Source organism: Muscardinus avellanarius (assembly GCF_963383645.1).
Source record: "Muscardinus avellanarius genome assembly, chromosome: 1".
Taxonomy (NCBI): domain Eukaryota; kingdom Metazoa; phylum Chordata; class Mammalia; order Rodentia; family Gliridae; genus Muscardinus; species Muscardinus avellanarius.
This window is the reverse complement of record NC_137786.1, coordinates 183,305,232-183,593,589: the sequence shown is the minus strand read 5'-3', so window position 1 is coordinate 183,593,589 and position 288,358 is coordinate 183,305,232. Positions and strand designations below refer to the sequence as shown.

At 39.0% G+C, this 288,358-nt stretch overlaps 12 protein-coding genes across 14 annotated transcripts; 6 read left to right on the top strand and 6 right to left on the bottom strand.

The window, feature by feature from the left end:
* Nucleotides 1-58,383: 58,383 nt before the first annotated feature.
* LOC308261991 (olfactory receptor 5M5-like) lies at nt 58,384-59,319 on the bottom strand (the record flags this gene model as incomplete). Its single annotated transcript, XM_080694234.1, has 1 exon — nt 58,384-59,319. The coding sequence occupies one exon, from the start codon at nt 59,317-59,319 to the stop codon at nt 58,384-58,386; it is 936 nt and encodes a 311-aa protein (XP_080550360.1).
* A 41,504-nt stretch (nt 59,320-100,823) lies between these two features.
* On the top strand, nt 100,824-101,768 carry LOC308261981 (olfactory receptor 5P76; the record flags this gene model as incomplete). The annotated part of the gene is made up of 1 exon (XM_080694190.1): nt 100,824-101,768. The coding sequence occupies one exon, from the start codon at nt 100,824-100,826 to the stop codon at nt 101,766-101,768; it is 945 nt and encodes a 314-aa protein (XP_080550316.1).
* Nucleotides 101,769-108,478: 6,710 nt separating this feature from the next.
* LOC308261998 (olfactory receptor 5P1-like) lies at nt 108,479-109,411 on the top strand (the record flags this gene model as incomplete). The annotated part of the gene is made up of 1 exon (XM_080694250.1): nt 108,479-109,411. One exon carries the CDS (start codon nt 108,479-108,481, stop codon nt 109,409-109,411), a length of 933 nt encoding a protein of 310 aa, XP_080550376.1.
* Nucleotides 109,412-127,402: 17,991 nt separating this feature from the next.
* LOC308261975 (olfactory receptor 5P76-like) lies at nt 127,403-128,347 on the top strand (the record flags this gene model as incomplete). The annotated part of the gene is made up of 1 exon (XM_080694154.1): nt 127,403-128,347. The coding sequence occupies one exon, from the start codon at nt 127,403-127,405 to the stop codon at nt 128,345-128,347; it is 945 nt and encodes a 314-aa protein (XP_080550280.1).
* Nucleotides 128,348-138,127: 9,780 nt separating this feature from the next.
* LOC308261983 (olfactory receptor 5P4) lies at nt 138,128-235,766 on the bottom strand (the record flags this gene model as incomplete). Of its 3 annotated transcripts, none has more annotated exons than XM_080694219.1 (2): nt 138,128-138,178; nt 222,737-223,624. In XM_080694219.1, 2 exons carry the CDS (start codon nt 223,622-223,624, stop codon nt 138,128-138,130), a joined length of 939 nt encoding a protein of 312 aa, XP_080550345.1. The 3 variants fall into 3 exon arrangements, with proteins under 3 accessions (XP_080550345.1, XP_080550344.1, XP_080550346.1); XM_080694220.1 differs by lacking the exon at nt 138,128-138,178 and adding an exon at nt 235,727-235,766 and having other exon boundaries at nt 222,692-223,569; XM_080694218.1 differs by lacking the exon at nt 222,737-223,624 and having other exon boundaries at nt 138,128-139,066.
* LOC308262006 (olfactory receptor 5P80) lies at nt 151,810-152,739 on the top strand (the record flags this gene model as incomplete). The annotated part of the gene is made up of 1 exon (XM_080694258.1): nt 151,810-152,739. The coding sequence occupies one exon, from the start codon at nt 151,810-151,812 to the stop codon at nt 152,737-152,739; it is 930 nt and encodes a 309-aa protein (XP_080550384.1).
* On the bottom strand, nt 166,010-166,960 carry LOC308272420 (olfactory receptor 10T2-like; the record flags this gene model as incomplete). Its single annotated transcript, XM_080709219.1, has 1 exon — nt 166,010-166,960. The coding sequence occupies one exon, from the start codon at nt 166,958-166,960 to the stop codon at nt 166,010-166,012; it is 951 nt and encodes a 316-aa protein (XP_080565345.1).
* On the bottom strand, nt 177,001-177,966 carry LOC308272403 (olfactory receptor 10T2-like; the record flags this gene model as incomplete). Its single annotated transcript, XM_080709196.1, has 1 exon — nt 177,001-177,966. One exon carries the CDS (start codon nt 177,964-177,966, stop codon nt 177,001-177,003), a length of 966 nt encoding a protein of 321 aa, XP_080565322.1.
* Nucleotides 194,908-195,873, bottom strand: LOC308272398 (olfactory receptor 10T2-like; the record flags this gene model as incomplete). Its single annotated transcript, XM_080709189.1, has 1 exon — nt 194,908-195,873. The coding sequence occupies one exon, from the start codon at nt 195,871-195,873 to the stop codon at nt 194,908-194,910; it is 966 nt and encodes a 321-aa protein (XP_080565315.1).
* On the top strand, nt 214,926-215,870 carry LOC308261980 (olfactory receptor 5P76-like; the record flags this gene model as incomplete). The annotated part of the gene is made up of 1 exon (XM_080694189.1): nt 214,926-215,870. The coding sequence occupies one exon, from the start codon at nt 214,926-214,928 to the stop codon at nt 215,868-215,870; it is 945 nt and encodes a 314-aa protein (XP_080550315.1).
* On the bottom strand, nt 234,846-246,804 carry LOC308261964 (olfactory receptor 5P3-like; the record flags this gene model as incomplete). The annotated part of the gene is made up of 2 exons (XM_080694145.1): nt 234,846-235,282; nt 246,300-246,804. 2 exons carry the CDS (start codon nt 246,802-246,804, stop codon nt 234,846-234,848), a joined length of 942 nt encoding a protein of 313 aa, XP_080550271.1.
* A 15,012-nt stretch (nt 246,805-261,816) lies between these two features.
* OVCH2 (ovochymase 2) lies at nt 261,817-288,098 on the top strand (the record flags this gene model as incomplete). The annotated part of the gene is made up of 16 exons (XM_080690035.1): nt 261,817-261,904; nt 264,307-264,416; nt 267,208-267,299; nt 268,869-269,041; nt 269,841-269,936; nt 270,191-270,342; nt 271,253-271,442; nt 274,786-274,876; nt 275,001-275,125; nt 275,853-275,993; nt 276,436-276,566; nt 280,525-280,618; nt 281,160-281,291; nt 284,461-284,541; nt 284,766-284,898; nt 288,017-288,098. The coding sequence occupies 16 exons, from the start codon at nt 261,817-261,819 to the stop codon at nt 288,096-288,098; spliced, it is 1,911 nt and encodes a 636-aa protein (XP_080546161.1).
* Nucleotides 288,099-288,358: the final 260 nt, after the last annotated feature.

Below are 288,358 nucleotides of genomic sequence, written 5' to 3'. Positions count from 1 at the left end.
ACTAAAATAGAGATAATACTAAAATAGTGTTGGCATGCTTATACATCCTGGGTTTTTAAATTTTTGAAGATGGGTATGACGGTGCATACCTGTAATCCCTGTACTTTGAAGGCTGAGACAAGAGGATCACAGGTTCAAGGACAGCTTCAGCAAGTAGTGAGACTCTCATCAACTTGGAGAGATTCTGTTTCCAAATAAAAAATAAAATCGAGCTTGTGGGTATAGGTAGAAGGTCTCTGGGTTCAGTTTCCAGTACCATAATTTTGAAATTATTTTTGAATAACTTTCAGAAAGTGGTTATGATGGGTCAAAGCAACTGTGAGTTTGTAAATTTTAATAGATGGCATTAAGTTAGGTTTCTAAATGATTTTAACTAATTCAGACTGAGTTAACGATCCATTCTGCCCCACTAACTTGGTTGAACTTTCAGAAACCTACAAATAAAAAAAATATGAATCTTTTTGAGCATAGTGAATGAATAGAAAAGAGTATTTAGTAGTGAGTAGAAAAGAACATTATTTATTCAGAAGACCACATTCTCTATGTAGTGATTAAAATCCAACCCTGGATTTTATTTACCTATTCTTAGAACATTTTCATTCAGTATTTCATAGATAATATTCTGTGATAATTTCTAAGGTAATTTATAGTTTTGCTATCCTTTTTACTTATAAACCATTGTTTTTGAAACCTGGTCCAATTTCTTTTATATATCCATACTGGCCAAATACTGTATGAATTTTTTCTTGTGGGATACAAATATGATTATCTAGTGTACCTGTTTTATGTTATTGTTGTTATAATATATAATATGTAATAATTATATACATAATAAATAATTATACAAGATATAACATGTAGTATAATATATAATAAACTAAAATTATCATTACTGGTATTGGATATCAAACCCAGAGGCACTCTACCTCCTAGTTACAACCCTAGTCAGTCTTATTTTTCATTTAGAAACAGATTCTCACTAAAATGCTGAAGATTTCACTAAGTTGCTGAGGCTGGTCTTGAATTTGTGATCCTCTTTCCTTAGCCTCCCATGTACTGGGATTACAGGAGTGTACCACTGCACTTGGCTATTTTACATTACTCTTGAGATGTATCAGCATGTGTGTGCATATTTTTGAAAATGAATAGATATCTTGCAACATTGAAATGCAACATTTGATTCTTCCTTTGTAGTTTAGTATTAATACAAGTAATTGAAAGGTTCCCACTCACTGAATCAAAACCAAGAGGTAATAGATACGCTCTGTGGGAGTTAATAAGGTGGGTAGGCCCATCTTTCTATGAAGCAATTGTTCTGTTGGTGGAAAACCCCTTCTTTCTTCATATCTAACCTTACCAAAAATAAAGGTGGAGATGCATATCTGATTGGAGTTTAAAGCAAATTTAAAGAATTCCATCAGCAAAAGTCTGAAATATGGTGGGTAATATCTGAATGTGACATAATATTATTTTCAGTTGGGCACTAAGCAAGCGTCTACAAAAGGCTTTAATTGAATTCCATCTCATGGTGTCCTGAAATTTCCTGACAGCTCCAAAAGAACTGATTAAAACAAAACAAAAAACTAAAAAGAGCCAATTTAGTGAAATTAACCTAAACAAGCAAATCTGCAAACAAAGCTACCACAGAACTTTTAAACCATTATTAGCGTATCTATTCAGCCGTTGATTATAGAAGCCAATTTTTACTAAAGAAGTATTCTTTAAAACATTTCTAAGAAGAGCCAAATCTTAACGAAATGGTCCCTGCTTTGTAAATGACTTTGATTTTATTTAATGGTTATTAGACTTTAGAATATTGCTAGATGCATACCCTTTCTCATTTCCTTGTCCGTTATGACAAATGAAAGCCCACATCAGAAAGATGCTTCCTGAGTTATAAAAGAAAAATTAGGTCTCATGAATTCTAATTGTGTTTGTGAACACTTGCATATGTATCTCAGTACATCCTGGGATTTCGTGCACGTGTGATGTGATTTGAGGAGACAGAAATCATCACCAGTAAATGTGATTATGGTTTTAGAATTTTGTGGCATTCTGATGGATGGAAATTGCTGCTAGGCTTTGCACACAATAGCTTAAACATTCTATTTCCTCATATTCCTCTCCACAGTGGTTTTTAGTCCTAGCCACTGAGGCAGACACTGCTAGATGCCTATTTTATGTCCATTTCCCCTTTTCTTTAGTAACAAATGTCCAATTTTTTAAAGGGCAGCAGTATATCCAGTAACCAATAACCAATCTCTATAATGAATTTCTCATTTTTTCTTCTTAAAGACAAGGATACTTATGCCACGGTTTCATGTAAGTGATCCTCCTCTTGTGGGGCACCTATGAGACTCTTGTTAAATCAGACTTTGGAGGTTAGGAGGTATCTGAAGTAAAGGGTTTATTGATCTCTTACAGAGGCTACCCAAAGGTGAAAGGTCTGGTCGTGGAACATACAGAAATTACCAGCAGCATGGCCAGATAAAAGTTGAGAAAACATCCACTGGACCTAAGAGGCCAGGATGTCTTATAATGAAATCTTGGGGAGAAGAAATGTAAATTGTTTACAGTGAACCTACCCTGCTATAGTTAAGAGGAACAGGACAACAAAAAGTGAGCAATGTCCTGGGATCGGAGCTTCATCCATAAGGAGATGTTTTTGCTGCTTCTGGGTGGGTTGGTTCTAAATGCAGAATGCTACATGGCCTTGATGGATAATTATCAGCATATAAGAAAAGAATGTAGAGCATTTATTTCTTTGTTGATTTAGCTTGAAGCTCTGAGTTAAAATGACATTATTTTATTTCTTTTCTCTCTCCATTTTCTGGCTTCTAACATAAGACATCTACTATTTCTTTTTATTTTTAATTTTTTTATTGGTGCATTATGTTCATACATCATATTGAGGTCAAAGACTTGTGTGTACAAACATGTACACATCACTGATTTAACCCCTACCCAATTCCCACCCCGTTCCCTCCCCATCCCTCCCTCCCTTGCTTGGCTTAGTGGTTGACTTTGATATGTTTAAGTACATTGTGTATTTTAGAGATTTTCCTCTTCCTCCCTCCTTTCTCCTCCTTTAGGTTGTCTTGTTTGCTCCTCTATAGGATTTCCTTTTTCATCTAGAGGTCCTCCTATGACCCATTTCTCCTTAGCTTTCACATATTAGGGAAAGCATCCGATTTCTTATTTTCTACTATTTCTTTAAAACATTTTTTTTCTTTTTGCAGGTCTGGGGATGGAACCCAGGGGCATTCGACCTCCAAGCTACACCCCCTGCCCTATTTTTTTAATTATTTATTTTGAAACTGGGTCTCACTGAATTGCAGAGGGCCTCACTAAGTAGCTGAGGCTGTCCACGAACCGCGATCCTCCAGGTCTCAGCCTCCCGAATGCTGGGATTACAAGCGTGCGCTACCATGCCCGGCTTTTTCTGGAAGCCCTTCTACCTCCGGGCTACACTCCCAGACCTATTTTTACATTTTATTTGGAAACAGGGGCTCCTAAGCCAGCGCGCGCGGCTGGCTTCGAACCTGCGCGATCCTCCTGTCTCTGCCTCCCAAGCGCGGGGATTACAAGAGTGCGCCACCACGCCCGGCCCATGCCCGGCTTTAAAAATGTTTTATTGGTGCATTGTAGTTATACATCTTAATGGGATAAAAGACTTGTGTAGACATACATGCACACATCACACAATTAGCCCTTACCCAATCCCCACTCCATTCCCTTCCCCTTCCTCCTCCCCATGGTTGATTTAGTGATCGATTTTGATATGTTTATTTAAGTACATCATGTGCTTTAGAGAGTTTCCCTCTTCTCCTCTCCCATCCCCTCAGGTCGCCGTATTTGCTCCTCTATAGAATCTCCTTCTTCATGGAGAGTTCCTCCTTTTTACCCATTTCTCCCTAGCTTTTGCATATTTGGGAAAGCATCCAATTTCTTCGTTTTTGTGACTGACTAATCTCACTTAGCATAACGTCCTCCAGTTCCATCCATTTCCCTGTAAATGATGAAATTGTGTTTTTCTTTATGGCTGATTAAAATTCTATTGTGTATTTATCCCACAGTTTTGTAATCGATTCATGTATTGTTGCAGCCCTCAACAGCCTATTTCTTTACTGATGGTTTCTTGAGAAATATAAATCTTGTCTTTGTTTAGTCCACTGTTTGCTAGGTTTCTGTTACTTATTGCAAAACTCAAACAAGACATATTGTTTCCAAAGAATGTATATATGTAGAAATTTACATGAAGTGGATAATTTGGTATTTTTATCCAGAATATACTTAAAATTAAAACAAGAAAAATTTAAATATGTTTTTCTGTTAAAATTTGAGGAAGAAATTATGGAGCTATAATTTAATGAGAAAACAAATCTTTTTTTTTTTTTTTTTTTTTTTTTAATTTTATTTTATTGGTGCACTGTATTCATACATCATAGTGGGATACAAACTTTTGTAGACATACATGCACACATCGCCCAGTCAGCCCCCACCCGATCCCCACCCCATTCTCTCCCCATCCCTCCTTCCCATGCTTGGCTTAGTGGTTGACATCTAGTATTATAGCAATTTATCCATAATTAAAAATGATAATCTCACATAACAGTTTCATTTGTCTGATACCAAGCGTTTGATGATTTAAAGATAGCATTTCAATATTTCTTTTTGCTTTCTTTCTTACTAGAGCATATTTTTTTCTGTTTTTTTTAGGTGAAACTATCATATATTTATATATTTATTTTTCAGAAAAAAATCTATCCTAATATGGAATATGAATTCTAGATACCCAAAACGATCTTGAAAAAGAACAAATCTAGCAGATATATATTTTCTGATTTCAAACCATATAAAGCTACAATAATTGAAACAGTGTAGTACTGTTCTAAAGGCAGATATATAGACCATTAGAGTTAAATACAAGCCTAGAGCTAAATTTTTCCCTATATTGTCAAGTTATTTTTGACAAGGTTTCCACGAACATTTGGTGGTGGAAATAATAATCTTTTAACTAAATATTGTTGAAAAATAATAATTACATGGAAAAGAATAAAATTGGACCTTTACCTAATCCCATATACAAGTATTAACTCAAAATAGATAAAAGACCTAAATATAAATCTTAAGACTATAAACTTTTAGGAGAAAATCTGGGTCATAAAACCTCACAACATTGAAATTGGCAGTGATTTCTTGGATATGATTTCAATGGCACAGGCAACAGAAGAATATACAAACTCCCTAAAAAATAAAAGAAAATATTGTATATTCAAAGACAATGTAAACATTTAAAAGTTACTAATAGAATTGGATAAAATATTTCCAAATGCTATATCTGAAGGTATATTAATATTCCAACTAGAAATCCTAAAAATTAACAACAATAAAGGCAAACAATACAACTTAGAGATAGGTAAAAGACTAACATAAATAATGAATCTCCACAGATAACCAATCTTAGTTGTCTGTTGGATGGAAACTCTTGTTTCTCTGGTTCTGGTGAGTGTTACCTATTTCTTCTTTGTAGTTAATCTCTTTGAGTATTTTCTCTAGCGCTGGTTTTGAAGACATAAATTCCTTCAGTTTCTGTTTGTCATGGAAGCTTCTTATTTCTCCATCTAATTTGATAGAAAGTTTTGCTGGATAGGAAATTTTTGGCTGGAAGTTGTTTTCTTTCAGAGTTTGGAATATGTTACTCCAAGCCCTTCTGGCTCTCATGACTTGGTTTGGGAAGTCTGGAGTGATTCTAATTGGTTTGCCTCTGAATGTCAGTTGGCCCTTTGTTTTTGTTGCCTTTAAGATTCTCTGCTTGGCTTCTACATTGGTCATTTTGACAATTATATGGCATGGGGATCCTCTTCTCCGATCCTGTCTAAAGGGAGTTCTATAAGTTTCCTGGATCTGTGTATCAACCTCTTGCTCTATATTTGGAAAATTTTCTGCTATTACTTCCTTGAAGAGATTGTTGATCCCTTTGGTATCACTTTCTTTTCCCTCCTCTATTCCAATGATTCTTAGGTTAGCTCTCTTAAGATGGGCCCATATATCTTCAATGTCAGATTCCTGCTGTTGGATATTTTTTCCTAGATTAGAAACTATGCATTCATTTTTGGATTGCTCATCTTCTAAGAGTGAGATTCTGTTCCCCATGTGGTCTAATCGGTTGTTTGTGCTTTGAATTGAGGCCTTTACTTCATTAATTGCATCCTTTATCTCTTTTTGGCTCTCTCTGAGTTCTTTTCGAAGCACCTCTATTTTTTCTACAGTTATTTTCCTGATTTGATCTTCTAGAAATCTCTGATTTTCTGTTTTATCAGGTTCTGATGTTGTGGGGTTGTGCACATTCATTACTCCAGTGTTATTCCTCTTTCCCATGATTTCGGAGGTTTGTGCCTTCTCTGGGTTCTTCCCTTGGGTCACTATGGCTTCACTTAAGGTGCTCTGGATCTCGAGTCTGTATTATCTCAGACCCCACTACTACTTTACTGGGTTGTATCACAGAGTCTCCGACCCAGGGAGTCGATAGAGGCTGCTTTAAACTATGGGGGGTGCCAGGTTGCACGTTCTCCTATGGTGTGATATCTCTGCCACCACCACTCCCTCACTGGGTCAAGTCCCAGGAGGCCCAATACTGCGATTTCTCCTCTGTGGCCCGCAATTTGACTCACTGTTCTTGAGTATGCATATGTAGCTGTACTGGACTCGGTGAATTCACTGCTGCTGCCGCCGCCGGTGGCAATATGGCGCCTCTGCCACGCCCTCGGCAATGAGGCTGGCGTATTTTTTCTTCTCTGGTTTTGATTTCCACTCTGAATCCCTGCAGCGTGTGCTGAGCTCAGCCACTGGGAACTTTAAATGCTGTCTGCGCCGAAAGATCCCGCCTGGCTGTTCCGCAGCGGCTCACCTGGCTTGCTGTAGCCGTCCGTTGAGTTCGCCGCTGCCGCCAGCAGTATGGCGCTGCTGCCGCGTCCTCGGGCGCGAGTGTCTCCTCTGTGGCCCTGAGCTCTGTTCTCAGTCCGCTTTCTCTCTGGAGCCTGGTGGTTTTTTTGTTTTTCTGGTGATGGTGTTTTCTGGCTATGAAAGGCGCTCTTTTTGTGGTAATGGAGATTGATTGTTAGCGGGACTCTTAAGCCCCGCTTTTCTCGGTCGCCATCTTCCCGGAAGTCTGAGAAAACAAATCTTAAAATTTAAACTGGGCGTGGTGGCACATACTTGTAATCCCAGAATTTGGGAAGATGAGACTGGAGGATTATGGTTCATGGACAGTCTCAGCTACTTATTGAGACCCTCTGCAATTTATTGAGACCCTGTTTCAAAAATAAAAAATTAAAAATAGGGCTGGGAGTATAGCTCGAGGTAGAATGCCCCTGGGTTCCACCCCCAGTACTGCAAAAAAAAAAAAAAAAATTATAATTGTCTTCCAGAAAATCCAGGCAAATATCTATCTGTCTTTCAGACAGATTTAGAGGTGTTATAATCTTCCTTACTAAAGATGCTTAGAGGTGGCTAATATCTCAAGGAAGCTTGAAACGGAAACCAAATCACATATACAGCTTCACTTGAGATAGAAAAGTTAATTTTTTCACTAGATAGCAATGTATGCTGGTCAGAGAAAATATTCAGAAGAAAAAACATCACATCAGCAAGATATACATTATTAATATTTTGTTGAGTTTCTTTACAAGTATTTTTTCCATGTAGATATTTGTTATTTTTGTTTATGTTGCTTGAATCATAGACTTACTCAAGTGTGTATTTTGTTTCATTTAAGTGAATACCTTATCTCGAGTGTGTTATTACAAAATTTTTATAAACACAATTTTTCAAAAGAACATGAAAATAATTTATTTTCTACTTCTTATTTTTGGATTTTTAAGATGCTTTGAGTAGTGTGCAAGAGAGGTCTTCAGGTCAATGGGGGAATGTCCTTGAAGAGGAGAGCAGAGCTCTGTGGCTTCCTCTTTCTTTCCTTTTTGCACTCAGCTATGAGGACCTGGGGCTTCCTTTGCCATGTACTCCCATGTGCTCAGCAGAGTCAAAAGCAACAAGTCCATTCATGGATTACAATCTACAAAGCTGTGAGCTAAAATAAAGTTTTTTTCTTTATTAAAAAAGGTGTTTTCAATTTTGTCAATACATAAGAGGGCTGCAATTACATGCATACTGTTTTCCTGAAGCATTTAAAGTTATTTATTTTAGGCTAGGTTTCAGAACAGGAATTATTGTGTCACAGAAAGGTTTTGCACATTGTTTAGGTTCTTGACATGTGTTCTTGATATGTGTTGTTAAACTGCCAGTAAGGAAGGTTGTGCTGGTTGACCTATTCCACCTTAATGCTAGAAATTGTCTTCTTTGCTGTATGTGATCCAGTACTATGTATTTTTAAAGAAAATACTGCTGATTATATATTTTAAAATGGAATTACACTATATTACTTTGCTATTTATTTTATACTTTGCTTTAAATATTTATTATATTTTTAAATTGCAAAAGTAAACATATTTATACAATTTTGCATAAATATAGACATGAAAGAGCTTTCTTTCTCAACACCAGGCTTCAATGCAACCAGCCCTTTAAAATTTAAATGTGCCTAACTTTTTATCTCATTGAAGTGTGCTATTCTGCATAAGGCATCTTCAGGGTAAAAGTAGTTACTAATAGATGCTTGAGATGCTAATGAACATTAGCCTATGTGAAGGTAGAGATTTGGGATTCCCTCTGTGAGGTTGAGGATCTTGTTCTAAAAGAATTGCTGTTCTTATAAGAAGAGGATATTAAAACCCAAACAACACAAAAACTGAGAGAGATCCTTTTGCAAGTCAAGTGAGCCCTCAGAAGAAACAATCCTATTGACACCTTTATCTTAAGACTCCTGTCTTTCAAAACTGTGAGAAATAAGTTCTTACTGTTTAAGCCACACAGTTTATGTACCATAGACCATAGGTTTCCATAACAACATACCATGGTATGTTGTTATGCTAACCCTTGCAAATTAATACAGCCTGGAACATGTCAAATGCTACAGCTGGCTACTTTCTGCAAGGAGGCTTTTGGGCTTCTGAGGTCCCCCAATTTGTTCCCTGCCAATGTGTCATAGGCCTGTTCTTTCCCTTGCGTGGATACATGGGATCTAGGAAATGCCTGTGACTGAGAAGACCAGGTGAGGTGAGAAGTACACTAACATCTAAGTAGGTATTGCTGCTATCCTCATTTCTTTTTGTATCTCTCTCTCTCTCTCTCTCTCTCTCTCTCTCTCTCTCTCTCTCTCTCTCTCTCTTTTGCAACAGCCCAATTTTCTCTGTCCTGCTGTGCATTTTAGAAGGCTACTTAGACAAACCTGTCATTTTACTTAGTATCCAGGTCAAGATAGGGCCAAGCTTACTGATTTTCAAGGACACTGTTGGGGAAATTCCATCACTGGTTTATAGGATTGCTCCACCTTTTCCTTAGTTACCTAACAGGACTTGTTTTTTCAGTGGATGAGACACAGATTATCTGGAACTGTTTCATAAAATATTGTTAGGCTCCACCCGGATCTTTGTGATAAGTATGTGTCTTGACTTAAAGGAAGCAAAAATGTCAACCACGCCAAGCTGCTCTTTGGGAGATCATGGCCAGCAAACGAGAGCAGGTCCTGGCAGGCTCAGCTCTGCATGGGCTTCAGAGGGTTGACTCTACATACTACATATGCTTCAGACTCCATATACAAAGGAAAATCCCAGAGGAATTCCCCCTCTGCTGAACCCTCAGTCCGCGAACACTGCTCTGGCAAATGTCCAGTGTCTTCACTGAGTAAACAAGAACTCCCAAGAAGACCTAATGGAGTTCTTGGGACAGGCTACATTATATGTCCAATTAAAAACTGCCAGCCAAGCCTAATGAAGTTCTCCTACAGCAGTAGGTACCAGCAGCTACGAGGTATCAGAGATGATGCAAGCCCAGTTCCCACAAGTCCTAAATGGGCTATGGTTCCAGGGAAAGTCTTGTGGCTCCAGAGTCCTAAAGGAACAGCAAGATTATTGTTCCTTAATTCTGTGTCATTAATTAGAGATGCTCAACTTCTTAGAAGAGTCTGAAGTACCAATACCTTGTGCACTTCTCCAGTTATTATTATTCAGGGTTGTTAAGGGTTGAGTTCTGCCCCCCCCCCCTAAAATTTCTTATTTGACTACCTAATAATATGACTTTACTTGGAGATAGGGTATTTGCAGAGTCAATCAAGTTAAAGTGAGGCCTTTATCCAAGATATTGGTGTAGAATTTCCTAGAGGGAAACTGTTCATCTGTGAGCCTAGGAGAGAGGCTTGGAGCACATTCCTTCCTAACAGTCCTGAGAAGGAATCAGACCCACCCACCCACACCTTGAGACAAAGAATTTACTTAAGCCACCCAGACTATTGGAGTTTGTTACAAGAGCCCTAGAAAACCAATACATGGGTAATTGTGAGAGATATTTAAGCATATTTATCAATGATATGTAATATTCATTAGAGAAGATTTGTAGACAGCTTATGACTTTATGTCAACCCAAACAATTAGTATTTTGGTATCTCTAAATATTTATTTAAAATACAATCTAGATTGGAACCTAATAATAGATTGTGCCTTCAGGAAAGTTTCTATAAAAGTAATTTATTCTATGCAAATATAGGACTATTTAATAATGAGAAATAGCATTTAGCAATTAAATAACTTGCCTTTAAGCTTCATGTAGATACAGCAGGAACATTAAAACCTTCTACTTACTAAAGGTTAAGATTTTTAGCAAATATGGTTTGTAGAAATATTATTTATCAAGTATTCTTGTTATGAGCTCCAAGATGGATAAGCTCAAAATCTCTTGTTGGAGAGTCAAGGACTCTTACTCTTTTTTTTCCCTGTTTTTTAAACTAAGCATCACAATTTTTGAGTTATTAATTTTTGAGGCTGATCAGAGTTATTTTCAAGAAGAATAAATAGCTATAATATTTTTAGATGCAATTGTACAACTAAGAATGTGGTTCTACTGTATGTGCATACATATGATTTGTCTTGTGCTTTTGATCATAATCAGATTGCCTCAAAAGTCTGAATATTTTATGTCATTTTGCACTAATATTCAGCATTAAAATGATGAAAGTCAGTATCTTATTTACATGCACAATAAACAATTATTGGATATTACCTTAATATTCAAACAAAATTAGTCATAATTTTTTTTTCAGAACTGGAGATTGAACACAGGGACACTATCAGTGAGTTATATCCTCAGCCCTTTTTGTTTTTATTTTGAGATAGGAGATTTAGCTAAGTTGCCAAGGCTGGCCTCAAACTTTCAATCTTACTGTCTCTGTCTCCTATGTCACTGAGATTATAGGTGTGTGACATAACACCCAGGTTACCCATAATTATTGGATGGGGATTTACTCTCTCCCCATCCTCAGCTCAAATGTGGAGAAAATAAATCCCCAACCAAAAATTATGGCTATTATTTCTTTTTTTGTGTGACACTGGGGATTGAACCCAGGGACATTCTACCCAAGAGCTACACTCCCAGCCCAATTTTTTTCTAAGAAATGCATTTAATTAATCAATTAATTATTTTTTATTGGTGCATTAGTGTTATACATCTTAATGTGGTACAAGATGGCAAAGGCATACATGCACACATCACTCACTTGGCCCTTTCCCAGTTCCCAACCCATTCCCTTCACTTTCTTTTCTTCTCATTTTTGGCAAAGTGATTGACTTTGATAAATTTATGAATGTACATCATGCACATTGCAAAATCTCCCTCTTTCCTCTTCCCATTCCCTCAATTAGGTCACCTTATTTGCTCATCTATGGTTCCCAGCCCTCTTTTTATTTCTTATTTTGAGACAGGGTCTCACAAAGTTGTGGAGGGCCTCACTAAATTGATGAGGTTGGCCACGAACCTGTGATTCTTCTGTCTCAGCCTCCCAAGTACTGGGTTGGCTATTTGTTCTTGATATATACTCTCCAACTACTCTGGCTGGATCAACTGTATAACTGAACCAGCCAGGACCAACAAAATATGATTATCTTAGATGGGAGTGTAGCTCAATGGTGGATCACCAGCCTAGCATATGTACTTGATTCAATTTCTAGTACTGCATAAAAAAGAACTTCCCTTAAAAATTCTAGGAAAGAGTGCCTTATTCTTTTCTCATGGACTTGACTGAGAGAGGACTTGATATAATTTGGATATAGACTATCTCCAAGAAAAGCTTGTGTATTGGTAATATAAAAGTGTTCAAGGTGAAATATAATTGAATCAGAGCTCGAATCTCATAGTGTATAAATCCACAGACAAATTAATCTTTTGAATTGATTTACTGAATGGTAACATCGGCAGGTAGGGTGTGGTAGAGGAGGTAGGTCACTGAGGTTGTGGCCTTGGGGACTGTCTCTGTCCCTGATTTCTTCTTCATTTTCTCTCTGCTTCTCAGTTTTCCTGAGCAGTTTTCTTCTGCCACACTCTACGGCCATGATGGATCTGTCTTGGAGCTTTTGGACTATGAACTGGACTTCTAAACCACAATCCAAATAGCTTTTCCTCCCCGAAGTTGTTCTGTTCAGATATTTTAGTCTTAGTAATGTAAAAGGTAACTATCATAGGATCTAAGGCCAAATGTTGAGGATCTATTTTGCAATCACAAGAGAAAAGCATGTAAAATGAAACTAGTACATGCAACAGTTCAGAACTCATAATTACAAATAAATTGAGAGCCAAGATGCAATGGTCAGACCATATCTCTGACCATAGCCTCTGCAGCAATCATCCCAGAAATGTGAAGACTTTGTCAATGACTGTCAGTTTTTTTGTTGTTGTTTAAATCTTCCCTTTTTCAATTATGATCTAAACAGAGAAAGCCAAACCTATTCCCCAAACAACTCACAGAGAATGCCTACTTTTAATCAGTCACTGCCATCTTTTTATGCCACTGACCTTCAGATAGAACATACTTGAATACCTCCTACCCTTTATCATTTTAAAGTGTTTTCAGGCTCTGCCTGCCTTTGGATTAAATCCAAGTGAGAGCGCTTGACTCTCTTTCTACCACCCACCTTTGTGTTGATTTGGGTGGCCTTTGTTTATTTACACAAAGCAAAACTCTAGTATGAACCCCTTGCATCACACTTTATTTGGCTATTGCCAAACTGTGCCTGCCATTTATATAATTTTGCTATCAGTCAAAGTGGGTACGTTCTCTGCCACTTGCAATGGAAAAAATCCTAATGAATACATAGGTGATATAATTTTGTTTGTTGTGAATTTAAAATAACATGATTTCACAACTATAGTATATTTCTAGGGTTGAAGTCTAATTTGTCTGGTTACTTCTGCTTGTTTTCAAGTTCTGTTGCCAAGAATTACCTTGATCCAGCCCTTCACTTTTAGTTTGTGACTATCTTTACACATAAGATGTGTTTCTTAAGCCGGGCGTGGTGGCGCACGCTTGTAATCCCCACTCTTGGGAGGCAGAGACAGGAGGATCGCGCAGGTTCGAAGCCAGCCGCGCGCGCTGGCTTAGGAGCCCGTTTCCAAATAAAAACCTAAAAATAGGTCTGGGAGTGTAGCCCGGAGGTAGAAGGGCTTCCAGGAATCCCAGTACCACCACCAAAAAAAAAAAAAAAAAAAATGTGTTTCTTGCAGGCAGTATATAGATGAATTCTGGTTTTTTAATCCATTTTGCTACCTTAGGCCTATTTTGGGGCAGGGAGTCGAGGACATCTGTATTTAATGTAATTATTAAGAGATGATTTTTAAAAATTAATTAATTAACTAATTAATTATTTTTTTGCTGTAAACTTAAGTAATTTTATTATTACAAAGGCAGAAAGAAGGAACAGATTAAAGCACTACACCCAAAGGGAGGGTGTAGTGGAGTAACTTGAAAATAAGTTACTTGAGAGATGATTTTTAATTCCTAATATTTTGAGCTTTCTGTTTGAGTTAGTGTTTCTTCTTTGCTTAGTTGTTCGTTTGATGGAAATTATTGTTTCTCTGGTTCTGGTGCTTATTACTTATTACTTCTTTGCAGTTAATCTCTTTGAGTATTTTTTCTAATGCTGGTTTAGAAGACATAAATTGTTTCAGTTTCATAGTTCTATTTCTCTGTTGAATTTGAGAGATAATTTTTTTGAGTAGGAAAGTTTTGACTGTAGGTTTTCTTCCAGAGTTTGGAATATGCTGCTCCAGGCCCTCCTGGCTTTCATGACTTGGTTTGGGAGGTCTGGAGTGACGCTAATTCGTTTGCCTCTGAATGTCACTTTTGCTTTTATCACCTTTAAGATTCTCTCCTTGGCCTATACATTAGTCAGATTGACTATTATGTGGCATGGTGTACCTTTTCTCTGGTCTTGTCTAAAGGGGCTTCTATAAGTTTTCTGTACCTATATATCGACCTCTTTTTCTATTTTTGGGAAATTTTCTTATATTACTTCTTTGAAAAGATTGTTGATCCCTTTGATATTCCCTCTTCTATACCTATTATTCTTAGGTTAGCTCTTTTAATATGGGCTCATATGCCAGGTGTGGTGGCGCACGCTTGTATTCCCTGCACTTGGGAGGTGGAGACAGGAGGATCACGCAGGTTCGAAGCCAGCCGTGCTGGCTTAAGAGATCCAGTTTCCAAATAAAAATATAAAAAATAGGTCTGGGAGTGTAGCCCGGAGGTAGAAGGGTTTCCAGGAACCCCAGTACCACACACACACACACACACACACACACACACACACACACACAATAAAATAAAATGGGCTCATATCTCTTCAATGTCCAACTCATGCTGTCTAATTGGTTTTTTTTCTAAATCATATACTATCTGTTCATTTTTGGAGTGGTCATCTAAAAGCAAATTCTATTTTCTATATCGTCTAGTCTATTCTTTTTAGTTTATATTGATGCCTTTACTTTCTTTACCTCCTTCAGAGCTTCTTTCTGATTTCTGTTCAGGGTGTCAGGTTTTTTGTTTATTTGGTTTTTTAAATTTTTTCAGGGTCTCCATAAATTATTTTCAGAAATCCTGTATCACTTCTACTATTAAAGTTCTGATTCGTCCTTCTGGCAATCTCTGCAATTCTGTATTATTGGGCTCTGTATTGTGGGATTGTAGGAGCTCATTGCTTCCTTGCTATCCCTCCTTCTCATGATTTCAGGTTTCTTAAGTTTGTATCTTTGTTGCTTTGATAACTTTCTCTTCATATATAGGTGTCATCTGGTATATACAAGTGCAACTTGCATTGTGTTCAATGGTGAAGGTTGAGTAAGGAAGAAGTTGCTGAAGAAGTAAATGCATGAATAGAATATATATACATACATATATATGTATATGTGTATATATATGTGTATATATATATATTTTTTTTAGTAGAATTGCAGTTTGAGTATGGTAGGTAATATATAGAAGAGATTAGAAATAGTGCATATATAGGAGGATTCTAATAACCAGTGTAGAGTATTTAGGTATATTGATATGAAGTAGATTTAATACAAAACAAAGGAAAAAAAAGACACAGAGAGGAGAGTAGATAGGAACAAGGGAAGAAGCTTGTAAAAGGGATGGGAAAGAGAGCAAACAAGCACACAAATGCACACACAAACACAAACAAAACCCCCAAACAAAACAAAACAAAACAACAACAGAATGAAATAACCATACAAATATATGAATACTGAGCAGACTTGACCTTTGCAGTCCTTGTGAGTCTGTGTGGATCCTTTAATCTGTTTAAGGTTTACATTCTATATTAGGTTCTAGAGCATGTTCCAAGTGCTCTCATTTGCTCTGAAACCTATGGTAATGATTTCAGTTTGTAACTCAACTTTTTGGTCTCCTTCAATGTTAAGAACCCTGACCTGGTGTCTCTCTCTGTTTTTGCAGGCACAGAGTGCCCCAGGCACCTCTCCTGCAGAAATTCTGGGTCTCTGATCTCCCTAAAAGAGCCTGTCTCAGTCTATTCAGGTGGCTGATATCAGTGAAGGTGGATTTAGCGAAGTGTGGGTCTCTACACTTTCCACAGATCCTGAGCTTATATCTCTCTATACCTATTTGGAGATGGTGTCATTGGGACCAGACCCAGTGTATATGTTGGGGTCTGAGTTCCCCACAGACAAGGCTGGGTTGGCCTCACTTTTCTCTGATCTCTATGATGAGGTGGTCTATGGAGATCTCCAGAGGCCCTACCGGGTACTGTGCCCTGTGGACTGTAGGCCTCTTTGCCGGATTGGCCCTGGAAGCTGTTTGCTAATCCAGAGTCTGACTCTGGGAGTCTATGGCTTGCTGTGCAAGTTCCTTTGGCTGCACTGGATGGTCTCCCACAGGACAACTATTCACCAACAATGAACTAGTTGCTGTGGGACATGTTGCTGCTGATGCATGTCTAGCCAGAATCCAGGCAGTAGAATGGGACAAGGAGCTGGCCGTTTACAATTCCGATGAGCTGCAGCTGCTTACTTCATTCCAATACATTGGCTTTTTAAAAATATTTATTTTTTAGCTGGGGGGGTCTCTGGAGGCCACAGTGCCAGCAGTCCTGGCATGGTTAGGCAAGATGGGGCCATTGAAGCACCCACAGCCACAGCCATTGGAGGTGGGCAGGGTTCTTTTCTGCCCTCTGTTCTGCCTTCTAGTTTTGTTTCCATTATCTATCAATTCTCCATGCTCTGTTCAATTTTATTCTGTTTTTATCTTTTGTCAAGATACTGTTTTCACAGTGATAGATTGAGTGTCAGTAGAACTGAGATATGCTGCTTCTTTTGGTCACCATCTTTCCAGAAATCTAGTATATTTCTGTTTATTTTTATTTTTTATTTATTTTTTGTCATACAGAGGTTGAACACAGGGACATTTTAACTCTGAACTACATTAAAGCTCTATTTTATTTTGAAACAAGTTTTCACTAAATTTTGGAAGTTATCCCTAAACTGCTGAGGCTGTCTGTAAACCTGTGACTCTCTTGTCTCAGCCTCCCAGCTATAGGAATTACAAGTCTGTGCCATAGCACCTGGTTTTCTCCTTATTTTTATTTTTCATTTTTTTCTCCTAAGGATATGTCTAGGTTTTGATCTCTCTTCACAGGTTTTTGCCTCAAAAGTGAGCTCTTTTAATTGGAAATATCAGATCTTTTTCAATTATATGAAAAGTTTCACATTGAATCTCACTATGATGAATAATTACAGTGCACTAATTAGGGTTTACATTTTTTTGTGGTACTGAGGATGGAACCCAGGCATTCTATCTCCAAGCAACACTCCCAGCCCTATTTTATTCTTTATTTTGAAACAGGGTCTCACTGAGTTGTAAAGAGCCTCACTAAGTAGCTGAGGCTGTCTGCGAACTGCAATCCTCTTGTCTCAGCCTACCAAATTCTGGGATTACAACTGTGCCATCACACCTGGCTAGGATTTAAAAATTTTTAAATTTCTTTAAATATATATCACATTATCATTTCCATTCTGATAATTCTAATGGAATAAAGTACCCATAATTCTTAAAATGTAGCTTCCTTGCTGTTCTAGAATGATGGCCCAGCTCCCCAACTCTCTAATGCCTTTCTTTTGGAGAAGCCCCAATACAAACATGGGGATCTGCTTGTTACCACACACTCCCTGATGTAGACACGTGCAGCAATTCGATTCTTGGTAGTACCCCAGAAACAACATTCAAAAACTTTTACCACTGAAGCTATTTCTCTAGATATCTCTGCTTCCTGTTCACTGTAAATGAAATGGGCTTAATGGATTAAATCAAGGTGTGTATCTATGAAAGGAAAACATCTACATGCTAGGCACTTTACCAGGAGCTGGAAACACAAAGATTAGTATGATAGTCTAATGAGAGAAACAACTATTAATCAAATAAACATGAGATAAAACACGTGAGATGAAACACGTGAAATATTTGTAGTTGTGATAGCTGCTATAAAGGAAAAGCAGAGGATACGTTGGAGTTATAACAGGAAGACCTTATCCACACTGGAGGGCATGGTGGGGAACAGGAAAGGCATTGGGAAGGACAGGCAAAGACTCCCTTCGAAAGTGACGTTTACATCCAGTCTCAAAGGCTGGTGGAAGTTAGCCAGGTTCAGTTGTGGAGGTGGTAGCAGTCCAACAGGAAGGAACAAAGCGTTAGAAAGTCTGAATGTGGAGGAACTTGATGTCATTCCAGGAAAAAGAGACCTAGAGGAGTGAAATAAAGAGGTAGACTGAAGCCAGATCATACATAGATAAGATCTATGATATTTACCTACTGGCAATAGATGATCAGTGAAAAGTTTAACACTGGGTGACATTGTCATACTCTTACTTTTAAAGTATTATCCTATCTTCTGAGTAGCTAATTGATGTGAAGGAGGCAAGAGTGGAAATAGGTGAGGGAGAGGCAACTTCTGTGGTCCAGGTGAGGGCAAAGTGGCTTGGACTAGGTTGTTGGAGGTGAAAATGGAGCACTGTGAATGCTTCTACCCATATTTACAAAATCAAACGCACAGCACTTGGCTGTGGATGGTACGTGGAGAGAAGTAGGGGAAAAGGAGAGGTCAGGGAAGAGCCCACATTACAGGCTGTTCCATTTGTTAGGATGTGAAACAATGGAAGGGAAGATTTGTGTGTGCAGTGTTAAAATCCAGCTTAGAATGAAGGTTGGAATTAGAGGAACAAAGTTACAAAGCAATAGCTAAAAAGGGATGCATACTCCAGGGAGGGCTTCTTAAGCCAAAGAGACTGTACTGTGTTTGAAGTTCTAGGCAAAAACCCAATGGAGATTGAATCAATGTGATATAGGACCCATGCTGATGTGGTTGCACATATCATGGATTGGAATGAATTCTCACTGCCATCTAGTGGCTTGAGGATGCAATGGCTATAATCTCTGCTGAAAGTAATAGGGAGCTAAACCTGTTTTGGGTTAACCAACATCTATCTCTGATGAGCTTCCAAAAAATAATAGAATTAGGCATATAAATTCTGGACACAACAAATCTGGGCAGGTGGCTAATGCAATAACAAAATTTATGTCCCTAGTGGATATAGGTGTATTTTTTTTGTTAGGCTTGGGAACAGAAAGGCTGAGGGGCATCTTTTGTTCTCCAAACTTTTCCTCTCCCCTTTCCCAGTGTAGGTTTCTTCCTTCACCACCATCGTTTCTATCACCTTCACCACCACTATCAGCAGCATCACCACCACACTTATCACCATGATCATCATTACCACCACCACCACCACCACCAGCATCATCACCATTACCATAGTTGTCACTCCATACCCTATCAACCCAGGCACTACTCAAACATAATAATGGGCTATCTCTGTTACATAATTTTACTATGGGTCCATAAACTTAAAATTCTTATTTGGTACCTATCATGTGTATGTTGCTGTGCTAGATGTTAGGCAGAAAGACCAGACACAGTCACTCAGTTTTAGGAGCTTAAAATTGAACAAAGCAGATAAATACACCATTCAATATGGTGCATTATCACAATTGTCATTAACCATTGTGATACAAAGAGGTCACATTAGACAAAAAAGAATTCCAGGGCTGGGTGTAGTGGCACATGCTAGTAATCCCAGTACTTGAGAGGCTGAGACAGGAGGGTAGCAAGTTTCAGGCTGTCTTCAGTCATTTAGCAAGGTCCCCAGAAATTTAGTGGGACCTTGTTCAAAATAAGAAATAAAAGAGGTTGAGGTTCAGAAGTAGAACGCCCCTGGGTTTAAATTTCAGCTCCCCCTCACAAACAACGAACAACAATGACAAAATCCACAAACAAACAAACAAAACCAAAGAAGACTGAGAATCCCAGAAGGCAACATGATGGAGGCAATTGTGATCTTAGTTTATGATACCAATAAGAGTTAGTTATAGCCAAACAAGAAAGAGGACTTTGCATGTAGGGAAAAGCAAGCACTGGAAAATGATGAGATATTTTAAATTATTTGACTAGAATTGTATGATAGCCTCATACAATACTTGAAGGGGTGGTAGGTAATAAGTTCAGATTATGGATGATGTTATGACCTAAGGAAAGGAGCTCAAACTTATTTTTTTTCAGTGCGAGGGATTGAACACAGTGCTCTACTACCGAGCCACATCTCTAGCACTAAACTCAAAAAATTTGTTTTTGGTACTAGGGACTGAACCCAGGAGCATTCTACCAAGCTACACTCCCAACTCTTTATTTTTATTTTTTATTTTTCAACAGAGTCTTACTGATAAAAGTCTTATTGATGAAAGTCTCACTATTTGCTGAGGCTATCCTCAAACCTGTGATCCTCCTATCTCAGCCTCCCAAGTACTGGGATTACAAGTTTGTGTCACCATGCCCGGCTTAAGCTCAATTTTTAAAGGCATGGGGAATCATTAAAGAATGTTACATAGGTAATAAACAAAATAAAATTTATATTTAACAATAGCTAGTATTGATTTGGCATTATATACCCTAGTAAGCCTCTTGTGTGGATGGGCTTATTTTAATCTTCATAACAATACTGTTAGACAGAGGCATGGCACATCACCTGAGATTGCCAGCTGCAGCTGCACTTTCCTGTGCAGCTCTGTCAGCATCAAGCGCAGCCCACTGGCTTACACAATTTACACACAAGATAAAATTGCTTCTGGAAAGTAAATTCGGGCGATTCTTTTCAGAAAGTTAATAATTTCCCTATCCTTGGACTTCTCGGCTCGCCCTTTGGGAAGACCAAACTAGACATTCATTGCAAATGAAAAATCATTCAGTCTCTGCCCTTACTATTTTCAGGTGATTTGCCTTTTCTAATATGGAAACCTTTGCCAATACATTGTAAGGGTTTCTGCTGCTTGGCAATTTACTAAATTTCAAGTCTCTGTTTCAAAATAAAATTGTAGAAAACTCATTTTTACTGTTAAGCCTTCTAGATAGGCTGTTCCTGTTTTTCTTATGTTCAATGAGAAACAGGGACTATCACCTTGATGTTAAAATAGATGTCCCAAGCTGGACACATCTAAAATCCCAGTACTCTGGGGGCTGAGATAGGCGGATTGAAGGTTTGAGACCAGCCTCAGCAACGTGTCCAGACTCTCAACAATCTAGTAAAACCCCCTTTCAAAATAACAACAACAACAAAAAAAAAATAAAAATTATAAAGGGCTGGTGATGCAGCTCAGAGGAAGAATGCCCAAGAGTTCAATCTCCGGCACCACACACATGCGCATAAATACATGAATGAATGAATGAATGAATGAATGAATGAGATGTCCCATCCATAGGCTGGAGCTCCACGTAGATCAGGAAGGCCTAAAGCAGAGTTATTTGAAGAACAGAGCACAGACATTCTCATCTTAACATTATAAACATGTCTCTTGAGCTGCAGCTTTGCTTTATACTTCATTCAGGTAAAACCAGTCATTGAGTCTTATTACAGTTTTGTCTTGGTGGTTCTCAAAGTTGGTATGATAATTTTAAAATGTCATGTGCCTTCTACCCCTCATTCTCTCGGGAATGTATACTAGAAACTTTTAAAAGCTATATGATCCACACATCACAAGAGGTCCTCCTTCCCTGCCTCCTTTCTTTTCATGGGGTGCTGGGGTGAAACTCAGGGCCTCGTACAGGCTGTGTGAACTCAGTGGCTCTCTACCACTGAGCCACTCCCTCAGCCCTCTCACAAGAATTTTGAATGTAAAAGCAGAAAGTAGTTAGCTGGGTCCTAAGCCAGATAGTAAAGAAATTCACAAAAATGCAAAACAATGACATTCTTCTAACTGGGAAGGACGATATAATTATTTTCCTTCAAAATGGTTATTACCATTAACAGGTAATAGGGGGTCATTAGTTTATTTTATTTCTATTTTTTTACTAAACCAAATAAACTTTCTATTAAGTATGTATATGTTTAGTATATAACTTACACATAAGTTATGTAATTGTTTAAAATATAATTTTCATATGATATAAAGCAAACAAAACCCCAGAAAAGAACACCAACTTATTTTGCCAAAGCTCAATAAAGTTTCCTGAAAGCTTTAGCTGTGATAGAGAACAATCACTTTACCTAAAACATCTGTACATTTTATAGCATCTTTATAATCACTAGAAACTCAGACAGCTTCCTTTTGCCTCATGTTTCCAAACAAATGTTTCCCCTTGCCAATGTTTCCAAACAAATATTTATCTGTGGATTTTTTTGTTTTGGTGGTACTGGGGTTCCTGGAAACCCATTCTACCTCTGGGTTACACTCCCAGACCTATTTTTTATATTTTTATTTGGAAATGGGGTCTCTTAAGCCAGCGGGGCTTAAGAGACCTGCTTGATCCTCCTGTCTCTGCCTCCCAAGCGCAGGGATTACAAGTGTGCGCCACCACGCCCGGCTGTATCTGTGGATTTTTAAGCAATTAAAATTGCCATTAGTATGTTGAATACAAACATTTATATTTTAAATGAATTAAATAAATATTTTTAAAAGACTTATTTTTCATTTATAACATAGTTTAACATTTATAACATATAAATACCAATTGCTATAATTTATATTGAAAAACATTTTGGGGACTCTCTGTAAATTGTGAGAGCATAAGGAGTTTTGAGTCTTAAAAGTGTGAGAATGCTGGTGTAGAGAATTCACTGAGGGCAATCTGTCATGACTTTAAGAGGAAGGTTGTCTCTGTCTCTCTCTCATACTAGGGACTGAACCCAGGGACATTCTGCTTTCAAGGTACACCACGGCACTTTTTATTTTGAAACTGGGTCTCGCTAACTTGCTGAGGCTGGCCTCAAACTGGTGCTCCTCCTGTCTCAGCCTTCTAGGTACTGAGATTAGAGGGGTGTGCCTGGAGAGATTCATGTCTTAATTTTCTTGTTCCCTCTCTTCCCTAAAATAGAAAACAGAGACAGAAGAAATGTGTTTCTAAGTCCCTGGTCTTCCTTTGTCAAATATTCCTCTCTGTATAGTTGGTCTGTTTCCTTGGTAACTAAACTATAGCTGCCACCTGAGGCCTATTAACAACCTCCCTCGACTGAAGGGATTAAATAGGGCAATGATGTCTGGAAATAATTAGGGGACTTGGTAAGGAAGTTTCCTCAAGCAGGAAATTGGTTCCTTTGGAACCTGTTAAACATTAACTCCATAGCCCAAATCATGAAAACATTTATTGAAATTAGTAATAGTGTTCAGGTCTTCTGGGAGCACTTACCTAGGGTGAACAGTGTCAGGAATTAGAGACTCTGAGTTTATTCTTAGAGGTTTAGGTGTCAGCTTTAACCTCTGATGTGGGAGCAATTAAAATGACTCCTCAGTTTCTAAGGAAGCCACACTTTTAAGTTTCTCCCTGAGGCTAACACTGGCTTTAAGTAGGGGTGTGAAGCGTAATCGAAGTCTACTTTACATCAAGCTGTTCCCTTGCACTGAGTCTTTTGCCATAGTTACAAAAGCTTGCAGAGCCTGGAGAGGTTGACCTGACTTAGACTCAGCTCGTTGGGAATCTCTGACAACTTGATCAGTCTTGACTCAGTAGGAAGCAATAGTATTTTCCCTGGATAATACTTCTGAGGCTTTAAGACTTGTTCAGTATAAGCTCATGAATCTAAGTAAAAGCAAAACAAATCCTTAAGTAAAACACGGTATATGTTTTCCCTGAAAACAAAAGTGCCCAGGACTCGGAGTGAAAGAAGAGGAAAGAGGCCAGAGGTCTCCACCTCAGTGGAAATATCCTGTCCCCCCTTCCCCAGGTGGCTTCCTGCTCAGGAACACAGGCTGTGGACCCCAGCTTTGCGCCAGGCCAAGCCGGCTCTTACAGAGAGTGGCATTTCTGATAGAACCAGTGCCGTCTTCCTATCCTCACTCAAAGGCCCTAAAGATGGCCTGAAATGGAAAAGTTTCTGTTCTACCTAAAATACTAACAAATGACATTCAGAAGAACATGTGCAGGTGAGGAGAACATTTCAATGTGGAAATTCTAAAAGAAAAGAAGAAAACAGATTTTTTTTTTTCAGCACTGAGATTGAATCCAGGAGTGCTTTGCAACTGAAATATAAACCCATCCCATTTTATTTTTATTTTGAGACAGAGTCTCACTAAATTGCTAGGGCTGGCTTCAAACTTTGCTACCCTTCTGATTCAGCCTTCTGCATAGATAGGATTATAGGTGAACACCACTGTGCCCAGCTCAAAAGTGTTAAGAGAAAAGTAAGGAATTAATATTTTTTCTTTAGAGTCAAATTGTGTTTTCTTTTAAGAAACACACGTTATTCTTGATGTTCTGAAATTTACTAATATATCAATTTGGGCCTCTGTTACATTTACCATGGTTATCTCTCACAAGAACTTAAATCTGGAGACTTTTTGATTTTTCAATTATGTGATCAAAAAATGGTATTGGCAAAACTGGTTAACCACATGAAGGAAAATGAAAATAAACCCCATTTTTTTACCCTACAAAGAAAGAGTCAATTAAATATAGGTTAAATACTTGAAAATCAGACCAAAGACCTTGCAGCTCCTTGAAGAGGGTATAGGTTCAATACTTCAACACATAGGCACAGGTATAAACTTTCTCAACAAGACCCCAAAGGCACAAGAAAATAAAAGGCAAATCAATATGTGGGATTGCACCAAACTGACAAGCTTCTATACAGCAAAGGAAAACTATCACGAATCTCAACAGAGAGCTGACAGAATAGAAGAAAATTTTTGCCAACTATTCCTCCAAAAGAGGACTAATATTTAGAATATACAGAGAACTCAAGAAACTCAGCACTACCTTACCTTTTACTTCCTTGGTTAAGTTTATGTCTAAGTATTTTATGTTTTGTGGCATATCCTGAGTGAAGTATTTTCTGTATTTCTTTCTTAGTGGACTTATGGTTGGCATATAGAAAAGCTTCTGATTTTTAATACTGATTTTGCATCTAGACACTGCTGAATTTGTTGATCAGTTCTATATGCTTTTGGGTTGGGTCTTCTAGAACATACAGAGAACTCAAGAAAACTTCATCACTAAGAAAACAAATAGCCAATCAAACATGGGCAAGCAAACTAAATAGACACTTCACAAAAGAAGAAATTCAAATGACCAATAAATGTATGAAAAATGGTCAATATCATAACATCATAGTCATATTAAAGCCAGAAAATAATTTTTATCTCTGATTATGTGTCCTTTCCTCATCCTAATTCTGTTTGTGTTTTTTCCTCTCTCTTCTATGTCTGAATTTTTTCTCCCTTGGACAGACTTGTTCTATTTTCCCCTTTACATCAAGTGTACTGATTTTCTGTAATTCATTTCATCTAAATGACCTTCTACATGTGAATATATTTATACCTCTTTATCTTATTAGTAATATTTTTCTAGTTTATTTGATTAAATTTTTATTTCACAAATCATCCCAATTTAAACAAATAGTGTTCACTTGCTTAGCATAGATGAAGCTCTGGGTTTGATACACAGCACATAAAATAATAATAATAATAATAATAATAATAATAATGTTAAGACTATAAATTTTCTTCATTTTACTCTTTTGAGACAAATAGTGACATGTACCATCTTCATTTCATGACAGCAACTCATTTCTAATTGTGCTTGCTATAAAGTGGAAGTTATACTTAAAAACTCAAGACATTTATAAGATAATATCTTTTTTCTTTCTACTTCTGTTATCAGTTTCTGTTTTATTTTGGTGAAGCTCTGTACTCTATATGACTTCTGCGTATTTCTTTATGTTTGGGGTTTTTCTTTTAGGGCAAGTGAGACTATGTTCTGTAACTTCTTTCATTTACAAACGTGAACAGTGAGGTTTCCTTCTCTGTCTGTTTACCCTGGCTGCTTTTGGGGTCTGCTCCTCATATGACACACAGTTGGGAAAACTTGTCTTCTTTCTGGGCAGGGGGCAAAACTTCAGTTTCAGAATAACGAAGTGGGGCTTCCTCCCTTAGCTGATTAACTTATTTGAAGAAACACTGAATGTTTCACAAATTGGCTTGTAATCTTTGTGCGGGTGCCATAGTAAATTCCATATTGCTCCAATTTTAGTATATATGTTGTCAAAGCAAGCACTGGTTTTTATTTGAAAATCGAGTATAGAATCCCTTTGTGTAAGCATGTCATAAGCATTTGGAAAGCTTGTGTTCCTACATGGATCTAAAGCTAATTACATGCTCCCACACAGGCATTCACACAGGCTTCATCATAATGTCCATGAATCAATTCCCTCAGCCTGCTGCCACCTGCTGGCCCAGCAGGACTCAGGTGCCTCCATATTGGTTGACCTTCAGCATCCAGCACCTTCTGGCTGACTCCAGCACCTCATCTCACGTTGCTGCTTCTGTAGAGAGGCCTTGCCGCTGCTGGGACCTGGAGAGTGAAGCAGTTCAAGAAAAAAATGGAAGAATTGTCAGAAGTATCTGACAATATACCGTGTATACAATATACCCAGATTTTTGTGTAAAAGGAAATATATATATATATTTGAACCCAGGGGCATTCTACCTCTGAGCTATGCCCCAGACCTTTTTACTTTCTATTTTGAAACAAAGTCTTGATAAGTTTCCAGGGGTCTTGATACATTTCTGAGGCTGTGTATGAATCTGTCATCCTCCTGTCTAAATTTCCGAGTTATTGGGAATACAGGTATGTGCCTGCACATACAGATAAGATATTTTAATCCATTCCAAAGAAACTATATTTGTAACTTTGATAAAGTTGAAATTCTTTACAAATAACCTACACTATCTAATTGTATGGTGCTATCCTAGTCAGAGAAAGATATATGGAGAAGACACAATAATAAGCCATGTATGGTTAGAAATTTAATGAAACATGAAAGTATTTCAAGTATTTCTTTGTCTGCTATGAGTGCCAATGCCCTTTTCCTCACAGTCTCTAGCGCTGCACTTTTCATTCTCAAGTTTTATATCTTGGCCAGCTTGAGTGAAAATTGATACCTTATTAATATTTTATTTGTATTGTTTTTGTCATAAATAAAGTAGAGCCCCTTATCCTTTATATTTTATGTCTTTATGTTTACATATATAGAATTTAAAATGAATGTAACATATTTATGTATTTACATTCAATATAAACTACATAATATGCACTAAATGAGATGCTTATTGTTTTATTGGTTTGTGAGTTGTACAAATTGGTTGCAATATGAATATTAAATTGAGTTGTATAAATTTCAAGTATTTTCACAATTTTTGCCTTAAAGTTTCTTTTTTTTTTCTTTTTCCTTTTTTTCAGTACTGGAGAATGAACCTAGGGACATTCTACCTCCAAGCTACACTCCCAGTTTTATTTTTTATTCTTGATTTTGTAACATGGTCTCACTGAGTTACAAATGGCCTCACTAAGTAGCCAAGGTTATCTGCGAACTGTGATCCTCCTGTCTCAGCCCAAATGCTGGGATTACAAGTGTGTGCCACCACATCTGGCTTCCTTAGAGTTTCTTTGTAACATATCATATAAATATTTACAACATGCATGCAATCAAAGATTTCATCACTTGCCTTATGAATTTTAGTCTTGGCATCATTTGAGAAAAATCTTTCCAACATGAAGCTTATAAAGCATAGTTTCTAATTTTTTCATAGATAAATTTACAATTATTTGGCTATATTGTGAATTAGAGATAAAAATTTTCCCAAATAAATTATCTTGTACTACTTTAATAACATTCTTTCTGAAATAACTTAAAATACTTTCCTATGTTTCATTAAATTTCTAACCAAATATAGTTTATTGTTGTGTCTGTTCCATCTATTTTCCTCTACCTTGGAAAATACCACACAATTATAGGTTAATTGCAAATTTTGCTGTAAAGCATATACATCATTATTATTAAAACTCTAGTCTTTACATTTTTTCTTCTGACAAATTTCAAGTTTCAGACTATTTCATTGGGATTTTTTCAATTAAGATGTAATTTACATACTATAACCCTTCCATTTTTTTTTTTTTTGGTGGTACTGGGGTTCCTGGAAGCCCTTCTACTTCTGGGCTACACTCCCAGACCTATTTTTACATTTTTTATTTGGAAACAGGGTCTCCTAAGCCAGCGCGCGCGGCTGGCTTTGAACCTGCGCGATCCTCCTGTCTCAGCCTCCCAAGCGCGGGGATTACAAGCGTGCGCCACCATGCCCGGCTAACCCTTCCATTTTTAAGTGACTTTTGTATATTCACAAGTCTATTTAGCCATAGTGACTATTTAATTCCATGATATTTTCATTACTCTAAGAAAAGCTCACATCCATTATTGGTCACTCCCCATTCTCCTCTCTCCTCAGTTCCAGGAAATTGCTGACATATGTTCTGTTTCTACGGATTTTTCTATTCTTGATATTCCATGTAAGTAAAATCATATATATTTTTTTCCAGTTAAAACAATATTTTCAAGGTTAATCCGTGTTGTTGCATATAGTAGTTTTCCATAACAGTCAGCTATACAAATATACTACGTTTTGTTTACATTGATTAGTTGTTAGTTAATTGAATTGCTTTCACTTTATAGTTTTTAGCTCTTATTTATTTACTTGATACTGGAGACTGCATCCAAGGGAATTTTAACTCCAAACTACACCCTCAAACATTTTTACTTTTGATTTTGAAACAGGGTCTCCCTGGGTTGTTGGGAGTCTAATTTGTTTAGGCTGGCTTAGAACCTCTGATCCTCCTGCCTCAGCCTCCCAAGTACTGGGATTATAGGTGTGTACCACAGCACTTAGTTTTCAGCCCTTATTTTTACATCTTTTTAGATTTGCATAGATTTCAAGTATTTTTCACCATTTGTTGTCTTTTAGTTTGTACATGAATTAATGTTTGTATATGGTCTGAGGTATGAGGGACGCCCCATTCACTCTTTTGTATATAGATATCCAGTTATTTCAGCATTGGAGAGTTAGTGAAAAGATATTTGCATTTTAAGTTAAATAAACGACAATTATATTTGTAAATTTGAATTTTCTCATTATGGAAGATAATAGTCCTGTATTTTCCATTTATTCAAATACATTTCTATGCAAAGTTATGTGGTTTTGTTTAGTTTCCTATTTTAACATAATTTTTTAAAATTTTTGTGGTGTTGCATTTGTTAATGGGATAATTATGAATTACATCACAATTCTCAGAAATTTTGTTTTTTTAATCTAAATTAAAATTAGGGAGAGGAAGAGAATGTTGACTGTAGGACACAGTACATCTCAGTAGCTGTAACAAACAAAAATCAACTACCAGGAAGGCAGCTCCTTGACAAGAAAAACAAAGCAGTGAAGATATTTACAAATGAAAACACAACAAAGAGAACCACAGTAGAAGACTATCTATTACCTAGATTCCGAGATCCACAAAATAGCCTGAGCGTGTGACTGACCAGGTGTGGTGGCTGTCGCCATCTTGGGCTACCATTTTGAACTGTGACTGCCGGTGGGTGCTGCAGCCCCAAGACATTTCAGCAAGTAACCCAAGGTCTTGAAGTGCAAAAAGTAGCAAGAGAGCTCCAACATTAAACAACCAGGACCATGCTTCAGGGATGGAGAAAAAGATCCAAAAGCCCATTCACTCCCCAGAAGTTGACATCTGCAACAGTGCACTGTACCCTCCAGAGACCCAGCCCTACAGGACAGTAAGGTAAGCATGCTCCTCAGTAGACGACTGCCCAGACCAGCTGCAGGGACCCCAGCAGGCTAAGATCAGGTGGCCCACCCCTGAGGTGGTCGGGTTATAACCTAGAAACACAGGAAAGGTCCATAGGGTCCAGGGCACAGTACCAGCACAGGGTCACAGGGGGTTGCTCTGAGATTACACTGGATACCCTACACTGGTGAGGGTAGGGAGGTGCAGGCCCACAGCCGGAAGGTGCAGTTCTCAGGGACAGAAGGTTCAGAGTCAAGGGTCTGAAAGTGCAGAACACAGGGCTGGAGACTGGGGTACCTAGGGTAGAGAGTGTGAAGCCCAGGGCTGGAGAACATGGGGCCCAGGACCAGAGAGCACTGAGTCCAGGCCTGGAGAGTGAGGGAGCCCAGGGAGAGAATGCAGAGCCCAGGACCAGAAAACACAGAACCCTGTGCCTACATGGAACTCATTTACAGTGACATAAGCCACCCTGACACCTAAACACAAAGGAATCAGAGGTGAGTGAGGGGCACAAACACTCATAAAGTGGTTCTGACAATAAAAGCTGACAATAAGTTATGGAACAAATTAGAGATATTGGAACATACTCTAGAATCTACTACAGTAAACAGACATTATACAGGCACTCTATATGTAGATTATCAGTACTATTTTTTTCTTTTTTCTTTTTTTGTCTTTGACTTATTCTTATAATTTTTAGTTTTGTTCCTTGTTTTGTTTTTATATGCATGTTTGCTCTCTCCCCTATTCATTTTACAAGCTTCCCCTTCTATCCTATCTACTCTCCTTTCAAAACATTTTTTCCTTACTGTATTTCCTTGTTTTATAGTCAAGCTATTTCATATCTCCATACCTAAATACTGTATAATAACTATAAGATTCCTACTATAACACCATCTCTTATTCTCAACCAGACACTACCTTATTATACTTAAATTCTTACTCAACTTAATTATATCTTCCTCTTTACCCTACTCCTGTACCCATCACCCCAGTTGCTTCTCCCTCACCTAACACTCACCATTAAAAAAAACCCACTACTTACCCATGCATGAACCTGCTGACACTTCTAAATCTCTACTGCTAAGATTGGATCAGACAGGTTATCCACAGACTAACACATAAAAAGAAAGATGTCAAGACAACAGGAACACAACCCAAGAATTCTGAAAATATGAGAATGAGGAGCAGTGAGGAAATAAGGGAAATCATGAATACTGACCTACAAGCCATGCAAGAAGGAGAATTTCAAATCCTGATCTTCAATATGATGAAAGGCCTCATGGTAAGTCAGTAAGTGTACAGGAAATAAAAGATAAAGTTGAGATATTAAGAAAGATCAGAAAGAGGCCTGGAATAAAATAAAAGAGTCAATAAATGAAATGAAGACAGCAATAGAAAAATATTCTGGAGATTAAATAAAATGGCAAACAAAATATCACTGTTAGAAGACAGTTCATTCAAAACCAAAAGCACAGTCAATAGTATACAGAAGACATTACAGTAACAGAACCTAAATATCCAACAACTATGGGACAATATGAAACATCCTAACTTACAGATAAAAGGCACTGAATAAGGGACAGAGGCACAAACCAAAGGTATCCATAATATCTTCAGAGAAATAATTTCAGAGAATTTTCCAAACATGGAAAGAGACTTGAACATCCACATACAAGAGAATACAGAACACCGTCAAGACAAGACCAAAGAAGGACCTCCCCATGCCATGTAATAATCAAAATGACCAAACTGAGGCTAAGGAAAGAATCTTTTTTTTTTTTTTTTGGTGGTACTGGGGGTGGAACCCAGAGGCTTTCTACCTCTGGGCTATACTCCCAGACCCATTTTGTATTTTATTTGGAAACAGGGTTTCACTAAGTTTCTGAGAGCCTCACTAAGTAGCTGAGGCTGGCTTCGAACCTGTGCGATCCTCCCGTCTCAGCCTCCCAAGCGCGGGGATTACAAGTGTGTGCCACCACGCCTGGCTAGGAAAGAATCTTAAAAGAAGTGATAACAAAAGGATTGGTGACATTTAGGGCAAAACAATAAAAATCACTCCAGATTTACTACTTGAGTCATGAATGCCAGGAAAGACTGGTATGATGTAATCCAGACCTTGGAAGAAAACAATTTTCAATCAAATCTGATATATCCTGCAAAGTTATTATTCAAAATTGATGGAGAAATAATAGTGTTTCAAGATAAGTAGAATCTCAAAAAAAAAACAATGAATAGAAAATACTTAAAGAAATAAAGCATAAAAAAGAAAAAAGAAGCAAGTTTCAGAATCAGACATGATTTTGATCAGTGGGACAACTAAGCAAAGAAGAAATAACATTATATCAAACAATATAAAACAAAATGACAGAAAACAAAAATTATATCTTAATACTAACATCGAATAGAGATATAATTTTAAGGACTTAACCCACCAATTAAAAGATTAAGGACTTAATCTTATTTAAGGACTTAACCTACCAATTAAAAGACACAGTCTAGCTATGTAGATTAAAAAACATAATCCAAATATATGCTGTTTGTAAGAAACCTACCTTATAGCCAAAGATATCTGTTCATAGGCTAAAAGTGAAAGGGTGGAAAAAATATATATCATGCTAATGGAGACCAAAAGTGAGCAGAGGTAGCATTGCTGATATCCAATAAAACAGACTTTAAGCTAAAATATATCAGAAGAGACAAAGCAGGGCACTTCCTTTTATTAAAAGGAAAAATTCACCAATAAGTTATAATGATAGTAAATGTTTATGCCCTAAATGTGGGTGTACCGACATTTGTAAAACAAATCTTTCAGGCTGGGCGTGGTGGTGCACACTTGTAATCCCCGTGCTTGGGAGGTGGAGACAGGAGGATCATACAGATTCGAAGCCAGCCTTGCTGCCTTAAGAGACCCTGTTTCCAAATAAAAATATAAAAATAGGTCTGGGAATGTAGCCCGGAGGTAGAAGGGTTTCTAGGAACCCCAGTACAAGCCCCCACCCCCCCCTAAAAAAATCCTACAGGACATCAGATCTCAAATAGACTCAAACACAATAATATTGGGAGACTTCCATACACCACTCATGTCACTAGATTGATCTTTAAGGCAAAAGATGAGTAAGGATTCTTTAGAAATGAAGAAAACTATAAATCAAATGGACCTAATAGACATATGCAGAATTTTCAACCAGGAACAGCAGAATACACATTCTTCTAAGCAGCCCATGGAAACTTTTCCAAAATAGATCACATCCTGGGTCACAAAGCAAGCACCAGCAAATTCAAAAGATATAATTCCCTACATCTTTTCAGATCACAATGGAATGAAAGTGGAAATCGACAACAGGAAGACCAAAAGAAACTAAATACATAGAGATTGAATGATACACTATTGAATGAGGAGTGGGTAAGATCAGAAATAAGGGGAGAGATAAACAAATAAAGAAATTCCTGGAATTAAATGAAAATAGAGACACAACACACCAAAATCTATGGGATACTTTGAAGGCGGTGTTAAGAGGAAAGTTTATAGCATTCAGTGTCCACATAAGAAGAACAGAGAGTCGCCAAGTAAGCAACATGACACATTTCAAGACCTAGAGAAACAGTAGCAATCTAATCCCAAAGCTTGCAGAAGGTAGGAAATAATTAAAATCAGAGCATAAATAAATAAAATAGAGAATAAAAAACATTACAAAGGATCAACAAAACAAAAAGCTGATTCTTTGAAAAGATTAATAAGATTGACAAATCCTTGGCCAACCTAATCAAAAGAAAGAGAGAATCAACTCAAATAATTAAAATCAGAAATGAAAAAGGAGACATCACCACAGATGGTGGGGAAATTATCAGAAACTATTTTGAAAATTTATACTCCAATAGACTGGAAAACATGAAAGAAACTGATAGATTTCTAAGCACATATAACCTACCTAAATTGAACCATGAGGACATAGCCAGCCTAAACCAACCAATAGCAAGCAAAGAAATAGAAACTGCAATAAAAATTTTGCCATCAAAGAAAAGCCCAGGCCCAGATGGGTTTCCAGCTGAATTCTACAAACTTTCAGAGAAAAACGAATCCCAATACTTCACAACTTGTTCCAGGAAATTGAAAGAGAATTCTTCCAAAATCCTTCTACAAGGCTAGTATCACATTAATACCAAACCAAATAAAGATACCTCACGAAAAGAAAACTATAGACCAATATATTTGATGAATATAGATGCAAAAAATTTAAACAAAATACTAGCTATATACATTAAAATCTATATAAAGAAAATTGTACACCACGACCAAGTTGGTTTCATCCCTGAAAAGCAAGTCTGGTTCAACATACACAAATCAATACATGTTATTCACCACATAAATAGAACTGAGAACAAAAACCACATGATCATGTCAATACATGCTGAAAAAGCATTTGACAAAATCCAACACCCATTCATGTTAAAAACACTGCAGAAAACTGAAATAGAAGGAATGTATCTCAACATTATTAAGGAAATATACAGTAAACCCAAAGCCAATATCATATTGAATGGGGAAAAATTTCAAGAATTTCCCCTAAAATCAGGAGCAAGACAAGGATTCCCACTATTACCACTCCTTTTCAATATAGTCGTGGAGACTCTTGCGACAGGAATAAGACAAGAAAAGGATATCAAATGAATTCAAATAGGAAAAGAGAAACTAAAATCCTTGTTTTCAGACATGATCCTATATCTAGAAAATCCCAAATACTTAACCAAAAGACTACTGGAGCTGATTAACCAATTCAGCAACGTGGTGGGATGCAAAATCAATCTAAAGAAATCAGTTGCTTTTTTATATGTCAAAAATGAATCCACAAAGGAAGAAATAAAGAAAATAATTCCATTCACAATAACCTCAAAACCAATAAATACCTAGGAATAAACCTAACCAAAGATGTAAAAGACTTCTACAATGAAAACTATCAAACATTGAAGAAAGAAATTGAAGATCTTGGAAGATGGAAAGATCTCCCTTGCTCATGGATAGGAAAACTATATTGAACATTAAAGAAAGAAATTGAAAGCCTTGGAAGATGTAAAGATCTCCCTTGCTCATGGATAGGCAGAATAAATATCATGGAAATGACCATTCTGTCAAAAGTGACCTACAGATTCAATGCAAGTCCTATCAAATTACTAATGACATTCTTCATAGAGCTAGAAAAATCAGTCATGAATTTCATATGGAGAAAGAAAAGACCCAAAACGGTAAAAAAAAAATTCTCAGCAATAAGAACCATGCAGGAGGTATCACAATCCCTGACTTCAAATTATACTACAGAGGAATAGTAGTTAAAATAGCATGGTATTGGCACAATAATAGGCACACAGACCAATGGAACAGAATAAAAGATACAGAAACAAAGCCACATACTTATAGTCAATTATCTTTGACAAAGGGGAAAAATTCATACTCTGGAGAAAAGACAGCCTTTTCAATAAATGGCGCTGGGAGAACTGGCTATCTGTTTATAGGAAGATGGAACTAAATCCTCTCACAGTGCTCGGGAATCAACGTGAGATGAATAAATGACCTGGAAATCAGACCAGAGACTGTGAAGTTATTAGAGGAAGGCATAGGTTCAACCCTCCAAAATATAGGCACAGGTAGTAACTTCCTCAACAAGACCTCTAATGCACAGGGAATTAAAATAAGAACTAACAAGTGGGATGGCATCAAACTAAAAATTTCTTCTCATCAAAGGAAGCCATCAAGAATCTAAAGAGAAAGCTTATAGAATGGGAGAAGATCTTTACCAGCTACCATCTTGATAGAGGACTAATATCCAGAAAATAAAAAGAGTTCAAAATACACTAGCAAAGCAAATAACCCAATTAAGAAATGGGCAACTGAATTGAAGAGACACTTCACAAAAGAAGAGATACAAATGGCCAATAGATACACGAAAAAATGTTCAACATAATTAGTCACCAGGGAGATGCAAATCAAAATTACACTGAGATTCCATCTAACTCCAGTCAGAGTGGCAAGCATAAAGAAGTCAAATAACAAATGCTGGCGAGGACGCGGTGAAATAGGAACTTTTTTGCAAACTAGGACCCACTATATGATCCAGCTATATCACTCCTGGGAATCTTTCCAAAGGGATTAAAATCAGAGAACTACAGTAACATATGCATACCCATGTTCATAACAACTCAATTTGCAAGAGCCAAAATATGGAACCAACTGAGGTCTCCATCAACAGATGAATGGATTGCAAATTTATGGGAAATACACACAATGGAATTCTACTCAGCAAAAAAGAAGAGCAAAATCATGTGATTTGCACGAAGATGAAAAGATTTGGAGAATATTATATTAAATGAGTTTAGACAAGCACAGAAAGAGAAGGGACATGTGTTTCCTCGAATATTCTCAAACTAGGGAGCATTAGGGATATGAGGGACTCTAGATAATGAAAAGGAAACCTCAGCAAAGCCAGAAAGGAAGAGTAGGAGAGGAAGAAGGCTGAGGTTAATTAATGAAAAAGCTACATTTGGGTATGTGTGTACATGTGAGTATAAAATTTTTAAGCTGGACACTCGGGAGGGAGGGAAAAAGTGAAGCAGGGGGAGGTTAGAGGGCACCAAGTATCATGTGAATATATGCCATTGTCAGCATGATCCACATTATGATGTCAATAAAATAAAATTAAAATTAAAACCTATGTTTTATAAGGCTAATTTAAGACTAATTTATTTTTAAGTTAAATATCAGTGTACTTAGTCTCTTTTCTTCCTTCTGTATTTTCTCTTTTCTCAGAGATAAGTTGGGTTTTCTTTTTCTTTTTCTTTTTTTTGTGATGAGGATCAAACTCATGGCCTTGTGCATGATAGACAAGAGCTCTGTCACTGAGCTATAACCTAAACCCAAAGATAAACATTTTAAATTATTTTAGTTGAATAACTTGGTATTTATCATCACATTTAAGAACTGAAATGCCTTAGGATTTCTTGATTTTAAAGAATAACCCATTTACTTCCTGTTATGAAATATGAGTATTTACCTCCCTCTCTTTTCTCTCTTATTCATAATACCATTTTCCATTATTTCACACTCCTAACATTACTACTATTTAATATAGATCAATAGTTTCCTTTTAATTATTATGGCTGCTTCTGTAATTCCTATCTGAAATGTATGGTAAAATATGACTTTTTTCACCGGGGGTCAAGTTAACTGGAAAGCTTTCTATATTTTCAATAGTTAACTAGAAGAAAGGGAGCTTTACTTAACTCTTCAGTCTCCACATTCTCTGATTGTCTAAAAAACCTCACATTATTTCACAGCAGATACTGTATAAATTATTTTGCAGAGGACTCTCCAGGAGTTTTGTGTTGTGCTTCCATGTTTATTTGTCCAATACATATCTTTCATTGTGGGATCTTTATAACCTTCATCTTGGGAATTTCTTGCCTCCAGCTTAGACTTCATATTTATTATATCTTACCTCTTTATTGCTCTACTCTCCCATTTTGATGAGGAATATTTTTAGATGCTTTCTTACAAAATATATGTGGAAGGTAAAATTTTCCAAGTAGTGTTTGAAAATTTCTACAATCTACATTGGCCCCTAGCTAGTTATGCAATTTTAAGTTGGAAATCACTTTTTTAGGAGGAAATTTGAATTATTATTTCATCATCTCTAGCTTTCTATATTGTTATTGAGAGATTTTAAGCCATTCTGATTGCTAATGAAACCTTTGTTCTTCACTTTTCTGCCTCTAGAATCTTGTAAAGTCCATTTCTCATTCTTTTTATTAGAAGTTACACCATGGTAAGCTTGGAGGTGAATCTATTTTTATACATTCTACTGGGAATTTGCATGACCCTTCAATCTGGTATCAAATCCTTTATATACTTCAGAGAAATGATGTAGAGAATAGATTCTGGCTTTGATGTGGAAGAATATGGATGATATATAAAAGCATTGTCTTTTATATCTCTTATCTGGTACTTCATGCTACGCTCTATGTCTTCTGTGGTTGGAATTATCTTAGTCTCTCTCTCTCTTCTCACCCTCCTGCGTAGGCTCAAGAAACAGTACAATTTACCTTTTAAGAAATATGAAAAGCCGGGCGTGGGAATGCATGCTTGTAATCCCCGCGCTTGGGAGGCAGAGACAGGAGGATCGCGCAGGTTCGAAGCCAGCTGCGCACGCTGTCTTAGGAGACCCTGTTTCCAAATAAAAATGTAAAACTAGGTCTGGGAGTGTAGCCTGGAGGTAGAAGGGCTTCCAGGAATCCCAGTACCACAAAAAAAATATGAAAAAATAATTCTCATATCTTGAAAGAAACTGAAGATCTTAGAAGATAGATCTTCCATGCTATTGGATAGGCAGAATAAATATTATTAAAGTAGACATTCTACCAAAATTTATTTATAGATTCAATGCAATCCTTCTTAAAATACCAATGTAATTCTTCACAGAGCTAGACAAATTAGTCCTAACATTCATACGGAAAAACAAAAGACCAGAATAGCCAAAGCAATTCTCAGTAAAAAGAACCATGCAGGAGGGCATCACAATATCTGACTTAAATTACACTACAGAGTTAGAGTAATAAAAACAATACAGTATTGGCATAAAACAAACATATAGAGCAATAGAAAAAAAGAGAAGATACAGAAACAAATCCACAAACTTATAGTCAATTGATTAAAAAAATTTTTTTTTTTTTGGTACTGGAGATTGAACCCAGGGGCATTCTACCTTTGATTTATACCCCAGCCCTATTCTATTCTTTATTTTGAAACAGAGTCTCACTAAGTTGACAAAGGCCTCATAGGTTGCTGGGACTGGCCACAAACCTGCAATTCTCTTGTCTCGGCCTCCCAAGTACTGGGATTACAAGTGTGTGCCACCACATGCAGGTTTTTAAAATTTTTTTATTGGTGCATTCTAGTCATTCATCTTACTGGAGTACAAGATGGTAGAGGCATACATGCACACATCACTTATTTAGCCCTTACCCAATTTCCAGCCTTTTAAATAAGTGGCTGTGGAAAAACATTATCCATTTGTAGAAAAATGGAATTAAACCCTAATCTCTCATCCTGAAAAGAGTCAACTCAAAAAGGATAAAATATCTGTAAATTCGACCATATATTTTGAAATTACTAGAGGGTGTCATAGATTAAACACTCCCACATAGAGATACTTGTAGAAACTTCCTCAATAAGACCCCCAAAGCTCAGGAAATTAAAAAATAATTAATGAATGAGATGGAATTAAACTAAAAAGTTTCTGTGCAGGAGAGGAAACCATGAAAGCTTAAAGAAAGAATCTACAGAATGGGAGAAGATCTTTTTAGCTACTTTTCCAATAGAGGATTAATATCCAGAATATACAAAGAACTTAAAAGACATAACATCACAAACAATACATAACTCAATAAATAAATAGGCAGTTTAACTAAATATATACTTCAAAAAGGAGGAAATACAAATGGTCAATAAATAGATGAAAAATGTTCAATATCATTAAGCAATCAGAGAGATGCAAATCCAAACTACACTGAAATTCCATCTAACTCTAATTAGAAGGACAATCACCAAGAATACAAACAAAAATAAATGTTAGTGAGGATATGGAGAAACAGGAACTCATAGACTTCTGGTGGAATTGTCAATTAATGTGGCTGCTATGGAGATCAGTGTGGAGATTTAGAAAACTGGAAATGGCTCCACCATATGGATCCACAGCTATCTCACTTCTGGGTATCTTTCCAAAGGAATTGATATCAGAACATTATAGTAATACATGTACATTCATGTTTATAGGAACACAGTTCACCAAGCCAAATCATGGAACAATCTAGATGCCCATCAACAGATGAATGGATTATAAAATTAAGGGGATATACAAACAATGAAATTCTATTCACAGCAAAGGAAAACAAAATTATGTCATTTGCAGAAAAAATGGATGGACCTGGAGAACATTATATTAAGTGAGATTAGCCAGTCACAGAAAGTGAAGGGTCATATATTTTCTCTCTTATGTGGAAACTAGGAAGTAATCGGGATAAAGTAGAGACTTTGGATGATGGAGAAGAAACCCAGTGGAGCAATGGATGGGGTCGAGTAGGTGGTGGACAAGGGGAGGGAGAATCAATGAAAGAAGTACTTCCACTGAAGTTATACAGTTAAATTACCAATGCCAATTTCAGTATCATGTGTGGGTAAGGAGAGGAAGTGGGAAGAGAGCAAGGAGGAAACTCATCAAGTACTTTGTGCATGTATGTCCCTATCACTCTGAACTACATTATGATGTGATACAACAATATACTGATAAAAAGTTTACTAAAATATGTAAAATGATTTTAATACTTCTCCCTACTTACCAGTGGCATGTGAAGTTATGAGAGGAGTGGTGACTTATCTGATTGGTGAGACCAGGAAAGACTGGATTAGTCCTTTATTTGTTTCCTCTTAGAACCACAGGATGTGTTCTGTGTCTAGAGGAGCTTATGAATGGTTCAAATTTTAAATTCAAGTCAAAAAAACAAGCCAAAAACATTTATAAAATACGTGTGTGATGTATACCTATGTATGCATATTATGTACATATGCACAAATTTATAGATCATAAGAGCTCATATATATTTGAGGAATATTATATTTGCACAGCATATGCATAAAATACAGAAGAGTTTGGAAGTACATGTGTATCTGACATCAAGGTTATGCTAGCCTCAGAGAGTACATTTGGAAACTATATAAATAAAACTTTCACACTCTGACAGTTGCTACTTTAAATAGCGGGCTGTCGGGGCCCAGTCGGCTAGACTGGGATGGGGCGGTGGCTCAAGATGGCGCCTAGGCATGTTGCCAAGTCACGAGGCTCACGAGGCTGGCGGTGCCCTGAGCCTGCGCAGTAAGCCCTATCAGGTGCCCTATGGATGATCAGTGACGCAGCGCCTTGTGCTGCCACCAGCCCACCTATGAGAGGGTTAGAAATGTGCATGCCCTGGCTGTGGGAAGCTTGGGGTTAGTGGAGTGATGAGGGAGGGGTTATGAGACTGATATATATTTGCCTGCTGTGCGCATTGGGGGAGAAGCATTAAAGACGAAGCATCATCAACAGACTCGGCGTTTGTGTCTTCTTTCCTGGGGCTCTGCAGGACGGAGCCTTAGGGTCGCGACAGTGGGCTATGATTATGTACAGTGTAAATGCTAAGTATTATGCCTCATGTTCTTATTAAACTCTCAGTATCTATTATATAGCTTCTATCTTATGTTTAATATTGTGCTTTTAAATATAAGTTTTCCTGACTCTGGGCCCCGGGTGGAGTTGTGCGGGGCATGCCGGACCCCCGGAGAAACCTGGGCCCAGGTCGCAAGGCCCTGGGCCCTGGGTGGGGGTCGCGTGGGGCACGCTGGACCCCCGGAAGAATGAGGGCCCGGGTCGCAGGACTCTGGGCACAGGGCGGAGTCTTGCGGGGCACGCCGGACCCCTGGAGAAACCGGGGCCCAGGTCACAGGACCCTGGGCCCTGGGCAGGGTTGCACGGAACATACCAGACCCTCAGAAAAACCGGAGCCCCGGGTCGCAAGGCCCGGGGCCCCGGTGGGGTCTGGCAGGGCATGCTGAATCCCTGGAAGAGCTGGGGCCTGGGTCGCAGGACTCTGGGCCCCAGGCAGAGTCCTGTGGAGCATGCCGGACCCCGGAGAAACCGGGCCCAGGTCACAAGGCCCTGGGCCCCGAGCAGGGGTCAGGCAGGGCACGCCGGACCCCCTGAGAAACTGGGCAGGCCCCGGGCAGGGTCGCGTGTAGCACGCCAGACCCCTGGAGAAACTGGGCTGGGTCACAAGGCCCTGGGCCCCAGCGGGGGTCAGGCGGGGCATGTCGGACCCCCGGAAGAGCCGGGCCCGGGTCGCAGGACTCTGGGCCCCAGGCAGAGTGGTGTGGGGCATGCCAGACCCCCGGAGAAACCGGGGCCCGGGCTGCAGTGATACTGAGTGCTTGACCCCACAACCTCCTCAAACCACACATACTGTCTTCTCTTATTAAAAAAAAAAAAAGGAAAAGAAAAAGAAAAAAGAAAAATATTGAAGAGGGGTCAAGAAGGCTGTGGGGGATGCTAAGATACTGGAGATGCAGACAAAACTTATTCAAAACAACTGGAACTTTTGGAAAAAATTCCCCGTGAAGGAGGTCTGCTTCTTCTCTACATTCTTAAGGATCCTGGACATCACCTGTAAGGAGAGAGTTTAGCGGAGACCTAGGAGGAAGGCGGTGTTGGAAGCGGTCACCGCGAATGTGGTGGAGACTTGTATTCAGTAGAGGCAGAAATCTGATCCTACCAACCTTATTTTTTGGAGAAATTACACTAAATGTTGAATGCTACTGTTGTGCATGCTTAGGAACACTGGACAACATTCAGAGTGGAAAAAGAGTGGAAAGATTTGAAATGGTGGAGGCAGTGGCAGTGGCAGTGGCCAGTACTCAGGGGAGGCAGAGATCTGATGCATTACACCTGGAACGTTTGAAATAATAACCCCAGAGGCGGAATGCTACCACCACGCACCCTCGGGAACATGGGACAACCTGCTGGGTGAAGAGGGTGCTCAGATTGGAGCCTGCTGAGGGGTGAGGCTGGCGACGGGGACAGAAAAGCTGGGACTGAAGCCTGCTGTGAGGCAAGGCCGGTGCTGGGGCCTCGGAGGCCGGGATTGGAGCCTGCCGAGGACTTAGGCCAGTGCTGGGGCCAGTGGCCAGCATTGGAGCCTGCCATGAGGCCAGGCCGCTACTGAGGCCTCCAAGGCCGGGATTGGAGCCTGCCGAGGGGTTAGGCTGGTGCCGGGGCCAGCGGCCGGCAACAGAGCCTGACATGAGGCAAGGCCACTACTGAGGCCTCTGAGGCTGGGATCGGAGCCTGCTGAAGGGTTACGCCAGTGCCAGGGCCAGAGGCCTGCATCGGAGTTTGCTGTGAGGCAAGGCCAGTGCTGGTGCTTCCGAGGCTGGGATCAGAGCCTGCCAAGGGGTTAGGCTGGTGCTGGGGCCAGTGGCCGGCATCAGAGCCTGCCATGAGGCAAGGCTGCTACTGAGGCCTCCAAGGCCGGGATCAGAGCCTGCCGAGGGGATAGGCCAGTGCCGGGGCCACTGAGGCTGGGATCGGAGCCTGCCATGAGGCAAGGCCGGTGCTGGGTGCCTCCAAGGCAGGGATTGGAGCCTGCCTAAGGGTTAGGCCAGTACCGAGGTCAGCAAGGTCGGGATCAGAGCCTGCTGTGAAGCAAGACCGGTGCTGGGGCCTCTGAGGCTAGGATCAGAGCCTGCAAAGGGGTTAGGCCGGTGCCAGGGCTGGCGGCCAGCATCAGAGCCTGCTGTGAGGCAAGGCCGCTACAGAAGCCTCCAAGGCTGGGATCGGAGCCTGCTGAGGGGTTTGGCCGGTACTGGGGCCAGCAAGGCCAGGATCGGAGCCTGCCATGAGGCAAGGCCAATGCTGGGGCCTCCGAGGACTGGATTGGAGCCTGCCGAGGGGTAAGGCTGGTGCCGGGGCCAGTGAGGTCGGGATCAGAGACTGCTGTGAGGCAAGGCCAGTGCTGGGGCCTCCGTGGCCGGGATCGGAGCCTGTCGAGGGGTTAGGCCAGTGCTGGGGCCAGCGAGTCAGGGAGTGGAGCCTGCCATGGGGCAAGGCCGGTGCTGGGGCCTCCGAGGACTGGATTGAAGCCTTCCAAGTGGTAAGGCCGGTGCCAGGACCAGTGAGACTGGGATCGGAACCTGCCGTGAGGCACGGCTGCTACTAAGGCCTCCAAGGCCGGGATTGGAGCCTGCTGAGAGGGTAGGCTGGTGCTGGGCCAGCAAGGCTAGGATCGGAGCCTGTTATGAGGCAAGGCTGGTGCTGGGGCCTCCGAAGCCGAGATTGGAGCCTGCCGAAGGGTTAGGCTGGTGCCGGGGTCAGCAAGGTCGGGATTGGGGCCTGCCATGAGGCAAGGCCGGTGCTGGGGCCTCCGTGGCTAGGATTGGAGCCTGCCATGAGGCAAGGCTGGTGCTGGGGCCCTCGAGGCCTGGATTGGAGCCTGCTGAGGGGTAAGGCCAGTGCCAGGGTCAGCGAGGCTGGGACGAAGACTGCCTTGAGGCAAGGCCGGTGCTGGGGCCACTTTGGCTGGGATCGGAGCCAGCTGAGGAGTAAGGCCAGTGCCACGGTCAGCGAGGCTGGGACGAAGCCTGCCTTGAGGCAAGGCCGGTACTGGGGCCTCCGAGGCCAGGATAGGAGACTGTCAAGGGGTTAGGCTGGTGCCAGGGTCAGCGAGGCTGGGATGAAGCCTGCCTTGAGGCAAGGCTGGTGCTGGGGTCACCAAGGCCAGGATCGGAGGCAGCCGAGGGGTTAGGCTGGTACGCAGGCCAGCGAGGGCAGAATCGGGGCCTCCCATGAGGAAAGGCTGCTGTTTGAGCCAGTGAGGTCTGGATCAGTCCACCGGGTAGCCAGGCCACTACTGGGGCCGTCAAGAGTGGGATCGGTACTTGTAATTCGGCATGCACAGAGAAATATCGCAGAAAATAAAAACCAGATGCTTCCCCTAATCAGTAACAACTAGGAGGAAAGGGGCAACAGGAAGAGGTTGAGTTATAGAAAGGGCCCTATATCGAAGCAATTAAGGTGACCAATCAGAGGGTATGGGATAGGGGAGGATAGAACCTCTTTAAAACTCAGGACTACGTAAACAAATGTATCAAAGTTAATAACCAAACAAGCATGGGATCCAGGGAGGGGGAGGGAATGGGATGGGGAGTGAATGAGGGCTAATTGGATGATGTGTGCTTGTATATCCTCTCAAGACTTGTGTTCCAATGTGATGTATGATTATAATGCACCAATAAAAATAAATTAAAAAATAAATAAAAGAAAATCATCGAAGGGGAAAAATAAATGTTTTCCTTGATTAGTTTTTTGGAGATTGTCTTAGCATTCTCATTGCTATAATCCAATAACATAACTTAGAGAAAGGAAGATGTATTTGCTCACGATTCCTTGAGGATTCTGGGTTCAGTTCATGTGAGGCTGGGAACCATGGATCTCAGAGCATGGCAGTGGGAAGCAGAGACAGGGAGAGTGCAAGGCTTCACTTCACTCCACATCCTGGAGGCCTGAAGCAAGAGAGAGGATAAAGAGAGGAGGAACCAGATAGAGTCCCAAGGCCACACCCCCAGGGACTCACCTTCCCTGCCATACCCTACCATCCCAAGCTACCACCTAGATAAGCCCATGACCATGGAGTTACACACTGCTGAGATTACAACCCTCTTGACTCAACTTTCAAATGAAAAAAAAAAGTCTTTATACTTATTTGTATATTTTATTACTTTCCTGTTTTCTCAGTAGTTATTTTCTTCTTATCATAATGTCCTCTTCTTATCATAATGTCCTTCTAGGTTTTATAGTAATAAATATATATTATAATAATAACAATAAATAGATTAAAATAATAGCAATAAATAGATAAATAATAACAATAAATATTATATAATAACAATAAATTAGAAATCGTGAAGTTTTCCTAAGCATACCTCTGATTAGAAGTGACTTTTATTTCTATACCTCTGTGATGTGACTTTAATTGCATCTCAGTAGGAAGAAGTAGGAAGAGGAGTAAGATTATCAGAAATAACTTGTGTGATTTTTATATTCAAGGTAGAATTACTATAAGTCTTGCTATTTTTCCTGTTATCTTTGTTGAAATTTTGTGTGACAATTTTATTGTTAAAATAGCAATTTTCTGGCCAAAGAGGTTATTTTTGTATCTCTCCTTTAAAAAGCTTTGTTTATCTCCTTTAAAACTTTATTTTCTTTACACTGCACTGACCTATCTCTGAGAAGGAGAGCACATACAAATCTATCTTTCTGGGCTCCTTCTGTTAGAGCACTTTGCAGGCTTGGTGGCTGACCCCATTGCTACTGCACCCCTACCCAGCATTACTTCTTGCTCAGTTGTGTTTAGGGATTTTCAGAGGAAGCCAGTACTCAATAGTGGTGACTAGTGTGACTCACAGAGCAATGCTTCAGGGACACGGGTGGGTGGGCACAGTCTATATTTTGGTGGGTACAAGTACCTGGTAAGACTGGTTACTGAAGATTCAGTGACAAATACTAAATTTGTTGATGAGAAAATGAAAAACATATCAGTAACAAATGCTTTATATCACAAAAACTTAAAACATACACTGAGTAAGACAATACATAAAAGACAAAAAATCATAATGAAAAGATAATAGCTGAGATGACTATCACAGAAAAGGAATGAAAGCAATCTAGAAAATCCTAACTAAAATTTACTTGGCAAGAAAGTGAAGCATGGGTCATGCATAGAACTGAATTATTGCTGGCTACACATGCAAGAGACTTGTCAATCTATTTATTTTTTTGTTTGTATAGTACTTGCCACTCCATTAGAATAAAAGCTCCATGCCGGGCGTGGTGGCGCACGCTTGTAATCCCTGCGCTTGGGAGGCAGAGACAGGAGGATCACGCAGGTTAAAGCCAGCTGTGCTGGATTAAGAGACCCTGTTTCCAAAAATATAAAATAGGTCTGGGAGTGTAGCCCGGAGGAACCCCAGTACCACCCCCCAAAAAAAAATAAAAGCTCCATGAATTCTTTATTTCATATACAGCATATTCTCAATAAGCATTTGTCAAATGAATAAATAGATTGGAAACAAATCAATTGCAAGAGTTTTTCTTTCCCTTTTATGGACAATTAGTCTTCTCCCTCATTTGGAGAATGTTTGCAGACTCTTCATAACTAACACTTCTAGTGCCCAGGTAAAATATAAAATATGTCTTTATTATAGAGAAATTTAAAGCTCAAAAATAGCATTTTAGTTCTGATATTTAGAGGTTCAATTGAGAGAAAGGATGGAAAGGATTAACTTTCCATCAATTAGTCTAAAGTACAGCTTGTCAGTTAAAAGTCTTACCTATGAACATAGAGTTAAAGAAACATTTCAGTCTTCATTGTAAAGAAAGGACCAGAAAGGATTAATAGATGTTTGAGAAAAGGTTCCACAAAAGAAAACAAGAGCACTGACTGCAGAAGCACATGTCTGTAATTCTAGTGCTTAGGAGGTTGAGATGGGAGGACCACAGGTTGTGGTTAGCCTCAGCAATTTAGTGAGACACTCAGCAACCTAGTGATACCCTGTTTCAAAATAAAAAGGATTGGGGTGTATCTCAGACATAGAATGCCCTTGGGTTCAATTTTCAGTACCAACACCCTGAAAACAAACAAGCAGAAAGAAAGGAAGGAAGGAAGGAAGGAAGGAAGGGGCCAAGAGCAACAAACTGGAAGAAGGACACTTTGGGCAAACAGAGATAATGCAAGGAACAGCTCTAAGATGTTTTATCAATGCAATAACATGAAGCTATTAAGAAGTAATTATGGGAAGACTTGTGATATGGCTCAGTGGTAGAGCACTTGTCTAGCGTGTATGAACTCCAGCACTGCAAAAACAAACAAACAAACAAACAAACAAATAAACAAACAAACACAACACAACAAACAACAACATAAGAATAATAAGAGTGAACTCTTGGAAATTAGCAACAGAGAAAAGAAGAAAAATTACAAATTACACAGAAAAATCTCCAGTGATAAGAATGGATTTTCAGATTGAAATGGCACAGCTTTTATTTTATTTTTACTTTTTTAAAAATTTGAGACAGTGTCAATTCCCTTTGTTGACTGGGATAACTTTGAACTTGGGATCGTTCTACCTTGGCTTCTTCAGTAGTTAGAATTATACCACTATGCCTAGCTAAATGGCTTTTTTGATAAAAAAACAACAAATTGTTGCTTAGAAATAAAGTTACAAAATTTTAGCACACAAAGGATTAGAAAATAATCCTAGAAGTTTACAGATGGGACAAACTGCCAAACTTATCTCTTAAGAACATGTATCAGAATGCAATACTGTTTTATAGATCATAGAATAATGCTTTATACATATCTGAGAGTTCAATGATTTCAAATCTAGAATTGTATTTTACCCCAAACTATCAATCAATAATGAAGCTAAAATAAGGTTCTTTTAAGACATTCAGGAATACAGAACCCTTCTCTCTCACTACATATGTGGGAGTTATTTGAGGAAATAACTAACAAAATAATAGAAAATGAAAAAAAGTGGGGATTGAATCTATAAAAGAGTACAACAATCTATTTTAGCACATAGGATAAATTTCCTCCCTTTTTTGGCTTGGTAGACTGTGAGTCTTACAGTTAAATATCAAGCCAGATTCAACCACATCTGCTCATCCCCCAAGTCAGGAATAAGGAAAGAGAGAGCATGCTTTTGGAGGTAGTTTATCACCCCATGAATTCTCCATGTGAATTTGCTATGATCTGAAGACCTGGTCCTCAGCCTTCTACACAGGCACATTCTCAATCTTGGCCTGGTTGATCTGATTCAGGCACTCTGAGTCCTAACCAAGTTCACAAGAGACCAGTAGATATGGCCAGATGCTGCGTTAGTCAATTAACAATAAGCAAAATTAGAAATCTACTTTTGGAAATTCCCACCTGCTCAGCTTTTGAGCCCAGAGTCACTGTAGGGGAATTTTGCTACCATGTACTGTTAAATGGCAGGTGATTCTATTGCCTTGATGTGTTCATTTTCCAATCAGGAGGATGGACACTGGGGTTTGGACCCATGGTCTTCCTCTTCCTGGATAATTTCAGATGACACCACTGTCTGTCACCTCTGCTCACCTCTCTGCTTCCTTTGCTGAACAATACTTTTTTTCCTTCTAAACCTTCCTTCCAGAAGCATGAAGCCTCTGTGCACTGTTCTGTAGGGACCAAAACCATGCTACATGAACAGAGCATGAAGTGGAAACCAGCAAAAAGAAGATAAATGGAGTGTCTAGAGATTATTTCCTGTCCTCAAGGAAGTTAGGATCCAACAGGGATGACAGATATATAGAAAATCTCTTTCAACACAGGCTGTAATTGCGGCAGAAGAGGCTCGTGGAGGAGAGAGAGTGCTATCTTCCTTTTGGCCAGACATTATTTCTTGCTTCTGTGTTATCTCTGCTGGGCTTGTCCTTCCAGACTGCTGCTGCTTTTGCGACTAAGATACACAAGTAAAACTATCTTCTGGGAGGAGATATTCCCTGCGCGTTACCCAGGGTTTACAGGGCTAGGAAGACTGGGCTGTGTGTGGCCACAGTGCTCCTGTGTTCCAAGGGGGTACAAGTGCTTTGACTTTTCTAATAATACCCTCATAATTTTCTCAATAACAGGATTAGTATCAAATCCCAAGGGAAAGTTGCAAGAACCCATTTTCTCAAGTTATTTAAAACTCAGATTCAACACACTGCCCCCGTTAATGCCATGGTGTGAGTCTTGTAACCAGACATTCAAGATACAGGGACATGCAAGTAAGTGGCTTCTAGCTCTAATGCCTCAGATATATTTTTAATGTTATTTAAAAATGATAACTAACAGGTATTGGCTTGAGCTTAAGGAAGTTTTAAAAAGTCAGACTCAAATTCATCAGAAGGAGTATATTATACATCTGACATATTAGTTCAACTTGACCATTAAATCACTATTCTTGTACTTGAATTCTGTGAAGTTTTTTAAGGTATCATACCTTGGAACTTTAAAAATATTATTATTTTTAGAAAATGCTTCAAAGGTGCTTAATAAAATTGTTTCTTGTGAAATTTTTTATAGGGGCTTTTGGATGATTTGTGGCTCTGTCATTAATTAAGCAAGTCTTTGTAAGGTTTTAGAGCCTGTTTATTTTGTTCTTATTTTAGAATTTTAGGAATTATTAGATCCTTATTTATTCCACCTCAAATTGTTTTTACATGACAACACTGAGAGGTTCAAACAGGATTTAAACTGTCAAAAAAATTGGGTCCACTCTACGGGCTTTTTGAATCATGACCGTAATTCAATCCTATAGCTTAAGGATACAGAGAATATGGAAATAAAAGAAACCATAGGGCTCAGACATCTACTCTGAGGTGAATTATTTACCAGAATGGCCCATGGGAGGCAAGTTGCTGCTTGTCATACAGAGCCTCAGTGTGTGTCCTTTGGGGAGAATACATAAAGGCTGCAGAAAATTGACAAAGGTGCTTTATTCAGTTCTGTATTATATTGAAGTATCTGAGAACACACTGGACAAAAGCAAGCTAGGCTTCTGGTGCAGATGGCGACTGAGCGTGAAAAGCTCCACTGTGCTGTGATAACCACTGAGGACAGGCTGATGCCCTGGCCAGCCCTGGACTGAGCGCTCCTGCCAAGCCCAGCTCTGGGATTTCCATGAGTGAGAACAGCAAGGAAGCAGTTCAGTCCCTGCAGGCCTAAGTGCAGCAGGTACGGCCCATTACATTGCTTGAGAAAAGTGTTTTGGAGCCCAAACCAGCCCCATGTTTCAGATACACAGCATGAACCAGCAGGCTTTTTGCTAGATCGAGTCCCCACCACTCCAATAACACCACCCAGGTAATGCTGGGTATGATGACTCATGCCTCTAATCCCAGTATTTAGGAAGCTGAGACAGGAGGGTTGCAGGTTCACAGGAAGTCTCAGTAATGTAGTGATACTCTCAGCAATCTAGCAAAACCCTATTTCAACCCCCCAGTTAAAAGGCTCTGGGATTGTAGCTTGGAAGTAGAATACCCTTGGGTTCCATCTTCAGTGCCCCACTAATTAATCTACAAATAAAGATTTTAACAAATAAAGTTAAGATGTTTGGTGTAATGGCTTAATATCTGCATATACCATACACTGAAGGGAAGTGTAAAACTTGAGTGAAGAAAGTTGCAGAATACCTCAGACTGTCCTTAGGTTTTGCAGCCGTGTCTGCAGCTCAGTAAATAAAAGCAGCTGGACCATTCCCTGTCGGTCTCCCCATGTTTAAAACTGGCTTATACCAGTATACGTGTTGTCATTTAGGATTTGTCAGTTAAGATTCTCCTAATGCCGTTCTGCTCCTGAGTTACTGTTAATCATAATGACATTTACTCTTGCAATGATGACAAAAGATACGCCCAAGTAGGTGACGTGCTTAGCACAGTGCCTGAAGGGCAGAAGAGCTCATGCATGGCAAACGCAGGGCTAAAGACCCCTGTTAGTGGCTCAGTAATTTTCTCACTGATATCCTGGAATGTTCTTTGCAGATTCTTTTGTACTTCTTATGTCAGTTAAATCTAAAACATGATAAAGGAATTAAATATATCATGCAAGCCTAGGCACCAGCTGGATTCTGATAAACAGAGAAGCGAGAACAGGAGGATTGCGTTTCTTTTTCTTGAGGAGTAGAAGTCAGGGGAGACCACATTTCTCGTCTCTGTGAAGAACAAGAAGATGTCTGGGCAGAGGAAAGAGTGAGGTGATTTGCCCAGAAACACAGATACTTGGTGGGTTATAAAAGTCTTTTGGCTCCCATTTAGATATTTCCTTTATTTCACCAAACTGCTTTAAGTGTCTTTCTGGTATCTCTAGAAAATATTTTGGATGGAGGACAGACACTTACTGTGACCAAGATGATATGGAACTAAAATCTTCCGTTAAATAACACTGAATAACTGCTGTGTTCAAGGCTCTGTGTCATGTGTTTAAAGATCCAGGATTTTACTTGGGAGGACGAGACACGAGGTCGCAGGTTGGAGGCCAGCCTTGAAAACTGAGCAAGACTCTTTCAAAATAAAAAATAAAATAGTACTTGGGGTAAAGTTCAGAGATAGAAAACTTCTGGGTTCAGTCTGTAGCCCTACACACACACACAAACACACACAAACGCACACACACGCACACACACGCACACACACACAGGATCTTTCTGCTAAGCCACCTCTCCTTTGGGCCACTGACCTTGCAGTCAGTCAGGGCTGAACCTGCTGCATCATGACTGACTCCTGTTCGGCCTTTTCCTTCCTGTCTTCTTCTCTATCATTAGTCACTTTCTAAACTTTTAGACTGGTTGGATCTTCTTAACTTTTAGACTTGGCACTGGGCACTGGGAATATAATTTGGATTAATAATGTAGGGTAGAATCTGACAATATAATAAGACTATGAATAAAACTGTTCTCTTAGTTTTTGCTCATTTATTTTAAATAAAGATATCAGTTAAAAATACAAATGTGAAGGATTTTTATCAAATAAATTCCTTCAAAGAAAATAGCTGAATCAAAGAATGATTAATTTCAAAGCTTTTGGTGACTAGTATCAAATTACTCTCTGGAAATTTTACACCAATTTACATTAGTCAAAGCATCTTCTTTTTCTGTGTTATCATGCTGGTTATTAATATTCTTTAACATCGTTGCCAGTCTGAAAGGTAGAAAGTGATCCCATTATGGTATTAATTTGCACTTCTTTGATTATTAACATATTAACTTTTGCATATTTTAGACGCCTGCCTGCCTGCCTGCCTTCCTTCCTTCCTTCCTTCCTTCCTTTTTATTTCTTGTACTGGGGATTAAACCCAAGGCATTCAACCTCTAGCTACACTCCCAGCCATTTTTATTTTGAAACAGTCTGGCTAAGTTGCTGGGGCTGTCCTTGACCCTCCAGTCCTCCTGTCTCAGCCTCCCAAGCACCACACCAGGTAGCCACTTATGTTTCTTTTAGTGAATTATTTCTTCATATCTTATCCTTTGGCTGGTTTATCTTCTTTTTTTTTCTATATTAATCCTGTCATACACATTGTGAATATCTCCCATTTGATGTTTGTCTTAGTTTATTGAGTATTATAACAGAAACTTAGCTTGACTTCATCAATCTGTCACATTTTTGATTTGCAATTTCTGGCCTTAACTCTTTTCTTAGAAAAGATTTTCTATTCCAGTATTAGCAAATATTCACCTATATTTTTAAAGCACTTTTTTGTAGTACTGGGAATTGAACCCAGGGGCATTCTACTTCAGAGCTATACTCCAAGCCATACTTTTTATTCTTTATTTTGAGACAGGATCTCAGTAGGTTGGGGAGGGCCTCACTAAGTAGCTGAGGCTGGCCTCAAACCTGTGATCCCTCTGTCTCAGCCTCCCAAGTACTGGGATTACAAGCATGTACCACCATGCTCAGCTAAAGTACTTTTTAGCTTATTGCATTAAGATTTGATCAGTCTTGATTTACTTTGATGTGATGTAAAATAAAATGCAGAATTGTGTTCATGCCCCATTTGTTTCTCATATCAGTTTGTTCTTTCCCCCATTGATCTAAAATGTTAATATTATCATACACTACAAATGAATTTACTAAGGATCTTTGATTTGAGGGGATTAGAAGGAGAGACCCCAGGGAGGTTCAGGTACAGAGTACCGACAAAGGTGGTAATAAGAATAAAAGGGAAAAGGATTAATGCGATAAGTCTTCCATTAACGCACAGGTGAATAATGGGGAAATTTTTGTCTTCTCTCTGAAATGTGAGGGTCATATGGAAACAATCGAAGTAATTATTTTTCTTGGACCAGGTGATTGGGGGAAATGCCATGTACAAAACCAGGGAAAGCAGAAGGTGGCTGTAAAGTAGAACATGAGGACTGCTCTAACTATTAAAATTTTGAGTTTATGGACCCAGTAGCATTATCTATGTAGTGAAGAAGATGGGGGAGGAGAAAGGGAGGAGAGAGTGAGTGTGTAAGAGAGCTTGAGCAGATTAAACTAGGATTTGGTTAACTTCTGTTAGGCAGCTACTGCATTTAAAAGCCAGCACTGAATTTTTCTGCATGGTTCATCGACACCGTGAAAGACTTTACTCTCTTCCTTGAGCAGTAGAGAGGTAGCCAAGACTTCCATGGGATGTCAACGGCCATACCTGCCCTTTCCCCTCTCCTCCTGTCCAGCTTTGGATGCCCTCATCTCTGGCTCCTGGTCACTCTCCTCCTAGGTCAGAGAGGGTGTGGAATTCCCATTCTAGCAGCTCTCCTGGGTGAAAAGAGCATTGGAGGGGAAGGAGGTGGAGAAAGAGGTGTCTGTAGAACCTTGACTTGCATTATTTCCTTTCAGCTTCTTCCAGACTTAGTGCTAGTCCAAGCAAAGACCGAGAAAGAGGATCAGGAAAAAGAGAGACATTTCCCCTCTCATTGTCCCCCAAATCACCTTGGCTTCAATCCCACTGCTCACCTTGCATTGTTCTTTCTTGGGCCGGAGGAGGCCGGCAGATGTCTGGATCAACCAGAGAAGTAGAATGCTGCCCCCACCTCTGTAGCTCTCAGTGGACTGATTTTCTATTCCTTATCATTTCTATCCCTTATCCTCGCTCTATGTTGGATAGATCCAGCAAACCATATTACTACAGCAAGGAGCAGAAGCAGAAGGTTGATAAGTATCCAGGTGCCATAGTGGCCACACACCCAACCAGAGAAAGTAAACTGGTGGGATTAGAACTGTTTTGGTTTTTGTCCACAGAATAAAACCTTCTGTAAATTGTTAGGACAGTTAAGTTGCTTCAGAGTCCTAAGAAATGCTTATTTGATTAAAAATAATAATAACAATGATCTTTTTCTCTTTCCTGTTTTCCCTCTTTCTTGCCAGAGGTAGAAGTTCTAGTTATTTATAAAAGGTATTTATAGCATTCTGGTTGTAAGAGCAGACTACATCTGCCACTTTCCCAGGAGCTTAAACTCCCCAAGTTCTGACATCAGTGGCTCCTATCTCTGGTGGATGCACCACTTAATTGCAGGCAGAGCTATTCATGAGCACAGGATTAACACTTTCCTATTCTACTCTGCTAATCCAGGAATGCCAGAACTAGACGTCCAGGGCAGAGTTGAAAATGTGAGCACACATTTGAGATTTTAAACTACTTAAGTTTCTCCAATATGTGTACATCAAACAATGTGAAGAAAAGCAAAGAAGTCGTTGGGGGTCTCTCCTGGTTCATTTCCGTGATCAACATAATAGAAAAACCCTTTGGCATGTTCAGTCATGACAAACCAGTAGAGTATTAAAGGAAGAGAAATGAGAAATTTAAATCTATACTGACTGAGCCGGGCGTGGTGGCGCACGCTTGTAATCCCCGCGCTTGGGAGGCAGAGACAGGAGGATCGCGCAGGTTCGAAGCCAGCCGCGTGCGCTGGCTTAGGAGACCCTGTTTCCAAATAAAAACGTAAAAATAGGTCTGGGAGTGTAGCCCGGAAGTAGAAGGGCTTCCAGGAACCCCAGTACCACCAAAAAAATAAAATAAAATAAAATAAAAAATAAATCTATACTGATTGAAAAATTCAGCACTTTATGGGCTAAAGCATATAAATTTATATATACATATTCATATGTCATATAGTTTAGTTCATTTACATATTAGAGTTCTTGGTGGAAACTTCCTATGTGGTGAAAACTGTCAAAAATTTAGTTTTAGGATTATCATGAGGAAAATGAATTTGTATTTTATATATAGGAACAGTTTTATTTTTCACTTTCAGTGAAATATTGTACTATAAAAATTCAGTAAAACTATTATTATTTTGGTAACATTTAATATTCAGAAGATATGTATTTAGGGCTAAGGAATTAGTATAATCATTCTGTGTATTGATTAATAAGTGCACAAAAGCATAATCCTGTTGGATTCTTTTTTGGATAAAATATTGCCATTTTAATATTACTCATGTATGTAATTCTCCATATACTTTGAAAAGTGAAGATAATTAATTGGAGAATTCTTCACCTGAGACCTTTCTTTTTAAGGGTAGAGTCAGGGAGATAAATTTATTAAGGCAAAGGGGTATCAATGAGAAGGGAAAATAGATAAAAGTTCAAAATGTAGCTGTTCAGATCCTCATAATTTTTTTGCTTTTTCAGGTTTTTAGGAAATTAAGGATAATATGGACTCATATACTTCACAATTTGTATTCTTACATTTTTGCTTTGTTTTATAGGAGAATCAAGAAAGTATGTTGAGCAAAGGACAGGACTTCAATAGCTGGGAAGGTGTGATGGAGAGACCCCATCACATAGCTTCTTCAGTTATGAAGTATTTGAAAACTTTGCACCGAATATTCCATTGAAATCATAAATAATTCAGTTGCTTAGAGGTGTGTACTAAAATGTGATATTCAATGAGCTTTTATTTCACTTTCTGAATTAAACTGACTTGGAAATACTTTGAGAAAAAATTAAGAAATAAGTGTGGCTTTTGATTGGAATCACAGTTTTTCATCTAAGTGTTCCTACCTTCCCATTTTTATCTTCATTATCACTTCTTTCAATAGCAAATGTCTCTTGCCTATCATGACCTATCATCAGATCCAGCTCCTACCATCTTCCCAATTATTAACTTTCCAAATGCATTCCTTTCCCTGGTCAAGTTGTGTTTTCTTTTTATGTCTTCCTGCCTTATAGATATTAGCCTTGTTGGAGAAATATTGAAAAACAGTATTTCCGTCATAATTCCAATAGCTTCTATTATTTCCAAAACACAGGGCCATCACTGAGCACCTTGCCTACACAGCCATTGGAAATAGTAATAAAAATGGAAGAGTCCGTTCAGCTCAGCAAAATGATGTGTCCCTTCTGCGTCAGATGCTGTGGTAGGTGCTGAGGTGAAGATGATAATCTGCTTGATCTCAAGGAGTCTGACCCAGGCTCATATTATTTTTCAGCACTGTCTGATCCACTTTGCTTATTCCTCTCTTGCCCATTACCTAGGTAACCTCTTCTGTCTTCTTGACTGGCTTCCTTCCTTTCCTTACTGTATTCCTTTGTCTTGCTAGTATTTTTCTTTTTAACTAGAACCAACACTTTATCCCCAAATGATTAGGAATACAATTTGTAATTTGAATCTTCAGATAGGCTTTCTGAATTAAGTAAATACAATTTTAAATATTTAATTATATTTATTTTTAAATTATTCTTTCTGAAATAAGCAAAAGCATTTAAAAATATCTAGTTATTTTTATTTCCCTCTGTGATACAATCACAAACAATAATACATGAGATCTCATCTTATTATCTGATGCATTAACTTGGGGAAAACATAAATCTCTTATTTTCTTGATTAATTTTAAACTTACTTATACTCAATTGGTGAAATTTGTTTCTTAACAATTTATAAAGTCACACAATAGCAATCACCTTTGAAAACAGTTTAGGAGGAACACCTAATGATTTGTGGGTCATAAGAATCATCCTTTTGAAAGGAATATTAGAATTGAGAAATAGAAAAGTCATAGAGTTTTTCTCATTTCTTGTTTAGATAAAAACAAAATTAACAAAATCATTTTCTTTCATCTATCCCCATAACAAATGAATATATATATTTTATATGTCACATATATTATACATATTCCTCCAAGAAATAGGAATATCAGATCTATGGGAACAAATAAAGAATATGGAAAATGTTGCAAAACTAACATTTCTTTAGATCAATGAAATTATTTAATGTAATAATTTTATTTCTCTCTATTTTTTGTGGTGGTACTGGGGTTCCTGGAAACCCTTCTACCTTCGGGCTACACTCCCAGACCTATTCTTTTTTATACTTTTTATTTGGAAACAGGGTCTCTTAAACCAGCGAGGCTGGCTTTGAACCTGAGCTATCCTCCTGTCTTCGCCTCCCAAGCGCAGGGATTACAAGCATGCAGAAATGTGTATACCTTGCCTGGTTATCTCAGGAAACTCTCCTTTTTTTTCTTTCTTTTTCTCCCTATTTCTCACCCCTCCTCACAGAATAAAAAAAAAAATCACTGTAGCTGCACTTTCTAGAAACTAAAAAAAGTAAACTCTGACTATTGAGTAATTACTATTTTTGGGGGGGCGTCACTAAAGATTGAACCCAGGGGCATTCTATTTCCAAGCTACACTCTCATCCCTATTTTAATTTTTATTTTGAAAGAAGGTCTTGATAAGTTCCTAAGCTTCACTCAGTTATTGAGGCTGGCCATGAGCTTGTGGTTCTCCTGTCTTAGCCTTCCAAGTACTGAGCATACAGGTGTGTGACACCACACTCAGCAAATAACTAGTTTTAACATCTCTGAAAATACCCTAAACCTCTTTTTGTCTTCTAATTAAACTTTATCTTCTAAAAATAAAATGTTTTCCTTTATTATCTTCACATTAATTGAACCATAGTTTTTCTTTTATTTTGTTCTCCTATTATTACTACAATACTATATTTCACTATTGCTCACTTAAAGCACACAGTATTTCAACTACATTTGGATTAAACAAACTTTTGTGAGCTGGTCTTGAAATTTAACCACCATTTACAGCCAGATGTTATGAAGAAATGCTTCTTAAGACTAACAAATGACTTGATACAGCTACAGCCTGTTTTAAGCTGGAAGATGCTTCTAAAAACAGATTTTAATGGATTTTATTATTATTTTATTGTGATTATTGTCTTTATTATTGTGTAGTCTTTATTGTCTTTATTATTTATTTATTGTCTTTATTTTATTATTTATTGTATTTATTATTGTATTTATTATTGTCTTTATTATTGTGTAGTCTCATCCAGATTGTTGCTTTTGAAGGTCTTTTTAAATTTATTATCAAATTGATAATCGTCACTTCATTTTCAATATATAAAGGACAGACATAGCTATTGACATGGTAAATCAATTCTCATTAGTCCATGATAACTGAATTAAATATTACTATGTCAAGCAAGTGGCTCAGTATTTTGGATCATTAAAAACCTCTAGTTGGATTAACTGTGCTTTGTGAGTGGACAATCATTGGCCTATATCTTTCAATTAAGTTTATTCTATCACATTAGCATATCATACTTTTCACAGTGTCACTTCCTGAAAACTTGCTCACTAAGACCCTTTGCCCTCCAGCATTTTTCTCAGGGTGTTTTTTACTTCTGTGTTCCTCAGGCTATAGATCAGAGGGTTAAGCATGGGAATTACAAGACTATAAAACACAGAGACCACTTTGTTGCATTTCCATGAATTCTCTGCTTGCGGTTGCCGCAGGTACATGAAAAATAGCGTTCCATAGAAGATGGTGACCACGGTGAGGTGGGAGGCACAGGTGGAGAATGCTTTGCATTTGCCCTCCGAAGACTGGATTTTTATAATGGAGAAAAGGATGCAGATGTAGGAGACGAGGACCGTCAGAAGGGATCCGGTGAGGTTCACTGCAGAGAAAATCAACAGCTGCTTCTCTTTGTTGTGGGTGTCAGAGCAGGATAGGGCAAGGAGAGGGGGGTCAGCACAATAGAAGTGGTGTATCACATTGGAGTCACAGAAAGACAGCTGGAAAGTCAGTACTGTCTGTATCACAGAGTTCAGGAAGCCGTAGGTGTAGACTCCTATGGCCAACTCCTTGCAGACCCTCTGTGTCATAATGGCGGTGTAAATCAGGGGGTTGCAGATAGCCATGTAGCGGTCATAGGCCATTGTGGCCAAGAGGAAACACTCAGTAGTGGCCAGAGCACTGGAGAAATACAGCTGAGCAAAACAGCCCGAGAAGGAGATGGTTTTTCTCTTCACCAATAAATTCTGCAGCATCTTGGGCCCAATGGAAGATGAATAACAAAGATCGATGAATGCTAGGTGACTAAGAAAATAGTACATGGGGGTGTGGAGCCTCGAATCTGCCTTGATGAGCAGGATCATGCCAAGATTTCCCACCAGGGTGATGAGATAAATTACCAGGAACATCACAAAGAGGGGGAGCTGCAGCTCAGGACGGTCTGTGAATCCCATGAGGACAAATTCGGTCACTGTAGTACGATTACCTCTTGCCATTTTGTTTTTTTTGCCTGTTGTGAAAAGACAAAATATGGCTTAAAAATGATTAGATGCTTAAAAACAAAAGCTCCTTATGACTTGGGTCCAGCACCAGATGACAGAAATGTGGACTTGCATTCCTAATGGTTAAAGGTTGTCTTTAGCCATGGACTTCATTTTGATAAAACAGACTTGAAGGTGTGAGTGCATTTCTTTTTAGAAAAGGGGGCATAGATTTCCTCAGAAAAGCCTTATTTTCATGTTAACAGTAAATAATATTTCCAGTTTAATAAGTGCATGTATTTGGGCCCTAACTGGGCTGTATAGCATCCTTTGTGCTAAAAGGCAGGTAGGGAGCTACACTTTGTTGTCATGGAGTCTAATGGACGGGCTCTGGGTATGGTGGCTCATGTCTGTAATCCCGGTATTTGAGAGGCTAAGGCAGTTTTGAGGACAGCCTCAGCAAGTAGTAGACTCTTATCAACCTAACGAGACCCTGTTTCACAATAAAAATAAAATATAGTTGGGGGTGTAGCTTGGAGGTATAATGCACCTGAATTCAATCCCCAGTACCAGAAAACGGCAGCAGCAGCAGCAATAACAAGAGCAACAACAACAACATGGGCAGTGACCTGAGTATGAGTGGGTGTGCAGGGTGCTGAGATACATAGGAGGGAGAGACTGACTGTGGGAGGTAGAAATGGGAAAATCTTCATTCACTGATTCTTATTTGCTTATCACATAGATATTGTCCATTTGCATGCAGTATATTGGATGCTATGCTAAATGGTGGTGACACAAAAATGAAAAAAAAAATGTGTGCCTTTAATGGGCTCATAGGCTGGTAGGCAAAATATATACTTAAATAACTAGTTGCAATTCAGTGTCAATAGTGCTGTGAAAGAGGAATCCCTTGATTCTACCTGCCTGCTGGAAGGGTGGTGTGTGTGTGGGTAGGGGACTGGCAGTCTTTAAAGAAGAAATGCTGAACTGTTCTCAACACTAGGCTGAATATTTTAAATTATAAATGCAACAAGGCCACTTGGTAAAGTTTGCAAATGACACAGAGGACTATAAATGAAAATGAAACAAAACAAGTGTTCTCCTATCCCCAAAACACTTGCTTAATGGTGACCACTGTGAACAGTTCCTTTTATGTCTTAAAAGATGATTTAATATAGACAAATCTGAAGAGACATGCATACTTTTTTCTGCATAAATGAGGCCATACAGTTTTGGACCTTATTTCTTTTTATACTTAGCATGCATTACCAAAGCAACTTGTATAAATCTATAACATTCCTTTCTGTAATCTGTATCATAATTTATTGCATCCTCTCTTATGGACATTTAAATGTTCATAATTTTAGCAGGCATGGTGGTACACGCTTGTAATCCCAGCATTTGGGAGGCTGAGACCAGAGGATCGCAGTTCACGGACAGCCTCAGCTACTTAGTGAGGCCCTATGCAACTCAGTGAGACCTGGTTTCAAAATAAAGAATAAAAAAAAATAGGGCAGGGGGGTGTAGCTCGGAGGTCGAATGCCCCTGGGTTCCATCCCTAGACCCACAAAAAAAGTTCATAATTTTAATTATATGTTTAATTATAAATATTTTAATTTTTAATGTTTATAATTTTCATATTTCAAATAAAGCTGTAATAAATATCTTTGTGCATGTGTACAGATAGAGGTAACCACTGGAAGTAGAGTTTCAGTTAAAATGTATATGTTCATTTTTTTCTTTTGATTGTGATTGATAAATGAGCTCTCCACTTGATCTGTAGACTGCAATTATTTTTCAGTTTTCTTTGACCATACCAATTTACAGTTTATCTATTTAAAAATCTCTCTTAACGGGTGAATTCGTTTGAACCACCCCTTCATGTTACCCTTGGGTACATGAGGCTGTAACTGTCTTCTGTATTTCTATCTTTTTAATAAACTTCTTTAAAAAAATCTCTCTTAACTCTGACTTTTCAGTTTTTCACTTGTCCTTTAATGTTGGTATGGCCTTTTGTTTTTCTTGGTGCTATGTATTAAGTTTTAAATAGGTTAGTGCCAAATATTTTCTATTTTGAATTTTTACATGGTTAAGTAAACAATTCTCAATTTCATATGATTAAAAATCATCTCTTGTTTCATTCTAGATCTTTATAGGATTTCATTTTTATGTTACAACCTGTGATCTGTCTGGAATTAAATTTTGACACAAGGAATGAGGTAATCAACTCTTTTTGGTTAATTCTCCAAATGGCTAGCCACGTAAAGTAACTTGTTGGTAAAATAATTTTCCGGCTAATTCTATTGGTTTGAAACTCTAGCTCTATTGCATACTAAAATATACTTAAGTACTTGAGTCAATTTTTAATTTTTTTGCAATCTCTTCCAGAACAAGAAACACATTTTGAAATATAATAGCTGTATAATTCATTTTAATATCTGGTAGGGTTATTCTCACATGTATAAATTTTCAGATAAACTAGCATTATTTTATTAAGCATAAGATATTATTTGCATTTGAAATGCTATTGCATTGATTTAACATGTTAATTTTGGAAGAACTGACATTTTTACAATAGAATCTTTATGAATAAAATATGTATTTCCTTAAAGACTTGCTTAGAGTTTTAGTGTTTTCTTTAAACTTTATGAATACATACTCTACATATTTCTTTTAAATATATTTATAGCTATTTTATCTTTTTGTCAGTATTATAAGTGAACTTCTTTTTCATTTTGTGATCTAATTAAGTATTGCTTACTTACAAGAGAACTTGATTTTTATAAATTAATTGCATATCAGTCTTCCTTACCATACTTTCCTACCATTTATAAATAGTTTTTGGTTGATTATAATAGGTTTTTCAAATATATTCACATTAAAAAGATGTGAATTTTCTCCCTTATTTCTTCTATGTAGTATTTCTCATTCCTTTCTCTTTTCTATTTCTATTGGCTAGTACTTCCAGAGCACTATTAAAAAGAAAGTAGTACAATTTTTACCTTTCATCCTCTTGAAGGATTCTTCAGAAGTACAAGGAGACTCTCAAGCATTGAAGACTGAAGGAATAGCCTAGTAACATTTCTGAGGTGTGGGAAAGACCAGGCATTAAATAACTATAAATTTGTGGTACTATTAAGAGCAGGCTTCCTAGAAGGGAGTCTGCCTTTGATACTAACAAGGTTTAGGGCAAGAATAACTAATAGAAGGCCACATACCTGCATATGATGAAACATTTAAAAGTTAAAAAACCAGTACAACAAATGAATAAAATATGTTCTATCCTTTCTCCTTAACAATTATATCTTTGCAATGCTAAAGAAAGAAGAATCTTTGGGATCTTTAGAATTCTAGGCGGGAATACAGTGGGGTGAGGAGAACCTATTTCCAGCCCTCACACAATGCTGCATAGGCCTGGACTTGGCAGCTGGCAAGCAAAGCTCTGTTTATACCCTTGCAGACAGCCAGCCCTTGGCTACTCTGAATGCCTAGATGTTAGAACATCAGCAGCGTGCTTCATCCTAACAAGAATGATCTGGGAAAGAGGTTCTTGTAAACTCTGGGAGTCAACCGGGAATCTTTTGGACAAGGAATGTAGTAGGTCCTGTAACCTGCAGGTGGTCTAGAAGGGCTGGGGAGCCTGAGCTATAGGCAGGCACACCCTTTGACTCCTGAGCTTTGAAAAATGGAGATAAGGCAGGGTTCCTTTATGTCTGGATATAAGGATAATATTGTCTGTGAGTGAAAGATAAAAAATGTGGCTAGATGTGTTCATCTGGGCTAGAAAATGGAAGTTCTAATATTCTATTTTAAGGGGTTTGTTTTGTATCCTGTAGGGAGTAGTTCACCTTTATGATTAACTGAGATGGAAAAAAACTCAGAAAGTGAAAGATGGATTCTAGGGGCATCCTTCAGGTAAAGGAACAAATGAGCAAGAATTGAGTCAGAGCAGCTCAGCATATTTTGGAGTCTGAACATTCTTTTGGTAAGAGCAGGGGTAAATGGAAGAGATTAGGAGAGGCAAACTATTCAAAGTTTGGGGTGTGCTATTTGTGAAGAGCTTTGGGTGCTGGGAAGAACTTCAGAAATAGTTCTTGTTATAGACATAATAATAATAATAATAATAATATTATTATTATTATTTGTTGTTGTAGCAGTAGTAGTAGTAGTAATAGTAGAACAGGAAATTGAACCCAGAGGCATTCTACCTCTGAGCCACACTGCCAGTTCTCTTTTATTTTTCATTTTGAAATAGGATCTCCTGAAGTTGCTGAGGCTGGCCTCAAACCTGCAATCTTCCCGTCTCAGCCTCCCAAGAACTGAGATTACTGGCATGCGCTATCATATGCAGCTCAGAGATAAGGATTTTAACTAAGAAACAAAGGTAGGGATGGTGAAAGGGAATAGTCATGAAAAATATCCCAAAGCCTGGAAGACTAGAATAGTGATAGTATGAGACTAGGCAGTTTGATTTAATTTCACTCTGTCTCTTTCCTAAGGAGATTTGACACATTTAAAATACACGCAGGCACACACACCTGTATATGCATATACATGCCAAAATTAATATCATGGAGTTCAAAAGTAGAAGATGTAATTGGGAGAAGAAAGGAAGCAAATTTTCTGCTCTATTTGTTTACATGTTGTTGTGAGGTAGTGATTTTAGTAAAAACAGAAAGCCCGGATTAGGGGTGATTAGAAGAAAAGTGTTGAATGTAGCTGGAGGGAGTGGTAGATGTCATTGCACAGAGCTAGTGATCCTGATACCCAGACGATGGGATAGGATGTGGGAACAACTGTGACCACTCAAGGAGAATGATGGGTGAAAGCAAGGACACAGGACAGAACTTTGGGGAAAAGGAGGAATCTGAGGAATCAGCAGGGAAGAAAAAGAGCCCTAAGTTGTGTTCAGGCTAGCTCATATAAGGGGTTAATAAGGAGTTTTAAACACAGGCATCCCTGAGATACCACGGGCTTATGGTAGATGGGACCTATTTTGTTATGATTTTATCTCTCTCTATAATAGCTTAAAACCAAACTAAACTTTGGGATCTTCAGGTATTGCACTAAAATACTCTTAGTAAAATGTTGCTTGTAAAGTGTTTGTTGTTCAGAATTATGTGCTATCTAAAGATAGTAAGACATTCTTTTAGATTTATTTCTAAAATTGATCAAGTCTTCCCACTGTCATTAAAATTATGACAGTTTCCACTTTGAACAGCTATGGAAAGGTTTATTTTTTTAATTTTTATTTATTTTTTTGGTGGTACTGGGGGTGGAATCCAGAGGCTTTCTACCTCCAGGCTATACTCCCAGACCATTTTTTATATTTTATTTGGAAATAGGGTCTCACTAAGTTGCTGAGAGCCTCACTAAGTAGCTGAGGCTGGCTTCGAACTCGTGCAATCCTCCTGTCTCAGCCTCCCAAGCGCAGGGATTACAAGTGTGTGCCACCACACCCGGCTATGGAAAGGTTTAATAGCTCTAGAAGAGCCCAAAAGCCAGTGAGCAGAGTCTAGCCTTTTTTTTTTAACAGCTCTCCTATGATAGAAAATTTGTCTCATTAGATAGTATTGATGTAAGTTCACACTTGCCTATAAAGTTTTTAAGGCATGCTTAATGCATTGTAATTTGAAGGTTTTTAAAAAGTTCTATTTCATTAGATGGATACTTCTCATCATTTTTCAATTGGAAACATTCTTCTGCATTTCAAAAGAATTTCTACTTGAATTAATTTCAAGTTTGAGGATTACTGATAAAATCGGTATTTAGTGTATTCATACTTAAAATAGAACTAGATATGACTATCAGTTCCAGGAAAAATGAAGTAACAAAATTTTAGTAATAAATATTTGACTTCTAATTTTTCTCCCTGAGAAAAAATTTGTGGCTCTCTTTAAAAAGAAAATTCTGACTACTAAGATTTTTCTTAAATCTGAAATTTAAATATTAATAACCCAGTATTATTTGAATACTTCCCATGTATCAAGATTTATTGTTTTACATGTTATTTAATAAATAATAGTTATCTCCCCCATTTTGTATATGAAATGCCTAGACATTTTACCTCTAAGAGATATACCTCCAGGACTTTTTTATTTTTTATTTATGTATTTTTGGGGTACTAGGGGCTGAATCCAGGGGAATTCTACCTCTGACCTACACCTCCAGCCTTATTTTATTTTATTTTTATTTTGAAGCAGGGTCTCACTGTTTCAAAGGGCCTTGATAAGTTACTGAGGCTGGCTACAAACCTGTAAACCACCTGTCTCAGCCTCTTAAGCACAAGGATTACAATCATGTGCCACCATGCCCAGCTGTTATTTTCTGTTTTGAAACAGGGTTTTGTTAGTTTGCTTAGTCTTGCTAACTTGCTGAGGTTGGTCTTGAACCTGTGATCCTTTTGTCTCAGACTCCCAAATACTGGGATTACAGGCATGTACCACCATTCTAGCTATTTTTCCCATTTTCATACTGGAGAAACTGAGACATAGGAATGTGCATAGTTTGTCAAATTCACAAAGTAGTGAAGCCAGGATTTAAACCAGGTAGGCTAATTATATAGATTTCAGCCTAAACAATACTGTCTCCTCACTTGTGATTTCTTAGTACTTATCTATTTCACTATAACTTTCTTGAAAAGTTCACTCTTATGAGAAAATGTGGGGTGTTAGGATGAATAATGTTTTCTCAATTCAGGCATATTTGACATTTATTGTTGTGTTTATTCATTATGTATAAACAAACAACTTCAGTGAATAACTTAAGAAGTATTCTTAACCTCTGGAAAGGGAGAGGCATGGGAACCATTCTGAAAAATCCAGTGAAAGCTAAATATCTGTTCCTAGGAAAACTTCAGTCACGTCAAACTTTGTGTGCCTTTTCAGAGGCTTCTTGGTTTTCTCAAGTCCTTGCTGTGGTTTTCGCATATAATAAAACACCAACAAGCGGGGCATGGTGGCGCATGCTTATAATCCCAGTTCTTGGGAGGCTGAGACAAAAGGATCACGGGTTCAATACCAACCTCAGCAAGGCTTGCAGACAACCTCAGCTACTTAGTGAGATCCTCTGCAACTTAGTGAGACCTTGTATCAAAATATAAAATAGGGCTGAGGGTGTAGGTCAGAGGTAGAATGTCCCTAGGTTCCATCCCCATTATCCCCCGACGCCCACACACAGAATAAAGTACCAACAAAACCATCCAGCTTTTCTAAGTCAGAGCCAACCAGTCCTTCCCATCCCATCTCTGACAGAAGTAAACTGCCCCCATCCTCCTCACAGTCCCCAAACTGAAACCCATTCCTCAGCAGTCTTGTATCTTTTTTTTTTCTTTTTTCTTTTTTTGCTACAACAGCCTGAAAGGTAAATAGAACTTACTAAGCACCTCTTGGACAGTTAGTCGGGATTCCCAATGCCCCGGAAGCACACACAGAGTATATTTCCAGTCTGACAAGCGAGCTTCTTCATGTCTGACTGCAAGACTTGGTTTCTGTGTTCCACACTGACAAGCCTGTGTGTTTTTATACAGTGAGGTGAGCCTGTTATCTCTTGTTATTCCTGAGCTTCCTGGATACCAAGGGAACCGCTTATACAGAGTTTTGTGAGATATTTTACTTTTGATTTAAATCACCTTTGGGAATGAAAATCCCTGAGTCATCCTGGTAGCTAATCATGATTCAGGTTGATGTTGTGGTGCCTGTTCTCAGGACGACGCCCAGATCCACAGCCTTCGTTGCCCCTGCAGTAGGTGGCCTTGAGGTTGCGGCTGGGGCTCGGGCCCTGTGTTATATGAGGGCTAGGTGAGATCAGGAAAAGATGATATGACTAGGATGCACGATGTTAGACACTGGGATCTTTGGACCCATGTCGTGGAAATGAAATTGAGTCAGGCGAGTGAACACACAGGCAAGGCGTGTGTCAGGGCTTCCTTGTGGGAAGGGAGACACAGCTCTCACAAGAAGATGTCAGAAGGGAGCGCGTTTCATTGGTTACTTGTGGGATGGAGCTGTGAATTGTCTTCAGGTGTGTTCACCTCAAGCCTTGTGCTTGTGCTGATGAGAAGTTGCTGCATTGTTCAAGAGCATGCATGCAAGGCACCTTGAACTCAGCCAGGCAGAGCTGGCACTGGTTGGGAGTGCCACGTGCCCAGCCTCCTGGGTCAGCTGTCATGCCAGGAACCAAAGCCCAGAAGTGCATTTGCCCTTTGCCCCTATGGTGGTCCCCGACTCACATGTACTAGACATTTTTGCTTGCAAAGGAAAGATGGTTTTGGCTAGCATATTTATCACAACTGATAATATCAGAGAAAAATAGTCCCCATTTTTCCTACTGTTATGTTTTTCCTGCTGAGGCAAGTTAAGGAATAAAATCATACTAAAAAATATATCAGAGGCTAAATGTTGTAATCATTCTTTAGGCCAGTTTCTCTTTTCCTCATCCTTCCCATTCCTCTCTGGATATATATTGGGCCAATCAATCCCTCCTGGGGTGGGCAGGGTCAGTTTCTCAATGCATGTGGTTTTTCTTATGGTCAGTAGGAAAAAAAAAAGATTAGAACTGGTCTCTAGGTTGTTAGTTCCTATGATTTTAGTACAGCTCTTAAAGCACAGAGAATATGGCCCTCAATCTTGGCATTCCATGCAGAGCTTTCTTGAATTAGAAAGTGCATCCTTTATTGCTCACCATTTCCCAAGTTCATTAATTCACACCAAACAGGAAAACCAGAAGAGAAGTACATTTGGATCAGATCTGTTGTTACAGTTCTAGTGTTTTTTAAAGTAAATTTTATTTATTTATTTATTTATTTATTTATTTATTTATGTACTAGGGATTGAACTCAGAGACATTCTACCTCCAAGCTACACCCCAAGCTCTACTTTTAATTTTGATTTTGAAATAGGGTCTTGCTAGATTAATGAGAGTCTCACTACTTGCTGAGGCTGTGCTCGAACCTGTGATCCTTCTGTCTCAGCCTCACAAGTACTGAGATTACAAATTAGCAGGTAAATCTGTAACTTTTTTTTTTCTTTCTTTTTCTTTTTTTTTTTTTTTTTGGTGGTACTGGGGTTCCTGGAAGCCCTTCTACTTCCGGGCTACACTCCCAGACCTATTTTATATTTTTTATTTGGAAACAGGGTCTCTTAAGCCAGCAAGGCTGGCTCCGAACCAGCACAATCCTCCTGTCTCTGCCTCCCAAGCGTGGGGATTACAAGTGTGCGCCACCACACCCGGCGACTTTTCTTTTCTTTTTTTTTTTTTTTTTAGAGTGGAGAATTTCTAGGCAATGTAGAGTAGAGCAGGAATATAAATTGTTTTGTTAACTGAAGTATCCCATGATTTTGCAAATGCCATGTTTGATCTCAACAGAGTTTATCTTAACAACAGGAAATAGAACTTCTGTTTGTGGAGTCTTAGGACCATACAAGGGGCTGGAAGAAGGGTCAGAGGCAGAGGATCAGCTAAATTGATGTCATGTATGACATATTACATCACTATCATTTCCTGTAAAGTCCCAGTTCAAATGCTAATCAATGTACTTTTTTAGCAAGAATTGACTTTTTTTCCTATGGAATTCTCATTCTACAATAATCTAGTCATAGAATTGAATATTGGGCTGCTCTCAGTGAGGAAAACTCACCATGACACTTCTGAGCCAGTATTCATCACACTCTTCCCTATTGCTAAGAAAAACTGGGAAAGAGAAGTTATTTGCCTAGGAGTCTCAGATAGTCACCAGTGAGATTCTGAAGAAGGAGAAAATGTTTATAAAGGTCATGAAATTTAATTCTAGTTTTAAGGAAGAGCTTGGATTAAAGGATGGCACCCATGTAGTCTATACGTTCAACTGGGAGTTTCTCTGAGAAAGAGCATTAGTCTCTACATTGTAAGAGTTTGTTGTTATTAATTCTCCACGGCAGTAACCATTAAAATGTCGAGGGCATAACTCAAAAGGAACCAATATGGTCTTGATGACTTTTTTTTTTTATATCACTTGGAGTTGGCAGGTGCTCTGAACTACTTTGTCCTGGAGTAGCCAACTTTAGAATTGTTGAATTTTTTGAATCCTAAGGATTTAACAATGAAATAAGATAGTAATAGATTCTGATATCTCTTTGTCAGGAGTTATTTCTACAAAAACAACTTTTATCAGTGCATATTAATTATGCAGAATAATAGGTTTCATTGTGGCGGATTGGGCATGCATGCATTTTGACCATTCCCACCTACTCCCAGTACCTTGGTTTACTCTCCTCTTATCCCTGATCTACTTCCTCTGCTCTGGTAATCTTCCTTCTGCTTTTGTATTGTATTGTTTCTCTTGTGTTACACATCTGAGAGAAAAATTCACTATCTGTCTTTCCTAGTTTGGCATATTTTAACATGATAATCCTCAGTTCCAACCATTTTCTTGCAAATGACATGATTTTGTTCTTTATGTTTGATTAATATTTCATTTCATTGTGTATATGACACATTTTCTTTTTAATTAGTTTTTGTTGGTTTATTATAATTATACATCACAGCAAGAGTCATAGTGATACATTCATATACCCACACAATGTCACTTGGTCTGTCACTACTCTCCTTGTTTCTCTCCTCATTTTCATGAAGTCTCTTTTCTTCCCTATTTTCTCTTTACCTCCACATATAAAAATATATATATTCATCCCTTGATTTTCTGAGTCTGGCTGAACTCACTTAACATGCTATTCTCCAGTTTCATCAGTTTTCCTACAAATAACCTAATTTTGTTCTTTTGACTGAGTAAAATTTCATTGTTTGCATATGCCACATTTTCTTTATCGATTCATCTTTTGACAGATACATAGGTTGGTCCTATAACTTGGTCATTGTGAATTGTACTGTGATTAACATGGGCATGCATGTATCTCTATAGTGTACTAACTTCAATTTTTTCAGATATATATTGAGAAGTTTTGTAGCTGGATCATAAGGTAGTTCTATTTTTTTTTTTGAGGAACTTCCATGCTAATTTCCATAGTGTTTGCGCTAATTTAAATTGCCTCACTGGAGGAATAGTTGGAAAAAATTTTCTGCCATTCTGTTGGCTCTCTGTTGAGGTATTTGATAGTTTTCTTTGCTTTACAGAAGCTCTTCAGTTTAATGCAATCCCACTCATTAAACTTTCTTTTAATTGCTTGTGCCTTTGGGGTTTTTTTAAGAAAGTTTTTACCTATGCCTATGTGTTGCAGTGTCAGATCTATACCCTCTTTAAAAAGCTGTAAGGTCTCTGATCTGAGTTTCAAGTCTTTGACCTATCTTGAATTGACGCTTGTGCAGGGTGAGAAAGTGGGGCTTATTTCTATTTTTCTGCATATGGTTAACCAGTTTTTCCAACGTCATTTGTTGAAGAGGCTATTTTTTCCAGTGTATGTTTTTGGCCCCTTGGTAAAAATATCAATTAACTATATGTGTGCAGATTTGTTTCTGAGTCTTCTATTCTGCTACAATGGTCTATGTACCTGTTTTTGTGCCAGTACCATGATGTTTTTATTATTACTATGTTAATAGTAATATGTAATAGTAATAGTCTCTACATTGTAAGAGTTTGTTGTTATTAATTCTCCACGGTAGTAACCATTAAAAATGCCGAGGGCATAACTCAAAAGGAACCAATATGGTCTTGATGACTTTTTTTATATCACTTGGAGTTGGCAGGTGCTCTGAATTACTTTGTCCTGGAGTAGCCAACTTCTGAATTGTTGAATTTTACATGATGTTACATGAATATTACATGATGTTTTTATTATTACTATGGCTTGGTAGTATACTTTAAAGTCAGGTATTGTGATTCCTCCTGCATGGTTTTTGTTGCTGAGAACTCCTTTGGCTATTCTGGGTATTTTTGTTCCAAATAAATTTAAGAACTGATTTTTCTATGTCTGTAAGGAATGACCTTGGTAATTTAATGGGTATTGCATTTACTCTGTAGATCACTTTTGAAAGTATGGCCATTTTGAAGATATTTATTCTGCCTATCCATGAACATGAGGATATTTCCATCTTCTAAGGTCTTTGATTTCTTTTTTCAGTGTTTTATAATCTTCTTTGTAGAGGTCTTTTACTTCTTTGGTTAAGTTTATTCTTAAGAATTTTGGGTTTTTTTGTGGGATATCCTGAGTGGAAATGTTTTCTGGATTTCTTTCTTGGTTGATTTATGGTTGGTAAAAAAAATTAAAAAGTTTTAAATTTTTTAAGATTGATTTTGTATTCAGACACCATGCTGAATTTATTGATCAGTTCTATAAGCCTTTGGTTGAATTTGTTGGTTCTTCTAAGTATAGTACCATGTCATCTGCAAATAGTGAAGGTTTGAGTCCTTCTTTTCCTATTTGTATTACTTTGATTTCCTTTTCTTGCCTTATTGCTCTGGCTAGAGTCTCAAGTCTTCTAGAATATACAGAGAGTTAAAGAAACTCAGCACTAAGAAAACAACCTAATCAAAAATGGGCAAGCAAACTAAATAGACACTTCACAAAAGAAGAACTTGAAATGACCAATATTGTATGAAAAAATGTTCAACATCATTAGCAATCGGAAAGATGTAAATCAAAACTATCCTGAGATTAGGTACTTCAACTAGAAGGACAATCATTCAAAACACAAACAACAACAAATGCTGGTGAGGATGTTATAAAGTGGGAACTCTAAAACATTGTTGGTGGGATTGCAAGGTAGTGTAACCACTTTGAAAAACAGTATGGAGGATCCTTAGAAGAATGGGAATGAACTTACCATATGATCCAGCAATACCACTGCTGGATATCTACTCAGAAGAATGGAAACCAAACTACCAAACTAATGCATACATATCTATGTTCACAGCTGCACAATTCACCATACCCAAACTATGGGACCAGCCAAGATGTCCACCAATGGATGAAATGGTTACAGAGCTATGGAATATGTACACAGTGCAATTTTACTCAGCCATAAAGAAAAACAAAATTATGTCATTTACAGAAAAATGGATGGAACTGGAGGGCATTATACTAAGTAAGATTAGTCAGTCACAAAAAGTAAGAAATTGGATGATCTTTCTAATATGTGGAAACTAGGGAGAAAATGAATCATAGAAAGAACTCTAGACAAAGAAGAAGAAACTATATAGATAAGCAAATACGGCAACCCAACTGAGGGAAATGGGAGGAGGGAGAGGTAAATTCTCTAATGCACATGATGTACTTTAACAAACATATCAAAGTCAATCACTAAGATAAACATGAGAATAAGGGCAGGGGAGGGAATGAGGTGGGAATTGGGTAAGGGCTAAATGGGTGATGTGCTCATGTATGTTTCCACCATCTTGTACTCCATTAAGATGGATGACTACAATGCACCAATAAAAAGAAAAAAATATTTAAAAAGAATTTTCAAAGAATATATTCACAGAAAAAGGAGTTTCTTTCTCTATATTTTCAAGAATTCATTGTTATTTGTATTATTTTTTTGGTGGTGGTGGTACTGGAGATTTTTAAAAAAATTTTTATTGGTGCATTATATTCATACATCATATTGGGGTAAAAAACTTGTGTGTACATACATGTACACATCACTGATTTAACCACTACCCAATTCCCACCCCATTCCCTCTCTATCCCTCCTTCCCTTGCTTGACTTAGTGGTTGACTTCGATGTGTTTAAGTACATTGTGTATTTTAGAGATTTTCCTTCTCCCCCCACTCCTTTCTCCTCATTTAGATTGTCTTGTTTGCTCCTCTATAGGATTTCCTTTTTCATCTAGAGTTTCTCCTACAACCCATTTCTCCTTAGCTCTCTCATATTAGGGAAAGCATCTGATTTCTTAGTTTTTGTGACTGACTAATCTCACCTAGCATAATGTCCTCCAGTTTCATCCATTTCCCTGAAAATGATGTAATTAAGGTTTCTTTTAATGGCTGAGTAAAATTCCATTGTGTACATATCCCACAGTTTTGTAATGCATTCATCTTTTGATGTACATCTTGGCTGGTTCCATAGTTTGGCTATGGTGAATTGTGCAGCTATGAACATAGATACACATGCATTAGTTTGGTAGTTTGGTTTACTTTCTTTTGGGTAGATACCCAGAAGTGGTATTGCTTATCAAATGGTAGATTTGTTCCCATTCTTCTGAGGATTCTCCATACTGTTTTCCAAAGTGGTTGCACTAATTTGCAATCCACCAACAATGTCTTAGAGTTCCCACTTCTCCACATCCTCGTCAGCATCTGTTGTTGTTTGTGTTTTGAATGATGGCCATTCTAGTTGGAGTTAGGTGAAATCTCAGGGTAGTTTTGATTTGTACCTCTCTGATTGCCAGTGATGGTGAGCATTTTTTCATGCATATATTGGCCATTTGAATTTCTTCTTTTGTGAAGTGTCTATTTAGTTCATTTGCCCATTTTTTTATTGGATGTTTTGTTTTCTTAGTGTTGAGTTTCTTGAGTTCTCTGTATATTCTAGATATTATTCCTCTATCAGAGGTGTAGGTGGCAAAAATCTTCTCCCATTCTGTTGGCTCTCGATTGAGGTTCTTGACAGTTTCCTTTGCTGAACAGAAACTCTTCAGTTTCATGCAATCCCACGTATTGATTCTCCTTTTAATTTGTTGTGCCTTTGGGGTCTTGTTGAGGAAATGTTTATCTGTGCCTATGTGTTGCAGTGTTGGACCTATGCCCTCTTCAAGGAGCTTCAAGGTCTCTGGTTTAATTTCCAAGTTTTTGATCCATCTTGAATTGACTCATGTACAGGGTGAGAAAGTGGGATTAATTTCCAATTTTCTTCATATGGTTAACAAGTTTTGCCAACACCATTTGTTGAACAGGCTATCTTTTCTCCAGTGTATGTTTTTGGCCCCTTTGTCAAAAATCAATTGGCTGAAAGTGTGTGAACTTGTTTCTGGGTCTTCTATTCTGCTGCATTGGTTTATGTAATTTTTTTTTTTTTGCCAGTACCATGGTGTTTTTATTACAATGGTTTTGTAGTATAGTTTAAAGTCAGGTATTGTGATTCCTCCTGCAGGGTTTTTGTTGTTGAGAACTACTTTGTCTATTCTGGGCTTTTTGTTATTCCAAATAAATTTAAGGACTCAATTTTCTATGTCTGTGAGGAATGATCTTGGTAGTTTAATGGGCATTGCATTAAATCTGTAGATCACTTTTGGGAGGATAGCCATTTTAATGATATTTATTCTGCCAATCCATGAACATGGAAGATCTTTCCATCTTCTAAGATCTTCTTCGATTTCTTTTTTCGATGTTTTATAATTTTCTTTGTAGAGATCTTTTACCTCCTTGGTTAAGTTTATTCCTAAGTATTTTATTTTTTTGTGGGAGATTCTGAGTGTAAGTATTTTCTGAATTTCTTTTTCAGTGGATTTATGGTTGCTGTACAGAAAAGTTTCTGATATTTTAAGATTGATTTTGTATCTAGACACTTTCCTAAATTTGTTGATAGGTACTGGGGATTTTTATCTCTGAGCTACACCTCAGCCATTTTTATTTTTCATTTTGAAACAGGGTCTCTCTGGACTGCTGAGGGTACTTGATGATTGCCTTCTGACTGAGATGAAAAGAAATCTCAGTGTAGTTTAGTTTTGATTTGCATTTCCAGGATGGCAAAAGATGCTGAACACTTTATGTGTAGTTGTTGGCCATTTGTATGCCTTTTTTAAGAAGTGTCTTTTCTGTTCATTTGCCGGTTTATTGGGTTATTTGTTTTTTTGTGTATTGTTTTTTGAGTTGTTTATATATTCTGGATATTAATTCTCTTATGAAAAAGTAGCTGGCAAGGATTTTCTCCCATTCTGCAATCTCTCCCTTCACACTTTTGATTGTGTTTGATTAGATGCATAGCATATTTAAATTTGATACCATCTTATCTATTGATTCTCTTTATTTCCTGAGATATAGGGGTCCTGTTGAGAAAGTTGCTGCCTTGTCTATATCTTGAAGTGTTTCCTATATGTCTTCTTCTAGGAGTTTCAAAGTTTCAGGTCTTATACTTAGGCCTTTGATCCATTTTGAATGTAATTTTTTTTACAGGGTGAGAGGTATGGAGCTAGTTACATTCTTCTATACATGGATATTCAGTTTAGCCAGCTTCATTTGTTAAAGAGGCTGTCTTTTTTTTCCCAATACATGTTTTTGGCATCTTTGTTCAAACTCAGATGACTGTAGCTCTGTGGGTTTGTTTCTGTGTCCTCTATTTTATTCTGTTAGTCTATGTGTCTGTTTTTATGGCATTACTTTGATGTTTTTGTTACTCTGGATTTACAGTATATTTTCAAATCAGGTATTGTAATACCTCCAGCACTGCTCTTTGTAGCTCACGTTATAATGGCAATTTTTAATGTGTAGTTAAAATGCCTTCTTTAGTCGCATTTATATGATCTAGTTTCACTGTTTTAAGTTAGATTCCCACCATTCCTAGAGTTTTTCTGTTCTTTCACATTATCTTAGAACATGACTGATCTAAAGAAAGACTAATTTCAAGTCCATCATTGATTTCTGAATGAAAACTGGCCAGTTGGTCCTTCTCAGTGATGCTACAGATTCAGATGATATTCACCAGGCTTCCATAAAACAGTAGAGATTTTAGAAAATTTATTTAACAATGTCAGTTTTGTTTAATTTCAAAGAGCCAGAACTTTCAGGCTCCCAAAGGAAAAAAATCTGTATTTATTAGAGTTTATAATTCTTGTTTGGGTATCTATCTATCATCTATCTATCTATTATCTATCATCTATCTATCTACTATCTATATATCATCTATCATAATAATCTAAATTTATAGTTGTTCCGCTGTGTCTATGTTTCTATATGCATTTAATGAACTACTACTTGAAAATATTTGAAAAAGGCCAGGTGTCATGGCTCACACCTATAATCTTCATACTTGAGAGACAGAGACAGGAGAATTACAGTTCAAGGCCAGACTTAGCAACTTAGTGAGGACTTCAGCAACCTAGAAAGACCCTGTTTCAAAATAAAAAATAAAATAAGTTTGAGGCCAGCATCAGAAATTTAGCAAGGATCTCAGCAACTTAGCAAGACCCTGATAGAGTTGATGGCATCCCCTGTTTCTCTGTTGCCCCATTTTGGGGGGGTAGGGAATGACTTATAGATGTATTAACTTGGCTTCTAGGGAAGGAGGGTTGGGCAGGAATTGTATCTCACCCACAAGTCTTCTGGGGCTTTGTCTTCAACTCTGTACCTCATCTTCAGTTCTAAACATAGGGTATATGAATCCCTAGACTAATCCTCAAACTCACTGTCATCTCTAAAATTGACTACAAGCACATGCTGCCCTCTTCCCAGAGGAGTTATTAAACCCTCTACTCTGAGTCAACTTTTCCAAACTCAAAGTCTAGTTTCAGGTAAACAACTTTCAGATTAAAGGGAAATAATTTGCCTAATGAGCTTGAAAATGTATTGCTTATGACTGCAATAAAACATCAGCCCCCATTTTAGATCAGAAGCAGCATATTTGCATCTCTTAATTGATTTAGGTCTGGGAATTGTGTGAGGAGATCTCAGTACATTATATGGTGTTTCAAAGTAGGTCTTGGCTCTCTGATACTAGAATGTATTGGGTCTTATATAACAAGGGTCTGAGCTAAGAGCAGCTGGATTTCCTGGGTTCAGGATGAGTTAGGGTTGAGAGGATGAGGCAGCTCTGGTCTCTGCCTGGCACAAGTCAGGTGAGGATGGGGTGCAACAGTGTCTCCCCTTCCTGGAGGTCTGTAGTAGCAATGGCTGCTGGTTACCTCATGGGAAAGCTGCAGGTGTCCATTCAGAGCAGGCTCCGTGCTGGGTGTGGTGGCACACACTTGTAATCCCAGAATTCGGGAGGCTGAGACAGGAGGATTGCAGTTTGCAGCCAGCCTCAGCTACTTAGTGAGGCCCTCCACAACTTAGTGAGACCCTGTTTCAAAATAAAAAAATAAAATAAAAAATAGGGCAGGGGGTATAGCTCGGAGGTCAAATGCCCCTGTGTTCCATCCCCAGAAAGAACAGGCTGGTGTGGTCAGTGCAATGAGTACTGCAAGGTCTTTTTCTCTGAAAGCTCTGGGGAGCCCATGGCTGTTCTGGGAGTGGCTAAGGTCTTCAGAAGCAAAAGCTGACAAGATCTTCCTCCAAGTAGGTCACTGAATACCATGATGGCACCACAGTGTGACATGAATAGCTCCCATCCTTCTTCCTTGTTCTTAGACATCTCCCGAAAAATCCACCAAGCCAGTCTCCTCAGTAATCCTTTCTGTGTGAAAATTCCTTCTTTCCTTCCTTCCTTCCTTCCTTCCTTCCTTCCTTCCTTCCTTCCTTCCTTCCCTCCTCCCTCCCTCTCTCCCTCCCTCCCTCCCCATCTCTCTTCCTCCCTCCCTCCCTATGCTGTAGTATTATAGGTTCTTAACTGTACTTTTGAGCTCTCCCAGGGCTATTTTTCTTTGTAGATAGCTGTCTTACTGCTTTTTGTAGGCAATGAAAGCTGGTGTCTCCTACTCAGTTATCTTGCACTTGATGGTAGATCTCATTGTGTTGTCCATAAAACATTGTTTTTATTATGATCTAACATTGTGATTATTCATATATCTGAAAAATCAAGTAATTAAACTCAACTTACTGAAATACATTTGGAATGTTGATGATTCTCTCAGGCATATTTTACTTCCTACTTAGTGCCATTTATTTTATATTTTTTAAAAATTTCCAATTCCCATATGTCTTCTGCCCTATAAAAGGATAGGGAATCCATTAGAAGAAAAGCAGAAAAAAATAAATATAGTGAAGGAGAGTTGTTACTGCTTGTCCATGGAATTACTCTAAGTTTTTCTCATGTGACAATAAAAATATTTTATGAGAATAAACATTCAATCATTTAAGATATTTAAAACAAATATATTTGAACATTTTGGTGAGATATATTGAAAGGCCTTTATAACTGAAGTCCCCAATCATTGTATTGTCATTCAGATTTTAGATAATGTTGTAATTTTTTTCCTTCCCTATGGGCAACTGCTATTATGAAAGTCTGATGTTCCAAAATATATTTAACATATTTATTACATATATGTATAGATATTATAGCATTTTAAAATATTTGAAAACTTCATTCTGTTTATAGAATATCAAGTAATTAGATAATAAATTGATATGTACAGAAGTTATGATTTTATCAGATTTATTAATTTTTTTTAGTCCCAGGGATAGAACTCAGGGGCATTCTATCTATAAGCCATAACCCAGACCCATTTTTATTTTTATTTGAAACAGGGTATCACTAGGTTGATGAGAGTCTCACTGTGATCCTCCTGTCTCAGCCTCCTAAGTACTGGGATTACAAGTGTGTTCCAAGACACCTGGCTATTCAATTTTATTCACTTTTATTTATCCGAACATTCAACATTTTTATAAATGTTCAGAGATATTTTATTTACCATCTGAGAAAGAAACCTATTGGCATTGTAAATCTTCTAGGGCTTTCCTTAGAGCTTTCTGCATTTCCTTATTTCTTGGATTGTAAATGATGGGATTAAGCAGAGGTGTCAGTAAGTGTAGGTCACAGTCATCAGCACATATTCATGGAAGAAGTTGCTGTTCTTGAACCTGACAGACATATCAAGCAAGTCCATGGTGTACAAGTGACTATGAGGTGAGAGGAACAAGTTGAAGAGACATCATGCCTCCCCTTTGCAGAAGGCATTTTCAGAACTATGAAACATAAGAAATCATAGTTAAAGTAAAGCCATCTACTAACACAAAGGCAGAGAACACAAAAATAGCCATTTCATAATAGAAGTTGTAATTATGAGCAAGGCCAGCCTTGGACAAGATGTCTCTGAGGAGCTAGATTATGTGAGAGTCAGATGCTGAATATAACGATGAATATACACAGAGAAACTAAGAACCAAAGCATGCAAAGGCCATCAGGAGCTGAAAGCAGATTCTTTGACTCCTCAGGATTGGATAATGCAGTGGGTTGTGGACGGTGAAACAGTCATAGGGCATGATAGCCTGGACACAGATGTTATTGGCTCCCTAGCCAAAGAAGAATAACTTTGATATATTGCTCAACACAATCTTATTTACATCAAAACTCCCCACCATGTAGTGGCTTCAAGAGTGATATTTATGAAAATGACTAGACCTGATTCATAATTTTAAACTTCTTATAAGTCAGACTCAGAAAACCAAGGGCCTCATTTTTTATGGTAGTGATATTCTGATCCAACTTTTAAGCTTTTAGGAGAAACTTTCTACCTAGTATGTTTGGTAAATGGTTTGCTTTGCATTACAGATCTGGAAAGAATCAATTCTTCAGAACAATTTTCAAGTCACATTTATATTTAATTTGATTATTAAACATCCAGCCTATATGGGATACAAGGGCAGAAAAGTGATATACTTTCCATAGAACTTTTATTTTAACTTCAGTCACTGATGAGGCTGACTGGTAACCACCATTCTACTCTTAACTAGCATACGATCAACATTTTTATATTCCACCCTTGAACAAAATTATACAGTATCTTTCTGTGCCTGATTTATTTCACTTAACATAATCATAATACCACTTACTACTTGCATAACACCATCCATGTTGTCCCAAATGACAAAATTTCATCTTTTTGCAGCCTTATAGTATCCCACTGAACACACAATCTCCTGATAAAATTCTGCATCTTCTTTGTTCTATATTATGTTCCTTTTTTCTGAAAAGCTCTGATTTGGACTTTGCCTATCTGAAATCTTGACCATTCTTCCTGGGCAAGGACAATGTCAGGCACAAATGCCCTCTCAAAAAAACCCCTTGATGACTTCCAGGAAAATGGTGACCGAGAAAAGCAGCGTTTATGAGCCCTGCTAAAACTCGATCTCTATTGCCACAAAATCAGCGCTTTTCATAGTCAGAAAACGCCATCAGCAGAGAAATAAAAAATGTAAACACAAGGGACAGAGAAAAAAAGACTAGAAGAACAACCAGAGACCAGAAATCAAGCCCGCAATGCAGCAGTGGGGCCGTGCCAGCACCATCTTCCCTCACAGCACCAGGATCCAGAGAAGAAAGGTAAACAAGGAGCTGAAGTGAGCAGCTGCAAAGAATGTCTAAAACTCCCAGTGGTCAAGCTCATCACGCCTTCCAGGGACTCAGAACAGAACTCAAAACCAGAGAAGAAATACGACGGCCTCACAGCCGAGGGCGTGACAGTGGCACCATATTGCCAGCAGCTACAGCCTCACGACCGAGGGGGTGGCAGTGGCGCCATATTGCCAGCATCAGAAGCAAGTTCACCACACCCTTGAAAGCTCCTGATCAACACACACAATAACTGTGAGTGAAATTGTGGCCCCTAAAGGAGAAATCCCTGTACTGCATTCCCAGGGACTCTGATAAATCTCCCTGGGTCTGAGATTTGGCAGTCCAACTCAGTGAAGGAGTAGCAGTGACAGAGATACCACACCCTTGTCGCAGCTCCCTGTGGGAAAACGCCCAGCCCGGCACCCCCACAGTCTAGCGCAGCCTCGATTAACTCCCTGGGTCAGAGACTTTGCGATACAACCCAGTAAAGGAGTAGTGGTGATTGAGATAACCACAGACTCGAGATACAGAGCACCCTAAGTGAAGTCGTAGTGACCCAGAGAAGGCACAAAATTCTAAAATCATGGGAAAGAGGAACAACAATAGAGCAATGAATGCCCACAACCCCATATTATCAGAACCTGATAACAAAGAAATTCAGAGATCTCAGAAGATCACAACAGGAATATAACTGTAGAAATAATACAGGACCTTCAAAAAGAATTTAGAGAGAACCTAAAAGACATAAAGAATGCAATCATTGAGGTAAAGGCCTCAATTCAAAGTATAAACAATTGATTAGACCACATGGAAAATAGAATCTTGCTCCTAGAAGAGGACCACTCCAAAAACGAATGCATAATTTCTAACTTAGAAAAAAAAATCAGACGGCAGGAATCTGACATTGAAGAAGTATGGGCCCATTTTAAGAGAGCTAACCTAAGAATAATCGGAATAGAGGAGGGAAAAGAAAGTGAAACCAAAGGGATCAATAATCTCTTCAAAGAAGCAATAGTAGAAAAATTTCCAAGCATAGAGCAAGAGGTCGATTCACAGGTCCAGGAAATGTATAGAACCCCCTTTAGACAGGATCAGAGAAGAGGTTCCCCACGCCACATAATTGTCAAAATGACCAATGTGGAAGCCAAGCAGAGAATCTTAAAGGCAACAAAATCAAAAGGTCAAGTGACATTCAGAGGCAAATCAATTAGAATCACTCCAGACTTCCCAAACCAAGTCACGAAAGCCAGAAGGGCTTGGAGTAACATATTCCATACTCTGAAAGAAAATAACTTCCAGCCAAAAACTTCCTACCCAGCAAAACTTTCTATCAAATTAGATGGGGAAATGAGAAGCTTCCATGACAAACAGAAACTCGAGGAATTTATGTCTTCAAAACCAGTGCTAGAAAAAAGATTCAAACAGATTAACTACAAAGAAATAGGTAATATATACCAGAACCAGACAAACAAGATTTTCCATCCAACAGATAACGAAGATTGGTTACTTTGGAGATTCATTATTTATGTTAGTCTTTTACCTATTTCTGAATTGTATTGTTGCTTTTATTGTTGCTAATTTTTAGGATTTCTATTTGGAATATTAATATACCTTCAGATATAGCATTTGGAAATATTTTATCCCATTCTATCAGTAACTTTTAACTCTGTTTACATTGTCTTTGAATGTACAGTTTTTTTTTATTTTTTAGGAAGTTTGTATGTTTACCCTTTTGTTGCCTGTGCCTTTGAAATCATATACAATAAATCACTGCCAATTTCAATGTTGTGAAGTTTTATGACCCAGATTTTCTTCTAAAGGTTTATAGTCTTAAGATTTACATTTAGGTCTTTTATCTCTTTTGAGTTAATATTTGTATATGGTGTTAGGTAAGGGTCCAATTTTATTATTTTTCATGTAATTATTATTTTTCAACAATATTTAGTGAAAAGATTATTATTTCCTTCACCAAATATTCTTGGAAACCTTGTCAAAAAAACTTGATCATATATAGAAGAATTTATTTCTAGGCTTTTTATTTTACTCCACTGGTTTATATATCTACCTTTATAGAAGTACTACACTCAATTATTGTAGCTCTATAAGGTTTGAAATCAGAAAACGTACATCTTCTAGCTGTGTTCTCTTTTGAGGTTGTTTTGGTTGTTTAGAGTTCATATTTCATGTTAGGATAGATTTTTCTGAAAAAAAAGTATGATAGTTTCACCTTAAAAAGAAAAAAGAAAAAATATCCTCTGGTAAGAAAGAAAGCAAAAAGAAATATTGAAATGTTATCTCTAAGTCATCAAAAGCTTGGCATCAGACAAATAAATCTGTTATGTGAGATTATCATTGTTAATTTTGGATAAATTGCTATAATACTAGATGTCAACCACTAAGCCAAGCATGGGAAGGAGGTGTGGGGAGGGAATGGGGTGGGGATTGGGTAGGGGCTAATTGGGCGATGTGTGCATGTATGTCTACAAAAGTTTTTTTTTAATTCCATTATGATGTATGACTACAGTGCACCAATAAAAAATTAAAAAAAAATGAAAAAAAACCTTGATAACAGACAGAAAGCATAATCATTAAGAAGAAAGTCTCTTAGGATGGACCCTTGGATGGGCTCCAGTTGGTACTAAAACCTCAAAGCTTATAGACGCAATGTATGTGTCAAAGAAGGAACCTGTACATAACAGTGGAGTAGAACTTTTTGAAGCTGAGTAAATCAGTTTTTGCATTTTCTGGACCTATCTTGTGAGGTCAGGGAACATATTCTCAAGCTTCTTTGAAAGCCAACTGCAAACATTCACAGCTATATAATTCTTTGAGAATGTCCCTTGGCTGAAAGGGACATATTAGATAGGGAAATCTGGGAATGCAGGCCCTGACACCCAGGGTGACATACAGCCACCTCCTGGGTGTTACAGTGATTTAAAAACAACAGTGACAAAATGCTCTATTGCCACCAGGCTGGGCCACTCTTAACCACCATTCATGCGCCATCATTTCCTGTGGGCCGGGACTGAAGCTGCACTTCTGCTGGCCACACTTCTTTATCTGGTGTCTCCTGAGGCCTCATGCTGCCTCCCTTTCTCATTCTTAGAGGCTTTCCTGAGATTACCCCTTCACTAAACCACTTGTCTAAGAAATGCGAAGACTCTGGTTTTGGAGAACTTGACACAAGACAGAGTTCCAATAAACACAGAAATAAGGGACAGTACATACTTAATTACATACACTCAAAAGTCAAAAACTCTGAAGTACAAACTTCAAGGTCTGATTGTTGGCTCAGATTACTTTTTCCTGAGGAAGCAGCTGTAGCAGCCGTCAGTGTTAGTCATGTATGCAGTCAAGTAGACAGGATTTCTGTCCGTGAGCCATGCTGCATTTGTTTCTTGTGGTGCTAATATTTTTGCTTCTCATTAATTGGCCCTCATTGCTAATATTGACATTTTTCTTATACTTCTATTTGAGGACATGAAGTCCGAGTTCATGTCATTAATTTTCTGTAGAGATCTGTAATATTTTGTGCCCAGGACAGTATGTTGTTGTAGTTCTATATCTATCTATCCTAAATCAACAGTCTATATGTTTGCTATTGTCTTCATCCTTTGTGCTTCCAAATGCAGTGTTAGTGAGGCTAGGAAGAGTGATAACAATAGCAAGGTCATTTCTGGCTAGAAAATGGAGCTATGGATATAAGCAACCTTGAACTCATTACGAAGAAATATGTGCAGGTTACATTTTAAAATAACACTTTATACCATGCTTGTGAAAATAGTAGCCAGAGCTTTGATAATTTCATCTTTTAACTCTTTTACTGGTTCAGAAATTATATTGAGTGCTTATTATATCCCAGGCACTATCCTAAGCTATCAGAAATATGAGTAACAACTAGCCAGAAATTACTGCTTTCATGGAATTTATATTCCAACAACTCCAAAGAAAAAAGGGAAGGAACCATGGTTTAGGAAAAAAACCCTGATGTATATATGCATATATATGTATATATACATATATTATAAAATCCAACATAAATATTATATATGCATATATGTGTTATATATGTATATATTTATTAATAATTCAATTACCTGTGTAAGAGGAACAGTAACTAACACACAAAAACAGACACAGACCAGTGGAATAGAATAGAAGATATATAGAGACAAATTTCGACACTTACAGCCAGATGATTTTTGACAAGGATAACAAAAACATATGCAGGAGAAAAGATAGCTTTTTCAATAAATGGCATTAGGAAAACTGGATATCCATATGTAGAAGATTGAAAAGAGATACTCAGTTTTCACCCTGCACAAAAGTCAACTCAAGATTTATCAAAGACCTAGAAATTAAACCAACACTTTGCAATTACTATATGAGGACATAGGTCCAATTCTTCAACATAAAGGTTTCCTCAACAAGATCCCTAAAACTCCAGAAATAAAACTGAGAATCAATAAATGGGATGCCATAAAATTAAAAAAGCTTCTGTGTAGTGAAGGGTAAAATCGAGAGTCTGGAGCCGGTGTGGTGGCGCACACTTGTAATCCCAGCATGCGGGAGGCTGAGACTGGAGGATCGCAGTTCACGGACAGCCTCAGCTACTTAGTGAGACCCTCCGCAACTCAGTGAGACCCTGTTTCAAAATAAAGAAAAATTGGGCAGAGAGTGTAGCTTGAAGGTCAAATGCCTCTGGGTTCCATCCAGACCCCCCCCCCAAAAAAAAAAGAAAAAAAGAGTCTGAAAAGAGAGAGACTACAGATTGGAAAAAGATCTTTGTCAGATACTCCTCTGATAGAGAACTATGTCTAGAATATATAAAGAACTAAAAAAAAACCCAAATAGCCAACAAATTTATAAAAATGTTTAACATTATTAATAATTAGAGAAATACAAATCAAAATTACCCTGAGATTCCATCTAATTTCAAGTAAGATGGCAATTATCAAGAATAAAAATAATAATAGTTGGTAAAGATGTGGGGAAGCCCATCATCATGGTGGCGCATGATTATAATTGCAGTACTTGGGAGGCTGACACAGGAGGATCACAGCCTCAGCTACTTAGTGAGGCCCTCCTCAACTTAGTGGGACCCTGTTTCAAAATAAACAATAAAAAATAGGCTGAGGGTATAGCTTGGAGGTAGTATGCCCCTGAATTCTATCTTCAATACTGCAAAAAAAAATTGGGAAAATAGGAACTCTTATATAGTGTTGGTTGGATTGGAAATCATTATTTCCCACTATGGAGATCAGTTTGGAGATTCCTCAGAAGACTACGAATGGAATACCATATGATCCAGCCATACCACTCCTTGGCATCTTTCCAAAGGAATTGAAGTTATATACTACAGTGATATATGTATATCAATGTTTATAGCAGCACAATTCACAACAGCCAAATTATGGAACCAACCTATATATCCATCAAAAGATAAACAAATAAAGAAAATGAGGTACATACACACAATGGAAGCCATAGAGAAAAACAAAATGTATGTCATTTGCAGGAAAATTGTGGAGCTGGAGAACATTATGCTAAGTGAGATCAGTTAGTCTGAGAAAGTCAAGGGTGATGTGTTTTCTCTCATATGTAGAAGATAGCACAAAAATATAAAGCAAAAGAGACTTCAGTCAAATGAGGAGGGAAAAAGGTAAAATAGTGGAAGGCATTTGGGGAGGGAAATGAGGAAGGGGAAGCAAGGATTGAGGAAAGGAATACTTCAAATATGATTATATCCATAAAGATTTCACTACTAATCTCATCAACATGTATAGGGAATGAGGAAGGGTAAGGGGCATATTGAGGGAAATATACCACATGATGTGTGCATGTATATCTGTATCACTTTGAATCTTATTGTTATATATAATTACTTTGTACCAATAAAAGTATAAAAAGAATAATCTCCAGTAATTTCAAATCACTTAAACTATTTCTACTAACATCTATTAAAGAGCCCAAAGACTTTAAAAAGGAATTGTTAAATGGAGAAAGCAGAACAACAAAACATAAATTAATAAAGTGGGAAGAGGAAGCCAGGCATGGTGGCACATGCTTGTAATCCCAGTATTTGAGAGGCTGAGGCAGGAGGACTGCGGTTCGCAGACAACCTCACCTACTTAGTGAGGCCCTTTGCAACTCAGCGAGACCCTGTTTCAAATAAAGAATAAAAATAGGGCTGGAGGTGTAGCTCAGAGGTAGAAAGCCCCTGGATTTCATCCCCAGTACCACAAAAAAAAATTTAAAAAATTGGGAAGAGGAACTGATCATTGATTTTAGGACCCTTCTTTCCAATAATGCTATGTCCATATATGAAGGTGTCACTCCCAATCTCACTAACATATGGGGTGAGGAGCCATGGAATGGGATCCAGAGGGAAACGCATCAAGTGATGAGAGTATGTTTGTATCACTTTGAATTGCACAATGATGTATGATTATGATGCATCAATAACAGTATAAAATGAGTGGAGTGCTATCTACATGTGCAAAATTGAAGAAAATAGTGCATTGTATATTTCAACATTGCTAATACAGTAAATTACAAATGTTTTCACCAAAAATATTAAGTATTTGAGGTGATGGATATGTTAACTAGATGACTTAATATTCCAAATTGTTTTTATAAATCACAAAATCCCTTTGTACCTCATATGTGCATAAAATTAAAAATTTTCTATTTATAATAAAAGTATATGAGAACAAAAAATGAGGTTGATGAAATTACCTCATAAAATGGTTATAAGGATAAAGAATGTGTAAAATGTTTATATAGCTATTGACATAAAGCAAACTCTAATATAATATGGGTTCTAATGATCTTAGTGGTGGTAAATGTACTCCCTTAAATGAGGGTTCTCAGGGTTTAGATAGGGGGTTGTAATATTATAATTAGCAAGATAACTATAGTAAGATTAAATCTTCAGATTGAAGATTCCTGTGTTCTATCATGAACTACCTAGACCATAAGGCACTAATCAAAAGGTATCACTTTGAGACTATTTCTTATCCAGAGGTCATCAAAACAAAATACTTTGTAATTTTTACTTCTTTATACAACTCTCAAGGCATTTATTTTCTTACTTTTGCTCTGTTAATTACATATATGCCTTAAATTTAATTACTTAAAAATAAACTTTATAAGTAGTTCTACCTCATATTTCCCCAGTGTTCTTAAAATGACATGTTCTATGGATACTAGTATAAAAACACTTATCAATTAACACATATTGAATAATTAAATCTAAGGCTAGCATTTCCAAATAGTTCTTATTAAAATATTAAAGTTGATGGGGCCCGGGTCGCGGGACTCTGGGCCCCGGCCGAACTGCGCGTAGCACGCCAGACCCCTGGAGAAACCGGACCCAGTAAGACGCTGGGTTCTGGGCGGGGGTCGCGGGCTGGGCACGCCAGATGGGGCCCGGGTCGCCGGACTCTGGGCCCCAGGCAGAACTGCGAGTAGCACGCCAGACCCCTGGAGAAACAAGGCCCAGTAAGACGCTGGGTTCTGGGCGGGGGTCGCGGGCTGGGCACGCCAGATGGGGCCCGGGTCGCGGGACTCTGGGCCCCAGGCAGAACTGCGAGTAGCACGCCAGACCCGTGGAGAAACCAGGCCCAGTAAGATGCTGGGTTCTGGGCAGGGGTCACGCGCGGGGCACGCCAGATGGGGCCCGGGTCGCGGGACTCTGGGCCCCGGGCCGAACTGCGAGTAGCACGCCAGACCCCTGGAGAAACCAGGCCCAGAACAGAAAAAGATAAAGAAAAATATCGGAGAGGTGGTAAGAAAGCCGTTATGGATGCCAGGACACTGGAGATGCAGACAAAACTTATCTAAATGCACTGGAACTTATGGAAAAATTCGCCGTGAAAGAGGACTGCTATTTCTCTATATTGTTAAGAATCTCAGACATCACATATAAGGAGAGAGTTTAGCGGAGACCAAGGAGAAATGCGGTGTTGAAAGAGTTCTCCGCGATGGTGGTGGAGACTTGTATTCAGGAGAAGCAGAAACCGGATCTTACCAACTTTATTTTTTTGGAGAAATTACACCAAATGTTGAATGCTACCATCACGCATGCTTAGGAACACTGGACAACATTCAGAGTGGAAAAAGAGCCTGGGAAGGATTTGAAACGGTGGAGGCAGTGGCAATGCCAGTGGCCAATATTCGGGGGAGGCAGAGATCTGATACATTACAACTGGAACCTTTGAAATAATAACCACAGAGACAGTGATCGGAACCTGCTGAGGGGTTAGGCGGGCGCCGGGGCCAGTGGCCGACATCGGAGCTTGCTGTGAGGCAAGGCCACTACTGAGACCTCCGTGGCTGGGATTGGAACCTGCAGAGGGGTTAGACCGATGCTGGGGCCAGCGAGGCCGGCATTGGAGCCTGCCATGATGCAAGGCTTGTGCTAGGGCCTCCGAGGTCGGGTCCGGAACTTGCTGAGGGGTTAGGCCGGTGCTGGGGTCAGCGAGGCCGGCATCGGAGCCTGCCGTGAGGCAAGGCCAGTGTTGGGGCCCCCGAGGACGGGACCGGAACCTGCTGAGGGGTTAGACCGGTGCTGGGGCCAGCGAGGCCGGCATCGGAGCCTGCTGTGAGGCATGACCGGTACTTGGGCCTCCGAGGTCGGGATCGGAGCCTGCCGAGGGGTTAGGCCGGTGCTGGGGCCGGTGAGGCCGGCATCGGAGCCTACTTGAGTCATGACCAGTGCTGGGGCCTCCGAGGCCGGGATTGGAGCCTGCCGAGGGGTTAGGCCGGTGCTGGGGCCTGCGAGGCTGGCATCGGAGCCTGCCGTGAGGCAAGGCCGGTACTGGGGCCTCCAAGGCCAGGATAAGAGCCTGCCGAGGGGTTAGGCCGGTGCTGGGGCCAGCGAGGCCGGCATCGGAGCCTGCCTTGAGGCATGACCAGTGCTGGGGCCTCCGAGGCCAGGATCGGAGCCTGCCGAGGGGTTAGGCCGGTGCTGGGGCCAGTGAGGCCGGCATCGGAGCCTGCCTTGAGGCAAGGCCGGTACTGGGGCCTCCGAGGCCAGGATAAGAGCCTGCCGAGGCGTTAGGCCGGTGCTGGGGCCAGTGAGGCCGGCATCGGAGCCTGCCTTGAGGCAAGGCCAGTACTGGGGCCTCGAGGCCAGGATAAGAGCCTGCTGAGGGGTTAGGCCGGTGCTGGGGCCAGCGAGGCCGGCATCGGAGCCTGCCTTGATGCATGACCAGTGCTGGGGCCTCCAAATCCGGGATCGGAGCCTGCCAAGGGGTTAGGCCGGTGCTGGGGCCAGCGAGGCTGGCATCGGAGCCTGCCTTGAGGCAAGGCCGGTACTGGGGCCTCCGAGGCCAGGATAAGAGCCTGCCGAGGGGTTAGGCCGGTACTGGGGCCAGCAAGGCCGGCATCGGAGCCTGCCTTGAGGCAAGGCCGGTACTGGGGCCTCTGAGGCCAGGACAAGAGCCTGCCGAGGGGTTAGGCCGGTGCTGGGCCAGCGAGGCCGGCATCGGAGCCTGCTGTGAGGCAAGGCCGGTACTGGGGCCTCCGAGGCCAGGATAAGAGCCTGCTGAGGGGTTAGGCCGGTGCTGGGCCAGCGAGGCCGGCATCGGAGCCTGCTGTGAGGCAAGGCCGGTACTGGGGCCTCCGAGGCCAGGATAAGAGCCTGCTGAGGGGTTAGGCCGGTGCTGGGGCCAGTGAGGTCGGCATAGGAGCCTGCCTTGATGCATGACCAGTGCTGGGGCCTCCGAGGCCGGGATCAGAGCATGCCGAGGGGTTAGGCCGGTGCTGGGGCCAGCGAGGCTGGCATCGGAGCCTGCCGTGAGGCAAGGCCGGTACTGGGGCCTCGAGGCCAGGATAAGAGCCTGCCGAGGGGTTAGGCTGGTGCTGGGGCCAGCGAGGCCGGCATCAGAGCCTGCTTTGAGGCATGACCAGTGCTGGGGCCTCCGAGGCTGGGATCGGAGCCTGCCGAGGGGTTAGGCCGGTGCTGGGGCCAGTGAGGCCGGCATCGGAGCCTGCCGTGAGGCAAGGCCGGTACTGGGGCCTCCGAGGCCAGGACAAGAGCCTGCCGAGGGGTTAGGCCGGTGCTGGGTCCAGCGAGGCCGGCATCGGAGCCTGCCGTGAGGCAAGGCCGGTACTGGGGCCTCCGAGGCCAGGATAAGAGCCTGCTGAGGGGTTAGGCCGGTGCTGGGGCCAGTGAGGCCGGCATTGGAGCCTGCCTTGAGGCATGACCAGTGCTGGGGCCTCCAAGGCCAGGATCGGAGCCTGCCGAGGGGTTAGGCCGGTGCTGGGGCCAGTGAGGCCGGCATCGGAGCCTGCCTTGAGGCAAGGCCGGTACTGGGGCCTCCGAGGCCAGGATAAGAGCCTGCCGAGGTGTTAGGCCGGTGCTGGGGCCAGTGAGGCCGGCATCGGAGCCTGCCTTGAGGCAAGGCCAGTACTGGGGCCTCGAGGCCAGGATAAGAGCCTGCTGAGGGGTTAGGCCGGTGCTGGGGCCAGCGAGGCCGGCATCGGAGCCTGCTGTGGGGCAAGGCCGGTACTGGGGCCTCCGAGGCCAGGATAAGAGCCTGCTGAGGGGTTAGGCCGGTGCTGGGGCCAGCGAGGCCGGCATCGGAGCCTGCCTTGATGCATGACCAGTGCTGGGGCCTCCAAATCCGGGATCGGAGCCTGCCAAGGGGTTAGGCCGGTGCTGGGGCCAGCGAGGCCGGCATCGGAGCCTGCCTTGAGGCAAGGCCGGTACTGGGGCCTCCGAGGCCAGGATAAGAGCCTGCCGAGGGGTTAGGCCGGTGCTGGGGCCAGCAAGGCCGGCATCGGAGCCTGCCTTGAGGCAAGGCCAGTACTGGGGCCTCCGAGGCCAGGACAAGAGCCTGCCGAGGGGTTAGGCCGGTGCTGGGCCAGCGAGGCCGGCATCGGAGCCTGCTGTGAGGCAAGGCCGGTACTGGGGCCTCCGAGGCCAGGATAAGAGCCTGCTGAGGGGTTAGGCCGGTGCTGGGGCCAGTGAGGCCGGCATTGGAGCCTGCCTTGATGCATGACCAGTGCTGGGGCCTCCGAGGCCGGGATCAGAGCATGCCGAGGGGTTAGGCCGGTGCTGGGGCCAGCGAGGCTGGCATCGGAGCCTGCCGTGAGGCAAGGCCGGTACTGGGGCCTCGAGGCCAGGATAAGAGCCTGCCGAGGGGTTAGGCTGGTGCTGGGGCCAGCGAGGCCGGCATCAGAGCCTGCCTTGAGGCATGACCAGTGCTGGGGCCTCCGAGGCTGGGATCGGAGCCTGCCGAGGGGTTAGGCCGGTGCTGGGGCCAGCGAGGCCGGCATCGGAGCCTGCCGTGAGGCAAGGCCGGTACTGGGGCCTCCGAGGCCAGGACAAGAGCCTGCCGAGGTGTTAGGCCGGTGCTGGGTCCAGCGAGGCCGGCATCGGAGCCTGCCGTGAGGCAAGGCCAGTACTGGGGCCTCCGAGGCCAGGATAAGAGCCTGCTGAGGGGTTAGGCCGGTGCTGGGGCCAGTGGGGCCGGCATTGGAGCCTGCCTTGAGGCATGACCAGTGCTGGGGCCTCCAAGGCCAGTATCGGAGCCTGCCGAGGGGTTAGGCCGGTGCTGGGGCCAGCGAGGCTGGCATCGGAGCCTGCCTTGAGGCAAGGCCGGTACTGGGGCCTCCGAGGCCAGGATAAGAGCCTGCCGAGGCGTTAGGCCGGTGCTGGGGCCAGTGAGGCCGGCATCGGAGCCTGCTGTGAGGCAAGGCCGGTACTGGGGCCTCCGAGGCCAGGATAAGAGCCTGCTGAGGGGTTAGGCCGGTGCTGGGGCCAGCGAGGCCGGCATCGGAGCCTGCCTTGATGCATGACCAGTGCTGGGGCCTCCGAGGCCGGGATCAGAGCATGCCGAGGGGTTAGGCCGGTGCTGGGGCCTGCGAGGCTGGCATCGGAGCCTACTTGAGTCATGACCAGTGCTGGGGCCTCCGAGGCCGGGATTGGAGCCTGCCGAGGGGTTAGGCCGGTGCTGGGGCCTGCGAGGCTGGCATCGGAGCCTGCCGTGAGGCAAGGCCGGTACTGGGGCCTCCAAGGCCAGGATAAGAGCCTGCCGAGGGGTTAGGCCGGTGCTGGGGCCAGCGAGGCCGGCATCGGAGCCTGCCTTGAGGCATGACCAGTGCTGGGGCCTCCGAGGCCAGGATCGGAGCCTGCCGAGGGGTTAGGCCGGTGCTGGGGCCAGTGAGGCCGGCATCGGAGCCTGCCTTGAGGCAAGGCCGGTACTGGGGCCTCCGAGGCCAGGATAAGAGCCTGCCGAGGCGTTAGGCCGGTGCTGGGGCCAGTGAGGCCGGCATCGGAGCCTGCCTTGAGGCAAGGCCAGTACTGGGGCCTCGAGGCCAGGATAAGAGCCTGCTGAGGGGTTAGGCCGGTGCTGGGGCCAGCGAGGCCGGCATCGGAGCCTGCCTTGATGCATGACCAGTGCTGGGGCCTCCAAATCCGGGATCGGAGCCTGCCAAGGGGTTAGGCCGGTGCTGGGGCCAGCGAGGCTGGCATCGGAGCCTGCCGTGAGGCAAGGCCGGTACTGGGGCCTCGAGGCCAGGATAAGAGCCTGCCGAGGGGTTAGGCTGTTGCTGGGGCCAGCGAGGCCGGCATCAGAGCCTGCTTTGAGGCATGACCAGTGCTGGGGCCTCCAAATCCGGGATCGGAGCCTGCCAAGGGGTTAGGCCGGTGCTGGGGCCAGCGAGGCCGGCATCGGAGCCTGCCGTGAGGCAAGGCCGGTACTGGGGCCTCCGAGGCCAGGACAAGAGCCTGCCGAGGGGTTAGGCCGGTGCTGGGTCCAGCGAGGCCGGCATCGGAGCCTGCCGTGAGGCAAGGCCGGTACTGGGGCCTCCGAGGCCAGGATAAGAGCCTGCTGAGGGGTTAGGCCGGTGCTGGGGCCAGCGAGGCCGGCATCTGAGCCTGCCGTGAGGCAAGGCCGGTACTGGGGTCTCCGAGGCCAGGATAAGAGCCTGCTGAGGGGTTAGGCCGGTGCTGGGGCCAGTGAGGCCGTCATCGGAGCCTGCCTTGAGGCAGGGCCGGTACTGGGGCCTCTGAGGCCAGGGTAAGAGCCTGCCGAGGGGTTAGGCCGGTGCTGGGGCCAGCGAGGCCGGCATCGGAGCCTGCCTTGAGGCATGACCAGTGCTGGGGCCTCCCGGGCCGGGATCGGAGCCTGCCGAGGGGTTAAACTGCTGCTGGGGCCAACGAGGCCGGCATTGGAGCCTGATATGAGGCTAGGTCGGTGCTGGGACCTCCGAGGCCGGGATTGGAATCCTGCCAAGGGGTTAGACCGGTGCAGGGGCCAATGGCCAGCATCGGAGTCTGGCGTGAGGCAAGTTCACTCCTGTGGCCTTCAAGGTCGGGACCAAAGCCAGCTTAGGGGTTAGACCGGTTCAGGGGCCAGCGAGACCAGAACTGGGGCCTCCCATGAGGCAAGGCCGCTGCTTGAGCCAGCGAGGTCTGGATCAGTCCACTGAGTAGCCAGGCCACTACTGGGACCATCAAGAGTGGGATTGGTACTTGCAATGCAGCATGCACAGAGAAATATCGCAGAAAATATAAATCAGACGCTTCTCTTAATCAGCAATAACTAGGAGGAAAAGGGCAACAGGAAGAGGTTGAGCTATAGAAAGGGCCCTATAGTGAAGCAACTAATGTGACCAATCAGAGGGTATGTAATACTGGAGGACAGAGCCTCTTTAAAACGCAGGAGGTACATAAACAAATGTATCAAAGTAAATCACCAAAGAAGTGTGGGATGGAGGGAGGGGGAGGGAATGGGATGGGGGCTGGAGGAGGGCTAATTGGATGATGTGTGCTTGTATATCCTCTCAAGTCTTGTACTCCAATGTGATTGATATATGACTACAATGCACCAATTTAAAAAATAAATAAATTAAAAAAATAATAAAATAAAATATTAAAGTTAACTTGGAACTAACAATTACCTACAACACAAATTATTACACTCTTTATTAATTTATTATGGCATATGTGAAATTATCAATGCCAATCTCAATATTGCGTGTGGGGAAGGGGAAAGAGTGGGAAGGGAGCCTGGGGGAGATCACCAAGTGCTATGTGCATGTATGTCCTTATTACTCTGAATTATATCATGATGTGAGACTACAGTGCACCAATACAAGCATAACTGACCTTCTGGGTGCTTAACAACTGGGACTTGTAGAACAATCAGAAAATAAAAGAGATAAGAAGAAAATTGTCATTATTTTGTCCCTAGCCCTCCAAGGTCAAATAGAACATAGGGGATGGCCTTATTAAGGCCCCTGCAACTCCGGTGAGTCATCTGACCTCCTGAAAAAGGGGATCACGAAGGCCTCAGAGACTGGGAGCCACTAGCATTTATACTGCAAAAAGGAGGGTCACTGGACAAGGAAATGTCCCCCATGCTTCAAGGGAGGCCAAATGGTCTGCAAAACAATGACCTATCCTGACAGATGGTATAACTGGAAGAGGAAAAGCCTCACAAATTACAGGAGTAACCCTGAGGCACCCTGACTGACCTTAAAAGCAAAAAATTATAAAAGTTTATGTTTGCCCAGCATTGGGATAATTACTTTGTCTTGAACACACAGCAAGAAAATATAACCCAAAACAAGTATGCTATTCTGGGTAAAAAGCCAGGCGTGGTGGCGCACGCTTGTAATCCCCGCACTTGGGAGGTGGAGACAGGAGGATCGCGCTGGTTCGGAGCCAGCCTTGCTGGCTTAAGAGACCCTGTTTCCAAATATAAAATAGGTCTGGGTTGTTTGTTTTTCTAGTGTAGAGTCTTTTGAGCTCTTTATATATTCTGGATATTAGCCCCCTATCAGACAACCCAATCAAGAAATGGGCAAATGAACTAAATAGACACTTCACAAAAGAAGAGATACAAAGGGCCAATAGATACATGAAAAGATGTTCTACATCACTGGCCATCAGGGAGATGCAAATCAAAACCACACTGAGATTCCATCTAACCCCAGTCAGAGTGGCAAGCATAAAGAAATCAAACAACAACAAATGCTGGCGAGGATGTGGGGAAAGAGGAACTCTTTTACACTGTTGGTGGGAGTGCAAACTAGTTCAGTCACTATGGAGATCTGTGTGGAGATTCCTAAGAAAGGTGGGAATAGATCCACCATATGATCCAGCTCTACCACTCCTGGGTATTTTTCCAAAGGGGTTGAATCCAGAGAACTACAGCAACATATGCATACCTATTTTCATAGCAGCACAATTCGTAATAGCCAAAATATGGAACCAACCCAGATCTCCATCAACAGATGAATGGATAGCAAAACTTTGGGAAATACACACAATGGAATTCTATTCAGCCATAAAGAAGAACAAAATTATATCATTTGCAAGAAGATGGAAAGCCCTGGAGAACATTATGTTAAGTGAGATCAGCCAAGCACAGAAGGAGAAGGTACATAATGTTTCCTCTAATATGCCCAAACTAGGAAACACAGAGGATACCAGTGGGACTTCAGATAATGGAGGGGAAATATCAGCAAAGTTTGAATGGAAAGATAGGAGAGGAGGAAGGCTGATCTTGATTAATGAGGGTCTATATCTGAATATGTGTAAAATTATGAATATGACATGGTTACCCTGGACAACCATTGGTGGGAGGGGGGAAGGGAAAATGGGGGCAGGGGGAGAGGGCACCAAATATAGTTTAAATATATACCATTTATGTTCAATAAAAAATTTGTTTAAAAAATGATTTGATTTGGAAAAAAAATAGGTCTGGGAGTGTAGCCCAGAGATAGAAGGGCTTCCAGGAACCCCAGTACCACACACACAAAAAAAAGAGTTATACTTATAAAACCATTTAAAAGACAATCCACATACTTTAACTAGTTATCTTTTTTTTTTTTTTGGTGGTGGTACTGGAGATGGAACCCTTCTACTGCTGGGGTACACCTCCAGACCTATTTTTATGTTTTATTTGGAAGCAGGGTCTCTTAAGCCAGAGAGGCTGGCTTTGAACCTGCATGATCCTCCTGTCTCAGCCTCCCAACCTCGGGGATTACAAGCGTGTGCCACCACACCCAGATAACTGGTTATCTTTTGACTTTGGCTTCACCTTATAGTCTACATTATAATTTATAATGTGCTTCTGCTTTTAGGCTCACAGAAAAAAATATAATATGGCACTGATGCCCCAAACTCCTGAGTCTTCATACAATGTTATAAAGCTAAACATTTCCCTAATAAAGTTTTACAGATCCAGGAACTATAAACAAGGAATCTTGATTCTTTCTACTATTGTGGAGATTTTTCCTTTTGATTATAGGAATTTCTTTGCTAAAACAAAAACTTTAAAAATATTTAAAGAGTTGATGGGTTCTTGAATAAAGTGGGAAAAATAATTCAATAATAACCTTAGATCCACAAAGATGCTTGGTTTATAGCTGGCTTTGCCAAATGTGCAAAAACTAAAGCTAAGCTGGGCGTGGTGGCACACACTTGTAATCCCCATGCTTGGGAGGTGGAGACAAGAGGGTCACACAGGTTGGAAGCCAGCCATGCTGGCTTAAGAGACCCTGTTTCCAAATTCAAAAAAATATATATAAAAAATAGGTCTGGGAGTGTATCCCGGAAGAAGGGCTTCCGGGAACCCCAGTACCACCAAAAAACAAACAAACAAACATACAAACAACAACAACAAAACAAAAACAAAAAAACCAAAACAAAATCTAAAGCTAGATACCAATGGCATATAATCATTATAGTACAAAAATTATTAGTACCAATAAATAGTGGCATAGCAGTCAATATGCTAAACTGTATGCTGTGTTTTAGGCTTTGCGCCTTGAGGACCTTTCACAATTTCATATATAACAAAATAGGTTGGCTACATGGCTTCCAGTTTGAAATGCTAATCAGTGAATGTTCAAGGGTAATACTATTATACAACATCTGGGTTATTGTTAAATTCACTAACATGCCAGTATTTTATGTAGATGCCCGCAGCAAGTGCAATACCATTAAAAAGTAGATGAGTGGCTTTATTGTCCAAATAACCAGGCTTATGAATATTGATTCAGCAGCTCTGATGGCTGGCTTGGCGCAATGGACACAACAGAAAACTTTAGGCACATAGGAAAAGACCACCTACTGATCCAACTGAGGCCAGTTTCTCTCTGTCTCTTTCAGGTCAGTTAGGATGAGACTCCTGGTCCCTGGATAGGCAGGGGATGCCCACCTTGTCAGCATTGAAGAAGCTACAGAAGATAAATTTTTGTCCTTCATCAACCCTTAAAGTTAAGGGATAAAAATCTGTGGGGGGAGGGAAACAAGGTAGGATAGGAGAAATAAATAGTACATAGAAAAGAGATGAATTGGGAAGCAAAGAGAAATTATAGTTTTTTTTTGTGGTACTGGGGGTGGAACCCAGGGGCTTTTCTATCTCCAGGCTATACTCCCAGACCTATTTTATACTTTATTTGGAAACAGGTCTCACTAAGTTGCTGAGAGCCTTACTCTGTAGCTGAGGCTGGCTTTGAACCTGTGCGATCCTCCTGTCTCAGCCTCCCAAGTGCAGAGATTACAAGCGTGTGCTAGCACACCTGGTGAGAAATTATAGTTTTAAAACGCAGAAATTTCAGCTGGGTGTGGTGGCACACGCTTGTAATCCCCCATGCTTGGGAGGTGGAGACAGGAGAATTGCGCAGGTTCAAAGCCAGCCTCACTGGCTTAAGAGACCCTGTTTCTAAATTTTAAAAAAAATATTAAAAAATAGGTCTGGAAGTGTATCCCGGAGGTAGAAGGGTTCTATCCCCAGTATCACACACACACACACACACACACACACAAAAAAAAAAAAAAAAACACCCACAAAACCCGCAGAAATGTCATAATCCTTAACTTCACCTTACAGAATATCTTAGGCAGAAGTTTCAATAGGCCCATACCCTTAATCATAATGGCCCCCTTTTCCACCTGAGATTGCTGAGATGCTTAAACAAAGGATCCATAAAGAAGATCAAGCTCAGGCACCACTCATTGATGTTGGAAAACTGAGGATTCTGAGGAAGTCCAGACCTCCACCCCTGCTGTGTGCCCTACCCAACCCTCACAGAGTCTTCTATAAAAGAACCATGAGACCTCAAATTTGCTCTCTCATTCTTGAGATTGTCTACATTTTCCCTTGAATGTGTATCCCCCACTTTTCCTAAATAAACCTGTCTTTGTCTCTGACAAAAAAGAGTTACACAGCTATTTATGAATTCTTAGAAACAAAAGACTAAGCCGGGTGTGGTGGCGCACGCTTGTAATCCCCGCGCTTGGGAGGCTGAGACAGGAGGATCGCGCAGGTTCGAAGCCAGCCTCAGCTACTTAGTGAGGCTCTCAGCAACTTAGTGAGACCCTGTTTCCAAATAAAATATGAAACAGGTCTGGGAGTATAGCCGGGAGGTAGAAAGCCTCTGGGTTCCACCCCCAGTACCACCAAAAAAAAAAAAAAAAAAAAAAAAAGAATAAATTGAACACTTGAGAATTACTAGACTCATGAAAGGTTAGTTGTTTTCATATATGAATTTAATTGCTCAATATCTACTAAAAAATAATGATGCTCCATCATGCTTTTGAATTCACATTTGAATCTCTAGTATCTTCAGAGATTTGTCCCCCAAAGGAGAATGCAAATAAGAGATGGATATATAACCACTATGGCTTTGATTTATTGCTGAAAGATGAATGAGTTCTCATTTCAAGAGGTATGATTTTCACTTTTGTTAATGAATCTGACTTATTGATTTTTATTTACCGTTTGAGAAAACTTTACTCTCTAAAGTCATCTGTATTCACAAACCATCATGTGAAAATAGGGTGGGTGTAATCAAGCAATCAGATAGTGATAATATTGGCTGATGTGCTCTGTTTTTACCATCAATATCATGTGAAAAGAGGTCATAATTCAAGGTACCAAAATTACTTATTTATCTAAAGATAAGATAGAAACTCATAGTCTTTTGGGATATCCAAATCTGGTACTCTGCCAATATGCTAGATTTAAGATGTTTTGGGTATTTGTTGATATTTACACTAAAGATTTAAGTAAAGGTAAAAATACTTTTTTTGCAGAAAGATTTACTTCATTTACCCATTAAATTCTTTAGATTCAAGACAAACTTTAGAAAAAACTTGCTGTATATATTCAGAAAATTTGAAGATGAAGGTCAACCTGGTAACTAGCATAGTGATTTTTATTGAGTTTGTAATCTACACTTTGTTCAGATATCTCTATGTATATCTATATATCTCTATATATTATATCATACTACAATATCCCAATAGATATTAATATTACAGTAGAAAGAGATTTGATTTATTCAAGTGAATCTATTTTAGTTACATGTTGAGTATAACCATGTTTGCCCCCATAATGATTATACTACTTCAAGCTAAAACAATATTTACAGTTTCAAATATATAAAATATCCAATATTTATATCAGGTGACCTTGTTTGTAACATTAATTTAAAAATGCTTAACAATCTTACTAGCATGAATAAGGAGGGAGGAGGAACCTAGTGAGTTGGAGTTAGAAAGGAAATATGCCAAGAGATGCTATGTGCATACATGAATGTATAACCTTGAATCTCACAATGATGTATAACCATATTGCACCAATAAAATTCTAAAAATAGTACTGTCTTATTATAATATCAAGAAAAATTTTATTCCTTTTTGAAAAAAGGATTGGATTTAACTGATAGATATTATGAAGTAAACAACAACTTCGGTGGTTCTTTTGCACATTAGTTTTCAGAGGTTTAAATAAAACTGTTATCCACTTATTTTCAGGTGTATTGGGCTACATGGTAATTATCATTTAACTTCATCATTACATAGTTACTAAGTGAATGGGCAGCCAGAATTCCTGGGATTGCTATTACAACTTTACCACTTGCTATGTAATCTTGTACAAGTTACATAGTCTGTATTGGACTTTGTTAGCTTATCTATGTGTAATAATAAGATTAATTAATATCATTTTATGAAAAATTTAATAATAATATATGTATTATATATAGTTCTTGGTTGTATGCTTATTATCTAGAAAGCATTTAATAAATATTAGCTATTTTTCAAGATTTTGCAAAACCCTGTCTATGTTCTTTTGTTCTCAAAATACTCAGCTTTCATTTTTGCTATTCTCATCTGTCTTGTATTTTTATTATTTGGCTATATGACCACTTTGTGTATATTTTTGGAAAAATATAATATATAAAGAGAAAGACATTATATGAGTGGTTTTCTTCAGGAGTTTCTGCTAATCTCAAATTTAAAATTACATATATATATTTATAGTTGCATTGAAATATATACTTGTGTTCACATATCTATTTATAAGGCCATCCTATATGCACTAATGAAAAATGCAACCATCATATTTATAAATACTTTCATATGATTTTTCCATCACAGCTTCATCTTTCAGCAGCTTCGGTGTCTCATGGATGCCCTGGTGGATGGGAACCACACTGCAGTAACAGGATTCATTTTATTGGGCCTAACAGATGACCCAGTCCTTCGAGTCATCCTCTTTGTGATCATCCTGTGCATCTACCTGGTGACCGTGTCTGGCAATCTCAGCACCATCATCCTTATCAGAGTCTCTTCTCAGCTCCATCATCCCATGTACTTTTTTCTGAGCCACTTAGCTTTTGCGGACATAGGCTATTCATCCTCTGTCACACCCAATATGCTTGTAAACTTCCTGGTGAAGAGAAATACAATCTCCCACCTTGGCTGTGCCATCCAGCTGGGTTCAGCGGTTTTCTTTGGGACAGTTGAGTGCTTCCTTCTGGCTGCCATGGCGTATGATCGCTTTGTGGCAATCTGCAGCCCACTGCTCTACTCAGTCAAAATGTCCACATTTGTTTATTTTTGGTTACTTGTAGTGGCTTATGTAGGCGGTTTCCTTAATGCTTCCTCCTTTACCTTTTCTTTCTTTTTTTTAGTCTTCTGTGGACCAAACCAAGTGAATCATTTCTTCTGTGATTTTACTCCTTTGGTGGAACTCTCTTGTTCTGATGTCAGTGTCCCCGCAGTTGTCCCTTCCTTTACTGCTGGCTCCATTATTGTGGTCACGGTGTTTATCATAGCCGTCTCCTACACCTACATCCTCATCACCATCCTGAAGATGCATTCCAGCGAGGGGCGCCACAAGGCCTTCTCCACCTGCACCTCCCACCTCACTGCGGTCACCCTGTTCTATGGGACCATCACGTTCATTTATGTGATGCCCAAGTCCAGCTACTCCACAGACCAGAATAAGGTGGTGTCTGTGTTCTATATGGTGGTAATCCCCATGTTGAACCCCCTCATCTACAGCCTCAGGAACAAGGAAATTAAGGGGGCCCTGAAAAGAGAGCTTGGTAGGAAAATATTTTCTTAATGATCTCTGTTCATTTGTCAGAATCAATATAGTAATGCTATTCTACAGATATAATAATAAAAATAGTACTTATGGTTGAAATATGTCTGTTGATATATCTTTCCAGTGTGGAACTTTTCATTAAACATAGGGATTTGCTTGTAAAATAATATCAGAAGCTCATAGTGAGTTACTTTTAATTCAGCTTGATCAAGATTATGATTAAGAACACACTTGATTCACATTAAACAAAATCTGCTGAAAACTCTTAAAGTTGTTAAGCTTCATATTTAGTCAGAAGTTGTTCTCTGCCACAAGTTCAAGTTATTATACTTTGCTATAGTTTGGATTCTAAGTGTTCTTGAAAGATCCATATGGTAAAGCTTTGGTATATAGCATAGTGGTATTGGAAAGTGACAAAAACTTTTAAGAGGTAGAGCCTAGTGGAGATCGTTAGTTCATTGAGGCATGTGGAGATAGAAAGGGGATAGTTGAACCATAACTACTATTACTACTACTATTACTACCCACTCCTCCTTTTCTCCTCTTTTTTTTTCTCTTTTGGTTACTGACTATGGCGTAAGTTTTTCTCTGCCACACATTCTGCCCTGATGTGTCACCACAAAGCAATGGAATCAACAGATTATGAACTAAAACTTCCAAGATTGTGAGCCAAATAAACCTTTTCTCTTGATAAGTTAATTGCCTCAGCTAATTTTTATAGCATCAGAAAGTGACAGTGTCCATTTGAATATCAGCTTATTCTAAGATAAGGTTGATAACTATAGTTAAAACTGAGAACATTATAAGGGAATTGACAAAATGCAGCCAGACAGTAGAATTTTTGGAAACATTTATCTTGTAAAAAGGTTATCCATCTGTTGATGGAGACCTAGGTTGGTTCTATATTTTGGCTATTGCAAATTGTGCTGCTATGAACACGGGTATGCATACTACCTCAAAGGAAAGGTGGGTGCTTAGATGTCTCACAAGAGCTTCTTAAATTGTTCTATTGAGGAGTGTGAAGAGAAAGTTTCAAGATACTTAAATAAGGGACATTCCTATGTGTACAGAATTACAGAATTATTTTTTCTGCACTAAAATGGTCTATAAGTCAAAGAAATATTTTCCCCTTATTATCGTTCCCTTAACTACAATGCTCCTTTTTAATTTAATTCAAAGGTTATTTTAATTGCAAACTATGCTGACATAATCATACTAGCCCCAATTAATCAGATAAATTATTTGTTCTGATGCTGGTTATGCTTCTGGGAAACCAAGAACTCTCCCTTTCATTTTCATTAACAAGAGAGAAAGAATTCCAAAGGACACCATAGCATGTACATTTCCCTTTGGGGAGGGACAGCCAGGCCTTAATGAGTCACCGGGTGGTATAAGTCATTTCTGTACAAAAATGCAAGTACTTTTCTCTCAAAGGGGCAGGCAACAGTAGCCCTAGAGAGTTTGTCGTATTCTACTGGAGCCTTTTTTTTTCTCTCCCTCAACACAAACAAAAATGTTCTTTTCATCTTCACTGCATGTAGTATCTACATTCTTTAATCAGTGGGTCCATTCAGTGGTTCACACTATTGAATGTTTAGTTCCCACTACTCATAAATGTAAATGAAAAACATCTGCTTTATAAAGTCTTGTTTGGAATCCAGCATTAATAAATCTATTTTGAAAAGGTAAGTGCAAAATTAGTGGATTTTGTTAAAGTGAATTTTCATGTATTGAATGTGAAATTGAAAATGAAAGAATTACATTCAGCAATTTCAGATCCTGATCCTCATGAAACTGCGCTCTCATCAAGACAAGCACTGTGCAGTGGACAACCTTGCTACCTAGACTAGTCCTAGGTCACTCCAGGCAACGCAGATTGTGACAGCTGCAACCTGAGCGAAGTTTGAACAGCTGAGAATATGAAATGAAAACCAGGAGAAACAGCCTAATTCTTATTAATACTTAGATAAGGCTTACAGTCTTGGGCCTTCTATTTTTCATCAACAGAGGCCAATGTATTGAGTTTAGGATATTTTAGTGATGAGATTCCCTGACCCAGGAGGAGCAGCATAAGTGCCAGTGGAAAGTTTTAGTCCTTCAGTGTCCTGAGGAGACAAGAGAAGGGCAAAATCATCCAGCACATTATGCCTATGAATGGCATAGCCCAGAATCAAGAAGGCTTCAGAGACTGTGTTTCCTGTCTTTTATTGTCCTGTATTTGTGGTGAAAATCCCCATACATGTGGAATGAAAAATTATACTTTACATCAAAAGCTGAGTAATTGAAAATCTACCAATACTTCATATTTATTTAATTAAAAGAAATTACTTAAGCTCTAAGAATGACCAAATACCTCCAGGTACATTACAAATATCACTACTTTTAATCTCATAGTAAAGCTCACTATAGGAGCAATTCTTCCCACTTTATAAGTGCAAATATTAGATGTCAGAGAAAGCATCATGTGCAAGTTAATATAGCTCTCTCATGGCAGGTCAGAATCTTGAGTTTTCTGTCTCCAGTCTCCATGACTGGTCAGCACAGATTGACTCAGTCACAGTGAAAGCAGGGCTCTTCCACAGAATTCTGCTTGAGTCTGAAGACAAAGCTCACAAATGTTGCTTAGTTCTTGTCCTTCTTGTCAGACCAGAGTGCTCGCAGAGTCTGACAAAGACGAGGCCATGAGACTGAAAAGCATGCCGTAGCTGGGATGGCCAAAGGGACTCTGGAGGTTAAGGAAAGGCAGTAGAAGTGTTATACCTATACTCAAATGTTTCGATATTTTGATCTAGAAAGTAGATGGGATATTCTATTAAACTCATGCAGTCAACTAATAAGATTGGAAAACAGAGTTTTAATAAGTGACTAACATCAAAGGCAATAAATTATCAGTAGAATAATATATTTTTGTAATGGAAAGTGAATCCAGAAATATTCTAATACTGGGCTAGATGCCAGGCCATATATATATTTTTTATTCTTTTTTTTTGTGTGTGTGTGTGGTGCTGGGGTTCCTGGAAGCCCTTATACCTCTGGGCTACACTCCAAGACCTATTTTATATTTTTATTTGGAAACAGGGTCTCCTAAACCAGCGCACATGGCTGGCTTCGAACCTGCGTGATCCTCCTGTCTCTGCCTCCCAAGCGTGGGGATTACAAGCCTGCGCCACCACGCCTGGCTATAGTTTTTATTCTTTTAATTTTAAAACAGTGTCTCGCTAAGTTGCTGAGCCTGGATTTGAACCTGTGATCCTCCTGTCTCAGCCTCTCAAAAATACTAGGATTGGCCAGGCGTGATGGCACACGCTTGTAATACCAGCCCTTGGGAGGTTGAGACAAGAAGATTGCACAAGTTCAAAGCCAGTCTTAGCTGCTTAGTGAGGTTCTTTGCAACTCAGTGAAACCCTGTTTCAAAATAAAAAATAAAAAATTAGTCTCGTGTTAGAGGTCTGAGGTAGAATGCTCCTGGGTTTCACTCCCAGTATTGCAACAAACAACCAAACAAACAAACAACTGGAATTATGGGTGTGTGCCATCATGTCCAGTCACTAGAGTAATTTAAACACACTTAAAGATGATCAATAAAGAAGAGACAGAATGCATTCTACAATGAGCCACAGGTTCTTAACTATTGGTACATTATACTTCACCATTTACCAACGAATTAAATTTTACAACTGGAGGAACTAAATGTTTACTTATTCTAACAGTTAGAAATTTTAAAGCTTTTGAGGAATGAAAACATTCATTACTGATATTTACTATTTGTGATAAATATTTAAGCCCTTAAGAACTGCAATAATGCTGTTAGCCAAAAACTATGTTTCTATGAGTATAATAACTAGTACTTCTTAATAGAAAAATAAAAACATCACCTTAATATTGCTGTTAAGAAGTATACAGGTTGCAAAAAAGCAGCCTTTATGTATGTAATAGGGAGATACACTTAGAAAAGTAATTGAAGATCGACTATGAAGCTCTCTGAGATTCATGCTAAAGTGATTTACATATAATCCAAACATTATTTCATTTATGAACATTATACATGAACATGAGATATATTCTAACATTCAATAAAATATAAATTATAGAATTGAATATATAATTATGAATATATGAATACTACTATATATACCTCCAAATTAAGTAAATAAAAATGTACTGTGAGGTGTTATTATAGTTAAAGATTTATAGAAGAGACTATTTAGTTGACTTACTAATAAATTGTAAACAAGAAAATAAAAAAATATGCAAAAATTTTTGTAAATCTGTAGACCTTACTTTAAAAATATTATTTATCTGAAGCTAATGACAAGGAAAAGCTATATAAGTGAAATTTTTAGATCCTGAAATAATTCGTAATTAAAACATTTTTACTACTACAATAATAATTAAAAATATTTTTACTTTATAATTTTGACAGAAATGCTTTATAGTCATTTGTATTAATTAACTTTTTCATTTCAATGAATATAACTATTTTTCAATTTTCACACAATGTTTAATGTGACTGCTCTTTTTGTGTCTTTTCTGATTAATGATATTTATTGCTTATCATTAATTCAGCTTTCTTAGAACTGCTTCAAACCACAAAGACTTTGTCTTTGAAGTGGCAGGCCATGAAGAAAGCACTAACCTCTAATAAAAATGCAGCTATGAATTTAACAAACTAATTAGCAGTAGGGAGCAATTTGGTTTCGCATTTTCATTGTTGCAAATCATAGGGATGAACTTACGTTTGTGCTTCTTTTGAAATATTGCCTTAGAAAAAGTAGGAATCAGATTACAGTTTAAATGCACTATATTTTGTTTTGTTATCTTCCTGATGCTTGATGAACTTTGTGAGATTCCTAGTTCTAATAGTACAAAATTATGAACAGCTGAATGCCCAAAAGCAATGGCGATTAAATGAAGGTCTCCTCACTGAGTGCATTATTAGGCAGATCTCTAAAATTATGTTTGTGAAAAATTATAATGTAATACATTTTTATGTTGAAATGCAAAATTAAAAGCATATTAAAATAGGATATGCTAAATTGACTTATTAAATTATACTTATATCTTTCCTTATTTTCCTCTTAGTGACCTCCATACTAATCATCTAATTACCACTTGCAATATCAATTACAATAACAATACTTATAAGTAAAAACTAGCCAGCTACAACCATTATCAATTATCATAATTATAAAAAGCAGCTATGCCTGTAGAAACTGTGCAAGTTAAACTAATCTCAGAGCTAGAAGGGAAAAGTTCTTGGAAATAAATGTGCAAAATTTCTAATGGTTAGCATGTGTGGCAAAGAAATGTTCCTTTTGAACTTTTTTTTCTGTCAGCATTGTTATATACCATGGTCTGCTTTCTCTATGAAGCGGTTTTTTTTGGACAGTGAACATGTTATGTTCCTTCCTGCTTCCCCAGAGCCTATCAGCTAAACTAATTAGTCTTGCATTCACCAAGTTTTTTTTTTTTAGCACATTTTATGCCCAAACTTTGAGAATTTGTATAACAAGGATAAAAGTTATTGACATGAGAAGAATAAAAGTTAAACAATAAGTAAACACAATAAGTAAACAGTCATGACCTAGTATAAACAATGTCAATTTACATATTTGCAAAATGAGATATCTACAACACCAAGAAGGTTGTCAGACTTGCCCTTAGGAGCCAGAGATAGCTTAGGAGAGATACTTATCTTGAAGGATGAGAAGTCATCTAAGGAAATAAGAGTGAGATGTGGGAGTCTTCCAATCAGGAGAAAAGTGGAGCAAAGTAGAGAAAATAGAGTGCATCTATGGGGGACAGGGACTCTTAATAGCTCAGGAAGTTGAGTCAGTGTTTCACTAGCCGATGAAAACATCTTAAGAGAAAAACAAAGCCACACACCTGTATATACCAGAAAGGCAACTGTATGCCATGCTAATGAAGTTGTGTTTCATCATGAAGACTTGAGAAAGTATTAAAAGAACTAATGAATACCTTCACCATCTTCTGATTTTCACTAGTAAAAGACCACTATGTTATATTATTGTGAATTTTAAGAGGATAATAATGAAAGGAAGTCAATAAATATGTAACTAAAATAGAGAGAAAAACAGATCGGAACCTTGGTGACACTGGAAATAAAAAAAGAAGAGGTAAAGAGATAAAAATGAAAAACAAGTTGTAGACAGAATCAATGGGATTCTAACAGATGTGGTATAATGAGAGGGCTAGTAAGGGAACTAGGAAGGCTAGGAAGACTCTCAAGTCACAGAAAAGAGAGACTGGGTGGATGGTGATGTTTTTCCCTGGGTATCAAATACAGAAGGAGGGGTTGAAGAAAAGGATGAATTTGGTGTGGGGAAGTTGGGTTTAAGTTGTCTGTGGGATTTCCAGTAAGTTATTGAGAGGGATGAGAAATTCAATACATCATTGAAACTATGGATCTGGACTTTGTGAGAGAAATCATCCTAAAAGCCAAGGTTTGAGAGGCACATTTATATAAATATTACATAAAAGAAAGAAGAATATAACTGAGGTTTCAGAGAGTGAAGTTCAATCATTCTCTTTAGGCAGAGAGAAAGAGACAAAAAAAAACAACACAGTCCTTTAAAAACTGGTATTTATTGGTTGGGAAGAAGAGGTCACTGTGAATGAGTCTGAGGAATAACCCAAGAAAACTGGAATGTATAGAATGAAAACATTAAACAGATTCTCATCTCCCTCAACAGGAAGTCACACAGGAGATGGAGGTTGGAAACCACAGCATCGTGACAGAGTTTATCATTTTGGGGTTAACTGAGGATCCTATACTTTGTGCCATTTTATTTGTGATATTTCTAGTGATATACATTGTCACTCTAGCAGGCAATATCAGCATAATTGCTCTAATTAGATGCTCTTCTCAGCTTCACACCCCCATGTACCTGTTCCTCAGCCACCTGGCGTTTGTGGACATCTGGTATTCCACGTCGATCACACCTATAATGCTTGTAGAATTTCTTGAACATGGAATTGTCATCCCTGTGGCTGGCTGTGAAGCCCAGTTGTGTTTTGCAGTGACGTTTGGGACAGCTGAGTGCTTCCTGCTGGCTGCCATGGCCTACGATCGCTACGTAGCCATCTGCTCTCCTCTGCTCTACTCCACCCACATGTCCTCTGGGGTCTGCATCTTTTTAGTGGGGTCTTCCTACCTGGGCGGCTGCATGAATGCATGGACATTTACTGGTTGTTTACTGAGTCTGTACTTCTGTGGACCCAATCAGATCGATCACTTTTTCTGTGATTTCTCCCCTTTGTTGAAACTTTCCTGCTCAGATGTCTCCTTAATTGAAATCATCCCTTCCATCTCTTCTGGCTCCATTGTTGTAATGACAGTGTTTATCATTGTCATCTCTTACATCTCCATCCTCACCACCATCCTGAAGATGCGCTCCACCGAGGGCCGGCACAAGGCCTTCTCCACCTGCACCTCCCACCTCACTGCGGTCACTCTCTACTATGGAACTATTACCTTCATTTATGTGATGCCCAAGTCCAGCTACTCCACTAGCCAGAACAGGGTGGTGTCTCTGTTCTACACAGTGGTGATCCCCATGTTGAATCCCCTCATCTACAGCCTGAGGAACAGGGATGTAAAGGAGGCACTGAGGAAGGCAACTCTCAGAATATATTCTTAGGTTTTATTCTTTGAATTTAAGACAACCTATAATGCTTTCATTTACTCATGTTACATTTAGTACCTACAACCAACTGCTTAACTGATTGCTTAAATTAATATCATATTTTTGTTCCAACTTTTGCCTGTATATGTCAATATGTCTATTGGAATATACCTTGAAATATGCAAAAATCATAATAATTACTATAATAATTGAATACATGCAGATGCCACTTAATTTTTCTTTATTTAATTTATAAAACGATAATTTTCACTTGATATGTGTCAGGGTCTATTCTAAATCCATTATGTACATGAACTCATTTATCCTTCATAACAATCTGATAAAGTGGTACCATTATTTTTATTTAAGAATAAATTTTCAAGCAGGGCATGGTGGTACATTCTTGTAATCCCAGCATTTGGGAGGAAGAGACAGGAAGATCGCAGTTCAAGGACAGCCTCAGCTACTTAGTGAGGCCCTTTGCAAATCAGTGAGACCCTGTTTCAAAATAAAGAATAAAAAAATACAGCTGAGGATGTTGCCTGGAGATAGAATGCCCCTGGGTTCCAGCTCCAGTACTGCAAAAGAAAAAGAATAAATTTTTTGTGCACATAGACCGTAAGTCGATTACCCATACTCCTGCAGGTAGTTATGAAATCAGCATTTTAATCTATGAAGGCTGGATTCAGAAACTTTATGCTTGTACATTTAATTTTCATGATAAATCTATGGTACAAACATCACAAATTCTCCTCATTTTGCTTAGAGATTTCTAATAGTTGTCCAGATAGGTATATATTCAAGTTCTCTCTTTTGATGCTCCATACATGTATCCTATATTCTTTTACCACAATAAGTTTAATGAGGTCAGCACTATTAATGATATAGATGATTGTTTAGGATATCAACCTAAGTTGGCGAATTGCATCAATTTTTGGACAGACTCTGGGCAAAGAAGGTCTAGATTATACAGACACGGAAATAAGGGTAGGTCTGGGAGAACTCTAATGATTCCCATCTTTTAGGAAATCAGGTCTTAATATCATGATCACATGGTTTGGTTAGAATCCTACCCATACTAAAATACACATTAAAAAGAAATAAAAGCCAGGCATGGTGGAACATGCCTGGAATCCCTATACTTGGAAGGCTGAGAAAGGGCAAATATTTTTTTATGGGCACTATGGGCCCTTATCATGATGGTCGGAGTGTTCTAGGGTCTCCTATATTTTGCCTCAGGTACGTTCTAAGCTTTGATAATTGAGAATTAATTTAACTAACCTACCAGTGACAAACACTAGTTTCCATAGTTATTAAGATTTATATCTTTTTCTTGGCATATTGATGAATAATGCAGGAAGAAAGAGAGAAAAATGCCTCAAATATTAATATTTTCTACTCTTATGACCTCAAGTTCTATGAGAAATATCTGATAAAATACTTAAAGTTGCTTTATAAGTAGATAAGTGAAATCACTTATTCATTCATGCCTTTCAAAAACATTTGTTGAGCATTCATTATATTTTAGGACCTGAGTAAACATTTAAATGATCTTTATTAATAGAATTCTCATGCAACTTATTTTTTAGCAAAAGAGATGCTAGATAATAAGTAGGCATAAATACAAAGTAAGATAATTGTGTGGAAGAAACAAGGTAATTGTTACTTTGGGAAACTCACATGTTATTTGGACACATCTAGATAGTCCATGATGGCTTCATTCAAACTTCCAGCACCTAAGTGGGAATGACTTGAAAGTTCTTCTCTATAAGTATTCTTAGAGTAGTGTAGCTGACTGTCTTACATGGAGGCTCAAAACCACAATAGCAAATATTTTCAAGAGACTAGAAAAGTCAGGCATGGTGGCACACACCTGTAATCTCAGCATTCGGGAGGCTGAGACCAGGGTATCGCGGTTCACAGACAGCCTCAGTCACTTAGCAAGGCCCTCTGCAACTTGGTGAGACCCTGTTTCAAAATAAAGAATAAAAAAATAGGGCAGGGGGTGTACCTTGGGGGTTGAATGCCCCTGGTTTCCATCCCCAGACCCAAACAAACAAACAAACAAAAAACAAAAAAAAAAAGAGGGAAACTAAAAAGACACTGCAGCACTTCCTATGACATAGCCTCAGGATATCTAGACATCTTTAACAATTTCATCTATTGGTAAGACAAATTATTAAATTCAGTCCAGATTAAAGGGGGAAGGAAATAAAATTGTACCTCTTAATAAAAGAAGTAGTAAATATATTGCAGTCATCTTGAAGCTATTACCTTTCCTCCGGATGCAATTATTTTCATTTTTTAATGTATGGTAAAATACATCTATACTTTCCCACAGTCTTCCAAAGTATCACATCATCATAACATCAACACTGAGTTCCTCATTATGAGATATAAACCCAGCTCAGGCATGGGTGATATAACTTTCTTTTCTTGAGAAATTATTATTCAGTTTTGGTATTAAGGTGATATTCCCCTCATAGAATGAGTTTGAAATGTTTCTACCTCTTTCTATTTCAAGCAATAATTTTTGAAGTATTGGGTTTAGTTCTTCTATGAAAGTTTTGCAGAATTCAGCTGGGAGTCTATCTGGATCTGAATTTTCTTTGATGGAAGGCTTTTGATTATTGTTTCTGTCTCTTTGCTTGCTATTGGTCAATTTAGGTTTTCTATATCTTCTTAGTTCATTTTAGGTGGGTTGCATTTGTCTAGAAATCTTTCAATTTCTTCTATGTTTTTCAGTTGATTGGAATATACATTTTCAAAATAGTTTCCGATTATCTTATGGATTTCCCCACTGTCTGTGGTGATATCTTCTTTTTCATTCTTATTTTAATAATTTGAGTCAAATCTCTCTTTTGCTTAGATGACTAAGGATTTATCAATTTTGTTTATTTCTTCGAAGCATCAGATTTTTATTTTGTTAATCTTTTGTATTGTTTTGAGTCTTTATTTCATTGATTTATTCTCTGATTTTAATTATTTGCTGTATTTCTATTGGCTTTGGAATTAGTTTTTTTTTCTAGTTTTCAAGGGTCCTGAGGTGTGTCATTAGGTTGTCTACTTTGTGACTTTTTGTTTTTCTTATGTGGAAATTCAGTGCTATAAATTTTCTCTTACAAACCACCTTAACCTGGGTGTGGTGGCACACACTTGTAATTCTATCATTGAGGAGGCTAAAACCAGAGGATCATGGTTCATGGACAGTCTCAGCTACTAAAACGTTAAAAGTGTCCTATTGTGTTTTATACATTTTATGTTTTGTATGTTTATGTTTTGTATGTTTTGTATGTCCTATTATGTTTGTATGTTTTATTTTAATTTAATTTTAGGAACTTGATCCAGTTATTCAAAAGTGTATCATTCATTTTGCATGTGTTTATGTAATTTCTTTTGTTTTTTTTCCCTTTTAAATTTTTTTTGGTGCATTATATCCATACATCATATTAGGGTAAAAAACTTGTGTGTACAAACATGTACACATCGCTGATTTAACCCCTACCCAATTCCCACCCCTCTCTCCGTCCCTCCTTCCCTTGCTTGGCTTAGTGATTGACTTCGATATGTTTAAGTACATTGTGTGTTTTAGAGATTTTCCTCTCCCCCCCTCCTTTCTTCTCCTTTAGGTTGTCTTGTTTGCTCCTCTATAGGATTTCCTTTTTCATCTAGAGTTTCTCCTACAACCCATTTCTCCTTAGCTCTCTCATATTAGGGAAAGCATCTTATTTCTTATTTTTGTGACCGATTAATCTCACCTATCATAATGTCCTCCAGTTCCATCAATTTCCCTGAAAATGATGTAATTGAGCTTTTTTTTAATGGCTGAGTAAAAATCCATTGTGTACATATCCCACAGTTTTGTAATCCATTCATCTGTTGATGGACATCTTGGCTGGTTCCATAGTTTGGCTATGGTGAATTGTGCAGCTATGAACATAGATACACATGCATTAGTTTGGTAGTTTGGTTTACTTTCTTTTGGGTAGATACCCAGAAGTGGTATTGCTGGATCAAATGGTAGATTTGTTCCCATTCTTCTGAGGATTCTCCATACTGTTTTCCAAAGTGGTTGCACTAATTTGCAATCCCACCAACAATGTCTTAGAGTTCCCACTTCTCCACATCCTCGTCAACATCTGTTGTTGTTTGTGTTTTGAATGATTGCCATTCTAGTTGGAGTTAGGTGAAATCTCAGGGTAGTTTTGATTTGCATCTCTCTGATTGCCAGTGATGTTGAACATTTTTTCATGCATTTGTTGGCCATTTGAATTTCTTCTTTTGTGAAGTGTCTATTTAGTTCATTTGCCCATTTTTTTATTGGATGTTTTGTTTTCTTAGTGTTTAGTTTCTTGAGTTCTCTGTATATTCTAGATATTAGTCCTCTATCAGAGGTGTAGGTGGAAAAAGTCTTCTCCCATTCTGTTGGTTCTCGATTGAAGTTCTTGACAGTTTCCTTTGCTGAACAGAAACTCTTCAGTTTCATGCAATCTCATGTATTGATTCTCCTTTTAATTTGTTGTGCCTTTGGGGTCTTGTTGAGGAAATGTTTATCTGTGCCTGTATGTTGCAGTTTTGGACCTATGCCCTCTTCAAGGAGCTTCAAGGTCTCTGGTTTAATTTCCAAGTCTTTGATCCATCGTGAGTTGACTTTTGTACAGGTTGAAAAAGTGGGATTAATTTCCAATTTTCTGCATATGGTTAACCAGTTTTGCCAACACCATTTGTTGAAGAGGCTATCTTTTTTCCAGTGTATGTTTTTGGCCCCTTTGTCAAAAATCAATTGGCTGAAAGTGTGTGGACTTGTTTCTGGGTCTTCTATTCTGCTCCATTGGTCTATATATCTGTTCTTTTGCCAGTACCATGGTGTTTTTATTACAATGGCTTTGTAGTATAGTTTAAAGTCAGGTATTGTGATTCCTCCTGCAGGGTTTTTGTTGCTGAGAACTACCTTGGCTATTCTGGGATTTTTGTTATTCCAAATAAATTTAAGCACTGATTTTTCTATGACTGTGAGAAATGATCTTGGTATTTTAAATGGGCATTGCGTTAAATCTGTAGATCACTTTTGGGAGGATGGCCATTTTAATGATAGTTATTCTGCCAATCCATGAACCTGGAAGGTCCTTCCATCTTCTGAGATCTTCGATTTCTTTTTTCGATGCTTTATAATTTTTTTTGTAGGGATCTTTTACCTCCTTGGTCAAGTTTATTCCCAGGTATTTTATTTTTTTTTTGTGGGAGATCCTGAGTGGAAGTGTTTTCTGAATTTCTTTTTCAGTGGATTTATGGTTGGTGTACAGGAAAGCTTCTGATTTTTTAAGATTGATTTTGTATTCAGATACTTTGCTGAATTTATTGATCAGTTCTATAAGCCTTTTGGTTGAGTTTGTTGGGTTTTCTAAATATAGTATCATGTCATCTGCAAATAGTGAAAGCTTGAGTTCTTCTTTTCCTATTTGTACTCCTTTGATTTCCTTTTCTTGCCTTATTGCTCTGGCTATAGTCTCTAGTACTATATTGAAGAGAGTGGTGATAATGGACATCCTTGTCTTGTTCCAGTTTTTAGGAGGAATTCTTGAAGTTTTTCCCCATTTAATATGATGTTGGCAGTGGGCTTATTGTAGATTGCCTTAATAATGTTGAGATATGTTTCTTCTATTCCAATTCTCTTCAGTGTTTTCATCATAAATGGATGTTGAATTTTATCAAATGCTTTTTCAGCATTTATTGAGATGATTATGTGATTTTTGTCTTTGATTCTGTTTATATGGTGAATTACATGGATTGCTTTTCATATATTGAACCAGCCTTGCATCCCTGGGATGAACCCTACCTGATCATGGTGTATGATTTTCTTGATGTGCTTTTGAATGCGTGTTGCTAGTATTTTGTTTAATAGTTTTGCATCCAAGTTCATTAGAGATATAGGCCTGTAGTTTTCCTTCCTTGAACTGTCTTTATTCGGTTTGGGTATTAGTGTGATGTTGGCTTCATAAAGAGTATTTGGGAGAGTCCTGATTTTTTCTATTTCATAAAATAGTTTGAGTAGTATTGGGGTTAGCTCTTCTATAAAGGTTTTATAGAATTCACTTGGGAAACCATCTGGTCTTGGGCTTTTCTTTGATGGTAAGCTCTTTATTGCTGTTTCAAACTCTTTAATTGTTATTGATTGGTTTAAGTGTTCTATATCTTCTTGACTCAGTTTAGGAAGGTTGTATTTATCTAGGAAGTTGTCGATTTCCTCCAGATTTTCCATTTTGTTGGAGTATAGTTTTTCAAAGTAGTTTCTGATAATCCTCTGGATTTCTACACTGTCAGTAGTAATGTCTCCTTTTTCCATCTCTTATCTTCATAATTTGGGTTGATTCTCTCTTTTTTTTTAGTTAGGTTGGCTAGTGGTTTATCAATTTTGTTAATTTTTTCAAGAAACCAGCTTTTGGTTTTGTAGATTTTCTGTATTGTTTTTTATTCTCTATTTCATTAATTTCTGCTCTAATTTTAATAATTTCCTGTCTTCTGCTGGGTTTGGGGTTCAATTGTTCCTGCTTTGAGGTGTATCATTAGGTTAGGTTATTTATTTGAAGATTTTCTGTTTTTCTTATGTGAGCACTCAGTGCTATAAATTTTCCTCTTAATACTGCCTTCAAAGTGTCCCAGAGGTTTTGATAGGTTGTATCTTTATTTTCATTTGTTTCTAGAAATTTCTTGATTTCACCTCTTACATCTTCTATGACCCATTCTTCATTCAGAAGTGTGGTGTTCATTCTTCACATGTTTATGTTGTTTCTCTGGGTCTTCTTATCTGAAATGACACAGGGAAGTATGTAACATTTTTTAAATTTGCTAATGCTCATTTTGTGTCCCAGGATGTGATCTGTTTTGGAGAAGGTTCTGTGAGCAGCTGAGAAAAATGTAAACTCCAATGTAGTTGGGTGAAATATTCTATATGTGTCCAACAGGTCCATTTGGTTAATGGTGTTCTTTAGTTCTGAGGCATCTTTACTAACCCTTTGTCTGGGATATCAGTCTAGTATTGTGAGAGGTATGTCAAAGTCTCCCAGTATTATTGTGTTGGGATTTATGTGTGACTTCATGTCACAAAGAGTTTGATTTATGAAAGTAGCTGCCCCTATGTTTGGGGCATAGATGTTGATTATTGTTATTTCCTCTTGCTGGACTATTCCTTTTACCAGTAAAATGTGACCTTCTTTGTTTCTTCTAATAAGTTTGGGTTTGAAGTCTAACTTGTCTGATATCATAGTTCCTACTCCTCCTTGTCTTCGAGTTCCATTAGCATGGATTACCTTGCTCCAGCCCTTTACCTTGAGTTTGTTCCTATCTTTACTTGTAAGGTGTGTTTCTTGTAAGCAGCAGATGGATGGATTCTGGATTTTAATCCATTTTTCCACTTTATGTCTTTTTATTGGGGAGTTGAGGCCATTTACATTCAGTGTGATTATAGAGAGATAATTTTTAATTCCCAACATGTTAAGATCTTATTTCTGTTTGAGATACTGTTTATTCTTCTTTGCTTAGTTGTCTGCTGGATGGGAATTCTTGTTTCTTTGTTTCTGGCATGTATTACCCATTTCCTCTTTGCAGTTAATCTCCTTGAGTATTTTCTCTAGCACTGGTTTTGAAGACATAAATTCCTTCAGTTTCTGTTTGTCATGGAAGCTTCTTATTTTCCCATCTAATTTGATAGATAGTTTTGCTGGGTAGGAAATTTTTGGCTGGAAGTTGTTTTCTTTCAGATTTTAGAATATGTTACTCCACGCCCTTCTGGCTTTCATGACTTGGTTTGGGAAGTCTGGAGTGACTCTAATTGGTTTGCCTCTGAATGTCATGTGGCCTTTTGTTTTTGTTGCCTTTAAGATTCTCTCCTTGGCTTCCACATTGGTCATTTTGACAATTATGTGGCGTGTGGATCCTCTTCTCGGATCTTGTCTAAAGGGAGTTCTATAAGTTTCCTGCACCTGTGTATCAACCTCTTGCTCTATGTTTGGAAAATTTTCTGCTATTACTTCCTTGAAGAGATTATTGATCCCTTTGGTTTCACCTTCTTTTCCCTCCTCTTTTCAGATTATTCTTAGATTGGCTCTCTTAAAATGGGCCCATATTTCTTCAATGTCAATTTCCTGCTGTCGGATTTTTTTTCTAAATTTGAAACTATGCATTCATTTTTGGAGTGATCATCTTCAAGAAGCAAGATTCTATTCTCCATGTGGTCTAATCTGTTGTTTATACTTTGAATTGAGGCCTTTATTTCAATTATTACATCCTTTATCTCTTTTTGACTCTCTCTGAATTCTTTCGAAAGTCCTCTATTATTTCTAAAGTTATTTTCCTGATTTGATCTTCTAGAGATCTCTGGATTTCTGTGTTATCAGGTTCTGATGTTGTGGGGTTGTGGGCATTCTCTGCTCCATTGTTATTTCTCATTCCCATGATTTTGGAAGTTTGTGCCTTCTCTGGGTTCTTCCCTAGGTCACTATAAGTTAAGGTGCTCTGGATCTCGAGTCTGTGGTATCTCAGTCACCACTACTCCTTTACTGGGTTGTATCGCAAAGTCTCAGACCCAGCAAGTCAATCGAGGCTGCTTAGACCATGGGGGGGTGCCAGGTTGGGCCTTCTTCAGTGGGGAGTTGTGACTATGGTGTGATATCTCTGCCACTGCCACTCCCCCATGGGTTGGACTGCTAAAGTCTCCGACACAGGGAGACTATTTGCGCAAGTCCCTGGGAGTGCAGTACTGGGGTTTCTCCCCTAGGGGGTGCAATTAGACTCACGGTTGTTGAGTGCACTGATGGAGCTGTAGTGGACTCGGTGAATTTGCAGCTGCAGCCGCTGGCAATATGGCACCACTGCCACACCCTCGGCCGTGAGACTTGCATATTTCTTCTCTGTTTTTGAGCTCTGCTCTGAGTCACTGCCAGGTGTGCTGAGCCCAGCCCTTGGGAGCTTTAGATGTTCCCTGCGCTGAAAAACTGCTGACTGCTGCCCGGCTGTTCAGCAACTGCTCACCTCGGCTAGCTGTCCACCCTTCCTCTCTGGAGCCTGGTGGCTGGTTGAGTGTGTTGGTCTTGAGCTGTCCTGTGAACTCGCCACTGCCTCCGGCAGTTAGGCGCTGCTGCCGCGTCCTCGGCCGTGAGGTTGGAGTAGTTCTCTGGTTTTGAGCTCTGCTGAGTCCCTGTGGGGTGTGCTGAACCCAGCCCTTGGGAGCTTTAGACACTCCTTGTGCCGAAAAAACTGCTGACTGCCGCCTGGATATTCAGCAGCTGCTCACCTCAGCTCGATGTCCACCCCTCCTCTCTGGCGCCTGGTGACTGGTTGAGTGCGTTGGTCTGTAGCTGTCCGGTGAATTTGCCGCTGCCGCCGGCAGTAAGGCGCTGCTGCTGCATCCTAGGCCATGAGGTTGGCGTACCTCCTCTCTGGATTTTAGCTCCGTTCTGAGTCTCCCTCCTCTCTGGAGCCTGGTGCTGCAAGGGAAGATGTAGCCTGCGCTGCTCCGCGCCACAGCTCTGGCCACTCCGTGCCGTGTCAGCCATGTCATTGCAGGCTGGTTTCTTTCTGGTGTCTCATTTTTCCACCCCTCTTTTTTTCGGTCCCTTATATTTACAGTTTTTATTTCTTTGCTGATGGTGTTTTCTGGCTCTGAAAGGCACTGGTTTTGTGGTAATAGAGATCGATTGTTAGCGGGACTTTTAAGTGCCGCTTTTCTCCATCGACATCTTCCTGAAAGTCCATGTAATTTCTTTTGGTCATCTTATTGTTGATTCTACTTTTATTCCATTATAATCTAAAAGATAAAAGGAGTAATCTTTTGTTAAGTTTCTGGTACTTGTTTTGTGGTTAATTTTGGATAAGGTTCCATGAGCAGCTGAAAAGAATGTGTATTCATCTGCTGTTTGTTGTACTATTCTGTATATCTCTCCTGACTTTCAGGATTTGGGTAGAGTAGTCCAGAGTGATTCTTACTGTTTTGCCCCTGAATGTTAGCCATTCTTTTGTTTTTGATGAATTTGAGATTTTTTCCTTGTCCTCTATGTTAGTCATTTTGATTATTATGTAGTATAGAGAACTTCTTTAATCTTCTTTAATCGATTGAATTAGAGACATAATGTCTCCTGTATGTGGATGTTCAACTCATTTTCTATGTTTGAATAATTTTCGACAATATTAATTTCTCAAAGGATATTTCTAGTGCCCTTATTTTGTGCTTCTAGACACTCTTCAATGCTTATCTATAAGTTAGGTCTTTTCTTATCATTTCATATTTCTTGAATATTTGAGTTGTGTTCTCTATATTATTGACTGTGTAGTCAGTGTTGAATGAGCTGTTTTTGAAGATTGAGACTTTATTTTTCATGTTGTCTAGTCTACCAGAGGTGGTTTCTATTGAGGTCTTTAATTTTTTCATTGACTCCTTTATTACACATAAAGCCTTTTTTGGTTCTTACTTAAGGCCTCCATTTCTGTATTCATATGTTTTTTCATTCCCTGTCTACTTTCTCTAATTTTATTTCTAAAGATTTTTATCTTAATGAAAATATAAATTCTGAATTTTTCTGGTATTTTAAACAACTCAGTACCAGTTATTTGAATTATGGAAACTTATCATTTTCTTGTTGGACTTTGATTTCATGTTTTCAGAGTTCTCAGGTTTGTATCTCCTTTGTCTTGGCATTCTTGCCTTCTTTATGCAGGAACCCGATGTCTATTTGTTATCCCTTTACAGTAAGGCTTCTGCTGAGGGTATATATTTGCCTCAACAAATCTGTCTCATATAACTAGACTTTTGACTTAGTCCCTCAGAATCTTTTTAGCAAGATATAGTTCTTAGTAAAAGCAAGCAGGAGTGTCTGATTGGCTGCAGGGCCCTGTATTATCTGGGCCAAAACTTAGCAGGGCCAGAGACTATAATGTTTCTTTCAGAGCCTGTGGCCTGCTGGATAAGATTTAATGATCCAAAGACACCACAGCTTCTCTGCTTTTGGTGAACATGTGAAACTTTATGGAGTGCTGCCCTCTGGTTTCTCTATTACTTGGTGGAAACTCAATAGGGCCAGAGATTATGATGTTCCTTGCTTGTGGTCCAGCTGTAACCAGGAAAACCACTACTGATTTGGTGGTTGACATCACCTGGATTGCAGTCAGCTACTTGATTTTGTGATCACCAGGCATAAACTCTGCTGCCTAAGAGTGTTGCATTCCCAGCCTTATAGGATGGCTGTCCAAGCCAAATTTCTCTAGAAACATGGCTGCTATTTCACCCGCTGCAATTATATAAAACCCTGCTGACCTCTGCTTTCTGAACTCCCTGCTTTTAGAACCTGAACTCTTTGGGGAGAGATTGTACTGTTCTGTGCCTGAGTCTTGGGTTGGCTGATTTATTTAGTTCTAGGGACACCACTGCTACTCTGGGCAACATTTATCATATAGAACCATGCTGACCACCGGCCTTGGTACTGTGGCACCCAAACACTACCAGGTGAGGGTACAGAGCCCTTTGCACCTGCAGCATTGTTAGTGAGTTATTTCACCCCACAGAAACCATTGTTGGAGGTCCTGCAGTGATTACTGGAAACCCTTCAAGGGTGGGGCTAACTGTGCTGTCTTCTTTGTTAAAGCTTTCAAAGATTCAAATAAGGTAGCAACTTTTCTTAACATGCTCTACAAATTTCTGAATATGACTTTGTTTTCATTCTACCTTTAATAATTTTTCCTTTTGGTCCCTAAACATACAGAGTATAGGAATCAATCATTTACTTTCTTTCAAATCATTAAACATGCCACCCTTTCTACTGCCTCAGGTACCATCTCACAGTTACCAGCTCTATCTAAAATAGACATTTTCTTTCACATAGGCAGCATGTATTATTCTATAGCTAACAGCCTATATTTTGTTTGATCACTGCTAGGAAGCCTCTTCAAAATATAAGACCAAACTAAAGACACCATCTGTATATTTTCTTTAAAATACTTATACTAATATTACACTCAAGGTTCACTTCACACAATGTTGGAGCCTTCAAATAGGCAGCCGCAATGCTTTTATACTCTTTTCACAAATTCCTAGAACAGAATAGACTTAATTTCATATTTGATATGAATGAATGAAAAAGCAGTGAGTGCATGGCTGAATGAGACATTTGCCCTTTCTTGAACTATTGATTTTTATGGCTGTGAGTCCTTATTTTACAGAAGATGTAACTGAGGCACATGCAAGTCAAGCAAAATATCAAGGTCACAAGCTTCCTCTTTGGGAGGATTCAAGATGGTAGGATAGAAGAAGGCAGCACATTTCAGTCACTTTGAGACTTGAAGTCAACCATCCAGAAGACTGCTTTTTGGAAAGACAATAAAAGCAGTCATAACTCAGTGGAATAAAGATAGTTAAAATACGGCAGAATTCAAGGTAACAAAAAGAGTAGATGACTGAAAAGAGCTCCACATATACCACTTGGTGAGCTCAGAGCTGAGGTGGGGAGTCACCTTGTCAAACCTGCACCGGAGCTGGATGCTGCTGGAATCTGGTACCTTTTAGACACAACTCCAGCAAAGAAGCAGTTAAATCCTGTTTAGTCAGTGACTATAAAGAATGAACATTAAAAAGTAATCTCATTCTTCTCTGCATGCTTTAATGCATCAGGACTGTGGATATCTAGACCTCCCATCCAAAAAGCCAAGCAAACTCCTATGGCTACAGCTGAACTCATCAAGAAAAAAAATTACAACCCTTCCTTCAATGACTGGAGTAGCTACAACTGCCCTCAACAAGACCATTGTGAATTTCTAGACTTCCCAGCATTGCAAAATCCTGTGACTACAGAAGAACTTGTTGGGATGAAGAAACTATAGATCAAGTAGAAACATGAATTAACAGATCATAAGGACACTCAGTGGGAAAAAGTATCAGCAGTTGCCCAGATGTTGTAGGATACTTGACGATCACTGAGGAATCATTAGCAGTGGTATCTGTGGGGTCAAATAACTCAGGCAACTGTGTCACAGGATTCAAAGGCTATAAACTGTCACCAAAGGGTTTTTGGTACCTCCAGTACTGCTTCCAGCAAGGTCTCATATGATCACAGTTGTTCAGAATAACAGTGGTGTCCCTTGGGATAGCTAACTCAGTTGTCCATTCTCCAGGGTCAGAACAGAACAGTATCTCCAATGGCAGAGTCTGGACCTGAAAACAGGAAGGCCAGGAGATAGGAGGGTTTCCTGTGATCTCAGCTGGAAAAGATGCAATGGTGTTTTTAGGGAAATGTGACTCAAATAGTTATGCTGCATGCTGGGAATGCTACAGTCTTTTGAGCAGCAGAGTCTTGGCCTGGTAAAAATGAGGCTAGTGGATGAGAGTGTTTCACATAATCGCAACCAACAGAATGGCAAATGTGTCCCTGGAACATAAAAACTCAGCTAGCTGGGCCACAGGCTCAGAATGTCATAATCTCTGGCCCTGCAATCACAAATGCCAGAGACCAGCAGTGCTCATTGTTTTCCATGATTGTAACAAGTGAAGCAGTAGTGGTGTCCCTGAAGTCTCAGCCAGTTGGCTTGAAATATTTTAGTTCCTAGTACTACAAAATTTGAACTCAGAGAACATGGGGGTCTGCAGCCAATAAGAGACATATTCTATGAAGCAAATTTATATTCCCCACACAGGACTGATTGTAAAGGAACAAGAAAGAGCTATATGACACTCATGCAAAGAGAGAGAAGAGGTCAAGAAAACAGATTTCTAAGAATTCTGAAAATATTAAAATGAAGAACTTTGAAGAAACAATAAACTCCCACAACTCAGCAACAATGGATGCCACCAATATGAGCTTCAGAAAATTTCTGTCAAATAATGAAAGCCATTAGGGTCTAGTATGATATACTCCCAATTCTGGGGAAAAAAAGACTTCCAAACAGATATCTTTCTTTTTTTTTTTTTTTTTTTTGGTGGTACTGGGGATGGAACCCAGGGGTCTTCTACCCCTGGACTACACCCCCAGACCTATTTTATATTTTATTTGGAAACAGGGTCTCTTAAGCCAGCTGAGGCTGGCTTTGAATCTGCATGATTCTTCTGTCTCAGCCTAAGCCCAAGCACGGGGATTACAAGCATGCGCCACCACATCCAGCTACCACACAGATATCGTTCAAATTTGAGAGACATAACAACCATCCAATGCTGCTGTGAACATTGGATTCATTTCTGTGTAGATGGATTTTTTTATTTGTCTTAGGTAAATACTCAGAAGTAGATCTATTTGGGAGATACGGTGTTCAAACTTTTAATATTCTCAAATCATTTCCAAAGTGCTTGTATTGTTTTACATTCCCTCTCACAATATTGAGATTTCCAAGTGCTTCCAAATCTTGCCAACATTTTCTATTATTCATCCTCTTTAAATTTAATCATTTAATGGGTGTGTGATAATAGCTATTTTGAATTTTAATTTGCAATTTCCTAAAAAGTAATATGATTAAAAGAGTTTTCATTTCTTATATACTCTTGAGATGGCAGTGAGCTACTGAATTTTGCTACATATAAGATGTGAATACAATATTGGGAAAATACATATGACCATTAATTAAAGAAACCAAAGCTATGTTTTAAACATGTAATGTAGTTGAGTGGCATATTTTATGTCAAACTCATTTGTGAAATCTCACTTTATTGTTATTCAACTTTCAAACTAAATATCATGACATTCTGCTGTCTATTGTCTGTGAGAAATTATTAATTTCATTATATCATTGAAATAGAATGTCAAATTAAAATTTATTCTCTTTTTGGTGCTTACTGAATTTAATGTTATCATTTGGAACTCATACAAAATCCAACAAATAAAATTTATACAGATTCTTTCACACTTAGATAAACCATTAGTTTTCTCTTTGAATCATCATGTTCAAATTAAATAAATAGAGAAAATACAGGAACTCAGAAATCCTAAATATTTTCTTTAGTAAACTGTATTATTTTAAGATTTGAGGTATCTCTATCATAAAATATGTTAAATTAAAAATTGATTACCTAGAGGGTGGGTGACTTTAGATTTATATTGAAGAGATGCTGGACCATTCTCTTTTTGTATGAGTCATTTTATCTAACTGTATGAAATAATTTTATACAATCAAAATGAATAAAATTACATTTATTTAATAAACAACTAATCCTGGACTGACATGGTGGTACACACGTGTAATCCCAATACTGGGGAGTCTGAGACGAGACAATCGCGGTTTGCGGACAGCCTCAGCTACTTAGTGAGGCCCTCCCGAACTTAGTGAAACCCTGTTTCAAAATAAAGAATAAAAAAAGGGCAGGGGATATGGGTTGGAGGTAGAATGTCCCTGGGTTCCATTCCCAGTACTGCAAAACAAAGCAAAACAAAGCAAAAGAAAACAAAAAACCTGGCTGTCATATAAAAGGGTATCATGGACATAGAAAAATAAACAAAGATAGTTGTTTTAGCAGAGAGAAGTAAACACATTTTATAGGGATGTAGAAGGTACTATCAACCAGTTTGTTCACTGACAAACAAGTGAGGAGAAATTATTATCCTTAGCCAGAAACAGTGGTGCATGCCCGTAATCCCAATACATGGGAGGCTGAGACAGGAAAATCAAAGGTTCAAGGCTCAGCCTCAGCAGTTTATCAAGATTCTGTTTCAAAATAAAACAAACAAACAAACAAAAATGAAAAAAAGAAAACACGGTTGTAGTTCAAAGGTAAAATGTCCTTGGAACCAATCAACCAACCAACCAAACAAACAAAGAAAAAAAGGATAGAAAACTTAAAAAACAAAAACAAAAGCAAAACCCAGAATAAATGTTGAATAAAAGAAGCTAATGTCATCATTTTATATTTTCAATTTAGTATTCTTACACTTGAAATATCAAATAGAACCAATACTTAGCTATGAAGTGATTTATTATATTCCCATTAATTATCAAATGAAAGTGCACCAGTACCTCAGTAAAAGAAAAGAAAACTCACTTGAGAATTGATCGAATCCTTGAAGATTAGTTGTGTTTGTGTGAGATGAACCGCTTGATATTTATTCACTCGAGAATGTGATAATGATTCCTGGTGGTTTTGAATTCACATTGGAATCTCTAGGATCTTCAGAGATTTGTTCCCAAATGTAAATAATAATAAAGCATAGCCTAGCGACTGTATAATAACAACTTTAAATTTACTACAGTAAAATAAACATGCTCTTATTTCAAGAGGTAAATTTAGCTTTTGTGAGTAATCTGGTTTACAGATTTTTATTTGCTAAGAAGTCTTTTTCCTTTAAGTTTTATCTGTATACATAAGCTTAATTGAGACGGTAGATATAATCAACAAGTGGGTTAGCAAATAACTGTAGCTAAATTAACTTAATCTTCTACAACCATGTGCCTGTGAATAAACAGGCATAATTCAGTTTTCTAAGATTCCTCATTTATCTTTCCATAAAACAAAATCAACAGTTTACTGGTCTTTAACTGTATCTAAACTTATCACCCTGCAATAATTCTTAAAAATTTAGTAGCTTTGAAATGCTTTGGGTCCTTATTGCTAGAAAATACCTTATAGAAAGACCTACTTTGTTTTTTGGTTGAGTGTTCTAGCATCAGAGACACTAAATGCTTTGGACAAAGACAAGGACATAAAGCCAAAAATCTTGGGAGATGAGAGTCAACCTGGCCCTAGCTGGGTGATTCTGAGTAAGCTTATTAACTTTTTAGGCTGAAACTATATTTTGCTGTATTGTATATTCAAATAATACTATCTCATTCTGTGGTACTCCCGCTGGGAAATAGTGTGACATTAGGAAATGATCTGATTTATTTGAATAAACTTTAATAATCTATTCTATTTTTAATTATAAAATTCTTGCATAGTGATTAGATTGATATTTCAAATGACTTAATAGACACTAGGTTAAATGAAAACATTGAGAATGTTTACTAAATTTATAGCAGATAACTTCATAATTTTAATTTTAATTCCTTTCTATTTCCTTGTTATATCAGGAAAACTGTTTCTTGTTTTTAAAAATGATCTTAAAAATGGTCCTGTTTAACTGATAGATATTGAAAACTGTGTGATTAATAAGTTATTAACTGTTAGAAAGCTGAAAGGCTGACCTGTCATTCTCCCACTTAAACGTGTACTCAATTTCATTGTCATTATTATCTAACTCATTGTAACTATTATATCACTTATAGCATAGCTACCACAGGGATGGACTGAGCTCAATCAGCCTGGGATTATCATCCTCATTCTACTGCTTCCTACCTTATCTTAGGTAAGTTACCTACCATTTTCAAACTCAGTTTCCCCATCAATAAAATGAAAAAAGGGATATTTCTTATTATTATATTATGATAATCTTATTATTAAAATGAAAATCATGAGATATTCCTTATTCTTAATAGTACTTCATGGAAAATAGAGCTGTACATAAAATGTTTAACCTTATTCTAATAATTTAGTAGGCATTGAATAAATAATAATTTATAAATGTTATATTTATAAGTATAGATATGACATTGCCAATAATAATTAATAATCAATAATTATTGTAAATAATTATTCAAGTCATTAGATACTCCTAGTTTATACATTTTAGTCTTTTTATACTTACTATTCTTTTTTGTTTTAAAGTCTCATTTTTAAATCTTTAGTTTTAAAGCTACTTAGGTATATTTTATTATACACACATAGTATATATGCATGTAAATATACATACATTGTGTACACATATGTTACATGAAGTAAATTTTTAATGTTTTGTTAAAATAATTTTGAAAATATAGAAAGACTCACTGCATATAAATATATAAACTCTGGGACTCTAAAAAACAAAAAAACCCACATTTTTCTTGAAAAATATGTTAGCTTAAAATACCCCCCATGTATGTATTAATGAAAATAAAGCCATCACATTTATAAATTATTTCATGTAATGTTTCTATTACATCTTCATATTTCAGCAGCTTCGGTGTCTCATGGATGCCCTGGTGGATGGGAACCACACTGCAGTAACAGGATTCATTTTATTGGGCCTAACAGATGACCCAGTCCTTCGAGTCATCCTCTTTGTGATCATCCTGTGCATCTACCTGGTGACCGTATCTGGCAATCTCAGCACCATCATCCTTATCAGAGTCTCTTCTCAGCTCCATCATCCCATGTACTTTTTTCTGAGTCACTTAGCTTTTGCAGACATAGGCTATTCATCCTCTGTCACACCCAATATGCTTGTAAACTTCCTGGTGGAGAGGAATACAATCTCCTACCCTAGCTGTGCCATCCAGCTGGGCTCAGTTGTTTTCTTTGGGACACTCGAGTGCTTCCTTCTGGCTGCCATGGCGTATGATCGCTTTGTGGCAATCTGCAGCCCACTGCTCTACTCAGCCAAAATGTCCACATTTGTTTATTTTTGGTTACTTGTAGTAGCTTATGTAGGAGGTTTCCTTAATACTTTATCCTTTACCTTTTCTTTCTTTTCCTTACATTTTTGTGGACCAAACCGAGTGAATCATTTCTTCTGTGATTTTACTCCTTTGGTGGAACTCTCTTGTTCTGATGTCAGTGTCCCCGCAGTTGTCCCTTCCTTTACTGCTGGTTCTGTCATTGTGGTCACAGTATTTGTCATAGCCGTCTCCTACATCTACATCCTCATCACCATCCTGAAGATGCATTCCAGCGAGGGGCGCCACAAGGCCTTCTCCACCTGCACCTCCCACCTCACTGCGGTCACTCTGTTCTTTGGAACTATCACGTTTATTTATGTGATGCCCAAGTCCATCTACTCCACAGACCAGAACAAGGTGGTGTCTGTGTTCTATATGGTGGTGATCCCCATGTTGAATCCCCTCATCTACAGCCTCAGGAACAAGGAGATTAAGGGGGCCCTAAAGAGAGAGCTTAGTAGGAAAATATTTTCTTAGTGATATCTTTTCATTTGTCAGAATCAATATAGTAATGATATCCCATAGATACAGTAATAAAAAGAAACTGAATACCTATGGTTGAAATATGTCTGTTGATATATCTTTCCAGTGTTGAGCTTTTAATTAAATATAGGGGTATGCTTTTTAACATAAGAACACACTTGACTCACATTAAACAAAATTTGCTGAAAATCCTTTAAAGTTATATTAATTTGAAACAGAAAAGCACTAGGATCTTTAATCAAAATGCAACCATGGCCGGTTATGGTGGTGCAGGCTTGTAATCTCTGTGCTTGGGAGGCAGAGACAGGAGGATTGTGCAGGTTCGAAGCCAGTCTCGCTGGCTTAAGAGACCCTGTTTCCAAATAAAAATATAAAATGGGTCTGGGAGTGTAGCCTGGAGGTAGAAGGGTTCCATCCCCAGTACCACACACACACACACACACACACACACACACACACAAAATGCAACCATGAATTCAACAAAAGAATGGGTAATAGTAATCAATTAGATTTAGCATTTTAATTTTTGCAAATAATTTGCAACTTCTTTTGTATTATTGCAACTTCTATTGTATTATATTTAAGAAAAATTAATAGGAATGGGATTATAGTTTAAATGTATCACATTTTGGGATGTTATCATCCCAATGCTTGGTGCCATTCCTAGGATTTCTAGTTCTGATATTAAAGAGTTGCAAAAAGTAGAATGTCCAAAAGCAATGATAATTAAATGAAGGTCTAATCACTGAGTACATTATCAAACGGAGCTCAAAATTATGTTTGTGAAGAATTATAATGTAAGCCGGGCATGATGGCGCACACTTGTCATTCCAGCATTTGGGAGGCTGAGACAGGAGGATCACGGTTAGCAGACAGCCTCAGCTACTTAGTGAGGCCATTTGTAACTCAGTGAGAACCTGTTTCAAAGTAGAGAATAATAAAAAAAGAGTTATAATGTAATGCAATTCTTTTCTTTGTGTGTGACACTGGGGATTGAAAACAGAAGCATTTTACCTCTGGCCTAAACCCCAGTCCGATTTTATTTCTTTTTTGGAAACAGGGTCTTACTAAGTTGCGGAGGGCCCGAATTGGGCTTTGAACCTTCTATCCTCCTGTCTCCACCATGGCCACCATGCCCAGCTCTAATGTAATGCAATTCTTATATTAAAATGCAAAGTAAGAGTAAAATATATTTCTGCAATGTGCTAAAAAGCATATCAAAATATGAAGTGCTAAATGGACTTAATTATACTTTATATCTTTACTTATTTCCTCTTAATGATCTACATACTAATCACCTAATTACCACTTGTAATCTCAATTTTAATAACAATATTTACAAGTAGAAACCAACCAGCAACAACCATTAATTAACTACTATAACTGTAAAAAAGCAGCTTTGCCTGTAGAAACTGTGTAAGTTATATCAATCTTATATTCAGAGGGAAAAGTTTTTAGAAATAAATGTACCAAATTTCTAATTGTTTATATGTGTGCTAGTAGCTACCTTTCAAACAAATGTTTCTTTTGAACTTTCAAGTATTTTTCTATAAACATTGTTATATAACATCATCTGTTTTCTCTATAAAGCCTGATTTACTGGACAGAGAACATAAATTATGTTCCTCTCCTGGTTCCTCAGAGTCTAATCATTACGCTAATCACTCATGCGTTCATCAAGTTTTCTTTAGCATATTTTATGCTCAAACATTGAATATTTGTAATACAAAAATAAACCACTTATTGACAAAAATATGTACTGATTGGGAAGAATGAAAAGTAAGTAATAAGTAAATAGCCATAACTAGTATAAACAATGTCAATTTATATATTTGCAAAATGTGATGTCTACAACACCAAGAAGGTTGCCCTTAGGAGTCAGAGATGGCTTTGGAGAGGTATTTATCGTGAAGGATGAAAAGTCACACAGGTTAATGATAGTGAGATGTGGGAGTCTTCCAAGCAGGAGAAAAGTGGAACAAAGTAGAGAAAATAGAGTACATGGTTGGGGGACAGGGACTCTTAATAGCTCAGGAAAGTTGAATTAGTGTTGAGCAGCAGATGAAAATATCTTAAAAGAAAAACAAAGCCACATGCCCAGTTATACCAGAAAGGTAACTGTGTGCTATACTAATGAGGTTGTGTTTCATCATGAAGACTTGAGAAAGCATTGAAAGAACCAATGAATAGCTTCAGCATCTTCTTTCATTGGTAAGAAACAACTATGGCACATTATTGTGAAATTTGAAAGAAAATAATGAAAGGAAGTCAACAAATAAGCAAATAAAAACTGACCAGGACACTGGGAATAAATAAAGAAGAGATGAGAGATAAAGATAAAAAACAAGAGCGAGGTGTGGTGGCCCATGTTTGTAATCCAGTATTTGGTAGGCTGAAACAGGAGGATTGCTGTTAATGGCCCGCCTCAGCTACTATGTAGTGAGGCCCTTTGCAACTCAGTGAGACCCTGTTTCAAAATAAAGAATAACAAATAGGGATGGGGTATAGCTCAGAGGTAGAATGCCCCTGGGTTCCATCCCCAGTACCGCAAAAATAATAAATAAATAAATAAATAAATAAATAAATAAATAAATAAATAAATGAGAGAGAGAGAGAGAGAGAGAGAGAGAGAGAGAGAGAGAGAGAGAGAGAAATGTTGCCGACAGAATCAATGGGATTGGTATAATGAGAAAAAGAGGGCTAGAGAGACTCCCAACTCACAGAAATGAGAGTCTGAGTGGATGGTGATGTCCTTTCCTGGATATCAAATATAGAAAGAGAAGTTGAAGAAAGTGTGAGGAAAGTTGGGTTTGAGGTTTCTGTGAGATTTCCAGATTATTGAGAAAGATAAAAAAATCCAGTAGATCACTGGAATTATGGATCTGAACTTTGGGAGAGACATCTGCCTAGGAGCCAAGGCTTGAGAAGCTCTTTTATATAAACATTACATAAAAGAAGATAAGAATATAACTGAGGTTTCAGAGAGTGAAGCTGAATTGTTCTCCTTTTATGCAAGGAGGCAGAGGTCACTGGGAATGAGTCTGAGGAATAACCCAAGAAAACTGAAATGTGTAGAATGAAAACATTAAACAGATGAATATTATTATCTCCCTCACACAGAAGATTTGTTTAGTGATATCAAACCTAAGCTGTTGAACTGCATCAGTTTTCAGACAAACTTTATGCAAAGATAGTCTACATTGTGCAGACACTGGAACAAATTAGGGCTGAGAAAAACAGACTGATTTCTATCTTTTAGGAAAGCAGGTATTAACATCATGATCACATGATTTGTCTAGAATTGTAGGCATACTGAAATAAACATTACAAAGAAATAGAAGCCAGGTGTGGTGGCATATGCCTCTAAACCCAGTACTTGGAAAGATCACCTCCTCATGGGCACTTTGCACCCCTGTCTTGGAGGTCAGAGTGTTCTTGGATCTTCTGTGTTTTACTTTAGGTGCTTTATTTTAGGCTTTGATAATTGAGAATCAATGCAACGCCACAACCAGTGGCAAACATTAACTTCCAGATCTGTCAAAATTTACATCTTTCTTTTGTCATGTTGATGAATTATTATTCAGGAATAAGTTAGAAAGAACCTCCAATCCTTGATATTTCCTACTTTTGTGACCTCAAATTCTATGAGGAGTATTTGAAAAAAAATATTATAGTTGGCCGGGCGCGGTGGCACACACTTGTAATCCCGCTTGGGAGGCGGAGACAGGAGGATCGCGCTGGTTCCGAGCCAGCCTCGCTGGCTTAAGAGACCCTGTTTCCACATAAAAAAGTTAAAAAATAGGTCAGGAAGTGTAGCCCGTGGGAGTGTATCCCGGAGGTAGAAGGGCTTCCAGGAACCCAGTACCACCAAAAAAAAAAAAAAAAAAAAAAAAAAAAATATATATATATATATATATATATATATATATATATATATATATATATATATATTGTTGCTTTACAGGTAGAGAAAATCATATATCAATATCAATCCATTATTTTCAAAGACATTAGTTGAACCAGGCATAGTAGCATACACCTGTAATCCAAGTACTTGGGAGGCCAAGGCAAAAGGACAGCATGTCCAAGGCCAACCTGAGTAACTTAGCAAGACTTTCAACAATTGAGCAAGACCCTTTTTCAAAAACACAAACCAAACCAAAACAAAAAAATGTTGAGTATTTATTATATTTTAGGAAGTGAGAAAACATTTAAATTATCTTTATGAACAGAATCGAGTTCTCATGTAATTTATATTTCAGTGAAGACTTTCTACAGAGTGAGTAGACATTACAAATTCAGAGTAAGACGCCGGGGGTGGTGGCGCACGCTTGTAATCCCCGCGCTTGGGAGGCGGAGACAGAAGGATCGCATAGAGACCCTGTTTCCAAAAAAAAAAAATAGATCTGGGAGTGTAGCCCGGATATAGAAGGGCTTCCAGGAACCCCAGTACCACCAAAATTAATTAATTAATTAATTAATTAATTCAGAATAAGATAATCTGTGTGGAATAAACAAGTCAATGATCACTCTGCCGTACCAAGGTGCTATTTGGACATATCTAGACAGTCATGATGACTCCATTTAAATTTCAAGCACCTTAGCAGGGGCAACTTGAACGTTTTTTCTCTATAATTTAGACTCTATATATCACCAGCAGTGCAGCTGGATTTCTCACATGATGACTCAGTACTACAATAGTAAGTATTTTAAGAAACTATAAAAAGAAGTTGAAGAATTTTCTATGACATAGCCTTAGAAGACCTACACATCTTTTCTACTTTTCTCTGTTGGTAAGATGAATGATTAAAACTCAGTCCAGGTTAAAGGGGGAAGCAAACAGGGTTGCATCTCTCAATAAGAGAAGTAGTACATGTGCTGCAGTCATCTCAAACCTACCATATCCCCTCTGGCCACAATTTTTAGATGGCAAAATCCATTTATACTCTCCCGCAATCTTATAAAATATCACTCCATCGTAGCATCACTGAGCTCCTCATCATGAGTTCCATATCCAGTTCAGGCATGGGTAATATTCCTTAAACACAGTTTCTTGATCTGAAGACATGTGAACTACAGATATAAGTAATTAATTTTCCCACTATGCCCCTGACAGATACAACTGACAGAAAGGTAGGAAAACTGCAATAAATACTCCCATTCATAAAGGAGGGGTAAGAGGAGTCACATGATAATTATTGGTCTATAGCAATCCCCAAATCTAAGCAGACACATGTTGCCATTTTACTGATGAAGTCTTAAAAATGCTCAAAAAATTTTAAGTGATAACCTTGGATTCTACCCAAAATACATCTTAAAAATGAAAACACAACAAAGATTTTTTCTGACAAAAATATTAAAATTGATCACCGTAGATCTGCATTAAAAGGAGCAAATATTTGTTTAAAAAGAAAAAAATCTGTACAGTTGTAAGCATAGAGTTAAAGAAAGAACTGAAGAGCAACAAAAGCAATACAAATCCAGACAACTAGGGAACTAGCAGAGGTGAGGAGGCGTCAGTTTGGTGAATAATTAAGAAATAGTTCTGGTTTACATTAGAAGGTAGGTGAGACCACTTTGCCACAGCATCTAGCCTCAGGTTAAAATGGGAAAGAAAGCGCTCTCTTGTACAATCATTTAAAAAAGTTTTCTTATTGAAGTGTAATTTATACACACAAAATTTTAATATATAGGTTCATGACTTTTGACAACAATGACTTAATCATCCTGAGAATTACCTCTTTGTTTTTAATCCTCTTCAATACTATCCTAAAGATAAATATTATATAGAATCTTATGAAATGTTTATGACTCAAGTCCCAATTCATTTCCAAAAAGGAAATTTCCCTAAAATTTGTATAGAATAAAACCCTTTTAACCACCCAACATGTCAGGATCTTTCTAAACGATTTCAAGTTTGAATCCCTTTCTAAGTAGCAAGCTACAATCTGTAGTAAGTGGAAACATTTTAAACTTGTATGAAATGAATTTTTGACTATAAAGACTATTATCATTATTGTTGATCCATATTTATTGAGTCACTTTGTTAGGGGAAAGTGATTTTAACCATTTCTGATGCTTTCCCCTCTTTTTGGAGGAGCATCTATTAATTGGTATACACTGGCATCCTCCAAGCCTTCTTGCCTTCCTATTCCACTAGCAGAGTAGCTGATGGTGAATTTTGAGGGAGGATGAGGAGAACTATATATGTAATAGTATTAGTTTGCTAGGGCTATTATAACAAAGTCCCACAGACTGAGTGTCTTAAACAACAGATATTTATTGTCTTAAAGTTTTGAAGGCTAGAAGTTCAAGACCAAAGTAAAGACAGGTTTGGTTCCTTCTTGATGTCTGTGAGAGAGCAGCCCCCAGCTTCTGGAAGCTTAAGACAGTCTGGCATTTCCTGCCAGTCTTTGGCATTTCTTGGCATGTAGAAGCAGCATCCATATCTCCGTCTTCATCTTCACATGGCAATCTCCCTGTGTGAAGTCTGTGTCCAACATTCCTCTTTTAACAAAGATAGTAGTCATACTGGGTTAGAAGCCTATTTTATTCCAGTGTGACTTCATCTTCGCAAATTGCCTTTGCAACAAGCCTATTTCCAAATAAAGTCACATACTGAGGTATTAGGGATTAAAATATGAATTCCAGGAGGACACAGTTTACCTAAAACAGCACCCCCACCTTCTTCTTCCCTCTTTCTCTTGGGACTGAGCCTGCCCTCAGAACTTTGGGTTATGCTGGGAATGATGGGCAAAGAAGAACATTCATGGGAAGACCTGAATGTCTGCTCAGGGACAGAGAATTATAGAATATCAGGTTCTAGGATTCAGAGCATGAAAACAGGACCAGGGTTTCGGCTCTGAAGTAGAGATTTGCCAAACATATATGAAGTTCTGGTTTTGATTCTCCAGCATTAAAGAAAGAAAAAAAAAATCAGAAAAACGTGTGTTTCACAGTCTCGAATGTCTCATTCATTTCTATAGGTAATATTTTACTTTTTCATATAACTCTTTTCGGTACTAGGAATTGAACTCAGGGACATTCTCCGAGCTACATCCAACTCCTTTTTACTTTTTATTTTGAAACAGATTCTTAATAAGTTTCTGAGGCTGAGGTTAAACTTGCTATCCTCTTGTCTCAGCCTCCCAAGTACTGGGATTACAGGTGCACACCACCATGCATAGCTATATTTTTATTGTCATTATTTATTTGATTCAGAGGTTGGGAAAAGTGTAAATCTATGTTTTTTTCCATAAAGGATTATTACTGACAAATGCAAACACTTCCCTTACATCTGAGTGATTTAATTATTTTAACCCCTTAAAGTTAACATACACAGGGAAAATTTTTGTATTGGATTATCATAATCAACTGGGGAACTCTAAACCTTTAAACAAAAGATACTTAGATAAAGATGAGGTCAATATGTGACATATCTTGTGTGTGTGTGTGTGTGTGTGTGTGTGTGTGTGTGTGTGTGTTACTACTAGGGATTGAATTGAATCCAGGTTATTCAACCTTTGAGTTACACCCCTAGCCCTTTAAAAAAATATTTTTTGTCTTGAAACAGGCTCTCCCTGGGTTGCTGAGAGTCCTGCTACATTGCTGAGGCTGTTGTTCAACCTGTGATCCTCCTGTCTCAGCCTCCCAAGTACTGGGATTACAGGTGTGTGCACCATGCCTCACCACACCTTCCTTTTGAGAGAAAGAATGGGAATGAGAGAGGCCAACTGTTTAGATGTATGTACTGTGAGGGCCACTCTAAGTTTGTTGTAGCACCAATCTTCATGAAGAGGTGACATTTGTTGAGAAAAAAGTGGAACAGAAGAAACAGCTTTGGGAGAAAGCTGATAAACTGAAGGCACACTGAGCTGAGAGTCCTGGGGAAAAGACCAATGAAGCTCATCTTCTCTCTTCCAGGAGAGACAGTATTAAAAGATGGAGAATCATCATCACAGAGGTGGAAGCTGAACTCATGAAGGAGCTGAAGTCATCCAAAGGGACTATGGGATATGAGGAGAAATGCAATGGGTTGAGGATGAACCCTGCTGAAGAGCCACATGTGGAGGGCAAGATGAAGGAGACACAACAGAGCCAACGGAAAACTCCACCCAGCAGAATGCGGGTTCCCGCCTCCATGCCAAGAGGACGCTTTCTCAGACCAAGCCACACCTTTGAGTGTCTTCTCTTTGCCAAGGGCTATGTCTGATTTTAGCTACACTTTTATTGTACGGGTGGAATTTTAGGTCTGCAGTGATACAAATAAAGAGGTATAAATGGGAAAATAGCACCAATAAATTATATAGTGGTGTCCAGAAGAAGAAGAGATTTCCTTGATATGGCTTGTGAATGCCACAGGAGATGGGAGGTCACCTTAAAAAATGGTCTCTCCATACTGTCTCAGGATTTGCCCAACAGTATTGCTATGCTACATAAAAATATATGAACTAAAAGGATATGATAGTACATGTAATTCAAGTAGTTGAGAGGCTCGCTCAGGCAGGAGGATTGAAGATTCAAAGCTAGACTCAGCAACTTAGCAAGGCCCTCAGTAACTTAATGAGAACATGTTTCAGAATAAAAAAATAAAATAGGGTGTCGCTCAGAGGTAGAATTCCTCTGAGTTCAATTCCCATTACACACATATATACATCTATAGCATAAATAATTGCAGAAGTACAGCAGGCAAATAATCAATTTAGAGGCAATTGACATGACCAGGCTGGATCATGAGCACCTTTGCAAAGGGAAGAGGGAGAAGGAGAAGCGATGATGATGGACACCCCATAAAAGTTATACAAGTGCATGGCAAATATATACTATGCCCAGACTGTATTTTTCTACTAGTTACCATTCAAAGAACTGTTCACTGTCCCACTATCCAATCTCAAAGGAATGTCAGGAATGTCTGCCTCCAAAATTCTATTCTTGTACTTATCTAAGAAGACTTTGGATGATAATAAGTCTCAGCTGAGATTTATTTGTTTTTTTTTTAATTTGGATGCAATCTCATAATGGCCAAAGAGCAGAATTATGATTTTTGCTCTGGATTAAGTAGGATTTTTTCTTTTCTGAGACACTAACATCACTGTTTCTAAAAGTTAAATATCTGTTGTCCTTGGTAGGGCAGGACCTTTAAAACAAGTGACCTGAATTGCATGACTTGTTAACACTACCACTTATTATACATCTACTGGGATGTCTTATCCAGATGTTCCTTTAGAAGATGAAATTTAAGAAAATTTGATTCTTGAAATATGCTTCTATTTAAATAGGACTTTGGTAAATAGAAAGGATTTTTTTTGGTGGGGGGAGGTTTGGGGATGGAACCCAGGGGCATTTGACCTCCAAGCTACACCCCCTACCCCATTTTTTTATTCTTTTATTTTGAAACAGGGTCTTACTAAGTTGAAGAGGGCCTCACTAAGTAGTTGAGGCTGTCCGTGAACTGGGATCCTCCAGTCTCAGCATCCTCAATGCTGGGCTTAGAAGCATGCACCACCAAGCCAGGCTAATAGGAAGGATTTTCTTAGAAACTACTTTCTGAAATATTCTTACCTTGTAACATTCATATTTCATTTGGATCCAGCAGATGTTCATGAAAATGACACAATTAATTTTATAAATGGAGATAAACATTGGCTTTCTGTATTGATAGGAGCTGTGCACCATAAAAGTGATTAAATTAATAGGAAATGCCATTAAATTATTAAGCACAGATGTCCCCCAAAACATTGATTTTGTTATTTACAGATTTATATCAGGTTTAATTCAAGAAAACCAATGTGTTTTTGCCATCAGTTTTCTCATGGCCTCTTTCACCTCCTTGTTCCTCAGACTGTAGATGAGGGGGTTCAACATGGGGATCACCACCGTGTAGATCACAGAGGCCACTTTGACCTGGTCAGCTGAGTAGCTGGACTTGGGCATCACGTACACAAATAAAACTGTCCCATAAAACAAAGTGACTGCAGTGAGGTGGGAAGTGCAGGTGGAGAAGGCTTTGTTCCTACCCTCGGTGGAGCGCATCTTCATGATGGAGTGGAGGATGTATACATAGGACACAATTATGGTAAACAATGTGCTTATCAGGACGGATGCGGAAGAGATGGCAGGAGATATCTCAGCAATATAAACATGGCCACAAGAAAGCTTCAGGAGTGGGAACAGATCACAGAAAAAATGGTTAATTTCATTTGGGCCACAGAAGGACAGGTTCACCAAACAGCCTGTAAATGAGGATGCATTCATGCATCCACCCAGGTAGGATGCCCCCAGGAGGAGGAAGCAGACCATGGGGGACATCTGGGTGGAGTAGAGCAGGGGAGAGCAGATGGCCACGTAGCGATCATAGGCCATGGTGGCCAGCAGGAAGCACTCTGTGGTTCCAAAGGTGACATCAGAGGCAAGCTGGACTATGCAGCCAGTGAGAGGGATGGTTGTTTTTTCTCTTAAGAAACTGATGAGCATGATTGGCGTGACTGATGTAGAATACCCAATATCCACAAAGGCCAAATGGCTGAGGAAGAGGTACATTGGGGTGTGGAGCTGCGGGCTGCTTCGGATTAAGAGGATTATGCTGATATTTCCCACTACAGTCACTATATAAACTGCTAGAAAAATCACAAAGAGGATGGCACATAGCATGCGATTGTCTGTTAATCCCAAAATAATGAACTCTGTCACTGCTGTATCATTTTCAATCTCCATCTGTTCATTTATTGGTACCTATAAAACCAGAACCAAAAAGAGATTAAATTGCCTGAAATGATCCCACAATTAATGTATATACCTAAACATAACTTTATAATTAAAATTTTAAACCGGTAAACTTTGCCTTACTTATACAACACTTTGTGCAAATAAAATTTCTCTTCAAATTCCATGAAATATTAAAGTTGAAGATTTGGTCACTTTAGGACTCAGCTATGTTATTCCATCTTGTGCGCTCTAGAGCAAGTCTAATCGCCATGCATACAGGAAATGCATGACTAGATATATACAACAACATTAGTTACAGTAACATAAACTACAAATAAGTGTTCATAGGAAGGCCAGTTCTTGGATTTTCCATTCGCATCCCAAGTGTGCCTTTGCCCCAGTGTCCTCTGTGTAGTAAATACGGTCTCTCTTTATATATTAGGTATTTTACAAAATTTCCCAGGGTTTACCTCCTACACCATACCTTCTCATGCTTATGGGATTATATGAAGCAATAAGAAAAGTCCAGGTATTATTATGAACTAATATCTAATAAATAAACAGAAATACTCGAGAACTTGCATTAGATAAGTTTTAGTTTGACCAGTTCTAATAAGCAGTCATATGGAAATAAGATGTAAGGGCATTTGCCACAGGGTGAGAGATTAGGGAGGTCAGGGTGGGAACAACCAGCTAGAAAAGCTATAAAATTAGGTTGAAAGGAAGATTCATTAGCATTTCAGAATAAAAATCCCTTTGTTCAAAATACAACACATGAACAAGGATGTTAGTTATATTTATCCTTTTCCATTACTCTAAAGATCAGCATATTAATAGCGATTTACATTTTTCTCAAGGTGCCCCATTTGAATAATAATTTTTAAAAATACACACGTAAGCAACCACTCATGTAGCCAAACTTTCTATCAAATTGTATTCAGTCAGAGTTGCATGTGAATGGTGATGCTGGTATGCTCTGGTCTGAATAATACTAGCATTATGCATAAGATTCTCAGGTTCTTTCTTTTTCATTCAGACAAAAACCAGAAATGAATTTTATGTTTTTAAAGAAAATAGGCCCTGGGTATGGTGGTGCATGCCTGTAATCCCAGGACTTGGGAAACTGAGACAGAAAGATCACAGCCCTGTGACCAGCCTCAGCAAGTTAGCAAGGCCCTGTTTCAAAATAAATAATAATAAAAAAGGGCTGGGGCTATAGCTCAATAAATCCCAGTACAAGAGATAGAGAAAAATAAATTAGATATACTAATCCCAATGATTTTAAGATTGTATATGGTTGCTAGCAGAGAAGAGAAGACAAAGTGATAGAGAGAAATCCCACAGACTTTGGAGCCCCACAGACCTGGCTTCATATTCTAGCTCTGACTTTCACACTGTGTGGAGCCATAGGCAAGTCCCAAGAATGTTTTGACTTTAGATTAAAAAAATACATGCCTTTTATGATTTCTGTGTTAATTTATAAGATGTGGATAAAAACACCAAACACTATTTACAAAGTAAAGGAATAACAAAATAGTCTCTCAATTTCTAACAGTTTCCTTGAAATAATTAGTTACTTCAAGAACATATAGGAGAATCAAATGTTTCTGTATTATTAAAAATAAGAAATATAAACTAGCGTCGCATTACTGCAACACTGAGGCTAGGATCCCAGGAATCATACTGTTGAATAAAGCCATATTTAAGTGTGGTTTTGGTCATGTGGGATATGGGCCCAAATTACTTATTTCACTTGAAGTTACAAGTTAATTACTTTGCTTGTTTTGGGAAATTACTAACAATACATTGGGGGAGAGATGTTACATGTTCTTATCTGTTGGGACAGACAACTAAAATGTGTGCATCATTATGTAAACATGGATGAACAAAATAATTCCTAAATACCCAGGGGTCTCATTTACTTTTAAATTAGATGACTTGGAAAAAAAGATATTACAACATTATTCTACAATTTAAGTTGATTTTTAGATCAAAATGACTAAGATGCCTGCAACAGTTTGTGGCACTACTGAAATACAGCTATTTGTAGTGACCCAGAGTTTTATATGACCTCTGTTTGAAGATAATTTGGGGTTTCCAGAGTAGTTTAGTTTACAAACATATATTAAATAGAATTTAAACCTTATTTTCAATGAAAGTGACATAAACTTTAAAAAACTGCATTTTATACATCTTAGAGATTTTTTTCTAGACATAAATATATACTATACTTGTTGCTAGTAGACAACACACACACACACACACACACATACACACACACACTCTTTTTCCCTATTGCCCACCCTGGTCCACTATCATGTATGTTTTATAATATAAAATGAAGCCCACATGTACTAACATTTCTTGTGACTCTGCCATCACAGCAACTGCACTGACTTTCAGGTTGTCCTGGCCACAGTGAACTCTTACGGTGTTCCTCAACTGGAACATTCCTGCAAGTCAGGCTCCTTTTATTCTGGGTTGGAGAGTCCATTGGCCATCCCTCTTTCAAAAGAGGCTAGACCTGATGATCCACACCAGGGGATCTAGTAATTCAAATAGCTTGGCTCTTAAAAAATTAATAAATGGACAGTTTATTGAGTTTGTTAGAAAGCATAACTGTGGCGGATGAGTGGTACAAACAGGTGGCCAATTATTCCATAAGAAGGTCCCAGATTACATCTTAGAGAATTAAATTCCTTTCATTCCTATTCCCTCGAATATTTTGTTCAAACCACTTTACTAGTACTCAATATAACTGCGGATCTTTCTCTTACCCTGATATGAAGGTCTAGTGTCAATGAGTATTTTTTTTTTTTTTGGTGGTACTGGGGTACTAGGGTTCCTGGAAACCCTTCTACCTCTGGGCTACAAACCCAGACCCATTTTTTAATATATATTTTTATTTGGAAACAGGGTCTCTTAAGCCAGCGAGCTGGCTTCGAACCTGCGCGATCCTCCTGTCTCCGCCTCCCAAGCGTGGGGATTACAAGTGTGCGCCAACATGCCCAGTGGGTCAATGAGTATTTTTGTATCCATATTTAAGAGTCTAGTGCTAGAAATATAGGAGGCATGAAAAAAATATTTCCTAAATACCCAGGGGTCTCATTTGTTTTTTAATTAGATGACTTGAAAAAAGACATTACAACATTATTCTATAATTTAAGTTGATTTTTAGATCAAAATGACTAAGGTGTTTGTTATATTAATGTTAAATCATTAATTTTTTTATGTTACAGGGGATGGAACCCAGTAAATAGGTCTGGCTACATCCCCAGATCTATTTTATATGGAAACAGAGTCTCACCAAGTTGAGGCTGGCTTCGAACCTGTGATCCTCCTGTCTCAGCCTCCCAAGTACTTGGATTACAAGTATGTGTCATCACAACAAGCTTAAACATTTTTTAAGTTATTGTGCTCTGGCCAAATAATAATATGAACTTTCACATCTCTTAATGGCCAAGGGTGTAGGTGCAGAGCACTTGCCTAGCATGCATGAGCCTTCACATCTTAAAAAGAAAAGGAAAAAAATTTGATTGTATCTGTCTTTACTCAACTATCTTTTTGCCTAGTTTTTTTTTTTTTTTTTTTTTTTTTACAACCACCATAAGGGAAGAATCTCATCTGCCTGGTTCAGCCCTTAATTCTTAGAACATAGCAGACTGCCATACACATAGCAGCACCAAATGAATGGATGCATGAGTTAATGACCTTTTCTAAAATTTTATTTTATTGTGCAAGACCACTTAACATGACATCTACCTTCAACCAATTTTAAGTGTATAACCAAGTATTGTTGTTTATAGGTACAGTACTATACATCAGATCTCTAGAATTTATTCTTTTGTGTGTGTGTGTGTGTGTGTGTGTGTGTGTGTGTGTGTGAACCCAGGGGCATTCTACCTCCGAGCAAAACCCCCAGCTTTATTTTTCATTCTTTATTTTGAAACAGGAGCACACTGAGTTGCACAGGGCCTCACTAAGTAGAAGAGGCTGTCCTTGTCCTGCGATCCTCTTGTCTCAGCCTCCTGAATGCTGGGATTGCAAGTGTGCACCACCATGCCTGGCTGAATTTATTCATATTGATAAACTAAAATTTTATGTTCATGGACTTAAAACGTCCCATTTTTCCCACTCTCAGGACCCTAGAACCAAAATTCCATTGCTTTTTTTGCTGCTGTGGATTGAACCAAGGGTCAGTCTTCCTCCGAGCTTCATCTCCACCACTTTTTATTTTTTATTTTCAAATAGGTCTTTGCTAGGTTGCTGAGGCTGGCCTCCAACCTGAAATCCTGTGTACTCTCACCATTTGACAAAAGGGCCCTCTGCAAATCCTTCTTGGTGATTATCCAAGAAGTGATAAATCATCTCCACTCATGATTTATGCTTAAGTAGTTGAGAGGATTTGTGACTTACAAATCCAATACCTTCAGCACTAGTAAAGTGTCTGGCATACCCTTGGCTTTTTCTCTTTAGCATGCTTTCCTAACAGTGAACTTCAGAATTCTAATATATTTTGTTATTTGAATAGGTTGGCAAGCCGGGCGTGGTGGCACACGCTTGTAATCCTCACGCTTGGGAGGTGGAGACAGGAGGATTGCACAGGTTGGAAGCCAGCCGTGCTGGCTTAAGAGATCCTCTTTCTAAATACAAAATATATTTTAAAAAATAGGTCTGGAGTGTAGCCGGGAGGTAGAAGGGCTTCCAGGAACCCCAGTACCACCAAAATAAATAAATAAATAAATAAATAGGCAGTTTTTCAAATCATTATGACCTGGTTCCCTTTTCTTTAACAGTTCTTTCTTAAATTATTTCTTTTTTTCTTTTTTCTTTTCTTTTTTTTTTTTTTTGCAGTATTAGGGATGGAACCCAGGGGCATTCTACCTCTAAGCCCCACCCTCAGCCCTATTTTTTTATTCTTTATTTTGAAACAGGGTCTCACTGAGTTGTAGAGGGCCTCACTAAATAGCTGAGGCTGCCCACAAACCTTAATCCTTCTGTCTCAGCCTCCCAAATGCTGGGATTATAAGCATGAGACACCAGACCTGGCTTCCTTAAATTATTTCTGTTCCTTCACATTTTACTATAACCAATAAGAAGAGACAAATTTTCACCTTCCATACTTTGTTTGAAAATCTTCTCCATTTTAACATTTTTATTGCTTATAAATTCTAATTTTCACATAGTACACAATTCAGCAAGGCATTATGCCCTTTACAACATATTCATGTTTCCAAATACTCATTTCTCATTTTCATCTGAGTTCACCAATAGAGTGAGTTAGCATATATGACTTAGCTCCATGCTAGTTACAAGAAACTGACTTCAAATGTACAAATATAGATAAAAGGTTGAAAGTTAGTAAAGAAGAGGACTCCATTGCATGTAAATATTGACCAAAGAAAAGCAGGAGTTGCTGTATTAATATTTGTCACTGTAGACTTTAGAGCAAAGAAAATTGCTAGAGATATAGAAAGATTATATATAATGATAAAATTCTTGAAATGAAATTATAGAAATGAACACATTAGATATTTCTAGAAGTTAAGGACAGGATGAGGATGGAAGGGAAATCACTATGCTATAAAAGTGTAACATGAGCAAGCCTGGGTCAATATAAATATTTCATATATTGATTGCATCACTGTCAATGTGCAGGTTGTGTCATTATATTATAGTTTGGAAATATTTGAGGAAACTGGGTAAAAGGAATATAGAACCTCTGTCAGAATTATTTAATACAATTGCATGTGAACTTTCAATTATCTTAAAATAAATAGTTTAATTAAAATAAAGAAAACAGTTCGTCATGACCACATGACCAAGTAGGTTTCATCCCAGGGATGCAAGATTGGTTCAACATATGCAAATAAATAAATGTAATTCACCACATTAATAGAGTTAAGAACAAAAATAACATGATAGCTGGGCGTGGTGGCACATGCTTGTAATCCCAGTACTTGGGAGGCTGAGACAGGAGGATTGTGCAGGTTTGAAGCCAGCCTCAGCTACTTAGTGAGGCTCTCAGCAACTTAGTGAGACCTTGTTTCCAAATTTAAAAAAAAGAAAAAAAATATATATATATTAGGTCTGGGAGTATAGCCCCGAGATAGAAAGCCCCTGGATTTTATCCCCAGTACCATCAAAAAAAAAAAAAAAATCACATGATTACCTTAATAGATGCAAAAAAATAAAAAGAGAAACATCTGACAAAATGCAACACCCTTTAATGATGAAGATTCTGAGGAAACTAGGAAACTACCTCTATATCATAAAGGCTATATACAATAAATCCAAAGTAAGCATCATTATAAGTGGGAAAAATCTGACAGAATTTCCCTTAAGATTGGGAACAAGACAAGGATGCCCACTGAAGCAACTCCTACTCAACACAGTATTTGAAACTCTAGCCTCAGCCATAAGACAGGAGGAAGGAATCAAAGCAATACAAACAGAAAAAGAAGAACTGAAACTATCTTTGTTTGTGGATGACATGATCATTTTTAGAAGATCCAAAAATCTCAACATATAGAGGTGCTAAAGTTTCAGTAAAGTAGCAGGATATAAAATCAACTTATGAAAATTATTAGAATTTTTATGCCAACATACACTAAAAAAGAAATACAGAAAACAATTCCATCCACAATAACCTCAAAAAGGATAAAATACTTTTTTTTTTTTTTTTTTTGCAGGTTTGGGGATGGAACCCAGGGGTATTTGACCTCCAAGATACACCCCCTGCCCTATTTTTTTTATTCTTTATTTTGAAATCGGGTTTCAATGAGTTGCAGAGGGCCTCACTAAGTAGCTGAGGCTGTCGGCAAACCGCGATCCTCCGGTCTCAGCCTCCCAAATGCTGGGATTACAAGCATGCGCCACCATGCCCAGCCTTAGAAATATATTTAAATAAGGAGATGAAAGACCTCTATAATGAAAATTATAAATCACTAAAGAAAGAAATTGAAGAATATTTTAGAAGATGGAAAGAACTCCCCTGTTCTTGGTTAGGCAGAATTAATGTAATCAAAATGACCATGCTGCCAAAAGCGATCCACACATTCATCACAATCCTTATCAAAATATCATAGTCATTTTCCACAGATCTAATCAGTTCTTAAACTCAGATGGAAAAAACAAAAGACCCAGAATAGCCAAAGAAATTATCAAAAACAAGAACCATGCAGGAGGTATCACAATACCTGACTTCAAATTATACTACAAAGTGATAGTAATAAAAACAGTATGATATTGGTCCAGAAACAAACATACGGACCAATGGAACAGAAGACTCAGAAATATCTTTGAGATTGGAATTGATAATTTTCTATACAGTCACAGTATTATTTGAACTATTGCTTTCTTATGTTTGTGTGTTTTTGTGGTACTGGGGATGGAACCCAGGGCATTCTATGATGGAGGACATGGACGAAGCCTGAGGAACGAAAGGTTCTAAAAGAGTTAAAGGAGATTCTATGAAAGGTTGGATCCTCCAAACACTTTGGGTGTGACTCCTGTCCTCTCCAGAATTTGCCCTCCAAGGCCAACCAGTGAGAACAGGGGGCTGATCTTAATCAGGAGTCCTAAAATGTCTCAGGAGGTCCTTTTGTCTTGCTTATGACTTACCCTCTACCTAATACCCCCCATTGTATTTTGGTGTTTACTCTTAACCATGCGGATTTGAGAATTGACTTAACTGGAGAAGGGGATAAAAAAAACACTTAGTTTTAGAGAATAAAATTGTCAGTTGCACAAGAGGCAGTTGTCCGAGTCGTTAATTCAGGTCTCTCTCTCTCTCTCTCTCTCCAAAGTCCCGGAGAGGAATCTCTGACAATTCTACCTCCAAGCTACACTTGCAGCCCTATTTTTTTATTCTTTATTTTGAAACAGGGTCTCAATAAGTTGCAGAAGGCTTCATTAAGTAGTTGAGGCTAGCTGTGAACCTGCAGGCCTCCTGTCTCTGCCTCCCAAGTACTGGGATTACAAGTGTGTGCTACCACGCCCAGTTTATTGCTTTCTTTATGACTTCATCCCCTAGTGCCCTGCCTCTCTTCCCCAGTTCCCCTTAGTTACTTCCCTGGAGTCTCTGCTCATCTAACTGATGTTGCCCTTATTTCTAAATATCTTTTCAGCTTCCACATTTAAGAGAAAACATACATTCACTATTATTTTTCTCACTGAGGATTGAACCCAGAGACTTTCTACCTCCAAGCTATCCCCCCCACCAGCCTGACTGCCCGATTTTATTTCTTTACTTGGAAACAGGGTTTCTCCAGGTTGCTGAGAGCCTTGCTATGTTGCCAAGGCTGGCTTTAAACCTGCAATCCTCCTTTATCAGCTAGCTTCCTGAGTACTGAGATTACAAGTGTGGGCCACCAGGCCCTGCCATTTACTTGTTTTTTAAGACTGGCTATACTTAGTATAATATTCTTGTTCTATTCATTTTCTGCAAATGGTATGATTTGTTTTTCTTTATGGCTGTGTGTGATTACCAATAGAGTTAAGAATTGTTTTAGCAATTCATTAAAAGTTTGCAACTAAATAAATCTAATGCATGTAATAATTATATAGATGTTATCAGACAACATGGACTTATTTGATTATGTGTATCTCTAAGTTTCATTGCCCTGATAAGTTTTCAGTGGGATTTTCACAAATGAGTAATGTACACAAGGGGCTATATCCCAAAAGATCCCATTTCTCATAAATAGGGCCTTGCTTTCCATTGATAATTCTTCAGCACTTGTTTTTATTTTTGAGGTACATACATCTACAGGTAATAGTGTTCCTTTTTTACGGATACAGAAATGTTTGTTTCTCACCTTTATATTAAAAGTAAAGGGTTGGTTATTGTAAAATATTGATTAGGTTACATATCCACTTGTTTATATGATCAGTACTTGGTATTCTTAATTAATCATCTTATTCAAAACAAGAATTATGCAAGGTATTTTTAATCAAATAATGATGGCTATCCAATAGTTTACATAAATTTTCTAAGATTCCATAGCTTGTCAGTGACAATGCTAGGACCTGATCCCAGGCTTGTATGGCTCCAAAGATCATGGAATTTTTGTCCATCATGTTGCTTCCATGCAAAAATGACACTCATATTGACTCTGGCTTTATGTATTATACATATATATTTTTTAAATTTTTTTTAAAAGAAATCATTTTAATGCTTTTTTGCTGCTTATATCAAATCAAGTGCCAGTCTTTTAGATTTTACCTCTATACTCTCTTATATCCATCCTATTCTTTTCAATCTCCCTGCCAAAAACCAATTAAATGCCCTTTTATCTTCTCCACAAACTATAAAATAGTCTATTTTTTATTTATTTATTTTTTAAGCTCATTTTTTTAAATTTTTAATTGGTGCACTGTATTCATACATCATAGTGGGATACATACTTTTGTAGACATACATGCACACATTGCCCAGTCAGCCCCCACCCGATCCCCACCCCATTCTCTCCCTATCCCTCCCTCCCATGCTTGGCTTAGTGGTTGACATCTAGTATTATAGCAATTTATCAAAAATTAAAAATGATAATCTCACATAACAGTTTCATTTGTCTGATACCAAGCTTTTGATGACTTAAAGATAACATTTCAATATTTCTTTTTGCTTTCTTTCTTACCAGAGAATCTATTTTTTCTATTTTTTAGGTGAAACTATCATATATTTATATATTTATTTTTCAGAAAAAAAATCTATCCTAATATGGAATATGGACTCTAGGTACCCACAACAATCTTGAAAAAGAACAAAGCTAGAAGATGTATATTTTCTGATTTCAAACCATATAAAGCTACAATAATTGAAACAGTGTAGTACTATTCTAAAGGCAGATATATAAACCATTGGAGTTAAATAAAAGCCTAGAGCTAAATTCTTCCCTATATTGTCAAGTTATTTTTGACAAGGTTTCCACGAACATTTGGTGGTGGGAATAATAATCTTTTAACTAAATATTGTTGAAAAATAATAATTACATGGAAAAGAATAAAATTGGACCCTTACCTAATCCCATATACAAGTATTAACTGAAAATAGATAAAAGACCTAAATATAAATCTTAAGACTATAAACTTTTAGGAGAAAATCTGGGTCATAAAACCTCACAACATTGAAATTGGCAGTGATTTCTTGGTTATGATTTCAATGGCACAGGCAACAGAAGAGTATACAAACTCCCTAAAAAATAAAAATCATATTGTATATCCAAAGACAATGTAAACAGAGTTAACAGTTACTAATAGAATGGGATAAAATATTTCCAAATGCTATATCTGAAGGTATATTAATATTCCAACTAGAAAATCTAAAAATTAACAACAATAAAGGCAAACAATACAATTTAGAGATAGGTAACAGACTAACATAAATAATGAATCTCCACAGATAATCAATATTAGTTGTCTGTTGGGTGGAAAGTCATGTTTCTCTAGTTCTGATGTGTGTTACCTATTTCTTCTTTGTAGTTAATCTCTTTGAGTATTTTCTCTAGTGCTGGTTTTGAAGACAAAAATTCCTTCAGTTTCTGTTTGTCATGGAAGCTTCTTATTTCTCCATCTAATTTGATAGAAAGTTTTGCTGGGTAGGAAATTTTTGGCTGGAAGTTGTTTTCTTTCAAAATTGGGAATATGTTACTCCAAGCCCTTCTGGCTCTCATAACTTGGTTTGGGAAGTCTGTAGTGATTCTAATTGGTTTGCCTCTGAATGTCACTTGGCCCTTTGTTTTTGTTGCCTTTAAGATTCTCTGCTTGGCTTCCACATTGGTCATTCTGACAATTATGTGGCGTGGGGATCCTCTTCTCCGATCCTGTCTAAAGGGAGTTCTATACGTTTCCTGGACCTGTGTATCGACCTCTTGCTCTATGTCTGGAAAATTTTCTGCTATTACTTCCTTGAAGAGATTGTTGATCCCTTTGGTTTCACTTTCTTTTCCCTCCTCTATTCCAATTATTCTTAGATTAGCTCTCTTAAAATGGGCCCATATTTCTTCAATATCAGATTCCTGCTGTCGGATATTTTTTTCTAGATTAGAAACTATGCGTTCATTTTTGGAATGATCATCTTCTAAGAGCGAGATTCTGTTCTCCATATGTTCTAACCGGTTGTTTGTGCTTTGAATTGAGGCCTTTACTTCATTAATTGCATCCTTTATCTCTTTTTGGCTCTCTCTGAGTTCTTTTCGAAGCACCTCTACTATTTCTACAGTTATTTTCCTGATTTGATCTTCTAGAAATCTCTGATTTTCTGTTTTATCGGGTTCTGATGTTGTGGGGTTGTGAGCATTCATTGCTCCAGTATTATTCCTCTTTCCCATGATTTCGGAAGTTTGTGCCTTCTCTGGGTTCTTCCCTTGGGTCACTATGACTTCACTTAAGGTGCTGTGGAACTCGAGTCAGTAGTATCTCAGACCCCACTACTCCTTTACTGGGTTGTATCACAGAGTTTCTGACCCAGAGAGTCGATAGAGGCTGCTTTAGACTGTGGGGGGTGCCAGGTTGCACGTTCTCCTATGGTGTGATATCACTGCCACCGCCCCTCTCCCACTGGGTCAAGCCCCAGTGAGTACAGTACTGGGATTTCTCCGCTGTGGCCCGCAATTTGACTCACTGTTCTTGAGTACGCAGATGTAGCTGTACTGGATTCGGTGAATTCAGTGCTGCTGCCACCGGTGGCAATATGGCGCCGCTGCTACGCCCTCGGCTATCAAAATTTTTAATTTAGCTTTGAATCTTAGTAAAGTTCTGACCTATATGACTATAAGGAAGGTAGCACTTAGAGAGTTCAGACATATAAATAAATGTGCAGTGTTCATAAAAAGACATACTATCAATCAGCTAATTCACATATAACATTATTAAGAATCTATGTTAATAATTAAATAGTAAGTGACAACATGGTAGCTGAAACATGATTGACAGTGCCTGTGTGTGTGTATGTGTGTGTGTGTGTGTGTGTGTGTGTGTGTGTGTGTGTGTGTGAGAGAGAGAGAGAGAGAGAGAGAGAGAGAGGGAGAGGGAGAGAGAGAGGAGAGAGGAAGAGGGAGAGGGAGAAGGAGAGGGAGAGAGAGAGAGAGAGAGAGAGAGAGAGAGAGAGAGAGAGAGAGAGAGAAGAGAGAGAAGGGAGAGAAAAGAGAGTTCAGTCTGCTCGAGCTGATTTTTTTTTTAAAGAAAATAAGTTGTTTTCCTATTTTGGTTCATCTTTATTCTTTATAGAACACTTTATTCCTTATAGATGCACCCATGATGTGAGCATCTTTTTAAGTTTTTCTGAGAATGCCTGCCCATGCATCAGTGAACATTAATCTTATCAAGTTTTGTTAAAACTCTTAAGTTTTTTTTTTTAATTGAGGATCGAACCCAGGGGCATTCTACCTGTCCAGATGGAGTTACATCCCGTCTGAATTTTATTTTTATTTTGAAGCCGGGTCTCGTGAGATTGATGAGAGCCTCACCACTCTCGTAGTGAGGATAGCTGAGGCTATCCTGAAGCTTGTGATCTTCTGTCTCAGCCTCCCAAGAACTGGGGTTACAAATGTGTGCCAACACACCTGGTTAATCTTATCAAGTTTTACATGAGGCATTACTTGAAAGTATTTCCCTACAAATTTTCAAATGAGCATCTATGTTTATGGAATTTATATTACATGGCTATTGTAAAATTAAGTATGCAAAGAATACTATTTTATTCCATTCTAACATCTGCTTGGTTTTCTTTCACAGGCCCCATTCCCAAAGAAATGGAGACCGGAAACTACACAACTGTGACAGAGTTTATTATTTTGGGATTAACAGACAATGCTGTAGTTTGTGCCATTTTACTTGTTGTGTTTCTGGGAATCTATGCTATTACCTTAATGGGCAATGTAAGCATAATTATGTTAATCAGAAGCAGCCCTCAGCTCCACACCCCCATGTACCTTTTCCTCTGCCACTTGGCCTTTGTGGACATCGGGTACTCCTCATCAGTCACACCTGTGATGCTCATGGGTTTCCTTAGGAAGAGAACAAGGATCCCTGTGGCTGGCTGTGTAGCCCAGCTCTGTTCTGTCGTGACGTTTGGGACAGCCGAGTGCTTCCTGCTGGCTGCCATGGCCTATGATCGCTACGTGGCCATCTGCTTCCCGCTGCTCTACTCCACCCACATGTCCCCCGGAGTTTGTATTCTCTTAGTGGGGGCTTCCTACCTGGGTGGCTGTGTGAATGCATGGACATTTACTGGCTGTTTATTAAGCCTGTCCTTCTGTGGACCAAATAAAGTCAATCACTTTTTCTGTGACTATTCACCACTTCTGAAGCTTTCTTGTTCTCATGATTTTACATCTGAGATAATTCCAGCAATCTCTTCTGGCTCCATCATTGTGATCACAGTGTTTATCATTGCTCTCTCTTATATCTACATTCTTTTCTCAATCCTGAAGATGCGCTCCACCGAGGGGCGCCACAAGGCCTTCTCCACCTGCACCTCCCACCTCACTGCAGTCACCCTGTTCTATGGGACCATCACGTTCATTTATGTGATGCCCAAGTCCAGCTACTCTACAGACCAGAACAAGGTGGTGTCTGTGTTCTACACAGTGGTGATCCCCATGTTGAACCCCCTCATCTACAGTCTCAGGAACAAAGAGGTTAAAGAAGCCATGAGAAAACTAATGGCTAGAATTCACTGATGATATTGAAGAATCTGACCTAATAACTATAATAAGGACTTCCTCTTGCAGGGGGAAAGGACAATATACTAAGCAAAATCAAGTTTATATTAGTAATATTCTAGACTTATAAATCTCATTGTCTCATTCTTGAGATAAATATAAATGTGGAATCATTAAGATAAGAACATCTAGCAAAAAAATTGATTGCTGCATCTTTTCTCCATCCACTATTTCTTGCATCTATAAATTTTTTCATGTAAGGTCTGTGTTATTTGAGTACAGCTTTTGAAATTAAAACTATGGATGCATCTGGAACCCCTTGAGTGATAAAGAGTAGCACTGCCATGCAAAATCTCAATCTGAAACAGACAGTCTCCATGTTCTTCAGCAATCGATGGGTTGAAACTAATCGTGCAGGTGGCTGAAACTTCTGTCACCCTCCTGGGAGCAGATTAGGATGAACTGGCTTCTGTGAAGATGAAGAAGTAGGTAAATTTTATTGAGGACTGTTTCAATCTTAAGAACTATATGCTGCCCATTCCTATATTGTCTTTTTGTTTTTGCTTTATTTTCTTTTTAAAGATTTTTTAATGGTGCATTTTGTCATACATCTTAATGGGGTACAAGATGGTGGAGGCATACATGCATACATCACCCAATTAGCCCTTACCCAGTTCCTACCCCATTTCCTCCCCCTCCCTCTTTCTCATGTTTGGCTCAGTGATTGACATTGATATGTTTGTTAATGTACATCATGTGCATTAGAGAATTTCCCTCCCCCTCCCATCCCCTCAGTTAGATCTACTTATTTGCTCATCTGTAGTATTTCCTTCTTTGTCTAGAGTTCCTTCTATGACTCATTTTCTCCCTAGCTTCCGCGTATTAGGGATAGTATCCATTTTTTTTTATTTTTTGTGACTGGAAATTCTCATTTAAAATAATGTTATCCAGTTCCAACCATTTCCTTGTAAAGGATATAATTTTGTTCTTCTTTATGGCTGAGTAGAATTCTATTGTGTACATATCCCATAGTTTTGTAATCCATTCATCTGTTCATGGACATCTTGGCTGGTTCCATAGTTTGGCGACTGTGAATTGTGCAGCTATACATAGATACACATGCATTAGTTTCGCAGTTTGGTTTCCATTCTTTTGGGTAGATACCCAGAAGTGGTATTTCTGGATCATATGGTAAGTTTGTTCCCATTTTTCTGAGGATCCTCCATACTGTTTTCCAAAGTGTTCATACTAATTTGCAACAATGTATTAGAGTTCCCACTTTTCTACATCCTCACCAGCATTTGTTGTTGTTTGTATTTTGAATGATTGTCATTCTAATTGGAGTTAGGTAAAATCTCAGTGTAGTTTTGAAATGCATCTCTCTGATTGCTAATGATGTTGAACATTTTCTCATGCATTTATTGGTCATTTGAATTTTTTCCTTTCGTGAAGTGTCTATTTAGTTCACTTTTATTAGTACATCATAGTCTCACATCTTATGTGGTTCACAGAGATAGGAGCAGGCACACAGGACATGGTTCCTGTTTCTACCTCCTTCCACACTCCCTACTCTTCTCCACTTCCTCCCCTTCCCCGTACATGATATTAAGATTGGCAGTGGTAATTTCACATATGTACATAATATAATGTCTTTTGTCTTCTGAATTATTTTTCTTCTTTTATTCCTATTGTCTCTGAACCTGAAAATTCTTGGTTTCTTATAATCTCACTGAAAATGTAATAGCCCTTACAATGCTTTACTTGAATCAGACTAATTTTATTTTTAGAATTTAAATTATTTGAGAGATTACAAATCTTCTTTGTGTTTACTCATCAATTGTCCTTTTTATGTGAAAATAGTTTTTTTTTTAACAAAAGTGTAACATTTAAAGGAATGTGACTTTTTCTTTAATAGAAATGTAAACACCAAGCTAGATGTGGTGGTTCACACCTATAACTTCAATAAATGAGAGGCAGATTCAGGAGGGTTGCAGGTGGGAGGCCAGTAATTTAGCGAGGCCCTCAGCAACTTAGTGAGAACTTGTTTCAAGACAAAAAGTAAGACAATGGTGGAGATAGGTCAGTGATAGGGTGTCCCTGGTTCAATCCCTAAAGGGAAAAAAGAAAAAAGAAAAAGAAAAAGAAAATATCAGAGTAAGAATAATCTTAATATATGGTATAGTGTGAAATTTCTTAATTCAGTCATCAGCAATGATTTTACTGTCTTCCACATTAAACTCCATTTTCTTAAGTGTTGGAAGTAGTAACAGCCACATTTAAAGACCTATTTTTTTTTTTTTTGGTGGTGGTACTGGGGTTCCTGGAAACCCTCCTACCTCTGGGCTACACTCCCAGTCCTATTTTATATTTTTATTTGGAAACAGGGTCTCTTAAGCCAGAGAGGCTGGCTCCGAACCTGCGCTATCCTCCTTTCTCTGCCTCCCAAGCATGGGGATTACAAGCGTGGGCTACCACACCTGGCATTAAAGACGTATATTTTAGCTATAGCAATAGTTTTAAAATTGACTTTGGTTTGGGGTTTCTGAAATTCTGCTTCTCCAGACTCTCTCAATAATGTTGAAATACAAAATTGTCTAAATTAAATTCTTCTCTGCTTGAAATAGCTAGAAGTTTTTAGTTTTTCCTGAATTAACTCTAACTGATGTAGACCAGTGGCCTCATTTAGAGTCAAGCACTTCCTGCCCAAATGACCCAAGAATATCACAATGTCCTCAGGGAATACTTTACTTATATCAAGAAATAGGAGGAGGTCACTCCAGTGTCTTGGAGGCTTGTCCAGCATTCAGGGAAATTTGCTGGCTTACTTATGAGAGTGCACATGATGAATTTGTATTTACCCTGAAGTTTAGGGATGAAATGTCAGGAAAAAAGAATTTTAAATCTTAATTTACTTTTCTTAAGATTACATAAAATTATACAGAAAAAGGATTCCTTATACGTGTAGCCTTTCAAAAGTCAACCACAGACTGACTGTCCTTAATATGCCACGTCCTTCTATCACCCAAACACAGTGACCCAAGATGGCTTCCAAGGTAGCTGAATGTGATACATTTCAAGGTAATAACAGGAAATGAGCTGGATATATTGAGTATTTGACTCATATGAAATCTTGACTTCAGTTCTTCTCCATCATCTATTTCCTATTCCAGATTGTTTTCCAAAGCAACTCTAACTCTCCCAGGAGAGTTATATCATATCTCCCAGGAGAGTTAACTCATATCTCCCAGGAGGTTAAAATTGGGTAGGCCCATTTAACATGGTGGTACCTTGTTTTCTACACAAGTTTAGCTGCTTACATAGTTATAGGGAAGGCAGAGAGTTGGACTTAACTGGTATAAAATTCTGCCAGTAGAATTTGAAAGAAAAGATCAAGAGGTTTGGGAGTATGTATGAGGGGATGATTATGGTGGCATTTGGAATGTCATCTGACATGGAGGGAAGTGAGAATCTGAGGGTTGTTTCAGTCTGCATTCTCCCCACTATCACCCAAACACCTGACATGCAAAACGTAGAGAAAGAAGAGTATATTTGCTCACAGATCTGTAGACCTCACACTGGCCTTCAGGCAGGAGTCAGGATTGGAAGAAGAGAGAGCTGATATCACACCTGGGCTGGCCAGGTCACACACGCTCTATCTGGCCGCATGCCCAGAATTCATACCCTCCAGTCTCACCTGCCTCTGAACATGACTGCCTTGTCTAACCCATGAGGTCTGGGGACATTTTAAATCCAAACCCTTACATGGGGAGTGGTGGATAGTGAAAAGACGGTGGGTGAGGTTGATAGAGTTCCTTGTGGGATTAAATGAGTTTTGGGGAGTGGACAATAAAGATGTGAATTCAAGTTTCTAGATCCCCCAAATTAAATTGATCACAAAGTACACCTCCTATTTGACCCCTGTATAATACTTAACGAAATCTATTTCTTAGAGTCATGGGCTGCAAGATGATCAGTATTCTATGGCCACTGTGATGGAGATAGTATGCATATCATTCAGTCACCCACATTTATCCATCCATCCATCCATCCATCCAAGGTACATGAATTAAGCATAAAAATGATATCAAGGCAGAGATGTTATAAAAGTGAATGACTGATCCCTCCTAGCTCTAAAAGAGATGGCTATAAAGGTATGAAAGGTATAAAAAGAATTAAAATTTAAATTAACAAAATCTTTTTAATAACTTCACTGAAATGAAGTTATTAAAAAGATGCTAAGGAGCTATAGCAGAAGAGATAATCTGATCTGGGAAGGCAGCATGTTGGTAGATTCTGAGAACTCTGTAGGGATCTTGGACTGGATGTTTTTCACTTTTATTTTCATTTTCAGTACTTTTTCTCACTAGAATTGACCTGGATAACATAATTGCTTAGGGCCCAATCTGCCAACAGAGTATTTATTTTAAAATATTTTTAATTTTAATTTTTTGGTACTGGAGATTGAACACAGAGGGACTCTATCTCCAAGCTACAACCTCATTGCTTTTATTTATTTATTTATTTATTTATTTCTCACAAAGTTGCCAAGGGTCTTGCTAAGTTGCTGAGGCTGTCCTTAAACCTGGAACCCTCCTGTCTCAGCCACCTAAGTGCTAGATTAAAGGAATGCACAACCACAAATGACCTGAATGTAAAATTTAAAAATATAAAATTTTTTTTATTTTATTTTATTTTATTTTATTTTATTTTATTATTTTTTTAATTAATTTATTTTTTAAATTGGTGCATTGTAGTCATATATCAATCACATTGGAGTACAAGACTTGAGAGGATATACAAGCACACATCATCCAATTAGCCCTCCTCCAGCCCCCGTCCCATTCCCTCCCCCTCCCTCCATCCCACACTTCTTTGGTGATTTACTTTGATACATTTGTTTATGTACCTCCTGCATTTTAAAGAGGCTCCGTCCTCCAGTATTACATACCCTCTGATTGATCACATTAGTTGCTTCACTATAGGGCCCTTTCTATAGCTCAACCTCTTCCTGTTGCCCTTTTCCTCCTAGTTATTGCTGATTAAGAGAAGCGTCTGATTTATATTTTCTGCGATATTTCTCTGTGCATGCTGCGTTGCAAGTACCGATCCCACTCTTGATGGTCCCAGTAGTGGCCTGGCTACTCAGTGGACTGATCCAGACCTCGCTGGCTCACGCAGCGGCCTTGCCTCATGGGAGGACCCAGTTCTGGTCTCGCTGGCCCCTGAACCGGTCAAACCCCTAACCTGGCTTTGGTCCCGACCTTGGAGGCCGCAGGAGTGAACTTGCCTCACGCCAGGCTCCGATGCTGGCCATTGGCCCCTGCACCGGTCTAACCCCTTGGCAGGATTCCAATCCCGGCCTCGGAGGCCCCAACACTGGAGATGCCTCACGGCAGGCTCCGATGCCGGCCTCACTGGCCCCAGCACCGGCCTAACCCCTTGACAGGCTCTTATCCTGGCCTCAGAGGCCCCAGTACCGGCCTTGCCTCACGGCAGGCTCCGATGCCGGCCTCGCTGGCCCCAGCACCGGCCTAACCCCTCGGCAGGCTCTTATCCTGGCCTCAGAGGCCCCAGTACCGGCCTTGCCTCACGGCAGGCTCCGATGCCGGCCTCGCTGGCCCCAGCAGCGGCCTAACCCCTCGGCAGGCTCCGATCCCGGCCTCGGAGGCCCCAGCACTGGTCATGCCTCAAGGCAGGCTCCGATGCCGGCCTCGCTGGCCCCAGCACCGGCCTAGCCCCTTGGCAGGCTCTTATCCTGGCCTCGGAGGCCCCAGTACCGGCCTTGCCTCACGGCAGGCTCCGATGCCGGCCTCGCTGGCCCCAGCACCGGCCTAACCCCTCGGCATGCTCCGATCCCGGCCTCGGAGGCCCCAGGACTGGTCATGCCTCACGGCAGGCTCCGCTGCCGGCCTCGTTGGCCTCAACACCGGCCTAACCTCTCGGCAAGCTCTTATTCTGGCCTCGGAGGCCCCAGTACCGGCCTTGCCTCATGGCAGGCTCCGATGCCGGCCTCGCTGGCCCCAGCACCGGCCTAACCCCTCGGCAGGCTCTTATCCTGGCCTTGAGGCCCCAGTACCGGCCTTGCCTCATGGCAGGCTCCGATGCCGGCCTCGCTGGCCCCAGCACCGGCCTAACCCCTCAGCAGGCTCTTATCCTGGCCTCGGAGGCCCCAGTACCGGCCTTGCCTCACGGCAGGCTCCGATGCCGGCCTCACTGGCCCCAGCAGCGGCCTAACCCCTCGGCAGGCTCCGATCCCGGCCTCAGAGGCCCCAGTACCGGCCTTGCCTCAAGGCAGGCTCCGATGCCGGCCTCGCTGGCCCCAGCACCGGCCTAACCCCTCGGCAAGCTCTTGTCCTGGCCTCGGAGGCCCCAGTACAGGCCTTGCCTCACGGCAGGCTCCGATGCCGGCCTCGCTGGCCCCAGCACCGGCCTAACCCCTCGGCAGGCTCCGATCCCGGCCTCGGAGGCCCCAGCACTGGTCATGCCTCAAGGCAGGCTCCGATGCCGGCCTCGCTGGCCCCAGCACCGGCCTAACCCCTTGGCAGGCTCTTATCCTGGCCTCGGAGGCCCCAGTATTGGCCTTGCCTCACGGCAGGCTCCGATGCCGGCCTCGCTGGCCCCAGCACTGGCCTAACCCCTCGGCATGCTCCGATCCCGGCCTCGGAGGCCCCAGCACTGGTCATGCCTCACGGCAGGCTCCGCTGCCGGCCTCGTTGGCCCCTGCACCGGCCTAACCCCTCGGCAAGCTCTTATCCTGGCCTCGGAGGCCCCAGTACCGGCCTTGCCTCACGGCAGGCTCCGATGCCGGCCTCGCTGGCCCCAGCACCGGCCTAACCCCTCGGCATGCTCTTATCCTGGCCTAGAGGCCCCAGTACCGGCCTTGCCTCAAGGCAGGCTCCGATGCCGGCCTCACTGGCCCCAGCACTGGCCTAACCCCTCGGCAGGCTCTTATCCTGGCCTCGGAGGCCCCAGTACCGGCCTTGCCTCACGGCAGGCTCCGATGCCGGCCTCACTGGCCCCAGCAGCGGCCTAACCCCTCGGCAGGCTCCGATCCCAGCCTCAGAGGCCCCAGTACCAGCCTTGCCTCAAGGCAGGCTCCGATGCCGGCCTCGCTGGCCCAACACCGGCCTAACCCCTCGGCAAGCTCTTGTCCTGGCCTCGGAGGCCCCAGTACCGGCCTTGCCTCACGGCAGGCTCCGATGCCGGCCTCGCTGCCCCAGCACCGGCCTAACCCCTCGGCAGGCTCCGATCCCGGCCTCGGAGGCCCCAGCACTGGTCATGCCTCAAGGCAGGCTCCGATGCCGGCCTCGCTGGCCCCAGCACCGGCCTAACCCCTTGGCAGGCTCTTATCCTGGCCTCGAAGGCCCCAGTACTGGCCTTGCCTCACGGCAGGCTCCGATGCCGGCCTCGCTGGCCCCAGCACCGGCCTAACCCCTCGGCATGCTCCGATCCCGGCCTCGGAGGCCCCAGCACTGGTCATGCCTCACGGCAGGCTCCGCTGCCGGCCTCGTTGGCCCCTGCACCGGTCTAACCCCTCGGCAAGCTCTTATCCTGGCCTCGGAGGCCCCAGTACTGGCCTTGCCTCACGGCAGGCTCCGATGCCGGCCTCGCTGGCCCCAGCACCGGCCTAACCCCTCGGCAGGCTCTTATCCTGGCCTAGAGGCCCCAGTACCGGCCTTGCCTCAAGGCAGGCTCCGATGCCGGCCTCACTGGCCCCAGCACTGGCCTAACCCCTCGGCAGGCTCTTATCCTGGCCTCGGAGGCCCCAGTACCGGCCTTGCCTCACGGCAGGCTCCGATGCCGGCCTCGCTGGCCCCAGCACCGGCCTAACCCCTCGGCAGGCTCTTATCCTGGCCTCGAGGCCCCAGTACCGGCCTTGCCTCAAGGCAGGCTCCGATGCCGGCCTCGCTGGCCCCAGCACCGGCCTAACCCCTCAGCAGGCTCTTATCCTGGCCTCGGAGGCCCCAGTACCGGCCTTGCCTCACGGCAGGCTCCGATGCCGGCCTCACTGGCCCCAGCAGCGGCCTAACCCCTCGGCAGGCTCCGATCCCAGCCTCAGAGGCCCCAGTACCAGCCTTGCCTCAAGGCAGGCTCCGATGCCGGCCTCGCTGGCCCAACACCGGCCTAACCCCTCGGCAAGCTCTTGTCCTGGCCTCGGAGGCCCCAGTACCGGCCTTGCCTCACGGCAGGCTCCGATGCCGGCCTCGCTGCCCCAGCACCGGCCTAACCCCTCGGCAGGCTCCGATCCCGGCCTCGGAGGCCCCAGCACTGGTCATGCCTCAAGACAGGCTCCGATGCCGGCCTCGCTGGCCCCAGCACCGGCCTAACCCCTTGGCAGGCTCTTATCCTGGCCTCGGAGGCCCCAGTACTGGCCTTGCCTCACGGCAGGCTCCGATGCCGGCCTCGCTGGCCCCAGCACCGGCCTAACCCCTCGGCATGCTCCGATCCCGGCCTCGGAGGCCCCAGCACTGGTCATGCCTCACGGCAGGCTCCGCTGCCGGCCTCGTTGGCCCCTGCACCGGTCTAACCCCTCGGCAAGCTCTTATCCTGGCCTCGGAGGCCCCAGTACTGGCCTTGCCTCACGGCAGGCTCCGATGCCGGCCTCGCTGGCCCCAGCACCGGCCTAACCCCTCGGCAGGCTCTTATCCTGGCCTAGAGGCCCCAGTACCGGCCTTGCCTCAAGGCAGGCTCCGATGCCGGCCTCACTGGCCCCAGCACTGGCCTAACCCCTCGGCAGGCTCTTATCCTGGCCTCGGAGGCCCCAGTACCGGCCTTGCCTCACGGCAGGCTCCGATGCCGGCCTCGCTGGCCCCAGCACCGGCCTAACCCCTCGGCAGGCTCTTATCCTGGCCTCGAGGCCCCAGTACCGGCCTTGCCTCAAGGCAGGCTCCGATGCCGGCCTCGCTGGCCCCAGCACCGGCCTAACCCCTCAGCAGGCTCTTATCCTGGCCTCGGAGGCCCCAGTACCGGCCTTGCCTCACGGCAGGCTCCGATGCCGGCCTCACTGGCCCCAGCAGCGGCCTAACCCCTCGGCAGGCTCCAATCCCGGCCTCAGAGGCCCCAGTACCGGCCTTGCCTCAAGGCAGGCTCCGATGCCGGCCTCGCTGGCCCCAGCAGCGGCCTAACCCCTTGGCAGGCTCTTATCCTGGCCTCGGAGGCCCAAGTACCGGCCTTGCCTCATGGCAGGCTCTGATGCCAGCTTCGCTGGCCCCAGCACCGGCCTAACCCCTCAGCAGGTTCCGGTCCCGTCCTCGGGGGCCCCAACACTGGCCTTGCCTCACAGCAGGCTCCGATGCCAGCCTCGCTGACCCCAGCACCGGCCTAACCCCTCAGCAAGTTCCGGACCCGACCTCGGAGGCCCTAGCACAAGCCTTGCATCATGGCAGGCTCCAATGCCGGCCTCGCTGGCCCCAGCATCGGTCTAACCCCTCTGCAGGTTCCAATCCCGGCCACGGAGGCCTCAGTAGTGGCCCTGCCTCACGGCAAGCTCCGATGTCGGCCACTGGCTCCGGCGCCCGCCTAACCCCTCAGCAGGTTCCGATCACTGTCTCTGTGGTTAGTATTTCAAAGGTTCCAGTTGTAATGTATCAGATCTCTGCCTCCCCCGAATATTGGCCACTGGCATTGCCACTCTCTCCACCGTTTCAAATCCTTCCCAGGCTCTTTTTCCACTCTGAATGTTGTCCAGTGTTCCTAAGCATGCGTGATGGTAGCATTCGACATTTGGTGTAATTTCTCCAAAAAAATAAAGTTGGTAAGATCCGGTTTCTGCTTCTCCTGAATACAAGTCTCTACCACCATCGCGAAGAACTCTTTCAACACCGCATTTCTCCTTGGTCTCCGCTAAACTCTCTCCTTATATGTGATGGCTGAGATTCTTAACAATATAGAGAAATAGCAGTCCTCTTTCACAGCGAATTTTTCCATAAGTTCCAGTGCATTTAGATAAGTTTTGTCTGCATCTCCAGTGTCCTGGCATCCATAACGGCTTTCTTACCACCTCTCCGATATTTTTCTTTATCTTTTTCTGTTCTGGGCCCGGTTTCTCCAGGGGTCTGGCGTGCTACTCACAGTTCGGCCGGGACCCAGAGTCCCGCGATCCGGGCCCCAGCTGGCGTGCCCTGTGCTCGACCCCCGCCCAGAACCCAGCTTCTTACTGGGCCTTGTTTCTCCAGGGGTCTGGCGTGCTACTCGCAGTTCGGCCTGGGGCCCAGAGTCCCGCGACCCGGGCCCCATCTGGCGTGCCCAGCCCGCGACCCCCGCCCAGAACCCAGCGTCTTACTGGGCCTTGTTTCTCCAGGGGTCTGGCGTGCTACGCGCAGTTCGGCAGGGGCCCAGAGTCCCGCGACCCGGGCCCCATCTGGCGTGCCCCGCCCGCGACCCCCGCCCAGAACCCAGCGTCTTACTGGGCCTGGTTTCTCCAGGGGTCTGGCGTGCTACGCGCAGTTCGGCCCGGGGCCCAGGGTCCCGCGACCCAGGCCCCGGCTTTTGTGCGCTGCGCGCGACCCCTGCCCAGAACCCAGCGTCTTACTGGGCCTGGTTTCTCCAGGGGTCTGGCATGCTATGCGCAGTTCTGCCTGGGGCCCAGAGTCCCGCGACCCGGGCCCCATCTGGCGTGCCCCGCCCGCGACCCCTGCCCAGAACCCAGCGTCTTACTGGGCCTGGTTTCTCCAGGGATCTGGCGTGCTACTCGCAGTTCTGCCTGGGGCCCAGAGTCCCGCGACCCGGGCCCCATCTGGCGTGCCCAGCCCGCGACCCCTGCCCAGAACCCAGCGTCTTACTGGGTCCGGTTTCTCCAGGGGTCTGGCGTGCTACGCGCAGTTCGGCAGGGGCCCAGAGTCCCGCGACCCGGGCCCCATTAGGCGTGCCCCGCCCGCGACCCCCGCCCAGAACCCAGCGTCTTACTGGGCCTGGTTTCTCCAGGGGTCTGGCGTGCTACTCGCAGTTCTGCCTGGGGCCCAGAGTCCCACGACCCGGGCCCCATCTGGCGTGCCCAGCCCGCGACCCCTGCCCAGAACCCAGCGTCTTACTGGGTCTGGTTTCTCCAGGGGTCTGGCGTGCTACTCGCAGTTCGGCAGGGGCCCAGAGTAAGTGTCAAAATATAAAATTTAATAACATAAAATTCAGAAGAAAACAAGGAACTCATCTATATTTTTATGATTTTTATATATAAATATGAGTATATAAATATTCTCTACTTCCCCAGCTCATTTCTTCATTCCTTCCTTCTTTCCTCTTCCATCTTTTTTTGTGTCCTTCTACTCTACAGCAGATAATATTCTTGTTTTCCTGCTTTACTATTCTGAGACATAAGAGTTCTAGTGGAGACATGGATATGTAAACAAACCCTATGCCATGAAAGGAGACAAGCTGAGATGCAGAAAGAGCTGGAAGAAGACAATATCAATATCAGTGAATATGTGAGTTGTTGCTATGATTTCACTCATGGTAAAGTACAAAATTGATGCACAAAAATATATAGCAATGGCTACTGATTGAACCAAATACTTGATTATTCAATATACTCCCAGTCAACCAAGAATAATTCTTCCAGTTCATTTTCTTTGTGGAATTCATCTCATCTCCAGAGCCAACTGACCCCTGTTCCTAACTAAGAAACTCTTTTGCTTGTCATTATAGGCAACCTGCTTGAAATAAAATTTAGGGGTTTTTTTGAAGATAAAACTTGGACTTAAGTTTTTTTTTTGAGAAGGCAGAAAAATTATTCAAAATTACTATTGTTATTCTAAAATCACGGTGTTGTAACTTGCAAAGAATGGCTAGTTATAGCTTGATCTGTATTTCAATGTTCAGCTTTTTCACTCAATTAAACATAAATGCAGCACATTTTCAAGGTGTACCAAATTTTATACAATTATGGTATAATAAATAAAGGTTTATTTTGGTGGCAAAGATATTTTAATTACATGACTCAGAAATTTTCTTTCCAAATCAGTTTGAGATACCTTTACATTGAAAGAAATTAGTTGGTTGTGATGGCACACACTTTTAATCCCAGTAATTGGGAGGCTGAGACGGGAGGATTGCAGGCTCAAAGACAGCCTCAGCAAGGTAGCCAGACTATCAGTAAGCTAGTGAGATTCTGTTTAAAAAAATGAATAAATAAATAAATGAACAAGAGGATCTGGGGTGTAGCGCAGAGGTAGAATGCACCAGTGATATCAAGAGGTTCATTTTCTTCATGGCTCTGCTTATTTAGGCTTTTGAGAACTGGCCGAGTATAGATTAAAGAAAAAAATAAAACATAAAACCTTGGTTAGACTTAAAGATTGATATTTAAAATAAAATAATTCAATTAAAAGTTAAAATATATGGGGAAAAAAGAGGCTTTAGCATTTGGCTGGGATATTGGGGGGGGAAATAAAATGATGAAATGTGTGAAGTGGTGACCAGAGAACCTTTAGTCAAATTATAATTCAGTGCTGAAGAAGAAATGGGGTCTACCCAGGAATGGTGGCACACATCTTTATCCCCAGTACATGGGAGAACAAAACAGGAGGATTGCAGGTTCAAGGCCAGCTTCAGCAAATGTGTGAAACCTTGTTTCAAATTAAAAGGGCTGGGTGTGTATCACAGAGTTAGAATGCCCCTGGTTTTAATCCCCAGTGCAACACACATACTTGTATGACCACACACACACACACACACACACACACACACACACACACACTCACTTTGGTCTGGAGACCAGTTAACTCTAACACCACCTGTAATCATCATAACCAAAAGTCCAGTCCCAGCTGCACTTTCTCCAGGCACTCTCCTCACCTGCCTTCAAGCCAGGGAGACTGGGCTTTATCTTAATTTCTCCTTTCTTTGCTGGTGTTTTTTCCAAGTTTTTTTTACTTTCATTCTAGTATTTCTCTTTGCTCCACCTATCAACAGAGCCTATTCTCTGCCTCTCTATGTAAATTAAGTCTTATTTTCTGAGAGAAGTGCATTAGTTTCTCTGCTCTATTAAGAAGTTGCTTACTTCCCCATCCATTTCTAAATCACTTATTTGCCATCTTCATACAAAATATTCCTTCACTGATGTCAGTATTATATAGCCACGAAACAATCTACCATTGTCCTTAAAGTCCTTAATTAATCACCCATTTTCTTTTCCATCTTTTTTTTATCAGGAAAAAGAAAAGAAAGAGACTAGGACATATCAGGCAATTAGTACTTCAGTTGCTTTGTATACTAAGTAGTGAAGTTTATTAGAAGCACTCCACCTTTTACCACTTTTATTTATCAACACTGCATAAATAGTCTAGTTCTGGGTTCATTTGTTTACTATGTGAGGGAAAAACCAAGTTACACTGCCCAGTACTTTCCTTAGGGCTGTCTGCATTTCCTTGTTCCTGAGACTGTACACGATAGGGTTAAGCAGAGGTGTCAGCACAGTGTAGGTCACAGCTATCAGCGTATCTTTGCTGAATGAATCACTGTTCTTGGGCCTCAAATAGACAAAGCAGGCAAAGCCATAGTGTATGAACACGACAGTGAGGTGAGAGGAGCAGGTCGAGAAGGTCTTACACCTCCCCTTTGTAGAGGGCATTTTTGCAACGATGGACACAATGAACACATAGGAAATCATGATTAAAATAAAGCTGCCCAGTAGCACAAAGGCAGTGAATGTGAAGAGCACCATTTTCTGAAAAAATGTATAGTTACAGGCAAGGGAGACCACAGGTTCGATGTCACAGAAAAAGTGCTGAATAGTACTGGAATTACAAAAAGTTAAATTGAATACTATGGTGACAATGCACAGGGAAACCACGAACCCGGTCCCACAAGAGGCCATCATGAGCTGAAAACAGATCTTCCGGGTCATCAGGATGGAATAGTGCAGTAGGTTGTGGATGGCCGTGTAGCGGTCATAGGACATGGCGGCCAGGATGAAGCAGTTATTGGCTCCCAAACCAAAGAAGAAAAACATCTGTGTGGCACACTCAGGAAGAGAAATGGTCTTGCTCTCTGAAAGCAAGTCCACTAACATGCGAGGGATGATTACCATAGTGGTACAGGTTTCCGACAAAGACAGGCCAAAGAGGAAAAAGTACATGGGGGTGTGGAGGTTGTGACTGAGCTTGATGGCCACCATGATACACACATTTGCAAGTAGAATGGTTACATGGGAGCAGAAAATCACCACAAAGAGGAGATGCTGCAGCTCTGGGAAACTGGAAAATCCCCAGAGAAGGAATGTGCTCACTGCAGTCTGATTACCCATCTCTGGGTGACAGCAGTTTTACTCACAGGTGTATATGTCAAGATTCTGAGATAATTGAAAAATCTCAATGACAAGACCTGGCTGTTACTCAAGGGCTCCTGCACAAGGGCCAGACAACTTTGTAAGAGATCTGGAAGAAAATGAATTAAATGCACCCTGCCAAATCCAATGTCAGGACTAGGAGAGATAAGGTGAAAACTTCTAGTAGGTGAAGTTGTAAATGACATATGTAGGTTTGAATATCTTCTGTAAATGCCTTGATTTAATGCCCCCTCCTATAGTCAAATATTTTTAAAAAGTGCTTGCATTCTCACCTGCTGGAGTATGAGCAATTTCATTTTTATGGGTGACTTAAAGTCCCCGACACAGAAAGGTCTTACAATGCTATGGAATCACAACTGAAGATGACAAAAGAAACACCTTCCACTTTGTTTTCAAACATTCTTTTAAAGTCATTCTGTCTTCTCTGTGCCTCTCAGAAAGCAGCAACGGAGTGGCTAACAGTTGTACCAGTGAATAGAATTGTTAAATGAATTTACCATGTTGAAATTTGACCAGATTCTAATTCACAGCAACCAGAAAAAGCTGGAAGATGTTCAGAAACTTTCTTTTATACAGGCATTGCTAGAGTCATAAGTGTTATGGAGATATTATCCCTGGATGAAATATTTGGGTCGTGAAGTCCTGGTCAATTCTTAAGTTTGCAGAAAATCTTTCAGGATATCTTCTAATTATGTTCTAGTGGAAAGAGTTACATTGAAGTCCAGCTCTGATAAGAATTTACTTGAGTCTTCAGGTCATTTTATATAATCATGTTTCTATTTCTATCAGTTCAGTTCTTAAAATATCCACTCTGTGTGATAACACCATGAAAGCAACTCAGGTACTTTCCATACAATATAGAGTTCAACTTCAGGCACTGTTTACAGGGAAGGAAAGGAAAGAAGTAAGAAGACATAGGTGTGTGATGGGGGTTGGAGAAAGAAAGAAAGACTTGCTGGAAAGTATTCTATAGGATTCACAAAGCTTAAGGAATGAAAAAAAATGAACTTTTATCGAATAGCTTCTAGGTACTGAATTTCAGAGAAAAGAACACTCAGTGAGACAAGGCATGTAACCAATATTTAATCAACCTCTAAAGTACTGATCAATAAGTTGTGTCTTTAAGAAAATTTTCCCACTAGGAAACCTATTATAACCACTCTGATCTAGCTAATGGATTAATCTGTGTTTATACCTGATTGAATTATAATGATATTCTAACATTCAATTCCTATAATAGGACAGAAGGATATTTTACTATTTTATATCCCTACCTACTACTTTATATCCCTATCTACTTATATTTACTTGGTAAATATAAATGTGTTAAAATTTAATGAACCAATGTGGTTCTATGTTTTTCAGGAAGATCACATTTTTAATTAGGTTCATAGATTGATTCTTCCAAATGATATTGTTTCATTTATTTAGTATTTACTTAACTTTGGACATGTACTAAAAGCAATTGTTTGTTTCTCTTAATACATTCACAATGCAATTCGTATGTATATTATTCAGTATTATCTGTTTAATGAATAAAATGCATTTACTCTGTATCTCATCCCCCCAAAAAATCCACAAGAAAACACCTATAACTTCTGGAAGTAGTTTGCTTAGAACAAAGCAAAACAGAGTATTACTTTACTTTTTAATATATTGTTGGTGGGATTGAAAATTAGCACAACTACTTTGGAAAACAGCATGGAGGATCCTCAGAATGGGACAAAGCAACCTTTTGATCCAGTAACATCACTTCTGGGTATTTACCCCAAATAGGAACAAAACTACCAAACTAATGCATGCATATCTATGTTCATAGCTGCACAATTCACAATTGTCAAACTATGGAACCAGCCAAGATGTCCATCAACAGATGAATGGATTACACAGCTATGGAATATGTACACAATGAAATTTACTCAGCCATAAAGAAGAACAAAATTATGTCATTTGTGAGGAAATGGATGGAACTGTAGAACATTATGCAAAATGAGATTAGTCAGTCACCTACAGGAATTTGAGGGTGCTTCTTTTAAGCCATTTTGCAGACTTTCTTGTCCCCTTATCTTATGAAAAGTCAGGGCATGTTAATGAATCTCCCTCCTAAGGTGCAATTGAAGCCGTGCCTTTCTGGAACTGCATTCTGTGCTGACGTGAATTGGAGGATTTTTCTGACAGCTATATTTAATTCTTGCCTATGGGGCAAAGTTTAGTGGTAGAGAAAAGGTACCTACTCATTGCCAAGTCTTTGGAAAACTGTTACTTCCAAAGCAACTGGAATGAAATTTAGCTTTGATTCAGCTATTCTACAGTGTTTGGAAGAGTTCTTGGTATTTTCAACTGTCTAGAAAACAAAGGGTACAACTTATTGAGTTGCAGGAGATAGGAAACACAACAAAATTTTTATACATCAGAAATTCATGAGGTTTAGTTTTTTCTGGTCATAAATGACTTTCCAGGATATATATATATATATATATACATATATATATATATTTGTGTGTGTGTGTGCATGTGTGTAACTTGATTTCTTAATTCTTGTAAAATCAAATATTTCTTTATTTTACAAGTCACAATCACATAATTATGAAATCAAATTGTCACAATGAGTGACCAAAAGAAAATCAGAAACACACTAAAATTTAATTAATACTAGTTTATAGTAAATTAACACTTAAATTATGAGTAAAATTATGAAAGTTGTACAACCATCACATATACACATATTCATAAATAATGTGGCATATATGTATATGTCACACAAAGATATATATGGTATATATATCATATAAAGACATATCCACTGATTCATATATTGATTATATGTATGTATATATATAATTTTTATTTATCTTTTATGCTTAATTCTTTTGAGACAATGAAATTACCTAACTAGACTTGAAATTAGACCAGGAATAACACTGTAGTCTCTTATTTATTGGATTTGGAAAGAAAACCAGGAGGAAACACACACACAAAAAAATCTAATTTATAATAGTTTATAGTAAAATTAACACTTAAATTATGGGTAAAAATTATGGAAACGGTACAACCAACATATATTCATATATATTTATCTATTCACCAATAATGTGGTATATATCATATAAACATACATATTCACAAATTAATATATTCATTATATGATATATACCACATTTCATATATTTTTCTGCTTAATTCTTTTTAAATTTATTCTTACCTGCTTACTCTTTCTCCTGTGAAATTTAATTGTTATTAATTTATTGATGCATTGTAATCACATCTCGATGAGGTGAGGTACAGGATGGCAGAAGCACACACACACATCACTCATGTAGCCCTTCCCCAATGGCCACCTCATTCTCTTCCCCTTCCCTTCTTCTCCTGTTCAGCATAGTGATTGACTCTGATAAATTTGTAAATATAGGCATCCTACTTGATTCTTTTAAGACAATGAAATCACCTAACTAGACTTGAAATTAGATCTGGAATTATATTTTAGTTTATTTCTGATTGGATAGAGAGTTGAACAGAGAGAGTTAGAGAGGCCTGCATTTAAATCTGAGTTCTAGAGCCAGGCCTGAGTTCTAGAGCCACTCGCTTGTAATCCCAGCATTCGTGAGGCTGAGACGGGAGGATCATGGGTCATGGACAGTCTCGGCTACTTAGTGAGGCCCTTTGCAACTCAGTGAGACCCTGTTTCAAAAAATAAAGAATAAAAATAGGGCTGAGGTGTAGCTCAGAGGTAGAGTGCCCCTGGGTTCCATCCCCAATACTGTAAAAATAAATAATTAATTAATTAATAAAAAAAATAAATCTGAGTTCTACTTCCATTGTATACAGAGGAGAAAGTAATTTGTTTCTCTTTGTAACTCTTTCCTTCCCTCCCTGTAAGTAAATCTCTTTTTTTTTTCAGAGATGAAATGCTGCAAATACAGATCTATCATAATAAGTGCCCAATACTTGCTACTTCCAGTCCCATTTGAATATATTACATGGTATAATTTTCCTCTATGGGCATTTGTCAGTACTTGTCTGCTCACAGAAATATCTATAACAAGACACCAGATTGTGCTGAGTCTTTCCAAGTTCATTTCTATCAGCATGCTTCACTTTAGTCTGGAGTTTGAATTCCTATTCTTGGTTAACAGTTTTCTAAGTCCCTTTTGCTGTCTGTGTGTCTGCTGTTCCAGGAAGAGGAAAAGCACAGCAGCCATATCTCTGGTCTAGTTGTGGCCCTAGCATCCTCAGTTCATTCTAACAGAATCTGAACATCCACAAGTACTTGGTATTAGTGGATATAGAACTGTGTCTATGGAAAATAGAAATAGAAAACTAATATTCACCTTATGCCAAAGAGGAATCACTTACAATCTCTTTAAAACAAGAAAAAGCTGCAAGAAGCTGGGCGTGGTGGCGCACCCTTGTAATCCCAGCATTCGGGAGGCTGAGACAGGAGGATCACGGTTCACAGACAGACTCAGCTACTTAGTGAGGCCCTCCGCAACTTAGTGAGACTCTGTTTCAAAATAAAGAATACAAAAATAGGGCAGGAGGTGTAGCTTGGAGGTTGAATGCCCCTGCCCCTGGGTTCCATCCCCAGCACCAAAAAAAAAAAAAAAAAAAAAAAGAAAAGAAAAGAAAAAAAAAGAAAAGCTGCAAGAATTCACAGATAATGCAGTATTTTCACGGTTCTTTCTTAATGTCATTCTTAATGATTCATTTCTAAGCTATTTGTCCTCTGCACCTCTGTGATGACTTTATATTCTGTCTGAGTTTGTGAGTTCTCTTATGACAGTAGGATACTGTCTTTTCTACTTCTACGGCTGCAGCTGAGTTTGATGCTCACCTGGTGAGACTTGTGGCCACTTGAGACCATCACCCCTTGACATTACTCGGAACTTCTTACTCTCCACCAGGAGGATTATACTCTCTGGACCTAGAATTATTTGTGATGCCTACAAAACACTTCATTTATTCTGACATAGCATTGTGACATGATTCATTATTTATCTTAAAAACAAATTGAATAATTGTAATTCAACTTGTTCAATAATGCTTGAAATGTTAATGATTTTCTTGGGAATATTTTACTTCCTACTCAATGCCATTCATGTTAGAGTTCTGAAAATTTGCCATTTCCCACAGGTCTTATGCCCTATCTCCATAACTGGGAAAAAGGGTCTATCATATGAAGTGGATGCCCAGAAATTAAACAGAAAACTAAGCCACACACACAAAGTTTGTGATTGCTTTTCATGAGGCCATTCTTAGGTAGAAGACCTTGCTGAAACAGCAAACCCACTGTAAACAGAAGCTCTAAGTTGCATGACCACTAAGAATTTTTTTTCCAATATTTTATGAATAAAACAAAGACATGCTGCAACAATTATATTTTGCATTTATATATCCACTTCCTAGATTATTCTGAGTATCTACAATTTTATAATGAATGTGTCCATAACAGAGAATCTTTAATCAACTATAATGTATTCATAAAAAGGAATCTGAGCAGGGATGGTAGATACAGTGAATGTCCTGTAACTCTCATGTCTGGATGCTGATGCTGGCTGTTGCTGAGATCTGAAATGGAGGTCCAGCCTCTCTATGTAAAACATGGGACTGGACTCCATGGTGGGCTTCCCTTGAGAGTCCAGTGGATGCTGTATCCCTTTTATGTCCTACATTATTTGTACTGTATTATTTTATTTTTTATTCAAGCAGCTCTAAAGTTCTGCCCAGACTCTTAAAGAAGAAAATATATTTTCAGTTCTTGATGGGAGTGACACAGTTCTTGGGAAGAACTGTGTGAAATTGAATTCACTTCTGTCATCATTTTTGGAAAATTCATATGTGATCTATTCAGCTTTTACAATTCTTGCTTTATCACATGTCTTTGTACACATATCCATCCATTAAACTGTCTTATGTTTGTGTCAAAATATTTCAGACATCAGTACTCTTCTCCATAAATACTTCTGTGCACATAGCAGTGAGTAGAGTTTATTATCTTTTTTTTTTTCCAGTCTGGGAATGGAACCCAGAGGCATTCGACCTCTGAGCTATACCCCCTGCCCAGTTTTCTATTCTTTATTTTGACACAGGGTCTCACTGAGTTGCAGAGGGCCTCACTTAGACAGCCTCTGAGGCTGTCTGAGAACCACGATCCTCCGGTCCCAGCCTCCCAAATGCTGATATTACAAGCGTGTGTCACCATGCCCAGATGAGTTTATTATCTTTACATACTTTATTGTATGCAATTTAATGCAAAGTTGCATGAAGCAGAATGTGCAGGTCTTCAGTGTGTTGCTTAATCATCTCTTAATGAACTCTGATGTTAATATAGCACATTAATATCAGCCCAGAAACTTGCCATACCCCCTGCCCAATAAGTTCCAGCAGAGAGATTTCTTGTTCCTCTTATTTTTAATATTGTTTAATAGTTTAGGTTCTCAAATTTCATTCAGTCATATACTCCATGCACTATTTTGTTGTTGTTGTTGTTGTTGTTGTTGTTGTTGTTGTTGGTCTGGGGATGGAACCCAGCAGCATTTAACCTTTGAGCTACACCTCCTGCCTTATTTTTATTCTTTATTTTGAAACAGGGCCTCACTAAGTAGCTGAGGCTGGCTGCAAACCTTGATCCTACTGTCTCAGCCTCCCGATAGTATGCACTATTTTTGGAAGTTTTTTTTTGTGTGTGTGTGGGTCGGGGATGGAACCCAGGGGCATTTGACCTCCAAGCTATATCCCCTGCCCTATTTTTTATTCTTTATTTTGAAATAGGATCTCACTGAGTTGCAGAGGGCCTCACTAAGTAGCTGAGGCTGTCTGCGAACCACGATCCTCTGGTCTCAGCCTCCCGAATGCTGGGATTACAAGCGTGAGCCACCATGCCCGGCTGAAAGGTTTCTTTTAATCAATATGTATTTTTTGAAATGTATTCATCTTGTTGGTTGTATCAGTGGTTTTTATTCCTTTACTGACTAAAACCTGCAATGTTTCTAGTTTGTAAAATAGAAATTATTAGTGCAGTGGAAATATATATTAGAATATATTAGAAAATAGAAAGACAATAGAGAAAGTCAATGAAACCAAAAGCTGGTCCTTTGAAAAGATGATCCAAATTGATAAGGTTTAAGCAAGATTAAGAAAAGAGAAAGAAGACCATTTCTACCATCCAACTGAAATAAAAGAGTAAAAACGAATACTATGAAAAACTGTAAGCCAAAAGGTTAGGTAACGTAAAAAAAATGTGTAAATTCTTAGAAAGCCACAATTTACCAAAATTAACTCAAGAAGAAATAGACAAGTTCAGTGACTTACAACAAGCAATGAGTCTAGATTAGTAATATAAAAATATCCATAAAAAGATAAGGCTCAAATGACTTCATTGCTAAATTTTACAAAACATTTATTGAAGATTCAGTACAAATTCTTCACAAAATCGTTCAAGAAATAAGAAATGACACTGCCAATTCTTCTTATGAGGCCACTCTTACTCCAATATAAAAGCCTCACAAAAAATTACAAAAGAAACTACAGGTCAGTATAACATATGAAAATAGGTGTAAGAGTCATCCACAAAATACCAGAAAATTTAATGCAGCAATCTTCAAAAGTGATTATATACATGACTAAATGGGATTTAGCCAAGAAAAACAAGTTCCATTTAACATTTGAAAACTAGTTGATGTTATATACCATGTAATACAACAAAAGCACACGATCATCTCAATAAAGGCAGAAAAATCATTTGACAAAATGTAACACACAATCATTATAGAAACACTCAACGACTTATTAGTAAAAAGAAGAATTTCTTGGCTTGAAAAATATATCTACAGGATACATACAGGTATCTGTGTGTATTTTGGAGGCTGAGATAGGAGGAGGATCTGAGGTTTGAGGACAGCCTCAGCAACTTAGCAAGACCCTGTTCCAATGTTTTTAAAGTACTGAGAGTATACCTCAGAGTAAAATGCCCCTAGCTTCAAGCCCCACTACTCCCCCTCCAAAATTCAAACTCTTACTTCATACAATATACAAAAACAAGTTCAAATGAATCTAAGACCAAAATATAAGATCTAAAACAAAAACTCTTAGAAAAGAGCACAGGGAGAAGTCTTCAGGATATTATATTACGCAGTTGATCCCCAGTTATGACAATAAAAGTATGAGCAAAAAAATATAAAAATATATGAATTGGGCCTCACTAAAATGAAAATGTTTTGCATCTCAAAGAAAACAATAAAGGAGAAAAACAGTTTGCAGGGTTGGAGGATATTCTAGCACATCATGTGTCTGATTAGAAAGGCATATACATAAATATTAAAAAACTTAGAATTCAAATAACTAGCCTAGATAAAAATAAGAAGAGGACTTAAAGTGTATTACTTCAAATTAGATAGGCAAATGATCAAAAGATTAATACAGATATGATGTACCCCATTAGTACAATTCAAACCTGCAGTAATGTACTACTTCACACCTACTGTGACCATGTGGAAAATGGAACCTCAGTATTTCCTGACCACCCTTCATCATCTGACCACCGCAACTCATTTTAGAACCTCACTATCATGGCCATATCAGACCACAGTAAAACACAACGCTTTCCACCACGTGAGGGCCATGGATTAGAAGCTATTTATCTCTGTGATTTAAGTCATTTAAAATAATATTAAATTAAAATATAAATATAACATAAATATAATAAATAAATAATATAAATATAAAATAAAATATAAATATAATATAAAATTAAATAAAATTACTTATTCCTTGAGAATTTAAAAAATTATTAAACCATCTGGTCTAATGTTTTGGGAGAGGGAAATAGAAGGAATATATCCTTAATGGCGCTCTCAACTTTTTTTCATAGAAATTGATATGTTAAGCTGGCATGGTGGCACATGATTGTAATCCCAGCATTCAGGAGGCTGAGACCTGCCGATCAAGGTTCATCGACAGCCTCGGCTACTTAATGAGGCCCTTTACAACTTAGTGAGACTCTGTTTCAAAATAAAAAGAATAAAAAATAGGGCAGGGGGTGTAGCTTGGAGGTCGAATGCCCCTGGGTTCCATCCCCAGACCCGTACAAAAAAAAAAAAAAAAAAAAAAAAAGGAAAGAAAAAGAAATCGATATGTTAAAAAGTCTATTATTTTGTCAGTTTATTTTTCCAGATATTTACCCCATTCCATTCTAATTTTAAATTATGCTTAAGTAGAGTTCAAACAAGTACTTCCTTGATATGATTTTAATGTTCTCTGTATTATCATATTATTATCATATTCTCATTCTCAGTTCTAATTTGGTGTGCTTGTACTTTCTATTTCATTTAAAATTAATTAAAATGGTCATTTACTTTTCTCTATTCTCCCTTTTTCTTTTTTCCTTCCCTCTCTCCCCTTCACTCCCTCATTCCTCTTTTTTTCCCTCCTCTTGTCTTGCCTTCTCTTCCTTCCTTCCTTTTCTCTTTCTTTCTTTCTTTCTCTCATTTCTTTCTTAAATCTATGTGTAGTATGACTTTTCTCTTTTCCCCAAAGCAATTACAATTGCAAATAATTTCAGTATTCCAAGGTATTTTAATATGTTTACTACATGTGCATGTACACACACATGCATAGATATTTTAATATTAAAAAATATTTTAACCCAGGCTTCGTGTTGCTGGCCTGTAATACTAGTGCTTGGAAGGCTGAAACAGGAGGACGACAAGGTGATTACAGACAACTTAGTGAAACTCAGCAATTTAGCAAGATCCTATTTTAATACAAAAAAAATAAAATAGGGCTGAGTTATAGCTCTGAGGTAGAATGCCCCTGGGCTCCATGCCTGATATAAAAAAAATAATAAAAGTATTTTAAAACTGCCTTCTATTTGTATTAGGAAAATGGTGAAACTAGGACATAACAGGAAATTCAAAAATTGCTTTTTACACAAAATAATAATTTAGTTGAAAATATTCCACTTTTTCACTTTTATGTATCAATGCTTATTAACTTTTTGTGTTTTAAATGTTTAGGACTTTTTTGTTTGTCCACTGAGGAAAAGATTTCATTACACTGCCTAGTACTTTCCTTAGGGCTATCTGCATTTCCTTGTTTCTTAGACTGTAAACAATGGGGTTAAGCAGAGGTGTCAGCACAGTGTAGATCACAGCCATCAGCATGTCTTCACGGAAGGAGTCACTGTTCTTGGGTCTCAGATAGACAAAGCAAGCAAAGCCATAGTGTATGGACACGACTGTGAGGTGGGAGGAGCAGGTCGAGAAGGCCTTATGCCTCCCCTTTGCAGAGGGCATCCTCACAACTAGGGACACAATGAATGCATAGGAAATCATAATTAAGATAAAGCTGCCCACCAGCACAAAGGCAGAGAGCACAAAAATAGCCACGGCATCCTGGAGACTGTAGTCACAAGCAAGGTGAACCACAGGTGCAATGTCACAGAAAAAGTGCTGGATATTGTTGGAGTCACAAAAAGACAAGTTGAATATCATGATGGTGATGCACAGAGAAACCAGGAATCCAACCACCCAGGAGGCCATCATGAGCTGAAAGCAGACCTTCCTTGTCATAAGTGCGTGGTAATGCAGTGGGTTGTGGATGGCCGTGTAGCGGTCATAGGACATGGCGGCCATGATGAAACAGTTGTTGGCCGCCAGACCAAAGAAGAAAAACATCTGCGTGGCACACTCAGGGAGAGAAATGGTCTTTCTTTCAGAAATCAAGTCTGCTAACATGCGAGGGATGATTACCATAGTAATACAAGTTTCTGACAAGGACAGGCCAAAGAGGAAAAAGTACATGGGGGTGTGGAGGTTGTGACTGAGTTTGATGGCCACCATGATACACACATTTGCAAGTATGATGGTTATGTGGGAGCAGAAAATCGCCACAAAGAGGAGATGCTGCAGTTCTGGAAAACTGGAAAATCCCCACAAAAGGAATGTGCTCACTGCAGTGTGATTACCCATCTTTCTGGCCGCAGCAGTTTTACCCACAGGTGTGTATGTCAAGGCTCTGAGATAACTGAAAAGAACACTGACACCAGCTGGCTCTTACTTAATGGGCCCTGGGCCAGTGCCAGACAACTCTTGGTAGAGGATGTGAAAGAAAGTGAGCTAAATGCATCCTCTGACCTTGATGTCAGAAGTAGACGAGATGAGGCTAAGGCTTCTAATATGCAAATATATAAATGAAATATATAAGTACAAATAGCTTTTATAAACCCCCTCATTTGATGCCCCTTTCTTTCTGCTATAGTGAAAGTCTGCATGAGTGAGGATAATAGGTTTTAAAAGTGCTTATGTTTTCACTTTATGAGCAATGTCATCTGTAAAATGTTTGTGGATGTTTTTCCTGCACACAGAAGGATCTTACAATGTTGACAATCAAATAGCAATGGAAGAAGACAAAAGGAAAAATTTCTACCTTGTTTCCAAACATTCTTTTAAAGTCATCCTGTCTTCTATGTGCTTCCCAGAATTCAGTAACCATTGGCTAACAGTTGTACGAGTGAGTAGAATCATCAAATGAATTTACCATGTTGAAATTTGTACTGAACTCTAATTTGTGACAGCCCCCAAAGGCTGGAACCTATTTAATAACTGTTTTCCATCCAGGTGTAGCTCAGAGTCTGAAGGGTTATATGGAGAGGTTATCCCTGTGAGGCAGGTCTGAAAATCTGGGAAGAGAAAGAATTAAAAGAGGCCAACTCTATCACCTTCTGTGGACTACATTCTGAGGACAACCTGTGTAAACAAGGATTGGGGGAGGTGGTGGACCAGTGAGTGCAAGAAAACCAGAGCATGCCAGCCCACAAGATAAAAATTCAAATTAAGGACTGAAATTTGGCAAAAGACATTGGTCCCCAAGACACAATTCTGACCAATCATAGAAGAGCAGATGGGGGAATTTCAATAAGGCTTAAAAGTCTACCTTAAAAGGAGTTCAGTGGTACTCCTTTTCAGGGACTCCTTTCCCCATGTGTGCGGGAGAGTTGTTTTTGTCATCTATTTTTCCTGGATTCAAAATAAACTTTTATATTTCTACACCTTTCACTAGTCCTTGGACTTTATTCATTAAAATTCATTGGACAAGAACCTAGTAAAAGGAGACATCTTGAATCATTTTTGCACCCCTGTTGGGACCAACAGGAAAGGGAACCAATAAAGGAAAAATTTGGTCTCATCTGGATGACATATTTGTGTCTTGATATCCTGGCCAATTCTGCAGTTTTCAGGAAATCTTCCAGGGTATTTTCTAATGACCGACCTGGTGAAAAGGCTGCTTTGAAGAACAGCTCAGATAAGAATTACCTCAAGTCTTCAGATCATTTTACATAGTTGTATTTCTACTTCTGTTAGTTCTTAATATATCCACTCTGCATAAGATAGCTGCATGAAAGCAACTTAGGTAATTTCTGTACAATGTGGAATTTAACTTCAGGTGCTGCTTTCAGGGAAGGGAAAAAAGCAGTCAGAAGACATAGGCATGTGTTAGGGGCTTGAGAAAGAAAGAGAGAGAGCTACTGGAAAATATTTTGTTGAAACTCACAAAGCTTCAAGAATGAAAATGAACACATACTTTTAATTGAATAGCTTCTGTGCTATGTGTTGAGTTTCTGGAAAAGGAATATATAGTGAGACAAGCCAGGTAAACAGTATTGACTGTATTTTTGATAGAATTTTTCCACCAGGAAGCTTCTTCCAACCACTCTGAATGACCCAACAAATTTATCTGTGTTGATATCTGTTTGTCCTATGATGACATTCTAATACATTCCTATAATAGGGCAGAGGGCTAATTACCATTCTGCATTCCTTACCTTTTACTTAACCTGGTAAATTAAATGAGTTAGAGCTCAATAAATCAATATGGCTTCATTTCCTCAGGAAGATAACATGATTTTTTCCTTAGTTGCATGAACTAATTCTTTCAAAATACATTGCCTCATCTATTTAGCATTTATTTAACTCTGGACATGTACTAAAGGTCATTGTCTCTCCCAATTCATGTGCAATATTATTTATTTATACATATACCAGTTAATATTACCTGTTTGTTGAAGATACTGTATTTCTTTTGTTATCCCCCTCCTACAGTCCACAAGAAAACCCCTGTAAAGTTCTAGAAGTGGTTTGCTTGGATCAAGGAAAAATAGAATATTGTTTTCTGGTCAAGACAATATTTCTTTATCTGAAGCCTTATATCACACATTGACATAGCTGGTTCTCTGCAGGGAGCATAACTGGATTACCATAGGAAAATTCTAAAAAATTACATATACTTTATCACACCTACCACAGATTTTGGCATATTACTCTGAGAGGAAAAAATCAAAATTCTTGATAAAGTATCATGTCTAGATTTTGAAACTTTTAATATGATGCAGTTACATCTTTTCCCCATTATCCTCATATACTCAATGTAGCCAATGACTAGGAATATATCAATATGACATTCTTCCTATTACTTCCAGACAGACCTTGAGAGTGAAGTTTGAGACAGAGATTTTTTTGGCCTAGAATTATGTTATATATTTACCCTGATAGACTGACAGAGACATAACTGATTTATTTCCCTGAGAATCTTACTTTCCAGTTTTGCCAGGCCTACCCTTGCAGAGAGATCTAAAACTAAACTTAATTTGAAAAATTTCTTTGAGATTCCAATAAGATCTATAGAAATTTAAGAGAGCTTCTTGGTTTTAAGCCACTTTACAGATTTTCATGTCCCCTTATTTTATGAAAAGTCAGGCAGGACACTTAACCAATCTACCTCCTAGGGGCCAATGGAAACCATGCCTTTACTGGGACTGCCTTCTGCGCTAGACTGAACCGGACAATTTTTTCTGGCAGCTACATTTAATCCCTGCTTATGAGGCAAAGTTCAATGGTAGAAAAATTGTACTTACTTCTTGCCAAGTCTTTGGAAAACTACATTTTCAAATCAACTGGAATAAAATTCAGCTTTGATTCAGCATTTCTACAGTGTTCAAAGAGTTATTGGTATTTTAGCTGATGTTTTTAATTATCTAGAAAACAAAGTAAGTATGTCTTATTAAAACATAAATAATAGTAAGTGTAGCAAAATTTTTATAAGTCAAACATTCATGAGGTTCATGTTTTTTTCAGGTTATAAATGGCTTTCTGGATCTCCTATACATATGTGAAACTTGCTTCCTTAATTCTTTCTGATGAAATAATGCTTATTGATTTTACAAGTCACAATCACATAATTGTGAAACCAAAGTGTCACATTGAGTGGCCAAAGGAAATCCAGGAGGAAAAACACAAAATACTTAATTGACAATAGTTTACAATAAAATTAATAACTAAATTACGAGTGAAATAGGAGAAATTATACAAACATTATATATGTAACTATACATATTTAAATATGTACATATGATTTCATATATATGTGTATACATATATATGTATATGCTATTTTTTCCTGCTTAGTTCTTTTGAGACTATGAGATCACCTAATTAGACTTAAAATTAGATCTGGAATTACAATGTAGTCCATTTTTTATTGGAATTGGGCAGAGTTAAGATCTGAGTTCTACTTCCAGTGTATACAAAGGAGAAAGTAATTTATTATCTTTTGTAACTATTTTAATCCCTCTAAGTGTTCTCTTTTTTCTGAGACCAAATGCTGCAAATACAGGTCTGTCATAATAAGTGCTCAGTCCAACCCCATTTGATAACATATCACATCATTTATAGACAACTTTCCTATATGGGTGCTTTTCTACTCACAAAAATATCTGTGACATGGCCCCAGATTCTGCTTAGTTTGCCCAAGTTTATTCCTACTGACATACTTCACTTTAGTATAGAGTTTACAGTCCTAGTCTCCATTTTCAGTTTTCTAAGTCCCTCTTGCTGTGTGTCAAGTATTGTAGGAATAGGAAAAGCACAACAGCCATATCTCTGGTCCAGTGTGACTCCAGCATCTTTAGTACATTCTAACAGATTCTGAACACCTACAAGTAGTTGGTTATTAGTGGCTACAGAACAATGTTTATGAGAAATAAAAATAGAAAATGAATACCTACCTTATGCCAAAGAGGAATTACTTACAATCCCTTTAAAACAAGAAAAAGTTAAGCTGCACAAAGAATTCACAGCTCATGCTATGTCCTGCAGTTCAATGTTTATGTCATTTAATGGTATGTTTCTAAGCTATGTGTCCTTTTCACCTTTGTGATGAGTTTCTGTTCTGTCTGTGGTTATGAATTCTCTTATGACAGTAGGGCACTGTCTTTTCTACTCCTTGTGGAGACAGCTGAGTTTGATGCACACCCAGTGAGACTTATGGCCACTTGAGACCATCACCCCATCACCCCTTGACATTACTTGGAGCTTCTTCCTCTCCACCAGGAGGATTATACTCGGTGGACCTAGAATTACTTGTGATGTTCACAAAACACTGCATGTATTCTGACATAGCATTTTGGCATGGTTCATTCTTATTTATCTTAAATCAAATTGAAAATTGTGATTCATCTTGTTCAATAATGTTTGGAATGTGAATGGTTCTCCTAGATATATTTTACTTCCTATTCAATACCATTCATGTTATAGTTCTGAAAATTTGCCAATTCCACAGGTCTTATGCCCAATTTCCAGAACTAAGAAATGGGTCTATCATATGCAATGAATACCCAGAAAATAAGCCAGATTCTTGTGATTGCTTTCTCATGGGTTCATAGATAGAAGACCTGGCTTGAAAAAAACAATACTGGAGAGGGGCCAAGATGGTGGTGGCTGCAGCCAGGATTCAGGAGATGCAGACAAATCCTATCCAATTCACCTGGAACATTTGGAAAAAAATACCCACAAAAGGGGACTGCTCCTGCTGCTCATGCTTAAGAATTATAGACATCATATCATGTAAGGAAGGAGCTCAGCGGAGAACCAGGAGGAAGGCAGTGGCAGAGGCAGCGGCGGCAGTGGCAGTGGTGGTGGAAGCTAATATTTGGGAGAGGCAGAGATCTGATCCAACCCACCCTGATCTTCTGAAGAAATTGCCCCAAAGGTAGAATGCTACCGCCATGCATGCTCAGGAATTCTGGACAACATGCAGTGTGGGAAAAGTGTTTGGGAGAGAATTGAGATGGTGGAGGCAGCGGCAATGGCAAAGGCCAGTATTCAAGAGAGGCAGAGATCTGAGTCAATTCACCTTGATCTTTTGAAGAAATCTCCCCAGAGGTAGAATGCTACCACCATGCACGCTCGGGAATTTGGGACAACATGCTGTGTGAATAAGGTGCTTGGAAGAGAACAGAGATGGCTGTGGCAGTGGCAGCAGTGGTCAGTGTTTGATAGAGGCAGAGATTCAACCCAATACACCTCATAATTTTAAAGATATATCCTTAAAGGTATACTACTACTGCTGCACATGCTTGGGAATTCTGGAAAACAAGCTGTGTGGGAAAGGTGTTCAGGAGAAAACCGAGATGGCAGTGGCAGCAGCGGTGGTGGTGGTGACCAGAATTTGGAGGGGCAGACAGATCCAGTCCAGTCCACCTTGAACTTTTGAGGAAAGCTCCCCAAAAGTAGACTGCTCTTGCCACACATGCTCAGGAATTCTAGACAACATGCTAAGTGGTAAAAAGGTTTGGGGGGGTTCCAGAGGGAGCCCCGCATAGCCAGGATGGGCCACCATGCTGCCTGTTCTGGGAATCATCAGCCCTCATGGCCACTGCGCTCCTCTGCACAGAGTGGGAAGCCAGGGTGCACATGAAGCAGCAGAGCCTGCTCTCTGAAGTGAAGCTGTGGACTCTGCCTTTGGAGGGAAGACAAAATTCATTGCCAGCTTTCGCAAAAGACATGTATTGCTTTCTCATATTAAAAAAAAAAAAAATTGAAGAATGCCGGGCATGGTGGTGCACGCTTGTAATCCCCATGCTTGGGAGGCACAGACAGAAGGATTGTGCAGGTTCAAGGTCAGCCTCACTGGCTTAAGAGACCCTGTTTCCAAATAAAAATATAAATAAAAAATAGGTCTTCGGGAGTAGAGCCTGGAGGTAGAAGGGTTTCCAGGAACCCCAGTATCACCAAAAAAAAAAAAAAAAGAAAGAAAGAAAAAACAAAGGAAGAAAGAAGGGAACATCTGTAGACAACCTGCTCATAGTGACAGAGACCAGAGCCTGATGCACAGCAAGACAGCGAGGTCGGTGCCGGGGCCTCTGAGGCCAGGATAGGAGCCTGCCAGGCGGCTAGACTGGTGCCAGGGCCAGCAAGGCCAGGATCGGAGCCTGCCATGAGGCAAGGCTGGTGCTGGGGCCTCTGAGAGTGGGATCGGAACATGCAATGTGTCATACACAGAGAAATATCACAGAAAATAAAAAATCAGATGCTTTCCCTAATATGCAAAAATCAGGAAGAAATGGGTAAGAGGAGGAAATCTAGTGGAAGAAAGGGCTCTATGAAGGAGCAATTAAGGTGACCAATCAGAGGGGATGGGATGGGGGAAGATGGAATATCTTTAAAACACATGATGTACATAAACAAATGTATCAAGGTTAATCACTAAATCAAGCATGGGATTGAGGGAGGGGAGGGAGTGGAATGGGGATGGGATAAAGGCTAATTGGATGATGTATACTTGGATATCCTCACAAGTCTTGTGTTCCATTGTGATATTTGACTACAATGCACCAATAAAAATATATTAAAAAATGTGCATACTTCAGTATGTTACTCAAGCACCTCCTATCACACAAAACATTAACATCAACCCATGAAATTGTCCCCTACTCCTCCCAGTCAGTCCTGGTTCACATCACATAAAAGCACTCATTGTTTTCATTATTCTTCAGCATTTTTTAAAATTGTGTAGGTTTTAAAATTTCATACACATGGAGTCCTATAGTATGTATTCTTTTCTGGTAAGATTTATTTTAATCAGCACAGTGTTTTTGAAATATATTGATCTTTTGGGTGTGTCAGTGGTTTACGTTTCTTTATTGAATAACAGTATTCCTCTGTGAATATGCCAGTTTGGCTAACTGTTCTTTTAGTAATGCAAATCTAGAATGTTTCCAGTTTGTCAGTACTGAGAATAAAACTTATAGTAGAGTAAAAATTAATATAATGGAGAATAAACAGACAATAAGCCAGTGAACCCAAAAGCTTCTTCTTTGTAATATCATCCAAATTGATGAGACTTCAGCTAGATTAATGAAGGAGGAAAGACTCAAATAGTAGAATAAAATATGAAAGCGGTGACATTTTCACTATCCAGCTGAAATAGAAAGATTCTAGTCAGGTGTGTGGTGCATGCCTGTAATCCCAATACTTAAGAGGCTGAGATAGGAAGACTGCACACTGGGAGTCAGACTCAGCAATTTATCAAGGCAACCTAAAGAGACTCTGCTCCAAAATCTTTAAAAATGTTTGAGTATGTAGCTCAGAGGTAAAAATGCCCCTGTAATTAATCAATCAGTCAATCAACCAATACCTCTCTCTTACTCTCTTTCACACACACACACACACACACACACACACACACACACACACACAAAATACTAAACAAATATTTTGAATAATTTATTCTAAAAGTTTAGATAACTTAAATGAAATGTGTAAATTAGCCACAAGTTATGAAAATGAACTTAAGAAAAATAGACAAGTTGGATGACTTATAACAAGCAAAGAGTTTGAAAAATAATATAAAACTACATTTAAAAAATAAATATCAGAATCAAATGACTTCACTGATAAATTTTACAAAATATTTAAAGAAGTCCCAAGGGGTCTACAATATATATATATATATATATATATATATATATATATATATATATTATTAGAAAAAACAATTTGACAATATAAATTGGACATTGAAGAGATGTCCATCTTAAAAGAGTTAACTTAACAACAGTAGGTACAGAAGAGGGAATAGAAGGTGAAACTAAAGGATCAACAATTTTTTCAAAGAAGTAATATGGAACAAGAGGTTGATACACAGGTACAGGAAACTTATAGAACCCCCTTTAGACAAGATCATAGAAAGGGTTCATCATGCCACATAATAGTCAAACTGACCAACATAGAAGCCAAAGAGAGAATCTTAAAGGCAACAAAAACAAAAGGCCAGGTGACATATAGAGGCAAACCAATTAGGATCACTTTTAACATCCCAAACCAAGTCATGAAAGCCAGAAAGGGCCCAGAGTAACATATCCCAAAATCTGAAAGAAAACAGCTTGCAGCCAAAAATTTCCTACCCATCAAAACCGTCTCTCAAATTAGATGGGGAAATAAAAATCTTCCGTGACAAACAGAAGCTTAAAGAATTTATATCTTCCAAACCAGCACTAGAGAAGTAGCAACTATGATAATAGACAAGTTAGACTTCAAGCCCAAGCTTATTAGAAGAGACAAAGCAAATCATTTTTTTTTTACTGGTAAAAGGAACAACACAGCAAGAGGAAATAATGATAGTCAACATTTATGCCCTAAACATAGGTACAGCTACTTTCATAAAACAAAGTGTGGCATTATGTTAAACATAAGTCCCAATAAAATAATACTAGGAGACTACCACATCCTTCTCACAATGATAGACTGATATTCTAGACAAAAGTTCAGTAGAGATGCCTCAGACCTAAAGAATACCATCAACCAAATGGACCTATTAGACACATAGAATATTCCACCCAACTACAGCAGGGTTTACATTTTTCTCAGCTGCTCATGGAACCTTCTCCAAAATAGAATACATCCTGGGCCACAAAGTGAGCACTAGCAAATTCAAAAATGTGACATACTTCCCTGTGTTTTTTCAGAACATAATTAAATGAAACTAGAAATCAACTCTAACAAGACCCAGAGAAACCACATATACATGTCTAAACTGAACATCACATTGCTGAATGAAGAATGGGTCATAGAAGAAGTAAGTTGTGAGATCCAAAAATTTCTAGAAACAAATTAAAATAGAGATATAACATATCAAAACCTCTGGGACACTTTGAAAGTGGTATTAAAAGTAAAATTTATAGCACTGAGTGCCCACATATGATGAACAGAAAAATCACCAAATAATTTACCTAATGAAACACCTCAAATCCCTTGAAAATGAAAACAGTCTGACCCCAAAGCCAGTAGAAGACAGGAAATTATTAAAATTAGAGCAGAAATAAATGAAATACAGAATTAAATAATGTAGAAAATCAGCAAAACCAAAAGGTAGTTTCTCAAAAAAAATTAACCACTAGCCAACTTAACCAAAAAAGAGAGAATCAAAGTAAATTATGAATATAAGAGATGAAAGAGAACATATTTCCAGAGGATTATCAGAAACTACTTTGAAAAACTATACTCCAATAAAATGGAAAATCTGAAAGAAATTGACAACTTTCTAGATAAATATAGCCTTCTTAAACTGAGTCAAGAAGATACAGAAAATTTAAACCAACTAAACATAATGAAAGATATTGAAGAAGCAATAAGTAGCCTACCATCAAAGAAAAGCCTAGCCAGCGAAGCTGGGATTGGAGCCTGCCGTGAGGCAAGGCCAGTGCTGGGGCCTCTGAGGCCTGGATTGGAGCCTGCCAAGGGGTTAGGCTGGTACCAGGGTCAGCGGCCGGCATCAGAGCCTGCCGTGAGGCAAAGCCACTACTGAGGCCTCTGAGGCCAGGATCAGAGCCTGCCAAGGGGTTAGGCCAGTGCCAGGGCCAGTGAGGTCGGGATCGAAGCCTACTGTGAGGCACGGCTGCTACTAAAGCCTCTGAGGCCGGGATCGAAGACTGCCGAGAGGGTAGGCCGGTGCTGGGGCCAGCGAGGCCGGGATCAGAGCCTGCCATGAGGCAAGGCCGGTGCTGGGGCCTCCGAGGCCAGGATCAGAGCCTGCTGAGGGGTAGGCCGGTGCTGGGGCCAGCAGTTGGCATAGGAGCCTGTCTTGAGGCAAGGCTGTCACTGAGGCCTCTGAGGCTGGGATCAGAGCCTGCCAGGGGGTTAGGCCAGTGCCGGGGCCAGCGAGGCTGGGATCAGAGTCTTTCATGAGGCAAGGCTGGTGCTGGGGCCCTCGAGGCCTGGATTGGAGCCTTCCGAGGGGTAAGGGTGGTGCTGGGGCCAGTGAGGCCGGGATTGGAGCCTACCATGAGGCACAACCACTACTAAGGCCTCCGAGGCCGAGATCGGAGCCTGCTGAGGGTAGGCTGGTGCTGGGGCCTCCGAGGCCGGGATCGGAGCCTGCCAAGGGGTAGGCTGGTGCCGGGGCCAGCGGCTGGCACTGGAGCCTGCCTAGAGGCAAGGCTGGTGCTGGGGCCTCCGAGGTTGGGATCAGAGCCTGCCGAGGGATAGGCTGGTGATGGGGTCAGCGGCCAGCATCGGAGCCTGCCTTGAGGTAAGGCCACTACTGGGGCCTCCAAGGCTGGGATCAGAGTCTGCCGAGGGATTAGGCCAGTGCCAGAGTCAGCGAGGCTGGGACAGAACCTGCCTTGAGGCAAGGCAGGTGCCGGGGCCACCGAGGCTGGGATCGGAGCCAGCTGAGGGGTTAGGCCAGTGTGGGGGCCAGTGAGGCCAGAATCGGGGCCTCCCATGAGGCAAGGCTGCTGCCTGAGCCAGCAAGGTCTGGATCAGTCCACTGGGTAGCCAGGCCACTACTGGGGCCGTCAAGCATGGGATCGGTACTTGCAACACAGTATGCAGAGAGAAATATCGCAGAAAATAAAAACCAGATGCTTCCCCTAATCAGCAATAACTAGGAGGAAAGGGGTAACAGGAAGAGGTCAAGGTATAGAAAGGGCCCTATAGTGAAGCAATTAAGGTGACCAATCAGAGGGTATGGGATAGGGGAGGATGGAGCCTCTTTAAAACTCAGGAGGTACGTAAACATAGGTATCAAAGTTAATCACCAAACAAGCATGGGATCGAGGGAGGGGGAGAGAATGTGATGGGGAGTGGATGAGGGCTAATTGGATAATGCGTGCTTGTATATCCTCTCAAGTCTTGTATTCCAATGTGATGTATGATTACAATGCACCAATAATAAAAAAAAAAAAAGAAAAGCCTAGGGCCAGATGGTTTCCCTAGTAAATTTTATAAAACCTTTATAGTAGAGCTAATCTCAATACTCCTTAATCTATTTCATGAAATAGAAAGAAACAAAATTCACTCAAATACATTCTATGAAGCTAACGTCACAATAATACCCAAACCAAGTAAAGAGCTCAAGAAAAAACTGCTAAGCAAAATACCAACAACATGCATTCAAAACTACATCAAGAAAATTATACACAATGACCAAGTAGGGTTCATCGCAAGAATGCAAGGCTGTTTCAACATATGATCATTTCTATAGACACTAAAAAAGCATTTGACAAAATCCAACATCCATTTATGCTCAAAACACTGCAGAGAATCAGAATAGAAGGAACATACCTCAACATCATAAAGGCAATCTAGGGGCCACAGCCAACATTATATTAAATGGGGAAAAACTTTGAGAATTCCCCCTAAAAACAGAAACAAAACAAGGATGTCAATTATCACCACTTTTTTTCAATATAGTTCTTGAGACTCTAGCCAGAGCAATAAGGTAGGAAAAGGAAATGAAAGGAAGACAAATAGAAAAAAACCCCTAAAACTTTCACTATTTGCAGATGACAAGGTACTTAAAAGACCCAAAAACTCAACTAAAAGGCCTATAGAACTGATCAACAAACTCAGTAAAGTGTCTAGATACAAAATCATTCTTTAAAAAATCAGAAGCTTTTCTATACACCAACCATAATCCACTGAAAAAGAAATTCAGAAAACACTTCCACTCAGGATATCCCACCCTCTCACACAAAATACTTAGGAATAAACTTAACCAGGAAGATAAAAGAATCCTAAAAATACAATTATTAAACAAAGAAAAAAATCAAAACAGTCCTTTGAAGATTGAAAGATTTCTTATGTTCATGATTAGGCAGCATAAATATCATAAGAATAGCCATACTTCCAAAAAATGTTCTACCGATTCACTGTAATGCCAAGGTTATTCCTCACAGACATGGAACAATCAGTTTTTAAATTTATTTGAAACAAGAAAATACTCATAATAGTCAAAGTAGTTTTCAGCAACAAAAACTATGCAAGAAGAATTACAATACCTCACTTAAAGTATACTACAAAGTCAGAGTAATAAAAATAGCATGGTACTGGCACAAAAACATATTTATAGACCAGTGAAACAGAATAGAAGGCTCAGAAACAATTCCATACTTATAGCCAATTTATTTTTTTTAACAAAAAGGCAAAAAAAATACACTGGAAAAAGATAAACTCTTCAACAAATGTTGTTGGCAAAAGTGGTTAACCATATTCAGAAAAATGGAAATAAATTCCACTTTCTCACCCTGCACAAGAGTCAATTCAAAATTGACAAAGATTTGGGAATTAGACCAGAGACCTTGATGCTCCTTGAAGAGGGCATAGGTCCAACACTATAACACATAGGCACAGGTAAAAACTTTCTCAACAAGATTCAAAGGCACAAGAAACTAAAAGGTGAATCAATACATGGAATTGCATTAAAGTTAAGAGCTTCTGTACAGCAAAGGAAACTATCAACAACCTCAACAGAGAGCTGACAGAATGATAGAAAAATTTTGCCAAATACTCCCCCAATAGAAGACTAATATTTATAATATACAGAGAACTCAAGAAACTCAGCATTATGAAAACAAATAATCCAATAAAAAATGGGCAAATGAACTAAATAGAACTTCACAAAAAATAAATTCAAATGGCCAATAAATATATGAAAAAAATGCTCAACATCATTAGCAATCAGAGACATGCAAATCAAAATTACTTTGAGCCTGGCGTGGTGGCGCACACTTGTAATCCCAGCATTTGGGAGGCTGAAATAAAATGAAGGAGTCAATAAATGAAATGAAGATAGCAATATAAAAAGACTCTTGAATATTAGATAAAATGAAAAATAGAATATCACTGTTTAAGGACAGTTCATTCATCCAGGCGAGGTGGAACACACACTTGTAATCCCTGTGCTTGGGAGGCTGAGACAGGAGGATCGCACAGGTTTGAAGCCAGTCTCAGCTACTTATTGAGACCCTGTTTCTAAATAAAATATAGAATAGAAGTATATATACTGGGAGTATAGCCCAGAGGTAGAAATCCCCTGGGTTCCCACCCAGTACCAACAAAAAGAAAAAAGACAGTTCATTCAAAACTGAAAGCACAGCCAACAGTATACAGAAGACATTACAAAAACAGAACCTGAACATTAAACAATTATGGGACAATAAAAAATGTCCTAAATTATGAATAAAAGACATTGCAGAAGAATAGAGGCATGGACCATGGGTATCCATAACCTCTTCAGAGAAATAATTTCAGAATATTTGGAAAGAGATTTGGATATCCATGTACAGGAGATATACAGAATACCATTAAGGCAAGATAAAAAAAAAGACCTTCCTATGCCACATAATAATCAAAATGACTAACATAGAGGGTAAGGAAAGAATCTTAAAAGTAGTGAGAATGAAAGAAAGGATGACATTCAGGAGAAAATAATAATAATACAAATAAATATAATAATAAAAATCACTCCAGACTTCATAACCCAAGTCATGAATGCCAAGAGGAACTAGTATGATGTAATCCACACCCTGGAAGAAAACAACTTCCAAAAAGACTGCTTTATCCAGCAAGATTATTATTTAAAATTGATGGAGAAATAAAAATGTTCCAAGATAAGCAGAATTTTTAAAAATTCATTTTTACTAGAGCAAATACTTTAAAAAATAAATCATAAAGATGAAAAAAAAATTCAGAACCAGTAATAATAAATTCCATCAGTGGGAAAACTAAGCAAAGAAGAAATAACACTACATTAAATAGAATATAGAACACAATCTGACAGGAACAAAAATCATATCTCAATAAGAACACCGAATGTCAAAAAATTTAATCCACCAATTATAAGACAGACTTTCAATGTAGATTAAATAACATAATCCAACTATATTCTGCTTCCAAGAAACTTACCTTACAGCCAAAAATATTTATAGATTAAAGGTGAAAGTATTGAAAAAATATACAATGCCAATGGAGACCAAAACAAGCAGGCAGGGGTAGCAATGCTGATATCTAATACAGACTTTAAGCTAAAACACATCAGAAGAGACAAACCAGGGTACTTCTTATTAATAAATGGAACAATCCAGCAAGAAGATATAAATACTAAACATATATGCCCCAAATGTGGATGCACTCACATTTTAAAACAAACTCTTCAGGGCATCAGGTCTCAAATCGACCTGATACAATGACTATACAATAACACAGATTCCAACACACCACTCATGCCACTAGATCCATCTTCAAGGCAAAAGTTGAGTAAAGACTCTTCAGACTTAAAAAATATATATAAATCAAATGCATCTAATATACATAAACAGAATATGTGTACTCAGCAACCACCTGAGTACACATTATTCTCAGCTGCCTATAGAACCTTCTCCAAAATAGACCACATCCTGGGCCAGAAAGTAAGCACCAGCACATTCAAAAGATGTAATATAATTCCCTGCATCTTTTCAGATCACAATGAAATGAAAGTAGAAATCAACAACAGGAAGACTAAAAGAAATTATATAAATACATGAAGATTGAATGATACACTTATAAAAGAGGAGTGGATCAGGCTGGGCTTGGTGGTGCATGCTTGTAATCCCTGTGCTTGGGAGGAAGAGACAGGAGGATTGCCCAGGTTCGAAGCCAGCCTTGCTGGCTTAAGAGACCCTATTTCCAAATAAAATATAAAAATAGGTCTGAGAGTGTAGCCCAGAGGTAGAAGGGTTCCATCCCCAGTACCACACACACACAAAAAGAATGGATCAGATCAAAGTAAAGGGAAAAATTTTGTAATTAAATGAAAATAGAGATACAACATACCAAAATCTGAGATACTTTGAAGGTGATGTTAAGAGGAAAGTTTATAGCATTGAGTGCCTACATAAGAACAAAAATTTGCCAAATAAACAACCTAATGACACATCTCAAGGACCTAGAAAACTAGTAACAGTCTAATTTCAAAGCCAGCAGAAGGCAGGAAATCATTAAAATCAGAACAGAAATAAATAAAATAGCAAATAAAAAACAATACAAAGAATTAACAAAACAAAAATGTCCTTTGCATTTTTTGCCAGTTTTATCTTTTCAGAAATCCATCAATTTCATTCTAACTTTCAAATTTACCTTAGTGAAGTTGAAAAAAGTATTCTCTTATGTTACTTTTAATTTTCTTTTTATTATGATCATATCCTCATTCTAACTTCTAATTTGTTGCATTTTTACATTCTCCTTTTTATATATTGTTATTGGTAAACTGTAATTATACATTATAGTGAGGTATAGAATGCATATAGTGTATTCCTATCATATAGGGAATGATATATCACTATATCATATATATAGGGTTTCTATCATATAGTGAGATATTTGTATATATATCTTTGTATATACCTATACATATTTGTGAGATATACCAATATCTCACTATATGATAAAAATACACATGCACCCAACATTTGGGTGCTTTCTTTTGAATTCTACCCCTCTCTGTCCCCTTCCCCATACATACATTAGCATTGGTAATTTTATATACATACATAACATTATTTAAACTATTACTTTATGTTTTTATCCTCCTTTCTCTCCAGTCCCACCAGATCTTCTCAATTGCTTTACTAAAATCTCTCTTCTTCTATCTGAGGTCTCTTTTATTTCCCAATTTCTATCTCGCTCCCAAATATGAGAGAAAATATACTTTTCTCTCTCAGACTGACTAATTTTACTTATTATAGTATTTTCAAGTTCCATTCAATTCCAGTTAGAATGTCAACCATCTACAACATAAATAATAATAAATAATGGTGAGGATATTGGGAAATAAGAACTCTTAAGCACTATTGATGGCACTGCAGCTTAGGACAGCTTCTATGGAGATCACTGTGGAGGTTTCTCAGAAGATTAGGAATGGAACTATCATATGACCCAGCTATATAAATCCTAGATAACTTCAGAGAAATTGAAGTCAGAATATTAAAACAATACACACATATCAATGTTTATAGCAGCACAGTTAACAATAGTCAAATTATAAAACCAGCCTCAGTGTCCATCAACACAAGAATGGATTACAATACAATACACACAATGAAATTTTACCCCTCCATAAAGAAGAAAGTTATGTAATTTGTGGAAAAACAGAATAAACTTTTTCATTCTTTTAAAATTATTATTTTATTGAAATGGTTTTTTTCTATTTCTTATTTTCCTTTCTTTCCTTCTGTCCTTCCTTTACTTCCTTTGTCACTCCTTCCTCCCTCTCTCTTTATCTCTTTTTATTCCTTTTCTTCTTACTGTCTTCCCTGCTTTATTTTTCTTTCTTTCTTATCATTTCTCTTTAGTATAATCCCCCCAAACAACTACTATTATGAAAATACAGTATTCCAAACACTCTAACATGTTTATTAAATGTATATGCACACATAAGATTTGAAAATATTTTAAGCTGTGCATAGCAGCACAAACCAGCATTCTTATTACTTGGTAGTGTGAGACAGGAGGATTACAGGTTCAAGGCCAGCCTGGGAAACTTAGAAAGACTCTCAACAACTTAGCAAAATTCTATTTTAAAATAAAATGGGCTGCAGGTATATCTCAGAGGTAGAGCAATCCTGAGTTTAGTCCCCAGTAGCAAAATAAAAATAAAAATATTTTAAAACTGCATCCTACTCATATTAGAAAAATAAAGATACCAGGATATATCAGAAAACTAGACAATACTTTACTTGATTTCTATACAATGTAATATTTTTTTTTCTTGGAGGTACTCCAATTTTTCATTTACAATACTCAAAAATGTTTCTTTTAAACATTCAGGGGTTTTTTGTTTGTCCACTGAGGAAAAGATTTCATTATACTGCCTAGTACTTTCCTTAGGGCTATCTGCATTTCCTTGTTTCTTAGACTGTAAACAATGGGGTTAAGCAGAGGTGTCAGCACAGTGTAGATCACAGCCATCAGCATGTCTTCACGGAAGGAGTCACTGTTCTTGGGTCTCAGATAGACAAAGCAAGCAAAGCCATAGTGTATGGACACGACTGTGAGGTGGGAGGAGCAGGTCGAGAAGGCCTTATGCCTCCCCTTTGCAGAGGGCATCCTCACAACTAGGGACACAATGAATGCATAGGAAATCATAATTAAGATAAAGCTGCCCACCAGCACAAAGGCAGAGAGCACAAAAATAATCACGGCATCCTGGAGACTGTAGTCACAAGCAAGGTGAACCACAGGTGCAATGTCACAGAAAAAGTGCTGGATATTGTTGGAGTCACAAAAAGACAAGTTGAATATCATGATGGTGATGCACAGAGAAACCAGGAACCCAACCACCCAGGAGGCCATCATGAGCTGAAAGCAGACCTTCCTTGTCATAAGTGCGTGGTAATGCAGTGGGTTGTGGATGGCTGTGTAGCGGTCATAGGACATGGCGGCCATGATGAAACAGTTGTTGGATGACAGACCAAAGAAGAAAAACATCTGCGTGGCACACTCAGGAAGAGAAATGGTCTTTCTCTCCAAAAGCAAATCTGCTAACATGCGAGGGATGGTTACCATAGTGGTACAAGTTTCTGACAAGGACAGGCCAAAGAGAAAAAAGTACATGGGGGTGTGGAGGTTGTGACTGAGTTTGATGGCCACCATGATACACACATTTGCAAGTATGATGGTTATGTGGGAGCAGAAAATCACCACAAAGAGGAGATGCTGCAGTTCTGGAAAACTGGAAAATCCCCACAAAAGGAATGTGCTCACTGCAGTGTGATTACTCATCTTCCAAGCAGACATAGCTACCTTTTACCAATAATCTAAAAGTGCTTGTGGTCAGGATTTCAAGACAACTTTAGGCACTCACATCACTTGGACTTTATTTCCGAGACCCTGGATAAATGGCAGGCATTTTTCAGAGAATGAGAGAGAGAGAGAGAGAGAGAGAGAGAGAGAGAGAGAGAGAGAGAGAGAGAGAGAGAGAGAGAGAGAATTTAAATGCATCTTGCAAAACTGCAAAACTCAGGGTCAGGAGTCTGAAAAACAAGGATCATGAGTCTAGTAGGAGAATGAGTATAAATGCCATAGGGTGGGCCCAGATGTGTTCTCAGATTCTACTCACAGAAAACATTTTTTATTTCTTTTTTCCATCTTGAATCTGTAAAGAAGAGGCAAAATATGAATAAATCTTACACAGTGGGTTTTGATATGCCATATTTCTTAATTTTTAAATAGTCTTATAATACACTGCCCTCAGGAGTTCCCAGAAAACTGTTGGTAGAATCAGTAATATAATTCAATTGTATAAATTATTTAAAATTAGTAACATTTAAAAATTCTGGAGAGATTGGTGAAAATTTCTAAAATAATTTATCCATTTCTTTCTATTTAATTCTATCATTATCTGTATTCTCCACAATATAGGGCTCCAAGGATGCTATATTGTAACAATGACTAGACAAAATAAGTTAATTTAGCATATTGTTATTTCTGGGTTCCTATCTCTGGTAATAAATGAAGCTTGAGATATAAAAATTAATCATTCTTTTTATTATGTCAATAAAATTTCTCAATACATGTCAATAAAGTTTAAATTTTAAAAAATATCTCATTGAAGTCCTCTCCCAAATGTATATAATAATATAATGGACTAACATGAATATATATATATAATATGATTTTTAAGACACTGTCTCATGCCAGAATGTCAAATTTTGGTTATCATGTTCGGATCAACTTTTGAGTTTTTAGCAAAACCTGCAGGACATTTTCTACCTGGTATACTTGAGTGACTTGCTTTTCTGTACAGATATGAAAGAATCCACTTCCTCACGTCCATTTTGGAAGTTGTATTTCTATTTTGATTGTTCATTAAACATACAACCCATAAAGGAGCTGAGAGCAGAGAAGTGATATAATGATTCTTCATAAAATTTTATCTTAGGTTTTGGTTATTGCTAAAGATGAGAGCGTGGGAAAAGCAGCAGTAAAAACTGAAGGGCTGAAGCCAGGCATGGTGGTGCACACTTGTAATCTCAGTATTTGAGATGCTGAGACAGGAGGATCGCAGTTCACAGACAGCCTCAGCTACTTAGTGAAGACCTCTGCAACTTCATCAGACCCTGTTTAAAAATAAAGAATAAAAAAATAGGGTTGGGGGTGTAGCTCAGAGGTAAAATACCCCTAGGTTCCATCCCCAGTACCATAAAGAAGAAGAAAAAAGAAAATGAAGGGCAGAGAGAAAGAAATAGAAACACTGGCCATCCATTAATTTAAAGGATTTGTAAAGATAAAAGATGATGAAAAACAAAAGATAAAGCAATTACTGTTTTTTAAAAGTTGATGGTTTATATTTGTACTGTAGTTTAAGCAAAGAATACAAGAGGAGTCAGGGTAGTAAACCAGCACTTACTTAATATTTTAAAGGTACTAGACAATGTTCTAGGGTGCATCAGATCTGGCTCATATAATTTTCACAAGTCTTTGTGAGAATTTTTCTAAATCCCAATGATATGCCAGGCTAATCTAAGCATAGGAAAAACAACATAGAACCAGACACATAGTATCTCTGTGATGTGTGATTATTGTCTGAATTTCTGTCCTTAATGTAGTCAGGGAACCCCTCTGAGGAAGTGGCTTACTTAAATGGAGAACAGGATGACAATAGGTGAACAACGTGTAAAATTAGGGGGGAGGACATTGAAAGCATAGTGCATGGCTAATACCAAGAACATAAAGTGAGGAAACTAGGATCAAACAATCTTTAGCCAAAACACCCCTACTTATTTTGGAGACCACTCCACATAAACTCTTTCCTCTAAATATTTCTCGGTCTGTTCACCTTTAACAGAAATATTTTTTTTTATTTTATTGCTTCAAGTATCACTTATTTTGCACTCTCCAATAATAGCTTCTATGAAAAAAGACCCAAATTTACCCTAGCACATCTCCAATGCCAGAATGTCCTCCAATTTACTTGAGTTATTTAGTTATGAGTGCTCTGTTTTTATACTCCTTCCACATCTTCTAAGTCAATTCCAGAATTATAGTTTTCTGTTTTATGAAATGTTGAATTTTTTAATCCCCTCTGCTGTTATTGCTCTGTATCTATCAGGGTGAATGTGATATGATATTTCTTCTCCTAATCATGTTTTCACCAGTTCCAGAATTTTAATGTCATTTGGCATGGTGTTGCACACCTGTAATTCTAGTACTTTGGAGGCTGAAACAGGAGGATAGCAGATTCAAAACTAGCTTCAGCAACTTAGTGAGACTCTAAACAATTTAGAAAAAAAAACTATTTGAAAAAACTATTTGAAAAAAACTATTTGAAAAAAAACTATTTGAAACTATTTGAAAAAAAGTTTTAAAAGGGCTGGGGAAGCCAGGTGTGGTGGCACAGAATTGTATTCCCAGAATTTGAGAGGCTTAGAAGGGAGGATGGGGAGGATTGGGAGGATCATGGTTCAAGAACATCCTCAGCTACTACTTTGTGAGGCCCTTTGCAACTCAGTGAGACCCTGTTTCAAAATAAAGAGTAAAAATAAGATGGGGGGGTGTAGCTTGGAGGTAGAATGCCCCTGGGTTCCATCCTCAATGGTGCAAAAAGGGGGAAGGCTGGGGCAAAAGTTCAGTGGCAGATTGCCTCTAAGTTCATTCACCAGTACCACACACAAAGAGAAAAGAGAGAGAGAGAGAGAGAGAGAGAGAGAGAGAGAGAGAGAGAGAGAGAGAGAGAAAGGAAGGAAGGAAGGAAGGAAGGAAGGAAGGAAGGAAGGAAGGAAGGAAGGAAGGAAGAAGAGAAATGCTCTTGCTTGCAATAAGGAAAATATGGCCAGAGAGGTACTTGTTTTTTCCAAAGTACTCCAGGGGTAAGGCACCTGCTCAGCATATCTAGAGAAATGCATTGAGAGTATGGACAACAATTTGCTTGTCTCATTGTACCCCCAAGTACAAGTACCTTAGCATGAGCTCAAACTCTTATTTGCCTACCCACCTTCATTTATTTCCACCAACCACCCACATAGAAGGAACATTGCACTGTTTCCCAAATAGAGCAATTGTTTTCTGTGTTCCTCTACTTGCATGTGTCATTGTCTCTAGCTTGCAATGCCCCTTTTGCCATTTTCTGACTATTAAAAACATAGGTTTTTTGAAGATAACAATTCAAATATTATTTCCTTTTGGAAGGCTCCTTGGCTAAATTAGTCATTTCTTCTTAGTCTAACATAGCATTTATACATATCACTAAATACACACACACACACACACACACACACACACACACACACACACACACACATGGTTATATATCAAAAGAGATATATATTATTTTTTACAACCCTTACTCCTATACCAACTAGGCAGAGACTTGTGTGAATTTTTTCATTGCTCAAATTTTATCCCATGCTGAGTAAATGAGGTTTTTGATTAAAGTTAGTTCAATGGTCATAGGAAAAAAATTAAAATTCCATATTCTCCAGAAAGCCATCCATGAGTGTTATTGCACTGGCCTTTTTTGGCCTTAATTTATTTGGAAATGTACTGAAGAAAATTGGTGGCTCTCTAAACTAAGAATTATGTCATCTAGCAATATAGTATGAATGAAAAAATAGCTGTTTTATAAATGCTTGCTTAACTGATTTTATCTTCAATTAAATATCAATAAAACCAAATAAAAATTTTTAAAAATTCCAACAGCAGTTGCATAGGGCCTAGGAGAAAGCAACTATTAGTTTTACACTGCACAGACTATCCCTATTTACTGAAGTATCAATTGATACTCAACCTATAAGTGGTCCTTTGCTAGAAGATCATCATAATAGTACATCCCCAGCTAGGTCCAGTGGTGCAGGCCTATAATCCAAGTACTTGGAAGGCTGAGACAGAAGGATCACAGGTTCAAAACCACCCCCAGCATCTTAGTATGACTTTATTTAAAAGTAAATAATTTAAAAGATTGGGACTATAGCTCAGTAGTAGAGTGCCCCTACCTCCACATTCCCATTTCTACCACAAATTTTTGGCCAGTTTCTCCTTGACATCAGGGTAGCACAGCTTGACAATCTTTCTCAGTGCTTTCAGTCGAGAATCTTTGACATTTACAATAGTTTTCATATATGTCACTGATAAATTCTAATTTCTTCTTGCTATTAAAATATAGGCCATGATAGAAGATAATGTTAGTGTGACATTATTTCAATTCTTCCCAACAACTCAGGCAGGCACTGATGTCAACCCTTCTGTATGCTTTGTCCCAAACTTACCCTTATTGTATACCTGATTTTTCCTTGAGCTCAGCATTCTTTTAAGTTTCAGATCTTCAGGCTTCAAGAATAAAGAATTGGCAGCATTAATAAGTTCCAGCTTATCTATGACCATAGATTCTTTAATGAATTTTGACAGGGTTTGAATACTTACTAGTCATTATCAAAATAAAAAATTATGTCCACTGTAGAGAGTAAAAGAAATCTAAAATTCCCACCTTCTAAAGAAGGAAAACCACCTTCCACTCTCCTAAAATTATGAGGTAATTAAGTTGTAGGAAGAAATTAGCCTTCTGCCTCAGTTCTGCACTTCTCCCTGTGATATTACATATCTCTTAATGCAGGAATAAGATTTAAGGCACACTTTCTCTTTGAATGTCCATGATGAGTCCCTTGTGAATTGTCTCTTATAACACAAAAGGCAGTGAAATATTCATTTCTTACACATGAGCTTAGGACCATAAAAATTTTAATTAGAGTCCTGGGGCCATGGGGGACCATTATCTTGAGAGTCCTGCATTAGATATAAGGAGTCTTGCTTCTGCATTATCCAATGTAATGCCCATTAAAATGATTTTTAACTTTCATATACCATGGGGACTCTTCAATGATGTTAATTCATAGTCTTCTGGAAAACAATAAAATTATTGGAATACAGCTTAGTAAAATATATTTTAAAATATAGATAATTCTCAAAGGCATATTTTGCTTCCTGATAATATTATTTATTTTATAATTCTGAAACTCTACTAAACCTCTCAGGTTTCTTTTACCCTATTCACTGGACAAAGGAATAGAATATCATGGGACCCTATTGTCCAGAAGGTAGACTATAAAGAAAATGAACACATAGTATCATCTCTGTGCTTGCTTTCTCATATGGGCAATTCTGCTGAAAAAGAACATTCACTTTCATGCAAATACCCAGTTGCTATACTGCCATCTTTAATAAATACAACTAGCTCCTACTTATCTTTCTCATCAGCTTGCTCCTCAAAGCATTCACCACTTTTACATAGAATATTCTACATAATACCCTACCAAATTTATTCTCCAATATCTGTTTCATAATCTTGATGCTTCAGACAAACCAAGCAATTTACAATCTTTAATTATTGTTTACCTTTTTATATTTTCTGTTCTTTTTGTCGATAAAGCCTTTTTTTCTGATTTTATCTACACAAAAGTACGTCCATCATTCAAGGCTCAGAAAAAATGACATTAGACCCATTAAGCCTTGTGCTTGAATAATATAAAAAACAGAGGCAGAAAGTGAAGTTATTAAAAAGGAAGCCTATAGGAGGGGTACTTATTTTGAATGAGGCATTTTTTGGTACCTATTAGCTACCAGAACATGCCAAATGATGTGATATTAGATCCTAGATAGTTATATGTAGTAACAAATTAGGACTTAAGAAGCTAGCTAGACATTTTAGGACTTTTCTTAAATTTATATTATTGGGGCAAAAGGCCAGGTGTCGTGGTACACACTTGTAATCCCAGTACTTGGGAGGCTGAGACAGGAAGATTGCACAGATTCAAAGCCAACCTCAGCTACATAGTAAGGCTCTCAGAAACTTAGTGAGACCCTGTTTCCAAATAAAGTATAAAATAGGTCTGGGAGTATAGCCCAGAGGCAGAAAAGCCCCTGATTTCCACCCTCAGTACCACCAAAAAACAAAGAACAACAACAAAAAAAAAAAATAAAGAATAACAAATAGGCTGGGGTGTAGTTCAGAGGTAGAAAAAAAATGCCTGACTATATTACTGGGGAAGTGAATACATCCTCAAGCTTCTCCAAGAACTGACTGCTAACATTCATAGCCATGCTCTTTTGAGACTCTCTCTTGGTTGAAAGGAATGTCATTGATTGGAAAATCTAGAAGTGTGTGTCCTGACACTCAGGGTGGCCCATAGCTACCAGCTGAAAGATACAGCAACAATAACAAAATGTCCTGCTGTCCAACGCTGAACTGCATTTGGTGCCACTCATTTTCCAGTGTTCTTGTGATCTGGAACTGAAGCTGCATTTCAGCCGATCCTAAATATTTATCTAGAGTATCCTAAAGCTTTGTACTGCTTCTTTCTCTTCCTTAAAGGTTTTCCTAAGATTCTTTCTTCACTAGATCACTTGCCTAGAAATTACTAAGGCTCTGCTTGAGGAGAACATGTCACAAAATGTCAATAGGTGGAACTTCCTGGAAGATGGCAACTGAGGGAAGCAGCATGAAACATTTATGCTGACACTCAATCTCTATTGCTGTGAAAACAGCATCTTGACAAGAGAAAGAAACCAGAATTAATTTGAAAAGAACACTGAGAATTGAAAGGTGACAGAAACAAAACTAGAAGGCAGAAATAGAACAGAAAGTATTCTTCCCACTTCTAACACCTCTGGCTGTGGGTGCTGGCATGCCTCAAGCTTACCTCACTATGATAGAACTGCCAGAGACCCCCAGAAAAAAATCCAACAACTTGAAATGAAGTAAGTGGCTGCAGATCATCAGAATTGTAAATGGTCATCTCCTTCTGCCCACACCCGACCTGCAGCAGTGGCAGCTGAGCTCACTGCATGTCCAGAGATCCAGAGAGGCTCTCAACAACAGGGAATTCAAGATGGTGACTTTGAGTGAGACAGCAGAATTTTAGTGTGCCAAGATCTACAACTCAATCACTAGGAAGACTGCTTCTCCATAAGAAAAGAAAAGCAGTTTAGAAAAGTCAAGAACAACAAAAATAAAAGTGGAAAAGTGGCAGAACAAGAACCAGCATAAAGAGCAGAGACCTATCAAGTGCTCTGTGGGATCTTCCCTGGAAACAGAGCCTGAAGACTTGTGGCAATCCAACCAGGGACAGGCTGCACCTGAGAAGTTGGCAGCTGCTGGCACTTTGTATTTCAGAGACACCCAGGAAGAAACTATGGATTGCTGTGAGGCTGAAAACTACAAACCATCAGTGAAGGCAGCTGGCATTCTTCCCTACACATGGCAGGCAGGGACCCAACAGAATAGACAACTTAGCTGGACACCTTGGTGGCACATAAACTTATCTCATCTGGCAGTAATCTGGAGCAGCTCCCATCAACATAAGTTAACTTCTTGAGAGTAAAGCTTGCTGTGTCCTACCACATGAGTTTACATGGAAAGAAAATAGACTCACAGGGAGGCCTGAGACTTTGGGGGTTCACTATCAGACATAGTGAAAACTTGAATTAGTAAAGAGTCCATTGAGACAGAGGGAACCACAGCCTAGTTTGTGAAGATGAGGTAGAAACTGTAGGGATCACCATGGTATGTTGACTAGTGGTACCAGGAAGAAACGGCGCAGCCTACTGAGTTGCAGGTTATAAAAGCAGTGAACTCATGCCTCATTGTGTCTGGGAGCAACAAAGCACCAGCACCAGGGGCCAGCAAGGGCCCCCAGGAGTGGCTGCCCAAGTCAGGGGTGATGTCCCTGGAGCTAAGAAACTGAGCCCCTTAAAACCCTGACTTGGAACTCTCTTCTTGCCAGACCTTGAGCCATGGTTGTAAAGTGTGACAAAGGCACCATATTGGCCAGACTGCACCAAGAGGTCAGGGTACCACTTGATCACAGCCAAAAGCTGGAAATTCAATACTCCCTCCACCAGCAGAATTTGTACCTGACATGCATGTAAGCTAGTGACTGAAAGTACTTCATGTGATCATAACAAGTAGATCTAGAGTGGTGTCCCAGGGGCCATCAAAGCTCAGTGGGCCAGACTGTAAGTTGGAACATAGCAATTGCTGGATTTGCTGAGCCCAAGTGCACTGATCACAGAGGCTAGAGGTCAGCACTCTGCAGTATCATGGGCTCACAATCAGCAGAGCAGCAGTGGCCTCTTGAGTCCATTAAGTCTCAACCCTAGGCTGCAGGCCCTGAAAATTTTCTGCAGAGTTTGGGCCAGGACAGCACAGTGATCTGCAACTAATCAGAGACTACTACTTACTTGCACTAAGAACTATATCTAGTTAGAAGAACTATGGGGGAAAACTCAAAAGTTTGAGTATTTGAGTCAAATTGGTAGATGTGAATATTTACCCTAAGCATAAACATTATTATTAAGGAATATCAAATAAGTATAGGACTCACACACAAAGAGGAATAAGATGAAAAGACATCAGAAACACAAACCCAAGAACTCTGAAAATATGAGAATGAGGAACAATGAGGAAACAATGAACTTCCACAACTGAGCAACAAGGGAGATTACCAATACTGACTCACAAGAAATGCAAGAAGAATTCCAAATCCTCATCTTTAATATGATGAAAGGTCTCACAGTAACCTTATGGGAAATGAAAGAAAAAATTGAGACCTTAAGAATTAGAAAGAGGCCTGTAATAAAATGAAGTCAATAAATGAAATGAAGACACCAATAGCAAACAATTCTGGAAGATTAATTTAAATGGAAAATAGAATATCACTGTTAGAAGACAGTTTATTTAAAACTGAAAGCACAGTCAGCAGTATACAGAAAACATTACAACAACAGAACCTAAACATTCAACAATTATGAGACAATAAGAAATGTCCTAACTTATGGATAAAAGACATTGAAGAAGAAATAGAGGCATGGACCAAGGGTATGCATAATCTCTTCAGAGAAATAATTTCAGAGAATTTTCCAAATATGAAAAAGACTTGGACATTCATGCACATGAAACATGCAGAACACCATTAAGACAAGATCAAAAAAGGATCTCCCTACTCCATATCATAATCAAAATGACTAACATGGAGGCTAATTAAAGAATCTTAAAATCAGTGAGAACAAAAGTATGGGTGACATTCTGGAACAAAACAATAACAATCACTCCAAACTTTACAATTCAAGTAATAAATGCCAGGAGGGTGGTATGATGCAATCCAGACCTTGGGAAAAAAACAACTTCCAACCAAAACTGATATATCCTGCAAAGATATTATCAAAATTGATAGAGAAATAAAAATGTTCCAAAGAAGCAGAATCTTAAAATATTCATTACTACCAAGCCAGCACTAGATAAAATATTTTAAAAATAAATTATAAGAAAGAGAGGCTGGGTGTGGTGGCGCACGCTTGTAATCCCCGCGCTTGGGAGGAGGAGACAGGAGGATCACTCAGGTTCGAAGCCAGCTGCGCGCGCTGGCTTAGGAGACCCTGTTTCTAAATAAAAATATAAAATAGGTCTGGGAGTGTAGCCTGGAGGTAAAGGGCTTCCAGGAACCCCAGTACCACCAAAAATAAAAAATAAAAAAATAAATAAATTATAAGAAAGAAAAAAAAAACCAAATTCCATAACCAGAGAATAGGTGATCTCCATCAGGTGGACAACTAAGAAAAGAAAAAAAATAACACTATATCAACAGAACGACAGGAAACAAAAAAAATTATGTTTCAATAATAACACTGAATATCAAAGGGCTTAACTCCTCAATTAAAAGACACATACTGGCAATATGGATTATAAAACATAATCCAAAAATATGCTGCTTGCAAGAAACTCATAGCCAAAGACATTCAAAGCTAAAGGTGAAAGGATGGAAAAAGATATATCATGTAAATGGAGACCAAAACCAAGCAAGAGTAGCAACACTGATATCTAATACAGACTTTAAGCTAAAACACAATAGAAGAAATAAAGCAGGGCACTTCTTATTAATGAAAGGAACAATCCAGCAAGAAGATAGTAAACATTTACACCCCAAATGAGGGTGTACCCACATTTGTAAAACAAACTCTTCTAGACATTAGGACTCAAATAGACCCAAATACAATAATAGTGGGAGGCTTCAACACACCATTCATGCCACTAGATCAATCTTCAAGGCAAAAGTTGATTAAAGACTCTTCAGACTTAAAAACCTATAAACCCAAAGCACCTAATAGAAATGTACAGAATTTTCAGCCAAAAATAGCTAAGTACACACTCTTCTCAGCTGCCATTGAACCTTTTCTAAATTAGACCATATCCTGGGCCATAAATCAAGCACCAGCAAATTCAAAAGATGTTATATAATTTAATGCATCTTTTCAGATCACAGCAGAATGAAAATAGAAATTAACAACAATAAATAAAAAAGAGCAAAACAAAATAAAAAACTAAAAAAGAATGCAAAATTGTCAGAACTGTTAATTAGACAACGAGTTTTCAATAACATTAATAAAGATTGTCAAGCGGCTATTTGGCTCATTGAGAAAAGCATAAATTTAAATGAAACCATGTCAGAACATAGAAACAGTAAGACATAATGCCCAGATAGATGCAACTGAAATAAAAAAGGATACAAAACATGAATAAACAAAAGTGTTTTAATTATGGGAAGCCAAAATATATAAAATAAAGTAAAATAAAAAGAAATGCAAGTAAAAGAAGATGGACAGAAGGGAGAAAAACAGCCACTCCCTAGAATAAGCCCTAGTTATAAAGAGGGGAAATATTTGAATAAATACATGAATAAAAAATAAGTGTGATCTAAATTTGGTAAGGACGAAAGCAAATTACAAAAAAATCAGAAAAATTATTAGGCGGTGTTCTTTCAGCCCCAAACAAATGAGAGACATTTTTCTGAATAGTAGCTTAAAATTAAAAAATCTTTTAAAAAATATAGCCATCAAAAATAAGACCACTCCTGCAACTTTGTCAGAAATAATGACACGTACTGTGTCCAGGCAAGAGAGTGCCGATATAGATTTACCAGCTCCTCATTCTCAACAAATTATTAGTTATTAATAATCTTCATAAAATAAATCTTGAAAATGTGGGCCTAATTCCAAAAAATACTGTAGGGTTAAATTCTGGTAGTAGCAGCAATATTTTTAAAAGGCCTCCTTGTGCATAATGGTGTAATTGATGAAGATTATACAAAAGTAATTTCTGTCATGATACATGTTTCCAATAATATAGAGATAAAGAAAAATATCACTTAATTGCTAATTCTTCCCCATATCTGACCTAATACCAAAAATAACAAAAACCCATAAAAATAGTAAAATATAAAAACAAATTAATGTCTTATAGACCCTGGAGAAAAGAATTTAAAGCAAAGTACAGAAATTTAAAGCATTTCTTTCTTTAATTTTGTAACTCTTTACTGTGAAATAGCTCAAAATATCAGTTTTGTTCTAAGTAATAAAATTAATAACATAATTTGGATTATAAAATTCTTGCTTTAATAAAAATTCCTTAAACAGTAAATAAATAAATAAATAATAATAAATAAATAATGGAAAATGTTAATTTATCTAAGAAATGTTAATAAGACTCTTAGACCCATGGGTGCATTACAGCTAGGCATATCTGCCCAACCTGTGATACTACAAAATTAGAAAATTATTATCATTTAAGAGATTGCATCTTCTCAAAGCTGGTCGAAGATTTGTTTCTATTCTTCCTTCTCTTAAATAATGTTTAGCCTGTAAAATAATTTCAGTAAAAAATTCTGCCACAAGGAATGAAAAATTTTCCAACCTTGTGCCAAAAATTTTTAGATAAGGCAATTGTTGAAACTAGAAGAAAATTTTCAAATGCTTATATAATTCATTATATGGATGATATTTTGTTAGCTCATTCTAAAAAATAAATAGTAGAAGAAATTCTTAAACATTTGCTTCAACAATTGACTAAATATGGCCTACAGATAGCACCTGATAAAGTACAACAAAATAGGCCTATAAATTACTTAGGAAAAGTAATAAATGATGAATATATAATGTCTCAAAAGATGCACATTAGATTGGATAAAATAAAAACATTAAATGATTTGCAGAAATTGTTAGGGAATATAAATTGGGTTAGACCTTACTTGAAAATTACCACAGGTGATTTGCATGCTTTATATGAAGCTCTCAATGAAGACCCAAATCCTAAGTCAGAAAGAAAATTAACTCCAGAAATGTTGCAGGCATTGACCTTGGTAGAAGAGAGATTGCAAGAAGCCAAGGTCAAACAAATAAATTATGGGAAAAATGGTTGCTTCTTATGTTTTGTTGTGTAGTAAATTAATTATTAAGGCCAGAAATAGATCAAAAGAAATATTTGGAATAGAAATGCACAATATTGTAATTCCATATACCAAACAACAGTTTGAAACATTATTGCAGAATGATGATAATTGGGGTATTGCTTTATTAAATTATATTGGAGAAGTAAAATTCCATTTACCAAAGCATCCTTTAATAAAATTTGCCAGAGAAGTGCAATTTAATTTTCCACAAATTGTGTCTGTAGAACCTTTAAGTGAGGCTATTACTATATTTACTGATGGGTCTTCTAATGGAAGGTCTGTGGTCTATACACCAGACCACCCACCTATAATTCATCATAGTTCAGAATTTTCTGCTCAGCAAGCAGAAATTTATGCTGTCATATTAGCTTTGACCCATTGGGAGCAAAAGATTAATTTATATACAGATTCAAAGTATATGGTTTCAATATTTCCTGCTATAGAAATAGCCCTATTGTCTGGACATTCAAAATTTATTACATTATTGGAACAATTACAAAAAATCATTCAAGGGAGAAAAAATTAATTTTTTATATATCGCATATTGCTGGACATTCTAATTTACCTGGACCATTAACATGTGGAAACACTATGGCTGATCTGTTTACAAGAGAAATTTCAATAAATAATGTTATAGAACAGGCATAAAGAAGCCACACATTGCATCATCAAAATGCTTTAGCTTTTAAAAGAATGATTTGTATTACTAGGGAACAGGCTAGACAAATTGTTAAAGGCTGTGAACAATGTCCACTTACTCATAAGATACAGAAGATGGGAGTCAACCCAAGGGGCTTAAAGCCTTGAATGGTTTGGCAGAGGGATGTAACTCATGTACCAGAATTTGGAAAATTGGCATATGTTCATGTAACTGTGAATACCAATACAAACAACACAGGATACACACCCACTTTGGAATTTGGGGCATGTATTGTCCACATGTGTCCTTAGAGAGTTTTGGGCCATTTTCTATCTGCTAAAAGACTATTTATGTTTGACTTAGATGGAAACTTCAAATGCAGAAATATAATCCTACAAGGTATAGAGGCTTTAAACTAAAATTCCTTTGTATAATTGAAATTTAATATTGGACTGATACAGCTTATTTTTTATCTTTAGTCTAAACTGTTATAACAAGTTATATGATAGTTTTTCTAAGTGTAGATGTTTGTGTTTTAACACTTGGTCTTAACTAGACTAAGGGTCAGTTTTGTCTGACCAAGGTCAATATTTAAAGCAAAATTATAACTCTAGCCTGATGGCTCAGAGACAAAGATTTTATTGTTTGGCCTATATATAAAGGCTTATTCTTGATACTGGCTCAATCCTGGAAGCTCAATCTCCAGCAGCCTTTTGTTCTTAAAAGAAAAGTTTGTTAAATGTTAAATGAGTAAAAAACAAAACTAAGAAAACACCTTAGTTCATGTGGTTTAAATTGCTAAAGGTTTAAGTTTACTTGAAATTTCAAAATTGTCACTGAAAGATTAACATATTTTGGTTTATCATATTGTCTTCCTGGTAATAGATGTTTAAATTATAATGTCATTCTAAAGGTTTATTTTGTTAAAATGATGGTCTAATCCACTGGCTGGTTATTAAAAGAGATAAGTTAGTGGGTAAAGATAAGTAAACAAAATGTGTCTATACCTGTGACTAAATGTACCTAAATCTAAAAACTAAGTAGAGCATATGGCAGGAATACTTTATAGAAAGAACTCATCAAACATTTAAAAATCAATTGTTAAGACAAAAGAAAAATCATTATTTTTCGCCTCATCAAGCTTTACATCATGCTTTATTTGTATTAAGTCATTTAAACACCAATGATCAAAATCTTACTCCCATATAGAGGCATTGGGAAAAAATGTCTTAGGCTAAACAGCCACAGTTGCTTTAAAAAGACCTCCGTGGGTCCTGGAAAAGGCCTGATCTCAATAACCTTGGGGGAGAAGAATGTGCATGTGTTTTTTCCACAGGATGCAGAATCACCCATCTGGATCCCAGACCAGCTCATGAAGCCTTTCTAGGCGAGAGCGACAGCAGAGGAGGAGACAACAAAGGAGAATGAGGAAAATGATGCTGACATTTAAGCAGTTAAAACTTTCCCCTACACAGGCAAGAGCTACAAAGGAGGCAACTCCCCCCACCTGGGGTCAAATTAAGAGTGGAAAACAAAATCTAAAGGTGCAATTGTCAGCTCATTGCCATGCTAGTTTTAAGTATTATAGGTTTTGCAGTCATCAGAGCTCAATGTGAAACTTATGCTCTTTCTTTACAAAACAAAAAAGGAGGAAATGCCACGCCCGCTTTCCTTGATGTCTGCCTGCCCCCACGCATGACTGAGCCCTGAGGGAGTGTTGCCTCTGGCCAAAGTACTCCATGCTCTTAGATATAAGCTATTATTCTTTTGGTAAGAATTCTATACTAATAAGCTCCAATGATGTAAAACAGGATCCCAAGAATTAGGACTGTGGAAGAAGTTGAGTCCGTGAAAGATAAATTTCCTAGTAAAATGTCTGAGCCCTCAGACTTTCTCTGCCTTACTCTAAGTTGTAATCTAGGTGCTGTGAAAGAATTTAGGTAGGGGAGGGGATGCGAAGTTCCTCCCTACCTTTGACCTTCATTCTAATCATTACAATAGAGCCGAGGGCTAGGAGGAATCTTGACCTTTGCACCTAGTAATAGCACTGCCTGGAGACAGGGCGACACCACCTGGTTAAAATGGTTATGACAAAACAAAAGACAGATATAATAAAAACTTCATGTTGTTTTTTAGGCACTGTCTGCTAAAATATATTTTAAGTGTTTAATAGGGTGAAGCGTTCAGACAGAAGATGGCATTGCAGACAAAATCCGGCAGACATTCATGAAAATCCTCTAAATCATCATAAATGTACACGACACAGATTTCCCTACGCTGACTACATGTATGAAAACTGGAATCTCCAACTTTGTCCCCATTCAGCTCAAAGGAGGTTGCTAGATAGAGAAGGACATTGGACTATGACCTAGGAATAAAAGGTTCCAAAAGGGTTAAAGAAAACTCTTAAAAACTGAATTCTTCAAGTGATTTTGGGTGTGACTTTTATTCTTCTGGAATTTGCCCACTAAAAGCCTCTGCAGCTGCAAGGCCAAGGCAAGGCCAAAGGGGCTGACTTAAAGTACAAGACCCACCTGCAGGGTCATGGGACTGGTTTTAATCACAAAAACCTGTGGTGTCACAGGCCTTACTTTTGTCTTGTTTAGGGTTGGTGATTTACATGTATATTTCACTATTGTTTTTTGGTGTTTACACTTTTCTACTAGGGAATCACTGGGAAATAGGGAAATATAAAAAATCTTGTGTCTAAAATAAAGTGGTCAGTTGCATGCAAGAGGAGGCAATTGTCTATGTTAATCATTTCAGATTTTTCCCAGAGAGGAATCTCCACTTTTAGCGCCGTAAACAGAAACTTAAAGGAGTTTATTTCATAAAAAGGGAAAAATCGCTGTAGAGAAGTCTCTGCAGAACTACAACCGAAGCCTTTGCCTATCTTTCTAAGAATCTCGGTCCCGAGCCGACTCAGTGCCTGGATTTATTGTGCCCAGAACTGAGCAAGCCGTAGCACTTAGCTTGCCAAATTATTCTGAGGATTTATGTGAGATGTTGTGTACAATGAGTTAAACATGATGTTTGGCAGAGTAAACTTTGAATGAAAGTTGGTTAGAACTATTATTGGTAACCCTCTTCCATCAAGGGGAAATCAGGAAGTGAAGTAGGATTTTCTAAAATTAGAATTAACAAGAGAATTAGACTGAGTCTTCAGGCTAAAGGTCACCATGTACCATTATTGATCATACAAGACACTAACCAGTATTATCACTTTGTGGTATGTAGTATGAGAGACTATCTTATCTAGAAGTCATCAAAAACTCTACAATTCTCTACATACACTTAAAAGTATTTAATTTTTGCCTTTGGCTATAAAATTATGTGCATTTTGTAAATAATTATTTTACTTAAAATTCAACTTTATATGCCATTCCCATATTCCTCAAAGTGTCTTATGTGTATCACTATAAAATACTCATAAAATGAACAGATGTTGAAAACAGGCATAGTGGTGCGTGCCTGTAATCCCGTACTTAGGAGGCTCAGACAAAAGGATCTACCAGCCGCAGCAAGATAGCAAGAACCTCAGCAACTTAGCAAGATCCTCTTTCAAAATAAAAAATAAAAAAAGCTGGTGGTAGAGCTTGAAGGTAAAATACCCCTGGATTTAATCTCCAGTACCAAAACAAAAACAGAGAAGCAAATGTAATTGGTATTATTTAACTTGGAATATCAAAGTAAATTTAGAGCCATTATTTAGTTATTAATTTATTATATTCTCAATAATTATTAAATGAAAGTGTACCGATACCTAAATAAAAAGAAAAAAAAACCCATCAAACTGGGCATGGTGGTGCACACTTGTAATCCCAGTACTTGGGAGGCTGAGACAGAAGGATTGCATATTTGTGGCCAGACTTAGCTACTTAGTGAGGCCTTCTGCAACTTAGTGAGACCCTGTTTTAAAAAATAAATAAAAAAAGAGCTGGTGTGAATCTCAAAGGTAGAATTCCCTTGGGTTCAATCCCCAGTACCACAAAAAAAGAAAAAATCATTTAAGAATTGTTATGTTTGTATTATGTTTGTGTGAAATGAACTGCTCAGTATTCACTGGAGTATAGAATAATGATCCCCAGTGATTTTTAATCCACTTTGAATCTCTAGCATCTACAGAGATTTGTCCCTAGAGGCAAACAATAAAATATAACCTAGCGACTCTAATAATAACAATGACTTTATTAAAGCAAGGTAAATGTATTCTAATTTTGAAAGGTAAGATTTTGGCTTTTTGAATAAACCTGGTTTATCGATTTTTATGTACTGTTTTAGAACACTTTAAAATTATGTTTGTATTCACAAGCTGTAGTTGAGAAACAAGGTAGATAAAATCAACCATTTGGCAAGCAAATAACTGTAGATGAATTAACTTAATCTTCCACAACCATGTGCCGGTAAATAAACAGGCATAATACAGTTTTCCAAGATTCCTCATTTTTGCTCCCATAAAACAAAACCAACAGTTTACTCGTCTTTAACAATATCTAAATTTTGTGTTCTGCAATAATACTAAAAAAAAATAGTGGCTTTGAAATGCTCTGGGGACTTACTGCTAGTGGATATCTTATAGAAAGGCTTACATTATTTATTGGTTGAATGCTTTGGCATTAGGGGCACTAGATGCTTTGGACAAAGACAAGGATATAAAGCCAAAATTCTTGGGAGATAATAGTGAACCTGGCCCTAGTTGGGTGATTCTGAGTAAGCATCTTAACTTCTAGGCTGGAACTCTATTTAATTCTATAGTTTATTAAAAATAATACTAGTTCATTCTATGGTACTCAAATTGGGAAAATATGACTTTATAAGAAAATATTTGATTAAGCAAACTTTAATAATATGTTATAGATATTAATTGCATAATGCCTGCATAGAGATTAGATTGATATTTCAAATGATTAATAAAGCACTAATTTAAATGAAGACATTAAAATATTTATTAAATATACTAAGAGGGTAACTTTATTTATTACTTCAATTTTAATTCCTTTCTCTCTTTTCACTGTTCTATCAGGAAAAATATTTTTCTTGTTTTAAAAAGTTATCTTAAAAATGGTCTTGTTTAACTGATAGATATTGAAAACTATGTGATGAATAAAGCACAACTCAGATATTAGCTATTTGAAAGTTGAAAAGCTGATATGGTATCTCTCCATTAACATGTATGCTTATATTCATTACCATGTTATCTAACTCACTGTAACTATTATTTTATTTAAAGCATAGCTACTGCAAGGACAGACTGAGTTGAATCGGCCCAGGGGTTCAAATCTTCATTATTTGACTTTTTATATCCTCTTAGGTAGGTTACCTACCATTTTCAAGCTCAGTTTCCTCATCTATAAAATAGAAGTAATAAAATTTCTTAATATTATTTCATGAAATTTTAAAATAGAGCTTTAATAAAATGTTTAATCCTATGCCAGTAATTTAGTAAGCATTAAATGAATAACATTTTATAGATATTTATAAATATTATAATTAATTACTCAAGTCTTAAATACTCCTATGTTTACACATTTAATTTTTTCTGACATAGTTACTATTCTTTTTTATTTTCTTAAGTTTCACATTTTAAAATCTTTAGCTTTAAATCCAGTTAGGTATATTTTAATATATATATATATATATATATATGTGGTATATATGTATGTATTTGGTATATGTGTATTACTTGAAGCAAGTTTCTTAATGTTTCTATTAAAACAATGTTTAAAATATAGAAAGGCTCACTACACATAAATACATAAACTTTTAGACTTTAGAGTAAATAACAATAATTAGCTCACATTTTGCTTACATGATGTTTGTTTACAATAACCCCAATGTATTAATGAAACTGAAACCGTATGTACATAAATTATTTCATGTAATGTTGTCATCAAAGGTTTGTCTTTCGGCAGCTTCCTTGTCTCATGAATTCCCAGGTGGACAGGAACCACACCACAGTAACAGAATTTGTTTTAGTGGGCTTAACACACAATCCAGTCCTTCGGGTCATCCTCTTCGTGATCATTCTATGCATCTACCTAGTGACTGTGCTGGGGAATCTCAGCATCATCATCCTTATCAGAGTCTCTTCTCAGCTCCATCATCCCATGTACTTTTTCCTGAGCCATTTAGCTTTTGCAGACATATGTTTTTCATCCTCTGTCACACCCAATATGCTTGTGAACTTCCTGGTGGAGAGAAATACAATCTCCTACTTTGGCTGTGCCATTCAGCTGGGTTCAACTGCTTTTTTTGGGACAGTTGAGTGCTTCCTTCTGGCTGCCATGGCATATGATCGCTTTGTGGCAATCTGCAGCCCACTGCTCTACTCAGCCAAAATGTCCACACATGTCTGTCTCCGGTTATTTGTAATGGCTTATGTAGGCGGTTTCCTTAATGCTTTCTCTTTTATCTTTTCTTTTTTTTCTTTTCTCTTCTGTGGACCAAATCGAGTCAATCATTTCTTCTGTGATTTTACTCCTTTGGTGGAACTCTCTTGTTCTGATGTCAGTGTCCCCATAGTTGTTCCATCTTTTACTTCTGGATCCATCATTGTGGTTACAGTATTTGTCATAGCCATCTCCTACATCTACATCCTCATCACCATCCTGAAGATGCACTCCAGCGAGGGGCGCCACAAGGCCTTCTCCACCTGCACCTCCCACCTCACTGCGGTCACCTTGTTCTATGGGACCATCACGTTCATTTATGTGATGCCCAAGTCCAGCTACTCCACAGACCAGAACAAGGTGGTATCTGTGTTCTACACAGTGGTGATCCCCATGTTGAACCCCCTCATCTACAGCCTCAGGAACAAGGAGATTAAAGGGGCCCTGAAGAAAGAGCTTGGTAGAAAAATATTTTCTTAATGATATCTATTAATTTTTCAGATGTCATATAGTAGGAATATCCCACAGATCTAATTTTTAAAATTTAGCATTTGCAGCTGAAATATATCTACTAATATATAATTAACTCATGTGAAAAATTTTATTAAATTTTCAGGGTGGATTTTCAGATGTCAAATAGTGAATCTTAGGTTTATTAGTTGCCTTTAACAAATTTAATTAAATTCATAATTCAAAACAAATTAGTTTTGATAGAGCATAATTTACTAAAAATTCATTTTCAGTAGTAATCAATTTTTTTCAAAAGTCATTATCTCTGTAAGTTGAAGTTATTGAGGTATCATACATAGAAATTTAAAAAATTGTGTCCATCTTCAATTTCATGAAACAAACATGATAAGTGTGGTTAATACTAGATATAATCTGAAAGGAAATGAGAAAGTAGAAAAGACAATAAAATGGTTAGAGATGTTTTCCTGCAATAAGATTATCTCTTAGGATGGGTTTTGTGGACCCATACAATTCTAATCCATGTTCTTAACCTATGACTTCAGCCTTGGGTATAAGGGTTTCCCACTAAACAAAAAGATGATATGTGCTAAACAGTAAATTTCTGTCTAGTGAAAGTAAGTGACATTCTGTGTAGAAATGAGGAATATTCCTGCACTTCCCAGGGAGTGAGAGGAACACACTGTTGGAATGACCCATTCTTTCTCAGATTGACATTGTACTAAGGAAGCTTGAAGAATTCTGTTTCTTATTTCTCTATGCTGACAATTGCCACATTTATTTATCTTTCCCATTCTCTCTTTCACTCCCAACTAGTTTCTCTTCAGTAAAGGGCACCATTATTCAATCACTTTACTGATGCAGAGCATAAGAGTAACACATTTCTCTTCCCTCATGCACTCCTAGATTTAGTTTACATTAGTGCTACTGTGATGGTTACTTTTAAGTGTCAACTTGAATAGACTATGGTGTCTAGTTGTTTGGTACAACCCTAGGCCATAAGTGCCTGTGAAAGTATTTTTAGATCTGATTAACATTTAAATCAGTAGTCATTGACTAAAACAGATTATCTTTCATAACACGGATGGACGTGTTCAATCAGTTAGAGGCCTAAGAGAAAGAAGAACGTCTGCCTGTAGACTGGCTTGGACTCTACATTGCAATACCAACTCCTGCCAGGTTTTTCAATTGGCTCACATGATTTTTGGATTTGTTTTGCCAGCTCCCACAAATATGTGAGACAAATTTGTAAAATATTTGGGATAGATATATGTATGCATGTGTAGTTGTGCATGCATGCATATTTGTGTGTGTGTGTGTGTGTGTGTGTGTGTGTCTTGGGGAGGCTAACTAATACAACCCCTGATAATATTTTTTCTTTTATTACTCTCAATTCTTTTTCCATACATGAATCATACCCACAAATATAAATAAACTATTTTCTTTGTTAAAGCTTTCAAAGATCTTAGAATAAGAAAACACTTAACATGTCTTACAAATTTCTGAATATGACCTTTGCTTTTATGCCACATCTCATAATTTTTCCTTTTGCTCCTAAACATACAGACTCTAAGAATCAGTCATTTAGGTTTTCTTCAAATCCTTATACGTATATACTCTCTAGCTGCCTCAGGACCCTCTCACATGCAATACCTTTATCTGAAATACATTTTTGCTAAGTAGTTGAGCCTGGCTGTGAACCTGCCATCCTTTTGTCTCAGCCAAGTACTAGGATTACAAGCATGTGCCATCATGCCTGGCTACCTATCTGTTGTTTGACCACTGCTAGGAACCCTTCTCAAAATTCCAGACCAAACAAAAGATGCCACTGTCCACTTGTAAAAGTCTACGTATTTCCTTTGAAATATTTACTACACTGGTAGTAATAAATTCAAGGTTCATTTTACACAGTGCTGAAATATTCAAATAGGCAACTACAGTTACTTCCTCTTCTGTTCTCTAATTATCACACAGTTCCTGGAACATAGTAAACTTAATTGCATATTTGATATGGATCAGTGAAAATAATAAATGCATGGTTGAATGAAACATTTGTCCTTTCTGAACCATTTATTTTTCTGGCAGTGAGTCCATATTTTTCAATGTATGTGCAATTCAGGCACATACAAATCAAGCAAAAGATCAAGGTCATAAATGTCCTTTGCAAGAGGACCCAAGATGGCAGAATAGAGGAAGACAGCATGTTTTGGTTACTCTGAAACTTGGAAGGCAACCAGCAAGAAGAATTCTTTTTGACAAGAGAAGAAAGGCAGCCAGAACTCAAATAATGAAAGACAATTGAAACATGATTGAATTGGAGGCAGCACAGAGACAGAGGACTAAAAAGCGCCCCATGCGTCTCACTGGTGAGCTGGGAGCTGAGGCAGGAGCCACCTTGCTGGGCCTGAATTGGTTCTAGCAGCTGCTTGAAATCTTGATGAACTCATCAAGACCAAAAACACTTCTTGCAGACACCAGAGTGACTACAACTGACCTCATCAAGACTGTTGTGATTCTTCAGACTGCCCAGCAAACTTCTGTGGCTGCAGCTGGACTCGGTGAGACTGAGGAATTACAGACCCTTCCTGCATGGGCTCCAATAACTAGAACAGAGCTTGTCAAGACTGGGTTTACAAAGTATCTCAGAGAGAGCCCGAGTGAATGGCATTGTCGTGCTTGGCACTGATCAATCCCATAGGGTTTGTGAGTTTGCAAATCATTCTGCAGGGGTGGGGGCAGAAGTTATAGCTGGAAACACAGAAATGTGAATTAGCAGACAATCCACAGGGATGTTTGTGTGAAAACTAAAATCAACAGTCTTCTCAGCCCCTGTGGGCTTTCCAGGGATCACCATAGGTTCATCATCAGTGGTGTCTGGGACAATTTGACTCAGATATGCTTCAGGCTGGGAATGCTACAATCTCCGGGTCAAGAGAGCTTAAGCCTGGTGATCATGATGGAAAATAGCTAAGAGTTTTACATAATAGAAACCAAGAAGAATATCAGCTCAGCCAACTGTCCTGCAGGCACCAAAGGTTTAAAGAACATGGGATATGAAACAATTTTCAGAAATTCATAAACAACTTGTTTAGATATGACAACATATAGCTTCAGAGACTTGTCTGGACATATGTATATGTATATATATGTGTGTGTGTGTGTGTGTGTGTGTGTGTGTGTGTGTGTGTGTGTATGTGTGTATATATATTCCAGACCTCCAGTGATCTCTGAGCTCAAATTTGGCATGGCCAGAGACTATAATGTTCCAAGCCCATGGCCTGGCCAGCTGGGATTTAATGCTCCAGAGACACCACCACTGTTCTATTGGTTGCAATAACATAAAACAATGTGTACCTCTGGCCTCTGGCCTTTGTGGCAGCAGGATCTAGGCTCAGTAAAGCCAGAGATTATGACATTCTGAGCCTGTGGCCCAACTGGCTGATCTGATATTCTTCTTGGTTTCTATTATGTTAAACTCTGTTAGCTATTTTCCATCATGATCACCAGGCTTAAGCTCTCTTGACCCGGAGATTGTAGCATTCCCAGCCTGAAGCATGGCCATCTGAGTCAAATTGCCCCAGGAAAACTGCTATTGCTCTGACAGCTCAGTTCAGGTGAAATTCTGCTGTCTGCTGGCCTTCCTGCTTTTAGGGCCAATATACTGCCATTGGAGAGATTATACTGTTTTAAGCCTGGGTAGCAGGTGACTGAACTATTTAGCCAAGGGATATGACTGCTACTGTGGGCAACTGTAATCATGTGAGAATGTGTAGGAAGCAGTACTGGTGACACCCCACCACCGCCAGGCAATAGTCAACTAGCTTTCTGTTACAAGCAATGGGCTGTAAGGTCCTAAGATCCAAAAGTTATATCACACATAATTTGTGTCTTTTCACAATATCACAAGGTTTATAACTGAAGGTTAGAGCAAACAGGAACTTATGAGAAAATTGTCTCAGTAAAATAAGGCTAAGTTTGAATGCTGGGTGGTTGCTTTCTTCATATTTAGGCAAACAATAAAATCCTTTTCTCTGTCTCTAAGCTGTCAGCCAAGGGCTGCAACCACTGTTGGCTTTTGTCAGCTAAAAGTTGGCTTTTAACCCAGCTGAACACTGAATATTAAAACATAGACCCCCTACACTTAGAAAAATAATTATATAGACTTTCATAGCAGTTTAGATTAAAGTTAAAGGGAAAAAAGCAAGCTATATTAACCCAACATTAATTACTAATTACAAAAATAGTTATAGCCCCAAACCTCCATACTTTAAAATATTATATTCCTGTGTCTTTATTTTCTTTATTATAAAACAATTTTTTCAAGTAACTTCTAGAAGACTAAAGGACACAGGTGGAAAGTACATGCCTTAAACTTCAAAGAAGGCTTCTACATGCATTCCCCTGACCTTGCTAATCAAGAAATGCATTTTGATCAGTCTGTCTGTCCCTATGAGGATGAACAGAAAAGGCTAACAGCAAAGGCTTACACAACAGAGATAACTGGCGGGCCTGCACCTGCTTTTGCTAGGACCACTGGCTAAGCAGAATGGAAGGAGATAATGAATTATTATTAAATAAATGTTATGTGTTCAGAGATATCAGTGTCTTACTTTCAAGGCACTCCACTGCATCTCTCTGATGTAGTGCTTTGATTGATCTGCGCCTTCTTTCTATGTTTGTAATAATAAAACTTTGCTTTAAACTTGCAGCGGTGCATTTCTGGCTATTTTTTCTAAACTAGCTAAGAGCAAAATCTCATGGCGACATATCAAACCATCACACTTGGATCATAAAATGCCTTCTCATGGAATGACTCATTCTCATGTTCCCTCATTTTAAATCAAGTATAAATGAGAGAAATTTAAATCATAACTTCCTTATAATGCTATTATGTAACCATTTTATCCTTGTTAATTTATCTTTGTTATCTTTCAGATATTGTTTTGGAATTTTCACCTAGAGTGAAATAATATTATAAATATTCTATATTTTATTTAAAAGAATAATAAAATATTTTAATGTCGTAAAATTCGCTTTCTTACATCTCTCAACCCTTATTCTTTCAGCCCCTTAAACTGTGGAAAAGAAAAATTATATTTTAAGTCTGAATTTCATATTTCAGTTGTATGCACATTACCTTTGATTTGGGAGTCCCTGGGCTCCAGCAAATCTCTCCTTATTCTTTCCAGTCTTATGACAATCATATGAAGGAGAGCAGCTATTTCTCCTCCACATTTCTTTATTGTCATCTGTGATAGCATTTCTAGTCTTTTCTGTTCATAGATCCTAATTTCTTTATAAATGCAAACCTATGGAACAATGATTATTGTTTTTATTTAAATTTTAATACTTTTACTGGCGCATTATAGTCTCATCTCATGTAGTTCACAGTGATAGTGATATGCATGCACACACTACTTGGTGGGCTTTCTCCTGGCCACCTCCCCACTACCCCCTTCCCCATGCAGGGTATTGAAATTAACATTGGTGTTCTCACAAATTATTATTGTTAATGCATTAATTATAATGCTTAGAATCAAAAGATAGTTTCTCAAATCCTCACATATAAAAGAAGATTACATTATGGTAGGTGGGAATATTTATTTTAATGTACTTAAATGTGGATAGAATTCCAGTAAAATCACATAATCATATTCTTAACACATAATTTCCAAAAGAGAATCAATTCAGTTTTTCCATCCTTCTCCTTCTCCTAAGTTTCTACCACCTGGTCCTTTTGGGGATAGAGTTTGTTTAAAAGATTGATATAAAGTTCCAGTTTAGAATTGATCACCCAACCCAAACCCACTGGCTTAGCAATGTGCTGAAGTCATTAGAGTAACTGTGGTACAGCCTAAGCTAAGGAAGCTGCCGAAAGACAAACCTCTGATGACAACATTACATGAAATAATTTATGTACATACGGTTTCAGTTTCATTAATACATTGGGGTATTATAAACAAACATCATGTAAGCAAAATGTGAGCTAATTATTGTTATTTACTCTAAAGTCTAAAAGTTTATATATGTATGTGTAGTGAGCCTTTCTATATTTTAAACATTGTTTTAATAGAAACACTAAGAAACTTGCTTCAAGTAATATACATATACCAAATATATACATATATACTACATATATATATATATATATATATATATATATATATATATATAGAGAGAGAGAGAGAGAGAGAGAGAGGACTTGAACTCACATCTATCTGGAAAAACCACTAAAACTTTTCTGTAAATTGGGGAGAATTATAATTATATGTATTGTAAGACTATTGTGATGATTAAATGGAAAATCAAGGTGTTTTGAAACCAGATTCTGGATTTAATACTCTTTTCACACATTCTTAGTAGCATTGCTTTGGGCAAGGTACTTATTATCACTTTTACTCAGATTGTTTTATTTTGTAAATTAGAAATAAAAGGGCCACCAGCACCATAAAAATTAAAGTAAAAATGTACATACAAGAAATAATAGGACAACTTCATAGTATTGTTGTAAGAAATAAATGGGTTAGAAGACATAACATGGCTAGAAAAAAGCCTGACACATAGCTAGTACAATTATTGTTAAATAAATCAAATTCAGGGAAAGCAACATCTGTAGGACTTCTATAATAGTGATGTGTTATTATCATTATAACTGATTTTGAGGTATCTCAAAATTAATTTAAAATGTTTAAAAGTGAGAATTAGAATAATGAAGTATAACTTAATTTAATTAAGTTATAATTTAAAATCAGTTAAACAGCAAGTGGTAGGTGCTAAGTGTAACATGAGTAAATGAAAACATTATAGGTTGTCTTAAATTCAAAGAACAAAACCTAAGAATATATTCTGACAGTTGCCTTCCTCAGTGCCTCCTTTACATCCCTGTTCCTCAGGCTGTAGATGAGGGGATTCAACATGGGGATCACCACTGTGTAGAACAGAGACACCACCCTGTTCTGGCTAGTGGAGTAGCTGGACTTGGGCATCACATAAATGAAGGTAATAGTTCCATAGTAGAGAGTGACCGCAGTGAGGTGGGAGGTGCAGGTGGAGAAGGCCTTGTGCCGGCCCTCGGTGGAGCGCATCTTCAGGATGGTGGTGAGGATGGAGATGTAAGAGACGGCAATGATAAACACTGTGATTACAATGATAGAGCCAGAAGAGATGGAAGGGATGATTTCAACTAAGGAGACATCTGAGCAGGAAAGTTTCAACAAAGGGGAGAAATCACAGAAAAAGTGATCGATCTGATTGGGTCCACAGAAGTACAGACTCAATAAACAACCAGTAAATGTCCATGCATTCATGCAGCCGCCCAGGTAGGAAGACCCCACTAAAAAGATGCAGACCCCAGAGGACATGTGGGTGGAGTAGAGCAGAGGAGAGCAGATGGCCACGTAGCGATCGTAGGCCATGGCAGCCAGCAGAAAGCACTCAGCTGTCCCAAACATAACCACAGAACAGAGCTGGGCTTCACAGCCAGCCACAGGGAGAACAGTTCCGTGTTCAAGAAATCCTACTAGCATTATGGGTGTGACTGATGTGGAATATCCAATGTCTACAAAAGCCAGGTGGCTGAGAAACAGATACATGGGGGTGTGAAGCTGAGAAGAGCTTCTAATTAAAGCAATTATGCTGATATTGCCCGTTAGGGTGACAATGTATATCACTAGAAATACCAGGAAGAAGATGGCACAAAGTGTAGGATCCTCTGTTAACCCCAAAATGATGAACTCTGTCACAGTGCTGTGGTTTCCAGTTTCCATCTCCTGTGTGAATCCCTGTTAAGGGAGATGAGAATATTAATCTGTTTAATGTTTTCATTCCACACATTCTGAATTTTGGGGGTTATTCTTCAGACCCATTCTATAGCCAACCAGTAAATATCAGTGTTCCATAGAATTAGGTACTTTGTCCTTTTTTCTTTGCATAAAAGAACTATTGAGCTTCATTCTTTATAATTTCAGCTATACTCTTCTTCAAGCATTATTTACATGAAACCTCTCAAACCATGGCTCCTACGCAGATCAAGCTCACAAAGTCCAGATCCATGGTCTATTGGAATTAAATCAATGATCAATTGAATTTTCATGATCTATTGGTTTCTCAATGATTTACTAGAAATCTCACAATACCTCAAACCCAACCTTCTCCACAGCTCATCCTTTTCTTCAACCACTGGTCCTATGTTTTGTACCTAGGGAATGACATCACCATCTACCCAGAGTCTCTCGTGTGTGACTTGGTGGTGCTCCTAGCCCTCTTCCTCTCGTCAGACCATGTCTACTATAATCCCATTCATTCTGTCTACAACTTACTTCTCATTTTTATCTCTTCACCTCCTCTTTTTCATTTCCAGTGTCCCCAGATCCATTTTTCTCTCCATTTTAGTTACTTTCCCCCTTCCTTTCATTATGTTTTTCTCTTAAAATTCACAATAATGTGCCATTGTTATCTTTACTAGTGATAAACAAAAGACATTGAAGTGATTCATTAGCTTTTTCAATACTTTCCCAAGTCCTCATGATGAAATGTAACTTCCTTAGCACAGCATACAGTCATCTTTCTGCTATACATGTGGCTTTGTCTCTCAGGATGTTTCCATTTACTACTCAACAATGATCCAACTTTTAGAGTACCCCCCATGGACTCCATTTTCTCTCCTTCACTCAACTTTTCTCCTACTTGGAAGATTCCCACATCCCACAAATCCCACTGTCATTGCCCTGGGTGACTTTTTCTCATTCTTCTGGATTAGCGTATCTCCAAAGCCATCTCTGGCTCCTAAGGTTGAATTTGAAAACCTTTCTTTGTATTGTAGACTACAATTTTTGTAGATATCTAAATTTACATTGCTTATACTGGGTTATGGCTATTTGCTTATTAGGGTAAACATACCCTTCTATTCTCCTCAATTAGGACATACTCTTATCAAAAACTTTTATCCTTGTGCTAAAAGAAACCTAGACTTGGGCCTAAATTCACCTGGATTAATGTGTGTTAGTGTAGTGAATAAGCTCTGGAAAATCAGGGAGGATCATAATTTATGATCCCTATCCAGCAAACCAGGCTTCATAGAGAAGATAGTTCAGAATGTAAATGATGGATTGCATAACTATATCAGTAAAGACAAAAAAATGAATATTTAAAAGAAACATTTAGATGAGATATAACTAGTATCAATATGACAACCATTAAAAATGTGGTGCATTTTTCCAAGGAATTTCCCCTTCTGGATATATTTTAATATGCAAACCTGGGGCCTTCATTTTATAACTACTTATTTAATAACCACTGCTTTTGGGTGTTTAGCTGTTCATAATTCTCTCATATCAGAGCTAGAAATCCCACAAAGTTAATCAGGCATCAGGAGGCTAGCATAACAAAATGCAATGCATTTAAATTGTAATCCAATTCGTTCTTATTTTTCTTAAGGTAATAATCCTAAAGAAGCTCCAAAGTAAGTTTATCTCTATTATTTGCAACAGTGAAATGCTAAATCAAATTTCACCCTATTGCTTATTAATTTCTTGAGTTCATAGCTGCATTTTGATTAAAGAGTTTAGTGCTTTCTTCATGTTCTGACAAAGGCAAAGTTTCTGGGGTTTGAAGCAGTCCTAAGAAAGCAGAATTAATAATAAGCAATAAATACCATTAATTAAGAAAGGCAAACTGGTTACAGCTGCTATAGTAAAGATGCAGTGAAATTTATAAAATAAAGTTAAATTATCAACAGTAATAAATAAAACAGGAAAAATTTTGAAGCATTTCTGTCAAATATTACAAAATAAAAATTATTTTAATTAAAGATTGTTCATTGTCTGAAAATTTCACTTATGCACATCATTTCTTGTGATTAATTTTAGCCAAATAGCAATCTTTTTGAAAAAGGTCTAGAGGCTTAAAAATCATTTTTACATATATCTTCTTTTATTGTCTTACATAGAATTTATCATCAAAAGAAAAGTCTCTCGTATAAATCTTTAGCTATAGTAATGTCTGAATCCATTTTGATTTATTTTAACTTGGGAAAATATACAATAGCACTCATATATACATAATCATATATTAATTTTATAATTTACATTTAACATAATATTATTGATAAAGTATTTCCCATGTTTCTGAGTAATCTCCCTAAGTGACTATCCATCACCTCCATATACTGTATGATAAACATTCCAGCAATAAGCTCAGAAAGTTTCAAAATATGTCTTCAATTGCTTATTAAATATATTTTACGTATTACTTATACTTCCCTACAACTTTTGTATTTTTCAAGAGTCATGTAAGCTGAGTGTGGTGGTGCACACCTGAAATCCTCGTACTTGGGAGGCTAAGACAAGTTCAAGGACAGCCTCTACAACTTAGCAAGACCCTGTTTCAAAATAAAGAATGAAATAGGGCAGAAGTGTAGCTCAAAGGTTTGACTCTTCACACACCCAGTTCAATCCCAAGTACCATAAAAAATAAGAAGGGTTGGCAGTGTTATCTCTCTGGCACACCCCTCTTTACCCTGGATTCAGTCCCCAGTATCCCCAATACACACATTGACACATGAAAAAGGGAATTTAACATGATGCTATGATTTTTTGCTTAATGTTACTAGTTATAATATTCATTAAAGCACAATTTTCTGCTGACAACAATATTGCAATTCATAAGGTTTTAAACATTTACCAGAAATATTAAATATCAGTATCAAATATTTTTAAATGTTTTAATTCCCTAAGAGTTTTTTTTTAATGCTTACTTTAGAGTAAGTAGGAATTCAGTTTCCTCAATGGTGTAGCTGCATTCTTGGATGAATGGTGAGGCATAACAACTCTTAGTTGGGGACCTGAGGCTCATTCAAGAACATATTCCATCTCTTTATTATTGATCTTCACTAAATGCATTTAAATTATGCTAGTGATAGCTTACTGTCCTTGGTGTTAACTTAATCATTAAACCTGTTTTTAATCTTATCAATTTTCTCCATGAGTTTAATGGAACAACTTTACTTTCTAGATCAAAATGGCCTCCACTGCCTCCCTCTTTCCAAAATTCAGCACCCATAGTTCCTTTGGCCATCCCTCCTGCGGCATACCTTTCGGTCCCTCCACATCCTCTTTATCACACTCTGAGCTCACTTTAGTCTGAGGAATGAGGCCAAGCACTGAGCATGGTTCCTGCCCTTTGCTTTCTGACTCAAACAGAGTTCAGTGGAGCAACCCAGCTTTCACTGTGATGCTGTCTCAGTTGATCTGTGCTGACCACAGAGTAATGGGGACTAGAACCTGACAGATCAGTAACTGCCAGCTCTATTAAACTTGCTTGTGACACTGAATTTCTTTGACACTCAGCATTTACATTTGTGTATAGGAATGACTGTCCCTATAGTGAGCTTTATAGTGAGATTAAAATGAATGATATGTGTAAAGTACCCAGAGGTATTTGGTCCTATCTCAGATTAAGTAATTTCTTTTAATTAAATAAAAATAAATTATTTATGGACTTTCAGTTTTTAATTTTTTTCATGAGAACTATAGTTTTTATTTTTATACATTGAAGGATTTTCACAACAAATTAAAAGGGACAAAAGAAGAAGCACAGCCTCTGATGTCTTCTTAGTTTGGGCTATGCTATTCATATACACAATGTGCCAGCTTATTTTGTCCTTCCCTTCCTCTCCGCTGGACACCTAAGGGCTAGAGCATCCTCTTAGTATTTATGCTACTTCTCCTGAGTCAGGGACTCCCACCACTCAAATATCCCTAAACTCAATGTATTGGTTATTGATGACGATGAATAGAGTGCCCAGGACTATGGGCCTTATCCACTCTGAGTGGCAGCATGTTTCTCTTGACTTTTTTTTTTTTTAATATTTTCAGCTGCTCAAGCTTAACAATGGTTTTAGCTGCCATGGACCATTCATACAGCCCAGATTAACCATTGCATAGTCCTTATCTTGCTGAGGGCGTTTTCCACAGGGATCAAGAGCTAAAATTGGATTATTATTTATTTATTTATTTATTTATTTATTTATTTATTTATTGGTGGTACTGGGGTTCCTGGAAGCCCTTCTACCTCCGGGCTACACTCTCAGACTTATTTTTTATATTTTTTATTTGGAAACAGGGTCTCTTTTTCTCTTTCTTTCTTTCTTTCTTTCTTTCTTTCTTTCTTTCTTTTTTTTTTTTTGTGGTACTGGGAGTTCCTGGAAGCCCTTCTACCTCCGGGTTACACTCCCAGACCTATTTTTCATATTTTTATTTGGAAACAGGGTCTCTTAAACCAGCACGTCTGGCCTCGAACCTGCGATCCTCCTGTCTCCACCTCTCTAGTGCAGGGATTACAAGCGTGCACCACTATGCCTGGCAAAAATTGGTTTTAAAAAGTATTTCTTTTGTTTTCAGCTTCTTGTAGAACAAATGACAATTTCATTTCAACAAAATCCATGAGTTTTGCACTTACCTTTTAGAAGCAGAATTATAAATGCTGAATTTTAGGCCGGGCGTGGTGGCACACGCTTGTAATCCTCCCGCTTGGGAGGCAGAGACAGGAGGACCGTGCAGGTTCGAAGCCAGCTGCGCTGGCTTAAGAGACCCTGTTTCCAAATAAAAAGTATAAAAAAGATCTGGGAGTGTAGCCCGGAGGTAGAAGGGCTTCCAAGAACCCCAGTACCACCAAAATAAATAAATAAATAAATAAATAAATAAATAAATAAATAAATGCTGAATTTTAAAGAAGATGATATAAAGCAGATGTTTCCTACTTAGTTTTATAAGTGTGGGGGCTCAGCAATATAAACTGTTGAATGGACCCACTAGCCAAAGAACACAATTACTACACACAGTAAGGATTAGGCAGGGAGAGAAAAGAAGCCTCCAATAGAAGCAAATCCTCTAGGGCTACCATTTCTTGTTCCTTTGAGAGAAAAGTCCTTGAATTTGCTGTACAGAAATTACTTATTTAACTGGATGACTTATTAAGGCCTGGCTGGCCCTCCCTGAAGGGACAGCTACATGCTATGATGCCTCTTGTAACTACTTTTCTTTGTTTAATGAAAATGAAGGACAAAGGTCATGGTTTCCCAGAAGCATATCAAACATTCAGAACAAATAATGTATCTGGTTCATTAGGGTTAGTATGATGCTCTCAGAGTACTTTCTGATTAAAATAACCTTTGGATCAAATAGAAAAAGAGCACTGGAGTTGAGGACAAAATAGCAAAGAAGAAAATTGTTGCTTTGATTCAATGACCATTTTATTTATTTATTTATTTATTTATTCATTCATTCATTCATTCATTTATTTACAGTACTGGGGACGGAACTCAGGAGCATTTTACCTCTGAACTACACCCACAGCCCTATTTTTTATTATTTATTTTGTAACAGAGTCTCACTGAGTTGCAAAGGGCCCCATTAAGTAGCTGAGGCTGGCTGCGAACTGGAATCCTGTTTTAGTCTCCCAAATGCTGGGATTACAAGGGTGGGCCACCATGCCTGGCTCTTAATGATCATTTTAATGCAGAAAATAATTAAGATCTATTCTTACAGCTCTTTTGACAAGTTCTAATAAGCAAAACATCTCAGGGTGAATTAATTTTCTATACACAATCATAGTCAATCCTCAGATTCTGTTCAGAATCAAACTCTTTTACATCTTACCTCATACACTATCCCATGACCCTTCAAGAATTGTCTGACAGGGCCATATTTCTCTCAACCTAAAGCCATCAAAGTACTTTTTTTTAATTTAGAAGGCCAACCCACTAGGTTCCACTTTGGATTTTCAAATTAACCTATATATCAGCTCCATACTTTCTCAAATGCATTCTAAGAATAGATCCAAAAACCTGTTGGTTAATACACATCTCTGTGGCCCTAGAGGCACACTTGAAGACCTTAGTCTCAACTGTGGACCCTGAGGCATCCTTTTGTCCTCTGCTATTTATAAAAACTGTGCATATCATATAATTATTTAATGCATGCATATATTGTGATGTGTAAATTATGTTAAACATATCTATTTCCTCAAACATTCATTATTTATCTTTATTTAAAGCCCTTTATTTTTCTGTATTTGGCTGATCTCATTTAACATAATGTTCTCCAGGTCTTTCCATCTTCTTGTGAATGACATATGTTTTCTCTAATATGCCCAAACTAGGGAGCATTAGGAATACTAGAGGGAGTCCAGATAATGGAGGAGAAACCTCAGCAAAGCTGAAATGGAAGAGTAGGAGAGGAAGAAGGCTGAGGTTGATTATTGGAGGAGCTACATTCAAATATGTATAAAAGTATGAATGTAGCATGGTCAACCTAGACATTCATTGTTGGGATGGGGGAAGTGGAAGTAGGTGGGGGGAGAGGGCACCAAGCACAGTCTGAATGTATGCCATTTTCAATATGATTCACATAAAAATAAAAAAGAATGTTTAAAAAAGCTAAAAAAAGTAAACCCTTTCTCCTAGCTTTTTGAAATGCATATGCATTATTATTATCTATAATCACTCTACTATCAATAGTACTCCAGGGCTTCTTGATCCCCTCTAATTAACTTTATATTCAGTGATCAGCCTTTCCCCATTCTACCTTCTCCCTACTTTTCTTGTAGTCGGTATTTTATTCTAAACTTCAAAGAGATAACCTTTTTTCAGATCCAAACATGAGTGCCATCAAGTGAATCAGAATACTCTTATGTACTATTTGTTTCTTTTCTCTTGCTGCTTTGATGATCTTCTCTTTGTTTTTTTTTTTACATTTGAGAGCTTGCTTTTGACTCTGGGTACATTTGGTTGAGTTAAATGTGATTGGTGTCCTTAGTCCTTCTTATGCCTAGATAATTATATCCTTCTCTAAATTGGGGAAATTTTTAGCTATTTCTTTGTATAAACTTTCTACCTGTTTTAAAGTCTCCAGTTTGAAACCCATTAGCCCAAATATTTGTTCTTTGAATGCCACTGCAACATCTATCGACTGTCTATTCTATTTACTTTTTCTATCTCCGGTTTTGTATTTTATTTATTTATTTATTTATTTATTTATTTATTTATTTTACAGTACTAGAGATGGAACCCAGGGGCATTCTACCTCTGAGCTACACCTTCAGCCCTATTTTTTATTCTTTATTTTGAAACAGGGTCTCACTGACTTGCAAAGAGCCTCACTAAGTAGCTGAGGCTGGCTGCAAACCTGTGATCCTCCTGTCTCAGCTTCTCAAGTACAGGGATTACAAGCATATGCCACCATGCCTGGCTTATACCAACTTTGTATTTTAAAATAAAATAATTAAAGATAGAATATTATGCTGATACATTCATGCTCATATTTATAGTAGCACAACTCACAATAACCTTGTCTTTGATCTATTGTGTTATTAATTAATGCCTTCTATCACGTTTTTCATTGTGCATAGTGTACTTTTTAGCCAAAAGACTCATGTTTGGTTCTTTTTAATTACTTCAATTTCTCTGTTGATTTTCTAATGTTAAATTACAATTAATTCCTAGAAAACCTGAACCTTAATATTGGTGCATTATGCTTTCACAAATTGTTGACTAAGGTCATTGGTAACCATTTTTCATCTAGCTTCAGGAAAAAAGGTGGACTAAAATTCCTCTTTCTATGATCCTGCATTTTAATATCAACACACCCTAAGTGTTATTGCTAGGTTGAAGTGTACCCTCATTTGTTTCAATGAGTTTGTATAATATTGTAATTATTACTTTATTTAATGTCTTAATATTTAATAAAATTATTATAAGGTATTTCTGTCTGCTTTTTTCCTTTGTAGGAAGATGTTTATCTACTAATTAAATTCTTTAATGGTTTTAAGAGTTTTTAAGAGTTAATTATGCATTTGAGTTAGGTTTGATTAGTTTTATTAATCTTAAAATTCTTCAGTTTATCTAAATTATCCAAAATTTTATATAGGATTGTTTATATTTTTTGTACTGAGAGTTGATTCCAAGGGCATTCTACTTCTAAGCTGTATTCCAAGTCTTATTTTCTATTTGGAGACATAGTCTCACTAAGTTGCTATGGGCCTTAGAGTTGCTGAGGCTGGCTTTGAACCTGCCATCATCCTGTCTCTACCTCCAAAGTATTGATATGCACCACTATGCCCAGCTTATAATTAGTTAAGAGATACACAGTCTTGTAGAGGATTTGAAAACTTTGTCAAAGGAAAACTAGAGTACTCTGAAGACTGTTGTGGTGCCTCTTTTTTAAAGCCTAAAGATTTTTCATAACTTATATGAGAACCCTATACCTGGCACACAGAGTAGGTGGTCCATTGCTCATGCACCAGTCAGGGTCCTCATGCTCTGCCCATCACAGTATGATTCATAATGTCACCCTCAACAGGCCTCTGACACTTGGTGTAGCTGGCAGAATTAAGTAAGTTCCCCACTGGAGCAATATCCCCAGGAGGAACTGCCCAGAGTGGAGATGTGGTCCACAGCCTCTCTGTGGTGACCAGCAGCAGCCTGACAGTGTGAACTTCACTGAATGATTGAAACAATGTATATCCTGAGCCAGAAAAAGTCTGGAGCCACAAAATCCAGGTCCCCAGTGCTGCTAGAGTGGGGTTCTTGGCAAGAAGAGGAGGTGACCATTATAAGCAAAGCTTGCCCAACTCCATACCAACAGCCACTACAGACCTCATCCCAGTAAACAATCATGCCAAAAACATGCTCAGGAGTACTTCCAGGAGGAAGTGACACATCCATCCAGCTCCCAGTCAGGGATGCCCAGCCCCACCTTCGCTCAGGGCAGCTTAAAGGGACTGTGACTCCCAGGAGGATTGAAAGAGACTGAAAGGTGCAGTTAAGTCTCAGTGGGTAGCCATCCCCACGGCTGCCCTGGGATGTGCACACCCAGCTGCTGCTGGACCCAGTGAAGCAGTGGCAGAAACAGCTCCTAGATATATCCCACCTATGAGGAGCGACACTAGACATTGCTTCCTAGGAGGCAAAGATAAATGCTAGCCCAATAAAGTACTTTTGACACTCTGATTACTTCACCCAAACTAAAGCTGGTTATGGTCTTGGACTTGTGTTTCCCAGACAGGGGTAGCACAAACACCCACTCTGACCAAGTAGGGTACAAGCATGGGTTTTTTTTTTTTTTTTTTTTAGTAGCTTTTTATCTGAACAGATACAGACTCTCCAGAAGCCAGTACAGTTTTAAGTGGCAGTTCCCTTGGAACCTACAAAACTTAGAGATGCCCCAAGTCACTATGAGGAAGGGAAAGCCTTAATACCTGCAAAAGCATGGTAAACTAATGGCTCCTGTCATGATCGGCTGCCTACATGGGCAGCTGCGGCTTTATAGCCTACCAAAAAAAAAAAACATGTTTTGGTAGGAGACTGGTGTCAGATGCTCCTGTCAATGGGGCAAGCTCCAGGCAGTCTGGTTAGTTCCTGTTAAAGGGAATGGGCCATTGGATGTCTGTGCAGATATCTGGGCAGTCTGCAGGGAACTAATCAAAGACTGGTTGATTGGACATTGCCCATTGTGGGACAAAGATATGGGGGAGGATCTGCGGAAATGGTGCCTCTGGGATGGAGCTATTATACATCATGTTCCAGGGCATAAGCCTTTAACAGAAACCCTGTAATGATACTGCTGACATCTTAGTGCAAGTTCAGACTCTCCATCTACACCTGGAACCCTTGTTGGTAGCATCGAGATTACATAAAAAGATAGGACATAAAGACACCTGAACCATAGGACACTAGCCCATTAGTGGGGATTGCCTCTTACCCTTGCTGAAGTGTAAGACAAGGTATAACAGTGTCCTTGGTATACAGAACACCACTCACAGTGATGCAGAATTCCTGCAGGGAGGGACAGCCAAGACTGCTAATGCATCCTGAACAGGGAGGGGATCTGACCATGAAGCCACTCTAAAAGTTTTTTCTTTAAGCCTCACTGTCACAGGGCCAGCTGAATTCTCTTCCTGTAAATTATTATTGGCTCTTCTTTCACTGAGTCTCTAGTTGCTCAGGAATCCTGATCCTTCAAGCTTAGGAACATACTTGTTTTGAACTGACTGAAGAATGCATAGATTAGTCAGGGGTGGCTCATCCTGTTCTCTGGAGGCCCCATAGTTTTGCCAAATCCAGAGGCCAGGAACTCAGACCAAAATGTTATAGGTTTATAAGATCTACACCCCATCGATAACTTTTCTTGGAGATGGTTATTTTCAGCAACTTTCCTGTCTAGTTGTATTTCATCATTCCTCTTACAATGTTCTCATCACAACCATGGTTGTCAGCCTTATTTCAGGATAAGCTGATTTTTAAATGAACATGGCCTAAAGAATTGAAACCGAATAAGTCAGCTTTCTGCTGATATAACAAAAACTGATGTAATTAAATTATAAAGAGAAGAGGTTTATTTTGGAGGTTCCAGTCCACACTCAGTTGGCTCTACTGATGTGGGCTTGTGGTGATGTGTCATCAGGACACATGGCAGAGCAAAACCATTCACCCCATGGATGAGAAGCAAAAAGAAGAAAAATAATTTGGAGTCCCACTTTAACCTTTGAGGGCACACTCTCACTGATAAATAATACCACAAATCTCCGTTTCTTACAGATTCTACTACCTCCCAATGGTAACATACTAGAGAGCAAGCCTTTACACATGAACTTAGGAAATACATAAGAGCTGAACTGCAGCAGCCAACCTTAATTATGGCAGATAATTACTTTTGAAAAAGCATGAATACAACCTTAAAAGGATTTCCAGCAGATTTTCTTTTATGCAAAATGATTTGTTATTAATTATAAATTTAATTCCACTTCATTAAAGATAACTCACTATGAGCCTCTGATTTGCTATGTCATCTGAAAAGTGACCCCCATGTTGACTGAAAAGTTCCATAATGGCTAATGATATATTAACATATATTTTAACCACACTCAGTCTTCTTTTATTAATATATGTGGGATATTATCACTATATCAAGTTGAATAAAACCACAGATATCACTAAGAAAATATTTTTCTACCAAGTTCTCTCTTCAGGGCTCCCTTGATCTCCTTGTTCCTGAGGCTGTAGATGAGGGGGTTCAACATGGGGATCACCACTGAGTAGAACACAGACACCACCTTGTTCTGGTCTGTGGAGTAGCTGGACTTGGGCATCACATAAATGAACGCAACAGTGCCATAGAACAGGGTGACTGCAGTGAGGTGGGAGGTGCAGGTGGAGAAGGCCTTGTGGCGCCCCTCAGTGGAGTGCATCTTCAGGACGGTGATGAGGATGTAGGTGTAGGAGATGGCTATGATAAACACCGTGACCACAATAATGGAGCCAGCAGTAAAGGAAGGGACAACTGCGGGGACACTGGCATCAGAACAGGAGAGTTCCACCAAAGGAGTAAAATCACAGAAGAAATGATTCACTCGATTTGGTCCACAGAAGACTAAAAAAAAGAAAGAAAAGGTAAAGGAGGAAGCATTAAGGAAACCACCCACATAAGCCACTACAAGTAACCAGAGGCAGACGTGCATGGACATTTTGGCTGAGTAGAGCAGTGGGCTGCAGATTGCCACAAAGCGATCATATGCCATGGCAGCCAGAAGGAAGCACTCGAGTGTCCCAAAGAAAACAACTGAGCCCAGCTGGATGGCACAGCCAGGGTAGGAGATTGTATTCCTCTCCACCAGGAAGTTTACAAGCATATTCGGCGTGACAGAGCATGAAACACCCATGTCAGCAAAAGCTAAATGGCTTAGAAAAAAGTACATGGGATGATGGAGCTGAGAAGAGACTCTGATAAGGATGATGGTGCTGAGATTGCCAGACACGGTCACCAGGTAGATGCACAGGATGATCACAAAGAGGATGACTCGAAGGTCTGGGTCATCTGTTAGGCCCAATAAAATGAATCCTGTTACTGCAGTGTGGTTCCCATCCACTAGGGAATTCATGAGATAATGTAGATGCTGAAAGATGAACCTGTGATTTTGAAAATATTTATAAATATGATGGTTTCATTTTTGCTAACACATATATAGTATCACTAAAATATGTTAAAGCATTGTTACCTATTTACATCTAGTGATGAGTCTATCTTTTAATTTTAAAATTAATTTTAGCAGGAACACCAGAAAAACGTCTTCATGTAATGTGTTTTTCTTTATATATTACACTGTTTCCAAAAATATAAATAAGGGGTCCTTAAGGGCAAATAATAAAAATAAAACATAGATGAGAATAACAAAAATAATGAATGCTGAATATATTGAGGGAAAGAGAATATACATAGGTCTTTGTAAGAAAGACTTGGATAATGGGTAACAATTTATTGTATAGTTTTATATACTTGGAATTGAAAATATTGTTTTTCTAAGTAGTTCAAAATATCAGTGTAGTCACCATAAAAACAGCATGATTAGTACCTGGTACATAATTAAAATAGATCAATTTGATTAATCAAATCATTTCCTATGTAATAATGTTTCTAACTGAGATTTTTGTAACAGATATAATATTATTTTCATAAGAACGTGTAGCTGAAAAACATATAGATTAAAATTTTAAGAAGCCTGGAGTGGTGGTGCAGGCTTGTAATCCCAGCATTCGGGAGGCGGAGTCCCGAGGGTCGTAGTATATGGACAGCCTCAGCTACTTAGTGAGGCACTTCGCAACTCAGTGAGACCCTGTTTCAAAAATAAAAGGCCTAAAAATAGGACTGGGGGTGTAGCTCAGAGATACAATGTCCCTGGGTTCCATCCCCAATATCACCTAAACAAAACAAAACAAAACAAAAACTTAAGAAGGATAACCAAGCTAGCGGTGATGGTGCTTTACATCTCCAAATTTTCTGAGTAAGTATATGAAACATTTTAAAGCTTGTCTTGAATCATTCATAAATCAGATTCATAAACAAGGTAAGTCCTTCTACAAAGATTTTTATAGTCTTACATTTTTAAATGTTCAATATCTAGCTTTAAATATAAAAAATGCCTAAATCATCTCCAAGGTAGCATTTGGGTGAGTGTGTCAATTTTGGACAGTGCTGAAAGACCATGAGTTTCTCCCTTATGAGTAGATAAGCAAGAAATCTTTGCAACTTGAATTATGCGTATGTATTCGTGTAAAACTTAATGTAGAAATGAAGCAAATCAGCCAATATTTCACACTAGTTGATGGCGTGATTGCACCTATCCAGTTTCCACACTGACTTATAAGTACAGATAACTTTGGAGAGTAAAGTTTTCTCAAATGGTAAGTAAAATCAGTAAGTCAGATTCATTAACAAAAGTCAGTCTTACCTCTTCAAATGATACCGCTCATTTGTCTTCCAACAATAAATGAAAGTCGTGGAAGTTATATAACTATTTTATATTTTTGTTCTCTTTTGGGGATAAATCTCTGAAGACATTACAGATTCAAGTGGAATTCAAAAGCATCACGGAGCATCATTATTTTCTGGGGTGGATATTGGGCAGCTCAATTCACATGTGAAAACAACTAATCTTTCAAGGTTCCATCAATTCTCAAGTGGTTGAATTTATTCTTTTGTTTATATTGATGTATTTATGCATGCGCAGTTGTACAGCTTTTGTTTAATAATTACTAGAAAGCATAATATAACAAATTGTCTTATTATTATTGGTTCCAAGTTTACTTTGATATTTTTTAGTAAAAACTACTCAGTACCTAACTTCAAGTATAAAATGATAAGCATGGCTTTAGTCATACAATATATGTTTAATGATAAATATTTTGTATTGATATCTATAACAAGTGACATTAAGAACCTTAAATTTTAAATAACAAAAGATTTAAGACAACTTAATTAACAGAGAAAAAGTAAAAAAAATAGGTGCCTTAGACAAAGTATAAAGGAGTAAAATTAAATTAAACAGTTTGTTTTGTGTGTGTGGTACTGGGGATGGAACCCAGGGGCATTCGACCTCGGAGCTACACCCTGATCCTGATTTTTTACTCTTTATTTTGAAACAGGGTTTCACTGAGTTGCAAAGGGCCTCAATAAGTAGCTGAGGCTGTCTGTGAACTGTGATTGTCTTGTCTCAGCCTCCCAAAAGCTGGGATTACAAGTGTGTGCCACCACGCCCAGTTTAAATTAGAGGTTTTGATGACTTCAAGATGTAAAGTAGCCTCAAAACCCTGCCTCTTGGCTAATGCCTTATGGTATGAGTGGTTCGTGGTGAAACACAGAACTCTTCAACCTGAAGACTCAATTATACCCTATTTCTCCTGCTAATCTAATTTTTCAATCTTCTATCTAATCTCTGCACTCCTACTTTTGAGTGAGTTTACCATTGTAAAGATAATTAGAATCAGTATTTTTACAGAACTCCCTTTATCCACTGACTTTGTGAAACATTTTACACATGATTTAATCATCACTATTATTTGATGTAGGTGCTTTTATTACCCTCATTTTTCAGATATGAGAATGGAGACTGTGCTGCATGACTTCAACTCGCACTGTCAGTTTCCTACTTTCCAGTTTTATGTAGTAAAGTCTCTACCTTACTGCTTCCTGGAGGCCGGCGACCTTCTGGGAGGTCATTAGCAGCCTCCTCAGTCCACAAACAAGCACTGCCCATGTGAGGGGCAGTTAAGGTCCATGAGCACAACCCAAAGAACCGAGCTGGAGTGCAGACTGGAGTGCAGGAAGATTGCAAGTTTGTGGCCAGCCTCTGCTAATTAGTGAGATACTCTGCAACTTAGTGAGACCCTGTTTCAAGATAAAGAAAAAAAAATTAGGGCTAGAGGTATAGCTTGCAGGTAGAATGCCCCTGGGTTCAATCCCCAGTACAAAACAAAAAAGAATTTTTAAAAGAGTTGAGGTTATAAAAGCAAATATAGGAACTAAGATTTGATAGTACATTAGGTGGAAGATGGTCCAGATGATAAAGAATTTGAGAGACCACACGGCAAGAGAGGCAATTAGGAGCTATTAGTAGATATCATAAATGTTGCTAAAGTAATTTAGAGTTTGGATAAAAGTGGGAAAGTGGGTATTCTTTTTTTAATTGGTGCATTGTAGTCATACATCTTAATGGGGTACAAGATGGTAGAGGTATACACACACACACACACACACACACACACACACACACACCACTCACTTAGCCCTTTCTTATTTCCCACCTGGTTCCTCCCACCTCCCTCCTTCTCATGTTTGTCTTAAATACTGAATTTGACATGTTAGTGAATGTACATCATGTACATTAGGGAATTTCCCTCTTACCCCTCCAATCCCCTTCAGTTAGGTCTCCTTATCTGCTCATCTATGGTTTCTCCTTCTTCATCTAGAGTTTCTCCTATGACCCTTTTTCTTCCTAGCTTCTGCATATTAGGAGAGCATCCAGTTTTTTACTTTTTGTAACTGACTGATTAATCTTACTTAGCACAATGTTCTCCAGTTCCATTTATTTCCCTGAAAATTTAAGCAAATTCTTACACAGCAGAGTTTCTTTGCAAGAAAACAATAATAGTGATTATACTGTATGTTCATTTTATGCTTTTCCACTCTCTTTTGCTTTCCCAGGAAATAATTTTATGATGTTTCGTTTATTCCTTTACCCTGTGAATAAAGTAGGAGAGACTTGAGGACATGGAAAGTTTTCAGAATTATAAAACTAATGGTATTATAAAGAAAGCAGATATGCCTGATTGAATCACTTGCACCCCAAGATGTATTTTTAACAAGTTGATTCTCAAACATTTCAAATTTTATTCAGAAGAATAAGAAAAAACATGTAGAAAATTCTCTATCATGTGTCAGGATTGAAAAAGCACTCTTATGGACGTGATGTGGAATAAAAAAACTTTAGACTAAAGAATCCTGGTATCCAAAGTGGTCTCAAGATAATCATCTCCAGTAACGTCAGGATTTTTATTAAAATCTTCATGTGTCTGAGCTGGACTCTTAAAAATAAAGAAGATATCAACTTTGTGATATAATCCAATTTTAGGGGGGACTCATCACAAACATTCAAAGGGAACACTGCCTTAAAACTTATCCCTGCCATACTGAATAGTATGAGGAGAGCAGAATTTACCATAAGCATATATGAAAAAAGAAGTATCATGAAAATCAAATATCCTCAACCAAGGTCACTGATAAATTTTGTGCACACGACTCATACCCTAATATCTTTGAGACTTGTTTCTCTTGGGGGACTTACCAAGAACTTGTGGTAAATGCGAGTGAAGGTGGGTTGTTTTGAGCAAGTTCCTCTAGAGGTTCTAACATACTCCATAATATGTGACCAATTGTGTAGCTTGTGTGGTTTGACAATACAATGAATAGGGATAATGTCTAGAATGCAAAAACAACTACCTTCTACTAGACTTTGAGCAATTATTGCTGTAGGCTTGGGCTTTTTTTGTACATTGTTGTTCAGTATTTATAAATTCTATTATGCAAGAACAAGTAAAGCATCTGTACATGAACTCACATTGCTAAGTGACATGACTCTTAAGATATATTTGAAGAACATCCAACCATCTTCAGTATATGTCAAAATAAATGCTAATTATATCCAAGAATGTATTAGGAAGGAAGTAGTAAATGTTCATATGTAATATCATAAAAGGGATTCAGGAGATTATGGGACTCCATTTTTTTTCCTTCAGCCACTGCACAAATCTTGGTCAAAAACCTGTATCACTAGACTCAGAAGTATGATGAAGAATACAAAATTTTAAAACAAGTGATCTTCTCTATCTAGTATAGAGTTCAAGTTTATAAGAACAATTTTTATTTTATTTTTAAAAACTTTTATTAGTGCATTGTAGTTGGACATCTTAATGGAGTACAAGATGGTAGAGGTATACATGCACACATCATCCAGTTAGCCCTTCCCCAATTCCCACTCGAATCCCTCCCCCTTCCCTCCTCATTTTTGGCTTAGATATTGACTTTGATATGTTTGTTAATATACATCATATATATTAGGGAATTTTCCTCTTCTCTCTCCATCCCCCTCAGTTAGGTTGCCTTATTTACTCATCTATAGTATTTCCTTCTTTGTTTAGAGTTCCTCCTAAGATGTATTTTCTTCCTAGCTTCCGCATATTAAGGAGAGCATCTGATTTCTTTTTGTGACTGACTAATCTCACTTAGCATAATGTTCTTCCATGTAATCTATTTCCTTGTAAATGATGTAATTTTCTTCTGCTTTATGGCTGAGTAAAATTCCATTGTGTACATATCCCATAGTTTTGTAATCCATTCATATGTTGATGGACATCTTGGCTAGTTCCATAGTTTAGCAATGGTGAATTGTGCAGCTATGAACATGGATACCCATGTATTAGTTCGGTAGTTTGGTTTGCAATCTTTTGGGTAGATACCCAGAAGTGGTATTGCTGGGTCATATGGTAAATTTGTTCCCATTCTTCTAAGGATCCTTTGTTTTCCAAAGTGGTTGCACTAATTTGTAATCCCACCAACAAAGTATTAGAGTTCCCACTTCTCCACATCCTTGCCAGCATTTGTTGTTGTTTGTGTTTTAAATGATTGTCAATCTAGTTGGAATTAGGTGAAATATTAGGGTAGTTTTGATTTTCATCTCTCTGATTGCTAATGATATTGAGCATTTTTTCATGTGCTTATTAGCCATTTGAATTTCTTCTTTCATGAAGTGTCTATTTAGTTCACTTGCCCGTTTTTTATTAAGTTATTTGTTTTCTTGTGCTGAGTTTCTTGAGTTCTCTGTATATTCTAGTTATTAGTCCTCTATTGGAGGAATAGGGTCAAAATTTTTCTCCCGTTCTGTTGGCTTTTGGTTGAGGTTCTTGATAGTTTCCTTTGCTGTACAGAAGCTCTTAGCTTTAATGCAATCCCACATATTGATCTGCCTTTTAGTTTCTTGTGCCTTTGGAGTCTTGTTGAGAAAGGTTTTACCTGTGCCCATGTGTTAAAGTGTTGGACCTCTTCAGGGAGCCTCAAGGTTTCTGGTCTAATTTCCATGCTTTTGATCCATCTTGAACTGACTTTTGATCCATCTTGAACTGACTTTTGTGCAGGATGAGAAAGTGGGGTTTATTTTCATTTTTCTGCATATAGTTAACCACTTTTGCCAGCATCATTTGTTAAAGAGGCTATCTTTTTCCAGTGTATGTTTTTGGCCCCTTTTGTTAAAAATCAATTGGCTCTAAGTGTGTGGATTTGTTTCTGAGTCTTCCATTCTGCTCCATTGGTCTATGTATCTGTTTTTTTTTTGTTTTGTTTTTTGCCAGTTCCATGCTGTTTTTATTGCTATGGCTTTGTAGTATACTTTAAAGTCATGTGTTGTTATCCCCTGCATGGTTTTTGTTGCTGAGAACTACTTTGGCTATTTGTTTTGCTGTTGTTGTTGTTCCAAATGAATTTAAGGACTGATTTTTCTATGTTTGTAAGGAATGACTTTGGTAATTTAATGGGTATTGAGTGAATATGTAGATCACTTTTGGAAGTATGGCCATTTTGATGATATTTAGTCTGCCTATTCATGAACATGGAAGAGTTTTCCATCTTCTAAGGTCTCATTCAATTTTTTTTCAATGTTTTATAATCTTATTTTTTCTATCACCCATTCTTCATTCAGCAGTGTGGTGTTTAATCTCCACATGTTTATGTGGCTTTTCTGGGTCTTCTTATAGTTGATTTCTAGTTTCATTCCATTATGGTCTGAAAAGACAGAGGGAAGTATGTCACATTTTTTGAATTTGCTAGTGCTCTTTTAAGAGGGTCCATATCTCAGCAATGTGCAATTCATGCTGTCAAACTGATTTATCTAAATCATATACTGTACATTCATTTTTGTAGTGATCATCTTCTAAGAGCAAGAGTCTATTCTCCATGTGGTCTAATCTATTGCCTATAGTTTGTATTGATGCTTTTACTTCAATGATTATATCTTTTATTTCTTTTAGACTCTCTAAATTCTTTTTGAAAATCCTGTATAATTTCTACTGTTAAATATCTGATTTGTCATTCTGGCAATATCTGCTATTCTTTGTTGTCAGGTTCTGTTATTGTGGGGTTGTGGGAGCTCATTGATTTCTTGGTATTCCTCTTTTTTATGATTTCAGATATTTGTATATGTTGCTTTTGATAGATTTCTCTCAGTCTCTAAGTGTCAGCTGGTATATCCAAGGGCAAATTGTGTTGTATCCAATAGTGAAGGTTGAGAGAGGAAGAAAGTGAAGTTGTAAATACAAGAATAGGGTAAAGCCACAGACAGACAGGATTGAATAGAATAAGAGTATGAGTTTGGTAAGGTAGTATATAGTAGAGATTAGTGATAGTGAATATGTAGTAGTAATCTAGTAACAAATGTAGAGTATTTAGAATAGGAATGTAAAGTGGATTTAATACAAGACAAGAAGAGAGAAAAAAAAGGGAGAGAAGATAGTAGGTTTGCACAAAGAAGAGGCTTGGGAAAGGCATGGAAAAGAGCAAACAAACAAGCATACACACACAAAAAAACTCAACAAAAACCAAGCAACAACAAGATAACACAACTCTACAAATATATGAATACTCAGCACAATTGGTCTCTGCAGTCTCTCTGTGCAAATGCTGAGTGTTACTGGCACATTTCCTGCTGCAAGCCTGGGTCTGTGACTCTTTCTCATTCTATGCAGATGGCTGGTATCAGTATTAAGTGTGGGTTTCTTTCCACACTTTCCATGGATTGGAGCCTGAGTCTCTTCTTGCCTGAGAGGTAGCAGATGCCTGTGGTACCAAACCTAGTGTATAAGTAAGAGTTTCTGTTCTTCACAGCTATTGCTGGTTTGGTCTGATTTCTCCCTGTTCATCACAATTGGGTGGTCTGTGGTGATCTCGAAGGTCCAGTAGTTGAATCTAGTGTTAAGCGTAGGTCTCCCTCCATGTTTTCCACTGTTACAGAGCCCGAGTCTCTTTGAGCCTCTGCTATGTCCAACAGCAGACTCCACCCCCACCTTTGCCTGTTTGAATGACAAAGTTGTAGACCTAGGGAGTTTATTGTGACTGCATGAGTCCTTGGGGGCGCTGTGCTGGACATTCTCTTGTGGGGATGGCAAGTTCACTTAAAGTATTGTTGAGCACCACTCTTGATCTCTGGAGGTTATGGAGAGGTCAGCTGCCACTGCTGCAAGTTGAAGCCAGTGTTTGCTCAGGAGGAGCTAATGGCTTACAGTTTTGATGAGCTGCAGCTGCTTACTTTGTTTCAAGTCATTGGTTGTTTTCCTGTAAGTCTCTGGCAGTTGGGTGCAGTAAGACACTGCTGCAGTGCCTAAGGTAGCAGCCATTGGAGGCTGGCAGGGCTCTTTTCTGCTCTCTGATCAGTCTTCTAGCTTTTTCTCCTGCCACCTTTTACCTTTTACTTTTTTTCCTTTTTAAAGTTATGGTGTTTTCTTTCTTTTGTAAGAATGCTGTCTTTACTATACTGGAGACTAAGTGTTAGCAGGACTGACATGTGCTGCTTTCCTTGGTTGCCATCTTCCTGGAAGTCCAGCACAATTTTTTAAATCTCATTATAATAAAGTGAGTTGATGGATACAGCCAAGGAGGTTTAGGCACACTTCTCAGGATAAGTGACATTTGAATGGCCTTTTCAAGATAGATTTTTATCAGGCACAATTGAGCAGATCAGGCAAGTAAGAGAAACATCATGCACAAAGTAGAAGAAATAAGGATAGACCAGTGAGATACTGAATGCATGCAAGAGCACTGGCACTTGGAGAAACAAATAATTAACCAGTCATGACAGTGGTTCTCCAGATGCTCAATATCTCGCTGTAAGTGTGCTCTAAATGTGTCCTTACCACCTGTCTCACATTAGTAAATCAGGTACCTCTCTGAGCCATAATTCCTCATTACAAATATCATTTCAATAGCATTTATCGCTTATGGTAGCTTTGAGAATATATGATACAGAGTAACCAAAATATGCAATAAAGATTAGAATTTACTAGTATTAACTAGCTTGTAAGCAAAGGCATCTGTGATAAAGATACATCATAGTAGATTTGATCTAGAAAATCTCCTAGTGCATAAAATATAAGAGTAGAAGGCTGGAGACTAGAGGCTGTTGCAAAATCTAAATGATGATGAAAAGCATTTGGCCATTCCAGGTATCACCAAAGAAAGTTGGACTTCACAAAGCAATGAAGCTTCCAAATACAGAATGCACAAAAACTGATCAAATCAAAGGAAAATTTTTTTAGAAAATTAATAGTAGTAAGCTTTTCACAAACTAATAAATGACAGAGAAAACACTCAAAATTCAATAAGTATGAAGACTATATATACAAATATGGTTTCATTTAATCCCACTGAAAAGTATATAGCATGCTTTGATAGCTTGATTATTATTTCCAAAGATTTTGATACTTCTGTACAAGTGAGACTTGGGCAGTCAACCCTACCTCAATTGCTTTGCATAGAGCACATATACTTTTCAAGATTTTAATTTGTAAGATGACATTTAAAATATATCACTTCCATTGATGTTATGTACATATGTGAGAATAGCAATGTCAATCTCAATATCCTGTATGGGGAAGTGGGGACGTGGGGAGGGAGCCGGGGAGAAGCCCACCAAGTATTGTATGCATTGTATGAATTGCATTATGATTTGAGACTATAATTCACAAAAGTATAAAATAAATAAAAAATAAAAAGTTTGCAGAGAATATTGGATAAATAATATAGATATTTTTTATTTAAATGTATAAAGAACTCTATAAACAATTCCTAAATATTATGGAGAAAAGATAAAAAAAAGAAACTATATTCTCTAGGCATCCTAACCTAGAGAAACTATATTCTTTGGGTATCCTGAGGTATATACACTTAATCTAAGCTCAACATATTTTTATGAAAATGAAATATTTTATTTTGTGATTCTAGAAAATTATAAAGTTCCATTAATCAACATGCTGGCACTATATATTTAAGACAGTTCCTCACATAAAATAACACTAATGGACAGCACAAACATCCCCAAACTATTGTTTTACAGTTTCTGGATTCACATTGAATTTCCTTCAAAATGAGGAATGTGTTTTTGCCATCAGTTTCCTCATAGCCTCTTTTACCTCCTTGTTCCTCAGACTGTAGATCAAGGGGTTCAGCATAGGGATCACAACTGTGTAGAACACAGACACGACTTTAATATGGTCAGGTGAGTGGCCTGCCTTTGGTACAACATAAACAAATGTAACTGTCCCATAAAACAAAGTGACTGCAGTGAGGTGGGAGGTGCAGGTGGAAAAGGCCTTGTGCCTTCCCTCAGCAGAGTGCATCTTCAGAATGGAGTGGAGAATGTAGACGTATGAGACAATGATGATGAACAGTGTGATTACAATGATCGACCCAGCTGAGATGGCAGGAGACATTTCAGCAATGTATATGTGAGTACAAGAAAGGTTTACTAGTGGTGGGAGGTCACAGAAGAAATGGTTGATTTTATTTGGTCCACAGAAAGTCAGGCTCAATAAACAGCTGGTAAATGATGAGGCATTCATGCACCCACCCAGGTAAGAAGCAACCAGTAAAATGATGCAAACTTTGGGAGACATGAGGGTGGAGTACAGCAGGGGTGAGCAGATGGCCACATAGCGATCATAGGCCATGGCTGCCAGCAGGAAGCACTCAGCTGTCCCAAAGACAACATCAGAGCCAAGCTGAGCTATGCATCCAGCAACAGGGATGGTGGTTCTCTCTCTTAGGAAACCCACAATCATGACAGGTGTGACCGATGTGGAATATCCAATGTCCACCAATGCCAAATGACTGAGGAAGAGGTACATAGGGGTGTGGAGCTGAGGGCTTTTTCGAATTAACACGATTATGCTGACATTGCCCAAAAGAGTAGTTACATAGATTCCTAGAAAAACTACAAAGAAGATTGAACAAAGTGTAGGGTTCTCTGTTAACCCCAAAATGATGAACTCTGTCACCAGTGTATAGTTTCCAGTCTCCATCTTTTTTTGAATGGTACCTACTGAAATAAAAACCAGTGGATATCAGAATAAATTAGATTATCTCATAATTTATATATTTACTTCAACATGTAGCCTATTAAAAAAACTTAGATCTCAATTCTGTCTAATGCTTACAAAATGTTTCCAAACATATTACATTATGAGTGATTAAGATTACTCATCTCCACTTATCTTAAGGCCACAGATGTAAGGGGACCAATGACTAAGATCAGAACACAGTCCTCACAATAGCAAATATTTGCTCAGTTCAGATTATTAAGTGTATGCTTACAGAAATTGTTTTTTGAAAGAATTTTAATTGGGCCGGGCGTGGTGGTGCACGCTTGTAATCCCCATGCTTGGGAGGCGGAGACAGGAGGATGTGCAGGTTCGAAGCCAGCCATGCTGGGTTAAGAGACCCTGTTTCCAAAAAACATATATATTAGGTCTGAGAGTGTAGTCCGGAGGTAGAAGGGTTTTCAGGAACCTGAGTACCACAAAAAAAGAATTTTAATTGGTGGATTATAATTATAATGATATATACATAATTTTTATTTTTTTAAAGTTTGAAAAAGAGTCTCATTAAGTTACTGCATGCTAGCCTTGAACCTGCTATCATCCTGTCTCAGCATCCCAAGTATGGGGATTGTAGGAGTGTACTGTCACTATATATATAATTATACATAATTATATAATAGTGGGACTCATATTTATACACATACATAGCACAATGTGATCAATTTTTCTTCCCAGTACTCCCCCATTTCCCTTTTTTACTCTCTCACCCGTGAACCCATACAAATGTCTGACAATTATATTAAAATCATATTCAACATCTTTGGCAACTAGGGAAATGAAAATCAAAATTACACTGAGATTTTTTTCTAACTCTAATTTGAGTGATAATCATCAAGAATACAAATAGCAATAAACATTGGCAAGGATGCGGGAAGGGGGGAGATCTCTTACACACTATTGGTGGAAATGTAAATTAGTATATCCACTATGAGAATCAGTGTGAAGGTTCCTCAGAAGACTAAAACTTTTCTTTCTCAGTCTAGTCTTTGGGAGATAGAATAAAAAAACATAGTTCTCCTCTCCTAAAAATGTATTAGATTGGTATATCCTGATGTAGGTTTGGGATTTGAATTTATACTTCTCATTTAGTCTCAACACTGAAGATTTGAATTACCACAAGTAGTCATGAATTAACAATAATATAGGATAGGTTACTGTTATGTATTGAAATGTGATACAGATGTATTTATGATAGATTAAAGATAACTACAAAATTTCCTCTATTACTACTATTGAGGAGTCTAATTCCCTCCTCAGTGTCTGGCTTAAGGAGCAGCAGTTATGTTCCAGGACTTCTGAGATGACTTTATTAAAAACTCTGCAAATCTTGGGATGCTCTTCATTGGTACCATCTCTCTGGGAAGCATGTCACCATGTTGTGAGAAGCCGAAGACACATGGAGAGACAACGTGTAGATGTACCAGTTAACAGCTATACCTGAGCCCCCACAAGACTGCTAACATCAACTAGCTACTAACTAGTTCAGGCCAGTCATGTGAGTGAAGAACCCACCTGGGAAGTGGATTCTGCAGCCACAGCTGTCTCAGCATGCCACACAGATCATCACCAAACCAGCTAAAGGAACACTTCCCAATTTTCTGATCCAGAAAATTATGAGGAAATATAAAATGGTTCTTTTAAGCCATATTTTGGTATAGTTTATCAGTAATAGATAACCAAGAATTGCATAGAAGAGCAAATGCCAATCCTATCTGGAGAGACATACTTTTACCACAAATCCCAAAGGATGCCATACAAAGCCACACTAAAGGTAAGTCTCCAGTTACTAAAAATGAGAAGAAATAGGCCACTGGGAGTATTTCTAGCATAAGTAATAAATTGGTAACTAAACTCTAAGATTCATACCGTTTTTGGTTATTTAATTTTTAATTTCTCATTTAAACTTTTACTCATGCCCATTTCTTCTTGTAAATTATCTATAAAACAGGATATAAAATATTTATGTTTAATGAAATAATTTCTAATATTAAATTCAGAGAAGAGATCAAGATACAAATTTTAAAAAGAAAATATTAAAGAACAAAAGAAACTTATTAGAAATGAAAAATATTGTAATTTGATTTATACTCAAGAAGCAATTCAAGGAGATTACTAGACATAATTTAAAAGGAAAAATTATAACCCAGAAATAGCTGTAGCCCAGAAATAGATGTTTCTTATTTTTAAGAAAACAGGAAAAATATGAAAGAAACATTAAGATAGAAAATAAAATGAAAGGATCCATTTTTATACTCAATGAGAGGTACAGAAGAAAAAAATAGAAAGAATAGGGGAGAGCCAGGCATGGTGGCACACACTTGTAATCCCAGCATTTGGGAGGCTGAGACAGGAAATTCCCGGCTCAAGGACAGCCTCAGTCTCTTAGCGAGGCCCTTTGAAACTCAGTGAGACCCTGTTTCAAAATAAAGAATAAAAAATAGAGCTGGGGGTGTAGCTTAGAGGTATTATGCTCCTCAGTACCAAAGAAAGAAAGAAAGAAAGAAAGAAAGAAAGATAGAAAGAAAGAAGGAAGGAAGGAAGGAAGGAAGGAAGGAAGGAAGGAAGGAAGGAAGGAAGAAGAAGCAATTTTTAAAATAGATAATGATGCCTGGTGTGGTGGCACATGCTTGTAGTCCCAATACAATTGTAATCTCAGTACATGGGAGGCTGGGACAGGAAGATCACAGGTTCTCAGCCAGCCTCAGCTACTTAGTGAGGTCCTCTGCAACTTAGTGAGACCCTGTTTCAAAATAAAGAATAAAAATTAGGACTGAGGATGTAGCTCAGAGATAGAATGCCCCTTTACAGCTGAGTGAGACCTGTTTAAAATTAAAAAATAAAAAATAGGGCTGTGGGTGTAGCTTAAAGGTATAATGTTCCAGGGTTCTCTCCACAGCAACACACACACACACACACACACACACACACACACACACACTGAACAAAACCAAAAACCCTGAAGATGTGGGCAAGGCTGTAGAGGAACAGAAATGCTCATTCATTCATGGTGGGTATGCAAATATGCAAAGATGGCTTAGCAGTTTACAAAACTAAACATGTTCTAGCCATGAAGTCCATCAATTGTACTCCTTAGCATTTACCCAAATGAATTGTAACATAATTCACAATAGAAGATGTCTTGGTCAACATTCTCACTGATATAATTCACAAAACTGACCATACATCTTAGAGAAAGGAAGATTTACTTGTTCAGAGTAGTTTTTGTTTGTTCTGCTTTTGGGAATCAAGAGTCATTGTGTGTAAGTCCTGATCTGCAGAGCTTAAGGCATGGCAGCCAGAAACAGAGAGGGATAGCACAAGGTTATGCTCTCAGATGGAGGCCAGAATCAAGAAAGCAAGCTAGAGAATTCAAAGACAAAGACATAGTTCCTAAGCCACACCCTCAGGGACCCATCTTCTCCATCCATACTTCACCAGCCTAGGTTACCACTCCCAGTAAAGCCATCACAATAGATTTACAGTGATGGGATTACAACCCTCATGACTTAATTATATCAACTTTGAATATTAATACAGGAACTCTAGGGGATATTTTATATCTATTTAACTATAACAGCTAAATGATAGAACCAGCCCTAGGTGTCCATCAACAGATGAGTGAATTATGAAAGTATGGGACTTACACACAATGAAATTCTACTCAGCCATAAATAAGAACAAAACTTGCAGGAAAATGGATGAAAATCGAGAATATTATGCTAAGTGACATTAGCCAGTCACAAAAAAGACTCATATGTTTTATATATGGAAGCTGAGGAAAAACTGGGATACAAGATAGACTGGAAATAAAAGAGGATAAACTCCAGTGGAGTGATGGAGGAGTATAGAAGAGGGAGGTGAGTAGGGGGGCGGGATTTGATGAAGGAATCACTTCAGTTGACACTACATACATACACACAAAATGATCAATGTCAATCTCAAGATCATGAGGAGAGAAGGAATGAGGTGGGACCTGGGAGGAAGCTCATCAAGTGTGTGCGTTATGTCCTTATCACTTTGAATACCATTATGATTATAATGCATTAATAAAAAGTATATCTTTTAAAAAGAAATCTTATGTCCACAAACTTATGTCATACACACAGATGTTTATAACAGCTACATTCATAATTGTCAGAACTTAGAAGCAATCAAGATGTCTTTCTTTAGGTGAGTGAATAAACTGTTTATCAAAATCTAGAAAAAACAAAGACTCAGAAACACAAATGAAGACCAATAAAAAGTCCCAAAAGCCGGGCGTGGTGGCACACGCTTGTAATCCCCGCGCTTGGGAGGCAGAGACAGGAGGATCGCGCAGGTTCGAAGCCAGCTATGCTGGCTTAAGAGACCCTGTTTCAAAAATATAAAAAATAGGTCTGGGAGTGTAGACCGGAGGTAGAAGGGCTTCCAGGAACCTCAGTACCACCAAAAAAAAAAAAAAAAAAGTCCAGCTTTTCTTAAACAAAAGACTGGGCAGGGGGCAGCCTAGCAAGACAAAACTTTTGTACAATAACTGATCTACACAACAGGTAAATATAAAAAAAAATGGAATTCACCTCTATCCCTCACCATCAATGGATGAGTGGGAAGGAACAGATATCAGCATTATTCTTATACTATGACTAAGAGTGGAGGGATGATTAAACCAGTGTGACTTAACTGATTTTTCTTATGAACTAACTTGTTATAATATTGTAAAAATCATATATCTCTGGCTTCATTAATTAGTCCCAGGATTATATCAGAGGTTTAGAAAACATAAATATGTAATAAATGATATTTTATAAGAAAATGTATATATGAAATACCTAAATGAATTCGAAATATAATGGGTGCCAGTGTAATATGGGAGGTGTGACATACAATAATGTAATGAAAATAAAATAAGTCTCTAGAGCCCAAAGCTCTGGGGATAAATTCTAGGTCTTCCACTTACCAACCAGGTGATCTTGGAAGAGTTACATAATCCTTTTGAGCCTCAACTTGCTTTTTTTGGGTTCTGAGGATTGAACCTAGATACATTCTTCCTTCCTTCCTAGCCCTTTTATTTTATTATTTTTATTTTGAAACTGAGTCTTACTAGTTGCTGAGGCTGGTCTTGAACTTGCAATCCTCCTGTCTCATCTTCCCAAGTACTGGAATTAACAGAAATGTGCCAACATGTCTGACACAACTCCCTTTTAAAAAAAAATTAAGACAACTGAGGTTTGGAATGTAGCACAATGATAGAGTGCTTGCCTAACACACATGAGTCCCTGGGTTCAATCCCCAACACTACAAAAACAATTAAGACAGTCATAGTATTCATCTTATATGATTATTGTGTTAAGTAAGATAATATATGTTAAAACAGCAATGAATGAATAATCCATAAGTAAAAACTTCCCCCAAATAAGCAACTATTACTATTCCCTATGAATACAAATGACATTTACACATTAGTAATAAAGAGTGAATGTTACCTGCTTGTCAAATAGTATGCTGAGGACAAACTCCAGACGTCATCTCTGTACACCTGGGTTTATTTATGCAGGACTTAGGACCATTCAGAGCACAAGACCATAAGTACCTAGCACCAGACATGCCCAAGTTCATAGCACCTATTGAAAATCCTTTGGGAGAAAATCCATTGAGATCAAGAAAATTAGATGCGTTTGTATTTTCATACACCATTAAGATCTCAGGGGCTTCACTTATCCTCTTCATTATTGGTACACAGGCATTACAACTGCAAAGCTCTAATTAGTTTTGAAACTTGATTTGGATAAACATAATTAGCATGGGCGATGCTCTGATTATCAGTGCCGTTTCTGGAAGGCAGCCATAACCGGGTGCCTGGAACTGTCGTCGAGCATTATCACGTGCTTCATATTTAGTCACACCTGAAGGAGCTGCAGGAGGAGCCATGGCGCTTCCCTGTGTGCAACACAGCCACACTCAGCTCAGTTTTGGCATTTCCAATGTGTTATATATATTTTTCAAAATCCAGGACTCTTGAGGTAGTGATACTTCCTTTCCCTGCCTCTTAGTTATCTCTACCACAATGCTCCTGTTCTAGATAAGCCAAGAATCTCTTTCTTGTTCAAAATTCTCCATGTAAGGTTTTTGTTTGTTTTGGGGGCATTTTTTGTTTGGTACTGGGGATTAAACCCAGGGGCATTCTAGCTCCAAGCTACACCCCAGACTGATTTTACTTTTTATTTTAAAACAAAGTCTCTCTGGGTTGCTGAGTGTCTCATTAAATTGCTGAGGCTGTCCTCAAACCTGCAATCCTCCTGATTTAGCCTCCCAAGTACCGGGATTACAGACATACTCCGCTGTGTCCAGCTCTGTGTAGGTTTTAATAAGGGATTATTGTTCCTGTTGTTCTAAAATATTTTTAACTTAAGAATATTTTCAAAAAAAGAATATTTTCAAATCGTAGCAGACACATATTAATGTTTTCTTGCTTTGTAATGATTCACACAATTTCAAAGACTTTAATTATTATTCATTTAATTATGCTCCTTTTTTCCTACTCGTGTTTCATATGCTTCATGTGTTCTGTTAGGATAAATAAAAGCAAATAAATTTCTAAGTCTTTCTAGAACATAAAAATTCTAGTTGTGGATTGCCACGAAAATTGCTAGTTGTAGTGTAAAATGACTGTAATATCAGTGCCTGGGAGGCTGGACAGGAGGATTGCAGTTTCAAGGCTAGCCTCAACAATTAAGTGAGGCCCTCAGCAATTTAGGGAGACCCCATTTTACAATAAAATAGGGCTAAGGGTATAGCTGGGAAGCAGAACACTCCTGGGTTCAATCCTCAGTAATGATAAAAACAAAAAAAGCATTTTATCTCCTTGAATCACATATTGTTTGGATATAGAGTTCTTTAAATTGCGTGTGGTGGCACATACTTATAGTCCCAGTATTTAGGAGGTTGAGACAGGAGGATCACAGGTTTGCAGCCAGCCTTAGCTACTCAGTGAGGCCTTCCAAAACTTAGTGAGACCCCTTTAAAAAATAAAGATAAAAAATAGGACTGAGCGTGTAGCTTGGAGGTAGAAAGCCCCTGGGTTCAGTCCCCAGTGCTGAAAAAAAATAATAATAATAAAAAGAAGGAATTCCTTAAGCATGATTATTCCCCACTTCGCAAGTTCAAAGAATAGCTTTTTTTTTTATCTTCAGGCATCTGATATAGCTTATGAAATGTCTGTGTTAAATACGTATTTAGTTGTTTTTTAGATAAATATTATTTATGGAAATTTAGGATAGTGCTTTATAGTGTTTGGGGTTTTTTTTCCATTTCATTATATGATTTTGGGAGAAGTACTTTCTTGTCATTCTTCTTACTTGATACTTTGGAAGACATTTCTCTCTGAGAATTTTTGCTTCTCTTCAGCACTGAAATTCTTGTCTTTCCACTCCCCCTTACCATTCTTACTCTCTCTTTGGGGTTTTGCTAGATACGTGTTGGACTTCTTAATCCATCTTCATTATCTCTTACCATTGTTTTTAATTTTTTCCATCTCTTTAACCTTTTGTACTGCATCTTAGACATGCTCCTCAGCCCTGCTTCCCAGTTCACTCATGGAGAACTACCTGTGTCTCTTCAGATATTCAACACATCCATTGATAGCTTGCTTTTTTCTTTTTCTGGTGGTGGTACTGGAGTTCCTGGAAACCTTTCTACCTCTGGGCTACACTTCCAGACGTATTTTATATTTTTATTTGCAAACAGGGTCTCTTAAACCAGCGAGGCTTGCTTAGAACCAGCGCGATCCTCCTGTCTCCACCTCCCAAGCACAGGGATTACAAGTGTGCGCCACCATGCCCAGCGATAGCTTGCTTTTTTAAAAAGCGTCATAGCCCAGTGTGCTTTTTAAAAAAGCTTCATAGCCCAGTGTGGTGGCGCACACTTGTAATCCCTCTCTAGAAGTGTCCAAACGGCACACTGCCCTTCTCCTTAATTTCCTTGGAAGCAGGGGTTGCAGGGTGGCCCCACATAAAGCCAAGTTATCAGTGCCTGAGGTGTGGTATTTAGGCCTGCATCTCACCCCAAACACCAGAGGACTAACTGTTGACTGGGTCAAGGCTTTAGGAGACTTGCAGCTGCCTACCTCAGCTGACCAGATCCAATTTTTCTTGGGTTTTATAGGATTTTTCCAGCATTGGATCCCCAACTTTGCCATTCTAGCTAAGCCACTACATGAGGCAAGTAAGGAAACCCCGGTTGGCCCCCTCACTTTGCCCTTGGTCATTCGCTGAGCCTTCCTGGCTCTCCAAGAAGCCCTTCTTAAATCCCCCTCCCCTTGACACTCCCCAATCCCACTAAGGCCTTCTTGTTATATACTGGTGAGAGGCAAGGGATAGCCACAGGAGTGCTCACTCAACCCCTGGGACCAACCCAGGCACCAGTGGCCTATTTATCTAAACAGCTTGACCCTACCCCTCGTGGGTGGCCACCCTGCCTCAGGGCTCTGGCGGCAGCAGCCATGCTCACAAAAGAGGCTCTAAAATTTGTCTCTGGATGCCCCTGCAGGTTTTTTTCCCCACATAGACTCCAGGATTTGCTCTCTCCTCAAGCACTCCCTCTTCTGTCACCTTCTCGCATTCAGGAACTTTATTTGTTGTTCATGGAAAATCCAGATATTAAACTGTCTCATTCCCTGGCCCTTAACCGGGCCACTCTTTTATCAGTGAGCCAGGGTTCAGGCCCTGATTCTTGTTAACCTAACGATGTTCACTCGTGTATTGATATATTTGAAGCTTTAGCTAAACCTCAGATGGACCTCCAGGACACCCCCCTTCTTAATCCAGATGTTACTTATTTTGTTGATGGCAGCTCTGTTTCTGATGCCAGAGGTAAGAAAAGGGCAGCCTATGGAGTGGTCACCCTAACTCAAGTCATTAAGGCTGCCAGGTTACCAGATGGTACTACCTCTCAAAAGGCTGAACTGATTGCCCTAACTCGAGCTCTACACCTGGCAAAAAACATATATACCAATTCTAAATATTCCTTTATAATAGCACATTGCCATGCCTCAATTTGGAGAGAGAGGGGGATTTCTCTCTACCAAGGGTTCATCCATTGTTAATACCACCTTGATTAAGAAACTCCTAGATTCCCTTTTTTTACCATCTGAGCTGGCCATCATCCACTGTTGGGGCCACCAGACAGACTCGTCCTTAGTGGCCTAAAGAAACAGTAAAGCTGATTATATAGCAAGACAGCTGACACAACAAGCTCAACCCAGCCCACCAGCCTCTGTACTATTTTTAACCCTCCCCTCAATGGCACCTAATTATGGCCTGGTTGAACAAAAACACCTGATCAAACTTGGGGCGTCCAGCACAGGGGATGGTTGGCTCATGATTCAGGATAAGATTGCTCTGCCTGAGGCTCAGGTCAAAAAGGTCATTAGCCTAATACACAATTCCCTTCATGTGGGACCTATGGCACCAAAGCCACAAGCTCTTGGCATTTCATAGAAGCTCCACATCTCATATCAACTGCAGTCATCAGAAAAGGTAGAAAAAATGAATGGGATCCTTAAAAACCACTTAACAAAACTCTCTCTAGAGCTGCGAGTATCATGGCCATACACATTTACCACAGCCACCCACAGTGCTCTTGGGAGAGGAACAGGGTGTGCTGTTGGAGAGAGCCCAGGACATGGGTGGGTTTTTCTGGACCTGTCTGCTTCTCATTCTTCCTGGATATTGCCAACCACCTGGAAGCCTGCCTTGCCTCTTGAGTTTAAATATTCCTTCACATCTCCCTCCCAGGGAAAACCACTGCAACTGATTCTTGTTTGGAATAGTGGAAATGAGGAGGATTAAAATGTCTAAATCTTTCTAGGTCACCTAAACAAAGACTCTATTCATTATCTTGGAGAATTCCTCTGATCACTTTTGCTACTCTAGTTCTATCTCTCCAGGACTTTGTCAACATTTTTCTTCTAACAGACATGTTAGGTTGTGGTTCTTTTCTTTCCTTTCCCTTCCTTCCTCTCTATTTCTCTCCTTTTCTCCCTTTTTCGCTTTCTTTCTTTCCTGGTACTGGCAACTGAAATCAGGAACATTCTACCTTAAGCTACACCCTCAGCCTTTTTTATTTTGAAACAAGGTCTCTCTAGGTTACTGAGAGTCTTGCTACATTGCTGAGGCTGTCCTCAAACCTGTGATCCTCCGGTCTGATCCTCTCAAGTACTGGGATTACAGGCATTACCTGGTGGTGTTTCTTTTCTTTAATTGGATTATATATGCTCTCCTTCTGTCTCAGATTATTCACAGTTTGGGACTACTAAAAGTACCCTTATCCTTTTCTGGTTTTCCATCATTGCTATGAGTTCACCTATTTAATACATTTTTCTTATCATAGATCTGGAGTAGGAACAGGAGGCTATAGTTCGCAGGATGCCTTTTATTCAGTCCCAGGATGGAGTCACTGAATACTCCTTTATTATTAATTAATTAATTAATTAATTAACTGCAGTGTAGGAGTTTGCACTCAGGGCCTCATGCAAATTAGGCAGGAGTTTTACCACTGAACTACATCACCAGCGCCTGAATACTCCTTTATACACACCTGGTTGGCTGTAATCCAGTACGAGATTGAGTTGTTGTAATCATTAGTGTTTTTAAAGCCATAGCTCCCTTCTTTCTTCTATTTGGGTAGTTATTTTTGTGAAGGAATAGTTTATTGAGTGATCTAGAATTTTCTATAGTCAATATTGTGCTGATCTTAAAACTTTGGCTTTTAATGTGTTCCTGTAACTCCTGTATGACTACAAACTGATAGATGAATCTAGATAAAAGCTTTATCAGATTCCAGTTAGGGTTTTACAAATTTTATAGTAAGATATTTTTTATTGCATCACACCACAAGGCACGTCATGTCTGGTTGGTCTTTCCATGGTATTACAATTAGCTACTAAGTTCAGATGCTATCAGCCTGATGCATCTGGTATATAGTCCCTCATGATTTTAATTATATATGTATGTATGTATGTATGTATGTTTGTATTTTATAGCACAGGGGATTGAATTCAGAGATCTACACTCTCAGCCCTATTTTATTTTATTTTATTTTGGTGGTACTGGGGTTCCTGGAAACCCTTCTACCTCCGGGCTACACTCCCAAACCTATTTTATATTTTTATTTGGAAAAAGGGTCTCTTAAGCCAGCGAGGCTGGCTTCAAACCTGCACGATCCTTCTGTCTCCACCTCCCAAGCATGGGGATTACAAGTGTGCACCACCATGCCCAGCTATTTCACTTTTTTTTTTTAAAAAAAAAAAAACAAGGTCTTTCTAAGTTGATGAGAGTTGTACTACTTTCAGAATCTGTCTTTGAACCTGCAATTCTCCTGTCTCAGCCTCCCATGTACTGGGATTACAAATGTGTGTCACCACACTTAATGGTTTTAAACAGCCCTTGATCAACATTGTCTAGAATGATTGCCTTATTAGGATTTAAAAAATGATGATTTTTTTTGTTTCATCATTCTTTCTGTTTCTATCAACAAGAATTATTTTATAAAATTTTTCCTTTCATTGGTTAAAGTACCCACAATATAGTTGATGTAGAAAAGAAATATGTGTGATTCTTTTTCTTTATTAATCATTCTGAGGAACTGAGTTAGTTCAGAACCCTCTAAAGCTGACTAATTTTTTTAGTATCATTATAGTCATGTAAATGATCACAGCCTAAACAATCCTCTCAGGCATCATCCCAATAGATACCTGAGAATATTCCAATCAGTTGATGCCCTTTTGTTACAAAAACAAAATTTAAGGACTAGATGGCTACATAGACATGCCTAAGTCTACACAATTACTGTTTGAATCTCAATTTCAGTTCTTATTTTTTATTTACTATAGCATAACTTTCACTTCACACTATTATGTTAACTAAGTTCTTGTCAGTTTCTTTGTATGCCATCATTTTTTATCTGCCAGATTTAACCTATTTTTTTTCCTTTTTTGGGGGGGTAGGCGATGGGGTTCCACCAATTACTACCTTCTAAACTGGCGCACACAAAAAAATTTCTAGGCATGGTGGTACATGCCTCCAATCCTAGTACTTGGGAGGTTGAGACAGGAGGATCACAGGTTTGGGGCCAGTTTCAGCAATTTAGTGAGAACTTCTTTCTATCTGATAGCTGAGCTGAGATATGTGTTTAGTGTGTTGATATAAGAGCTGGAAGCAAAATTCTTCCCCTGAAATAAAGGAAAAATCAAGATCTCATCATATTGTGTGACAACTAATAAAAATGCCCCATTCTTACCTGACAGGGGAAAATCCATTGTTTTTAATTTAGAGTTGACTTTCAATATCTTATGATGCAATATCTTATGATACAAACCATAGTAGGTCAAAAGTTTACAAAGCTCTGTGCTATGTTTTATTTTATTTTGTTTTGTTTGTTTGGTACTGGGGATTGAGCCCGGGGTATTCTACCACTGAGCTACACCTTAACCTTATTTTATTTTTTATTTTGAATAAGTTCTGCCTGAGTTGCTGAGCTGAACAAGCTTTAAGTTTCTGTGCTTTAAATGAGTTTCTAAATCCAGTTTAAGCCCATTGACCCTGGCTCATCCCAAGATCATGCTATATCATCCTGTACTTTAGATACTAGTAGCACACACAATTTACACAAGATTTGGTTAATTTTAGACTCAGGATAGTTATATTCCTAGTGAAGATACACTTAAAAGTGACTGATTAAAAATAATAGAACTTTCAAGGCTGGGCATGGTGGTACATACCTGTAATACTAGTATTTGGGAGGCCAGCCTCAGCAACTTAGTTAAGTCTCTTTCAAAATAAAAAAATAATAATAATAAGATCAATCTGGGAGTGTAGCTTGGAAGTATAAAAGTATAATGCCCCTGGGGTCAATCCTCAGCACTACAGGAAACTACAAAATGCAGTTTCTTTTTCAAAGAAAGTTTTGAGATTTTAATTATGGTTTAGACATTAGTTGACTACATACCTCATAGGGTGGATATCACCAAATTAATAGTCCACAAATTTTGCCTTATGATTAAGGTATTTGTGGACAAAGCCTCAGTTAGGGGTTTGAATTTCCTTCTTTCCATGTTTCCTGTATCTTCAGTACCCACAAATTTTACGGTTCAAATGTTTTTTATTTTACCTTTGTAAAAGTTGCCACAAGGAATTTAGGGGCTTCTGGTCATATTTGGTGTGTGTGTGTGTGTATGTGTGTGTGTGTGTGTGTGTGTGTGTGTGTGTGTTGCTGGAGATTGAAGCTAGGGGCATTTTACATCTGAGCAATACCCTCAACCTACTTTATTTTGCTAAATTGTTGAAGCTGACTTCAAACTTGCAATCCTTTTATATCAGCTACCATGTGCAGTTAGGTTTTCTTTTCTTTTCTTTCTGTTTTCTTTTTTCTTCTCTTTCTTTCTTTCTTTCTTTCTTTCTTTCTTTCTTTCTTTTTTTCTTTCTTTCTTTCTTTTTTCGAGTCTGGGGATGGAATCCAGGGGCATTTCCTCCGAGTTTTAACCCCTGCCCTATTTTTTATTCTTTATTTTTTAAAACAGGGTCTCGCTAAAGTTGCAGAGGGCCTCATTAAGTAGCTGAGGCTGCCTGCAAATTACAAGTGTGTGCCACCACACCCAGCTTTCAGTTATATTTTCAATTTTGAGCAGGTAATTTCTAAAATGTTGATGGAGGGTGTGGTGGCACACGCTTGTAATCCCCATGCTTGGGAGGCGGAGACAGGAGGCTCACGCTGTTTTGAAGCCAGCCTCTCTGGCTTAAGAGATCCTGTTTCTAAATAAAAATATAAAATAGGTCTGGGAGTGTAGCCCAGAGATAGAAGGGTTTCCAGGAACCCCAGGACCACCATAAATAAATAAATAAATAAATAAATAAATAAATAAATAAATAAAATTAAAAGTTGATGGGAAAATATCATATTCCCATATGATTATAGATGTCATTGGCCACTCTATATGCATCCCTTGTATACTAATGTTAATACACCAGTCCGGAAAGAGGAAGACTTACAAATAATCACATCCATTCCTCAATGCATAGACATCTACCAGTGTAGCTGTGAAAGTCAGTTTTTGTCTTCTAGAAATATAAAATTTAAAAGAGAAAAAAAATGATGAAAGAACAAAATTCACAAATTATATTCCTAACAGATAGTATTCTAAATGACAGTAGAGTAGTGTGATTTCTCAAGTGTGTTACTCAATTATCTTTTCTCTCCTCACCTCCTCTAACACATGGCAATAATGACCATCTAATTCCATTTGGAAAATAAGAGAAAGAAAAATATTTTAGTATATTCTGATAGGTTTTTCACATACAGGTAGGAAAGTCTACCTTTGCAAACAGGACAATTTTGGTAACTTCTACAAAGGAGCAAGTGATGTTCGCAAATTAAAAACTTATGAACCTGGGCGGGGCGTGGTGGCACACACTTGTAATCCCCGCACTTGGGAGGCAGATACAGGAGAATCGTGCAGGTTCGAAGCCAGGCGCATGCACTGGTTTGAGACCCTATTTCCAAATAAAAATATAAAATAGGTGTCTGGGAGTGGAGCCCGGAGGTAGAAGGGCTTCCAGGAACCACAGTACCACCAAAAAAAAAACAAAAAAAAAACTTATGAACCAACCACTTTGCTAGCCAGAAACACTTTGGGGGGAAGCAACTAATTGATGTAGGCGTAATGGGATATGTAAAAAAGTTAAATCAAGACTCTGATTCTGTGGTTGCTTTTCCACATCTTACAAAAGATGTTTGAAAAAAAAACCACATTCAGAAACATCATAAGGACATGGTTGAATGTCCCAAGTCTAGGTTAATGAGTAATCTTGTTTTAAATTGGATTATTGCTGAGCTCCCAGGGCTTTCTAGTGTTTGTTCTCTTTAATCTCTCTAAAATTTTAAGGGAAAACTTCCAGTCTCAACATGCCTATCATGAGGAGCAAGCTGATTTTACTACTAGGAATGGTCTGTTTGGAACAAGGTGAATCTGCAACTCTTTCTCTTCCTAAAGGTAAGTTCCAAATGGGCTCTATAACTACAGGAGTCACTGTTGCTGGCAACGAGCATCCCACCTCCACTCTATTCCTTTGAGAAAATAAGAGAGGCAAATATATTTTGGATACCTAACTGTTTTTTAAGAAATTATTTTGAAGTTTGCTTCTGCCATCGGCCTATGAAACAGAGTGAAGTATGAGAGGCAACTAATTTTTTCCACTTGGCTTTATTAAGTGAACTGGGATTGCTTACTTATTTGGACACATTTCATAATACCACCTTCTTTAATGGAACAAATTCTGGAAATGAAAAGTATTTATACTTTGGAAAATTATCTTTCTAGGAAATATGAAGCCTGTTCACTGTAGTATATTGTAAATTGTCTTTTTTCCCTTGATTAACATAAGCTGACAGCAGTTCTTGGCAGGATTTTTCATGGTCAGAGTTGTGCCAACCCAGAGAATCAACATGTTTTCTATCTTTGCTTCAGTGAGTTCAGGAAACGGTACATTTTTTATCTGAAGTATTTATGACTCATTCAGCTAAAGCAATTGGGAAATAATCTTTTGATCCAATGCCACGCCTAAACTGGGTTCTGAATAAAAAAGCTAAAGTGTTAATAGTGCTTTTCCATTACTTATCTGTATATCTCTTTGATTCTTAATTTTTTCATCTGTAACATGTGGACAACAGTGCTTACTTCAAAGGCATGGAGTAGGGATTTTAAAAAGTCATATGAAAGAGGCTTGTGTATTTTAACATGTGGATCTAAATAGCCATGCTGTTAAAGATATGTTCTCAAAAGAAACCATTTTAACCACTCACTTAACTTTTCCAAGCGCCTACTATATGCTGGGACTTGTGGTAAGCTTTAGAAATCCACAGATGAATAAGACAGAGGGTCTTTTTGTTCTTGTTGTTGTTTTCCTCGAGTAGTCCATAGTCCAATGGTGGTGTCCACTCACAGTAAAGTGTGGCAAGACCTGTTACAGGGTGGGCTGTGGGAAGAAAGAGTTCTATACAACACAAAGAAGAGAGGCTTAACTCAGTTTGAGGAAATCAAGAAAGGCTTCTCAGCCTGGCGCAGTAGCGCCCGCTTGTAATCCCCGTGCTTGGGAGGCGGAGACAGGAGGATAACCCAGGTTCGAAGTCAGCCTCACTGGCTTAAGAGACCCTGTTTCCAAATAAAAAAATATAAAATAGGTCTGCAAGTGTATCCCAGAGGTAGAAGGGTTCCATCCCCAGTACCAACAAAAAAAGAAAAAAAAAAGGCTTCTTCTCAGTTGAGGCAATCTCCAACTCTGGAAAAGATTAAAGGCAAAGAAGTAGGTGGATTTTGAGGCAGGGTCTTATTAGATACTTCTTAAAATATATGGGGCATAATAAAGTACAGAAGAGACATAGGCTGTACCTTCCTTGAATTATCTGATGGAGGTAAATACTTTTAATCTAATTTGTCTCTTAGGAGTCAAAAAACCCATTGAGGACAAATAACTGTAGCTTTTTCAGGGGTAAAGTTCTTTATGCAAAGAGTAAAAAATCTGTTTTTCATTACCTGGCAGCCTCCTAATCTAACACTGGTATGTAAATCAGGGCACTATCTTCAACAACTGCTGCTTTTCACCCCTGCAGAGAATTAAATGCAGGAATATTTGTTCATATCTGACTGTGGATCAGGCACCACAAAATGTGGCCTCAGACTCAGTCTCGAGGGTAGAACAGAGGAGAAAATATGCACACAACTACAATGAAAGGCAAACTATGCCATCAGCAGCAGCAAACTAATAGCAATTTGATGCATCCAGAACTTTGATAGATATTGGGGGCATAAGTTTTTTTTTTTTTCTAAGATTAAGCTCTTATTTTTGAGGATCCCACAGTCTAGTGGGGTTGAAAACCATAGAGCCATGTCAGGGGATAGATGTCATAGGAAGGTACAGAGTCCTGTGAAAAACCTCTCAGGAGCCAGAGAGTTCAGAATCTAAAGATGCCTACACTCCGATTACCCAGTGGAAACTTGCTGCTGAAGCCTTTATCTGCAAATCAGAAAAGTAGATCACTTTTTTTTTTTTTTGGTGGTACTGGGGATGGAACCCAGGGGCCTTCTACCTCCGGGCTTACACTCCAAGACCTATTTTATATTTTTTATTTGGAAAGAGGGTCTCTTAAGCCAGCTGAGGCTGGCTTCAACCCTGCACGATCCTCCTGTCTCAGATCCTCCCAAGCGTGGGGATTACAAGCGAGCGCCACCACACCCAGCAGTAGATCTTTTTTTATATACATGTTATATGTGATGGAAACTGAGTAATCTCTTATAGTGTGAATCACAGTAAATTCCAATAACTAACTTAAGGTCAATTTGTGATCTTTCTGCATAAAATCTATCTAATCACTCAATGTTTCTTACCTGTTTTCCAGGTACCAACTGTGGGAAGAATATGGTTAAGGAAGGATCTTGGAAATACTTTAACCTTTTCAGTCGCATTATCGGTGGAGGCCAAGTGGAAAAGGGGTCTTATCCTTGGCAGGTGAGTTGCAGGGAACATCCTCAGGAGGTGGGCTGAGAGATGTCTAGGGACTGACGGGATTCCCCGAATCACATGATACTCATCTACCTACTTCCTCATGAAGATGACTGAGTTTCAGGAAGTTTGTTCATAACAGTTGCATGTGCTGTTGACTGTGTCACAAACTAAAACTGCAATCCCAAACTTTCAACCCCTAAGACAAAAATCTGCCTGAGGAAGCTATTATACTTTGGAATTTACTATTTAAAAATATTTTGACTCAATAAAAATATTTTAAAGTAAACTTAGCCTATTATAGTTTAAAAAATACCAGAGAATTCATATCCATAGATCCATGTTCAGCTTGAGGTATGAAGTTTATGCCTATTTGATAGGGATACTCAGAGAAGAGTCAAGAGTATCTCTTCCTTAGTATCTAATATCCTAATAATCCTAAACTTCCTGGTCCTCCCATGCCATGAAAATACCTTTGCACTTCTCCATCCTATGGAGTTTGCATTTATTGTCTTTGTAAGTCTCTCAAATTCTTTACCCTTGGATCATATATTTTGTGAGTAGAGAAGGTGTGTGTGTGTGTGTGTGTGTGTGTGTGTGTGTGTGTGTGTGTGTTTGTTTGACTAGGAATTGAGCCCTGGAGCACTCTACCTCTCAGTTATACCCCTACCCTATTTTATATTTTTAATTTTTGAAACAGGGTTTCATTAAGTTGCAAAGGGCCTCAATAAGTTTTTGAGGCTGGCCTTGAACTTGTGATCTTTCTGTCTCATCCTTCCAAGTATTAGGATTACGGGTGTGTGCAACTATACTTGACTTCCTTCTTTATTTTTAATTCTCTTGAATCAATCATAAACTTTTAGGTCAGTGAATGAATATTAATGGTTTCTCAATTGAGTTTGTGTTCAGTGAGTTGACTGAATAACTGAGTTATTTTGGGTTACTGTCATTTGATTAACTGATTAATTAGTTGAGTGAATAGGTTGAGTGAATAGATTGAATAGCTGGTAACTCAATCTATTGGTTTCTGGTCAATTCAGAAGTCCGTATTAAAATATAGTAAGGGTGACTTATTTACTTACTTGCAATGTTTTCTATATTTAGCATCTTCTCTCTCTGTCTCTCTCCCTCTCTCTCTCTGTCTCTGTCCCTCTCTCTGTCTCTCTCTGTCTCTCTCTCTCTCTGTCTCTCTCTGTCTCTCTCTGTCTCTCTCTCTGTCCCTCTCTCTCTCTCTGTCTCTCTCTCTGTCCCTCTCTCTCTCTATCTCTCTCTCTGTCTCTCTCTCTGTCTCTCTGTCTCTCTCCCCCTCTCTCTCTCTGTCTCTCTCTGTGTGTCTCTCTCTGTCTCTCTCTCTGTCTCTCTCTCTGTCTCTCTCTCTGTCTCTCTCTGTCTCTCTCTCTGTCTCTCTCTCTGTCTCTCTGTCTGTCTCTCTCTCTGTCTCTCTCTCTGTCTCTCTCTCTGTCTCTCTCTCTGTCTCTCTCTCTGTCTCTCTGTCTGTCTCTCTCTCTGTCTCTCTCTCTGTCTCTCTCTCTGTCTCTCTCTCTGTCTCTCTGTCTGTCTCTCTCTCTGTCTCTCTCTCTCTGTCTCTCTCTCTGTCTCTCTGTCTCTCCCTCTCTCTCTCTGTCTCTCTCTCTGTGTGTCTCTCTCTCTGTCTCTCTGTCTCTCTCTGTCTCTCTCTGTCTCTCTCTCTGTCTCTCTCTCTGTCTCTCTCTCTCTCTCTCTCTCTCTCTCTCTCTCTCTCCCTCTCTCTCTCTTTCTCTCTCTCTCTCTCTCTCTCACCCAATGCCCTGTAAATGCTAAGTAAGACCTCCACCATGAGATATACTCCCAGCCCCTCTACATTACTTTTCTTTTTGATTGCTCATTAGATAATTATTTTGGTCAACACCCAACAATTCTGCTGGGTGTGGTGGTACATGTTTGTAATCCCAGTACTTGGGAGACTGAGACAGGAGCAACAAAGGCTTGAGGCTAATCTCAGTAACATAGTGAGACCCTTGGCACCTTAATTAGATGTGTTTTCAAATTTAAAAAAATATGGCTCAGGGCTTAGCTCAGGGGTAGGATGTCTCTGTGTTCAATCCCCAGTACAAAAGAAGGAGAAAGAGGAAGAGAGAAAATAAATTGCATTTTTTTCTAAAACCAAAAAAAAGTGAAGATATTCATTAAAAGTACTCTAAGTAATTTTAGAATCAAATGAAATAACATGAATAAGATGATAGGCAGTCTGATGGAGAGGCAGAATACAGAATAGGCTTGAAGAATGTATAGGGTCAAATAGTTTATTAAGAGTATAAACTCTTAATAGTACAAACTATTTCCATAAGAGCCTTGAGGGGTGGAGCATGTGCTGAAAGTCTCCTAAGCTCTTCCCTTGCCTTTTTCCCGAACCTCTTCAGCTGGATTCTGCTATATTTTCTACTCAATTTCTTTCATTCACAGATATAGTTATATCATTAGAGCCACAGATCTGGGTCAACAGTGTTACACAAATAAAATAATGAGTAAATAAATAAATACCAATATTTCTAACTGCCAACTGTAATAAGATCCTTGCAGCTAATCATCCCAAATTAACTATATCTTGTCCAGACCACAGCTGAGAAGTTATGGTTTCTGCGCTGCTTTTCTTCCTGAGCTGTGGCATATGTGCTTCACCTCTTCACAGTCCTCAGTCATGATAATTATGAGTAAACTATCTGGGTCTATTTTTCAGAATATGCTGTGTCACCAGGCTTTGGGAGTAAGTGGATCCCAGGGCATTAACTTGTACCCATTTAAGGTCTTTGCAATTCAGGTATCTCTGAAACGATGGCAGAAGCATATCTGTGGAGGAACCATCATCTCTCCACAGTGGGTGATCACGGCTGCTCACTGTGTTGCAAACAGGTAGGGAAGGCCTACCCCATGGCTGAAGAGCAAGTCACCCCTTCCTTTTCCTTGGAATCAGCAGTGATAACTCTACAAAAACATGAGGGAACGTCTTAATTAAATGATACAAATGGGCACAGTGACATTGCCAGCTGTTATTCAACTTGGTAGAAAATATATGTTCTTCGCAGAAGTTAAATACTTCGTTTGCTTAGATAGAAGCTAATGAGGAATAATGCCTACTTATGAAAAAAAAATCACAAAGATAGACTTGTGAAAGTTTTCTTCTAGTTTAGGTTTCAGCAACAAAAGTATCCAGTGCATTATACATCTTCAGAAATGGATAAAATAAAACTTTCTAGAGGGGAACACAGCAAGTGCCATGTGCATATATGTCTATATCACTTTGACTCTCACGATGGTAGGTAATTACAATGCACCAATAAACATATATTTTAAAAACAGAAAATAGAGAGAGGCCAGTAAAATATAAACGAAGGTCCCATGTGTTTTCTCCTTTTGGTCCTGTCTCCTGAGTCTTGACCTAACAATTTCCACCCTGTATCTATTTTCTCATGTCATCCAAATATTCCATTATTGTCAATATGTTTGGCATACGCCAGGCTGTATTCAAAGTCTTGCCCCTAATTTGGTCCCCTTTCATTTCAAGTCTGCAAAAACTCCCTAGATTTAAAAAGTATCTGGCTAGACAGTGAGAACCAACATTCCAATACTAAGACACAACTCCTGCCCTAGGGAGCTGGTAGACTAAGAGAAGAGTCCGCTGATAATTTCACTGCATATTGCAGAAACAGATTGGAGGGATGCTATGTATTAGGTTAGATAATTATTACAGCCAAGATCCAGGGAAATATAGCAAGAGAAGTTGACATTCTTTTAAATTTTGTATAAAAGCATCACTTTTCAAAATGAAAGGTTCCAAAATATGCCAAGTTCAAAACTCTTAGTCTATTTCAATACATCCTGCCAAGCTTTTTTCAGATGAACAGAGAAGATGGGATCTTTCCTATGTCCTGTGAGATTGCTAAATTACAAATGTAAGGAAGGTAAAAAGAAGATTCCAACTTTATATTGTTGTAATGGCTCCCAAACCCCAGAATATGTGTGTGCTTTGGGATATCAGGCTTGTGGGGCTGTCCTTCTTAGTAAACACTGCATGAGATCTGAACCTCGAAGCAGTATACTTCCTAGGAATCACGAGTAATTGCCAAAGGATTTGTCTGGTATTGAGGCTGGATCAACTTTCCAAATAACTAAATAATTATCCCTCTAGATTTTAGAGGCCTGAATTGAAATTGAATTGAATGTATACACATATCTAGGCAATAGCAAGTAACACTGCAAAATGTGAAACATTTTCTATCATTATCTCCATATGAGGCCACTCTTTACTCTTCTTCCACTGGAATTGGGGCTTCTACATCTTTTCTAATTGTATTGGAATCATTTTCTTTCTCTGCTCAGCAGCCTTATACTCCACACTATCCATTTCTATAATTTTGAGAAGCCGGTTTTTCTGCACTCAGGGGCTTGTTGGCACCCTGTTTTACTTCTCCCTCTTCATAGAAACATTGCATCCAGTTGGAATGTCACTGCTGGAGAATACGACTTGAGCCAGAAAGAGCCAGAGGAACAAACCCTCACCATTGAAACCATCATCATCCACCCAAAGTTCTCCATCAAGAAACCAATGGACTATGATATTGCACTTTTGAAGATGGCTGGAACCTTCAAATTTGGTAAACATTTGAAGTGCACTCTGAATTATATACTCCATATTCCTCATATCCTTTGATCCATAGTGCCCCCCCCACACACAGTTCATGTTATACAGTGTATGCCCAGCTGTTCTGGGACTTGTCCTTTGAAACAGAGATTGAGGCTGGAGGGTTCCCTACCTTAAATTACTTTTGCTTATTGTTCTGAATATAGGATTATGTGGAGTTGGAAAAGGGTCTTTATCTGAAAAGTTACCCCAGGAGGTGCCAGGAAGAGATATTGCAATTCTTCTAAGATTCTTGGGAGGCCAGGCATGGTGGTGCATTCCTGTAATGCCAGTACTTGAAAAGCTGAGACAGAAGGATTTCAGGTTCAAGGGCTTTACTGAGGCCCTCTTAGTGAGACCCTGAAACTCAGTGAGACCCTGTTTTGAAAATTAAGAAAATACAAGTTGTAGTGTAGCTCAGAGATAAAATTCCCCAGTAACCCCCCAAAAACACATACACAAAGGTTTTTGGGGATCACTTAGATGTCAATTGGTGAGTGACTTGTAGTGTCCTTTTTTTTTTTTTTTTTTTTTTTTCGTGTCTGGGAATGGAACCCAGGGGCATTCAACCTCTGAGCTACACCCTTTGGCTTATTTTTTATTCTTTATTTTGAAACAGGGACTCACTAAGTTGCGGAGGGGCTCACTAAGTAGCTGAGGCTGTTTGCAAACCGTGATCCTCTGGTCTCAGCCTCCCAAATGCTGAGATTACAAGTGTGCGCTACCACGCTCCTTCATGAATGAAACAAGCCCTGTCCTGATCTTTTCTTTAGGTCAGTTTGTAGGGCCCATATGTCTTCCAGAGCGAGAGGAGCGATTTGAGGCTGGATTTATTTGTACAACTACAGGCTGGGGCCGCTTGACTGAAGGTAAGTATCTCTGTTCTGTTCTTCTAATCCGAGGTCAGAACTTTCTGGTAGGCAATTAGAAAAGAGAGTTTTTAATTCATTAAAAAAGAAACAGTGTGCAAACATTTTGAAAGATGAAGAATATCACATTGTACCTATGACTTTAGGTCTTTCCAAAAAACACAAACCTGAATCCATTTGATGATGCTGAATGGGCATCTTTAACTTAGAGAGAGTGAAAGCGCCTTTCTGGGTCTCCCATTCCTGTGTTCTAGATGGTATGATCCCGCAAGTGTTACAGGAAGTGAACCTGCCCATTTTGACCCAGAAGGAGTGTGTGGCAGCTCTGTTAACACTCAAGAAGCCCATCAATGGGAAGACTTTTCTTTGCACAGGTTCCCCTGATGGAGGGAGAGATGCTTGCCAGGTAAGTGGAAATGGCTGGGCTGACAGGCCGTAGGCAGGTCTTCCTTCAGCTTTGTTAGCAGGTGAGGAGCTCAAGGAATGTTGATTCTAGGTAAAATTGGAATCTGGAAAGAAAAATCAAAAGTAAATAGCGTATGTCCAGCCAAGATAAAGAGACAGTTCCAACAATTTGTTTTGAGAAGTATGATTTGGGGGGAGGTCTTCTGCTTTTTCCATATAGCAGAGGTAATGCCAAGAATGAGCTCAGGGTTCTCTCATCCCTGAAGGCTGGTTGGATCTTCTCTCTCTCTCTCTCTCTCTCTCTCTCTCTCTCTCTCTCTCTCTCCTCTCCTTTCTTCTCCCTCTCTCTTTCTCTTTTGTTTGTTCATTCATTTGTACTAGGGATTGAACCAAGGGGCATTCTATCTCCAAATTATATCCCCAGCCCTATTTTATTTTAAAACATTGTTTCACTAAGATGCTGAGAGCTTTGCTAAGATGCTGAGGTTGGCTTTGATTCTGCAATCCTCCTGTCTCAGATTCCCAAGTACTGGGATTATAGGTGTATGCCATCACACCAGAATGGCTCTTTCTTATTTAGAGATTTCGAGTTGGTAAATTTTTAGAAGTTTATTTTTTCTCCACATTCCTGTTGATTAGGACCTGAGATCAATTTTTGGAATGGGCAGAATTTCTCTGAGTCTGTAGCACAAGAAAAGAGAGGGAAGAAGGTCTACTGCTTGATGAAAGCCTATTCTGGAGGGAAGAAGATGAAATTGAAGGGCTCCGGTGATATTCGAGAGTCACGTAGGAATCGTGCTTGGTCATTTTCTGAAGGCCCCAAGTCTAAACTGTTACTCTTTGGGGGAAGAGAGTAAGCACTTTGGGGCATAGACAGTGGCAGTGATGGTAATGGAGTCTTCTTTCTGCAGGGAGATTCGGGAGGCTCGCTCATGTGCCGGAATAACAAAGGAATATGGACTCTGGCTGGCGTGACTTCCTGGGGTTTGGGCTGTGGTCGAGGTTGGAGAAACAATGGGCTGAAAATTGAGCAAGGGTCCCCTGGGATCTTCACAGATCTCAGCAAAGTGCTTCCCTGGATCCATGAACACATCCAGACTGGTAATAAAGCCATATGCAAGGTTAAGAAGTTGGCATTCTGCTAGGCCAGAGAGAGCATCGACAGGCTAGCAAGCCAGACCATGCAGCAGAAAGGTCCACTTCTGTTCTCAAATGTGGTGTATAAAGATTGTGTCGCAAACAATGGCCAAATACAATATGTGGTACTGCTGTCAATGTTCAATGATAAGTGAATTTATCTATTTTAGATTTTGTCAAATTTGCATTCAGTTGACTATCTCAGGGGTTTCACCACTCCTCAAGTCTTCTAGCAAGGTTCAGCAAGCTGAGTCACCAGCTCAGTAATTCTCAACCAGGAGCAATTCTGACACCCAGGGAACTATATTAGAAGACATTTTTGGTTGTCATAACTAGAATGGGAGCACTGGCACCTCAGGGTGGGAGCCTGAGTACCGCTAAGTATCCTTCAATGCAGAGAATAGACCCCCCCCCCACCAAATGGAGAATAAATTTATGACAAATGCTAGTGCAAAGGTTGAAAAGCCCTAACATAGACCCAGGTACAGTAAATCCGAAAATGTATATATATATATATATATATATATATATATATATATATATATATACACACACACCTATATCTGGTATTGAATTGCAAAACACAACTTGCTTTCTTAACTAGTGTCTTCCATTCTCAAAAGGGCTTCCATCCTTTCCCAAAGGATTAAATCAAATTAGTTTAGTAAGAAAAACTTGACTTGTTTTGAAGCACATGGCACAGTGGTGGGTATCTGAGCCCTCAGTTCAGCTTGTGGGTCTCCTAAAAACTCTTTTGTGGTTGTAGGCATGTCATTTCCTTCACAAACCTTCATCCTCATATAAAATAATATTTTCTTACTCTATGTAATTAATCTCCATGTTAATCACTGTCTGTTTCTTAATTAGACCACTCACTAAAGTAAGTAAAATCATCTCTTTAAAAGCATCGGAGCCCCTTTCCTACTTTGTTGATTTATCCCTTCTGTTCTTTCTACAGATTAGATTTTCATTTAATGCATATTAAAAATCTCAGTGCTTTGGGCCAGCTTCTTGAAATTTTGTTCAGAACACCACAGCTTTGAATTGTGTCTTTCTTTTTTCCCCCCCAGGGCATAGGAGAAAGAGCTCCAGAGGTAGGTATTCCTTGTTAATTGCTCTACCAGTAGCATGAATTAACTAACATCTAGCACTTCTCCCATCCAAGTACTTTCCAGGTCCAAACCTACTTAATTTCCCAGAGGAGTCAGGTGCATTCAGGGTGATATGGACATAAATAACTTCTACCATTGCTGAAAATAGGTTTCCTGTAAAATGAAAAGTCTTCCTCTGCAAAAGTGTCTGTGCTCACTAGGTATAATTTTTTTTTTTTTTTTTGCAGATCTGGGGATGGAACCCAGAGTCATTTGACCTCCGAGCTACACCCCTTGCCCAATTTTTTTATTCTTTATTTTGAAACAGGGTCTCACTGAGTTGCAGAGGGCCTCACTAAGGAGCTGAGGCTGTCCGCAAACCACGATCCTCTGGTCTCAGCCTCCCAAATGCTGGGATTACAAGCGTGCGCCACCACGCCTGGTGCATTAGGCATAAATTATCAAGACTACCCGCTGCCATTCTCTACCAGTTTTGGAAATCCCAGACCCATAGGGATCCAGGGATTCCTTCCCATTTTCCTTCCTTGTCAATGCAGAGCTCCACCCAAGACAGTAAACATTTGATAAATCCATGCTTTGAATCAGAGACTTGAGTTAAGAGTAGAGATGGTGCAGATGTGGTTGAGAAGCCACATGCCCTGAGAGAGTCCCTGCTTCCCTAGGGAGCTCATCCCTGCATTGCAACTCTGCAATTAATTCACCTTGTGATTTGAGGCGAGCTCTTTTCTATCTCTGAAGCTCAGTTAAGAGGCTGGGTCAGATGTTCTCTAAGTCCTCTTTAGCTCAAAGCTTCAGTGGTTCTTTAAGCTAGTAGAACTAACTCCAAAACAATATGGAAAGGTAGTACCTCCCAGAGATATAGATGAGTTAGATGATATTTCTAGGCATAAATAAATAAACAAGTAAATAAAGACTTTAAAGCACAGATATCTTTTAAGCTTAAAGTAGATGTATGAGCAAGATTTTGCCAAGTTGAAATAGAATCTGGTACAGAAAAGTTCTCCAGCTCCAGGAATTATCTTTATTCGAAAATAGATATTGAAAAATGAAGATAGGAAAATGTAGGGTGTAATAGACTAGTAAGTAAGCCAAAGTAGCTGTAGGATGTGTAGTGAGGTGTTACAAGGGAAAATAATAGGAATACAACTTGAGATCAAATTATGGAGACTTCAAATGTCATTTAAAAAAGGTTTGGACTTTGAGTATTAGAATTTTGATTAATTAAGCCAGGCACGATGGGGCACTCTTGTAATCCCAGTACTTGGGAGGCTGAGACAGGAGAATCATGAGTTCACAGCCAGCCTCAGCTGCTTAGTGAGGCCATCTGCAATTTAGTGAGACCCTGTTTCAAAATTACAAATAAAAAAATAGGGCTGAGGGTATCGCTCATAGGTAGAACTCCCCTGAGTTCAATCCCTAGAACCTAAAAAAAATGTGATTAATTAAACAGATTTGGCACTATACTTTGCTGACATAATAATGGCATGTAGGTGATGGACTAAAGGGAAAATAAATCAAATGGACTCATGAGATTATGCATTAATTTAAGAGATAAGAAATGAAAGCCTGAACCAAGACAATGGCCAAAGAATAGAAAAGAGAAAAATTAGGACTTTATAAGCAATGCAATGAAGAGTAGCAAAAGAAAGGACAGAAGCAAACCATTTTTTGAGAGTATCAAAGTTCTGAGCATGAGAGACCAAGGGCACATAAACATAAACTCAGAAGTGGTTGCATTTTTGCTGACCCACAGGACTTCCAACTGTGACATGTTGAGTTTCAGAGTTCAACTAGGAAAACATTGTAAAATCTGTCTGAAATCCAGAAAGACATAAATAATAGTTAAAACTGAGGGTATGATTGAAACTGGTCAGAGGGCTCATGCGGAAAGAGAAGATGAGTCCTGGGACAGAACCTGGGAAGTACATGTATCTATAGAATATAGTTACGGGATCAGAGGAAAAGGAGTTAAGAAGAAAAGGCCACAGAATGTCAGGGTTGAGCAGGATCTAAAAGGAACAAGAAGCAAGGCGGCATCACAGAAGCCAAGAAAGCAAAAGATTGCATGAAAAAAGAAGGAGTACACAAAGCAGAACCATTCGGGGGGTGGGGGGTCCAGCATCCTCAGCTTCTGGAGCAGGGGCTGTTGTGGCCACCATCACTGTGTGCCCTAACTCTGTGGCTTTCCCTCCCAGCATCATGTGGCCAGCAGTATGGCACAGTCAACAGGTATGAGTGGGAGCTGCACTTCCCAGAAAGCCCTCACCTGTATTACAAAAGCAAGCAGTGAGTAGCCCCCTCTGCCCCTCTCCCTCAATTCCCCCTTTCCCAGTCTTGCTGTGCCCGTTAACCAGATTGCAGTGGCCATTTTCTGTTAGAAATAACACCCTCTTCATGTGTCTGCCTGCAGGTCCTGTGTCTGGAACCTGTTGGTGCCAGAGGAAATGCATGTATTGCTCAATTTTTCCTACATGGATATAGAGTCTTGTCAACACAGCTACCTGGCATTGTATTCTTCAGAACACAGACTCATCGGTGAGTGGATGCTCACATTGTCAAGTGGAGAGCAGTGCTAAGAGGGCTTACCAAGGCCAGGTCACAGGACATTTGGCACTGAGTCATCTGCAAATGTCACACTTCCTGTCCTGCTTTCGAGACTCAGGCGGAGGCAGGAACTGCAACTGAGCCTGCGGATGGGTACAAGGACCAAGGGTATTTCACTTGTTGCATCTATCTCCTATCAAACCAGCCTTCCTAGACCTGGACCCCATTGGCAGTAAAATCTAGATAAATTGAAAAACTTCATGCAGAAAGTTGATTTCCTAGGCATGAAAATGACCTTTACCTTACTCATTAAGCTAAGAAGAAAGATACTAATTGCTACCTATGAGGAAGAGATAAATGTTACTTACATAAATTAACATAAATGGAAAGGCATTTATTTCCCATGTATCTGGAGGTGATTTCACCCCTCAGGAAATGCTTGGCAATGTCTCAGAAATGTTTTTGGATGTCACAATTAGAGAGAGTACTCCTGGGATCCTCTTAGATTGTCACACCTGGAGGAGGTGTTACTGGCAGAGACCAGGATGCTAAAAAACATCCTATGAGCAGTGCAAGGCACCTAATAGCATCAAGGTTGTGACATTCTAGTGTAAGTAATCCTGAAATACCATAGCAAGCTCAGTTATCCTTAAATTCATTTAGCAAAAGGAAGAGTTTTCTAGATTCTGAGCAAAGCATCTTCTTTCTCATGTTGCAGGAAAACTTTGTGGAGAAAGCTTCACTTCATCCATCCTTGTTGGCACCAATTCTCTATGGCTGAAGTTCTTCTCTGATGCCACAGATTATGCCACTGGGTTTAATCTCACATATAAAGCTCTTAAGCCTAACTACCTTCCTGGTAAAACCATTTATTTTTATTGCATACTATCCAGACCTTTTACAGATATATTGGCCTCATAGGCATTTGTCCCCTCCCAAGGCCCACTGGATTTATACCATAGCAGACCTCATAGCCAGCTGGGGAGCCGGGTGCAGCCTTTCTTTCCACTGATATCTTATATCTTTCACCTACACACATGATCTGTGAAACCCTGAAGGGCTCTGTAAGAACCGTACACAGGGGTTGGGGGTGTAGTTCAGTGGTAAAGTATCCAGCCCTGGATTCAATTCTCAGCACCAAAAAGAAAAGAAAATAGTCAATACACAGGCTTCTCCCTCTTCTTCTATATCATTGGCCCTGTCTAAAGATTCAGCTCATGTGTCTACTGTGAGAAACAGGAGGGAGAACAATGAAAACTCTTTCTCGGGTGGTCACAGTTTTTAGACTTTGTGTGTTTCAGATTCGGGTTGCAGTTCTTTAACCATTCTTTTTGAAGAAGGCATCATACAAAGTGCTCACTATCCTGAAGACTACAGTGACCTGGCTAGCTGTAACTGGATCTTTCAAGCCCCTAAACATCACCTTGTTAAGGTATTAACTGCAGTTACTCTTACTTAGCCATGGCAGAATCACAGAACAGCTAACAGAAGCACCATTTAGCAGAAGTTTAAATCTGATGCCTTCACTACTGTTTGATTTATTTATTTATTTATTTATTTGTGATACTGGGGGGGGGGGCAGAGGCTTTCTACCTCCAGGCTATACTCCCAGACCTATTTTATATTTTGCTTGGAAACAAGGTCTCACTAAGTTGCTGAGAGCCTCGCTAAGTAGCTGAGGCTGGCTTCGAACCTGTGCGATCTTCCTGTCTCAGCCTCCCAAGCGCAGGGATTACAAGCATGCGCCACCAGGCCTGGCTCACTGCTGTATTTTTAGTGCTCATTACCTGACACAGATACTTCAGGCTCTCAGTGAAGACTTCCCCAACAAGGCGCTTGCCTAGTTTCCCCTGCAGCTGCCCATATTTAACACTAGATGGCACTTGCACTCTTTAGTTTTTGTTAGAAAACAAAACCAAACCCGAAAAAACTGTTGCCTTTAATACCTGGTGACTTTCATCCGCCTCCAGTCCCTTCTAGAAACATTTCTTCCTTATAAATTCAACTGCTAACAAAACACTATGTAACTAATCGCTAATAAAAAGCCAATGATAAACTGTGTGTGAGGATGCACGACTATAAATCCAGTGTTTGGGAAGCTGACACGGGAGGATCACAGGTTGGAGACCAGCCTCAGCAACTAAGCAAGGCCCTTAGCAACTTAGTGAGACCCTTTTTCAAAATAAGAAATAAAATAGGACCGGCGATAATAGCTCAGAGGTAGAATGCCCCAGGGTTCAATCCCTAGTACCACAACAAAACAAAATGAAATGTCAGTGGCAACCAGGCCAAAACCATTAGCTTTCCAAGCAGAAAAGACAGAGGGAGCAACGCTAAACAAATACAAGAGGTGACTGGCTGGAGGGAGTCGTAAAGTGTGCTTGGAGGGACTAGTAAGAGAGAAAGGTGAAGCCAAAGCATAGAAGACTTAGAATGTCAGGATATGGAGGTTTTCCCAAATCTAATTAATAATATTAGTGGCTGTTTACCCATTAATCATTAGTGGGTCCTCTGCAGGGAGATGTGACTAGGTAGCTAAAATGAAGACTACAGGTGAAGATAGGCATTTTTTGTAAGTTTTGCTTTTAAAATAATAATTGAAAAAGCAAGATAGTGTATGAGGGAGAGAAAGGAACATTAAATAAAATGAGGGAGAGGTAGGGAAAATGAGACCCCAGAGTTCTTACATACTGACAGTTGTGCATTGCTTAACATTCACATTGCTGAACTGTTTACATTCTGAGAATTAGGTCATCAGTAGAAAATTGTTATCATTTTGTGACCATGAGCTGTCACAAACTCAGACAGCTACAATGCCACTAGGCAAAATAATCTTATGGGCACAGCATCCTGTGTGTGGTCTGTTGCAAATCAAAACATTGTTATGCTGTGCATGATGTGACTGTATCTGAGGACAAAAGAGGTCTGAGATAAAAGTGGAAACCTGAATTGGTGAAGTCTTGTGACAGTGCAAAAAATGGAGCCTTTAATTTAAAACACAAAACCAAGCAAACAAAAAGATGTGGTCAATAGTTCTACACAGAGTTAAAGTTTAAAGAGACTGAGAATTAAGGATCAACTATTCAGTCCCCACCTCTCAGTAAAAGGCAGAATAATTAGACTGAACAACTAGACAGTCAAAAGCAGCTGGGATTGGTGATGTGTGAGATGCCGAGGGGAGTCAGGGGTGAGAGCAGATCCAAGATCACACAGGCTTTACACATAAGCAGGGAGAAGAGGATTCAGAGGAGGGAAGTATAGATTTCCTTCTAGAGATTTCTGAAACCCAAAATAGAGTTGCGACAAAAATTTCAGCAGACTTAAGAAAAGGTTTGTTGTTCACGATGGAAGAGAAAATTTTAGACATGAGAATATTTCCAGGGGGAGGAAGAAGAGGAAATTTAGTTGGAAACCTACAAATACAAGAGCTAAGAGGGATTCATCTCTTCCACTAGGTGTGGTTGGCACATACCTATAATTCCAGTACTTGGGAGGCTTGAGACAGGAGGATTGCAAGTTCAAGGTCAGCCTCAGCAACTTGGCAAAGCCCTGTTTCAAAATGAAAAATGAAAAATGGTGGGGGTGTAATTCAGAGGTAGAATGCCTTGGACTTTAATCTTCAGTACAAAAAAATTATTCAATAAATACTGACTGTTGTGCATCAGTGAAATAATGCTCTCATATCCTAGCACTGATTTATCATAGTAATTTCAGCCATAGCAACATTCATACCACTTGGCTTAAAGAAAATGAACCTGTTCTCAGTGAGGCTTTCAAAAATATTTGAATGAATCCTGTTTCTGATGCACATTCCCCATTCTGCACACCTGTTCTCACCATTAGTGACCATTTGCTGCTAGTCTTGTTCTGTACATGGAGTCCTCCATGTCTCCCGATGAAAACTAGAATTCTACCATCTGTCTGATAAAATCTGAACCCTGTGCCATCAGACCTCTCTTCCAACACTTATCACTTTAAACTCAACTCGCCAGTGCTTACCCAACTGCCTGAAGACTTCTTGATGGTTTTCTGGCTCCCCCTTCACAGTGTTACCCCTATCTAGATACTTCTCCTACTGCCTCATGCAAAACAAATACCCTATATAGGAACAAATACAAGAGGAGAAAAAATGGTTTGTGAAGATAGTTTCTGCCACTATTTTTAAGTACTGGGGATTGAACCCAGGGGCATTCTATCTCTGAGTTACACCTCCTCCAGTCTTTTTAATTTTTTTTATTTTGAAGCAGGATCTTGCTAAGTTGCTGAGAGTCCTGCTAAATTGCTGAGGCTGGCCTTGATCCTCATCTCAGCTTCTCAAGTACGAGGATTACAGGTGTGTGCCACCACACCTGGCTGCTGCCATGTTTTTAAGATGGAAGAAAAAGTAGAACTCTCAAGGATAGAGATAAACACAACATTACAGTTAAAGAAACTGTGGAAATAAGTTCGTCATGATTTATTTGGATAAACCTAGAACGGGTTCCAAATGATCGCCTTTCTTTGCTAGGATGACTCATCAGAGGTTTAATAATCTACTGAGAATTTTGCTGAGATTTACATTTAAGCTTACTATACAGAATCAACCCTCTCTAACCCATACTAGGATTTCTGTTTGCACACATATCCATGAATTCTCAAAATTCACTATGCTGATTTCAAGCCCACTTGTACATTTGCTCTGAACAGCACTGATGACACTTTGTTTTAATTCAGCACTCAGACTCCTACCTGTCACAGAGGCATGGAGACTTATTGGCACCAGGATGAAGCAGGTACAAATAGAAGGCAGATGTGGTTTGCTAGGTAGTCCACACAGTCTACAAAGGGCACAACAGTCTCAAGCCTTAATCCAAAAGAACTTAAAATTCAAGAAGAAATATCAGGAATGAGCCATACACCCAAAGTTATCCAGAAAAACAAGTGTATGTCCATGCAACAACTTCTATGTCCAGGAGAGAATAACCCAAAACCCTAGTTGCTTCTGATGAAAACAGTATCAATGGAGTTGCTTTTCTGATCACTTAGAGCCTCCAGGGAGCCCAAATATTTCCACATTTTCCAAACCTTACCTTCCACTCATATTTGGTACCTTTAAAATTTCATCATGTTTAAGAGCTGCGATATAGCATGATTTCCTAAATAAAAGTAGGACTATCCCACTAACTTTCTCATCCAAGCTCTTACTCCAGAGCAAATTGGGCAATACAAATTTCACTGCTAATCAAAATAAAATCATCTATTCTTTTTTAAAAATTTTTATTGGTGCATTGTAATGATACGTCTTAATGGAGTACAAAATGGTAGAGGCATACATGCACACATCACCCAGTTAACCCTTACCCCCATCTATTCTTATTGTTTACTTGGGGTGTAACTTTCGGCCTTCTCAGCTGTCATTTCAGAGTCTGGAAATAGAAGAAACTGGAGACTGCACTTCCGACTATGTGTCAGTGCACAGTGATGTAGAAAGGAAGAAGGAAATAGGTTTGTGTTTCCCCAGAGCCTCGGCCTCTCCTGACCTACACTGAGACCCATTCTTGAGATGAGATTTAAAGATATGGCTCAATTTCCCTTCATTTCTCAGAACTACTTTCATCCTTCCTTATGATCTCCCACAGCTACTTCTATACCATGGCTAGAAGAAGTGAGAGAAGAGAGGAGAGAGGAGAGAGGAGAGAGGAGAGAGAGAGAGGAGAGAGGAGAGAGGAGAGAGAGAGAGGAGGGGAGGGGTAGGAGAGGAGAGGAGAGGGAGGGAGGGAGGGAGGGAGGGAGAGAGATTGAGAGAGAGAGAGAGAGAGAGAGAGAGAGAGAGAGAGAGAGAGAGAGAGAGAGAGAGGTGTTAGTGGGGTTAAATAGGTATTAAAAAGAAACACACTGCCCTTCTGTTTTGAAAATGAAATGTGACACTCATCAGAAAAGCTTATTTCCCAGCAGCTACCTAAAAGACACTTTTTCCTTCTTGTCCAATGTCACATCTGTTTGCCTGGCCCTTGATGATGTCTTACCTGTGCTGGGCCTCACCCAGCTCGGTTGTGTGGCTACGAGGTTCCCGCCCCGGTGCTGAGCCCCTCTGGTGTTATGCTCATTGACTTTCAATCGGATGAAAATGAGACCTTCCGAGGCTTCCAGGCTATGGTCACCTTCATTTCCAGGGAAGGTAAGAAGAAAGAGGCACCAACTCTTAAGTTCCCAGTTTGAATCCTGATAAGGTAATAAGCAAGGGCAGTCTTTGGAGCCCAACCTGGATACAATTGACCCTCATTATTTGCATTAGATGCATTATCATTAACCAGTCGACACGTAACTCTGTTTTATGTGAATCTTTTTAAAAGATACCTTGTTTAATAGATATTGTTGATTAAGTAACATTAAATTTATAGTGAATAGCACTATAACTCTCATCTGAATGAAACTTATCTAATACATGTATTTTCCACATAAAGCACATCATGGCCTTATTGCACTTCAGAACACTAGAGGGCACTTCAGCACTGTGCTTGAAACTCATTGTACAGAGAGATCACCAGCAGAAAACACAAAAAAGGCACATGCAAAAAACCACAGACAAAGCCAGGCACGTGGTGCACGCTTGTAATCCCACTATTCGGGAGGCTGAGACAGGAGGATTATGGTTCGTGGACAGCCTCAGCTACTTAGTGAAGCCCCTTTGCAATTCAATGAGACCCTGTTTCAAAATAAAGAATAAAAAATAGGGCTGGGGTTGTAGATTGGAGGTAGAATGCCCCTGAGTTCCATTCCCAGTACTGGAAAAAAAAAAAAAAACCCAAACACAAACAAACAAAAAAGTGGTACTACATGTGCAACGAACCAGCTCGGTCAGCACTGAAACCACTGGGACTTAGTTCCTGGGAGATGGGCAAAGGCTTCGGCTGTTTTCTGCAGAGGCTTCTCTGCAGCGATTTCCCTCTCTTACCAAGTAAAACTTCTTCAAGTCCTTGTTCGGCGCTAAACATGGGGGTTTATCCCCGGGACTTGGGAGAGAGAAATCTGAAATAACTGGACACGGACAATTGCCTCCTCTCATGCAACTGACAAAATTTTATTTTCCAAAACCAAGATTTTTGTATCCTTCCCCAGTGAGATTCCTTAGTGAAGCATAGAGTGAAGGACATGTAAATCACCAACCATAAACAAGACAAAAGTAAGGCCTGTGATGTCACAGGTCTTTGGTGATTAAGATCAGCCCCCTGACCCTGCAGGTGGGTCTTAGGGGCAAATTCCTGAAAGGATAAGAGTCACACCCAGAGTTTTTTGAAGAATTTGGCTTTTAGAATCTCCTTTCCGTTCCTTAGGCTTGTCCATGTCCTCCTCTATCTAGTAACTTCTTTGAGCTGGATGGGGACGAAATTGGAAGTCCCAGCTTTCATGCATGTAGTTGGCATGGGGGAATCCATGCTGTGTACGTCTATGACGATCCAGAGGGCTGCGATGGATGTCTGTCAGGTTCTGTCTGCAACACCATCTGATGTCTGAAAACCTCAATCCTCTGAAACAACACTCACAATACAGTTTAGCAGATAGGGCCCAAAAAGCAACATGAAATTTTTAGATTTAATTGTCAGATGTACTCCTTTAGCCTCTACCATCCTCTTTTAATAATCCATCTTCATCACATATGCATACCACAAAACTTCTGCAACTTTGCTTTTAACCTTCTGCTTTTTATCCTGGTCCTTTCTTTCCCATTTTGGGACAAACTTAGGATAAACTTTACTTCATACAAAATGCTTTCTTATTCTCACAAGATTTTTCTTTCTTTATAACCACCAAAACTTTATACCTGCACACTTATTATATCTGTCTTTTATTCTGACATACATATTCCTTAGCCAGGTGGTGCCTCTATTGTAGTTTTTGGGGCTAATGGCTTCAGCTGACTCCTGAGGCTTTTACTATAGGTTAATGATTAGAATGAAGGTCAAAGATAGAAAGGAACTCTGCAGCCCCTTCCCTGCCTAAATGCTTTCACAGCACCTAAGCTCCGACTATACCAGCATGTTACTGACACATTTTCCCCTCTGTCTTCTTTAGCCAATTTTATTATAGCTTGGAGCAAGGCAGGGAAAGTCTGAGGGCTCAGACATATTTTACCAGAAAATTTATCCCAAAGTTCTGATTCTGGAATCTCCGGAGCCATGTATATGAAAAGTTAATAGAATCATTACCAAAAGAACAATAGCTTATAAAAGAACATCTAGGAGCAAGGAGTCCTCTGACCAGGGACAACGCCCCCCTCAGGGCTTCATCTCCTTGAGATTTTATGCCATGTCATGCGTGCAGAGGCATGGCAGACTCCAAGCGGGTCGAAGCCGCAGCATACATGGACCATGGAAAGACATTTGTCTATAGTATGAGAGCTGAAACAAGGAGGCAGAACATTGCCTTATTCCACCTCAGTTGGGAACTTGAATGTCAAATGTTTTGTTAAAGCACATGAGTATCACTTTTGGGGTTACAAATAAAAGTTAATGAGAAAGTTAATGCGAAATCCAAAAAGAATAAAGTTAGACCGGATGCCTGATTCTTTGCCTCTCCTTACTAGATGTGTGATCTTAAGAGTCAGCTAGGACTTGTTCTCATCCTTACCATGGGAAGAAGATAGTACATGCCTAGTAACAAGGGAGAGAGGATTCAATCAGAAGTGATACACTTGGCCCTGAGCAAGGATGTAACACATACCAGAAGGACAGACCTGGAATATCTTCCCCTGTGCCAGGCCCTAGACACTTGTACTACCTACCTTTCTTTCAAGTCTTCACACTCATGACCCTGCTTTCCTTCCCCCTGGAGATCTCACACAGCAGTCATCTGCTTCCCAAGTGGTCTTGTTAAGGAGCTACTTTTTGGGAGAGCCAGGTTATGGTCAAAATATTTTACTTCTAAAGTATAAAAATGAAAAAAGAAAACAAAATACTTCACTTCTCACTTAAGTTACCCGTAGAATCCTGTTTACTGAGGTACCTGAGAATTCCAACATTATCTTCATAAATCTTTTTCTTTCTTTCTTTTTTTTTTTTTTTTTGCGGTACTAGGATGGAACCCATGGACATTCTACCTCCAAGCTACACCCTCAGCCAAATTTTATTTTAGTCTTTTTATTTTTGAAACAGGATCTCACTGAATTGTAAAGGGCCTCACTAAGTAGCTGAGGGTGTCTGCAAACCATGATCCTTTGGTCTCCGCCTCCCGAATACTGGGATTACAAGTGTGCGCCACACACGCCAGGCACCATAAAACATTTTCTAATGTTTTCATCCCTGGCCATCTTTGTGTGAGCAGAACAGGTATGTTATGTTTATACCTAGATTTAAATCTCTCCCTACCTGAGGATGAATCGGTGTTTCTAGAGGCATGGGCGGTGCCACCTGGAGAAATTGGTGCTTCCGGTAAACTGTTTTAGGGAATGGGACTAATGATATACACAGAGCATGTCATCTGGGGCTCACTTAGAGAAACAGATGCAATGGGTTGAGGATGTCTTCCCCTCAAATATGCTGGAATTCGTCAGAACCCTAGAATTTTACTTTATTTGGAGATAAGGTTTTTACAGAGATAATTGACACGGTTATTAGATTATGTGCTAATCCAATGTGACTGCTGCTCCTAATAGGGGACATTTGGATGCACAGAAACACACATGCACAAGGAGAACACCGTGGGAAGATGAAGGCAGAAATCAAGTCAATAAATGACCCGCAAGCCAAAGGACACAACGTTTATCCAGAAAGATACCCGAGGCCAGGGTAGGGGCGTGGCCCTCAGAAAGAGCTCACCTGCAGACACCTTGATCTTGGGTGGACTTCTAGCCTCCAGAATTGTGAGACAATAAATGTCTACTGCTCCATGACCCTGTTTTGTGGTACTTTGTTACAACAGCCCTAACAAATGTATGCAGCAGAGTTGACCTACACGATTTCTAAGGGCTGAGCAAGTAGATCCCTAAAGCAGGCAGAGGGGGAAATCATGGGAGCTCTTTGGTCCATGAGCACGGGCCCAAGTCATTCTCCATGTACAGAATTTCTTCTCTCTTTTGGGAAAGACTCAGCCCTGCTTTTAAGACATTCTAACTAAAGGAGCCATGTCCACTCAGTCTATCCAGGATGATCTATCTCCCTTACCGAAAGGCAAGAGATTCGTGATTTCAGGTACAACCACCAAATCCCTTCATGGAAACACCTCACTTAGTGTTTGGCTGAATGACTGCGGGAGGAAGCATAGCCAAGGTGACACATCCATCATGAGAATCATCACAGGGCTGCATGAGATGTGGTCACTGTTCCTTCTGTTCAAAACCTCACTGAAATATTCCCAGTCCAAGAATGAAAAATACCTTCTCAAGTACCTCCTGTGGTGAGGATGGCTAAACTGGGTGCCAAATTTTGGTTGGTGCAAGACCTTCAATGACCAGCAATATGTTTTAGTACCAGAGAGCATTGAGAATGCTGGGATTTCCATCTCCCTTGTTTTCTTCATGATATCAATTGACTTAAATAAAAGATAGGCTAGTGAAGGGACCAGGCTGAGGATGGGGGTAGAGTAGAGAAACATTTATAGTTCACCATTATGATAGTCTGTCAAGAGAAAAGCCAAACACTTTAATTTACTTATTTATTTTTACAATTTTTTTCAAGGCTGTGATGGGTTCTTTTTATTTATTTATTTATTTATTTATTTATTATTTTTTAATTGGTGCATTTTTTGTGTGGTACTAGGGGTGGAATCCAGGGGCTTTCTACCTCTGGGCTATACTCCCAGACATATTTTATATTTTATTTGGAAACAGGGTCTCACTAAGTTGCTGAGAGCCTCACTAAGTAGCTGAGGCTGGCTTTGAACCTGTGTGATCCTCCTGTCTCTGCCTCCCAAGCACTGGGATTATAAGCATGTGCCACTATGCCTGGCTTTATTGGTGCATTGTGGTCATATATCTTAATGGAATACGAGATGGTAGAGGCATACATACACATATCACCCAATTATCCCTTATCCAATTACTGCCCCATTTCCCCCTCCCTCTTTCCCATGCTTAGCTTAGTGATTGACTTTGTTATGTTTGTTAATGTACACCATCTACATTAGGGAATTTCACTCTTCCTTCCTCTCATCCTCTTCAGGTCACCATATTTGCTCACCTATAGTTTCTCCTTCTTCATCTAGAGTTCTTTGTATGACCCATTTTCTCCCTAGCTTCCACATTTTAGGAAGAGCATCTGATTTCTTATTGATTGATCTCTCTTAGCATAATATTCTCCATTTACATCCATTTCCCTGTAAATGACCTAATTTTGTTCTTATTTATGGCTGAGTAAAATTCCATTGTGTGCATATCCCATAATTTTGTAATCCATTCACTGTTGATGGACACCTTGGCTGGTTCCATAGTTTAGCTATTGTGTATTGTGCAGCTATGAACATAGATACACATACATTAGTTTGGTAGTCTGGTTTCCATTCTTTTGGGTAGATACCTAGAAATGGTATTGCTGGATCATATGGTAGGTTTGTTCCCATTCTTCTGAGGATCCTCCATACTGTTTTCCAAAGTGGCTGCACTAATTTGTAATCCCACCAACAATGTATTAGAGTTCCCACTTCTCCACATCCTCACCATCATTTGTCGCTATTTGTGTTTTGAGTCATTGCCATTCTAGTTGGAGTTAGGTGAAATATCAGGCTAGTTTTGATTTGCATCTCTCTAATTGCTAATGTGTTGAGCATTTTTTCATGCATTTATTGGCCATTTGAATTTCTTCTTTTGTGAAGTGTCTATTTAGTTCTCTTGCCCATTTTTTATTGGGTTATTTGTTTTCTTAGTGCTGAGCTTCTTGAGTTTTACAAATCTTCTGATACATAGACCACAGAACAATTGTGTGGAGATTGAATGATGCTTTTATTGAGAAGGAATGGGACAAGTCTGCAACTTTAACAATGGTCTCATGATGCACAGATGTCCTGGGTGAAACGTGACTGTGGTGTTTCCTTTACTTGGCCAAAAGGGGGCAAATCCAGAAGTATTTTTTCCCCAGCCTACCTAAAGAAAATATAGTATTTTCCAGAGTCTCAATATAGACACTCTTTAAAACATTAATCATTTTATTCCCAGCACCTACTGCAATACCCAGAACAAAGTAGATGTCAAATAAATATTTGGTGAGTAAAATGAAAAAAATCTACAATATCTCCTGAAGTAAAACTTCAATAACTTTCCTGATTTTCTCTCACTGAACTCATACCTTCTTTATGACTTTTTTTCCCTTTACACAAGTACCATAAAAATTAAGAAAGACAAGAAAAATTGTCCCCAAGTGCCTCATTTTAAATATCACATCTATTCAAGAACCTAAATCCTTAAAATCCCTTACAATAGAATACCTTCTAAGCTGGGTGTGGTGGCCACAAGCTTTTCCCTCTGACTGTCACAGCCCACTGTTGACTAGGGTTAAGTCATAGATTTTTCTGGTGTTGAATATAGCATTTAGATTGAATTCTTTCCTTTATAAAAATAAAGATATAGAGGATAATTCAAGAGCTGACTCCAACTTCACCAGTTGGTCTATGCTGCAGCAAGGGTCTCCTTCTTCCAGACACCTGCCACTGAAGATTTGTCTGAAGGCCAGCCTCACCTTGTTTCCAGGCTCTTCAAGACTACTGAACTGGGGCCAGTCACTTAGGAAGCCCTGTCTGAGACCCACCCTCTGTCCCTGCTAGGCAGGACAGTGGAAACACAGGAGAATCAGATGCCTCCCAAGGTCAGCACACCCACACTGTCATTTGCTTCCTTTGTTAGGGGAATTCATGCACCCTGAGCTCCATTTTTCTCCCCTCTTTGGTGGACATATTTACATTTCTTCACTTTACCAGAAAAGGTCCATCAAACATGTACTACCCACCTGCCTCTGAAAGCATCTCTGTGGACTGGCTTGGCACCACTGCAGTTGGTTGATCTGCTTGAGCCAATCGGAAGACTCACCAAGCCTGTCTGTCCCAGAGGTCCAAGGTTGTTGTCTGCTTCTAGAAGCAGGGTGCAGGGTCACAGGATGGGGCTGTCCTCCAGGTCTGTGATCAACCCTGGCACATTGCCCTTACTACTCTGCAGCAATTGGCAGATACCTGTGTCCTCTGCTCTCAGCTCCCTCTCACACTTCTTTCCTTGGTGCGAAAAAGTGAGGATACATATCCCCATGTTGAAAATAGAAAAGAAAA